This window comes from Oncorhynchus gorbuscha, linkage group LG11, assembly GCF_021184085.1.
Source record: "Oncorhynchus gorbuscha isolate QuinsamMale2020 ecotype Even-year linkage group LG11, OgorEven_v1.0, whole genome shotgun sequence".
NCBI lineage: Eukaryota > Metazoa > Chordata > Actinopteri > Salmoniformes > Salmonidae > Oncorhynchus > Oncorhynchus gorbuscha.
Window position 1 is genome coordinate 49,578,594 of NC_060183.1, and position 253,542 is coordinate 49,832,135.

General features: G+C 43.5%; 11 protein-coding genes across 29 annotated transcripts in view; 5 read left to right on the forward strand and 6 right to left on the reverse strand.

Annotated features, from left to right (window-relative positions):
- slc5a1 (solute carrier family 5 member 1) overlaps window positions 1-11,768 on the forward strand; it is a 16,043-nt gene extending 4,275 nt beyond the window's left edge. The window contains exons 6-14 of the mRNA XM_046370001.1: window positions 357-462; window positions 5,901-5,981; window positions 7,175-7,386; window positions 8,062-8,305; window positions 9,325-9,475; window positions 9,614-9,782; window positions 10,184-10,399; window positions 10,550-10,661; window positions 10,771-11,768. Of these exons, the coding sequence (XP_046225957.1) occupies window positions 357-462; window positions 5,901-5,981; window positions 7,175-7,386; window positions 8,062-8,305; window positions 9,325-9,475; window positions 9,614-9,782; window positions 10,184-10,399; window positions 10,550-10,661; window positions 10,771-10,985 (1,506 nt within the window). The 3' untranslated portion in view covers window positions 10,986-11,768. The remainder of the gene's footprint in view (window positions 1-356; window positions 463-5,900; window positions 5,982-7,174; window positions 7,387-8,061; window positions 8,306-9,324; window positions 9,476-9,613; window positions 9,783-10,183; window positions 10,400-10,549; window positions 10,662-10,770) is intronic.
- An 11,383-nt stretch (window positions 11,769-23,151) lies between these two features.
- rnf208 (ring finger protein 208) lies at window positions 23,152-25,223 on the forward strand. The gene has a single exon (XM_046368179.1). The coding sequence runs from the start codon at window positions 23,993-23,995 to the stop codon at window positions 24,782-24,784; it is 792 nt and encodes a 263-aa protein (XP_046224135.1). The 5' UTR covers window positions 23,152-23,992; the 3' UTR covers window positions 24,785-25,223.
- Window positions 25,224-30,097: 4,874 nt separating this feature from the next.
- On the reverse strand, window positions 30,098-37,402 carry si:dkey-106l3.7. Its single transcript, XM_046368180.1, has 6 exons — window positions 36,598-37,402; window positions 34,206-34,370; window positions 32,216-32,399; window positions 32,041-32,108; window positions 31,328-31,425; window positions 30,098-30,475 (listed from the first exon to the last, which is right to left on the reverse strand). The coding sequence occupies exons 1-6, from the start codon at window positions 37,258-37,260 to the stop codon at window positions 30,391-30,393; spliced, it is 1,263 nt and encodes a 420-aa protein (XP_046224136.1). The 5' UTR covers window positions 37,261-37,402; the 3' UTR covers window positions 30,098-30,390.
- A 2,977-nt stretch (window positions 37,403-40,379) lies between these two features.
- On the forward strand, window positions 40,380-55,045 carry fam166b (family with sequence similarity 166 member B). 3 transcript variants are annotated; one of them, XM_046370004.1, is made up of 7 exons: window positions 40,380-40,742; window positions 41,401-41,624; window positions 41,729-41,883; window positions 42,422-42,554; window positions 43,851-44,063; window positions 44,225-44,324; window positions 51,792-55,045. In XM_046370004.1, exons 1-6 carry the CDS (start codon window positions 40,678-40,680, stop codon window positions 44,317-44,319), a joined length of 885 nt encoding a protein of 294 aa, XP_046225960.1. In that variant the 5' UTR covers window positions 40,380-40,677; the 3' UTR covers window positions 44,320-44,324; window positions 51,792-55,045. The 3 variants fall into 3 exon arrangements, with proteins under 3 accessions (XP_046225960.1, XP_046225959.1, XP_046225961.1); XM_046370003.1 differs by lacking the exon at window positions 51,792-55,045 and having other exon boundaries at window positions 44,225-44,440; XM_046370005.1 differs by lacking the exon at window positions 51,792-55,045 and having other exon boundaries at window positions 41,729-41,823; window positions 44,225-44,414.
- LOC124048869 (AP-4 complex accessory subunit RUSC2) lies at window positions 45,085-54,696 on the reverse strand. The gene is made up of 9 exons (XM_046370002.1): window positions 53,358-54,696; window positions 52,890-53,190; window positions 51,779-52,780; window positions 48,408-48,484; window positions 48,064-48,238; window positions 47,819-47,924; window positions 47,664-47,710; window positions 46,842-47,556; window positions 45,085-46,756 (listed from the first exon to the last, which is right to left on the reverse strand). Exons 1-9 carry the CDS (start codon window positions 54,639-54,641, stop codon window positions 46,645-46,647), a joined length of 3,819 nt encoding a protein of 1,272 aa, XP_046225958.1. The 5' UTR covers window positions 54,642-54,696; the 3' UTR covers window positions 45,085-46,644.
- Window positions 55,046-68,780: 13,735 nt separating the features above from the next.
- atp8b5b (ATPase phospholipid transporting 8B5b) lies at window positions 68,781-88,975 on the reverse strand. The gene is made up of 28 exons (XM_046370006.1): window positions 88,620-88,975; window positions 82,456-82,537; window positions 82,220-82,278; window positions 81,889-82,002; window positions 80,809-80,907; window positions 80,608-80,669; window positions 78,653-78,725; window positions 78,388-78,458; window positions 78,162-78,244; window positions 77,881-78,039; window positions 77,666-77,754; window positions 77,288-77,475; window positions 76,605-76,813; window positions 76,418-76,461; window positions 76,114-76,279; window positions 75,597-75,785; window positions 75,276-75,391; window positions 74,964-75,128; window positions 74,734-74,845; window positions 74,399-74,504; window positions 74,147-74,297; window positions 73,511-73,694; window positions 73,122-73,345; window positions 72,781-72,864; window positions 72,416-72,661; window positions 71,997-72,135; window positions 71,684-71,814; window positions 68,781-71,578 (listed from the first exon to the last, which is right to left on the reverse strand). Exons 2-28 carry the CDS (start codon window positions 82,508-82,510, stop codon window positions 71,315-71,317), a joined length of 3,582 nt encoding a protein of 1,193 aa, XP_046225962.1. The 5' UTR covers window positions 82,511-82,537; window positions 88,620-88,975; the 3' UTR covers window positions 68,781-71,314.
- Window positions 88,976-94,953: 5,978 nt separating this feature from the next.
- On the reverse strand, window positions 94,954-140,498 carry unc13bb (unc-13 homolog Bb (C. elegans)). 15 transcript variants are annotated; one of them, XM_046370013.1, is made up of 42 exons: window positions 140,300-140,498; window positions 125,891-128,473; window positions 125,563-125,585; window positions 124,058-124,104; window positions 123,862-123,940; window positions 123,583-123,588; window positions 122,817-122,891; window positions 122,470-122,689; window positions 121,733-121,960; window positions 121,395-121,536; window positions 120,835-121,004; window positions 118,515-118,630; window positions 118,214-118,377; window positions 117,252-117,402; window positions 117,057-117,125; window positions 116,870-116,959; window positions 116,538-116,675; window positions 115,546-115,676; window positions 115,379-115,464; window positions 111,823-111,858; window positions 111,261-111,302; window positions 110,275-110,401; window positions 110,085-110,181; window positions 109,855-109,998; window positions 105,811-105,888; window positions 105,456-105,533; window positions 105,082-105,102; window positions 104,558-104,599; window positions 104,418-104,450; window positions 101,429-101,443; window positions 101,180-101,203; window positions 100,926-100,949; window positions 100,420-100,443; window positions 99,880-99,968; window positions 99,563-99,709; window positions 99,267-99,390; window positions 99,028-99,159; window positions 98,712-98,859; window positions 98,276-98,332; window positions 97,934-98,026; window positions 97,667-97,826; window positions 94,954-97,517 (listed from the first exon to the last, which is right to left on the reverse strand). In XM_046370013.1, exons 2-42 carry the CDS (start codon window positions 128,328-128,330, stop codon window positions 97,232-97,234), a joined length of 6,396 nt encoding a protein of 2,131 aa, XP_046225969.1. In that variant the 5' UTR covers window positions 128,331-128,473; window positions 140,300-140,498; the 3' UTR covers window positions 94,954-97,231. The 15 variants fall into 15 exon arrangements, 14 of the variants coding, with proteins under 14 accessions (XP_046225969.1, XP_046225968.1, XP_046225966.1 ...); XM_046370012.1 differs by having other exon boundaries at window positions 104,418-104,453; XM_046370010.1 differs by having other exon boundaries at window positions 104,558-104,620.
- Window positions 140,499-144,267: 3,769 nt separating this feature from the next.
- On the reverse strand, window positions 144,268-201,771 carry LOC124048873. 2 transcript variants are annotated; one of them, XM_046370007.1, is made up of 11 exons: window positions 201,554-201,771; window positions 195,422-195,451; window positions 166,409-166,508; window positions 163,547-163,664; window positions 163,253-163,376; window positions 158,306-158,379; window positions 157,780-157,837; window positions 157,420-157,449; window positions 156,253-156,466; window positions 145,266-154,821; window positions 144,268-144,419 (listed from the first exon to the last, which is right to left on the reverse strand). In XM_046370007.1, exons 1-11 carry the CDS (start codon window positions 201,573-201,575, stop codon window positions 144,405-144,407), a joined length of 10,341 nt encoding a protein of 3,446 aa, XP_046225963.1. In that variant the 5' UTR covers window positions 201,576-201,771; the 3' UTR covers window positions 144,268-144,404. The 2 variants fall into 2 exon arrangements, with proteins under 2 accessions (XP_046225963.1, XP_046225964.1); XM_046370008.1 differs by lacking the exon at window positions 157,420-157,449.
- A 2,122-nt stretch (window positions 201,772-203,893) lies between these two features.
- Window positions 203,894-215,610, reverse strand: LOC124047857 (stomatin-like protein 2, mitochondrial). Its single transcript, XM_046368181.1, has 10 exons — window positions 215,436-215,610; window positions 210,445-210,606; window positions 210,207-210,306; window positions 210,047-210,105; window positions 209,850-209,951; window positions 209,638-209,772; window positions 209,325-209,469; window positions 204,934-205,013; window positions 204,716-204,844; window positions 203,894-204,576 (listed from the first exon to the last, which is right to left on the reverse strand). The coding sequence occupies exons 1-10, from the start codon at window positions 215,544-215,546 to the stop codon at window positions 204,466-204,468; spliced, it is 1,134 nt and encodes a 377-aa protein (XP_046224137.1). The 5' UTR covers window positions 215,547-215,610; the 3' UTR covers window positions 203,894-204,465.
- A 1,367-nt stretch (window positions 215,611-216,977) lies between these two features.
- Window positions 216,978-229,444, forward strand: pigo (phosphatidylinositol glycan anchor biosynthesis, class O). 2 transcript variants are annotated; one of them, XM_046370024.1, is made up of 11 exons: window positions 216,978-217,097; window positions 217,700-218,178; window positions 218,321-218,464; window positions 218,554-218,677; window positions 218,888-219,047; window positions 219,174-219,356; window positions 220,780-222,376; window positions 227,521-227,724; window positions 227,968-228,158; window positions 228,914-228,984; window positions 229,214-229,444. In XM_046370024.1, the coding sequence occupies exons 2-11, from the start codon at window positions 217,701-217,703 to the stop codon at window positions 229,341-229,343; spliced, it is 3,282 nt and encodes a 1,093-aa protein (XP_046225980.1). In that variant the 5' UTR covers window positions 216,978-217,097; window position 217,700; the 3' UTR covers window positions 229,344-229,444. The 2 variants fall into 2 exon arrangements, with proteins under 2 accessions (XP_046225980.1, XP_046225979.1); XM_046370023.1 differs by having other exon boundaries at window positions 217,006-217,217.
- An 8,313-nt stretch (window positions 229,445-237,757) lies between these two features.
- Window positions 237,758-243,558, forward strand: LOC124047858 (C-C motif chemokine 19-like). The gene is made up of 5 exons (XM_046368182.1): window positions 237,758-237,948; window positions 238,199-238,319; window positions 238,448-238,572; window positions 238,720-238,773; window positions 243,329-243,558. Exons 1-4 carry the CDS (start codon window positions 237,888-237,890, stop codon window positions 238,734-238,736), a joined length of 324 nt encoding a protein of 107 aa, XP_046224138.1. The 5' UTR covers window positions 237,758-237,887; the 3' UTR covers window positions 238,737-238,773; window positions 243,329-243,558.
- Window positions 243,559-253,542: the final 9,984 nt, after the last annotated feature.

The window sequence follows — 253,542 nt, forward strand, 5'->3', positions numbered from 1 at the left end:
TATTATATGGAAATTTTTGTGCTCGCCTATAGAAGCCCTTCCTCTCTCTCTCTCTCTCTCTCTCTCTCTCTCTCTCTCTCTCTCTCTCTCTCTCTCTCTCTCTCTCTCTCTCTCTCTCTCTCTCTCTCTCTCTCTCTCTCTCTCTCTCTCTCTCTCTCTCTCTCTCTCTCTCTCTCTCACTCTCACTCCCTCTCACTCCCTCTCTTTCAATCTCTCTCTCTCTCTCTCTCTCTCTCTCTCTCTCTCTCTCTCTCTCTCTCTCTCTCTCTCTCTCTCTCTCTCTCTCTCTCTCTCTCTCTCTCTCTCTCTCTCTCTCTCTCTCTCACTTTCTCTTTCTCTCTCTTTCTCTCTCTTAGGCAGATATGTTTTCTGGAGCCATCTTTATTAACCAGGCTCTGGGGCTGAATATCTACCTTGCTGTGATTCTCCTGCTAAGTATCACGGCTCTATACACCGTCACAGGTATATCAATACATACTCTCAACTTATACACTACATAACTGTATATAGCAGTGACATACACTGAGTGTACAAAACATGCTCTTTCCATGACATAGACTGACCAGGTGAATTCAGGTGAAAGCTATGATCCCTTATTGATGTCACTTGTTAAATCCACCAATCAGTGTAGATGAAAGGGAGGAGACAGGTTAAAGAAGGATTTTTAAGCCTTGAGACAAGTGAGACATGGGTTTTATTTGAGTGCCATTCAGAGGGTGAATGGGCAAGACAAAATATTTACGTGCCTTTGAGCGGAGTATGGTAGTAGTTGCCAGGTGCACCAGCTTAAATGTGTGTCAAGAACTGCAACGCTGCTGGGGTTTTCACGCTCAACAGATTCCTGTGTGTATCAAGAATGGTCCACCACCCAAAGGACATCCAGCCAACTTGACACAACTGTGGGAAGCATTGGAGTCAACATGTGCCAGCATCACTGTAGAATGCTTTCCACACATTGTAGAGTCCATGCCACATCGAATTGAGGCTGTTCTGAGGGCAAAAGGGGGTGCAACTCAGTATTAGGAAGGTGTTCCTAATGTTTTGTACACTTAGTGTATAGCAGCGATATATAACTAATTCACTGAGAGGAGCCCTATATCGACTATGTCCATTTAAACCAATATGGAGTTCTTATCTGTAACCATGGCAGAGTGGAGTAAAGTCCATCCTTTATCGTTGTATTTGAGTCTTAATAGCAGACTACGTCTGACAGCACAAATGCCTTCCTCCAAGGCTGTTTATCTCCTGTACCACATGGGTAATTACCCATACTCCCTGATAAAACCTTGTTGTTCACCTCTGTAATGATGCATTCATTCCTGGATTTTAGTTCACTGACAGGCCTTCAGCAAGGTCAGTGACGCAACACTGTCTCTGTATAAGATTGGGTTTCCATAGTACTCATATAAACATGTAATGTAGATTAATCTAGACTGTCTACTGAGTGGCGTAGCAGTTTAAGACACTGCATCTCAGTGCTAGAGGCATCCCTACAGACCCGGGTTCAATTCCAGGCTGTATCACAACCGACCGTGATTGAGAGTGCCATAGGGCGGAGCACAATTGGCCCAGCATGTTATGCAGGTGAATGAGGACCCAAAAGCGACTTGGCGAAAACAGAGTCTTTAATCCAGTAAAGTAAATCTACAATCATAAAGCATAATTCCACTCGTAATGACGAGAACAGACTGGAGACTCAATCATGAACTGCAGGTTGCCTCGGGAAGGCACTTGAACGTAGCAGACTCAGACACCTGCTCACCACGCAGCATCTGAGGGAAACACGACACGACAGGGCGATACACAGACACAGCACGGTGAACAATAGACAAGGATCCGACAGGGCAGAAACGGAAAACAAGGGATGAAATAGGGACTCTAATCAGGGGGAAAGATAGGGAACAGGTGTGGGAAGACTAAATGATTGATTAGGGGAATAGGAACAGCTGGGAGCAGGAACGGAGCGATAGAGAGAAGAGAGAGAGGGAGGAAGAGAGAAAGAGGGGAACGAACCTAAAAAGACCAGCAGGGGGAAAACGAACAGAGGGAAAAGCAAAATGACAAGACAAAATAAGACAAAACATGACAGTACCCCCCCACTCACCGAGCGCCTCCTGGCGCTCTCGAGGAGGAACACTGGCGGCAACGGAGGAAATCATAGATCACAAACGGTCCAGCACGTCCCGAGAAAGAACCCAACTCCTCTCCTCAGGACCGTAACGAAAAAACGATAAAAAGGGAAACTAGGGTACTACTCTAAAAAAAAAAAATGAGACACGGGTAGAGAACTGAAAGCTTTAGAGCAAACAGGACCAAACAGGCCAGGAGAGTAACAACTAGGGACAGACTGAGACACAGCAAGGGCAGGAACAAGAACAGGAGAGATGCGATGGCAGGGAACAGACTGAGACCCAGCAAGACCAGGAGCAGAAGCAGAAAAAAATTACCAGACTTCTTCTGCGCGCAGTCTGAACACGCAGCCACGAAACGGCGCGTGTCACGCTCCTGAGTAGGCCACCAAAACCGCTGGCGAATAGAAGCAAGCGTACCCCGAACGCCGGGATGGCCAGCTAACTTGGCAGAGTGAGCCCACTGAAGAACAGCCAGACGAGTAGAAACAGGAACGAAAAGAAGGTTACTAGGACAAGCGAGCGGCGACGCAGTGTGCGTGAGTGCTTGCTTAACCTGTCTCTCAATTCCCCAGACAGTCAACCCGACAACACGCCCAACAGGAAGGATCCCCTCGGGATCGGTAGAAGCCACAGAAGAACTAAAGAGACGGGATAAAGCATGAGACTTGGTGTTCTTAGTACCCGGGCAATAAGAAATAACGAACTCGAAACGAGCGAAAAACAACGCCCAACGAGCATGACGCGCATTCAGTCGTTTGGCAGAACGGATGTACTCAAGGTTCTTTTGGTCAGTCCAAACGACAAAAGGAACGGTCGCCCCCTCCAACCACTGTCGCCATTTGCCTAGGGCTAAACGGATGGCGAGCAGTTCGCGGTTAGCCACATCATAGTTACGTTCCGACGGTGACAGGCGATGAGAAAAATACGCACAAGGGTGGACCCCATCGTCAGTATCGGAGCGCTGGGACAGAATGGCTCCCACGCCCACCCCGACGCGTCAACCTCAACAATAAACTGTTTAGTGACGTCAGGTGCAACAAGGATAGGAGCGGATGCAAAACGCTTCTTGAAGAGATCAGAACAACAATCATACGACCGGTGAGGAGGAAGGGAGTTGGTTCTGGACCGACTGAAGACCGTGCGCAGACCATGATATTCCTCCGGCACTCCTGTCAAATCACCAGGTTCCTCCTGAGAAGAGGGGACAGAACAAACAGGAGAAATAGCAGACATTAAACACTTCACATGACAAGAAACGTTCCAGGAAAGGATAGAATTACTAGACCAATCAAAAGAAGGATTATGACACACTAGCCAGGGATGACCCAAAACAACAGGTGTAAAAGGTGAACGAAAAATCAAAAAAGAAATAGTCTCACTGTGGTTACCAGATACTGTGAGGGTTAAAGGTAGTGTCTCAAATCTGATACTGGGAAGATGACTACCATCTAAGGCGAACATGGGCGTAGGCTTGTCTAACTGTCTGAAAGGAATGTCATGTTTCCGAGCCCATGCTTCGTCCATGAAACAACCCTCAGCCCCAGAGTCTATCAAGGCACTGCATGTAGAACCCGAACCGGTCCAGCGTAGATGGACCGACATAGTAGTACAGGATCTAGATGGAGAGGACCGTCTAGTAGCGCTTATCAGTCGCCCTCCGCTTACTGATGAGCTCTGGCCTTTAACTGGACATGAAATGACAAAATGACCAGCGGAACCGCAATAGAGACAGAGGCGGTTGGTGATTCTCCGTTCCCTCTCCTTAGTCGAGATGCGAATACCCCCCAACTGCATGGGCTCAACACCAGAGTCAGTGGGGAAAGGTGGTAGTGTCGGAGAGAGGGGAGACACAGTTAACGCGAGCTCTCTTCTATGAGCTCGGTGACGAAGATCTACCCGTCGTTCAATGCGAATAGCGAGTTCAATCAAAGAATCCACGCTGGATGGAACCTCCCGAGAGAGAATCTCATCCTTAACCTTAGCGTGGAGTCCCTCCAGAAAACGAGCGAGCAACGCCTGCTCGTTCCAGTTACTGGAGGCAGCAAGAGTGCGAAACTCTATAGAGTAATCCGTTATGGATCGATTACCTTGACATAGGGAAGACAGGGACCAGGAAGCTTCTTTCCCAAAAACTGAGCGATCAAAAACCCTTATCATCTCCTCTTTAAAGTTCAGATAATTGTTAGTACACTCAGCGCTTGCCTCCCAGATAGCTGTGCCCCACTGCCGAGTCCGACCAGTAAGGAGTGATATGACGTAGGCAATCCGAGCTCTCTCTCTTGAGTATGTGTTGGGTTGGAGAGAGAACACTATATCACACTGGGTGAGAAAGGAGCGGCACTCAGTGGGCTGCCCAGAATAACATGGTGGGTTATTAACCCTAGGTTCCAGAGGCTCGGAAGAACCGGAAGTAGCTGGTGACACGAGACGAAGACTCTGATACTGTCCTGAGAGGTCGGAGACCTGAGCGGCCAGGGTCTCAACGGCATGCCGAGCAGCAGACAATTCCTGCTCGTGTCTGCCGAGCATTGCTCCCTGGAACTCGAGAGTAGAGTAGAGAGAATCCATAGTCGCTGGGTCCATTCTTGGTCGGATCCTTCTGTTATGCAGGTGAATGAGGACCCAAAAGCGACTTGGCGAAAACAGAGTCTTTAATCCAGTAAAGTAAATCTACAATCATAAAGCATAATTCCACTCGTAATGACGAGAACAGACTGGAGACTCAATCATGAACTGCAGGTTGCCTCGGGAAGGCACTTGAACGTAGCAGACTCAGACACCTGCTCACCACGCAGCATCTGAGGGAAACACGACACGACAGGGCGATACACAGACACAGCACGGTGAACAATAGACAAGGATCCGACAGGGCAGAAACGGAAAACAAGGGAAGAAATAGGGACTCTAATCAGGGGGAAAGATAGGGAACAGGTGTGGGAAGACTAAATGATTGATTAGGGGAATAGGAACAGCTGGGAGCAGGAACGGAGCGATAGAGAGAAGAGAGAGAGGGAGGAAGAGAGAAAGAGGGGAACGAACCTAAAAAGACCAGCAGGGGGAAAACGAACAGAGGGAAAAGCAAAATGACAAGACAAAATAAGACAAAACATGACACAGCATTGTCCGGGTTAGGGTTTAGCCGGGGTAGGCCGTCATGGTAAATTGCCTCGTTAATTAAAGGTTAAATATAAACTAAAAGTCTCTGTATAGGATTAGCTTTGCATAATGCTCATATAAACATGTAGCTGAGTTTAATATAGGTTTTGTAAATATCATACATGAAGGTGAGTTAACTGCTAAAAATAGAGTGACTCACAGCATCAAATACTGTCATGCACACGTGACACATCGATGCTTTCGAGGTGCAGTCAACAGCAAAAGTTGTGTGCACTGTTATTCTTTGCTAGAATTTGATTTTCAGTCTGTAAGGCAGCCCCACGCAAATGTATGTAGGCCACCGTATCCTCTTTATTACCATTGTGCTCAAATGAATATCAATGACCTACATGTATATTCATATACGGTACACAACTACTGAGGGGAGTTATAGAGTCTACGTGATAGACAAACATCAGACGAACAACTGGACCACTAACAGGCTATCCCTTTTGACCAAGGGCAATCATTAAAGTAAAAAATAAACATCACGTCTACAGTGTAAATGAGTACTACAGTGGTTTTCAACAGCTTAGTCATTGACTGTAACCCTGTATGAGTAATGAGTGGGATTGTGTTGTGCTGACTCTCACCATGTGCACTCTGCTTCAGGTGGACTGGCTGCAGTGATCTACACAGACACATTGCAGACCATCATCATGGTCGTGGGATCTTTCATCCTCATGGGTTATGGTAATATATTTATTCATCCTCATGGGTTATGGTAATGTATTTATTCATCCTCATGGGTTTTGGTAATATATTTATTCATCCTCATGGGTTATGGTAATGTATTTATTCATCCTCATGGTAATATATTTATTCATCCTTATGGTAATGTATTTATTCATCCTCATGGGTTATGGTAATATATTTATTCATCCTCATGGGTTATGGTAATGTATTTATTCATCCTCATGGGTTATGGGAATGTATTTATTCATCCTCATGGGTTATGGTAATGTATTTATTCATCCTCATGGGTTATGGTAATGTATTTATTCATCCTCATGGGTTATGGTAATATATTTATTCATCCTCATGGGTTATGGTATTTAATGTATTTATTCATCCTCATGGGTTATGGTAATGTATTTATTCATCCTCATGGGTTATGGTAATGTATTTATTCATCCTCATGGGTTTGGGAATGTATTTATTCATATATTTATTCATCCTCATGGGTTGTATTTATTCATCCTCATGGGTTATGGTAATGTATTTATTCATCCTCATGGGTTATGGTAATGTATTTATTCACCCTCATGGGTTATGGTAATATATTTATTCATCCTCATGGGTTATGGTAATATATTTATTCATCCTCATGGGTTATGGTAATATATTTATTCATCCTCATGGGTTATGGTAATGTATTTATTCATCCTCATGGGTTATGGTAATATATTTATTCATCTTCATGGGTTATGGTAATGTATTTATTCATCCTCATGGGTTATGGTAATATATTTATTCATCCTCATGGGTTATGGTAATATATTTATTCATCCTCATGGGTTATGGTAATATATTTATTCATCCTCATGGGTTATGGGAATGTATTTATTCATCCCCATGGGTTATGGGAATGTATTTATTCATCCTCATGGGTTATGGTAATGTATTTATTCATCCTCATGGGTTATGGGAATGTATTTATTCATCCTCATTGGTTATGGTAATGTATTTATTCATTGCCTCTTTTCCTTTTCCTGTAACTCTATATCTCTTCTTTGTCCTCCCTTCTTTATTCCCTTCCTCCAATGCATTCCCTTTTCTCCTTCCCCCTTTCTACAGAGTATCATTTCCTTGATTTGTTCTCTTCTTCTAATTCCTCCAACCTCTCTCATCCCTCTTTCCCAACCCTCTTCGGTCTGTCTCCTCAGCCTTCAATGAGGTGGGAGGTTATGAGAACTTCCAGACGCGCTACATGGAGGCCATACCCACTCTGACAGGGGGCAACATCAGTGAGAGCTGCTACACCCCTCGGCCTGACTCCTTCCACATCTTCAGGGACGCGGTGACAGGGGACCTGCCCTGGCCAGGCCTGGTGTTTGGCCTCACTGTCCAGGCCACCTGGTACTGGTGCACCGATCAGGTAGCTTACTGCTCCGTAGGGAATGAATAAGTCTAACACCCTCCCTCAGTTACATGCACACGCACACACACTAATGTGTGTATCATTACCATGGCCATTCTTTCCAGCCAGCTCTCAGCTTGTCTTAGCTTAAGTGGCTGCCTTATGAAGAGAAGCATGCTTTTAGTTAGACCCAAATGCACTTCCTTCCCACAGACTTAAATAAGACTAAAAGCCGGGAACACAGAGGTGACTGTGAAAAAAGAACAGGATATTGACTTACACAATCACACACACGAGCGAGCACTCACTCACACACGTTAAATACGCACATTGAAACAGTTTATTCGATTAGCAGAACTCAAAGCTTAAGTTTCTCTAATTCATATATGATTGCGCCATGCCTTCTTCTGTGATCAGCAATTTGGGTCACGTTCGGAAAGGGAAACATTTCCTTTGATGAATATTTCCGCTAGAAAAGCTGCATACACATTTTTGCCTGTCAGAAGATATGTGGCTGTGTGGTGCATGGAAGGAATGACGAGTGCATTTGACTTCAAACCCCTTTCATTCCCCTCTACTCTTGATATTGACATATTCAAGTAATACAGAGGCACCATACTTCTGTTTGACCATGAACACGTAATCCATCACCTCTTCAGTCACTGGGGGGTTGTTATCTCTCCTGTCACCTAGGTGATTGTCCAGCGCTGTCTATCTGCCAAGAATCTTTCCCATGTCAAGGCTGGCTGTATCCTGTGTGGCTACCTGAAGCTGCTGCCCATGTTCCTCATGGTCTTCCCTGGCATGATCAGCCGAATCCTCTACACAGACGAGGTGGCTTGCGTGGAACCAGAGGAGTGTCTGAGGTACTGTGGGGCCAGTGTTGGCTGCACCAACATTGCTTATCCCAAACTGGTGGTGGACCTCATGCCAAATGGTGGGTAACAGAAGATACTCGTCCATCTATTAACAATGACAGTCCTAGCACCACTATCAAATGAGATGAAATTGTATTTGTCACATGTGCCGAATACGACCTCATCGTGAAATGCTTACTTACAAGCCCTTAACCAACAATGTAGTTCAAGAAATGGAGTTAAGAAAATATTTACGAAATAAACTGAGGTAAAAAAAAAGAAGGTAATATTAAATAACACAATAAAATAACAATACCGATACTAGCGAGTAGCAGCAAGGGGTGGGGGGTCAATGTAGATAGTCCAGGTGGCCTTTTCAGCAGTCTTATGGCTTGGGGGTAGAAGCTGTTAAGGAGCCTTTTGGACCTAGACTTGGTGCTCTGGTACCGCTTGCCCTGCGGTAGCAGAGAGAACAGTCTATGACTTTGACAAAAAATAAATAAATTAGGACCTTCCGGATAACGAGCAGTTGCCATACAGGAGGTGATGCAACTGGTCAGGATGCTCTCGATGGTGTGGCTAAAGAACTTTTTGAGGATCTGGGGAACCATGCCAAATATTTTCAGCCTCCTGAGGGGGAAAAGGTGTTGTCGTGCCCTCTTCACGACTGTCTTGGTGTGTTTGGACCATGATAGTTTGATGGTGATGTGAACACCAAGGAACTTGAAACTCTCGACCTGCTCCACTTAAAAAATGTCGATGCGAATGGGGGCGTGTTTGGCTGCAGTCCACGATCAGCTCCTTTGTCTTGCTCACGTTGAGGGAGAGGTTGTTGTCCTGGCACCGCACTGCACAGGGACTATGTTACTACAACACTGTTACTACTGCTGCAAATAGTGGATTCAATAAGTACTACTCCTTATTCCAGGAAAACAGTTGTTGCTGCCAATAAAATCAACCATCACGTTCGTTCATCTCTTCATTCCTTCTCCTTTCTCTTTTCTACACCTATCCTATTCTGCCTTCCCTCCATCCCTGTTCTCCTTTGCATGCCCTCCCTCCCTGCCCTCTCTTCCCATCCTCACCCTCTTTCCTGCAGGTCTGCGAGGCCTGATGCTGTCGGTGATGATGGCGTCTCTGATGAGCTCCCTTACCTCCATCTTCAACAGTGCCAGCACCCTGTTCACGATGGACATTTACACCAAGATACGCAGCTCCTCCTCCGAGAAGGAACTCATGATCGCTGGGAGGTGCAGTAACACACAGCTCAGCCTGCTCGAGTTCTTTGGACTTCACTTGCTTTAGTACATGTGTGTATATGCTTGTGTTTGTTTGCATTTAGATAAATGGGTAATATTGATATTGATGTATTATTCTTGGCTGTGTAGGGTGTTTATCCTGGTTCTGATCGGGGTGAGTATAGCATGGATCCCTGTGGTCCAGTCTGCTCAGAGCGGCCAGCTCTTTGACTACATCCAGTCAATCACCAGCTACCTGACTCCGCCCATCGCTGCCACCTTCATGCTCGCCATCTTCTGTAAGCGCGTCAATGAGCCGGTGAGTCTCTAACTTAACAAAAGTCAGTGTGATATAAACTAGTTTCCTTGAGCTACTTGTGGTTTGAACTGGTTTATTTAACCTGTTGTCTAATTAAGCAATAAGGTACCTGAGGGGTTTGTGGTATATGGTCAATATACTACAGCTAAGGGCCGTATCCAGGCACTCCGCGTTGCATCGTGCATTAAATGACAGCCCTTAGACGTGGTATATTGGCCATATATTACATGCCCCTCGGACCTTATTGCCTAAGTAGTTTATCTGAACTCTGCTGGCTAGGCTCAAAGGACCCTGGTTACCACTTTCACCATTTACTGCCTTGTTTGTGTTATACGTGATGTTTGTGCAATTGGAAGTGAACCATGCAAATGTGTTGAGTCACAGACCTCCCCCACTTTCAGGGTGTGTTCTATGGCCTTGCGATAGGCCTGGCTATTGGCTTAACCAGGATGATCAGTGAGTTTGCCTATGGGACAGGAAGCTGTGTGACCCCCACTAACTGTCCTGAGATCATCTGTGGGGTCCACTACCTCTACTTCTCCATTATTCTGTTCTGTATCTCCTGCCTGCTGATAGTCAGCATCTCCCTCATGACCAAACCCATCGACGACAAACATGTAAGTTACAACTTCCCCCAATAGTCAAACTTATTTAGTTATTCTTCCATCCGTGAATGTTAATTGAATAAAAACGCAGTCTCTCTGCCATCTGTAAATTCATTTCTTCCCATGTGTTTGTCCTGTGCCTCTTCCTCCCTCCATCTGCAGTTGCACCGCTTGTGCTGGCAGCTGAGGAACAGCACAGAGGAGAGGGTGGATCTGGAGCTAGACAATTGGAAAGAAGATCAAGAACCTACCTATGTGGATATTGATGATAGAGGTCTCTCTCCAATCTCTATCTGTTACTCCGTGACACACGTACAGATTTTATTTCTCACATTTACAACCACACACTGTTTCCTCATCCCTGTGTTTGTGTGTCTGTGCAGAGCCCACCGAGGAGCCAGGCTGTTGTAAGAAGGCAGTATTGAGCTTCTGTGGCTTGGAGAAATCGACTGCTCCCAAGCTGAGTGCTGAGGAGCAGGCTGAGCTGCAGAGGCAACTCACAGACACCTCAGAGAAACCCATGTGGAGGAACGTGGTCAATGCCAACGCCATCATCCTCCTGTGCGTCTGTGTTTTCTTGCACGGCTTCTACGGTTAAACATCTCCTCATACTGGAACCCCCCCCTGCCCTGGAGTCTGGACTGTCTAACCATAAACTTGGGTAGTCTCCTCTTTCAACCCTGACATCCCCCTGACTCACAGGCCCACAATGCACTGTGAATTGCCACCTCTCTTACACTCCCTCCCTCTATCCATCATCTGTACAGGTCGCTCTTAACCTCTTAACTCTGTAATCTCCACACCCCCGCAACGTGGTCAATGCTACGAACACCTTACCTAGCTCCATACCCGAACGGGCCTGGGCCCTCTAGCTGGGAGTCACAACGCTCCTTTGTCTGGTGTTCTTTGTTCTTTGCTTTGTGGACTTTAAATGTATGTACATGTATGTTGAATGGGTAATGAAGATCATGAGGATGATGAAGAGGATAATGATGATGATGATGATGATGATGATGATGATGATGATGATGATGATGATGATGATGATACTGATGATGGTGCTGGTGAAGGATCTGAATAGAACTCGGTGTCCAATGGTATCCAATGTTCACTGAACTTTCTGCCCTTCATGAAGTTACTATGGTTTGGTATATTAACACCAGGTGGGGCTGCAGTAGGAATAAACCTGCATAATTTAAGATTTGAAAGAGTATCATTACCAAGATAACACTGTACAGCCAGTGGATTTTTAAAGCATTGACACATCAAATGTTGTTGGCAATGAGAGGGAAAAGGCCAACACAACACATATACTAATTGAACTCGTATGACACGTATCTGGTAGCTTTCTTTTACTGCATTAATAAAGTATTCAACCTTAGTTCGACAAACTTTGAGAACTACCCGATTTTTCAGAGATGAGGGATGGACTCACAAACTCACTATCACACATTCAATCTCTGACGGACTACGGTGAATGGGGCCTGGCGATCAAAGGTCCAAAGTGGTGCCATATTTCCTCTTTCCTCTTGCTATTTCGCTTTGCTATGTGTTAATGAATGATATCTCAAAGATGGAAGGAGCAGTATATTTCCTCATGGTACTGGAGTAATAACCCACTCCATGCACAAGCACACACATCCGAGCCATGCACCCTGTACTGCCCCCTGCCTGTCATAACAGTAAATGCATCTGGAGGACCAAGAATGTAAAATATCACAGTCACATGGGGTGGTTTACACTCTATTCGTGGAAGGGCTCTCTATTCAATCCGCATCGCGGAAGTTCCTTTTAACAGCGTTTATTGAAATTGAAAGGAAATGTTCCCGCATTAGCACAGACTGCATTCACAGTAAACCCGCGACATATGTCAGTTCAATCAGAAATGACCTGTACATTTCTATCACACAACCTGAAACGCTTCAACTGTTACAAGTAGTGTCCCCTGTCATTTCAGCAAGCAATGACACCCACCATCGCAGATTGTTCTAAAATGGTTTCTGTAGTTAAAAACAGATTATTTTGTTGAAAGACAATTTGAACTCTATGGATTGCACCCAAATTGGCCATTTTAATGTATAGGATTCATACAATTCTCTGCTGTTCTGGTGCACTGGCTACGACGCTGTGAACAGCGTGAAGCGAACCCGTGCGCGTGAGCAGATACTGTGTGTGACTGGGTGAGAGCCAAGTCTTGCATCTCGCTCATCTCAACATCTCCAGTGCTGCTCGTAGCAACATGATTTTGCTGAGTGTACCTTTAAGACATGAGGATTCCAAATAAATGCTCAAAAGCCACCAACGGACGCCCCAAACCCCACACCAAGCCCACCCCAATGCCCAATAGGACTAAACAGTTTCAGTTTTCTATGTCTGACAAGTAGTACGACGCTGCGGCCTGGAGTATTTCTTCATACTATGTAATGTATTCCCAGTGAATCTGGTAATGTTTATTAACCCCTATTCAGAGAAATTAGCAATTGAAGTCACTTGCCTTATATTGCATCTAACCCTAACCCTAGAATGGTATTAGAATGTCCTACAGCTGTAATACTGAGCGCAACCATAACCCTTCAACGTCAAGTGTGCTATAGTGAGGTTTTGGATTGAATCCCGCCGCAACTGTAAATGTCCCTCTAACACGCTGCCATCTTATAAGCATCCGTCTCTCGTCTCAAAACATCCACGTATGAATTGTATTCTTTTTGCACACAATCTCTCTCTCTCTCTCTCTCTCTCTCTCTCTCTCTCTCTCTCTCTCTCTCTCTCTCTCTCTCTCTCTCTCTCTCTCTCTCTCTCTCTCTCTGACATGAAGTGGATTTCCTGCAAACATCCTTATTTCATCATCATAACAGTAATGACATAATAATAACCACAATGATAATAATAACATAACATCATCATAAAGATAACCTCATTTGTTTTTCAGACTGTTCAAGGGATACATTGGGATTTTGGCAATTAAACTCTTTGTCTACTTCCCCAGAATATACTTCCCTAGTGGATACCATTGTTATGTCTCTGCGTGCAGTTTGAAGGAAGTTGCTAACTAGCGGCAGAGGAATAACTGGAAGTCTATGGTAACTGCTAGCATGCTAGTAGATACCATAGACTTCAAGTAATTGTGCAAACGGTAGCATTGGCTCGCGAAACTACCTCTAACTTCCTTCATACTGGATGCAGAGACATACAAATGGTATCCATGAGTTTATCTGACTCTGGGGGAAACTGTATCTAGCTCATACAATAAATGTGTGTATAGAGAGAGAGAGATATGTCTTTCTCTGTTACAGCCAAAGTATAAAGAGTCAAGCAACTTCAATGGAATGGTTTCTCAATGCGTGGGTTATGCAGAAGCACACACAGATATTCTTTCATAGATCATCTTTTCAATCCGAGTTGAGGATTGTTTATAGGTCAACATGCAGGCCTGTGGAGATGGGAAACTGATTAAAATCCGCGTTACGTAATGCTAGTCTGTGACGGCTGTGGCATGACGGCCAGACAGGGACACTGCTTTTAAGTGTCTGCCACTTTGTGTTTGTGAAAGCGAGCTGATGACATGAATATCCCATGTTTCTGTGATACTGCGTTCCAGTGAAATCTCACCACGAGTATTCGACATTTCTATGTTGTTTTGAAAAATGCAGTGGTGGTCATGTGGTCTGTTTTCCCTATATGAACTGTGTGGCTCATAATATGTATGTTGGCCTGTAATGTGATGCAGTATGATTCATGGGTGTTGTGCTGTTAAATATTCCATATTTGAATGAATTTGTTTACTGGATTTATGTTTAGTGCTGCACTCTGCAGATCAGATCTGTTTGTTAGCAGCTTCCTGTATTTCCTGTGTGCCTGGCCTGTGTACCGAGAATATGTTTTTGTTTGTGTGTGATGGATTAATATTGTATATGGAGTATGATTCAGTGCTCTCTGCACATAGCCTCCATCTTTCAGTAGGTGGTGTGAGTGAGTGTAGGGTAGAAGGGGGGTGGGTTTTCAGGGCCCTCATTGGCTGAAATATTTTCACTGGCAACTAGAAAACGTGATCCAGCCTGCAGAGGCACTGCAGCGGAGACTGCAGAGAGAGAGAGAGAGGGAGGGAGGGAGGGAGGGAGGGAGGGAGGGGGAGGGAGGGAGGAGAGAGAGCAAGATAAGAGAGAGAGCAAGGAGAGAGAGAGAGCAAGAGAGGGGGAGGAGAAAACATGCAATAGAAATTGTCAGGTCCAGAGACAGAGATCGAGAGAGAGAGAGAGAGAGAGAGAGAGAGAGAGAGAGCCACATACATATGGTAAGGGAGACAGAAACAGAGAACAAGCGTGTGTGTGTGTGTGTGTGTGATGCGCATTGAGCCACAGTGTGGGGGAGAGATAACGACTGAGTGGAAGAAAAGAAGAGAGGATGAAAGAAAGACATCAGAGAGAGGCTCTGAGAGAGAGAGAGAGAGAGAGAGAGAGAGAGAGAGAGAGAGAGAGAGAGAGAGAGAGAGAGAGAGATACCCAGAGAGGCATCACAGGAGCACACGTAATTACACAACCTATTTGGCTGGCTGACTGACAGGCAGAGAGAAAGAGACAGGAGGAGGGATGGAGAGGAAGCTGCTAGAAACTGCTGCTCGGCTACACCGCAGACGACAGGGTGAGAGGGAGAGAGTTTGAAGGACGAAGGGAACCGACAGAGGAGAAGAAGAGGTGGGCTCCACCACCAGTCTCTGTCCTCCATCACTGTGACTAAAGGAAGGAGTGACGCATCCATCCTTCGACAGCTCAGCCTCCATCTTACCTTCCCTTCCTCCCTCCACCTCCATCGTTTGTGTTCTCAGGGTCTCACAGACAGGAATTATCACCTTGCCTCCGTCGCTCCTCTCCTCCTCCTTCTCCTCCTCTTCCTCTGTCCCTCTGGCAAAACACCTTCTGTTCTACTCTCGGACGAACTGAGACCAATGGGCCATGTTATCAGCTTCACACGCACATGGAAGCTTTACCCTGTAACAAGACTATTGTCACCTCACAGCACAGTGATATCCAAAACCAACAACAACAACACACAGCAAGGTGGTAAGAGAACTGGGAGACGATATGTTACGACAGGACTAAACAACAACACAGGTAAAAGGCTTGATCAAGGATGCATCAATGGGGGCTCTGTGGAATATTTGTGCATGTGTGTTCCATATTGGGTGTGTGCCAATGTATGTGCTGGTGTGTGTGTGTGTCTGTGTGTGTTTGTCCAGATGTCAGATCTTACCTTGATCACTCTTTTGTCACTGAGAATTTTCCTGCTGCATCAGGAAATTAGAATGAGCCTCGTAAGTCCCTGATAAAGAGCCGTTATCTTTCTCTCGATGCGGGGGCAGTCGAGTCATTTGGATCAGGGCTTGCTATCAAAATCATTTTCTCTCTCCCTCGCTCAAACGCTAGGCCTAGGTCCTATTATTGCAACATTCAAATGTACAAACATGTATTTCAAATGTAGCAAAATCGAGTTCAATTAAGGTCTTGAGGTTAGGGCCACATATAGGTGGTCTACTGTGTCGCCGTGGGTTCGATTCTGGCCCACGCCCTACCGGCACAACTAACTCAATCCCCTAGATTGACTTGATATATTCACACATTTCAAATGGACAGTCCGGGAATATTTTACCCCCGATCTTGAATATAAATGACGTTACCAGACCCTTTTGGATAACATAAATAGGAAACGAATCAAATAATAACAACAGGCTACACCAACATTAGTTTCCATTCATAAAAAGAGTCGGGTAAATTGCCACGATAGATTTTCTGTGGTAAACGAGGAAACACTTTATCATTATTATACGGAATTCTTGTCAAATAGATGAATTGCCCCTAGTTTGTTAAAAAGGACTACGTTGTTTCCGATTACAATACCAGCCAGAGGGCGAAATATCTCGATTTACTTTGGTTGCAAGCAGGACTAAGGAAACACCAACATCATATTTTAGGCAGCGGTAGAGGTGGCCAATAATGGTTGCAATTGAGATCAGCTGTGCAGGTGAATTTAGAGCGTATTGATGAGACATCAGCTGGCGATAATCTAGTGCCATCGACGGTCGCAATAGGCCCCTTGTTCTTTGATTATATTCCAATAGGCTACATTCTGTAGGCTAGCCTATCATTGTCACACAATGAAAGATGTGAAACGGATAATATGCTACTGTGTTTCCCTGTCAGACTAGATGAGCTGATTTGGACCATCAGTTGATTGACAGATGTAGCACGACGGTAGAACGATACACTTTCCTCCAGTGTGGATGCTCGTCCACGCTTTATACTTAGACTATGTGTTATTTGTCAACATAGTTCTGGTCTTTGGTGTGGATTGAAAGCCTGTATTGTGTGGCTTTAATATGTTATTTCGTGAAGCTGTCAAGATGTTAATGCATTTGACCCAAAGACGACTTTGTTGAGCTGAGACACTTCTTTGATGTGTAAATTATCAGACTTTTTGTTTTACTTCTTGAAAACATTGAAATGAATGTAATTAACTTGTGAGCCCAATGTAGACTCAGACTGGCCACTATATCGCCCAGCACTCGTGAGCCTCGGAGTGCGCTGCTTAGACCACTGCTCTATGGCAGTTCACTAAGAATACTATGAATACTGATGATCCATAGGCGTGTCATTTTTTATCATTTAGTTTTAAGACTTCCCCAAACCACAGCCCTAACCTTAACAACTCGGAATTAACGCCTACACTGTTAACCTTTGAGTTGTTTCTGTTTCAACCCTGTAACCAAGAGGAATCAACCCTGTAACCAAGAGGAATTAATGCGTCAAAATATAAACGTTCATCCATGAGTCAAAGGGCCAGATTCAAACAAACACCAACTCTGGCATATGTGTGCCAGGGTCAGTGGCTGTAACCACTGGACCACACAGGCACTGAGAAAACCATTCATTTATTCTGCCTATTGCTTGCCTTCAACATATAATAAGACAATTGATCTAAAGAAAATGATTTTCCCAAATGAAAAATGCATCTACCCCCTACAAAAATGTTAATTTATGATAATCCACATAATAGTTAACACGAGTCGCGCTGTTGCCTGCACGTAGCCTACATAAGTTAAAGTGTAGTTACAGTGTGCACTGTATACAAACACCACTTCCAGCTTCCCCTCTGGCGGCGATTCTAACCACTTCTTCAGATATTCAAATCCTCCTGCTGCAGAATTATTCTCCTTCTGCGGCAAAAGGGTGTCAAATTAAAATCCTACAGCTGTAGTACCGTGTCTTTGTTGCAGATGAGAGGCTTGTTGCATCACAATCCGATTCAGTCCACAGATATTCCATTGTCAGTTGACTGCAGGGGAAAGAGTATCTTAAGGCTACCTTTGAGGTATCATATCCCCAGAGGTCATGACATATGACAGATCTCTGGGAGGGGAGGGGCGGGACCTGGCTGGAACTGCCTGTTCTGTAGCTGTCAACAGCACTGAGGGATCTCCATATTGACCATGCACTGTGCTGGTGCTGACTGCAGTCCGAGTGCTGTTTCCTGCTACCATGCTGTGATTGCATAACTGCTGCTGCCACTGTCGCACCACTCCCACACGCTGCCACCGCGCTAAACCTGCTCCTTCCGTCTCACTGAGGCAAGCTCCCCAAATACACACATGGTCATCAGTTACAGATCTCCATCTACACCCTTCCTCATCTCAGCAACAGTGTCTGTGTCTGCTTCTCCCTGAGCTGAGGCATAAGTCTCCACAAAAATCAATCAGCTTAATCAATCGAGCCACTGGGATATTGATTTGTATGTGGCTCGACGTGTCCCTCATAAGTCCTTCATGAGGCTGTGTGTCAAGAGGGGCCATTATCGTTATAGTTTTTCTGCTGGTGTCGACACCAACAAGCTCTGTGGCCTGCCATGTTGCCATAGAGAGAGAGAGAGAGAGAGAGAGAGAGAGAGAGAGAGAGAGAGAGAGAGAGAAAGAGAGAGAGAGAAGAGAAGAGAGGCGAGAAGAGAGAGAGAGACAGAGAGAGAGAGAGAGAGAGAGAGAGAGACAGAGAGGGCGAGAAGAGAGAATGGGAACACAAAGAGTAGTTGGCAGTAATGAATTGTGGAGAAAATGGCTGACGTCTGCTTTTAATTTTTTATTTATTCATTTGTATTTTTAACCTTTATTTAACTAGGCAAGTCAGTTAAGAACACAAAGTTATTCACAATGACGGCCTAGGAACAGTGAGTTAACTGCCTTGTTCAGGGGCAGAACGACAGATTTTTACCTTGTCAGCTCAGGGATACAATATAGCAACCTTTTGGTTACTGGCCCAACGCCCTAACCACTAGGCTACCTGCTGCCCCCCTCCTGAATGGAAGGAGTTGAATTCTTTAACCTCCCCCTCACATATACACTAACATAATCACCCCTCATATCTCCTCATTCAATCTCAACAGGATTATGTATAAAGAATAGAGCAGAATGCACATCAACATTCTAGTCAGAATTCAGAAAGCAGATTTCTTACAGTAGATGGATTTACACATTGACAACATTGAATGTACACATCTGAATACCACTTTATGGTAGCACAGCGCAGACATTAAAATGATAACGACCAACATCTAATGATTTAAAAAACAACCATGCGGATTAGAATCCTATCATAATCAGCATTATATAGGCCTATACTAATCAACGACAACATTAAGCGGTGCTTTATGGAATTCACAGGCATTTAGAGTATAGCACTTTATGCAGATTCACTGCGGTCAACAGGGACACATCTGGGGATTTGTCCACCGCCAACTCTAAGGTCATTATACCATTTATGTAATCATAATACATTATAACCACCAAACGGTGGAGCAGAGCAGCACACACCTTTTATCAGCCAAGACAGAGCTGTGGATACTAATCAGAACATAGTCAACATTCTCTGTGTACTGTTGCTGGGTGTGTTATAGAGGCACAGGTACCAGTCAACCAGTCATTCTGCCTGGTCCAGTTCAGGTCACCTGGCTGAGGGTGAAGGTGTGTGTCATGGAGATGCAGAGAGAGCCTGCTGATAGTGTCTGACTCAGTCAGAACACCGTGTCCTTCTCCTGCTCCCTGCACTGCACAGGTGGAATGCAGCCAGAAGGCAGTGTGAGGGAGACAGCTGGACTCAGCAGTTTAGGTGTGTGTGTGTGTGTGTGTGTGTGTAGGAAAATGGAGGGAGGTAGGAATGGGGGAGTGGAAGATGGTAGGGATGTTCTGGGTGTTTTTGTTGTTGTTGGTAATGTTTCTTTCTGCATTGGTTCTGTTTTTCAGGAATTTCCAAAATAATCTAGAACATTTTTAAAAACAGACCAGCACACATAAACAATCACACAAGCATGCGTGGCGAAATGACAATGGATGTGAATAATCCAGACGACATGTACAGTTGGTATAGAAAGTCATCACCCATTTTCAAAATGTTCTCCTTTTGTTGCCTTACCGACTGAAATGAAAACACATAAAATTAAACTTCTTCCGGCTTTATTTACACACAGTAACCCACAATATCCAAGTAAAAATACACAGTATATATATTGTATTAAAAGTAAAACAGTAAAATACCCTATTAGGATAAGTGAACACCCCCCTGAGTTAATACTGAGTGGAACCAGCTTTTGCTTGAATTACAGCCATGAGTCTCTCTGAATACGTCTCTACTAACTTTGCACACCTAGACTGTGTAATATTTCTTCCTTGCAGAATTGTTCAACCTCAGTCAAATTGCATGGCGACCGCTCATGGACTGCACTCTTCAAGTCATCCCACAGATTCTGGATGGGATTTAGGTCGGGGCTCTGACTAGGCCACTCGAGGACATTCTTGTCCTTCAGCCACTGTATGGTTGCTTTGGCAGTGTGCTTTGGGTCATTGTCATGTTGAAACGTGAACCATCTTCACGACCGTGAGCGGTCACCATGCAATCCGACTGAGGTTGAACAATTCTGCAAGGAAGAATGGGCAAATATTACACAGTCTAGGTGTGCAAAGTTAGTAGAGACGTATTCATAGAGACTCATGGCTGTAATTCAAGCAAAAGCTGGTTCCACCCAGTATTAACTCAGGGGGGTGTTCACTTATCCTAATAGGGTATTTTACTGTTTTACTTTTAATACATTTTCAGAGTAAAAAAAATAAAAAATAATTCTCACTTGGATATTGTGGATTACAGTGTGTAAATAAAGCTGGAAAAAGTTTGATTTGATGTGTTTTCATTTCAGGTTGTAAGGCAACAAAAGGTGAACATTTTGAAAGGGGGTCATGACTTTCTATACTAACTGTATTCTTGAATCTGTAATGAGTCCATGGAAGATGAGACTATAAGTAGTCTGGTTTATTAGCGTTTAATAGCATCTCTGCACGCATGTTAGTCTGTCTATTCAATTTGTGTGTGTCCTAAAATGTTATGGGTGGCGTATGTGATTGGGAAGTACAGAATAAGGGTGAGAGTGTTCTTGGTGTTAGTGTGTGTGTACGTACGTATGTAGGAATGTGTGTGTTGTGTGTCTCTCCTCTCGCCAGAGTGCTGCTATCGCCATCTCTCCGGCTCTCCCTTTTCTCCCTTGTTTGTTTGTGCTGACAGGGTCAAATGTTCAGCACATGATTTCATTAGTTTAATTCCTGGGCAGGCAGGCTGACTACTGGGCAGGGCTGCAGACAAACAGACAGACAGACAGACAGAGAGAGAGAGGCCTGGTATCTTAACAACATAGGCCTGACCGACTAATGTAGGGCTGCTACAGCTGATATTAGCCTCTTACATAACTGAAGAGGGGCGTCTATCACAAGGCACTAACGTCACGCCTCAGCAGGAGGCCTCCTTCGTCATCAGCTTCCATTTTTACATCACTGTCCCCAAATTAGATGTTCATTTGGCATGATTCATTTCCGAGGGTGTGTTGCTGTGAGGCTCTTCGGACAGTCGGCCTGAATGTTGCTCGTCCAACATCATAAGACAGCTCCCTTGTCTCTGACTGACATGATTACATACTGTACATACTGTACATACTGTACATACTGTACATACACATACAGTACCTCAGGTGTCTGGTATGTGTGTGGTAGCGTGGATGGATGAATGGACAATGAAGGGAATTATGAATACTATTCTACCTCAATGGTGAAAAATATACACTGTAGACATACAGTATTGACTTGAATTAGCCAGGCATCATAAAGGGAGGTTGGGGGCAGGAAACCACAGTAAAACGCATAGAGAAATAGACCATTAGTAGTAACTAGGACCGCTGCACTACTCTCTCTCCCTCTCTCCTTCTCTCTTCGTGCATCACGTATGATGAGAGCCTTGTGTGGAAGAGACAATATGTGCAATTTTACTCCTTGTTGTGTTGCCGTGGAAACAGACATAGTATTACATCCAATCATACATTTACACCATCTGCTTAATGAAACCGAGTCACACACCCACATGATAGCGATGGTTTTGCTCATCTGCCGCTGACCAAACATGCATCTCTTTCATGCACCATATAGTAGGATGATACCGGGAGTTGATAGGACGCTAGCGGTGTGAGGAGACTAAAACCACACAGACTCATCATTCTTTCAGACAACTACAACCACAGTATGCTTTGGTAAAAAATAGAGCCCCTTCTCTACGGTTATTACGGATTTCAAAGGAGGGTGCTCTATTCTTAATATTTCAGTGTACCATATCCATAGAGTATCCATTCCAGAGTATCCATATCCATCCACATATCGTATCACATCCATCCTATAGTATTGCAGTAACATTAGTTAACAATAATACATAGTCATGGCAGATTCATGTGTGATTCATCTTGGTGAGTGGTGTTAACTTATCAAACTCTCCTTCCTCAGGTAACTCAGCCAAAGAGGACTGTGAGGACGACAGTCACACCATCTGACTGTCTGAGGCCACTGCTGTCACTCTGAACCGCTGAGGACAGACAGACAGACAGACAGACAGACAGACCGTGACGAGGACAAGGTCTCCCTAGAGACCTTTATCAGCTACCCTAGTGGGAGGACTCAGTTTGAAAGTCAAGCATCCCTTCCTTAGAGGAATTCAGGAGTGGTTTGTTAAGGAGCAGGGGATTTCCATTGCCTCCTAAAAAAAGACCTCTGCCTTATCAGACTCCAGTCAAGGAAGCCAAAGGACACAAAACCATATTTGACCAAGAGGAGAGAGAGAGAGAGAGAGAGAGAGAGAGAGAGAGAGAGAGAGAGAGAGAGAGAGAGAGAGAGAGAGAGAGAGAGAGAGAGAGAGAGAGAGAGAGAGAGAGAGAGAGAGAGAGAGAGAGAGAGAGAGAGAGAGAGAGAGAGAGAGAGAGAGAGAGTGGGAGAGAGAGAGAGAGAGAGAGAGAGAGAGAGAGAGAGAGAGAGAGAGAGAGAGAGAGAGAGTGGGAGAGAGAGAGAGAGAGAGACAGAGTGAGAGAGAGTGGGAGAGAGAGAGAGAGAGAGACAGAGTGAGAGAGAGTGGGAGAGAGACAGAGTGAGAGAGAGAGAGAGAGAGAGAGAGAGAGAGAGAGAGAGAGAGAGAGAGAGAGAGAGAGAGAGAGAGAGAGAGAGAGAGAGAGACAGAGGGAGAGAGAGAGAGAGAGAGAGAGAGAGAGAGAGGGAGAGAGAGAGAGAGAGAGAGAGAGAGAGAGAGAGAGAGAGAGAGAGAGAGAGAGAGAGAGAGAGAGAGAGAGAGAGAGAGAGAGAGAGAGAGAGAGAGAGAGAGAGAGAGAGACAGAGTGAGAGAGAGGGAGAGAGAGAGACAGAGTGGGAGAGAGACTGAGTGGGAGAGAGACTGAGAGAGAGAGAGAGAGAGAGAGAGAGAGAGAGAGAGAGGAGGTTCCAGAGTTTCTACAGGTTGTTCTCACACACAAGGCCATTCCACAGCCTCAGAAACAGGAAGGAAGTTCTGGTTTGAGAAGCAACAACCTAGAAACAAGTAAGCCCCGTTTGAGTCAGTTTCCCCTGGCAAGCCACAGGACGCTGTGTGAGACAATACAGAGTGAACTACTACTGAACAGCCTGTGCTGCTTGAGCTCTCCATGTTGAGAGAGTAGAACTCTTCACAACCCTGTTGTGAAAGTGTATCATATTAGTATCTATATATGTACATATAAGATTATTTATTGGTGTTATCACTGAAAACATATCTTTGTGCTGATGTGTTGAGTCCTGTTTGGTGTTCAGCTGTTACTGTGGTTGAATATCCAGTACATATCTTTATTGTATATCTAAGACTGCACAGACTAGTTTTAAGAGGACTAACTACCAGGCTCGGACTGTTATCGCTGTCTATCAGTAGTGTTATCAGCGGACAGTGTTTCTGTGTGATAGGGAAGTCTGTTTCACTGCTCCAGGTTTGAGGGCTCTGGCTTTAGTCCTCAGTCCTTCTGTCCCACATAAAGACTCAGGGTAACAGCACCACAGACGTGGGAGGCCTTCTAATTGAAACAATGGACAGAATCATACGTCCCCATGTCCCCTCTAATGGCTGACTTTGACACCCCCAGTTCACTTCAGAGCCCCACCCCACGCCCAACCCAAGCCAGGGGCATTGCCCGCTGAACCACCCACAGCCCCCTCTCTCTAACAAAGACACAGACACACAAATAAGCTTAATGTCCATGTCCTGCCTCAGGCGGCAGCCTGTGACAATCCCCATGGATACCGTCAAGATCATCCAGTCGGAAAAGTTCCCCCGGGAATGCACGGTGCCAGTCACCCAGCCTTGCTTCACCCCTCCCCCGCGGGTGGCATGGGATGGAGGGGGAGAGGGAGAGATCATTGTGAACCAGGCGTGCAGTGACCTAGCTCTGGAGATGACCTGCACTGACCTGGCCCCCACCAGACCCATGGTCTCATCTCCACCAGCTCCCATGGGGCGCAGGGAGAGCTACCTGGCCCAGCGCAAAGCCAGCACCGCAGAGATCTGCTACCACCAGTTCCACTACAAGATGGAGGACGTCATAGTCAACCAGTACGTGCTGCGTTCTTCTTCCACCTCCTCCTCCACCTCCTCTTCCTCCTCAGGGCCCGTGATGCCTTGTGAGCCCCTGGACTGCCCCACCTGCGGCCACACCTACAACTTTGCAGGCAAGCGTCCACGCATCCTCTCCTGCCTGCACTCGGTGTGTGAGGAGTGCTTGCAGATCCTCTACGAGTCCTGCCCCAAGTACAAGTTCATCTCGTGCCCAACGTGCAGGCGTGAGACGGTGCTGTTCACTGACTATGGGCTGGCTGCCCTGGCCATCAACACCAGCATCCTGAGCCGGCTGCCCTCTGACCCCAATGGCCCGGTGCAGTGGGGCGGGGAGGCCGACCGGAGCTGCTACCAGACGGTACGCCAGTACTGCCAGTCAGCCTGCACCTGTCAGATCGCGAACCCCCTGTCCTCCTGTGGCATCATGTAGAGACCTAGGCAGGGACCAAACTGGCATGCCTCCTCTCTTCTCACGTACATACAACCCGCCTCCTCTCTTCTCACGTACATACAACCCGCCTCCTCTCTTCTCACGTACATACAACCCGCCTTCTCTCTTCTCACATACATACAACCCGCCTTCTCTCTTCTCACGTACATACAACCCGCCTTCTCTCTTCTCACATACATACAACCCACCTTCTCTCTTCTCACACACATACAACCCGCCTTCTCTCTTCTCACGTACATACAACCCGCCTCCTCTCTTCTCACGTACATACAACCCACCTTCTCTCTTCTCACATACATACAACCCGCCTTCTCTCTTCTCACGTACATACAACCCGCCTTCTCTCTTCTCACATACATACAACCCACCTTCTCTCTTCTCACATACATACAACCCACCTTCTCTCTTCTCACATACATACAACCCGCCTTCTCTCTTCTCACATACACACAACCCGCCTTCTCTCTTCTCACATACATACAACACCACACAGATGTATCTCTATATTTAATAGCACAGATGGATGCGGTCTGGGTCAAATGGATCGTGAAGGACACTGTCTTGCAGACAAAAACAGGGAAATAGCAAATAACTGTATTTTATGTATGAAGTATGAATCCTACTCCCCGTCTCTTGTTCGGATGTGTTTGTCATTGACATCTCTTTACATGGGAATGCTAGGGGAGGCCTATCCCCTCAACCTTGGTCAATAAAGAATAAACAAACGATTTTAAAAAACCCACTGCTGTTTGGTCTGAACTGGCTGTAGATGTTCAGTCATGTAGAGACTATTATATAAGGTTGTTAGGTTGATGATTTAGGATTTAGGATGTTTATACCTTTATCTGAAGTCACACCTCTGTCTTGTGGTGAAAGAGGAAAAAGCCCTATAGCTCAGTTCATCATTACACTAACTCCTCCACGCGTCATTACCGCTGCAGTTTACTGTCAATAATAAGCGGTACATTGGTAATCGTCTGTGATTCTGTGTAGGTGTAATTGTTATGATGAACTGCCTATACATTTCAACACAGGGTTATTTGGAGTGCTGATGACTCGTCAGTTACTATAAATAAATCGTCCCTTTTCTCATGGAAGATTTTATTTTCCTGGAACTAATCAAGTGCATAACAACTGGGGTCATCATGATCAGGTGCATAACAACTGGGGTCATCATGATCAGGTGCATAACAACTGGGGTAGTCATGATCATGTGCATAACAACTGGGGTCATCATGATCAGGTGCATAACAACTGGGGTAGTCATGATCAGGTGCATAGCAACTGGGGTCGTCATGATCAGGTGCATAGCAACTGGGGTCGTCATGATCAGGTGCATAACAACTGGGGTAGTCATGATCATGTGCATAACAACTGGGGTCGTCATGATCAGGTGCATAACAACTGGGGTAGTCATGATCAGGTGCATAGCAACTGGGGTCGTCATGATCAGGTGCATAACAACTGGGGTAGTCATGATCATGTGCATAACAACTGGGGTCGTCATGATCAGGTGCATAACAACTGGGGTAGTCATGATCAGGTGCATAACAACTGGGGTCATCATGATCAGGTGCATAACAACTGGGGTAGTCATGATCATGTGCATAACAACTGGGGTCATCATGATCAGGTGCATAACAACTGGGGTAGTCATGATCAGGTGCATAGCAACTGGGGTCGTCATGATCAGGTGCATAGCAACTGGGGTCGTCATGATCAGGTGCATAACAACTGGGGTAGTCATGATCATGTGCATAACAACTGGGGTCGTCATGATCAGGTGCATAACAACTGGGGTAGTCATGATCAGGTGCATAGCAACTGGGGTCGTCATGATCAGGTGCATAACAACTGGGGTAGTCATGATCATGTGCATAACAACTGGGGTCGTCATGATCAGGTGCATAACAACTGGGGTAGTCATGATCAGGTGCATAGCAACTGGGGTCGTCATGATCAGGTGCATAGCAACTGGGGTCGTCATGATCAGGTGCATAGCAACTGGGGTCGTCAGGATCAGGTGCATAACAACTAGGGTAGTCATGATCAGATGCATAACAACTGGGGTCGTCATGATCAGGTTCATAACAACTGGGGTAGTCATGATCAGGTGCATAACAATTGGGGTCGTCATGATCAGGTGCATAGCAACTGGGGTCGTCATGATCAGGTGCATAGCAACTGGGGTCGTCATGATCAGGTGCATAACAACTGGGGTAGTCATGATCAGGTGCATAGCAACTGGGGTCGTCATGATCAGGTGCATAACAACTGGGGTAGTCATGATCATGTGCATAACAACTGGGGTCGTCATGATCAGGTGCATAACAACTGGGGTAGTCATGATCAGGTGCATAGCAACTGGGGTCGTCATGATCAGGTGCATAGCAACTGGGGTCGTCATGATCAGGTGCATAGCAACTGGGGTCGTCAGGATCAGGTGCATAACAACTAGGGTAGTCATGATCAGATGCATAACAACTGGGGTCGTCATGATCAGGTTCATAACAACTGGGGTAGTCATGATCAGGTGCATAACAATTGGGGTCGTCATGATCAGGTGCATAGCAACTGGGGTCGTCATGATCAGGTGCATAGCAACTGGGGTCGTCATGATCAGGTGCATAGCAACTGGGGTCATCAGGATCAGGTGCATAACAACTAGGGTAGTCATGATCAGGTGCATAACAACTGGGGTCATCATGATCAGGTGCATAGCAACTGGGGTCGAGAGTTAGCCATCCCTGAGACCAGGTGAGGTAACTCATATGTCTAAAGTTTAGTAATGATGTTAGACACAGTGGGACTTTTTGTAAAAACATGAAAACATAGCAATGTATCAACATGAAAACCTATGTGTCATCAAAGAGGGTCAACCAACTTTCTGGTAGAGAATGCAGTGGTGAGTACTATTATTGTCGCCCGTAATAAAGCGCAGTGTGCTGTGATAAACTGCATCTAATGGCTTTAATGAGATGGCAGCTGTGTTCATATTCTGTAGATGATGTCATCATAGTCTGGGACCAGTAAGGAATGTCGACTGAACAATCTGCTTTCTACTATTTACCGAGAGGCATGACCCATTTCTTAGTTTTACCTGCATTCAGTACTAACTCAGGTCAATAATGTTTTTCTGTAAAACAAGAGGGCAGACTGTAGTTCAGATAGAGCCTGGTCAACTGTGGCGGCAATCGCATCTACAACAGTATCAATGGCATACAAGTGCAGGTTGTCAATTTTGGTAATATAAACAGTGAAAAGTACAGGACCCAGAATCGAACCCTGCCGGACACCTTTCGTTATGTTCAGAAAACCTGATTTAAACATTGAGTTTTATCTGTCAAGTATTTTTTAAACCAGTTACATGCAGCCTGGTCTAGGCCAATTGAGGAAAACATCTAAATTAGCAGTGAGTGATCAACAGTATCGAAGGCCTTTGTCAGGTCAATGAAGGGGGCAACACAACGTGGCCTTTCATCCATACAGTTAACCAAATAATTTATAACTAAATAACTAATGGGGCGGCAGGTAGCCTAGCAGTTAAGAATTCCCGGAAAATCTCGCGATGTGCCGTTGAGCAAGGCACTTAACCCTAATTCCTCCTGTATGTCGCTCTGGATAAAAGCATCGGCTAAATGACTAAAATGTAAACGTAAATAACTAGGGATCCAGCAGAGATAGTGCTATGACCTGGTCTAAAACCCTACTGATGTACAATTAGAATACATTTCAAAGATAAAAAAGATCTTAGCTGAGAATTAATCAAGGATTCGAAAAATTTAACTAGGCAAGAAAGTTTATAAATAGAGCGATAATTATTTAGTTCACAAGGGTCACCACCTTTGTGAAGGGGGAGTACATGGGCCGCCTTCCAAACGTTGGGGATGGTACCAGATATAATCATCAGCATCAGGTTAAAATATGGGTTATTGATTCAGCAATCAGGGGGGCAGAGAGCTGCAGGAAAAATGGATCAAGAATATCAGTCACAGTGTATTTTTTATTTACATCAATCATAAGCAAGGCATCTAGCACATCACAAGTAGTAAATTGTTTAAATGAAAACAAAGATTAACTACAAGTTGGCGGGTTAAATGTTGAGTCAGCGAGAGGCTGGCAGAGTAAAGAGCAGTCTATTGACTGACCAGGGTCAATTAAACCACCATTTCTCTCAAGTAAAAAGCCTGCCGAATGACGATTAAAAGCATCACTTATCCCATTCTTCTCAGTTATAATGCCAGAGTCAGACAGGACTTGATTAGGCAGGGAAGAAGATTCATTTGTATGCTTCAGTGCATTTGCTGTTTTTCAAAATTCTGAGATAGAGCATAAAAAATAGCTTGATTTATACTGAACAAAAATATAAATGCAACATGCAACAATTTAAAAGATTTTACTGAGTTACAGTTCATAGAAGGAATTGAAATAAATTCAATAGGCCTGAACCTATGGATTTCACAACTGGGCAGGGGCACAGCCATAGGTGGGCCTAGGAGGGCATAGGCCCACCCACTTGGAAGCCAGGTCCCCACGAAAGGTCTTTATTACAGACAGAAATACTCCTCAGCACCCCCCCCCCTACCCCTCCTCAGACGATCCTGCAGGTGAAAAAGACAGGTGTGGAGGTCCTGGGCTGGCGTGGTTACACGTGGTCTGCGGTTGTGAGGCCAGTTGGATGTACTGCCAAATTCTCTATAACAATGTTAGAGGTGGCTTATATGATAGAGAAATGAACATTTACAACATTTTTGAGAAATAAGCTTTTTGTGCTATGGAAGATTTGGAGGATCTTTTATTTCAGCTCATGAAAAATGGGAACAAGACTTTACATGTTGCATTTATATTTTTGCTCAGTATAGCTTTCGTAATCGAGATAGTACATCTGCTTATCAGTTGTCCGAAAGATTGTCAAATTGACAGTTGTCTGAAAGATTGCCACCTTTCAGTTTTCCTTGCTTTGGCCCAGGTCTGATTTGACATCTTAATAAGCTCAGATAGCTCATAAGAAAACCAACGGTTATATTTATCTTTGCCTCTGAATTGTTCAAAAGGGGTGTGTATATGGAGTGAAAAAATATGGAGGAGACATTTTCTAGAGCCATCTCAGGATCCTGAATACAAGAGAGAGTGGCTAAATCAGATTATAAACTGGGTGGTTCGAGCGCTGAATGCTGATTGGCTGAAAGCCGTGGCATATCAGACCGTATACCACGGGTATGACAAAACATTTATTTTTACTGCTCTAATTACGTTGGTAACCAGTTTATAATAGAAATAAGGCACCTTCGGGGTTTGTAATATATGGCTAATATACCATGGCTAAGGCCTGTATCCAGGCACTCAACGTAGCGTCATACATAAGAACAGCCCTTAGCCATGGTATATTGACCATATACCACACCCCCTCGGGCCTTACTGCTTAAACAGATGTCATGTAAAAACCCTTGAGAGGAGAAAACGTTTTAAAATGTCCTATTCATCCACAGCTTTATGTAAAAAGTGCTACAGTATATGTCCTCATTCTCCAAGTCTTAGAGGAGGAATGTTACCAATGACTGTAATGTTGGAACATTCTGCTCTTCTCATTCTGGCACAGCTTTCCTGCTCCTGAACAGCTGTCCCAACCAACGCCCGCTAGCTTTCTTCACGGATGAATTCATCTGTTGGCTTTATGTGAAAGACAAATCATGCACCAGAACCATTAAAGATTACACTGAAATTAATATTTATCTCTTACAACATGATTCCTTCGATGTACAGCAAGCACTGGTGTACCACACCCCACTCTGCAGCCCCCATCGTGGGGGGCCCAACAAACACTGGTCGGGGGCCTTTCCCCCTCAGATAGCATATGAACACGTCATAAGCCATAGCAAAATGTTTAGTTTTAAAACTGAAACATTTTCTCTCTGCCTCATGGCAAAATGTGTAGAATAGCAAGAAATTAGCTTTACAACTACACAATTTTGAGATGAGATTAGCTATAAAGCTGCACATATTTCTCTCTGCCCCATGGCAAAATGTGTAGAAGTCCTAAAACATATATATATATATTTTTTTTTGGGGGGGGGGGGGGGGGGGGGCAGAAAGACCTCGTGAAACTGAGGTAGGCCACTAACATAAGCCTATGTGTGATTGTAAACAAAGAGGCCATTTTGGACGGGTCAGAGTGAATTATCATGAACAGATGCCTAGGCTAAATATGTGCTCTCCACAGCTCCTCAGCACACTCTGCATTATCTATGCAACAGTGCATCATTCCCATTTGGCTGCCATGTTAGAGCAGCCATGGACATTTTATAAGAGCATCATGCACAGTATGACAACACACACACACACACACACACACACACACACACACACACACACACACACACACACACACACACACACACACACACACACACACACACACACACACACACACACACACACACACACACACACACACACACACACACACACACACACACACACACACACACACACACTGTCCTCTAGGTGTCAATGTTGTCTCACCTGGTTTTCTCTGTGGTCTCCCTCCTCAGAGAGCCAATCTTCAGCTTCCAGGTCTTTGACCTACTTCCCTGTTCTTTCTTTCCCGATTCTTCTTTCTCCTGGGGAGAAACATACAGTAGATATTTGTCAACGGAGACATTGATGCAGACTCATTCAAAAAACATTTACACATAGACACAAGCATACTTTCACACAGACATACTCTACCATATGTTTGCATGCATCTAGCAACACACACAAATACAGAAATACAGCTTAAATATCAAAATCAAATCAAACTTTATTTGCCACATGTGCCGAACACAACAAGTCTAGACTTTACCGTGAAATGCTTATTTACAATCCCTTATCCAACAGTGCAGTTCAAGAAGAAGAAAATATTTACCAAGTAGGTTAAAATAAAAAGTAATAATAAAAAGTAACACAATAAGAATAACGAGGCTGTATACAGGGGGCACCGGTACCGAGTCAATGTGCAAAGTGACTACGCATAGGTAACAGACAAACAGCGAGTAGCAGCAGTGTACAATTGTCTATTTGAGTGTGTATACAATATGAGTAAGTGTGCGTCTGTGCGTGCGTGCATGCTTGTGTTTGTGTGTTCATGCATGCTTGTTCCTGTGTGTGTTTGTGCATACATGCATGCTTGTGTGTGTATGTGCATGTGGGGGTGTGTATGTGTGCGTGTGTGAGTTGAGTTCACATCATCTCACCTGCTTTTCATGCTCAAGCAGATCGTCTATAGTCCGGGACCTCCTTCCAGACACTTCCATCCCCTTCTCTAGAACACACACAATTCAAAACCTTCAGTTTCAACCTAAATACACCAATGATGACACAGTATTTGACAGTTTACACTGTGGGAATTAACATTGGATGGTAACTCACTTAGATGTCCCATCATGAGTACTGTGTCCGATGTTGACCTATGTCGAAAATGCTGATGCACATTACTATTGCTATGAGATGATTGGCAGGGTAAGTCCTCATAATCTTTGACTTCAAGTCTTTCATTGGCAGAGGGGCCGCCTTCCTCAGAAGCCTTGAAGTCACACTGGTTGCGTTCTGAATTCTATACGGATAGAAACAAATGCCAAATGTTGGTTAATTACAGTTGATGTCGGAAGTTTACATACACCTTAGCCAAATAGATTTAAACGTAGTTTTTCACAATTTCTGACATTTAATCGTAGGAAAAAAAAATCCCTGTTTTAGGTCAGTTAGGATCACCACTTTATTTTAAGAATGTTAAATGTCAGAATAATAGTAGAGAGAATGATTAATTTCAGCGTTTCTTTCTTTCATCACATTCCCAGTGGGTCAGAAGTTTACATACACTCAATTAGTATTTGGTAGCATTGCATTTAAATTGTTGAACTTGGGTCAAACGTTTCGGGTTGCCCTCCACAAGCTTCCCACAATAAGTTGGGTGAATTTTGGCCCATTCCTCCTGACAGAGCTGGTGGAACTGAATCAGGTTCGTAGGCCTCTTTGCTCTCACATGCTTTTTCAGTTCTGCCCACACATTTTCTAAAGGATTGAGGTCAGGGCTTTGTGATGGTCACTCCAATACCTTGACTTTGTTGTCCTTAAGCCATTTTGCCACAACTTTGGAAGTATGCTTGGGGTCATTGTCCATTTGGAAGACCCATTTGCGACCAAGCTTTAACTTCCTGACTGATGTCTTGAGATGTTGCTTCAATATATACACATAATTTCCCCTCATGATGCCATCTATTTTGTGAAGTGCACCAGTCCCTCCTGCAGCAAAGCACCCCCACAACATGATGCTGCCACCCCCGTGCTTCACGGTTGGAATGGTGTTCTTCCGCTTGCAATCCTCCCCCTTTTTCCTCCAAACATAACGATGGTCATTATGGCCAAACAGTTCTATTTTTGTTTCATCAGACCAGAGGACATTTTTCCAAAAAGTATGATATTTGTCCCCATGTGCAGTTGCAAACCGTAGTCTGGCTTTTTTTTATGGCGGTTTTGGAGCAGTGGCTTCTTCCTTGCTGAGCTGCCTTTCAGGTTATGTCGATATAGGACTTGTTTCACTGTGGATATAGATACATTTGTACCTGTTTCCTCCAGCATCTTCACAAGGTCCTTTGCTGTTGTTCTGGGATTGATTTGCACTTTTCGCATCAAAGTACGTTCATCTCTAGGAGACAGAACGCGTCTCCATCTTGAGCGATATGACGGCTGCGTGATCCCATGGTGTTTATACTTGCGTACTATTGTTTGTACAGATGAAAGTGGTATCAGTTTTTTGTAAATTGCTCCCAAGGATGAACCAGACTTGTGGAGGTCTACAATTTATTTTCTGAGGTCTTGAATGATTTCTGTTGATTTTCCCATGATGTCAAGAAAAGAGGCATTGAGTTTGAAGGTAGGCCTTGAAATACATCCACAGGTACACCTCCAATTGACTCAAATTATGTCAATTAGCCTATCAGAAGCTTCTAAAGCCATGATGACATTTTCTGGAATTTTCCAAGCTGTTTAAATGCAGTCAACTTCGTGTATGTAAACTTCTGACTCACTGGAATTGTGACAGTGAATTATAAGTGAATAATCTGTCGGAAAACAATTGTTGGAAAAATGACTTGTGTCATGCACAAAGTAGATGTCCTAACCGACTTGCCAAAACTATAGTTTGTTAATTAACAAGAAATTTGTGGAGTGGTTGAAAAATGAGTTTTAATGACTCCAATCTAAGTGTATGTAAACTTCCGACTTCAACTGTACCTGTTACACTGACTGTGTCAATGGTCACAGCACATCTTGTCAAATATTGACTTGTTTATACCTTAATCCACATAATTCTTTATTTACACATGATCCTGAGATGCCAAATGTCAACATATCTTTTTACCTGGCTCCCCTGCTGCTCCCGGAGAGCATCCATCTCCACCTGTAACCCTAGGTTACGTAGCTGTAGCCTGGCGATCTCCTCCAGCATCCGGCATACCTGCTCCAGGTAGCCCAGCCCAGGGGTGAGCCCCTCATACTCCTCCTCACACACATCCTTCTCCCTGATCTGTAAAGACGACACATGCAGGAAGGTAACAGTGCACATGGAAAAGTATACAGTAAATTAAATGTATTACTTCACAAAACATTTATTGCTCTGAATAGATTAGCAATCTAAAGCTATGACTTCTGGGGCAGCAGACCTAACTAATCAGCAATGCACATTTGTTGCAGACACGTGGTAGTTGAGTAGTGGCCTGAGGGCACACACTTAATGTGTTGTGAAATCTGTTGTGAATGTATGGTAATGTTTTTAAAATTGTATAACTGCCTTAACTCTGCTGGACCCCAGGAAGAGTAGCTAATGGGGATCCTTATTCAATACAAATACATAAAGTGCACCGTCATTAGGAGCAGGAAATAGATTTCTTCCCCAAAGAGAGCTAAGCTAATGAGGTGGCCTTTAACTGACCTTTGCCCTCCTCGTAAACACTCAGCACCGTGTCTCTGAGTCCTGGCGAGAGCAAAGACCTCCACATACACCGACTAATATCCCCAATTAATAAGACTTAATGATCCTCTATTACTGAGGCAAACATGAAACACAAGCATCTCTTTGCTTCATTACACCAAACATTGTCAACACTCTACATGACCACTGGATAATAACTACACAAAGAGGAATCCTTGGTGCAGAAAACGGATCATTTGTATAACGATTAAATACTATCTCCGTCAAAATGAGTAAATCAAGAATTTTTCCCCAATGGGACTGCCCTCGCTTCGCCATCTGACGCAGAAGCGCGGCATGTCCGTCACAGTCTTATCAACAACACAGCAGACTGCTCAACACATCACCCACACACTCCATCTTCCCAGGCAGCGCCACACCAGCTTGGCTCCATTCCGCTCATTCCTGTTGCTCACCTGGACAGACTGGTTCACTGTCTGATACTCTACAACAGACTGTAGGCCCGGATGGATACTGTCATTTACTGGCATAGTAACAAACACCACCTCGTGACCCATGCAACCCGAAATTGTTCAAACTGTTCCCACCCTTCTTGTTGGCGGAGATAAAATGCTGCCATTTTAAAGATCATTCCCTGCAATTCTACACATTTGGCCATGAGGCTTGATCGAAAATGTTGCAGTTTTAAACATAATTTCCAGCAATTATACACATTTCCTCCATGTCTTGTGTGTGCTATGGTACCTGAGTGACTCAACAAAATCAATGTGGGCCCCCTGAAGCCCCTGGGCACATAATCTTGACATGATAACTACAATATTTAGATAGCTATATGGGTAAGTCAGGCTAACCAGCTAACATAGCCAGCAATTGATCAACTGGACATCTGATTTGACAGGTTTAAAACAGCTCTCCAAGGTCTGTCTGTGAATGACATAACAAGAGGAAAACTGCCCATGCACTACAACATTTTGAAAATACATTCTACTATTACAACTCTCAGCAGCAAAAAGTTAAAAGTCTGAGTTCCTAAAAAAAAAGCTAACAGATTTGATAGATGACAACCCACAGACACGACACTGATTCAGTCGATGCAATTAGTGTTTGTTTTCCTGTGTGTCTAACTGTGTGTGTGTGTGTGTGTGTGTGTGTGTGTGTGTGTGTGTGTGTGTGTGTGTGTGTGTGTGTGTGTGTGTGTGTGTGTGTGTGTGTGTGTGTGTGTTGCAACTGTTAACTCTGGGAATGGTAAAACGCTCATTTCCTCCCTGACATTCCTTCAGTTCATTGTAAAAAAAAAGGACATGAAAGGATTTATGTTCGGTATACCGCTTGAACATGACAATGGACTTCTGTCCGGCATATTGTGTAATATGTTTCTGAATAATAACATCTGTCATAACAACAACAACAGTGATAACAATCCGATTCTAATGTACGTTCAATACATTTGGGAATAAACTTTCAAATGACTACTGAAAATGTCCTATACAACCAAGAAGAGGAAAAAGTGGCCAAACATTCAGATGGTGGAGATTTTGGAAAAAGAACTCAACACTATGGATCACTGTCTAGTCCCAAACTCTAGATTACATTGATATTTTAGTAATTTAGCAGATGCTATTATCCAGAGCAATTTACAGGAGCAATTAGGGTTATGTGCCTTGCTCAAGGGCACATGGACAGATTTTTCACCTAGTTGACTCGGGGATTCGAACCAGCAACCTTTTGGCACAACACTCTGAACCACTACTACTTTCAAGGTAAGAAAACAGTCAGAGAATCATGAGATTGAAGTAAACAACTCCTTTGAATATAAACCTACCTCTGTGTCTGTCTGAGCAGGCAGTGTCTTGTGATGTGGGTAGAGCCCTCCTCTGTGCTGCAGCAGAGCCGTTGAGGCCTGTTCTTCCACTACTGACTGGCTGACTGTCCTCCTCAGACCAACACTCCCTGACCTGTGACTTGCCCTCTGTATATGGGTCACTGTGTGAGGTGATGGTAGTGAAGCCGTGTGACACCGCTGTCGGGGCACAGCGTCTCTGTCTCCAGAGTCTGCCCTCCTCAGTGCCTGCTCCAATTTTAGGTGCATGACCGCAGCCAGCTCCCTGTGCCGCTGAGCCCTGGGGCAGAGGGACAGGGAGGAAGAGGAGCAGGAAGATGGCAGAGAGAGGACAGGAGAGCATGGAGAAGAGGTAGAGGGGAATCCATCCTCGTCACTGACTGCAGGATCAATATCTGTATTACTCGTGGACACAGAGGGAGGAGAGGAGGGGAGAGAAGCCTCAGAACAGATCTCCACCCCAGAATCCTCTGTATCAGACCGCATCAGTGTCCCCACGTTAGATTTAGACATGAAAGTGGCCCCTGAAAGCATGAGGGAATCTCCAGATTCACCTCCTTCCCACTGGCCCTCCATAGCTACTCTCTCCTGGGGGCCCTCAATCACCCAGGTCTCCAGAGAATTGGTAAAGCGCATGAAATCCATTTCAAAAACCCAAATTCTGTCTCCTCTTCCTCATTCTTCTTCTGCTAAATGGTAGCAGCACGAGGAGGAAAATGAAAAGTCTCTGGTTTAGAGAAGCCCACATAGTCATTAACTGAGGTGAGTTTGGGATGTAGAATTTGAAACATCCCTGATGCTCCGCCTGCATTCTTATGACACACCTCCTCATCAATCATCCTGTCACGGCGCTGATGCTGCATGCATATGGAGGCCTGTGTGGAGCGGCTGTTCTCTGGCATATCTCTGTGGTTTGTATTGGGAGTATGACTTACGCTCACTTGAGCCCCCAACTCCCCCATAAACACCATACAACTCAGGTATGACAGGGGCAAGCCATGACAAGGCCAAAGTGATAGCAACACCATGTGTCAGTCCCACAGACTGACTGTGGTGCCTCTCAACCAGTTAGCTGCTGATGAAAGATAAATCTTTCTGGACAACAATACCTTACATAACAGAGAGGTTTGTCATGTATGTGAGTGGGTAGGTGTGATGTGATGTGAGACAAGACATAGATTGATAAGACAATCTAGGTAAAGCAATCTGTAATAACTCGCGTCAGGGAAGCCTAGTGGTTAAAGAGTGGGACTAGTAACCGGAAGGTTGCAAGTTCAAAACCCCCGAGCTGACAAGGTATAAATCTGTCGTTCTGCCCCTGAACAGGCAGTTAAACCACTGTTCCTAGGCCGTCATTGAAAATAAGAATTTGTTCTTAACGGACTTGCCTGGTTAAATAAAGGTCAAAACAAAACAAAAAACACCTCCAACACAATGTGATATCTGAGATTCAGAGCTTGGAATGTGTAGAAGGAGCCTTCCTGTCTGGTTACTCTGATAAGGATCTTACATTCCAGTTCCCTCGTGAACAGTGACGGTATGTCTCATCAGGTCACAGACACAAAGAAGATCAAGATGTCCACACGATTTTGTCGGTTGTCACTTCGTCATGAAGTTTGTATGTGGCCTAAAACCCCAAAGGCTGTGACCTATCTGGGCCACTTACTTACACAAGCATAGCCTATACATAGGCTGCCACTCGCTTATATTCTATTTGGATTTACACATAACTCATTTGTTTTGAGTGTACAGGCCGAATCGGCACCTGTGAACACTGATGTGAAATGCAATTGTCACTCAGGAATATGATATTAGAATATATGTAAGTAGTATTATGTGTTTTTTTTACACATGCCGTATGATGATAATAATAATAATAAATATAGCTGCGAGCAGCAATTAACAGGGTTCACGCGATGATAGAAAGGACACAAGATCAGCTGGATAACAAAGGAAGCACTTTATCATGCAGGAACTATGCTGCCACTGTGGAAGTGGATTTACAGTGGGTTAAATGGACACATTTTTTTATTTTTAATTTGACCTTTATTTAACTAGGCAAGTCAGTTAAGAACAAATTCTTATTTTCAATGACGGCCTAGGAACAGTGGGTTAACTGCCTGTTCAGGGGCAGAACGACAGATTTGTACCTTGTCAGCTCAGGGATTTGAACTTGCAACCTTCCGGTTACTAGTCCAACGCTCTAATCACTAGGCTACCCTGCCGCCCTATAAAAAAAAACTAGGGTAAGACATGTGCCATGGGCATACATTCCACATTTGGTCCTATGGTTCATGAGAAGATTTTTGAAGTCTATTTTAGCATATTACTGTATGTGCTATATTACTTTTTTATTTTGTTTTACTTAACCTTTATTTAACTAGGCAAGTCAGTTAAAGAAATAAAATATTATTTACAATGACGGCCAAATCGGCCAAATCCTAACCCGGACGATACTGGGCCAATTGTGCGCCGGTCTACGGGACTCCCAATCACATCCCGGAATCGAACCAGCGTCTGTAATGATGCCTCTAGCGCTGAGATGTAGTGCTGCGCCACTCGGGACCCCATCTACTGGTATAGTGTGGCCAGCTTTGAATACATCAACGTTATTTTTTCAAACTCTTTAGGGACTATTGTGAGGAGTCCAAATACCACATTTGGAGTGAATCTGACTTTCAGTCCATGAGAAGATTATTTTGGAGTTGCATAGTATTTTTTTGTTGTTGTATTAATAGTTTCCTTACTTTTTAAGATATCAACGCTAAAGTTAATAGTTCATCATGGTAATGTCTTTGCTGACCCTTTCAAGTTGATAAGCGCTGTATATAATACATCTATTATTAGGGGTACAAAGGATTTAAATGGACCTGTAAAATCTGATTTCCTGATTTATCTATAACTCAACTCTCTCTTAACCAGTCCCCTAGCTTTTTCAAACTAAGTTAAGATATGCACCATGGGCCAGCATACCACATGTGGTGTTGTTATTGCTTATGAAAATACTTTAAAAAAAAAGGTTTTCCAAACTTTCCAAGGTGGAGGAAAATCTATCCTGACAGACCTTTAAGGGTTCTTGAGGCAAATTTGTTCAGGATGAGGAAAGACACCTACATACAAAGTTTCAAGTCTCAAAGTTTCAAAAATACAAAGTTTCAAGTTTCAAGTTCACTTCTAGTTTCTGTGTGCCAAATTAGTAAAAAGTTAATAATCTATGTTTGAAATATTTGACCAAATCAAGGGGAAAAAAGTATACAAGAACAACAACAGGTTTCAGAGCTTTACTGTGAACACCTACTAAATACTATAGATGTATTTTATATAGTGCTTTCATAAGAATCTCAAAGTAGCTGGCAGGGAGCTGAAAGTTCATGGGAGACGATCTTCTCCAGTGGGATGGATGATGTAGTTCAGAAGAGTCGTAGCTTGAGTGGCTCAGGAAATATCCCAGTCAATGCAGCAATGCTGCTTTAATTCACCAGGTGTCGCTATTTCATGCCACAAACTGTATATCCTTTCAGATAAGTAATTTTCTGTCAAAATGAACAATTAATCAATTCATTTATTTATACATTTTTCCCATAGGAAAATATACGATCTGATAACAAAAAGTGGGGGAAACATGTGAGATGGCTAAAACAGTAGGGCTTGTGTAAAAACAACTTTGGCTATAGAATACAATTTACATGTGAAATGTAAATATTTGGTAGGCTAGTGTTGATTCAAATGACACTACACCTATTTGACCATAAGGTGCATGGGAATGTGTGATGGCGGTGCTTATTTACCACCGCGGACTGAAGGAACAAGTTGTAGCCTACAGTACAGCACCCAACCACAACAAGCTTTAGAATGTTGGGGGCAAAAGGTGAACGTCTTACCTCACAAAGCCAACAGTGACGGAATAATGGATTCTTGACCTGGTCTAGTCGAAGAAATATCTCTGCGCGTTGTCCACATCCTCTCCACCTGACAACCACACACAAACACAGAACTGCAAAGTTGGCTGCTGTCCGGCGTCCATCTCAAGTTCCGTGTTCAGTGGTACAGTGTGCGGTCAACATGGATGAATTCCCCCCCAAATTCAGCAAGGTGCTGGTGACACCTGATCCGCAGTACATACCGGGGTAGGTTATTCACATTGAAACTACCTCTTTGCTTTTGAATTTGATCAAATAAATGAATTAAATATACACTCTAATTAGATGCGTGTTATATTGACATGTTATTTGTATTACGTGCATGGTGTGCTATTTATATTTAAATTCTAAACCTTTTTAATGATGCATTATTGTATTCGTGAATCATTCCATTGATTTTATGTTGCGCATACCTTTACATTTTATTTGATTATATTATGCCTTCTTATGTCGTTAAACACATAGCATACATTCGGCCTACTATATGCCTAAGGAATTAACACAAACAACTGAACAAACCTACACAAAATGTCCATGAGCAAGAGCAAGTCCAGTGCTCGAGGACAAAAGTATTTTGTGATGACCATCACCCATGGCAACCGTTCCCAGGCAGGAAGTCTAAACTCGCTGACATTAAGGAACACAACACAGCTTAAACTAAATACCATGAGATCCATACAGTCACCTTTCACCTCAATAAAGCCTTACTTTGATATAAGCATTGTACATTTTTAAAAAGGGTTTCAAATATTTACACTAGGCCTACTGTCAACATAACAGAGAATAAATCCAAAAAGGCCTGTTTGAAATCTAATCACAATCCTCACCACAACTACCACCTCTCTCTCTCTCTCTCTGTCCTCAGGTATGCAGGTTACTGCCCCCAGCTGAAGTACCACCTGGGGAAGACCTACGGCCAGCTGACTGCCAAGCTGCTGTCCTCTCCGGAGGTGTCACGCTCGCGTCGCCTGGTCCTCCACACGGGCCGCTTCCCCTCCACAGAGAGAGACACAGGCCCGCGGGACGACAACTGGAGGAGCCACCATGGAGAACGCAGGAATCTAGAGAGGATGATACCGGGCTACACTGGTAAACACACTGTTACTCCGTTTTCATACATTAAGCAGAACACAGAACATCTCTTCCATCTGTAAAGTATGCTTTGCATTGTTTTGACATGGTGTCTTTTCCAGGCTTTGTCCCCAAAAGCCAGAACTACTTCTCCCGTACCTACGCAGAGACGTGTCGCGAGGCACTATCTGAGTTTGACCGAGACCAGCAGAGGAGGGTTCGTCTGGCACCAGCAAACATACCGCTTGTCACCAACACCACCAATTCAGAGTTTAAAGTAATCAGCTCTAATCTCTCTCCTATTACACACACACACACACACACACACACACACACACACACACACACACACACACACACACACACACACACACACACACACACACACACACACACACACACACACACACACACACACACACACACACACACACACACACACACACGTTTAATAATCCATGCTGAGATCCTGTGGCATTTATCACTCTCTGTCTCAGTCTAAATGAGGCCGGCTGCATGACCTGAAGAGCTCTCCAATCATAGATTCAAACCAATTAAGTATTTGAGATTGACAGCCATTGTCTCTCGTTGTGTAGGAGCTGACAGGACAGCTCAACAACACAAGCAATTACTGTTAGCCACTTAGGTTGATGGAATGATAACTTTACATTGATACCATGCGAGAAAATCTTCTCCTCTTATAATCAAAGGTCTATAGTCTGGGATAGGGCCGTTGGTAAGAGCCGGAAGCTTGAATACCTTCGCTGTCTCAACCATAGTGTCTGTATGTCTGCCATTCTGTCTACCCCCTTCAGCCTCGGAGACTGAGCCCCCCTCTGACGGCCATCTCCAAAGATCCAAACCCCTACGAGGCCCTGGACCCCTGGAAGCCCAAAGTGTCTCCTTACTTCATGGAGGACAGCAGTCCACACAAGTACTTCATCTCAGGTAGGTACAGTATGCTACAGGTACCATTTAAAAAAACCTCATATACAAGATGGCCAAAAGTATGTTGACACCCCTTCAATTGAGTGGATTCAGCTGTTTCAGCCACACCCGTTGCTGACAGGAGTATAAAATCAAGCAGACAGCCATGCAATCTCCATAGACAAACAGTGGCAGTAGGACTTGGCACCGTCATAGGATGACACCCTTCTAAGTCAGTACGTCAAATTTCTGCCCTGCTGGAGCTGTCCCGGTCAACTGTAAGTGCTGTTATTGTAAAGTGGAGACGTCTAGGAGCAACAACAGCTCAGCCGCGAAGTGGTAGGCCACACAAGCTCACAGATATGGGACCGCCGAGTGCTGAAGCTCGTAGTGCATAAAAATCTGTCCTCGTTTGCAACACTCGCTACTGAGTTCCAAACTGCCTCTGAAAGCAACGTCAGTACAATAACTGTTCGTCGGGAGCGTCAAGAAATGGATTTCCATGGCTGAGCAGCCGCACACAAGCCTAAGATCATTATACGTAATGACAAGTGTCAGCTGGAGTGGTGTAAAGCTCGCAACCTTTGGACTCTGGAGCAGTGGAAACGCATTCTCTGGAGTGATGAATCACGCTTCACCATCTGGCAGTCCGAATGACGAATCTGAGTTTGGCGGATGCCAGGAGAAAGCCAATGCATAGTGCCAACTGTCAAGTTTGGTGGAGGAGGAATAATGGTCTGGGGCTGTTTTTCATGGTTCGGGCTAGGACTCTTAGTTCCAGTGAAGGGACATTCCAGTGAAGGGACATCATAATGCTACATTCTATACAAATCTGTGCTTACAACATTGTGGCAAGAGTTTGGTGAAGGCTCTTTCCTGTTTCAGCATGACAATGCCCCTGTGCACGAAGCAAGGTCCATACAGAAATGTTTTTTTGAGATTATGTGGAATAACTTGACTAGCCTGCACAGAGCCCTGACCTCAACCCCATTGAACACCTTTGGGATGAATTGGAACGCCGACTGCGAGCCAGGCCTCATCTCCTGACATCAGTGCCCGACCTCACTAATGCTCTTGTGGCTGAATGGAAGCCCCCCGCAGCAATGTTCCAACATCTAGTGGAAAGCCTTCCCAGAAGAGAGGAGGCTGTTATAGCAGCAAAGGGGGGACCAACTCCATATTAATGCTCATGATTTTGGAATGAGATGTTTGACGAGCAGGTGTCCACATACTTTTGCGTGTATGAGTGTATGCAACACAATCAACTGTATATGAGTCTCTGTATTGACTAGATCTTCCATTGAGGCATGTATTTAGGTTTCACAGGGTACGTGCCCAAATCTCGCTTCCTGATTGGCACGGGCTACCCCATCACCACCAACAAGGCCCTGGTCCAGTTTGGAAAAGAAATGAGGAGTGACCCCACCTCCCTGCGCCTCCCTGGGGAGGAATCAGGAGTCCTACCCCCCATCCCCACAGTCTACCCATCCCACCGGGGCCTGCTGCCCTCCTACACCGGCCATGTTCCAGGTGGACCTAAACTTATTCAAAACACTATAGTACCAAGCCTCACACACACAGTTCTGAAATCTCCATATTTTGTTTTAAAATGGATCATATCATCACATGGTAGATCATGTGATACTGTAACATTATTGCTTAACTATAATATTATTTTGATCTGCCCACAGGACACAAGTTCAGGTATGGCCAGACCTTTGGGCAGCTTACCCACAATGCCCTGGGGCTAAGCGGCACTCAGAAGATAGAGGCCAGAGCTCAGTAACGGAGGTACAATCCACAAGACAATCACATGATAAATGACTAGGGTAGAGAACACATCATGGAGTCGTGTTGAGTGATGAATCCAGGGACTTTGAAATAAATGCATATGTCTGTGGAACAGCAACACCTTGGTCTGTGGACTCTGTACATCCCAGAGTGAATCGTAATCATGATTTATGACCAGAACATGTACACACTGTGAATATGGGCAGTGGAACACTGTTTCTCCTGTATTTAGCGATATATACACTACAGTTCAAAAGTTTGGGGTCACTTTTGAAAGAAAATCACATTTTTGGTCCATTAAAATAACATTAAATTGATCAGAAATACAGTATAGGCATTGTTAATGTTGTAAATGACTATTGTAGCTGGAAACGGCAGATTTGTCTATGGAATATCAGCAATCATTATCAGCAATCATCACTCCTGTGTTCCAATGGCACGTTGTGTTAGCTAATGTGCTTTTCTTTAAAAAAAGTTAAGGACATTTCTACGTGACCCCAAACTTTTGAACGATAGTGTATATTTTTTAAATCTGCTGTACAAGTGGATGTGAAACATAAGTCACGAGAGAAATCAATACCTTTTTATTCAGAATGGTTGATTGTCACTGGGAACTTACACTCAGAGAGGGTGCATTCTGTGTAACCTTTATTCAACTAGGCAAGTCAGTTAAGAACAAATTCTTATTTACAATGACGGCCTACCGGGGGCAGTGGGTTAACAGTGGGTTAACTAACAGTGGGTTAACTGCCTTGTTCAGGGGCAGAATGACAGATTTTTACCTTGTCAGCTCGGGGATTCAAACCAGGAACCTTTCGATTACTGGCCCAACGCTCTAACCACTAGGCTACCTGCTACCCCAGCGTAAACCATTCTTCTAAGGTTTTAGGGGAAGGACAGTTAGGTTGGGGAGGAAATATGATAAACTCACATTCACATTTATTGCAAAGGCTTTAATAACCAAGTCATTCCTGTCACGTAAATCCAGACTTTCTCTTTAGCTTAGTAGTACTGGCCTATCAAAATGGTGTACACCTGAAACACAACACGATAGCTTTATATTGTGCAAACAACACACTCTATTTGGAACCTAACAGTTCCACAAATCTAGACTTTTCTTCCATAAATATTTACAAAACCCATTAAAAAAAACAGTATAATAAGATATTGTTGTAGGTAGTACAGTACAACCACACACAGTAGTAGGCCTAAATTAGCACCTAATGACTCCTTGAACGTTTGTTTTAAACCATGCTAGAGTCAGACCTCATGTTTGTCTAGTTGAATGTGAAGGCAACCCCCTTTTGGAAGATAAGCCACTGCACAAGGCTGCTGGCTGGCATAATATGTGGCACTAGTAAACATGGCTAGGAAAGATTGCCTTTCTGCATTTTTTGTTGTCATTCCATTCGCACATAGGATAGTCACACGGGGTAGGGGTTGGAAAGTAGAGGATCAGATTGACAGTATTAGGAGAATAGGATGCTACTGTATGGTGGGCATGCAGCTCCATGACACACTAATTGGTTTCTTCTGCAGAGTCTGGGATGTTGTGCAAGGCTTTCAGATCAAGGCAAGACCCTAACATGGGAGGAGCCTCTCTGACCACACAGTTTTATTGACAGGTTCACAGGGAGAATATATTGCATAAATTCCAATTCATGACAGATGAAAAGAAGCACTTGTAAATCTAATAATACATGGGGGGGGGGGGGGGGGGGTTGTTATTGCCTAATAATAACATAGCAAAAAGTATCACCCATGCTCCAATAGTTGTATTAACTGGTCTACTGTGCTTTTCTGACCAGTGTGAGTGTGTTCTAGCTGAGGTGTCTGTGTGTAACACTGTGCACTATAACACTGACTCAGGATCATGCGGTTGACATTTTGGTGGTGTATCTTTTCTTCTCCTCCCTATCCCTCTCTACTCATCAGAGGGTTGGCTTTTCTTCTCCTCCCTATCCCTCTCTACTCATCAGAGGGTTGGCTTTTCTTCTCCTCCCTATCCCTCTCTACTTCAGAGGGTTGGCTTTTCTTCTCCTCCCTATCCCTCTCTACTCATCAGAGGGTTGGCTTTTCTTCTCCTCCCTATCCCTCTCTACTCATCAGAGGGTTGGCTTTTCTTCTCCTCCCTATCCCTCTCTACTCATCAGAGGGTTGGCTTTTCTTCTCCTCCCTATCCCTCTCTACTCATCAGAGGGTTGGCTTTTCTTCTCCTCCCTATCCCTCTCTACTCATCAGAGGGTTGGCTTTTCTTCTCCTCCCTATCCCTCTCTACTCATCAGAGGGTTGGGTGAGTGTGGTCATAGGGGCACAATGTCTATGTCTGGTGTTTCTGGTCAGGCTGTGGAGCTGGGAGTTTCCCTGACCACACTGTATGAGCCAATAGGCCCAGCTGAGACCTGTCCAACTGCAGCCACTGTGAAGGTCTCCTTTAAGACAAGAGAAATGCAGTTATTAAGGAGGAATTGTAATAACACCATAGGAACAGGTTAGCCAGAGTTCAGTAATTCTGACCTTTTCTGGGCCTGTGTCCCATTGAGATTTTGAGGTGCCCTCTGTGTCCTGGTGGGGGGATTCCCTCCTGATCCAAACAGCTTGGCCCAGCGTAGCCCACCCTGGGAGAGGCTCTCATCCTGGGGGTCTGCCGGCATCCTGGGGGTCTCCAGCCCAGTTCCCTCCCTCCTGCCCTCCTGTGAACTCTCACCTTCTCTCCGCCCCTCCATCCCCTGCTGAGGCTCAGTGTGGATGACATCCATGTAAATCTGTCCATATTCCACCCCCCCCTCTGTGTGGGCAGGCCGTCTCTGCCACCACCCTGGACTGGTGACTGACCACAGACTTCTGCTAGACTTGCCTAAATGCCTCACCCACTTCTCATGACCCATGACCTTTGACCCCTGGGTGGACCCTTGAAGATGCTGTACCAGCTGGTGTGGGTCACCTGGTGGCCTGCTGTTATCTCTGGGACCATCCATAGAACCATATGCCCCCTGTCTGTCTCCTCTCAGTAGAGGCCAACTGGTCATGAGAAAGGTGGAGCATGGTGGAGCTTGTTCCTCGGAGCAGAGCTGTCTGTTTTGCAGCAGGCGGGGCTCCAGCAGCAGGTTTAGGTCAAAGGGTAACATGGAAAGAGGCTGCAGCAGGAGAAGGAGTTCCTGGAACAGAGGCTGACACTGCCCCTGCGACATGGCGATGAAACCCCATGGATGGTAGTGATCTGTCACCATGTCTGGGGAGAGGAGAGTTGGGAAGAGTATGAGAGAGGTATGTTCCAAGAACCTTATGTTTTCTAATTTGGAGAAATTTGGAGAAATTAAAAGAAATCTAAACGCATACCTTTTTGGTTGTAGAGGTGATTTAGCCAGAATTCCAAGGCTCTCAAGCTAAAAGAGAGAATATAAGTCCTTCATTTTACAATCATAACATTTAATAAATCACCATTAGAACACAATTTGATACACTAAAAAAGAGTGAGGCTTGAAGGGACTCACTTGAGCAGGCCCATGATGAAGGCTCGTAGTCTCATACAGTGGCTGGTCAGCAGGGAGCACTGCCTCACCTTGGACAACAGGCTGTGTAGCACCTGGGTGGTAGGGCCTTAGATAGGAACAGAGACCATTGAACTACAACCCCCATTAGCAAATGCAGCACTGTAGTCATACACTCATCAGCATCAAACCTACCACAACCACCCACATCATCATCATTACCATCATCACCACCATGTGTCTCTGACCTGTCTGAGTGGAGGCCTCCACCACATTCCAGGCATGGTTGCGTCGATGACCGATGATCAGGTCAAGTTTGTGGTCCCTAATGCCATCCTGCAGAATGTTCTGGATGGTGGGACACAGATGCTCCAGGACAATACCACCAATGGTGGGACTCCTCGAGCTGTTCCCTAGCCTGATCTGGAGAGAAGTGTGACATTATCATATGATCATGATCAATAATTACACTTGAATTAAAAATAACATACATTTATGGGAGTTGATTCATCCTATTCAGGGTTACTGTCAGTTTTTGTGAGTTGGTTATTCTAGTTCCCTTCAGATCGCTTTTAGCTCTGCTGCACTCTACCTTTTCCCCAGGATCTCGACTGGTGCCAAAATGAGCCATGATCAAATCCACTGCCAAGCTCACAGATTTCAGCAGACCTGGAGAAACATGGAAAGAAGCAATCGGGAGTTAGCTCATTTAATATTCTGTGCCACGCAGGGGGGTTATCAAAATGCCCGAGGGACTGACATAAAGCACATTTGATTCATTAACCAGAAACATCAGACACTGAATAAAAAGGGTGTATATACAGAACCACATGGGAACATCCATGATTCATCTCCCCTCCATCTTGCTCTGGCTCTCTCTAAAATGTCAGGGTACATTCTTAATGCGCATTGAATCTGCCTTACAATGCTCTCCCCTGCCAAACAGACAGTACATCGCTGTTCACGCTTTGCTTTCACAAGACAATGTGCAACAAGCACGGGATTGACATTTACATTGTTTGGTTCTAATCATGTGTGTCTGTATTGTGACACTAAAATAACATACATCTGTGAATCATATTTCCAGCGTATCAACAACACTGCACCCACTGCAACAAACATAAACTGGAGCTTGCACACTCACATACACACACACTAAATGTCTCAGCCAATCCAATGCAGGGAGAGAAAAATAGGTCATGTTTTAAAGAAACCCCCTTCAGGGTATTGAAGGCACTGCTGCAGAAAGCTCTGCTGCTGTTCTCTTTAGAACCCAGCAGCAGCACAGAGTAACAGACAGTGTAGGATGACTGTTCAGTAATAATCTAATGACTCTCCATCTTGACATAACACTAGATTACTGACACTGTCTACCCACCACACACATCCTCTGATTTATACATTGACATCACACACAGTCAACATTACATCACACCATCCACATGATATGCTCTCAGCTCAAAACACACATAATCCCATTAACCTAACTCCGTTTTGTTCTACGACCCCCACAAGTTTCTTGGGACTTGTCTGAAGTCGGTGCAGCCGACCCGCCAACTTCTGTCTGTAGCTTCCGTACAGTTTTGGCTACACACTAACTATGAGCGCTTTGTGTAAAGTTGAGAAGTACTGTATATATGGGGACTGTTTAGTAACAGGGTTCAACATGGTGGTGGATAAAGTATCAAAATGTCATTCTGTAGTAAAAGTAAAAATACCTTATAGAAAGATAGAAAGTTATTCAAGTAAAAGTAAACGTTACCCAGTAAAATACTACTTGAGTAAATGTAAAAAAGTATTTGGTTCCAAATATACTTAAGTATCAAAAGTAAATGTAATTGCTCAATACTTAAGTATCAAGAGTAAAAGTAGAAGTATAAAATCATTTCAAATTCCGCAAAGCAGACAGCACCATTTTCTTGCTTTTAAAAGGTACAAATAGCCAGGTGCACACTTCAACACTCAGACATAATGGACAAAAGATGCATTTGTGTTGAGTGAGTCCGCCAGATCAGAGGCAGAAGGGATGACCATGTGTTGTCTTGATGAATGCGTGAATTACACCATTTTCCTGTCCTGCTAAGCATTCCAAATGTAATGAGTACTTTTGGGTGTCAGGTAAAATGTATGGAGTACAAAAATACATTATTTTCTTTAGGAATGTAGTAAAGTAAAAATACAAGTTGTCAAAAATATAAATAGTAAAGTACAGATACCCCCAAAAATATTTAAGTAGTACTTTACACCACTGGTTAAAAAAAAAAAACTTGTTTCCTGATCTTTCTTATATCTCTGAGATATAGGATAGAGACTTCCTTTAGATTGTTTTGTGGTACTATGTGTTGTTCCATGTAGTGAATATGTTATTCAATGCGTTTGTATGGGCTAATAGTAAGGCCAAAAAAAAAAAAAATCATAATTTATGTTTTACATATACAGTACCAATCAAATGTTTGATTACCAGCACGTGTACTCCGAGCATGCGCTGACCAACTGGCAAGTGTCTTCACTGACATTTTCAACCTGTCCCTGGCCGAGTCTGTAATACCAACATGTTTCGTTTCGTGCGTGCTTAGTACCCTCCTGTACTCCCGGTTCACCCATGACTGCGTGGCCAAGCACGACTCCAACACCATCATTAAGTTTGCCGACGACACAACAACGATGAGACAGCATATAGGGAGGAGGTCAGAGACCTGGAAGTGTGGTGCCAGGACAACAACCTCTCCCTCAACGTGATCAAGACAAAGGAGATGATTGTGGACTTCTCATCGATGGGGCTGTAGTGGAGCAGGTTGAGAGCTTCAAGTTCCTTGGTGTCCACATTACCAACAAGCTAGCATGGTCCAAACACACCAAGACAGTCGTTAAGAGGGCACAGCAATGCCTATTCTCCCTCAGGAAACTGAAAAGATTTGGCATGGGTCCTCAGATCCTCAAAAAGTTCTACAGAGGGCCTCCGGGTGGCGCAGTGGTTAAGGGCGCTGTATTGCAGCGCCAGCTGTGCCACCAGAGACTCTGGGTTCGCGCCCAGGCTCTGTCGCAACAGGCCGCGACTGGGAGGTCCGTGGGGCGACGCACAATTGGCCCAGCGCTATCCGGGAGTTCTTGGCTGGTAGGGATATCCTTGTCTCATCACGCACCAGCGACTCCTGTGGCGGGCTGGGCGCAGTGCACGATAACCAAGGTTGCCAGGTGCACGGTGTTTCCTCCGACACATTGGTGCGGCTGGCTTCCGGGTTGGATGCGCGCTGTGTTAAGAAGCAGCGGCTTGGTTGGGTTGTGTATCGGAGGACGCATGACTTTCAACCTTCGTCTCTCCCAAGCCTGTACGGGAGTTGTAGTGATGAGACAAGATAATAGCTACTAAAGCAATTGTATACCATGAAACTGGGGAGAAAAAGGGGTCAAATTCAAAAACACACACAAATAAAAAGTTCTACAGCTGCACCATCTAGAGCATCCTGACTGCTTGTTTCTCTGCCTGGTATGGCAACTGCTCGACCTACGACCACAAGGAGCTACAGAGGGTAGTGTGTACGGCCCAGTACATCACTGGTGTCAAGCTTCCTGCCATCCAGGACCTCTGTCAAGAAGGCTGTTTATTATCTATGCATAGTCACTACTGTACGTACATGTACATATTACCCCGACTAATCTGTACCCCCGCACATTGACTCGGTACCCCCTGTATATAGTCTCCACATTGACTCGGTACCGGTACCCCCTGTATATAGCCTCGTTATTGTTATTTTATTGTTGTTATTTTTTATTTTTTATTTTATTTACTAAATATTTTTCTTAAAACTGCATTGTTGGAAGTAAGCATTTCACTGTTTCACCTGTTTTATTTGGCGCATTTGACAAATACAATTTGATTTGACTTGATATGAACTGCTCTGAGACCAGGTTGATCCATGCTCTATCACCTATACACAGATCAGGCCCCTCCCTCTTCCTCACCTCTCCTCTGCAGGTGGCTGATGGACAGAGACTCGTAGGAGGCTTCAGGTGACAGGCAGAACTCCACAGGTGGCCTACTGTCACTCAGGCTGAAGGAGTCACAGTGCTGTTGTTGATGCTGCTTTACACTGGGCCCTGCAGACACCAGGGGCTGCAGAAGGGCGCTCAGAGAGGACAGAGGGGCCACTGACGAGAAAGCAGCTGTCAGGCTACGATGAGAGGCTGCAGACCCAGTCATAGGGACTGAGGATAGTGGGATTGTCTTGTGGGGCAGTAAGGGTGGGTCTGGAGAGAAGGACACCAGCAGGTCTGGATGATGGATGTGACTGACAGAGGGTGACATGGTTGCTACATGGGAGATGGGGCAGTGAGGGCTGTGGGTCAGGAGGACTGGGTTGAGGCTCTTCTGCTCTGGGGACAGGCGAATGAGATCTTGGCAGATCTGAGCCATGCCTTGGCTCCGTTTGATTGAATCTTTACAATGAGACTGGTTTGGGCTACTGTGGGCCTGAACTGGGCTGGGGTAGATTTGGTCTAGGTCTTCATAGAGCTGGTCCTGGCATGAATAAGCCTGGGTTAGTTTGGTTTTTGTTTGTGCTTGTTTTGGACTGGTCGAAGTGAGACCAAGGTTAGTGTGGGGCCTGTATGGACTGGAATGTGTCCAGTTGAGTCTGGACTGGAAGCGTTCTGGACTGGGGGTGCAGGTGGAGCAGGTATCAGAGCTGGAGGGGCCTTCCAGGAGGATGGCTCCATAGCTGCCTAGCGGTGAGGGATGCAGGTGGGTCAGGAGTCTGTTGCCTTTGCCTATGCACTTGGACCCTGGCTGGGAGTTGAAGCTGGGCTTGGGGTTCTTGTGGCTGATGTACTGGTCCAGCAGGGAGCCCAGGGGCTGGCTCTGAGGTTTACCTGCTGGGGGAAGCAGGACGAAGGGCTGGATGGGCAGGGAGGTGGGCCTCTGAGCCTTACTGTAGCGAACCACAGGAGTGGCCCATGAACATGCCCCTGACAGGGAGAGAGGGAGAGGGGATGAAAAGTTTTAAAGATAAGGAAAAAACAAGGGTAGATCAGCTGAATCGTAATTACTCATGTACCAACTGGCTTGTTTTCTTACCCTCCTCCTCCGTCTCATTGTTCGGTGACACAGAAGGGTGGTTGGACACAGTGATACTGCCTTGGTTGGGACTCAGGAGTAGGGGGGAGTGGCTGCTACTCTGGCCCAGGGAAACTGCCTCTTGAATGGGACACAGATCCTGGGAGGTGTGGGAGTGGCTGGAGGTCTGGCAGCTGTCTGTATGTCTCTTACAGTAGGCAATCTCAGCAAAGGAGGTGACATGCTGGGAGTCCCAGCTCAAACAGCGAGGATGGTGCAATGGGGTAGCTCTCCTCCCTTCTTTGTCTAAGCCTTCTTCCTGCTGGCCATGGAGAAACAGATAAAACTTTGATTAGTTGACAGGAAAGTCAACTGCTATGAGAGTCATTCTGCTCATCATACATCTTACAAATTAGTCAAAACCTGAAGAAGAAATTAAAAAGTTGTGCATTTTTCTAAACATACTGTAAGTCATTGTGGTATGCCAACCTGTTTCTCCTCCTGGCTCTGCTCTCCCCGGGCCTTACTGAAGAGGAAGTAGTGGCCCTCTGAGGTGACGCTGGTGGTGCTGGACCAGGCTGGGCTGGGCGAGGCTGATTGGGATGACAGGTCACAGGTCACCAGCTTGTAGTACTTCTGGGTGGTCCCTGTGGGCAGCAGCCTGGCCTGGCTCTGGAGACAGGAAGTGAGGTCAGAGACCTCCAGAGAGGACAGGAGGCCGTGGGCGTCGGGAAGGTAGACATTACAGTTGGAGTCCAGCGCCTGTGGTGACCAGCAGGGGACAGAAGGCACCCCGTCAAGAGGAAAGGAGGTTGTTCTGCCCTCCTGACTGGGGCCAGCAGCTTGAGGACCCTGGGGCTCCTGGGGGAAAGGTTGCAGGTTTAGGACGACAGTGCCTTCTGCTGGCTGGGATGACTGCATTGCAGGAATGCTGAGGTCGTTTGGGGTGGCAGGGTTGTTACTCTTGTTGTAGATCGCACTAAAGTTGACGAGAACCCCATCTGAGCTGTTGCAGGAGGAGTCTGTGACGTACTCTAGAAGACCATCAGAGAAAGACTCAGGGAAACATTTTGTTTGGCCATAGCTGAAGCAGTAGCTCTCATCACCACATTTTAGCATATTATCTTCAACATCCTCCAGTCTCTCCTGCTCCCCACAGTCCTTCAACACAGTTTTACCCCTGTTGTCATGGTTCTGACTGGCTGATTGGCTAGAAGGTTTGGAGGTCTGCCTCCCAGCATTACTCAGGGCCCAGTTAGAGTTTCCATGCAACTGCAGCACAAAAGAGGAGTCCTCATGGTATCTGTGCAGGTTATCTCCATCACTATCTTCATCCTCCTCATCTTCATCCACCCCTTCATTAGGGAGAAAGGAGTTGTGTTGCCGTAAAGTACCTCCAACTACAGGGTGTTGTTTATGTCTTTGAGAGATTGTCATCTGTGAAGCCTCCTCTGATGATGATCCAGAGTCACACTTCCCACTGCTGTCACTGCCCCCCTCCCCGTCCCCCTCGCCCCAGTCCTCGTTGAGGCTCCAGTAGCTGGAGGAGATATGTCTAAGGTGGTTGTGGAAGGGCTCTCTGTGGAGGTTGCCTTGCTCGGGGAGGGAGGCAGCGCGGGTCAGACCCACGGAGCTGGAGCACAGTCGACCAGGCCGCTTGGAGGAGCCGCTGCACAGAGCCGCCTGCACAGGAAGCTGCCAGGGGGGGAGCTGCACCAGGGGGAAGTGACACGCGATCAGGGTGTCCCCTGATAGGCTGGCTGTCATGTTCATTCTCTCAGCTCAGCAGTTGATGTTATTACTGAAAGAGTCTCCATGCTCTGAAGGAAACATCTGAAACAGGAGGAAAGGAGAGCATTAAATGGGTTATGATGATACGAGAACAGATAAGCAGCCCAATGCTACTATGAAGCCTCATGCTAATTCTGAAGTCTATAGTCAGACTCAGAAAACTAATGCCTCCTCTGCCCCAAGCCATCAGCATGGCCAGCACCAGAGCTGCATGATTCACTCAGTCAGCCGTGGCGTGCTCCCTTCCTTCCCACCTAGCAAAAGTCACCCATAGCTACTCATAGTGGTGACCCGTCATTCAGGCCAGATGGGGCGGGGCCCCACATTTTTAGGCCAATTATTTTGGGGGGAGGTTGCCTGTTTTTCATGTTATTTTGCCATTAATATGTGTCACACATCAGTTTGAAAACAATGTAAAAATACAATTATTTATTTATTTTTTATAGTGAGTTAATAAAGCCTCCATTACAAACATGGTGTCTTTTTTGCTTTCTTGAGTAAAGCAGGTCCAAAATACAGGTGTTTCAGCCTAGATCCGTGCTCTCTGTGGTGGTGGTGGTGGTGATGGGGCAGCTCAGTGTTCTGTCACTCTGTCGCTCGAAAATGCAAGCCCCTTTGGTGCTGCCATAGAGGTACATTAGAATTGTATTTATTTAACTAGGCAAATCAGTTAAAAACAAATAATTATTTACAATGATTGCCTACCAGAAGGCAAAAGGCCTCCTGCGGAGACGGGGGCTGGGATTAAATATAAAATAAAGGACAAAACATATCACGACAAGAGAGACACCATAACACTACATAAAGAGAAACCTAATACAACAACATAGCATGGCAGCAACACATGAAAACACAGCATGGTAGCAACACAACATGACCACAACTTGGTAGCAGCACAAAACATGGTACAAACATTATTAGGCACAGACAACAGCACAAAGGGCAAGAAGGTAGAGACAACAATACATCACGTGAAGCAGCCACAACTGTCAGTAAGAGTGTCCATGATTGAGTCTTTGAATGAAGAGATAAAACGGTCAAGTATGAGTGTTTTTTTCGCAGCTCGTTCCAGTCACTAGCTGCAGCAAACTGAAAAGAGGAGCAACCCAGGATGTGTGTGCTTTGGGGACCTTGAACAGAATATGACTGGCAGAACGGGTGTTGTATGTGGAGGATGGGGGCTACAGTAGGTATCTCAAATAGGGGGAGTGAGCCCTAAGAGGGTTTTATAAATAAGCATCAACCAGTGGGTCTTTGCAATGTGTACACAGAGATGACCAGTTTATAGAGTATAGAATGCAGCGATGGGTCCTATAAGGAGCATTGGTGGCAAATCTGATGGCCGAATGATAAAGAACATCTAGCCGCTCGAAAGCACCCTTACCTGCCAATCTATAAATTACATCTCCCTAATCTAGCATGGGTAGGATGGTCATCTGAATCAGGGTTAATTTGGCAGCTGGGGTGAAAGATGAGCGATAACAATAGAGGAAACCATGTCTAGATTTAACCTTAGCCTGCAGCTTTGATATGTGCTGTGAGAAGGACAGTGTACCGTCAAGCCATACTCCCAAGTACTTGTATGAGGTGACTACCTCAAGCTCTAAACCCTCAGAGGTAGTTATCACACCTGTGGGGAGAGGGGCATTCTTCTTACCAAACCACATGACCTTTGTTTTGGAGGTGGTCAGAACAAGGTTAAGGGCAGAGAAAGATCATTGGAAACTAATAAAACGTTTTTGTAGAACGTTCAACACAAAATACAGGGAGGGGCCAGCTGAGTATAAGTATTTAAATGAATGAGAGAGCTTCCTACTGCTTGAGCTATGTTGTTGATGTGAATTGAGAAGAGTGTGGGGCCTAGGATCGAGCCTTGGGGTACTCCCTTGGTGACAGGCAGTGGCTGAGACAGCAGATGTTCTGACTTTATACACTGCACTCTTTGAGCGAGGTAGTTAGCAAAACAGGCCAAAGACCCCTCAGAGACACCAATACTCCTGCCAGGTTGTGCGCTACTGGTAAGAAGTCAGGTGCAGGAGAGTGGAGAGTTGTGATCAGGCGCACACTTTAATTGGCGGAAGTAACAACAGACGGACGCAACTGCGTCAAAAACCTCCAGCCAAATGGCAAAAGTGCAAAGCGTGACAACAGTCACAATAATGCATAAGTTAAACAATTAAACACACGTGGGTACAACACGGTACCCGGGGAAAACCAGCCTGGTGCGTAACATGAAACTGTCATGTTTTGTCTTAGATTGTCTTGTCATTTTGCTTTTCCCTCTGTTCATTTTCCCCCTGCTGGTCTTTTTAGGTTCGTTCCCCTTTTTCTCTCTCCCTTCCTCTCTCTCTTCTCTCTATCGTTCCGTTCCTGCTCCCAGCTGTTCCTATTCCCCTAATCAATCATTTAACACCTGTTCCCTATCTTTCCCCTGATTAGAGTCCCTATTTCTCCCCTTGTTTTCCGTTTCTGCCCTGGGATCCTTGTCTATTGTTCACCGTGCTGTGTCTGTGTACGCCCTGTCGTGTCGTGTTTCCCTCAGATGCTGCGTGGTGAGCAGGTGTCTGAGTCTGCTACGTTCAAGTGCCTTCCCGAGGCAACCTGCAGTTCTTGATCGAGTCTCCAGTCTGTTCTCGTCATTACGAGTGGAATTATGCCTTATGATTGTAAATTTACTTTACTGGATTAAAGACTCTGTTTTCGCCAAGTCGCTTTTGGGTCCTCATTCACCTGCATAACAGAAACATGTAACAAAAACAATTCCACACAAAGACATGGGGGGGGGAGACAGAGGGAATATATATGTAGTGTGATTAGGGAATGTAAACCAGGTGTGCGGGGAAACAAGACAAAACAAATGGAACAATGAACAGTGGAGCGGCGATGGCTAGAAGACTGGTGACGTCGACTGCCACCCGAACAAGGAGAGGGGGCGACTTCGGCGGAAGTCGTGACAACTCCTTAGCCGGCCCACAAGAATGGAATGGTCTACCATATCAAAAGCTTTGGCCAAGTCAATCAAAATAGAAGCACAACATTTATTAGAATCAAGGGCAATGGTGACATAATTTAAAACCTTTAACGTTGCAGTGACACATCCATAACCTGACCGGAAACCAGATTGAATACCCGAGAGAATACTATAGAGATCAAGAAAGCCAGTCAGTTGATTATTGACAAGTTTTTCCAACACTTTTGCGTAAACAGGACAAAATAGATATTACAGTATATAACAGTTAGGATCAACTTTATCTCCCCTTTAAATAAAGGATGTACCGTGGCTGCCTCCCCAGAGAGGAGAGACACCTCTTAGAACTACCCATTGTCATCAACTTACACTAATTAGCATAGCATAACGGTCAAAAAATATTATTAGAAAATATTCCTATTCATGAAATCACAAGTGAAATATAGTGAAACGCAACTTAGCCTTTTGTTAATCACCCTGTCATCTCAGATTTTGAAATTATGCTTTACAGCCAAAGCAAGACAAGCGTTTGTGTAAGTTTATCGATAGCCTAGCATAGTATTATGTCCAGCTAGCAGCAGGAAGCTTGGTCACGAAAATCAGAAAAGCAATCAAATTAAATCGTTTACCTTTGATGAGCTTCGGATGTTTTCACTCACGAGACTCCCAGTTAGAGACTCCCAGTTAGACAGCAAATGTTCCTTTTGTTCCATAAAGATTATTTTTATAGCCGAAATACCTCTGTTTCGTTTTGTTGAGAAATCCACCGGGAATTGCGGTCACGACAACGCCGAAAAAAACTCCAAATTAGATCCATAATATCGACAGAAACATGGCAAACGTTTTTTATAATCAATCCTCAAGGTGTTTTTCAATTTTCAAATATCTATTCGATAATATATCAACCGGGACAATTGGCTTTTCAGTAGGAGCGAGAGGAACAATGGCAGCCTTTGTCTATTACGCACAAACCACTCAGAGCCACCACCTGACCACTGACGCAATGTTGTCGTTCACGCTCATTTTTCAAAATAAAAGCCTGAAACTATGTCTAGTGGCTGTAGACACATTAGGGAAGCCATATAAAAAGGAATCTGGTTGATATCCCTTTCAATGGGCAATAGGGATGCATAGAAACACAGGGGTTTCAAAATAAGATTTTTCTCAGGCTTTCGCCTGCAATATCAGTTCTGTTATACTCACAGACAATATTTTTACAGGTTTGGAAACTTTAGAGTGTTTTCTATCTTAAGCTGTCAATTGTATGCATATTCTATCATCTGGTCCTGAGAAATCGCCCGTTTACTTTGGGAACGTTATTTTTCAAATAACGTTATTTTTCAATAGTGCCCCCTAGTTTCAAGAGGTTAATTAAAAAGGTCAAAGATAGGCTTGGCGATGATAGGGGCAGCAACTTAAAGAAGGGTCAAGTTTAAGGAGCTGCTTTAACACTTTGGACTCAGTGACCGCCTGCAGGGAGAAACTTTGTAGTGGGGCAGGGGAAAAATAGGGAGGAGCATTGGGGATCGTCACATTAGAAGGGGTGTGTAACTGACAGTTAGACTTACAGGTTATGTCGTTGTCTTTTGTTTGAAATGTTTATGTGTCCGCTATGCGGGGGAAATGATAATACAAGCGGAAACATAGCTAATACTGTTGTAACGGGGATCCTTATTGTACCAACACACTTTTGGAGGGAAGGCAATCCTGCGCTGCGTTAGCTAAGTTTTCATGTCATCGGGTGTAGTTCATAAAGGTTGAAGAGTGTATGTTAGGATGAAGTGTGAATTCATGCAAGGAATAATAAGTGTGAAGTTTGATTTCCTCCCTTCTGTAATAAGCAGCAAATGAGGTATTTGTTCTTTTATTCATGTGTTAATCTGAACCTGTTATAACGCCGGTTAAACTTATGTATGTAAGCACTTCAGAGTTATACCAAGCTAATAAGTCACTCGTAAGATAAGGTTGTAAGAGTGTGCTTAACTGTATTTTTCATTTACTTTATAGTTCTCACGGAAGGTGATAATTCTGACTAAAACTACAGAATAAAGCCGCCAGTTAAAATCAAGGAACGGTTGTGCTCGTGGTTACTGAAGGGAGCTACAGGGTGGGAGATGAGGAAATGTTGGACAGGCAAGGAGGCATGGCAGAGTCAGATAGGAATCTTGACTTAATGAAGTGGTGATTAAAGAGCTCAGCCATGTGCTTCTTGTCAGTAACAACCACATCATCAACATTAAGGGACATGGGCAGCTGTGAGGAGGAGGGTTTATTCTCCAGGTCTTTAACCGTTTACCAGATCTTCTTGGGGTTAGACCCACAGAGCGAGAACTGCTCCTTAAAGTAACTAACTTTGGCCTTCCGGATAGCCTGAGAGCACTTGTTTCTAATTTGCCTTAACGAGAGCCAATCAGCCTGAGTATGCGTGGGCTGAGCGATTTGCCAAATTGAATTCTTGAGGTGGAGTACCTCTGACAGATAACAGTCGAACCAGGGGCTGAACCTGTTTTTAATTCTCATTTTCTTTATGGCCGTGTATTTGTTAACGACACCACTGAAAACATCAAAAAAGAAGGTCTAAGCGTCTTCGACAGAGTGTATCAAGCTGATTCTGAAGTGCCTATCCAAGAAGGCTCAAGGTCATTGGCCAAAGTTAAAATGATGTAAAATCATGTTATATCTACAGTAGCTTTGATTGGACTGATCATGTCAACATCTTACTTTCAAAATCTTAGCTAGCAGTCATCATGAATCAAGTCGACAATCTATTGGTGAATCCTGGTCATATGAAGAGAAATAATGAAGAGAAATTAGAGATAAAACGTACCGGTGCTCATTGGCCATTGGACATAAACAGTACACAAGTTGTAAATTGTCATTTCAACAATGAGTGGTTTGGAAGAAATCAGTGGCTAACTGCAAGCATTGCAAAGCAATCACAAGCCTGCTATTCAGTGGAGTGGGTGTGTGGTCACAATTCTCAGTTTAAGGGTCTCTTTTCCAAGCTTAAAATGATAAACATTCAACATAAGCCATGCTGTCAATCCAGCATGATTTCTGCCGCGCTCAAAACAACTGTTAACTCAGAACTGGGAAATCTTACTTCAGTGAGTTCAAGACAACTGGGAACTCAGGAAAAAAAACCAGCCCCGACTGGGAAAATACATTTTGAACAGTCATCCAAATCGGGATCTTTGGCCTCTTTCTAGAGCTACAACCTGAAGATCACTGACGTCATCATGATTCTACCTTGTTTTTCCCCCCCGGAGTTCCCTGTTGTCTTGAAAGCACCATAAATCCAGAGAATGCCAGACTTTGAGGACAAAATTTGCCCACGAAAGACCGCCACACCACCTTCCAGTTCAAGTGAGCACAACAAGGTGAGTACAAAAATGTCTTGTATTGCTGCTGCATAAATTATGTAAAATTCCAGGGTGATATGTATACTGTAGCTAAGAAAGTAATACTAAGTGTATGTTGTGTAGTAAGCTGTTAGTAGCCCATGTGCCTCATCCTAATAATTTGGTATATTTTCCCCTCTTAATTTTGCCTACTGTTCTGACTTGGTGGTGCACATGTAGCCTATAACCGGTTTAGAGAAATGTAATCATTGAATATTGTAAGAGCTTTCATTGTCTGCATTTATGTCCCCTTCTGACTTGGTGTACAGGGAGAATACTGTAAGAACGGCCCATGTTCTGAATTCTGTCGCTGTACATTTCAAAAGTGCTGAACAAAAATTTATATTAACTACGTTCATTAATGTCTTAATCGAAATTATGGATTGCCTCTTGTCTGCTTATCGTCCCCTTATGCCATAGTTTGTACATCACAATTGTCAGTAGAAATCACATTTGTTTAAGCAAGTCAGACATATCAGTGTGTGTTAAAGGCAGTAAATGAATTAACTGTTTTGCTGTCAGACAAGGCTCTGCTGATAGCCAGGTGTAGTAGTGGCAAGGTGTTTGGACTGCTGTTGGGACACTGCTGTTGGGACAGCTTTATGTAGGCCCTAACAGTTTGTGGGCACTCTTTGTCACTGTTATATTGCAATTCATGCATTGTTTAGTGTTGTGTTGTGTAGTGGCTTTGCTGGCATGCATCCCCCAATTTTTGTTGTTAGTTTGCCCAACCAAAATGTACATTCTAAAATCGCCACTGGCTATTTATAGTCTGTCTGACTCTGCACTGCAACTGGGGCAGCAATACTGCAGATAACCAACAAAGACGAGACAGCCTATAGAGAGGAGGTAAGTTAACTGGCATTCTGGTGCCAGGACAACAACCTATCCCTCAACCTCAGCAAAACAAAGGAGTTGATTGTTGACTTAAGGAAGCAGAGGATGGAACACGGGACTGCAGTAGAGAGAATCAGCAGTTTTAAGTTTCTCAGTGTCCACATCACAGAGGATGTTACATGGACAAACATACTGTATAAAACTTGAAACTTGATAGTCTGATAGAAAGACCATGTTACACAACACAGCCATTCATGTACACCTCTTAAAGGCCCAGTGCAGTCGGAAACGTGATTTTCCTGTGTTTTATATAAAATGTAACTGCCAAAATAAAGAAAACACCAACATAAAATGTCTTAAGGTTTTGGACCACCACGAGTGACAAAAACAGCTTCAATGTGCCTTGGCATAGATTCTACAAGTGTGTGAGACTCTATTGGAGGAATGCAACAATTAGCATCACGGATAACGCTATTGTTAAACACGGCTAACGCTATTGTTAATAATGACAAATAACACTGCCATAAATGTCATTAATGTAAAGAAAGAAAGGCAGTGTTTTGTGTCACACGATCTGTGAATACTCCATGCATTAAAACTGACAGTCCCCAAAATCGTACTAGAATTACTGAAATAAATATGTATATGTTTACGTTACTTATTTTTATTTATTTCCCACTGTTTTAGTCAGAAGACAGCCACCCAGACCTTCCTAGCACCATGTAAATGTCCTCTGTCGATTAAACTTGTATTTGCCTCCCTCTGGTGGTCGGCTGCATCATTACATCCATTTATATCACTTCACCGTAATGTTACTCCAAAGCAATCTTTGAATTTGTCGCAAGAAGGTGGATCTAAATACATAACTTTCATAGCTCTACGATAAAGAATCCGACCTACACTTTTCCTTAAACCTAAAATAAGTAAAGAAGTAATTTTGTGTGGAAGTCAAAAATGTGTTTTACGTCGGAGACAGACACATTGCATATACTAAGGATTCCCCCTCGTCTATAAGAGGGCCGCACACTGTTTAAATGGACCAAATGTTGATTTAGACGTTCACAAATGTAACAGATTTTGACTCTCACTAATGTCATAATATGTTTGGTAAAGTAAAGAAGGTGAAATATTTTGGGTAGATATTCCTAAAACAGATTATAGCAATATACTGTATGGACATATCATAAAGTATGAAAAGGCTTATTCATTCACAATTGTATTTTATCATATCATCTTGGTATAGATTTTATTGTACTTTTATGTGTACTGGATCATATTTGTTGAAAAGTGTTTTTTCTTTCTCATAAATGAACAATTCCTGGTGAAAGCCAAAGGTCATAGCTTTCTAGGGAGGGGACACTACTAGATTAACGAAATATTACCCTCTTGTTAGATTGATGACTAAAGGCATAGCAAAACAGTGCACAACGTCTGTCAGCTCAACTTTAAATCATGAATTATGGACAACTCTTGAACTAGGGTGTAAAATATGTTTTGATTCAACTCATGTTTTATACTGAATGTATGCTATTCTGCATGTGTTCATTTGTTAAAAATTGCCTTGCCTGAGAGGGTAGGCTACCAACAGTGGTGTAAGCCTAGTGGTGGGTAAACGCAAGTAAACACCGTTTACCCACCTTTTTCAGATTTTGGGGGGAAAGTAGGCATGACTTTATTCACCACGACCGGAAATGAAAGTTTACCCACATTTTTTCTCCAACCTATCCATCACTGCCATAACATAGTAATATCCATTGCAGACACTTTCATAAATACCCTCATATTTGAATCACAGGATATAGGCCTATGTGACTCTGTCTCAATCAATCGGTTTGCTAGAGAAATACATAACAGCATCACTTGTCATCAACAAGACTACTGTTCCTGATTTGACACAACAGTTTGGTCGTTCCAACAATTCAGTGTCTTTTGAGAAGTGTAACTTGTTTTTTTTTTTAAAGAAAAAAGGTTTGATTTCACCTAATTGTAACATTCTGTCATCAGGAACACATGTTCAACTTAATAAAACATGAATTTTCCCATCTCAAGAAGTTACGTTTAAAAGAAATGACTATAGTAAGTGCCTATTAAAGGGCATTTAATTTAATAACAGGCTTTTAAAATGCAATATTGTTGCACAATTTCTACTTAAAATATCAAAGGGAACACAAAAGGTACTCCTTTCGTGGAACTACCCAGTTGAAGATGATCTCTGATCACATAGACGTCATATCAGTGAGAACTGGGATTTGTGCACTGACAATACCTTGGAGCCTCTCACCTTTAAATAAGAGAATTGAATTAAATACCAGGAGAGAACTTCCTGTGGAAAGTGGGCCATGCAGGCTTACAAGATGTTGTTGCAGATGACTAACCACTGCCACTGCATATTTGATATGCCCCCTGCATCCCAGTCAGCACCCATGCCTGCCTGGCTACTAATAGACACAAACTAGTGGAGAAAAGACTCACTGTGGCCTGGATACAGGAATATTAGAGGAAACCAGATCAACCTGATGTGATTAGCCCCAACTATTGCGGTAGCAACATTTCTGTCAGATCTACTAATCCATCTCATATGAGAGAAGAAATTGTCGTAACATGAGATACACAGACAACTCACTATTCTGTTCTTAGCCCTGGAATCAGTGGCTGTGGTCTAGTGGAAGACAGATCAAGAAGACAAACTTGAGTTGTTGTTGTCTGTTTCTATAAAGTTTGTTTCTCTGTAATGAGCAGTTGGAGGGCAGTACAGAAGACATTATGATGCTCAGATTAGAACAGCTTGGCCTATATTCTGTGAAAACAATTGTTGTAAGGTAGGGGTAATATGGAATGAGCAAGGTGACTGACAGGGTTAAAAATAAGTCTATGTTCAGTCGTTTCAACAGAATATTTCTCAAACAGAGTGGATGGAAAACTGTGTGTGTGTGTGTGTGTGTGTGTACGTATTTAACTATAGTTGTGGGGACCAGAAGTCCCCACAAGAGTAGTAAACAAACAAAGAATTTGACCAACTGGGGACATTTTGTTGGTCCCCACAAGGTCAAATGCTGTCTCTAGGGTGTTTAGGGTTAAGGTTAGAATTAGTGTTAGGGTTAGGTTTAGGGTTAGGAGCTAGGGTTAGAAACTATGGTTAGATTTAGGGCTAAGGTTAGAATTAGTGTTAGGGTTAGAATTAGGTTTAGGGTTAGGAGCTAGGGTTAGAAACTATGGTTAGGTTTAGGGCTAAGGTTAGGATTAGTGTTAGGGTTAGAATTAGGTTTAGGGTTAGGAGCTAGGGTTAGAAACTATGGTTAGGTTTAGGGCTAAGGTTAGAATTAGTGTTAGGGTTAGAATTAGGTTTAGCGTTAGGAGCTAGGGTTAGAAACTATGGTTAGGTTTAGGGTTAAGGTTAGGTTTTGCAGTTAAGGTTAGGAAAAGTGTGTATGTTATGGAGCGATTTTAATGCGAACAGACATTTTATTTGAATTAGATAATTTTGTATTAGGATATTGAATTTGAATTTTATATTTTTTTCATTTGTAATGCACAAATTGAATAATAAAAATCATAATTTCAACTTTTTGCAATCAGTTTTAAAATTCAATTTCAATATAATTGAAAATTCAATATTTATATATTGGTAGATATTGCATTCATTGTCCGTGTATCAAGTTTACAACCTATTATGTCAAGTTGATCAAAGTTTCATATATTCAATTTATCGGATACATTCAGATTCAGTTTTCTAATTCAGTAATCTAAATTCCAATTCAAAACCAGAGACAACATCATGGTACTTTGGCAGCCAGGAAAAGTAGAGGAGAACAGATAGAATAAAACACTGTGGTAAACAGAAGCTTCTGGTCGTTTCTGAAGCCAATGTTGCATGTTGAATAAATGTTCTTCTTTATGAATTTGGCTCTACCGTTGGAACTGTTTTGGCTATAAACTAGTATGACCCCTTTCCTGAAAGCTTAGTCTCTCTGAAGCATGGACGTGCCTTTTGTTTCCCCTCCATGATGACCACATGCCGCGCAGGACACATCAGAAGGGAGTGTCCCAAAAACTGCAATTTGGCTGAATAGTTGAATAGCCCTGTCATAGCCCTTCTAGGGATGGTCATTCCAGTTTCCACTCCCTATTAATCTTGCTCTTGTGACTGACTGGGGTCGAAGCAGGCTTCCTGCATGTCACAAGACTATGTTAGCCCACTTAGCTAAAGCTCAAATGGATGAGTTCAGGAAGCTAACACAAGTCTTATAGTCTCCAGCAAGGTTACTCATCAAAAGAGCGTGGTTTATCGAACCACCTCTATTACATTTCACCCCCCTTTGACCAACTCAGAGATCCCGGCACCAATATAACTGACTGTGTTCGAAATCAGGCCTTTTGCACAACAACAACCCTTCCTGTGGCAAACAGAAGCAGAAGGATCTGTGCACCCCATTTAATGGTTTGGTGATCCATGCGTGTGATGAGCAACCTTGCCTGAGACCTAAAGACGTGTTTGTTTGACTGATGGGGTTCTAACCCAGGGCTCCTGTGTGCCAGGCAATGCAACTTTTCAGGTCTCAGACAAGTTACTCATTATGCGAGCGTGGTCACCGAACCACCTGTCTTACACTTCACCACCCTTTGACCTCCTCCTTGAAGAGACCCTTCCAAGTCACAGGACCAATGCCTAGGCTTTAGCTCAACAGGCTAACACATTCTTAACCTAGTCAGTCATATTACCCTTATGACTACCATTGCCGGAAACTTGAAACTAACGCATCTAACATGTATTCGTGTAGCAGATGGGGATCTGTGAAACTCACCCCTCGGCCTGAAGTGACCTTGCGCCATTGAAGGAGGCCTTTTTCAATAGTGCAATGGTTTGGAATGCTTCAGGATGGCAGTCACGTGTGTTTACGAGGCAGAAGTCCTGAGTTTGAGCCTCCATCTGAGCTATATCATAGGGAAGCGGTACTCACAGGCATCGTGGCGTCCTTTACAATGGTGCCACTGGACTCAGATCTACATTTGCGCTCAGTGTAGTGTATCATCCTTTAAATCAAATCAAAGTTAATTTGTTAAGTGCACTGAAAACAACAGGCTTACTTACAGGCTCTAACCAATAGTGCAAAAAAGGTATTAGGAGCCTCCCGGGTGGCGCAGTGGTTAAGGGCGCTGTACTGCAGCGCCAGCTGTGCCATCAGAGTCCCTGGGTTCGCGCCCAGGCTCTGTCGTAACTGGCCGCGACCGGCGACGCACAATTGGTCTAGCGTCGCCCGGGTCAGGGAGGGCTTGGTCCGTAGGGGTGTCCTTGTCTCATTGCGCACCAGCGACTCCTGTGGCGGGCTGGGCGCAGTGTGCGCTAGCCAAGGTGGCCAGGTGCACGGTGTTTCCTCCGGCGCATTGGTGCGGCTGGCTTCCGGGTTGGATGCGCACTGTGTTAAGAAGCAGTGCGGCTTGGTTGGGTTGTGTATCGGAGGACGCATGACTTTCAACCTTCGTCTCTCCTGAGCCGTACGGGAGTTGTAGCGATGAGACAAGACGGTAGCTACTACAACAATTGGATACCATGAAAATTTAGGAGAAAAAGGGGTAAAAATTCAAAAAAGGTGAACAATAGGTAGGTAAAGAAATAAAACAACAGACTACAGTGGGGCAAAAAAGTATTTAGTCAGCCACCAATTGTGCAAGTTCTCCCACTTAAAAAGATGAGAGAGGCCTGTAATTTTCATCATAGGTACACTTCAACTATGACAGACTAGATGAGAAAAGAAATCCAGAAAATCACATTGTAGGATTTTTAATGAAATTATTTGCAAATTATGGTGGAAAATAAGTATTTGGTCACCTACAATCAAGCAAGATTTCTGGCTCTCACAGACCTGTAACTTCTTCTTTAAGAGGCTCCTCTGTCCTCCACTCGTTACCTGTATTAATGGCACCTGTTTGAACTTGTTATCAGTATAAAAGACACCTGTCCACAACCTCAAACAGTCACACTCCAAACTCCACTGTGGCCAAGACCAAAGAGCTGTCAAAGGACACCAGAAACAAAATTGCACCAGGCTGGGAAGCCTGAATCTGCAATAGGTAAGCAGCTTGGTTTGAAGAAATCAATTGTGTGAGCAATTATTAGGAAATAGAAGACATACAAGACCACTGATAATCTCCCTCGATCTGGGGCTCCACGCAAGATCTCACCCCGTGGGGTCAAAATGATCACAAGAACGGTGAGCAAAAATCCCAGAACCACACGGGGGGACCTAGTGAATGACCTGCAGAGAGCTGGGACCAAAGTAACAAAGCCTACCATCAGTAACACACTACGCCACCAGGGACTCAAATCCTGCAGTGCCAGACGTGTCCCCGTGCTTAAGCCAGCCCCAAAACATCACTGCTCTAGAGGAGATCTGCATGGAGGAATGGGCTAAAATACCAGCAACGGTGTGTGAAAACCTTGTGAAGACCTACAGAAAACGTTTGACCTCTGTCATTGCTAACAAAGGGTATATAACAAAGTATTGAGATTGTGGTAGTATGTACATGTAGATATGGTTAAAGTGACTACGCATATATGATGAACAGAGAATAGCAGCGCTAGCTTTATATGAATTACCTGAACTTACAGGCTTTAGCTAAGTGGGCTAACAGTCTTGTGACATGCAGGAGACCTGTTTCGAACCCAGTCAGTCACAAGAGCAAAATTGAAAAGGGAGTGGAAAGACTATCCCGAGGGGTTATGACAGGGCTATTCAACTATATTCTTATGGGGGCCAAATTGTGTTTTTTGTGACACTCCCTTCTAACGTGTCGTACGCGGCATGTGATCATCATAGAGGGGAACAGAAGGCACAGTCCATGCTTCAGAGAGTCTAAACTTTCAGGAAAGGGGTCATAATAGTGTATAGCCAAAACAGTTCCAACGGTAGAGACAAATTCATAAAGAAGAACATTTATTCAACATGCCACATTGGCTTCAGAAATCACCAGAAGCTTCTGTTTACCACAGTGTTTTATTCTATCTGTTCTCCTCTACTTTTCCTGGCTGCCAAAGTACCATGATGTTGTCTCTGGTTTTGAATTGGAATTTAGATTACTGACTTAGAAAACTGAATCTGAATGCATCTGAGAAGTTGAATATATGAAATATATTAACATATTCAATAATAGTATGTAAACTTTATACACAGACAATGAATTCAATATCTACCATATTGAAACTGAATATATAAACATTCAATTTGAATATTAAATTAAATTTGAATTGTAAAATGTAATGCAATATTAATTCAATTCAGTTTCAAATCATGAAATACAAGTTCAAATTATGAATTCTATAATTAAATGTGTGCATTACAAATTAAAAAATATTAAATTCAAATTCTATATCCTAATACAAATTACAAATGATGTAGCCTAATTCAAATACAATTTCTGTTCGCACTGAAAACGCTCCAAAACACACACAGTGTTCAGACATAGGGTCTGCATGAAAGATGGGGAAGGCGAGTAAAATAGGGCGAGTGTGAAAGCGAGAAACTGACAGCGGAGCCCAGAACGTGTGTCACCGCATCATGCCAGTAGTCTACCGCAACACACACATGACCATTTGCCAGTCGCACTACAATGTCCTAAATCCGTTTACATTAAATAACATTCTAAATAAACACACACTAAAGCAATAAAAAAAAACAAAGAAATGCATTTACATTTGCCAGGAAAGCATCATGGAAAAGCATCATGGAAAAGCATCTCCTAACCTACATTTTATTCTAACAGCTGTAGGAAAAAACTTGCACTGTAATCTTCTCCCAATTTTCCAATTTAAAGTTGCAATGGATGCATATGCATATTATAGAATTGAGAAGAATAACGATATATGTTTCCTTCCAACTCTTCAACATAATGCAATTGAATGATTAATAAAACATGCGCCCCTCGAATGGTGATGTATTCCGTAAAATAAACAGCATTAAACATACATACGGTGGATTTTGCAGGTAGTTTGAAGGTTTCGATCGATAATTTTGTTGTACATTGTTTAATAGTTCCAACCGTTGCAGGACAGTTCCTGGTTTCCAACAGTCAGGGCGCCGCGCTTCTAGTGCTGGTGAAAACAGAGGCCAGACGGGTCAGCGGTATACAGTATATTTGCGTCACAACGTGTCTATCCAATGCGCACAGCGCAGGACTTGCCACTCAAGCCGTTTCCAACAATAACAATAGCGAATAGAAATACATATAGGCTATTTAGACTAGTCTATTTGAAAATAATCAATGACTAAAAACAACAATCGCAACAACAAAAGGAATACAAAAATATCAAACATGTATTATGGCTGTAGCCTACAATGCTGAAAAAGTACATACTTGAAATCATATTGGAGAGTGTCTATGATTAGTGTTTCAGTGATTGAGAATCATTTCACATTGACATACAATAACGGCAATACATACATTAAACAAATGACATTATTCACAGATTTAAAAAAAAATATGACAACTTAATGTAGATCCAAAAATATGACAACTTAATGTAGATCCAAAAATATGACAACTTAATGTAGATCCAAAAATATGACAACTTAATGTAGATCCAAAAATATGACAACTTAATGTAGGTCCAAAAATATGACAACTTAATGTAGATCCAAAAATATGACAACTTAATGTAGATCCAAAAATATGACAACTTAATGTAGATCCAAAAATATGACAACTTAATGTAGATCCAAAAATATGACAACTTAATGTAGGTCCAAAAATATGACAACTTAATGTAGATCCAAAAATATGACAAAAATACATATACTATGTCAGTTAGTCAGATATAGGCTATGATTGACATAATGCACCCATGATATCTCAAATAATAATCTAATGTATCATAAATAACGCAATGCAAGACCCTGAGTACACAGTTCACTAGAATGTCAGTTGAACAATATTCAAAGGTCTAAGATTCAACAAGATCATTTGAGTCTCACCAAATTGTATAATAACACCATTATGACTCAATAATAACTACATTTCATGTATACATCTATAATAAAACATATTATAAATCTGCATTGTAAAATCTTGAACATAATACCACACAATTATCACTTTGACTAATGCCCAGCATTATATTTTTGCTGTTTCACAAATAGTTTTTTCACAGTTACAAGTACTTACACATACATCTAAGCCTGGCACCATAGAGATCCTATTAAATTACAGTATTTTCATTCTTAATTCTATGCCTAGCAATAAATTATGAATTCAGGCTTGGGGTTGTCCTTGTATTTAAAAAAGAAATCCTGACAAAGAATGTTACACATCCTCACATCAGTGGAAATCAGACTCAAGTGTTGAAGTGTTTCAAAGAAACATGGCTAATTGATATTTGATAGATGTTTGGAATGGATTGAGTGAGTGTTTTCAGACTTAATGACCTGAACACTGTGTGCCCTGTTAGGTCATCAGTCCTAGGGACTCAGTGGTGGCTCCTCCCGCTCGCTGATGGTGCGGTAGAACTGAGGCTGGGTCTGGGCCAATGGGGAGTCTGTCTGGGAGAAGAGGGCTGGCCGGCTCTTTGGGGTCCTCCGCAGAAACTTGCCTGAGGTCACCAGGTCACCGTAGCCCTGGGCGTGGGAGAAGGCATAGCCTGAACGGCGGGTACTGGAGCGGCGGGCTTGGACACGGCGAGGGGTAGGGGGCAGCACCTTGTCCTGTCTCACCTTGTACCTCACCTAGAGGGGGAGGGATGAGGATAAATGAGAGAGACAGTGAGGGAAAAGTAATCATTTGTGAATCTTCTATGCCAATGACAAATGTGTTGACCCTCGACCTCTGACCTTGTCATTGATGGTGGGCCACAACAGAATGCGCAGGAAGCGGTATGCCACCACGGGAAGCACACAGAGGATGGAGGTGAGTAGCATGGTCAGCCACACGTTGGGCTGGTTCAGGGAGTTCCTGGCTGTGCCTGTTACATACAGTACAGCATGGCAACATGCGTTTAGATACAGACACTTACCTACATAGTGACAGATGATGTCACCGACTGAACATACACACCACAGTACTACCAAACGTTCAGACAGAAAGACATGAATGATGAAGGGAGAGGAGGTGAATGGATGGGGGGTGCTGAGGGGTACTACTCACCAATGAAGGGGAAGGAGGAGGTTAACGTGAGGAACATGCCATTGCTGTACATGGTGAATATGACAGCAAAGTACACAGACAGACTGCCCCACAGGAAGAACTGGTTCATTGCTGTCCAATAATGGGTGTCCAGACCCAGCTTTAACAAAGACACATGCAGCTACCTCAGACTCTGTCACTGTGTGTGTGTGTGTGTGTGTGTGTGTGTGTGTGTGTGTGTGTGTGTGTGTGTGTGTGTGTGTGTGTGTGTGTGTGTGTGTGTGTGTGTGTGTGTGTGTGTGTGTGTGTGTATTTATATGGATATGGTTTCGCCTCAGCTGTAACCCCACCCAACATCAATTCACAGGACACTCATGTACCACCACAAACTGACCATACTGTATGTCGTATCATGAGTCAATACGCTCCCCCGCACTTACTTGTATGCTGACGGCGATGAGCAGGCAGGTCTGGGCCAGCAGGGCGAAGGACTGATAGTCCACAATTTCTTTGCCGTCGTCTCGGACCGTGTCGTACATGGCTGCCCAGGGAACGAAGAAGAGGACCAGGGAGCTGTAGCCACTGTGTAACACCGTGTAGACAAAGGCCCTCTTACTGAAGTACTGGTTCAGCTGGCCTGGGGTGTAAAGCTGGGGGTACTGGAAACTCCACCAATCATTCACATCCTAAAGATAAACACGTGAATACAAAACACATTAAGTACATACATTGGAATAAATACTTGGTGTGAATAATATGCCAGTGACGTACGTTACAGACATGTCAGATATGTCAATATAATTACCTGGTCAAAAAGACTTAAGCTGAGCACAGGTAGAGCTGTGTAAACCAGGTTAAACAGGGTGATGAACCACTCGTCAAATACCGTCTGTGGGAAAAACAACACAGCATAACACACATGACATTACATGGCAGAGTTTTTCCTTGCCTGGTCATGTGCTCAGGAAAAACAACACAGCAATACACACATTACATTACATGGCTGAGTTTTTCCTTGCCTGGTCATGTGCTCAGGAAAAACTCCTGGCACTAGCAAAAATATAATTAACTAAATGAACCAAAGCATAATCTCAGACATCTTTTCCGTCATGACTCTATGTGTCGGTGTGTGCATTTTTGTCTCACCTGTGCTGAGAAACCGCAGAAGAAGCCATACCAGAAGTGGACAAAGGTGAAGGTGAAGTTCTTGTAGAAGAAGTAGCACAGGAACTTGCACATCCTCAGGTAGGACCAGCGACCGTGCACCAGCAGGAGGCGCTGTAGGTAGCGGAACTGAGCGAAGGAGTAATCACTGGAGAGCACCGCCTGCATACCCTCCTGACCTGATATACCCACCCCTATATGAGCAGCTGGGGGGGGGGCAAGAGAGAGGGGTCAAGGGGGGAGAGAGAGAGAGAGTGAGAGGATGAGTGTGTGCTTGTGTGTATGAGTTGATAAGAGCATCAGGGTCAGTCTTTAACTACAGTGGTTAATATAATCGGATTATCTCCCCAGTCTCCCCATCTCCCTCCTACCCTTGATCATGCTGACATCGTTGGCCCCGTCGCCGATGGCTAGAGTCACGGCCTGTTTGTACTTCTTCACCAGCTCCACCACCTGGGCCTTCTGCAGTGGAGTCACCCTGCAGCAGATCACTGTCTGACACATACACGCCGTCCGCAGCAGCTCTATCTCCATGTCCTTCTCCAGGGCGAATGCCTGGGGGGAGAGGGAGGTTGGGGGGAGAGTGAGATGGGGCGGGATGGGAAGAAGGAAAGTAATGAAGGATTGTTAATGAAATATTGGAACAATTCTACTAGTGTTGGAACACGTCCTGTTTTTGCACGCACGCACGCACGCACGCACGCACGCACGCACGCACGCACACACACACACACACACACACACACACACACACACACACACAGAGAGGATTGACACAAGCCGTCAAAACAGCGATTTTCATCACAAGAACCAATAGATTCCTCCCTTTTTTGTGTGTGTCTTTTGTTCACTTAAAAAAAAGTTTTTGTATTGTTACATTTTTTTGTATCATTAAAAAAGTAATTACATCTATCAATCGGGGCTGAGAATATGTTACGTTTCCAGTAACTTGTCCTATGACCCACCAGGGTCCTTGTCCTGTGACCCACCAGGGTCCTTGTCCTTACCAGACTGTGTCCGTTAATCACCATAGCATACTCTCCATTCACTGGCTCATCCGCCACCGTCTCCGTCTTTTGAAGACAAAACAGGCCACTTCTACTCTTCTTGACAGTAGGTTCCTCTGTTCCATCAGGTGTCATCTTCCTCCTCGCAGTCCTGGTCAGATCGAAAGGGAGAGTGAGGTACTTTTACATGTCGCCATACTGTGGTGCTTCAAGTTACGAATGTGGCTGCTAATAGTCTGTCTGTGGACTCACTGGAGTTCCTTTCTGACTTCCTCTGCTGTGTTTGCCGACACAATGAAAACCTCATTCATCTCCTCTCTCAACATGTTACAGGAGTAGCCAATGTTCTCTGCTGTTTCTGTTCCCGACAGAGAGAAAAGAGACTCAGGAAGTGCCAGATAAAAACATTTGCCGATTGATTTTTATTTGATTTATTTAACCTTTATTTAACTAGGCAAGTAAGTTAAGAGCAAATACCCCGGCCAAACCTGGACAACGCTGGGCCAATTGTGCACCGCCCTATGGGACTCCCAATCACATCCGGATGTGATACAGCCTGATAGTGTATTCCAAGGAAGATGACCCACCTTGCTTGTCTCCAGTGAGCACCCAGATCTTGATGTCGGCTTTGGACAGCTGTTCGATGGTCTGGGGCACTCCATCTTGTAGCTTATCCTCTACGGCAGTGGATCCTAACAGCTACACACATACCGTTAGAAACGGTAAGATTCAGTAAGATTCAGTCTATGCTAGTAGATTGTCTTGTAGGCCTTATGATAAGACATTGAAATGATATATTTCTTCCTGTGGTACACACCAGCAGGCCTTTCTCTATCTCCTCATACAGCGCATCCAGCTTCTCCTCCCTTTCGTCCATGGCAGTGTTGGCCACATGGTGGCGCAGTTTCCAATCCTCCATATACTCTGGGTCTATGTCCTTGTAGGCCAGAGCCAGTGTACGCAGACCCTCTCCAGCAAACTCCTGCCAATGGAAACGTTTAGTTAGTCTTATACACACGTACAGGGTTGGACACAAGATATAGTCGATCTTGTAGCTTATATTCACATGGTCCACAAGAAATACATAATCATAAACACACACACAGACACAGACATACTGGTTACTCACATTGAGGTGCAAGGTGGTGACCTCCGTTAGGTTGCTGCAGGAAGAGTTCAGTCTCTCGAAGATGATGGTGTCTGCTCCCTTACAGTACAGAGTCAGCTTCCCCTCTGGACTGCGCACTTGGGGCCACACAAGATATAATCAGGTTTGGTTTGCTTAAATAAAAAAAACGTTAAAAAAAAAACTCTACCTCTTACAATAAAGCCACCAAAGTTTGAACAAACATGATAGATTCATAGATTCTTCATGTCATTCAGATCATTCTAGATAGCTATGGTTTCAGAACATATTTCCTTCAAATTGTGAAAGCACAACTGGACTCACCGATGACCGACATCCTCTTGCGGACGTTGTTGAAGTCCAGAACAGCCAGCAGCTCGTAGGTGACCAGCTCTCCCATCTCCACCACAGTGATGCTCTCTGGCGTACGAGAGCGGAACACAAAGCCAAAGTTCCTGGCCGCTGTGACCAGAGCACCCTCGTCTGGTGACTGGGCCTGGTAGTACAACTCACCTAGAAGATCACAATGGAGTGATTCATTTGTCACCTTGTCTAACCTTGTCCTGGGTACCAGTCTTTTTAGCTAACATTCCACTCCTTGCCACTTCTGTCATTTGCCAGAGTAATGGCAAAGAGTGGAATGTCAGCTAAAAAGACTGGTACCCAGACTAGTCTAGCGTACGGAGTAGGTAGCAGTTGTCCCAACCACTGGTATCACAGATAGTTCTCTCATTAAGGGGTAGACATAGGGCTGTGGTGAGGTACAATTTGTACCTCAAGCCTCCATAGTCACCTACACCCATGCAATAACATGTGAATCCAGCAGGAGGCGCTTGCTCACCCTCCTTCTTCTCCTCGGGCATGACGGTGTGGCACAGTGCCAGCAGGCGGAAGAAGGCCTGCACCTCAGGGTTGCCCTCCCTCACAACCTCCACCAGTCTGTTGTCATGGAAACAGAACTTTGGGTCTGCCAAGTTGTTCCAAGAGAAGTCCACCTTCTCTGTTTTCTACCGGAGAGAGTAAAAGGAGGGTTAGGAATGTTTATGCCACAGAATGTAAGGACGTATTGCCAAAGAAAGGGACTTAGAGACGGTTCTTTCATACATTAAATCCATAAACCCAACACACCCTGTTCCACCTCTCACCTCATTAATCTCCACTCTTTGTCCTGAGAAGTCCAACAACTCCCCTGGAGAACAGAAGTACATTTTGTCAGTTACATGGTACAGTGACTGATTGGCTCCAATGTGTATTAAATGAATTCTTAATGTATCTGTGTGTGTAAACACATGACAACTGTTTGTGTGTGTGCATTCCAGCGCCAGGCCTCACCATAGGACTTCCCGTTGATGGAACACTTGTTGAAGGTCATGACGTTCTGTGTGAGTGTTCCAGTCTTGTCAGAGAAGATGTATTTGATCTGGCCCAGCTCCTCATTGAGCGTGGTGGTCCTGGCCTCAGCAGGCGTGTCATTCTTGGGATAATACATCTTCCTGTCCCAGTTTATGTAGAAACTGTTCCCCAGGCGAATTATCTCCACACTGCACCCAACACACAGGAGGAAGAGAAAGAAAGAGAGAGAGAGAGAAAGAAATGCAATCAATTCACTTTGATGATTAGTGGTGAAACAGTCCTGTCATCAAAGGCACAGTAAGAGTAACACGTTTGGGAATTTTGATGCACATGCAGTGAATGACTAGATCAGAGGTGCCAAACTAATTTTGCCACGAGGCTGTGGCCTTCAACGAGATCCGGAGGGCCGCACTGAAAATTGGTTATGTTTCCTCAACGTCAAAATTGGCAAGAAATAGTCATCTATCCATATTTTTGGGATGATTTTTCAATGCTCCCTGACTGTCCAGCTTTCATTTCAGTGATTATCAGCTGGACACATTCAAAAAACCTGTATGAATGTAGGTCCATTATAATTTCCATATATATATATAGATTTTTTTTTACAACAATATCTAAAATATATGTTTGTCACTCCAAGAGAATATGTAAAGTGCACTGACCTGACATAGAGAGATATAGGCACCACAGTGTTGAGGATGATGACATAGGACCAGAAAGTGAGGAAGGCTGAGAAGGGAGCGTTAACCCCCTTGGGCAGGAATGCAGCGAACTTAGAGCCCTCCTGGTATTCCCAGATCCCATTCCCAATGGCCAGGATTAAACACATAATCATCAGGAAACCAAAGATCTGGAAGGCCGAACAACAGTTGTAGCGGTATTTATTAGAGGGGTAAAGAAAGATTTTGTTTGGGTGCCAGGCAGGTATTAACCTGTAAGAGGTAGGTGTGTGTGTGTGTGCGTGTGTGTCTGTGTGTGTGTGTGTCTCTCTGTGTGTGTGTGTGTGTGTATGTCTGTGTGTGTATAATACTCAAACTCACACTCAGCACCAGCACATTCATGAGGCGATCAATGCTGGTCCGTTTGAATGTGGTCCTTCCGCAGTTCTGCATTAGCTTTGTGTCTGGACCTAAAAGAATGAATAGACCTATCATCAGTTGAGGATTTTTTTTTAAATGAAAGTTTTGGCCATATAAAGGGACACCCTAACCTAATAGGTAATGTCTCAGTCCTTATGTGGACCAATATGGCTCACCTCCAAAGACGACCAGGCCGAAGCACCACTGGGTGTTCCTCAGAGTGCAGCCTCTCAGCAGTATCCTCTCGTTGTCCAGTGAGTACGTTTCTCCCTTCAGGGTCAGGGTGCCAGTGAACTTATCTAGGCGGTTGTTGGGAGGCTCACAGCGCACCTCGCCTACACAGGGACAGAAAGGTTCAGGGACTATACAACAGTGACTGATGAACTGGTAAGAGTATTCTAAATCATATGATCTAGACTTTTAAGCCATGATAATATATCTGTTTTTCCAGTCTTACCATTGAAGTTGGCCAGTTTCTCTACGCTGTCCTCCAGCTTCCCTGTCACAGTCAGGGCCTGCTTCACCTTCAAGTTAGTTTCTCTAGAGGAGGAAGAAAGCAGGATGAGAAACACAGAGGGAGAGCTGATACAATTAAAAATGGCAGTGAAATTTCACAGGTGTGAAATGTACACACACAAACATGCAAACACATACATGCATGCATGCAACACACAGAGACACACCCGTCTAGTTCAGCAGTTTCTATGTAGACAAGATTGAGAGGCTCACTGCTGGACAGCAACAGAAGATCAGCCTGGAGAAGGAGTGATAGACACAACAAAAGAAGGGGAGAGAGAGAGAGAGAGAGAGAGACTCCATAAATTATGAAATTAGTTAGATTTTCAATTCTGTGGAATGACTGGTGAACCTCACTGGCTGATTGTATTTCTATTGTACATCTGCCCTTTGACCTTCATCTGCAGACACCTTTATCACCTCCATCCTTACCGTGACAAACTGATTATTCTCTAGCTTGACGATGTCCCCAACTTGAACATCCATCCACTTTTCACTCTGTAGTCTGAAAAGAGCAAGAATGTAATGAGGCAGCGCTAAAGCAAGCCCACAGTGACCTCTGGTGTTTGAGAAAGCTAAGAACACCGACTAACGTCACCGCCAGAGACATTCATAACAAATATATAGACCTCTCGAGAGGGGAGAGGCTATATGGACATTCCTGGTGCCCATATCGATGACGTGTGTTGCGCAGTTGATTGGACACGAATGGATTTGGTTCAGTGAGAGCCATGCATTTATACGGAACTAAAATATAAACGCAACATGTAGTGTTGGTCCCATGTTTCATTAGCTAGAATAAAAGATCCCAGAACTGTTCCATACGCACAAAAAGTGTATTTCTAGAAAATGTTATGCACACATTTGTTTACATTACATTTCTGCTTTGCCAAGATAATCCACCGACATGACAGGGGTGGCATATATTGAGCGTGCAACTGGCATGCTGACTGCTAGAATGTCCACCAGAGCTGTGCCAGAGAATGAAATATTAATTTCTCTACCATAAATTGCCTCAAATGTTGTTTTACAGAATGTGGCTGTACGTCCAACCAGCCTCACAACCACAGACCACGTGTAACCACGCCAGCCCAGGACCTCCACATCTAGCTTCTTCGCTTGCAGGATCGTCTGAGACCGGCCACCCGGACAGCCGATGAAACTGTGCGCTTGCACAACCAAATAATCTGCACAAACTGTCAGAAACAGTTTCAGGGAAGCTCAACCGACTTCAGTGGGCAAATGCTCACTTTCGATGGCCCCTGGCACGCTGGAGAACTGTGCTCTTCACGGATGAATCCTGGTTTCAACTGTAGCGGGCAGATGGCAGACATTGTGTATGGCATCGTGTGGGCAAGTAGTTGTGAACAGAGAGCCCATGGTGGTGGTGGGGTTATGGTATGTGCTGGCATAAACTACGAGCAGCTAAAAAATGAATTTTATAAACGGATTTTATGACAGCGTGTTCCAGTTCCCACCAATATCAAGCAACTTCGCACAGCCATTGATCAATAGTCCACAATCAACAGCCTGATCAACTCTATGTGAAGGAGATGTGTCTGGTTACACCAGATACTGGTATTCTGATACACGCCACTATCTTTTTTTTAAGGTATCTGTGACCAACCAATGTGAAATCCATAGATTAGGGCCTAATGAATTTATTTCAATTGACTGATTTCCTTATATGAACTGTAACTCAGTAAAATCTTTGAAAATTGGCACAGTGTGTCCTATGCTCCCACTTGCTGCGGACTGGTGTCCTGGATTAAGGAGAGGGAAGTAGTTAGATAGTGTAGCCAATATCAGGGTGACAGCTAAAGCACATTTATACGAGTGATTTTCAATGTAGCCTAGAACTACGGCATTAACGTCTACATTTTTATTAAAAATAAGGAACAATTACTCCTATAAAAACGGAATGATTCTGAAAACTCTCCGAAGTCCCAACTTCAGTAGGCAAGTGTCAAATTCAAGTTTCTTGTCACAAGCGTAAACTAAGCAAGCTGGGGAGGTTGATATGGGTGTAAGATGGCACCTTGATACCATCTGTTGGTAAATGTTAATAACTGCAACACCAGTGTTTTTTACCGGTGTGCTTGATATACTCGGACGTATCGCAATGTACTGACCAAGACTGGTTACTCGCATCAATGACTCGGTCTCGTCATTTAACATCCAAATTGAGGTCTCATTATGATGACTGACTGAACCGAATCCGTTCATCCCCACTAAAACTCTCGCTGCGCGACATACGTCATATACTTTGGGCACCAGGCGTGCCCCTGTAGCCTCTCCGTCTTGTGACTATTGCTAATCTTTGACATTCAAGCACTTTCCAAGCACTGAGAATCTGGTTTACACAACAACAGCAAAAAGAGACTCACTCTCCTTCAACGAGGACCTCCACCTGCCGGTTGTTCACCTGCCTGTCACATCTGTGTCTGTTCTACACAGGCAAAGGAAACGGAAAGAGAATAAGGATTTGGAGACCAGGACATGTACATCATTGTGACGACAAAACAGGTCGACGTGGACCATCTCCTGCGTGCAGTCTTAATACTGTAGTTAGTAGACGTTGAGCTCACCATGTCGTCGCTGCCGTCCTTGGCCATGGTCATGGAGAGCACCAGGACCAGGGGGACCACGGTGGTGTACCAGGGCAGGGACGAGACCTCTGGGATGCTCTGAGAGGAGCCAGGAGAGACAAAACTCACCTTTCTGCTGCTATATTGTACTACTATACTCCCTACTATACACTGTACACAAAACATGAAGGACACTTGCTCTATCCATGACCAGGTGACTCCAGGTGAAAGCTATGATCCCTTATTGATGTTACTTATTAAATCCACTTCAAGCAGTGTAAATGAATGGGAGGAGACAGGTTGAAGAAGGATTTTTAAGCCTTGAGACAATTGAGACATGGATTATGTGTGTGCTATTCAGAGGATGAATGGGCAAGACAAAATATTTAAGGGCTTTTAAACGGGGTATGGTAGTAGGTGCCAGGCACACCGGTTTGTGTCAACAACTGCAACGCTGCAGGGTTTTTCACACTCATCAGTTTCCTGTGTGTATCAAGAAAGGTCCACCACCCAAAGGACATCCAGCCACCTTGATACAACTGTGGCATTGGAGTCAAGATGGGCCAGCATCCCTGTGAAACGCTTTCGACACCTTGTAGAGTCCACGCCCCAACAAATTGACAAATTGAGGCTTTTCTGGGGGGGGGTACTGTATAGGCCTGCAGCCAGCTCCATTGGCATGAGGACACTTACGTGGACACTATGAAGAAATACACATTTGCACTCAGATTCAATGTACGTTTTTTGTATATTTCAGGAGTTTGAATATGTGTACAATGATTCCCTTGATTTGGCCTTGGACTGGTGCTATCTAAATCGTACGTAGATATGCTGAACGACAACTGGATACGATATTAGAACTGGTTCAAATCAAAAGAGTTCAGAGAAGCATATCTAATGTCTGTTGAAAGCCAGTGAAGATGTCCAATTACATGTACATTGTGTCATACGGATGTTCTCCTAACAGGTATAGTATGTAGGCGTACAGTCCCAGTGCATTTGTCTACAGGACTCTGCCCTGTGCAGCAGTGAGAGGATACGGCTTAGAGCGGCTGCATTATGAGACTGTGGAAAGGTCACCTGGAGACAGAGGAGGAAGAGGAAGTAGGCATTGGCCAGTCTCTGGAACTGCTCAAACAGATTGAGTGGGAGAAAGGTGAATATGTTGTATTTGGAGGTTTTGATGGCATTGTCCTGCATGGGGAGCAAGAGGGGAACGTGTTACTGTGACATATGCAGATGAAATTTACACGCTTTTATACTTACAGTCATGTGTGCATACATTCATACAACTATATGCTCTACCAACTGAGCTACAGAAGGACCACATATATAACATGCATACAACATATACGCAGAGACACATCATGTAAACGTTGGTTTGGAATGAATACTCAACCCCAGTACTCACAGCGTACTTGTAAGACAAGTTGAGTTCTCGGTCATTTGCTCGTAGGTGTCTTTCTTCTTCTGTAGGTGGAAACACAACATCATTTAAAGATCACCGGTGTGGCCATCAAAGTAGCAACTTTTCCACAAATAAACTCTGGTTTTAACATACTTTAGGGCTGAGACACAGGTGTGGCAGTAAAATAATAAATTCCGCACCAGAGCGGGCATCAGACATCAACAGGTCATTTAACTCACCTTTCACAGCCTTCCCCCCACACTCCAGGCCCAACCGTGACAGTAGGGACCCCATGTTCACCTCAACACTTCCATATTCCACCTGGGAGAAAAAAATAGATGGGTGATGTGGAATAGTAGCTAGAAACATAATGGAATAATAGTGAAACTTGTCATCTAAAATTATGAGAAGCAAGGTTGGGGAAATTCCTGACCAGGATTTCTTCATACAAGGATGGTGCAGCTACAGTATACTGTAACTACTTAACAACAGGAACAGTCTCATTTACTCTAGTAAATCAAATCACATTTTATTTGTCACATACTCATGGTTAGAAGATGTTAATGCGAGTGTTGCGAAATGCTTGTGCTTCTAGTTCCGACCATGCAGTAATACCTAACAAGTAATCTAACAATTTCACAACAACTACCTTATGCACACAAGTGTAAAGGCATGAATAAGAATATGTACATAAAAATACATGGATGAGCGATGGCCGAACATGCAAGATGCAGTAGATGGTGTAGTAGGTCTATATTCTCTAACCAATGTGTGGAACAGCAAGTGTAGAACATCTATAATTGTATTGTGACGTTGTGAAGTTCATGGTGAGCCTTGCAGTGATGTACTCACAGGTCTTCTTTATTTGATTTAAAAATATATATTTCTTTAACCTTTATTTAACCAGGCAAGTCAGTTAAGAACAAATTCTTATTTTCTTATTCTTACTTTAAATGTAGTGTCCTTGCTAACGACCACTCTTATCAGTTTTACACTACTGATGAGAGCGATAATTAGTTATTCACTGCCCCCGCCTCCATACATATCCTTCTGCCCACAGACAAAGGCACACACCTGTTCCCTAAGCAAAGAGTGAGCTTCCTGATACATAATGAACACAGAGAATTGACTAGGTGAAATTCAGCAACATTAGAGCATTGATAATGTTACAGAGGTGCTCTAATGGGCTTTATAAGGATTGTCTTTTAAGTTTTGGACAAGGAGCAGGTTTCTATGAACATGTTTCTCATACACAGATGAAATGGATCACGGAGGAGGCCTAATTCAATAACTAAATCAGGGATTCTTGAAAGTAGGGACAATCTTTGTCAGGCAGGGAAACTTTATTTTTATAGTTGATTGTTTTATATAATTTTTTTGACATTATTTTAAACAACAAAGTTACATTTAGTGGAATATGCCTTTGTCCGGAGCAAAGGATCCAAATGTCAAAATCTCCAAAAATGTTTTTTTAAATTCTAAAAACTGGCAATAATGAATATTACGAAATTAGGTGAACTATTAGAATTTTTGCAAACAGGAAATGGCGGAGCGATTTCTACAAAGTGCATCTTCAATTGAAAACAATCACAGTAAGGTACTGAATTGTTACCTAGAAATCATTTGATATGATAAAAAAGGCAGCATTGGAACTTTAAGATAGAATATAAATTTGTTAAAATATGTACATTTTAATTCGTTTTTTTTGTCAACTCTGTGCTGAGTACTGAAAGATCTCAGAGAATGGTTGTTTTTATTTAAGATTTTTTATTGAATAATTTTCCATATTTTAAAAATGTTTGTGTTGAATTTGCATTTCTAGAGGCAAAAACAGAAAACAGAAAACAAAAACAGTGCCTTCAGAAAGTATTCACACTCCTTGACATTCTCCACATTTTGTTTTTAGTGCCTGAATTTAAAATGTATTAAATTCATTCAATTTTTTTTGTCACTGGCCTACACACAATACCCCATAATGTCAAAGTGGAATCTTGAAAAGCTGTAATGCCTTGAGTCAATAAGTATTCAACACCTTTGTTATGACAAGCCTAAATCAATTCAGGGGTTAAACATCTCTTAACAAGTTTTATTCTTAAGTTGCAAGGACTTTAATAGTGTTTAACATGATTTTTGAATGACTACCTCATCTCTGTACCCCACACATACAATTATCTGTGAGGTTCCTCAGTCGAGCAGGGAATTTCAACCACAGATTCAACCACAAAGACCAGGTAGGTTTTCCAATGACTCACAAAGATGAGAACCTAGATGGGTACATTTGTTTTTATCACATATTGAATATCCCTTTGAGCTTGGTGAAGTTATTAATTACACTTTGAATGGTGTATCAATAAACCCAAACACTACAAAGATAAAGGTGTCCTTCCTAACTCAGTTGCCGGAGAGGAAGGAAACCACTCAGGGATTTCACCATGAGGCCAATGGTGACTTTAAAACAGTTAGAGTTTAATGGCTGTGATAGGAGAAAACTGAGGATGGAGCAAGAACATTGTAGTTACTCCACAATACTAAACTACTGTAATTGATTGAGTGAAAAGAAGGAAGCCTGTACAGAATGCAAATATTCCAAAACAAGCATCCTGTTTGCAACAAGGCACTCAAGTAATACTGTGGCAAAGAAATGAACTTTTTGGTCTGAATTCAAAGTGTTATGTTTGGGGCAAATCCAATACAGCATATTACTGAGTATCACTCTCCATAATATACATATGCTTTCAATATTTGTGTATTAATTTCTACAATTTATAGTTGGTTTAAAGTTATTCAAATTTGGAGTTTTAACATATTGTCCCATGTACATTGTGCAATTGACCGTTGGTCCTTACCTAGACCCATAGGGATATCCAAAGGTGATCCAAATTTACCACGGGCATTATGATTGGGTAGCGTACCGCTGTACTCTGAATTGATGATTACTTTTGTGCTGCCAGCTTTGGGCATGTGGGCAGTGTTGAAACAATTGAAACAGGTTTGAAACAAACCCAACCTTGTGACGCAGTCACGGCCACAAGTCTCACAAAACTCTGTTTTGGACGAGACAGACTTTATGACCAGAATGATCCTATTAACCCTTTGTAGTCAATCTTGACAGTAGAATAAATGTTTTTGACTCATATCAATGCCAAATAGGCTGTTTTGTAAATGAAGTTTTTTTTAGGGACAGATATTCAGAATTTTTATTTGAATCACTGTTCTGCAACATATTCTTAACTTATTGAAGTATTTGCAGTTCTAGACCAGTAATGTATAATGTTTGCTTTATAAATGTTGTTTTATGTTCTGAATCTAGAAAAACATGTCAAAAAGCTAAATAAATTAGCCCTGGAGCATTATATAAAGCTATAACACAAAACAAAAATATGTTTGGAGATTTGTATTACATATTTGACTAATCTAATGTTAGAACTAAACAATCAAGGCCTTTTATCACTTGCTGAACAATACATGCAGAAATTAAATGCTTTTATGGTGTCTGACAGAGGTGACATAAAATGCAACTAAATGGATTTATCAGGGTACTGTTCCTTTACACGGTGATAGATTATACTGTACTTTGGTCTATCAAAATGTATATTTCAAATGTTGTTCATATTTAGACAAATACTTGTGAAGAAAAGTTGAGATTGTTCCATCTTTCAAGATTCCCTGAAATATGATTTTCATAAATGTTGTTCTGGATTCCTGTCGCTGGAGCCTTTCAAAATTAAAATAAACCATAGTCCCTGGGAATATCTTAGTCCACGTCGCCAAACTATGACTCATCTTTAGTACAGTGTAATTTGTTCCATTGGGAGTCTTTGAAACGTGTTCAAAGAGTCGTTTCATTATATTTTATATTTTCAGTCATTTTTGTGCACAAATATTTAATTTTTAAATCCTGTTATATAAAATTAAGGGCCTTTAATATAGACCACATGCAAAATTCAATAAAGACTTGCTAAAATTTCCCTCTGTGACTTCTGGGAAGATTTGAACACAGACACACATTTCTCAAAGTTTTCACCCTCATTGTGAAGCCCTAGTTATTTTGTTGCTTTGACAGTCATTCTTAAAGATGACTATTTATTTAATGTTATTAGTGATTCACTTTAAAATAAAACAAACCCTGTCTCTCATTTTAAGTCTTGTTTTAACATGTTGAAACTACTCCTTTAAAAAAAAATCTAAAGAGACATTGAACATCTAATAGTCAAATTATACTGTAACAGCAGGTGATCTGGGTCTACTCTTTAAAAAAAAATCAAAGTCTGGTATGTTGTGGTGGAAAACTGAACAGTTGGAGCATAACACGTCAACCATAGACAGACCGGCTAGAAACTTAATATTAATAATACAACAATTCTAATCTGAGGCTTGCATTTAATTCCTCCTCCCTGTTGCACACAAAAAGCTTCCATTCCCCCTGTGACAAAGGGATTTGCTTGCTAAGGTTACGGTTAGGTTGAGAATAAGGTCAGGATAAGGGTTAGGGTTAAGGTTAGGAGATGGTTGAAATGTTTCTGATAGTCAGTAAATAGTCTGTAGACCATCTACAGGTGGACTATGCAAATAAAGTGTTGCCTTTTATTTGGCACTTAATAGGCACTTACTACCTCTTGAGATGGTGGAAAAGGTGTTTTTTTAAAGTTGAACATGTACTCGTTATGAAACAATGTTAAAATTAGGTGAAATATAAAAAAATGTATTTTACCAAGATACACTACTCAAAAAGCACCTAATTGGTGTAACGACCCAAAAATAGAAGAAAATACAAATCTGATCATAGCACGTCCAATTTATAGTCCCTCATAAAGACTTTGACTGTACCATACTAGTTTCTTCTACATTAACGTGCTATGGCTTACGTTTTCTTCCCTCGATACTCACTGGTAGAGTACAGTGGATTCGGAAAGTATTCAGACCCCTTCTCCACATTTTGGTATGTTACAACCTTATTCTAAACAATAGAGTCCACCTGTGGTAAATTCAATTGATTGGACATTATTTGGAAAGGCACACACCTGTCTACGTAAGGTCCCACAGTTGACAGTGCATGTCAGAGCAAAAACCAAGCAATGAAGTCAAAGGATTTGTCCGTAGCGCTCCGAGACAGGATTGTGTCGAGGCACAGATCTGGGGAAGGGTATCAGAAAATGTCTGCAGCATTGAATGTCTCCAAGAACACAGTGGCCTCTATCATTCTTAAATAGAAGAAGTTTGGAACTACCGGGACTCGTCCTATAGCTGGCTGCCCCAACAAACTGAGCAGTCAGGGGAGGAGGACCTTGATCAGGGAGGTGACCAAGAACATGACGGTCACTCTGACAGAGCTGTATTGTGTGTAGATTGATGAGGGGATAAAACATTTTTAAATCCATTTTAGAATAAGGCTGTAACGTAACAACATTTGGAAAAAGTCTAGGGGTCTGAATACTTTCCGAATGCACTGTTTGTCATGTTGAGATGTAGCGCCAATCCTTATCAACGCTTAGTACCAGAGAAAAATATCCTGTTGATAATTCATACTGAGTCACTACACGTGAGATAGCTCATAACCCTGAACATTAGACCTGGTATTCCCTACAGTATATTCACAAAGCTCCTCTCAAGTTCTTATCTCTCTTCTTATCCGTTTTCTAGGTCCTTCGTGATGGGGGCCACCAGCTCAACCTCATATTAAAAAAGCCCACACTTTTTATTTAAGTTAAATGGAAAGCATTAGAATGACAAACTGTATTTAATCTGTATGTATTTATAGTATATAGCAATGGAGATCACATGATGAGCCACTTATATAATTGGCCATTTCAGATTCTCAACGGAACAATTTTCCTTTCCACAATGGGATTACAATAATGGGTCAGACGACTTGAAGTCTCTGTGCGTTCATAATGTCAACAGGGTTGTCACCATGACACTGTGTAGTTCAATCACCACAGCTACATTTATTTTTTGGCAGAAACTGACAAATCAACAGCTGTATCTACAACTCCAAACCAGAGGTCATAAGGTGATCTATTCCTCTCACGCCCACCACAACACAACACCCCAAACCAAAACAAACTAGGTAATCACAATGCTTTCCCACACCCATAAACTACACACACAGTATTCCATTCATTTTTGTTTTAGTTGAGACTCACATTGGACATCTCTACTCCCTTCATTGTACCAGAAAATACACTTGGATACAGTGCTTTATTGTGTTTAAGATAATTGAGATGCTGTAGGTCAATTCGACTTTGATCCGGTTTTACTCAATAGCCAAATACTGTATCTCGGAAGTATCTGAACTTGTAGACAGACTCCCTCCTAGACCCCAGACACAGGTTCACCACATTGTTAGTAGCAGTATCAGTAGAAAGTCATAAAAATGACAAATCCAATCATGACCGTCACTTACGTCAGTGAGAAGAATGGTATCAGAGTCCTTAGGAATGGCAAGGTCCTTCAGCAAAACACACAGATAGGTACAAATCAGAGGAGCGGGGAGAAAGTACAATACCAATGACTCCCAGTTCTCTCACTCAGCGCTATGCTTCCGTCTGGTCAAACACAGACACAGGCCGAGATGTAGACGCAGACAGAGGCGCTCCTCACAGACCCCTAGGTAGAAGGCAGGAGCAGAGCAGAAAAGGTGGAGTCCCTGTGCTGGGATGCGAGGGGCTGGGGGAGCCACAGTCAGCAGTAGGTAACGGAACGGGATCCCATTCAGTGTAATGGCACAAAGCTTGAGCAAACACTGCAGGCAGCGATCTTTGGACTTCGATGGTGAGCCACAGAGCAGGGCAGGAGCAGAGGCAGTAAAACTGTGTGGTAAGGGACTGACACTAGCCAATCAGAACAAGCAATGGGGTAATGACCAGGGAGATCAGAGGATGCAAGGCACATCATTTTCCACTTCCTATATGAATTCATATCAAACAGGCATACTGCCCAAAGTTACAATAGATTACATATTGATTTTGACAAGATTTATTAATGTCTATAAATGTTACTCTTATCAGACAATGAAATTGCTCATACGTGGACTTGAAGTGTCCGTACCATCGGAGTTGTGATAATTGTTATGAAAGTAGGGGGAGGATGTTGCTCAGAATCTCAGCGCTTCAGAGCTACAGGTGAAATCCAATACCTGGACATGAGTAAGGGTCCTCTGTAGTCCCCAGGACTACGCTATGAGCCAATGGGTAAACGGATGCATAGACACGAATATAGACACATGACACCAAGGACCGCTGAAGAGACACATCATGTCATTATAACTGTGGGTAAGTCTTACCTTGTGGGGATGGACATATTCATGACCCTTCTTCAATGACACAGTGGTCTTTAAAGGGCATGTGTCTTTTATAAATCAAGGTATTACCAAGACGCTGTAGAACATACACTACATGACCAAAAGTATGTGGACACCTGCTCGTCAAACATCTCATTACAAAATCATGGCCATTAATATGGAGTTGGTCCCCCCTTTGTTCCTCAGGTAAGGCTTTCCACTAGATGTTGGAACATTGCTGCGGGGACTTGCTTCCATTCAGCCACGGACATTAGTGAGGTCGGGCACTGATGTTGGGCGATTAGGCCTGGCTCGCATTCGCCACTCCATTTCATCCCAATGGTGTTTGATGGGCTTGAGGTCAGGGCACGGGGGCATTGCATGAAACAGGAATGGCCTTCCCCCAAACTGTTGCCACAACGTTGGAAGCACAGAATAGTCTATAATTTCATTGCTGTAGCATTATGTTCTTTTAAATCCACAATTTGGATTCCTCCACAGCCTCAGAGGATCTAGGTAATTTTTCTAACCTCTGGATTACAACCAAATTATGATAAGTGAACTATATTACTTATTGGATAAAAAAATTGTACATTACCGTGCAGATTACCAATAAAATGGTCTGAGAGTGAAGTTGACTTACTCAGTATTCATATTCTAAAAGAAAGAAATGATCTCACTACAATTTATTTCAAAAGAAAGCTAGCAAAAATAGATAAGATCTTGCTACCATGGAAAGGAAAATACCTGTATACTTGTGTAAAAATCCCCCTGATTAATTCTTTAGTCATATCCCAGTTTACCTACTTTCGAACTGGTTCTCTAGCTTGAGGACTTTAGTTGTTGGTTGAAAGTTGGTTGATTTTCAGTTTAGTCCACCAGAAATACAATATTATGCTTCAACCTAAATGATTAAGAAAAATTATAAACTGCTCAAAAAATAAATAAAGGGAACACTTAAACAACACAATGTAACTCCAAGTCAATCACACTTCTGTGAAATCAAACTGTCCACTTAGGAAGCAACACTGACTGACAATACATTTCACATGCTGTTGTGCAAATGGGATAGACAACAGGTGGAAATTATAGGCAATTAGCAAGACCCCCCCAATAAAGGAGTGGTTCTGCAGGTGGGGACCACAGACCACTTCTCAGTTCCTATGCTTCCTGGCTGATGTTTTGGTCACTTTTGAATGCTGGCGGTGCTTTCACTCTAGTGGTAGCACGAGACGGAGTCTACAACCCACACAAGTGGCTCAGGATGGCACATCAATGCGAGCTGTGGCAAGAAGGTTTTCTGTGTCTGTCAGTGTAGTGTCCAGAGCATGGAGGCGCTACCAGGAGACAGGCCAGTACATCAGGAGACGTGGAGGAGGACGTAGGAGGGCAACAACCCAGCAGCAGGACAGCCACCTCCACCTTTGTGCAAGGAGGAGCAGGAGGAGCACTGCCAGAGCCCTGCAAAATGACCTCCAGCAGGCCACAAATGTGCATGTGTCTGCTCAAACGGTCAGAAACAGACTCTATGAGGGTGGTATGAGGGCCCAACGTCCACAGGCGGGGGTTGTGCTTACAGCCCAACACCGTGCAGGACGTTTGGCATTTGCCAGAGAACACCAAGATTGGCAAATTCGCCACCGGCGCCCTGTGCTCTTCACAGATGAAAGCAGGTTCACACTGAGCACGTGACAGACGTGACAGTCTGGAGACACCGCAGAGAACGTTCTGCTGCCTGCAACATCCTCCAGCATGACCGGTTTGGCGATGGGTCAGTCATGGTGTGGTGTGGCATTTCTTTGGGGGGCCGCACAGCCCTCCATGTGCTCGCCAGAGGTAGCCTGACTGCCATTAGGTAACGAGATGAGATCCTCAGACCCCTTGTGAGATCATATGCTGGTGCAAATGAGATCAAATGTAATGGTTTCAGAAGCTTCTGATAGGCTAATTGACATCATTTGAGTCAATTGGAGGTGTACCTGTGGATGTATTTCAAGGCCTACCATCAAACTCAATGCCTCTTCGCTTCACATCATGGGAAAATCAAAAGAAATCAGCCAAGACCTCAGAAAAAAATTGTAGACCTCCACATGTCTGGTTCATCCTTGGGAGCAATTTCCAAATGCCTGAAGGTATAAACACTATGGGACCACGCAGCCGTCATACCGCTCAGGAAGGAGACTGTTCTTCTCTTAGAGATGAACGTACTTTGGTGCAAAAAGTGTAAATCAATCACAGAACAACAGCAAAGGACCTTGTGAAGATGCTGTAGGAAACAAGTACAAAACTATTTATATCCACAATAAAACAAGTCCTATACCGAGATAACCTGGATGGCAGCTCAGCAAGGAAGAAGCCACTGCTCCAAAAATACTATAAAAAGACAGACTACAGTTTGCAATTGCACATGGGGACAAAGATCACACTTTTTTTGAGAAATGTCCTCTGGTCTGATGAAACAAAAATGGAACTTTTGACCATAATGACCATCGTTAGGTTTGGAGGAAAAAGGGGGAGCCGAAAAACACCATCCCAACCATGAAGTACGGGGGTGGCAGCATCATGTTGTAGGGGTGCTTTGCTGCAGGAGAGACTGGTGCACTTCACAAAATCGATGTCATCATGAGGGGAAAATGTGGATATATTGAAGCAACATCTCAAGACATCAGTCAGGAAGTTAAAGCTTGGTCGCAAATGGGTCTTCTAAATGGACAATGACCCCAAGCATACTTCCAAAGTTGTGGCAAAATGGCTTAAGGACAACAAAGTCAAGGTATTGGAGTGGCCATCACAAAGCCCTGACCTCAATCATATAGAAAATTTGTGGGCAGAACTGAAAAACCATGTGCGAGCAAGGAGGCCAACAAACCTGACTCAGTTACACCAGCTCTGTCAGGAGGAATGGGCCAGAATTCACCCAACTTACTGTGGTACGCTTGTGGAAGGCTACCTGAACGTTTGACCCAAGTTCAACAATTTAAAGGCAATGCTACCAAATACTAATTGAGTGTATGTAAACTTCTGACCCACTGGGAATGTGATGAAAGAAATTAAAGCTGAAGTAAATCATTCTACTATTATTCTGACATTTCACATTATTCAAATAAAGTGGTGATCCTAACTGACATAAAACAGGGAATTTTTACTAGTATTAAATGTGAAGAATTGTGAAAAACTAAGTTCAAATGTATTTGGCTAAGGTGTATGTAAACTTCTGACTTAAACGGTAGATGGATGGCATTGAGGAGAGCTGAAGGGTGGGACTAAAAATAGCTATGCACACAGCCAAGACAACGCGGGAGGGGCTTCGGGACGAGCCTCTGAATGTCCTTGAGTGGCCCACTCAGAGGCCGGACTTGAACCCTGGAGACCCAAAAACAGCTGTGCAGCAATGCTCCTGATCCAACCTGACAGAGCTTGAGAGGATCTGCAAAGAATAATGTGAGAAACTCTCCAAATACAGGGGTGCCAAGCTTGTAGCGTCATACCAAAGAAGACTCGAGGCTGTAATCGCTGCCAGATGTGCTTCAAAGTACTGAGTAAAGGGTCTGAATACCTATGTAAATGTGATATTTCATTTTTTATAAATGAGCAAACATTTAGAAAAAAACATTTTTTTGCCTTAGTCATTATGGGGTGTGTAGATTGATGAGGAAAAACCAATTGAGTCACATTCAGAAGGCTGTAACCTAACAAAATGTGTAAAAAGTCAAGGGGTCTGAATACTTCCAGAACACTGAGTGTACAAAACATTAGGAACTAACTAATGCTCTTTCTATGACATAGCTTTCACCTGGATTCTCCTGGTCAGTATATGATCCCTTATTGAATTCACTTGTTAAATCCACTTCAAAATCAGTGTAGATAAAGGGGGGGGGGGCAGGTTAAAGGACTTTTAATCCATAAAACAATTGACATTGAGGGTGAATGGGCAAGACCACATATTTAAGTGCCTTTGAACAGGATATGGTAGTAGGTGCTAGGCGCACAAGTTTGAGTGTGTCACCACTGCTGGGTTATTCACACAATATTTTCCCATATGCACCAAGAATGGTCCACCACACAAAGGACATCCAGCCAACATGACACAAGTTGGAGCATTGGAGTCAACATGGGCCAGCATCACTATGGAACACTTCGACACCTTGTAGAGTCCATGCCACAACGAATTGAGACTGTTCTGAGGGTAAAAGTGGGTGCAACTCAATATTAGGAAGGTGCTCCATACCAAATTTGTCCATCGGCTCAGTTCTTATAGCCCTGGTTTGATATGGTGCCATCTAGTGGTGTAGTGTGGCTGATTATTCTCAAATTCATTAGAGGCTAATTCATTGAGTCTTCATAACGAAATCTGGAGTCAATATGATTTATGGTTCATAAGAAGATTAAGTATTTTTTGCATCAGCATTAGTGCTAATGTGCATCTATAGGTACTGTCCATCCATACAGTATTTGAATGTAGCAACAACAAAAAATCTCAAAACCATTAAGCGACTGATGTAATGAGTCTATATACACAAAATCTGGAGTGAATCTGGCATATGGTTCATGAGATGATTTTGAGCATTTGCGTTAAATATGAAAGTAATTAGTCAATAGTTTCCATGTTTTTTGAGAAATCAACAAGAAATTCAGTGTGGTTCATCTTAGGGACGTCCATGATAGCAATGACACAGTTCAGTTGATAGGTCACTATGGAAGTGGATTTAGTGGTTTAAATGGACACAAATCAAATTTGTCAATAACTCAGCCATCTTTTGACCAATCCCTTAGTTTGAGAAAAGTTTGGAGAAGTACCATGGTCCTACATTCCAAATTTAGTCCGATTTTAATGATTATTTAAAAGCATTAGTTTTACATAGTCAAATTTGATTGTAAAGGTTCCTTATTTTTGAAGATAAATGCCAAACTTAACACGGTTCATCATGGTAATGTCTGTGATGACCCTAAAAAGTTGTGTTGATGGGCCATTTTCTAGTGGATTTAAATGGTAAAGTAAAATCAGATTTCCTGATTTATCAATTACTCAGTCATCTCTTAACCAATCCCTTAACTTAATTTGAGATCATCTAAGAGATGTACCATGGGCCTACATACTGCATTTATTTTTTTAGAGTGTATAGTTCATGAGAATACGTTTTTTCAAAAGTAAAAAAATAAAAATAAAAATGTCCAAGATGGAGGAAAACCTATCCTGACTGACATTATGGATCCTTGAGGAGAATATGTTCAGGATGAGGAAAGACACCTACATTGTTTTTTTAGAAAGACACCTACAAACAAGGTTTAAGTGTTTAGGTCAAATGGGCCGCTGGATATGAGAGTTTAAGTGAGACTGCTTATAACAGTGCCACCTATAGACCAATCGGTGTTTCTGTGTGCCAAATTCAAAATAAAAGTAACCAATCTATGCGAGTTCGCTGTGAACCCCTAATAATTAGCCAGACACATCAATAGCTATTTCTTAAATACTTTATACAAAATTAATAAATTGTAATGTACACATTTTAATGATCAATACCATGATTTTTCCAGTTGCAAAATACAAATAAAACTTCACAAAAAGTCCAGTTACTCGGACATACAACACGTGCTAACTATTGTAGTGATTTAATTATAGTGCAATGCTTCACAAGGTTTAAAAAATGTAAATGAAACAAAAAGTGAACTCTTGCACAGCTTGGCACAAGGAACATGTATGTGAGTGGCAATGCCCTCCTTAGAAGTAGACATTTTCCCCTAAATCAACAGCCCAAAAGATGTATTCACATTGGTACTGTAGATTCTGCATATAAAGCCCAGATATAGCTTTAACAGTGATGTTGCAGTTTTCTTTGTGTGAACATCAAACTGACTATTATTGTATGGACAACGGCAGTGTTACTTGACAAATAGCAAAACATTCTCCTCGTTTCTATCAGGGATATGACAGGCATGCATTACCCCTTACTGTATACTGTAGATCCAATAAACTCATGATACTGTACTGAACATCACTCAAACATTTTTTAACAGGGATCAAAATGGAAAATAACAAAAATATAAATACTATATCTCAGAAAATGAATACATCTAAACAAATATAAATCCTCCAATACAATTAAAAACAAAAATAAAGTAACAGCAATAAGGAAAATCACAGACAATATCAGTCTGATACGGTTGATTTAGGTCAAATTGACCAACCCTCTGTATCGTTGTGAGACAAAAGAAATACACAGAAAATGGGGGGTAAAAACATGTATATAGAAATCTTCTATGATCACCAATGTAAGGCCACTCAGAGATACAAGGAAACATAGCTGAAAAATATTTGCAAACCGAGAGCTTGGACTGCCTTTTCCTAGTCTCGTTACGAACCATACGAGGCTAGCCTTTCCCTCATCTGAGATTAAAATCATTTAAACTCCTCTGGTCCCAAAAGACCCTCTAGGTCCAGTTAGTATCTGTAAGGTCCTGCTTCAAAACCACTTTGAAAACTATACTCAAACTCCATCTAGCAGCCCTCTGTTTGCAAAGTAGACCAGAGTATACATATGGAATAAATATATAAAAACTATAAACAAAATGGCTGTCATTGAGGGTTGGCAACATTAGCCAAATGTTTGTAAAATGTTGTATTCAACAGGGTTATTTAGCAGTGATTACTAAGTTCAAGACAGGGCCCTACATACATCATTGCCGTTTTTGATGTAAGAAGCAATAGTCCATATTAAAAAGTGCTCACCACTCTTATCCTTAAAAGGAAGTTTCTCTGGATAGAAGGCAGCCCTTGTGTTAAGAACATTTGACAATTTAGACTAAAAAGTATTACAGTAAATCTTATTCAAAGTGCATTGTTAACACTGTATGGGACTAATGGGTTATGAATAGGAGCCCAATACATGACAAGGCACACAACTTACAAACCCTTTACTTGAGTGCTGTTGCCGTTACAGTACCTCATGTCAAAAAATAGGGGGGAGACAAACAACTCACTTCAGAACCACCACACGGCACTAATTTCAATGCAAAAAAAAACACACTTCACTTTTCTACAGGGAAAAACGGTGGATTTGTACACTATATTTAGGAGTAGGGTACTTGACATGCAGTAGAAGTCCAAACGATAGAAACCAGGTGAATCTACTTCGAACAAAACACCAACAACGACATCCTGCATTTGGACCCTAATAGTGGCATCAATGAGATGAACATGGATCCTGAAGAACACTAAAGAGAGATTGAGGAAGATAAACAGCTTTCTACTACAGTTACAGTTTTGTGTCTGAACTTCACACATTCACAGCTTCTAAAGTGTAAGGCATCAAACATATGGCCACAGTTGGGGGGTATTGCACATGAACACTGAGGGGGATTGTGGGGTGAGGGGGAGACCCTGTCCTGTACTGAAGTACATACAGGCTGGCAGGAATTGATTGGCATATAGCGCCCATGGCATGTCCATAATGCCAGACTGGCGAACCAACATAAGTACAATATCGTGTGAGATTGTGCCTAATAACCATTGAGTGAGAGAGAAACTAACTACGTATGTGTAGGAGATAGTGAGTGAGGGACACAAAAGGTGGAGTCTGAGAAAAACACAGTGAGTGACAGTGTGATGGTGAACCAGTGTCCATCAAACAGCCAGTAGCAGCCAGGGGACATTATTAGTCCAAAGTAGTAGTAGTCAATGTGCTCCTATTACTTCCCACTTTACTAGAGGCCCTTCACACCCCTCCTTCAGGAAGACCTCATCTGCCCTCCTCCTCAGAGCGTAACTCAGACTTGAGCTTGACGAACTCCTTGGCCACCTCGTCGTTGGAGCGCTGGGAGAGGATGCGCATGGCGGTGAGGCCGGTCTCGTCCATGGTGACCCGCTGACCCAGGGGGCACCAGCACGCCACACTGCCCTTCTCTGCCACATCCCGCAGCTGCATCACAGCCATGCCCACCACCCGATCGGCACGGCCAAAACAGTAGTCCTTCACACACATCTGCAGCTCGTAGCACTCAAAGCCATCCTCATTACCTAGGATACTGAGGAGACATGGAAGAGGGGAGGGAGATCATTTTTTTACACCTTTATTTTTTTTTATTTTTACAATGAGCAATGGCTATTTCAAGGGAGTACACATTGATAATTTTAGGCAACAGGCTAATGTACTATTGCTTGGTTCTGGACTCACAAGTGGAAAGTCTCGTTGAACTTGGGCGCCCAGCTGTTGTTCTTGGACTTGGATTGGAACTTGCGCTTCTTGTCACTGAGGTGGGGTCCAATCATGGTGATCTCCACAAAGGGCCGGAACATCCCAGACGTCTGCCACTTCAGATCATTGGCTCCCACCACTGGTACAACGAGGAAGGAGATGAGTTTGTTTGTTCGGATGGGGAGACAGCGAGAAAAAAGTGTTTATTGGAGTAATTGTTTTCCTTAACTCCACAAATATACAAACCTTTGACAGTGACTTTGTGCTCCCCAGTACCAGGGTGGGTGAATAGGTCGATCTGAATGGATATCTCTCCCACCGGCTTGTCCACTCCTGACCCTAGCGCACACAGATGGAAACACAAGACATTATCTTCCAGTGGTGGTCAGTGTGATTATAGATACCAGTAGTATCCTTTAGGGAGGAGGAGGAGAGGGTATGGGTAGGGTCATACAACCAGGAGGAGGAGCAGTCAACGTTGGTGTTTGGGGCAAACTCACCCACAGGGGCAGATGGGAGGGGGTTTATGTACAGAGTAAAGGAGACCGTTGTTGTTAGCACATGCTATCCAGTAATGGTACCACCTACCCCTGGAGGGTTGTATTTTTTCGTTGGGAGTTAACCTAATACCCTTCCCATTGTGCACTGGTGAGGAGGCAGCAGTAAAGATTCCAAGAAAGAAGACAAATAAGCAAACAGTGTCAAATGGCAGCAGTGAGTCATTTTCGACAAATCACAGCACACAGAACAGTCACAGAGCCAGTGTTTCTAGGTATGCAACAGTGGCTCAGTATTTAGCTGATAGATCAACTTCAAGCCCAATACTAAATAGAACAGTACTCAAGAGGGAGCACTGGAGCCTCTGGTGACAAAGCAGGGGAGAAGCAAAGGTCTTATTTTATGACTAATGTATTTAGTCATAAATGGGAAGCAGACTGATGCTATTGTGTGCGTGTGTGTGTGTGTGTGTGTGTGTGTGTGTGTGTGTGTGTGTGTGTGTGTGTGTGTGTGTCCGCTGCCTCACCTTGTGTGTGTTGTGTTGTGACGAAGGTCTTGATGAGCGTGTCTGTGGTCTGTGTGTAAAGGGACAGAGCGTGGCGTAGTGAGGTCAACTCAGGACTCTTCTCCAGGAACGCCTTCTTCAGACCGTTCCCTCCTGCATGGAAGTATTGCTGCAGAAGAGTGAGAGTGAGGAGTGAGAGATGAAAAGGGAGACGGTTTGATTCCCTACTATACAATGAATGAGGCCTGTAATTAAAGGATCAGCAACACAGTCCCCTCATCATCTAAGTAGTAACTTTACCACAGGTGTATGTTTGCCTATAAACTCAAAGACAAACTTTGATTGTGTCCAGTGCTATATCCATGACAGCACACTGTTTAGGTGTCAGGCTTTTGGCCTCTCCTGCCATGTGATCTTTAAGCTTGGAGAGCTGCCCCAGTTCCTTGGCTGCAGACAGGATCTGAGCCCCCTGAGGAGAGGAATACACAACATTAGGTGACAGTGTGTTTGGAGTAGAGTCTCGTGAGGAAAAGGGCCAGGTTTGAAGGTAAATGTTAGGAGGGTGTTAGGCCTTACGAAGGTGTCGTTTCCTTGGGGCAGGACGATGGTCTTCTCCAGGCTGCTCATCACAATCCTCCACAGCTCTTTCAGAACCCGCTTTAGAACAGTCTTCTCACACGCTGTGGCAAACAGCGTTAACCTGCATAGACACACGGACATTTAATGAGACAACACATACAGCAAATCTACAAATACACAATCACGCAACATGGCACAACATACTGACAAAAACAACTGACTTCTGAGGGAACGCACCAAAATGGGCACCACCAAATCAGCAGCCAATAGAAAAGCAGGAGGGATCCACTCACTTTGAATCCAGGAAGTCCATAAGTGGCCGTAGCACGTTGTCCGAGTCGGCCTCCACCATGTTGCGGCTGTTCGCGTTGACTGGGCCCTTGATCTGGTACAGCAGAGAGGCCATCTGTCTCATACAGTCATCAATACAAACCTGGAAACTACAGGAGAGAAAGGAGCCACAGGTATTAGGGTTCAGAGCCAAAATGGACTCCATATACTACAGACTGAAGCTGTGTGCATGAGTCCACAGTAGAAACATTATGAGTGACATAGTATGGGGAGAGTGTACACGTTGGAATCCTGGGACTGTGTGGAAGCATGCGTGTACCTGTTTCCAAACGTGGTACTCAGCTCATCCAGCACATTGTTCAGCTTGACCTGAAGCTCATTCAGGAGGTCACTGGCTTCTGTGTCCAGCTGGAGACAAACAGGCAGACACACAGATAGTCAGACAGACGCAGCAAAGCACACAGAGACAGTGTAATAAGTACAGATGTACTGAGTACAGAATTGTTTTTGTAAAACAGTTAAGCATGATTCTCATAAACCATAGATATGGGGGAAAACAGCAACATAATTCCCTTTGATGCCAGATAATAAACATACTGTAAAGTATGCGAATTGCAAGCCAAAGTAGAGCGCGCACAATAATCCAGCAGCAATGGAGAAAACGTGTTATTCTGCTTTTTGCCAGTAGGTGAACGAGCATGACAAGAAAAGGCAATGGTCACTCAAACATCGTTTTCAGAGAAACTGTGAAAAATGTTTGACTGAAGTAGCGAGATTCCCTATACTTGCAATGTCACTGCTACTTCTCTTCCAGTTAGTTACAGTCATTGTTATCAGAGCCAACACTCCTGTAACCCACCTTTTTGTCGGTAATAATCACCACCTTCAAAGACAGCAGATGAAAGAAAATGGCGGTTTAATATGACAGCAGATTCATTGACTCAGAAGTATATTCTATTGGAGGACCACCAGGGGTCACAATGTGTCCCGTATCTACAACCACAGCATCAGTCTGACAGAAACCATCTCACAGAGGCCTAAAGCAACCACAGCCAGACAGATGACAACATGATGTGGCCCATTAAGCTAATGCTTCAATAGGCCAGCTGATACATGGACTGCCAGGGACTAGACTACATGTCTAGATTTCAGACAAGAGTATAGGGCAGCTGTAGGGGAGACTACTGAAGGAGTTCTTCACCAGTGGATACGAGGAAGGCTTACAGGGGCTATAGGGAGAGATTGAGTATGTTTTTCATGAGCCTCCTGTACGTGTGTATACTGCAGAGTAAGTGACAGTTAGTGAGAGTGATACAGTGTTAGTGGAGATGGGAACTGATGATGTCACATCCTTACTACACTCACCTTCTCCTCGTCTTTCTTTTCAGGCTATCAGAGAGTGGGAGGGAAAAAGGAGATGACCGTATTTATTGCTGTCTTTTATCAAGAGCTAGTATGGAGGTAAAAACTAGAAATACATAGCAAATATCTGATGGTGCTATAAAATAATATTGTACCAATTGGGAAATGTGTTGACCAATGAACCAGTGACATTTTTGTGAGCAGCATAGCTACCGCTCAACTATACAACCCAGGGATAAAGGCACAAACTAACCCACCTTTTCCTCTGGGGGTGCATCCATCTTTGAGAGACGTACAATAAATAAAAATAAATAAAAAAGTCAAATGAGTCTTTTGTTGCAATAAAGTACGGACCAGCAACAGACCAAACTAGTAACAGCAGGAGAAGATTTAGGATAATAAACTTAACCAAGACAACATTGTTAAAAGAGGTACAGTAAACCTTTGCATACATACTGTAGGACTATATACTGTATGTATGCAACACTTGTTTGTAATGAACCCACCTTCTCTTTGTCAGTCTATTGAAAACAAAAGAAAAGGGAAAAGAACTAAATCATTAAACTGCGTAGTAGTCTGAAAGTAAATGAAGTTGTGGGAAGGAGTAATGTCTGTGTAATGGAGCGCAAGACAGCTGCACTTGGATTTAGCCAACAGGTAAGGGACAACAGTACCGTAGTCATATAGGGGAAGAGTGTTGCACCAAACAGATGACCAGTGAAAAACCCAACAAGATCAAAGTAACGATGGTGGTGTCCATTCCCACCATGAGAAGGCACAATGACGTGGTGAAGACGAGTGTGACCACCACTACGTGAGTGGAGAGAGGGGCAGTGAGTGGGAATGACTATATGTGACCATGACGATATCAGTGAGTGTGTCACTGAAACAACCTCTACTACACCAACAAACCTCAACCTGCTCCTCCTCAACCACCTCCTCCTCCACACTTTCCTGAAGGGTTGGAGTGAGACAGAACACAAAACATACTGTGAACCTCCAGCCAGAGGCAGAACGGTTGATAAACCCTCAGAGAAATGATTGATACACTGAGTCAATTTACAAGTTACACCAGCCGACCATGTCAACAATGACAGCAGTATCAGACATTACAGTATCATGTTCTGTATTTACAGTGCATTCGGGAAGTATTCAGACTCCTTCCCTTTTTCCACATTTTGTTATGTTACAACCGTATTCTAAAATGGATTAAATAAACAATTTCCTCAGCAATCTACACTCAATACCCCGTAATGACAAAGCAAAAACAGGTTTTTAGAAATTTGTGCAAAGCATTAAAGATCCAAGAAAACAGTGGCATCCATCATTCTTAAATGTAAGTAGTTTGGAACCACCAAGACTATTCCTATAGCTCGCTGCCAGGCCAAACTGAGCAATCGGGGGAGAAGGGCCTTCTTCAGGGAGGTGACTAAAAACCCGATGGTCACTGATAGCTCCAGACTTCCTCTGTGGATATGGGAGAACCTCCAAGAAGGACAACCATTTCTGCAGCAGTCCACCAATCAGGCCTGTATGGTAGAGTGGCCAGAAGGAAACCACTCCTCAGTAAAAGACACATGACAGCCCGCTTGGAGGTTGCCAAAAAGGCACCTAAAGATCTCGACCATGAGAAACAAGATTCTCTGGTCTGATGGAACCAAGATTGAACTCTTTGGCCTGAATGCCAAGTGCCACGTCTGGAGGAAAACTGACACTATCCCTTACGGTGAAGCATGGTGGTAGCATCATGCTGTGGCAATGTTTTTCAGTAGCAGGGACTGGGAAACCAGTCAGGATTGAGAGAAAGCTGAACAGAGCAAAGTACAGAGAGAGATCCTTGATGAATACCTGCTCCAAAGCACCCAGGACCTCAGACTGGGGGCAAATGTTCACCTTCCAACACGACAATGACCCTAAGCACACAGCCCGGGACAAGTATCTGAATGTCCTCGAGTGGCCCAGCCGGAGCCCGGACTTGACCCAATCAAACATCTCTGGAGAGACCTGAAAATAGCCGTGCAGCGATGCTCCCCATTCAACCTCACAGAGCTTGAGAGGATCTGCAGAGAAGAATGGGAGAAACCCACCAAATACAGGTGTGCCAAGCTTGTAGTGTCATACCCAAGACTCAGGGCTGTAATCGCTGCCAAAAGTGCTTCAACAAAGTACTGAGAAAAGGGTCTGAATACTTGTGCAAATATGATCTGTTTTTTATTTATTTAACATTTGCAAAAATGTAAAAACAAAACTGTTTTTGCTTTGTCATTATAAGGTACTGTGTGTAGAGTGATGAGGGAAAAAATACAATTTAAATCAATTTTAGAATAAGGTTGCAGCGTAACAAAATGTGGAAAAAGTCAAGGGGTCTGAATACTTTCCGAATGCACTGTACGGAAAAGGGGTCGTCAGTTTTCTATTTGAGGTTCAAAAACAATATATTATATATATGTATATCCATGTACAGAAAGTCCATACATGCACATACATAATGTCCTCGTCTTACACCCACCTGCTGCCATTCTATCATTTTGCCCATGTTGCCCTAGGGGGGGGAAAAGAAGGAGAAAATGCCCAACTTTCTTTTATTCCTGCTAACTGCACGAAGTCAGCACCACAGTTTGAAGGTCAGAGTGATTATAATGAAGACCTGCGTGAAGGCTTTCCAGGACACAGATAAAAAGACATGTCGTAACAGCAGAATGTTCATTATCAGTCAACGGTTTACGACAATTCCATTATATTGTACAATTTTGAAGATACTGTAGTTTGAGTATTTCTGACTATCAAAATAAACATAAGAGAACTGTTTTTTAAAATTTTAAATTGGTGCTTGTTGACAATGAAACTTGAACAGTGCGTCTTGTCTTTTAAGTGTCTAATTTGTGTTGACAGGCATAAGAGTGTGAGTCAGCATGTACTGTGAAGTTCCTGTGAACTCTTCCTACTAAGCTTCATCCGAGATAACGCCATTCCTAATCACTCCTTCCCTCCCACATCTCCCTGCTCCTCTACAGGAGCCCAGAACAGTCCGCCTTTCAAGTTCATCTCCTCACAGCACGACGCAGAGCTTTGACGACATCACGGCTTCACACAACCCCAGAGTTGTGCTTCTTTGAAAACACAGCTCAGATTAAAGTTCCACTCTACATTCATTAGATGAACACCGATTGTCTTACCTTAGAAAAACCCAACCACAAGCCAAATGCCATTCATTAGCAGTGAATAAAGAAATAATTCTGGATACTAGCTCATTCCATGCATTTCACACTTTCACAGCCCCAATAATCTGAAACTGATCCTCTGGGTGCAGAAGTTCTTACCATTACACTTCCATACCCTCAAAAGACTAAAGACTCATCTAATTGGCCACAGGGAACTATCATGTGAGAAATCTAGCTCCAGTAGTTGACTTGTCTATGGTTTTACTATGGGGGTTCCTAAAGGCTCTATAGAGGGTGAACTCTATCCTACAGTTGTCTAATGATAAATACCCACCAGAGTCTTTCTCTCCTCATCCTCAGATCTGACCTGCTATCAGGGACAAGGCGAGTTAGACAATACTTAATATACAACAGGATCTACAACACTTTGGCAACTATCAAACAGCCTCTGACCAAAAGCGAACGAACACCCACCTTCTCGTCCTCTTCTTCCTCATCATCCACCTGCTCGTCAATCTTAAGCAGCGAAGGAAACACCTATTTAACGTTAATTTGTCAAAGTCTAGTGCTACAATTCAGCCATGGGTGCGTAAACCAAAACGATGGGATTACTAGGCCAAACTACAAACTGATTTACTCAACATCCAAACCACATAACTGACTTACTACGCAGTAAGAACGGAACAATCATTCAGAATAAAGCATGTCCTAAACATACTTAACATATAGATACTACATTGTGCTCTTAAATTGGGATGCTAAACATACTGAAGGGATGGTAATGAAAACCTATAGACCGCACATAGCTTTATGCACTCTAGGAAATTGATCTAGGGACATAATAGAATCACCAAGGGCATATGTTAATGTAACAGTCTAGTAGTCTACACAATAAGCACTGGCTTATAGCTACTATTGATCTAACGCTTTATTCCACATGGCAGGATACTACAGTAGCACACATCCACTTCTCCAAGTCACGTGAACCATCTCCCTACCATTGCTTCCGCTTTTGCAATCTGGTACGGAAAGACAAACATTCATAATCTTGTCTATGAAGAACAGTCACACACAAAGCAATTTCAACCATGTGTTCACATAGAGCAAATAGTCGATGTTCTTCATTTCTCTAGGTGTGATGCCAGAGTAGCACATCATTCACTCCTTTAAATCAAAACCTGCTAAAACCAACGGCTGCTCGACCGGTTGCATGAGCCCAGAGACACAATGCGCATGTAGTTCTCTCCAGGAGGTTTCTGGTGGTCCAGAGCACAGTGAGTATGAACATTGTTCACCCCGATTCAATCTTACCCATCTGTGAAAAAAAGCTATTTCTTATCATCTTTTCCCCGTACATAGTGTTGCTGCTTACCTGTTTGGCACCCATGGACTCAAACATCTTCTCCAGCTGGATACGCAACTGCTGCACATTGTTCATCAGTACACAGGGCTACGAAGGGGAAGAGAGCGAGCGATAGAGACCATTTAGAGGTTGAAACTCCCATTGAAAACACTAAGGATACAGTGCATTATGAAAGTATTCAGACCCCTGGACTTTTTCAACATTTTGTTACGTTACAGCCTTACTCAAAATTTGCAATAATGTCTAAAAACTATTAAATACATTTTAGAATAAGTCTAACGTAACAAAATACGGAAAAAGGCAAGGGGTCTGAATACTTTCCGAATGCACTGTATGTTGTGTAAGGCAGAATATGAAGACTTACAATCTTCTCTTTGTCAGAGTAGGAGGGGAAGCTCTTGCTCAGAATGGCGCTGTACTGCAGAAGAACTTTGGCAATAGTCTGTGGGGAGGAAAACAGGTCATTGGAAATATGTTCTCTCATTCCAAACACTAAATGACTGTCATCCTTTTCTGTTAATGGGAAGTGGCCTTTAACACTGTCTAGAGGCTAGTATGTTTTTTAGGTAAAGTTAGAGTGAGGGTATGTGAGGTTACTGTCGGGTAACTTTTCTGGACTACTGCTGGAAAGAGTCCTCTGAAAGTAGGAATGCATTCCCTGAATATATTCTCTGTGATGAAAAACCTCAGTCTCTCTATAGACTGTGCCAGCCCAAGCCCAGCTAGAAAGTACGATTGTCGCATTAGACATTTCTATTTAATAAGAACATATCATATCCAATTCCTTTACACAAATGTTAAAGTCCCCCAGACAATGCTCGGGCTGCTTTTATAGAAATATGATTTTCTAAGGCTAATATCTGTAATAAGGGTATAGTACTCTAAAATAAGAAAAGCAATGGTAAGGATTTCTCTAAAGGAAAGAGTTGGCTGCTTTCCGAAGAAAATGCAATGGGCGGTCATGATCATTAATCACTTTAATGAGATTTGGGGCTATTTCAAAAGGTTTGAGCAAATGCTCAGTGCTTGGGGTGTCACTACAGACCCAGGTTATGTCACAACCAGCTGTGACTGGGAGTCCCATAGGGCGGCACACAATTGTCCCAGCATAGTCTGGGTTTGGGGATGGTTTAGCGGAGGGGGCTTTAATTGGCTCATCGCGTATTAGCGACTCCTTGTGGTGGGCTGGGTGCCTGCGGTCATCAGTTGAATGGTGTTTCCTCTGACACATTGGTGCAGCTGGCTTCCGGGTTAAGTGGACGGGTGTTAAGAAGCGTGGTTTGGCGGGTTATGTTTTGGAGGACACATGACTCCACCTTAACCTTCTCCCTAGCCCATTGTGGAGATGCAGCGTTGAGACCAGATGGAAATTGGGGAGAAAAATGTAAATTTTAAAAACTTCACAGGTTGATGAAAGTGCACGGTGATGAGCTTGATGTTTTCCAATAAATATAGAGGGTCTTATTCTGGTAACATGATGATCAATGCTTGGGTGCCGTTTGCGTCCTTCTGTAGCTCAGTTGGTAGAGCAAAGGGTAGTGGGTTCTCGGGACCACCCATTAGAATGTATGCACACATGACTGTAAGTCGCTTTGGATAAAAGCGTCTGCTAAATGGCATATATTATTATTATTATTATTATAGAAACAAAAATATTCTCACTATTTTGTTCATAATATTCTCAACATGTAGGTGGCTTAACCAGAATCTGGGGAAAAGAAATGACGCATATGACTAGATCTCTTCTCTGCCCAGAAAGCTACCATTCATGCTACCACTCACCAGCTCTGCGAGTTTATGTCAATATATACAGTGCCTTGGGAAAGTATTCGGCCCCCTTCAACTTTGCGACCTTTTGCCACATTTCAGACTTCAAACATAAAGATATAAAACTGTATTTTTTGTGAAGCATCAACAACAAGTGGGACACAATCATGAAGTGGAACGACATTTATTGGATATTTCAAACTTTTTTAACAGATCAAAAACTGAAAAATTGGGCGTGCAAAATTATTCAGCCCCTTTACTTTCAGTGCAGCAAACTCTCTCCAGAAGTTCAGTGAGGATCTCTGAACAATCCAATGTTGACCTAAATGACTAATGATGATAAGCCTCCGTATAAATGCACCTGCACTGTGATAGTCTCAGAGGTCCGTTAAAAGCGCAGAGAGCATCATTAAGAACAAGGAACACACCAGGCAGGTCCGAGATACTGTTGTGAAGAAGTTCAAAGCCGGATTTGGATATAAAAAGATTTCCCAAGCTTTAAACATCCCAAGGAGCACTGTGCAAGCGATAATATTGAAATGGAAGGAGTATCAGACCACTGCAAATCTACCAAGACCTGGCCGTCCCTCTAAACTTTCAGCTCATACAAGGAGAAGACTGATCAGAGATGCAGCCAAGAGGCCCATGATCACTCTGGATGAACTGCAAAGATCTACAGCTGAGGTGGGAGACTCTGTCCATAGGACAACAATCAGTCGTATATTGCACAAATCTGGCCTTTATGGAAGAGTGGCAAGAAGAAAGCCATTTCTTAAAGACATCCATAAAAAGTGTCGTTTAAAGTTTGCCACAAGCCACCTGGGAGACACACCAAACATGTGGAAGAAGGTGCTCTGGTCAGATGTTGCCAAAAAGTTCAATTTTGGTTTCAATGCAAAACGTTATGTTTGGCGTAAAAGCAACACAGCTCATCACCCTGAACACACCATCCCCACTGTCAAACATGGTGGTGGCAGCATCATGGTTTGGGCCTGCTTTTCTTCAGCGGGGACAGGGAAGATGGTTAAAATTGATGGGAAGATGGATGGAGCCAAATACAGGACCATTCTGGAAGAAAACCTGATGGAGTCTGCAAAAGACCTGAGACTGGGACGGAGATTTGTCTTCCAACAAGAAAATGATCCAAAACATGAAGCAAAATCTACAATGGAATGGTTCAAAAATAAACATATCCAGGTGTTAGAATGGCCAAGTCAAAGTCCAGACCTGAATCCAATCGAGAATCTGTGGAAAGAACTGAACTGCTGTTCACAAATGCTCTCCATCCAACCTCACTGAGCTCGAGCTGTTTTGCAAGGAGGAATGGGAAAAATGTCAGTCTCTCGATGTGCAAAACTGATAGAAACATAACCCAAGCGACTTACAGCTGTAATCGCAGCAAAAGGTGGCGCTACAAAGTATTAACTTAAGGGGGCTGAATCATTTTGCACGCCCAATTTTTCAGTTTTTGATTTGTTAAAAAAGTTTGAAATATCCAATAAATTATTGTGTCCCACTTGTTGTTGATTCTTCACAAAAAAATACAGTTCTATATCTTTATGTTTGAAGCCTGAAATGTGGCAAAAGGTCGCAAAGTTCAAGGGGGCCAAATACTTTCGCAAGGCACTGTATGTTTGTTACTCACCAAATATGCAACAATTGTAATTTACTGCAGTTATGCCCGGTACATACTTCCAGAATAGGTGTATATGAAAATGTACAAGCAAATGTATTGTTTTTGACCAGAAAAGGCACTGCTAGGGTTTCAATCATTTTCCTGGTTTCCCCCCAAATCCCAGTTGGAAGGTCCCGGAATCAGGAGGGAATGAGCCACGACATGCTGAATCCTCCAATAAAGATTTCTGGAAAACCAGGGAGTTTATTGAAAGTACACACAATTTTGCAACCCTCGTGATGCCTCTTCTGGTCAAAAACATTTTTTTTATTTAGACCTATTTTGGAAGTACAATACATACCAGGTGTAACGGCAGTAAACTACATTAGATGCAGGCACATTTGGTGAGTAACAAACATATTTTGACATAACTCTTGCAGAGCTGGTGAATGGTAGCTTTCTGGTCAGAGATCATCATATTCATCCTATCCTTTGCCAAGACACTGGATCAGTAGGTAGCATACCTGCACTGTATGTACAAGCTCTTGGCTAGAGCGCACACTGTGTGCCAAGTAATGAGTGGGCACATTCGCAATAGAAACACAACAAATTCATGAACAAAATCATTCGAGTTGAAAATGTGGTGGAAGCCCATTTAACTTGTATTTTTTTATTTGGTACATGGAAATGTAACCACACGTTATTCTTATGTGCACTAAGTCATCACGCACAGCCTTTACCCGCAACAAGTCAATTTGATGGAAACACATCTCGGTGGGAAAATGTGCATATATTTTTTTTAATGCCGATTTTTTTAGATTCACATTCAAATGTGTTGCCAATTGGATGGAAACCTAGCTATTGTTTGAAAAACATTTCAAGCCAAAAGTAGAACTCAAGCATGACTCAGGGAGAGGTTCCCTAAAATCAATCTCACAGATGGTGGAGATATGAGATAACAATCTATCCCAACAGGCATTTGTCAACAGGTCAGACAGGTAGCTAGGACAACGAGGGTAAGGTTACCTTGGCGAATCGTCGGCTGTAGTGGGCCATGACCTTTGGGTCAGGACAGTCCAGTTTCTTGATGATCTCAAAGCTCTGGTTGAGCTGGGTGAAGACGTCCACCACCGAGCAAGAGAAGAGAGCATGCTCAGATGTCTGCTGGAACTGGTGGGAAAAGGGGATGAGACAATTGTAACTATATCGTTTATAGTGAAGAGCTGACAAAGATTGGTTATTTTCCCGTTACTCACTCCATCTTTCTTGTCTCTCTCCAGAGCTCCATGCATGAACTCCATGGAAACACTTTCATTCTCGTCCAGCCACTGCAGCACAAACTGTAAGAACCACCTGCACATGGGAAAGATTGGCGTAAGGGGTAAAATAGAGTGAACCTATCTTTATACACATTTCTTAAGTTAAAACAAGTCACGGTTAACTCACGATGGGTAGTCGGGTACAACCCCTTTGAAGTTTGGCAGGTCCTTCACATACTCATTGTACAGCCACTTGACCTTGAAGTGCAGGTTCATGTAGTCGGCACTCTTACACAGCCGGTGCTTTTCATGCTCTGTGGAGACAAACACACCAGAAAGTCAGTGAGTGTCTCTCTGAGGGTGTGTTTCTTTTTGTGCGTATCATTGTGTACAAGTGTGCATAAATATGCACTTATGTATGAGTGTCTGAGTCATAATATTACTGTAAGAGAAGTATGGATATTTAGGGCACAGAACAGGTAGGATTCAGTAAGCTTGGAGGTAGAAGAGTGAAGAGCAGCCAGCCACCCCCAGCGGGCTGTACAGCCACAGCCAGGTGACATGAGGGCTCTCAACTGGGCTTTGAAGTGGGCTTACTGCAGGCTGAGTGTGTGATGGGCAGCTCCACTCCCCTTGTGCCCCTGGGCACGGTGATTAACACACACAAAACATTGAGAGACATCTATCATTGGTAGAGTGTGAAAATGAGTTTCATGAGGACAGAGGAAAGTTAGAGATGTACAATCCACCTCTGGGGAGAGGAGGTAACAGATGGGGTCCTGGGAGACATGAGCAGCGTTCACACCCAGCACATCTACTCCCTGCTTCTGTCACCCTCTCGCTCTGCACCGCATGAAGCTCTACTGTATCTCACATCCCCAGAACTCCTCCATCCTCCTCTCTCTCCATACTCAACTTCAGTGTAGCTTGCTCCACATTCTCCCTCCCTAGTAATCCCACTCAGCCCTCCGCCTTGCCCTCGTCGGAGTAAGTAAAACATCGTCAGAAACTGTCCGACCACAGAGAAACAGCCTTCCCTATAGGATTACCTTTGCATCTCTGTTGTGAATGACAGTTTTCACTGGAAACACAGATCTAACTATGTTTATATGTTGGGGGTTCTGGGAGGAGAGCAAGACAAGAGGAGTGATGGGGTGGGGTTGATGCTCTTACCAGCATAAAATGTCTGCCCACGAAGGTGGAATTCAGATGGGGCTAGAACACAGAGGAATGAGCACGGACCGAAGGAACGAAATGAAAGACAACAAGGCAACAAAATAGAAAGAAATAGATCAAGATAGAAGTGGAAAGGAAGATTGAATGGAGACTAGCTCCGGTAGTAATAAAATTATATTCAACACTAAAATACATTATATAAACTAGGTGGTTCCAGCCCTGATAGCTGATCGGCTGACAGCCATAGTATATCAGGCTGTACACCAGGGGTATGACACCACGTTTCCTTTTACTGCTCTAATAAAGTTGGTAACCAGTTAATAATTGCAATAAGGCACCTCGGGGGTTTGTTGTATATGGCCAATATACCACGGCTAACGGCTGTATCCAGAACAGTACCTAAGAACAGCCCTTAGCTGTGGTATATTGGCCATATACTGTACCACACCCCCTCAGGCGTTATTGCGGAAATATCGAACAGCTAACAGAATACTGGCACATCTTGTATAATAGCATAAGAAGAAGGTCTTATCATTTACAGTACAGTATGCAGTCTTACCCTGAAGCCACTGGTAATGATCAACGTTATCCATTACTGAAAGAAAGACATGGTAGAAAAGACACACACAATGCTGAGACAGAGACGGAGCCACAGACAGGGGGTGGAGAAGACAGACTGGAGAGATGTCCTTTTCCTTCTACTGTTACTTAGTACCTATAGTACACTCCACATGAACAGTTGAAGTCAGAAGTTTGCATAAACCTTAGACAAATACATTTAAACTCAGTTTTTTACAATTCCTGACATTTAACCGTAGTAAAAATTATCTGTCTTAGGTCAGTTAGGATTACCACATTATTTTATGAACGTGAAATGTCAGAATAATAGTATAGAGAATGATTTACTTCAGCTTTTAATTATTTCATCACCTCCCCAGTGGGTCAGATGTTTACATACACTCAATTAGTATTTGGTACCATTGCCTTTAAATTGTTGAACTTGGGTCAAACAGTTTGGGTAGCCTTCGACAAGCTTCCAACAATCAGTTGGTTGAATTTTGACCCATTCCTCCTGACAGAGCTGGTGTAACGGAGTCAAGTTTGTTGGCCTCCTTGCTCGCACATGCTTTTTCAGTTCTGCCCACAAATTCTCTCTGTGATTGAGGTCAGGGCTTTGAGATGGCCACTCCAATACCTTGACTTTATTGACCTTAAGCCATTTTGACAACTTTGGAAGTATGCTTGGGGTCATTGTCCATTTGTAAGACCCATTTGCAACCAAGCTTTAACTTCCTGACTGATGTCTTGAGATGTTGCTTCAATATATCCACGTAATTTTCCTTCTCGTGATGCCATCTATTTTGTGAAGTACACCAGTCCCTCCTGCAGCAAAGCACCCCCACAACATGATGCTGCCACCCCCGTGCTTCACGGTTGGGATGGTGTTCTTCGGCTTGCAAGCCTCCCCCTTTTTCCTCCAAACATAACAATGGTCATTATGGCCAAACATTTCCATTTTAATTTCATCAGACCAGAGGACATCTCTCCAAAAAATACAATCTTTGTCCCCATGTGCATTTGCAAACTGTAGTCTGGCTTTCTTTATGCCGGTTTTGGAGCAGTGGCTTCTTCCCTGCTGACCTGCCTTTCAGGTTATGTTGATATAGGACTCGTTTTACTGTGGATATAGATACTTTGTACCCGTTTCCTCCAGCATCTACACAAGGTCCTTTGCAGTAGTTCTGGGATTGATTTGTACTTTTCGCACCAAAGTACATTCATCTCTAGGAGACAGAACGAGTCTCCCTCCTGAGCGGTATGACGGCTACGTGGTTCCATGGTGTTTATACTTGCGTACTATTGTTTGTACAAATGAATGTGGTACCTTCAGGCTTTTGGAAATTGCTCCCAAGGATGAACCAGACTTGTGGAAGTCTACAATTTATTTTTTTCTGATGTCTTTGCTGATTTCTTAAGATTTTCCCATGATTTCAAGCAGAAGCACTGAGTTTGAAGGTAGGTCTTGAAATACAGTGGGGCAAAACGTATTTAGTCAGCCACCAATTGAGCAAGTTCTCCCACTTAAAAAGATGAGGCCTGTAATTTTCATCATAGGTACACTTCAACTATGACAGACTAAATGAGAAAAAAATCCAGAAAATCACATTGTAGGATTTTTAATGAATTTATTTGCAAATTATGGTGGAAAATAAGTATTTGGTCACCTACAAACAAGCAAGATTTCTGGCTCTCACAGACCTGTAACAACTTCTTTAAGAGGCTCTTCTATCCTCCACTCATTACCTGTATTAATGGCACCTGTTTGAACTTGTTATCAGTATAAAAGACACTTGTCCACAACCTCAAACAGTCACACTCCAAACTCCACTATGGCCAAGACCAAAGAGCTGTCAAAGGACACCAGAAACAAAATTGTAGACCTGCACCAGGCTGGGAAGACTGAATCTGCATTAGGTAAGCAGCTTGGTTTGAAGAAATCAACTGTGGGAGCAATTATTAGGAAATGGAAGACATAGAAGACCACTGATAATCTCCCTCGATCTGGGGCTCCACGCAAGATCTCACCCCGTGGGGTCAAAATGATCACAAGAACAGTGAGCAAAAATCCCAGAACCAAACGGGGGGACCTAGTGAATGACCTGCAGAGAGCTGGGACCAAAGTAACAAAGCCTACCGTCAGTAACACACTACGCCGCCAGGGACTCAAATCCTGCAGTGCCAGATGTGTCCCCCTGCTTAAGCCAGTACATGTCCAGGCCCATCTGAAGTTTCCCAGAGAGCATTTGGATGATCCAGAAGAAGATAGGGAGAATGTCATATGATCAGATGAAACCAAAATATAACTTTTTGGTAAAAACTCAACTTGGTCGTGTTTGGAGGACACACCATACCTACTGTGAAGCATGGGGGTGGAAACATCATGCTTTGGGGTTGTTTTTCTGCAAAGGGATCAGTACGACTGATCAGTGTAAAGGAAAGAATGAATGGGGCCATGTATCATGAGATTTTAAGTGAAAACCTCCTTCCATCAGCAAGGGCATTGAAGATGAAATGTGGCTGGGTCTTTCAGCATGACAATGATCCCAAACACACCGCCCGGGCAACGAAGGAGTGGCTTAGTAAGAAGCATTTCAAGGTCCTGGAGTGGCCGAGCCAGTCTCCAGATCTCAACCCCATAGAAAATCTTTGGAGGGAGTTCGTGTCCGTGTTGCCCAGCAACAGCCCCAAAACATCACTGCTCTAGAGGAGATCTGCATGGAGGAATGGGCCAAAATACCAGCATCAGTGTGTGAAAACCTTGTGAAGACTTACAGAAAACATTTGACCTCTGTCATTGCCAACAAAGTGTATATAACAAAGTATTGAGATAAACTTTTGTTATTGACCAAATACTTATTTTCCACCATAATTTGCAAATAAATTCATTAAAAATCCTACAATGTGATTTTCTGGATTTTTTTTCTCATTTTGTCTGTCATAGTTGAAGGGTACCTATGATGAAAATTACATGCCTCTCATTTTTTTTTAAGTGGGAGAACTTGCAATTGGTGGCTGACTAAATACTTTTTTCCCCCACTGTACATCCACAGGTACACCTCCAATTGACTCAAATGATGTCAATTACCCTATTAGAAGTTTCTAAAGCCATGACATTTTCTGTAATTTTCCAAGCTTTTTAAAGGCACAGTCAACTTAGTGTATGTGAACTTCTGACCCACTAGAATTGTGATCGTGACTTTTATGTGAAATAATCTGTCTGTAAACAATTGTTGGGAAAATGACTTGTGTCAGGCACAAAGTAGATGTCCTAACCAACTTGCCAAAACTATAGTTTGTTAACAAGAATTTGGGGAGTGGTTGAAAAACAAGTTTTAATGACTCCAACCTAAGTGTATGTACATTTCTGACTTCAACTGTCTAGTCTGGGGCTTATTCTTTCGCCATATAGTCACAACTAACACAAACGCACTCAGACAAAAGGCCAGATAGGGCCATTAAGACTGGGAATATGGTATTAGTGGTTGAGGAGCTTGAACCCAAATTGACGCAGACTGGACACGTGTCTGCTCGGCTCCTGATCGGTGGGGACTCACCCTCCATGGCATACTTCATGTCCTGGGAGAACAGCGCCCACATGACTTCAGCACACACCTTCCCCACATTCAGCTCCTGAGGGAACCTGGAGGAGAGATGGTAGAGAGTATCATTACATACTGGAAATATTACAGGAGTACATAAATGAGTGTGTGTGGATACTAACTGGTTGAGCACGGGTGTGTAGGAGTTCCTGTCCTCCTCTATGATGGAGACTATAAGGGTGATCAGTTTGGGCCAGAAGTCCAGGTTCTTGATGCTGGGGCCTTGCTCCTCCAAGGGAAGATCCTCTTTGTGCTGGACCAGAACACAACCACACTCCCAGTCAGACAAAACACTGAATGTAACACTGCTGGATTAAAGTGATATCCCGTGACATATTCATATGAAAAGGGTGTTGAATCAAAAACAAATTTTGACCAACAGGCAAAATGATATGTTAATTGTATAGATACTCCTCTGAGAAAACCAATGATCCAAACTTTATGTCTCTATCATAATCCCTTCAAATGTTGATGTCGTTTTTACCCTTGTAGGATGGTTAAAATTAGGGTGACAAAATAAATGGAGACCAGAGGGAAAAAAGTGGTCATAAATCAGGAAAACAGCATCACGTCAGCTAGGGGATATACTGTGCAAGATTTAAGGTTAACTGACAGGCTCACTGTTGAACTCGCCATCTTTCTTTTCGAATCCGGAGGACATAAAACAATAGGGAGGTAAGATAAATACTGATTTTGAGACATGACATAGTATTTTAATATACGCTGTTCATATTCATGCGAAGTCCCTGTTCTTTTCTTTTTGATTATTGCGACACTCGGTAACAACTTGGAAGACAAAACGTCAATTCCTCAAAAGTGTCGGCGATAAAGCTGCACCACTGTCAACTGAGCTTGGTGCTCATTATGGGATGTACTAGGTTATGACATCTGACTTTATGATGTCATGTTAATGATATGGTAGATAAAGACCCCACTGAATGATTCAGAACATGAATTATACTTGCCTTGGTAAAATGTATTTTCTAACATAATGAAGTGAAATGTCATCACCAAAGGGCATTTTCAACCACTCTGGGTAGAATATGAATATCCTGCATTAATTCTGTTAGTGTAAATGGCAGTGAGTTGAACTAAGATCGACTGTGTGACTCACTGTGTCCAGCAGCTGGTACTGGCGGCTGTACAGCTCCTGGCAGTTGTTGAAGATGTAGTCGTAGGTGGAGTTGAGGCAGGCCTTAACACAGTCCCTCACCACCTGACTGGCTCTAGGGGGACTCTGCAGTTCCTGGACCTGAACACCAGAGGGAGATGATGAGCGTTACAGAGAACACTTACATAGCACAATAAAGAGTGATATTTCGTAATGATTTACAGTCATAGCACCAGTACCCATTGAGAGTAAGAAAAACTAAAACACATCAAAGGCAGGAGTAGAGAAAATGTTTCTTCACAGAGAGTCTTTGTAGCCCAGCCCTTTGCCTATACCTTCATCCTGAAGAAGGTGATGCTGGTCAGTAGGTCCACAGTGGACTTCAGGTCCTGGAGACGATCCTTACTGCTGGCAGGAAAGTTGTTCTGAGGGAGAATAATTGGGGACCATTCCATGAGGAAAAACAGAGATAGAGGGGGAAGGTGCATATTTAGAGGTCAATGTTAAAACTTCTCAATTTACCCTATATGTGGAGAGGTCAATGCGCAAGGAGTTGTGGAGTTGATCCAATAGCTTGACAAAGCGCTCTTTCTGTTGGAGGGAAGAGAGAATTAAGGTGAAAATCATTCAGAGAAAGACAACCTGTGGTATATGACAACTACAAGGTAGATGGTGTTATTGGGGTTGGGAGAGAAAGCGGTGTGGGACCATACGAACCCCGAAGTTGGAGGCGGCGAAGCGGTCAGAGGCGGAGACGTTGGTGGAGGCGGTGGTGTGGGCGTAGAAGGCATTGATGTTGGCCAGCAGGGTGCTCATCACTGCCGGAACGCCAGGACACATGTACTTAGAGGACAGGCAGGCGAAGTGCCTAAACACACCAGGAGAGGGCACTGTCACGGAGGGCTCAAAGACAGCAGCTCAATGCTGGTTGATTCTACCATTTAAAAGTTTCATTACGTCTCTTGTTCACATACCATCATTATCACAATGTAATGTTCAGGTCGAAATGCTAAGGACATGTTTATGTAATTTGACCCAATTTATACCACACAGACATCTTTCATTATTGGGCAAAATAATATACAGTAGCAGTGGATTTCAGGGATGTAATAGGATTTACAACACACTGCACAAGAGCAGGCCTATGTTTAGCTAGCTAGCACTCTCTCTGGGGTCAGGTTTTCACCCAATGATCCCTCACTATGTGGGATGACTGTCTCATTTATCCCATCAGGCCCGTGCCCCATTACGTCTGAGGGATGGCCACCTGAGTGTGTTTTGTGTAAATGATGGAGCCAGTTAACAGGCATCTGTACGGAAAATGGCACCTCATGGAGACAAAGCCATTTTTAGACCATTTATAATCTACTTTCCTTCATTTGGGGCCACCAGGAAATAACAACAGCACCAAATGGCTATTTCATATTAGAGAAAAGGGGGAGAAGGACAGAGAGTGAGACGGAGAGAGCACAAGAGAGAGAAGATAAATAACAGAGATAAGAGACGAGAGAGTGAGAGAATAAGAGAAAGAGAAGAAACAGAACGAGAGAAGAGGGAACAAGAGAAAGAGAGCAGACAAAAGAGGGAACAAGAGAAAGAGAGCGAACAAAAGAGAGATTGAACAGAGCGTGTGATAGCAAGAGAAAGTTAGAGTAGGTCGTCAGATTCCTCTGACTCACGTCATTGCCTGGTAGATTGACTCGATCCCGTATCGCATGGCAAACTCATCCACTATCTCCTGGGCCACCTCGTCAAAGTACACCTTCCAGGCATCGTCTCCTTTGGCATCTGGGATCCTCACCACCCCCTGGCCCAGAATGTCCGTTGAGTGGTGGAAGAGGTTCTGGAAGGCAGACAGCCACAATGTCCGTATGATACAGAGACCCACAAGAAGCTGTGTTTCAGAGCTGGTTTAGGACTAGTTTCAATTATGGTTTCTGCAGTAATCTTACGAACAAAGAGATTTACTGAGTGTTGTACCTCGTGTAGACAGGTGTACTGGACGTGATAGGGAGCCACTTTCTCCTCTCCCTTGATCTCCACACTTATGTGGAGACGAATAGCGCCGGACACGGCCGACTTGTCGGTCCTCTTCTCTGTAACAGACACACACAAGTCAGTGAGTCAAATAATATAATCTAGATCTGTCACATTGACCAGGTCTGCTAATCAAATGGCAATTACAGACTATTACTATCAATGGGTCTACAGTGGCTCCACTACAAGGCCATTCAGTGGGTGCTATACTACTAGCATTACTACAGTTAGTACTGAGGACAAGGGCTCAGGGTTGTATGGATTTGTCCTTGTTCTTCCGGCTGAGGACACTTCAGCTGGTCTTATTCTGGAAGTGGCGTGTTCGGCAGCTCATCCCCGGCCATTTCCCCTGACAGCCACATTATCAGGGTAATTCGTACGTGTCGTCTAAGCGGCCGCGATACGACTGGAGTGTGCTACATATTAATCAAGGAGGAGATCTCCCCTAAGAGGATGGAGGAGATGAAAGAGAGAGTGGCTTTGCGTATGATTTCACAGCTCTTTAGTGTTGTATCGAACACAGTCAATGAGTAACATCAGCTAAATGTATATTTCACAGTCTAGGGAAAGTGTACAGACGTATCCCCTTGTCATAGAGCTAACACACTAAGCAACCACTTTAACATTCAAGAAGTGCTGTTCCTTTGAAGGCCTTTTCAGTATCATGGTGGAGTCGTTTTCAAAAAGTCATGATTAAACAGGCAAAGAAAGAGGCCTGCAGCTTCAGAATGGCACAGTTAATCACATACCCATGCACGCAAACAAACACACCACATCAGTAACTCATGCTGGGTCTCTCATCTGCAGGGATAGGAAGTCCATGACAGACAGTGAGGCATCCCTAAAAACGTTGACTATCATTAAGAGGAGGAAGAAAAAAAGGAAAGCCAAGGGCGATGAAACAATTCACTTTTGGAAAGTGTTTAAAGCTAGAAGAACATTGAAGAGCTTTTTCAACACCCCACCCTCCTCCTGAGTCCCATTCCAAAAGGGAGAGTGTAAAAGCTAGAAAACAGAGGAAGAAAGAAACCATGTGGACAAAGGAAGACAGAAAGGGGCAGAAGAGGAAGCACAAATGAGAGTAAGCCTAGGGGAAAGTAAAGACCATGGTGGTGACAGCCAATGTTTTCATCCAGGGCAAGTAGGAGCCTTAGGGCCACTCCTCGCCTGTGCAATTGGGCAAGACAAATGGTATTGCTGGCCAAGGGAGACGTGGGTAATGAGGTACAAGCACAACACAGACTGGACTAGAGAAGAGGGCTACAATGTAGATCAGAGCTGGTGACATATGAGAGGCAGATACACTAGGGTGCTAACTAACCCACTGTATTACAGTAAGAGGTCTTGGGTGTTGCGGGAGCTAGCACAAGGATTTCACTGCACATTTCATGAACGCTGTCAACTGTGTATGTAACAAATACATTTTGATTCAATGTTTATTTTCCTAGACTTTCAACCCATCATTAACTAACCCTGGAACAGACAGTCCATTGAGACAAAGCACTGTGTAGCAACTAACAATCTGTTAGTTTAAAGGGTTGATTTCAGCCCTCCTATAGAGTATAATAGAGTATAATTCAAAACGGAAAAGGAGGGAATTGGCAGATGCAATGAGGACGCTAACAGAACATGCCTTTGGCATAACTTAGAAGAGTAGATGTATGAGTGATAGGGATTAGAGCAGTACATATCTGGAAAACGGAGGATTCCAGGATAAAAGAAGCATGAACAAAACAAACAACCTTCACCCTTTTGATCATCTGAAACATTTTGATTCTCACACCAACCCCATCAGATCAGAAGGGAATATTCCCTCAAAGCGGCGGCTGAATACAGGCACTTCTAGGTTGAGACCCGCGTACACACACTAAAAATAGAGCCTCTTGGACACAATGAGGAGGGAGCACAGGGGCATGTGAGGACTGTGGAGAGGCTGTGAAAGGGGGAGGGGCCCTGTACACTGGACACTTTCCAACGGCTCAGAGTTTGCCTGATATGGACAGTTTCATGGCTTCACTCCAGAGAACACATTAACATTAGATTAACATAGAATCAACAACTCCAAAACAGGCCCTGTGTGAAGCCACTACTATTTCTCAGGGCTGCGATGCAGTGGAATGTCCCCCTTTGACACGGTCATTCTTACCATTCTGATCCCTTTGACTAATCTGTACATGCACTTAACATAACGATGGGTCTCGAACACAGGCAGCCACCTTCGTCTCACATACAGTCGACATAATGCAGGATAGCAAGGACGTACCCAGGTTATACCAGACGTCCATCTCTCCGCTGAGCGTGCGGACCTCGATGATGCTCTGACCCAGGAAGTCGTCGGACTCTCTCTTCAGACGCTGCTTCACCCGGGACTTGATGTCATCGTCCTCGTCCCACACACGCACCTTGATGCGGTCCGACGAGTTATGACACTCGCTGGGGGGGAATGAGTAAGGTAGCGTTAACGTGAAGATTTCATATCAAGAACAGATATGCATGGTAACTACATTGCGTGTATGCTAACATTGCAGCTCATTCTAAGGTAGTAGAACTGAACTAGGTGTGGCCTGATGTAATATAAGGGGAAGAGTTAATTACACGTGTGTGCACCACTACCATGAATAAATTAGTGTCTCCCATTGTCAAATGGCACCAGACAGCGTGTGACATTTTGGAAGTGGGTTAAACATGACCACATACTTCCTTTGGGTGAGGACATTTAGACTGCCTGAGGCTTGAAGTCTTGGCCTGCTTACACATTATAGGAACACGCGCTCTCGCAGGATAATACTACTGACTACATGTGCAGGGCCAAGTCAGACTCACAAGTGGAACTTCTCCTCCCAGACAGGGTTGAGGTTGCCGTAGATGGTTTTGGTCCTCTTCTTGGTCTTGCCCACCTGGACTGTGACGTAGGGGTCGCTGGAACCCGTCTTGTCTTTGGCCTGCAGACCCTGGGCACACAGCACTGCAGACAGACATATGAACAGTGAGACAGGGAAGCATCATACCACAGGTGGACAGACAGGATGACACAGTCATTCGAAATCAATAAAGAGACATGGACATAGTCAGATGGGGAGAGAAGACTAGTTACAGTACAATAGAACAGCTCATGGAACGTGACCACTGGTGCAATACCATTACTCCCTGTGTTGGTGTACCTGTGATGGTGATCTTGGCCGACCACTTGGAGGTTCCGTCCAGTACACTCTGTTTGATGGTCTTCATCTGCTGAGCGTGGATCGCCTTGCTGACGACAAAGACATCCCGGATCACGTCAAAGATCTCCGGCTTGTTCCTCTCCCTGATCTTCATGCGGTCCTTCATGGCCATGATGATGTTCTGGGTACGATCCTCAGCCCCATGCTTGGAGCTCTTCTCCGCAGCACCTAGAACATCAGAAACCACCCAAAAACAGTACATGGAATAGGAGTCTCTTTGTGGCACCATAATGTGAAGGTTGTGATGTAAATATTCGTATATATCTACCCAGTTGTTAAAAGCTATTTATTTGACCATCCGAGTCATCAGAATGACAAAGCACTTGGATGTATAATGTCTTCAGTGCAACATCAGTCATAACCAACAGAGTACACCATATAATTCCACTGTACTTTACATATCACTGACAGCTGTATTCTGGGATGGTGAGGACGTAGGAGTAAATCAACAGGAAAGTTCGAGCCACCAACTCGGTTGAAAAGTGTCAACCCAGCCAAATGAGAGAAATTATAAAACACAAATCTATTGCAAAATGCATATCTATGTCTCATACACCGTCAATCGTGTGACTGGCTTTTCAATGCATCAGATCGCTCAGTTTAGCAATACGGCTGCTTCGTCGCAAAAGGATCCGAAACATACTTCGTCTGTCTAGCTTCAGATGTGCTGTACTTACGCTGCAGGCAGTCAGCATTCAGCAGTTCCTGGCACTTCTCGTGACACTTAACCCCGCACTCGGAGCACCTCATGCCCTGGCGGGCAATGCCCCACAGTAGCCCCTCACACTCGTAGCAGTAGGTGGGCGTGGTGGCCGTCCACACCTCAAAGTTATGGGGCGTGGTGCAGGAGATGGGGTAGATCAGAGCCTGAAGAGTCTTCTTATAAACGTGGTTCTTCTACAGCGGGGGAGGAGATAGGAATAAGTAATATCTCAGTATCCTATGATATTGGTCATCTCAGGTGAGTTTTGAACAGAGTCTTGATGAATTCAGTAGAGTAATATGCATCCCATGATGTACTCACCAGCTCCTCGTCTTTGACGGAGGAGCGCGCGGCCATGGAAGAGGTGATTCCAGCCTTTCTAGCCTGGACCAGTGACTGTGGACGACAGGTGAAAATCTTGTTAGTTGCCATGTTAAAACAACTAAACCCAAACAGTGATCACAAAGATTGGTGGAGTATTGTAAGTGTTCTGTGAACCTTTACCCAGTGAGTGTACTACCCAAGTGAGTAGAACAAGGCCCATAGAGTTAACACCAGACCGGGTGAAGGAAGGAACTAATGTAAGGATTGTTACAACACAGGTCATGTAAGGTGATAACATGGGAGGAACTAAACCATCACTGACCAGTCAAGACGTGTGTGTGTGTGTGTGTGTGTGTGTGTGTGTGTGTGTGTGTGTGTGTGTGTGTGTGTGTGTGTGTGTGTGTGTGTGTGTGTCCAATGGAGGATTCAGTTAATACTCCAGTAGTGATGGTCTGTACATGGCTCAGCATGTAAGGGTGGAGAATAAAACCCAACAGAACAAATCAATCTATCATATGAATGAATTAAGGGGAGAGGTAGAATACGAGGAAGGGAATATTGTTTTAAATGGTTATATCAAGTAGGAAAACTACAGTGCGGTTGCATGGTGACATTTGGTTACTCAGGTGCAGCATGAAACCCCTGTTGCACATTATTTGCAGAAGAGCTGCATGGTGTACAATCCCTTGTCCTACTTGATATACAGTATAATAAAAACAATTCTGACTAAAAGGAAAGGAGCAATTGTGTTTTTTCCACTTACCATAGCCTGACCAAGGAGAGTGATTGCATTCAAGAGAATTGTGGGGAATAATTAGAGAGAATGTAACACTGGTTTGACATGTGCCTCACTGGGTGATAGCTCTGTGATTCCTTATGATGATATCACTTTTTTTCAAGCAAATGCTGAAATTATCAATTGAATCCTTAATTATCAAGATGCTTCTCTTGTTCTGGTATTACAGGATAGAACAACATGTACTGACAGACAGGACAGAAAGTGTGATTTGAAGCATTGAGACGGATGGGAAGCAACACCTACCACATCGCTGACCAGAGGTATAGGCTTCCTCTTACGAAGGTCTGGCATGCTGTCAATCCCAAACAAACCACTTCCACCGCTGTGGACACGGAACAGAATGATACACTCGTACAGAATACACAAACACATGCATCAGCTTTTATGTGAAATATAAATCAACATTGACAGAAATGATTTGGGCATCATCATGATTTACCCTGGTTTGATCCAAGCTTGTCTGGAGTTGGGTCCATCATCTCGTCCCTGAAGGATTTAACACACATTCGTTTTTTCAGAGTCAGTAATTAGACCACAGTAATATACTTAATCTTATATGTTAAAAAATGTACACAGAGGTTAGTGAGAATGGAAAGAGACAGAGCAGGTTGAGTTTCACCTCTTGGATGGTACATGCAGAACAAAACCATTTCAGAACAGCATATTAAGTAATGTCTCGAGACAAGGAGAGGATTATATTTGATCCATACATGGCATCTAATGATTGTTGCCAAACTGAAAAGCCTAACATAGATAAAATTCAACAACCAAAATGATCATTGTTTATATATACAGTACTAGTCAAAAGTTGAAACACCTACTCATTCAACAGATTATCTTTATTTTTACTATTCTCTACATTGTAGATTAATATTGAAGACATGAAAACAATGAAATAACACATATGGAATCATATAGTAACCAAAAAAAAAAAGTTAAACATATCAAAATATATTTTATTTCAGATTCGTCAAAGTTGCCACCCTTTGCCTTGATGACAGCTTTGCACACTCTTGGCATTCTCTCAACCAAGCTTCACCTGGAATGCTTTTCCAACAGTCTTCCATTGGTGTTATTTCATAGTTTGTCTTCACTATTCTACAGAAAATAGTAAAAATAAAGAAAAACCCTTGAATGAGTAGGTGTTCTAAAACTTTTGACCGGTATATGTGTTTAACTCAATAGCAAGAGGGAGGTGCATGTCAAATCAGATGTGGGAAGGAGATGAGGAACACTGAGCAGTTTGCTGTCCCACATCACTACAATGTACAGATGCAGATAAAGCAAGGCACAACTTGTTTTTGTTGCACAACAGAGAGAACTTTTGTGGGGAAGTACATTGGATAATTTTACAATAACTATACATGTTTTATCTCTCTTCCTCTGAGGTAAAGTGTTTCATCAGGGCCAGTGCTCCTCTTCCACTCAGATTAATGGGGCTACAGTTAGGTAGCTGGACCCCTCTGGGGCTCTCCTCTCCCAGTAATAGGAGGTTCTGACAGCGTTTGAAACAGTTCTGAGGGAACCAGGTAGATTCGGCTGTTGTATGTAAACACTGAAGCCGGTGCGAGAATATGGCTTCTCCAAAAACAACTTCACCACAGTGTTTTCTATTGGTCTGATCCTGCCAAGAACATAATTATTTTACTCTATTCAGGTTTACAGAAATAATAGGAGCTTTTAATTCGATCAAAACATAATTCTATATCCATTTGAAAATGCATTCATTAGGCGCAAACCCCCAAAATAAATCACAAGCAAAGAGTTAAACACCTCAGTTCAAGGTATGACAAACAAAAAGGGACCATGCTTGGCTCCGTGCATACGATATAAAAACACCCAACGGCAAACACAACAGTCGCACCAAAACTCAAACTATATCTGTGTAAATGAAAACAACAAAACATAACTGAAAAGGGAGCTCATTTGAAATTCATGAGTAACCTGGTCATCTTCTCTGCTGCCATCTGGAAGGAAGAACATCCATCAAAAAAGACAACATTAGGGTTCATGTATATAAATAGCTAAGAAGATCATAAATAACCAGGTCAACTATACTACCAATCGACAATTTTCAATCCAAGGTGTCAGGATCAATCATATCTTATACTGCTACATTAATAGTTATAAATTATGGGCTAAATGTGTAATTTCCATCTAATGAAGACAGAGAAAAGCAGTCAGAGTTTAGGTACATAGGGAATATGAGTGTTAGATTACTTCTTTTTTTTGCTGTACTTGCAAATAATGTAGCGCACGAAAGGAGATCTACCTGGATTCAACTCCTCCTCAGAGAACGTGGACTGGGATCCTTGGGAAGTTCTGGAAAGTTTATGTCTCTGTCTTTTATCTTTCAGGATGCGCTGCAGATTAGCAAGGCGTTCCTTCTTAGGGCTAACAACATCCTGTTCTCTAAACTCATCCTGATCAGCTCCATCGTGGTCTTCTCCTATTGGACTTAACCCTGTTGGACTTAACCCTGTCCCCTCTGGGCTGATGTTAAAATCTGCTGAACTCCTCCCAGCCCTTCCTGGAGGACTGTGGTCTGGTGTTAGCTCTGGGTTGGACAGTTCTCCATCAGTCTGATACTCTCCTTGGCTCTCTAAATGCTCCATGGAGTGATACTCGGTAGGGGTGCAGGGGGAGTGAGTCCTTTCATTTGGGGATGCTTGTAGGGAGCAAGGCAGGTGCTCTTGGGCTGGGCTGCAGTCCACATAGATTGAGGCCTCACTATATTCTTCCAGAGGAGACGCAGAGCGAACGTGATCAGTTGGCATAGTGATCGCTCCCTCCGGGGGTTCAGGGGAGCAGGTTCTGACAGGAGAGGGAGCTGCTTCTGACTCACTGTCATCGTTGCCAGGCTCCGGGCTCGAACCCTCCAGCTTCCTCAGAGCCCCTTTCAAAGCAGACCTAAAGGTGAGCACAGCCTTCCCAATGTTTTTCACATCAAATCCCACATTGAGGAGCTGGGTGTTCTCAGGCTCAGGGCTAGGCAGGTCCCCCGACACCCACCCTCCTGCATCGTCTCTTGGGACACACTGTTCAGTCCACTCCCTGTCCAGGCTCTCAACGGATCCCACATTCAGGGTGTCAGCGGAGGATGTATAGCGGTCGTAGGGGGAGTGCAGCTCCAGGTAGCCATCATCACAGTCTGTGAGCAGTACAGTGGAGCAACTCATGCTCCTGGATGGCCCACAGCTCCCCACATCAGCATAGGCGTCCATTGTGTGGTAGCCAGAGCTCCGAGAGTATGGGCAGTTGGCTGAACAGTCACACACTAGGTGTCCATTGCTGCCCTGCTGCCTGGGGTGCCGCCAGTCCACCACACTGGACGAGCTGGAGGGGGAGTTCTTATGGATGCCGAACAGCAGGGACAGGTGCTCTGAGCTGCTGTTGGAGGACTGGCCTGGGGTGCTGCTGGTCTCTCCTGTGGTGTATCTGTTCCATGCACCTGGCCCTGCACAGTTGTCCTCCACCTCCTCCCCACTGTTCTGACAGGAGATGTCTTCGCTCCAACCGTTCTCCTCGCTCCAGCCCCCGTCTCCGCTCACACTGTGCTGCATGCCTGCCGAGGCCCAGCCACTCTGCCATAGCCTGGCCTTAACTGAGCAGTACCTGGCATCCCGGTCCAGAGTGTTGGAGCTGTGACATGACGACAGGGAGCTGGTGCTGGGGCAGTCATGGGCATACCCTTGGTCCAGGTAGGAGAGGCTGGCTTGACTGGGCCCTGGTCGAGAAGAGGACACTTCTGAGCTGTGGTCAGAATTCTCCTGGTCAGCTGGTTCGGGTTGGCAAGGAGCTAACCTTTCTCTCCATGTTTTAGGTGACTCCTGGGGTGGCACCATCATCATCTTCACTGGGTCTTTGTCCCAAGACCCCTGCAGGCACTCCAGTAAAGGACTGGTGGCCCTCCTGTGGAAGGCTGTGACAACATTCTGACTGCCTGGGCTGCCACTAGGCCTCTGAGGGGTCTGGGGTCCTGGTGCTGAGGCTCCAGAGGAGTAGAGCTCCCCTATCTCATTCAGCACTGCATCCACACAGCAGGAGACCTCGTCCACTGAGCCTCTCACAGAGGTCAGGTACTGCCGCAGGTCTGCGATCTCCTCCTGAATCTTGTTGATACCTCTCAGCTCTTTCAATATGTGTTCGACGATGTCACTGGAGCATTTCTCTCCCTCATTTTCCTCCTCTTCACTAGGAGAAGGCCTGTGTGTGTCCTCCACAACCCCGATCCCATCCTGACATTCAGCGCTGCTGTTCTCTCCAGAGGGAGTGATGGGTAGGCTAGCGGTGGGGCCGTTGGTACTTACAGTACCGGGGGCGTTGATGAAGCCCTCTTTGTTCAGCGTCATATTCCCAGCCACAGGTGGGTTTAGAGTCCCTGTGTGACTTCGGCCATTGGGCAGGGAGGAGTGAAGTCCGTTGAACTCTCCACTGGAGGGGTCTCTCTTCAGGCCACATATAAATATGTCCTGCTCCACAGGGGAGAGCAGATGATGGGGCTGGTGGATGGAGGGCTCCCCCGGCCCTGCCGGGCCCTGCAGGAACTTCTGGAACTTCCTCCGCAGGCTCCTGCCCACCTTGGGGCTCTGAGTGCTCTTCTTACCCCCCAGCTCCCTCCTCTTGGACCACTTGTGTGGACTCTGAGGTGCCTCTACACCGCTGTATTCATCTGGTCCACTGAGGCCCTTCTCATGGCCCCTAGAGAACATCCCTGAGGACTGTCTGGGGGCCTGGCTTCCTGGTCTTCGTCCTCAGGGGCCAACCAGCACCGTGGGCCTCAGTTCTTTGTGTGACCACACAACATCCTGATGATGTAGAAGAGACTGATCTGCTCACAGAGCCTTGTCCATGACTGGCAAGGCAGAGACATGAGAGAAATACAACTTTGTTTTTCAAAATATTATTATATACGCAAAGATTTGTTTTAATTTTGCAATGTTTGTTTCCTATCAACATGAACCTTCCCTTATGCATGCGTACAAGGCATTTCATCCTTTACATTTCAGTCATTGGCATACAGTACACAAATCCCTCAGAGAATCAATAAACAATTATAATTCCACCTTCATTTTGAGACCTTGCCAGTATACACATTTTTCAGTCCAACAGACCAGAAAGCAGAGAGAGAAAAACACCAAATTCCTGCTGCTATATAATGGCCGCTATATAATGTCTGGTGATATCATTAAAAAACAAATTAAATAAGTGGTGCAATAGCCAAGTTATTTGAGCAGTCAGTTTCTATATGGTTTGCAAACAACGCACATAAGAATTTCTTGCTCATGCCAATGCACTCCTATTGACACTGCCGGCATAATCATACAAAACTCAGACAAAATGCAGACACTCAGGCATGGGAGAGTGGGAGTAGAGGGCATTCATCTCTGCAACGCCAGAGAGAGATTATGGTGGAGCGTGGAATTGTGATAAAAATCCCACATTGATATTGGGGGTCATTGTGAGTCAAACCAATGCTCTGTACATCTGTGGGTTGGCCACTCACCCCCTCTCTTCAGTCACAGAGAAGGAAGGAGCAAGGAAATGATCGGACACCGTACAGCTGGTATAAACTCTATAATTAGGACATGATCAGAAGACAGCCTGGTAATTAGTTGACGGCTCAATTCTCTCCTCTGAGTCAGGGTATTTTTTGTGCACACACCAGCTGCAGTAGAGATGCACTATATATACAAAAGTATGTGGACATCCCTTCAGATTAGTGGATTCGGCTATTTCTGACAGGTGTATAAAATCAAGCACACAGCCATGCAATCTCCAAAGACAAACATTGGCAGTAGAATTTCCTTACTGAAGAGCTCAGTGACTTTCAAAGTGGCACCGTCATAGGATGCCACCTTTCCAACAAGTCAGTTCTTCACATTCCTGCCCTGCTAGAACTGCTCTGGTCAACTGTAAGTGCTGTTCTTGTGAAGGGGAAACGTCTAGGAGCAACAACAGCTCAGCCACAAAGTGGTAGGCCATACAAGCTCCCAGAACGGGACCGCCGAGGGCTGAAGCGCGTAACTCGTAAAAATCGTTTGTCCTCAGATGCAACACTCAGAGTTTCAAACGGCTTCTGGAAGCAACATCAGCACTAGAATGTTTGTCCGTAGCTTCATGAAATGGGTTTCCATGGCCGAGCAGCACACACAAGCTTAAGATCACCATGCGCAATGCCAAGCGCCATTGAACTCGAACAGTGTAAACACATTCTCTGGATTGATGACTCAAGCTTCACCATCTGGCAGTCAGATGGATGAATCTGGGTTTGGCGGCTGCCAGGAGAATGCTACCCGCCCGATGCATGTAAAGTTTGGTGGAGGGGGAATAATGGTCTGGGGCTGTTACTAATACAATTGCTCAGAGAAACATATTTTGTTTAAAGGTGCAAAATATAGAAATCGATCTGCCATTTCCTTGTTGCTAAAATATCAGTTTGTGACAAAACAAGCAATGGACAGTGTAGATAATCATTGTAACATCTAAACCGCTGTGAAATACAGTATCTTGTCATTAAATCCTAAAAATGGTATTTTCTACAGTTTGAAGCTGGTGTACAAAACCGAAAGCAAAAGACAAAACGAAACTTAAAACCCGGGAAGCATAGAAACAGAGCACATAGAACAGATTCTTAGAGGGTGCCAATAATTATGAACCTGGATGTACATGGAAATCCACAAATGTACTCTATAGTGAGGCAATAAGTAAATCTGCACTTACGCAACAGCCAACTAACATTTAAGGATTCATTGCTTGTTCATCTACCCCTCATCCCCACTGATCCTGGTTGTTTGAAGCAGCTCAGACAGTGACAGCCAAACCCTATCTACTCACTGTGTGCCATCATGCTGTTAAGAACCAACGCGCTGAGGGGAATCAGTGCTGCACAATTTCCCTCCCCATGCTGCTGTCTAACTGAATGACAGACAGAATGGTCAGTTTAACCACCATCATGCAGTGTGGTTCTGTGGCCATTTGCCCAGACCAAGAAGTCAGACAGAGCACAGGGTCGCTGGCTCAACTTTATTTCCTGTCAGCTTTTGAGCTAGTTTATCATCTACGTCTAACTGGACTGGAGTTTGATGCATATACTGTAGCTAAAGCACATACCCAACATATCTAGGAAAATTACCAATAAGATAAAACGTACACAGAGTATACTAAACATTAAGGACACCTTCCCAATATTTAGTTGCACATAAAAACAGTCTCATGCATATAATAGGCCCATAAGAAGGGGGGACAAATACACTATGAAATCCATCTAACTGAGGACGAAATTGTAAGAATTATTTTTTTCAAGTGGCACTGACCCAAAAATGATCAGACTGAATATGTACACCTTTCTGACAGCAGCCAATGATCCTCTGTGGCCAAATCATGTTTTCTGGTGTAGTAGGCCATTATTTATGATTTAATTGATTTCTGTATTGACAGGAGTAAACTAATTAGGCTATATCATTTTGACAATTTAATTCAATGTACCTTATGGACGTGCATCCTATGCCTAGTACTATATTAGATGCAAGTTCACAATGTAACATCACCAAGGTACTGCAAAAATGGATTTGCTCTCATCTGAAATTGATAGGGGAGTAATTCTCTGGCTGGTGTTAAGGTGGAGAAACTAAGAGTATGTACAAATATAGGAGGAGACAGTGGCGAACCGCATTGGGTATTGGTCTTCGGCCTTCGGTGGGGGGATCTTCCAAATGTTGTACCAAACGCCCATATCAAGAAAAAGAACATGAACATAGTAGCAGGTCCTCAGATCCTGAAAAGGTTCTACAGCTGCACCATCGAGAGCATCCTGACTGGTTGCATCACTGCCTGGTATGGCAACTGCTTCTACCCCTAAGCCGTAAGACTCCTGAACACCTAATCAAATGGCTACCCATACTATTTGCATTGCCTACCCCTCCAACTATTTCACACTGCTGCTACTATGTTATCATCTTTGCATAGTCACTTTAATAACTCTACCTACAAATTACTTGTGCCCGCGCACATTGACTCTGCACCGGTACCCTCCTGTATATAGTCTCGCTACAGTAATTTATTTTACTGCTGCTCTTTATTTACTTTACTTTTATTTCTTATACTTATCCGTATTTTTAAAAACTGCGTTGTTGGTTTGGGGCTCGTAAGCAAGTTGAACCAAATAAACAGCTGGACTCACCATGAGGGTGTACTACAAAAGCAGGCTTAATGAGTTAGCCAGATAATTTTGATAAACAACAAGAAAGCTAAACTTAGATATGTGTTTGTGGTTGTTAAGTTTAGTAGACCATGTCCATTCCAAGCTTATCAAAATAAAGTTATTTCAGAATGGAGGCAGGCCAACTCTTTAATCATCCCAGGTTCAGCTTTCTCCCGTTGTGCCGTTTACAAACAAACACGTGACTGGCTCAACTGTTCTGGGGAGCTACTGGTAAGCTTCATAATGTAAAATAAATGTGACAGGTGAAATGAAGAACGCGATCTGCTTCATCGCCTAATGTATTGCACAAGTTGACTTCAGGTATTTACTTAAAAAGTAGCTACAAATAATTCAAATTTCTAAAGAAAAACTTCAAAGAAATACTTTCAATTGTATTTATTGAAAAACCATCCTGTGGCTACTTCCAAATAGCACGGTATACAGTATACCGCCCATGCCTAACACTGACCGTAATATGCAGAGCACGCCATGTAGGAGACCACACTTTTGGTACAACAAATAGGGCCGATAGAGACAGCAGTCACACACAGCATGATGCTAAACGATAAGCAGTCCATTCACTCTGACATAATAAGCCGATAGGTCCCAATCATAAGAATACAAAAACACAACCATTAGGCTAAGCATTTCCCAACCAAAACGTACAAATATTACTTCCCAGTGCAAAAAAAAATATCACGTTTAGCACAAAGTAACCGGCGAGCTAAACTTTAAATACAGCAATGTTTCACATACATAAGTTACTTTCAAGGAGATAGCTAACAGCAAGTGAGCTGCAATAAAAACATTAAAAACACTTCCACGACCCAGACGATGAAACTTATCTTCCTGTTCAAAGTTAATCTTTAAAAGGGAGAAGCTATTAGCATCATCCTCTTCGATAACACCTGCTGCAGTCACTGCACACTAGCCTAGAACAGGAGTCTACCTTTTCTTGCCATGGGATCCCTCCTAGACAAACCGGCGACCCAGGGACACCTATCACGCGTTAGCAAAAACAAAACAAATTCTTCGTCTCATCAAGTGAATGACAATGGCAAGGAGAAGTATTCAACAATTTAAAATTAAATGTGGTACATAATTTCATTATTTTGACCTCCCCACATAATTGGAAGAGGAAGTGTAAACTTGAACAGTCTATTAGCTACAAAAGGTCTCAAAAAAAAATCACTTGCCACACTGCTAACCTATTTGCAGGGTGCTTTTTCAAAGCCTATTGTATGTCAGATACTCCAGTAAATATAATTGGAACCAATGTGTAATTTGCTCAATATTAGGAGTTGAGAATCATTATTAGAAAGAAGACATTCTTATTTTCTACTGTAGGAATGTAATTTGTTTATTCTGTTGTTGCTAGCGGTCATAAAAATCCTCAGCAGTACCTAGGGGTTTGCGGACCCCATTGCCTACAACAAAAGCTAGCTAGCGAGACCGTGGGAAACCTGTTTACATACGTTTCTGCAGAAACCGTCCCACTTATTACAAGTCAAAATGTTATTGGTCGACTGTCACACGAAAATTCTGCCCTAATACCACAGATCAAACAATGAGACCTATTTTCCCGGATGTATAAATGTTAAGCATTCACTTGGAATTTCAACTCACAACCAAATATGGAAGAGCAAGGTGTTCCCTAATGGAAATATGCAAATGCATGCTAGGACACGCCAATAGGATCTCGCTAGCTCATGCTTGGCTCTGCCCACCTCCTTGCTTGCTCTCTCCACTATGATTAATTTGTTCCAATTTGAAAATGACAGGTGTATCTTGGTTTAGTTATACAAAATCTTTGCTAATTCAGTTCAATGGCAGATGCCTTCCATCTAGCTTCTGAGAGTAAATTACTGACTTGGCTAGGAGTTATCTCCCAAAAGACCAAAGAAAATTCTGATTGAATTTTTTCTATTCAGTGTTAACCCTTTCCATTCCAACACAAACTTAAGTGATTAAATAAGAATGTCACTGAAAAGAAAAATAACATTTCAATGATATTCAAATTCTATTGAAATTAAAAATATACAGTGGGACAAAAAAGTATTTAGTCAGCCACCAATTGAGCAAGTTCTCCCACTTAAAAAGATGAGGCCTGTAATTTTACTCATAGGTACACTTCAACTATGACAGACAAAATTAGAAGAAAAAAATCTAGAAAATCACATTGTAGGATTTTTAATGAATTTATTTGCAAATTAAAAGTTGTCTGGTGAGTGTAACTTATTCAACTTCCTAACATTTTATTTTGCTAAATGGTGCCTAGTTAGCAATGTCATGTTTTATGGGATAGAGTGAAACACATTTTTGTGATACCAGTTTCAAAATCGGTCAGCACCACTGACTGACTGGCTGGCTAGCACTTAAATAGTTAAAGTGAATTATTATATTTTTGCACAATTCATGTGATTAGGTAGCTAGATAACTAATGATTTGCCTAAACACATTTGTAGGTGAATACGTTGCAGTCTTTTAATACCAATATGCATGTCAATATGCTAGTGTCACAGTTCAGTAGCATGTTAGCTAGTGACTCAACTATAGCCTAGTTAAAGAAGAACATAAGTCTTTCACGCAGTGAGTATTCTATAAACACCACCTTTTTTTTAAATATACAAGGTCCTCAGGACACACCAAGCTTGAGCAGTAGCCGGGTCTTGCCAGGTATATGTTGAAAGATTTGTATATTATGAAAACTGATTGTTAAAAGGAATATTATTATTTATTGAATACTTTGTGCTCACAACAGAGTCAAATATGAGAGCGCAGCCCAGATGACCAAGTGGTTGAACAACATCTGTCCGGAAAACCAGGTTGCAGAGTACATGAAGGAGACCATGATCTGGAGGGCTCAATGGACCAGACAGAATGGGGCCAAGACAGTTGAGATAGTCAGAGAGTATCCACGTCTGCTGGATACTCCAGGCCATGGTGGATTACATTTTTTTACAAAAACAGACTTGAATTTTATTCTGTTTGCTGTGATTAACTAGCCTGGCTGACGCAACTCACAGCGCAGGGAGAGCTGTGACCACACTGGTCTGGAAAGGAGGCTGTTTGTTAATGCAATATGTTCTAATAAATCGTGCAACAGGGATTGACTGGTTCTCTGTTTATTTTTCCCTCGGGGTTGAGACCTCTCATTGTTTGTATCTGAAAATCCAACCATTGTAAGAAAGTGGGCAGTACTCAGGGGCTGTATGAGAGAGAAATACAGAGAGCCAACCAGTAAAAGCACAGCCCTTTTCATTAGACGCATTGTGCCGACAACATCAAAGAGCCATTCCAGACTCTGAAGTCAGGAGGACTTCAAAAGTTAGGTGTTAGCCAGACTAACGATCAACTGCAATGGAAAAGTAATCATTTGTCTGGCTACAACATAACACAATTTGAAGTCATATGTGGCAGTAATAAAATATTACAAAAAAAGTTAGTCTGCTTTACAACAGATTGTTCAGGACTTCTACATTTCAAACCCAGACTGTTCATGGAAACTCACTGGTACTGAATTGCAGTCTTCAAGGACCCCCAAAAAACATTGTTTTACCAGTCCAGCGAGAAACAGAAGCTTATTGGAAGTGCAGGTATTGTTTTAAATAACCCTGCTGGTGGTACCTCATTTACTTTTAGCCTGAAACTATCAAGTTATTCCCTAAACAGTCTTCTCTCCAGATACACAAGGTGACATCTCTTTAAGACTTCTGACAGTGGCCCTCCCAACACCAGTATACAAATTAGGCAGGAAGACATTCCGACCCAGCTTCAATGAGACCAGAAAGCCCTTCATTGACTTTCAGCCTGTTAGTTTAAATATTAGATAAGCATATGAAGATTGATGGGACAATTAGATGGCCTTTTGTAAACCTTGAATGAAAGGAACAGCATTCCAGAATCTGTTACGAGTTACTGCACACTCAAAGACATTGGGTAGATTTCCATCCAATTTGCGACAGATTTAAATGCAAATATTTAAAAACTCTGCATAAGACAATATGCATTTTCCCATCGCCGATGTTTCCAGCAAACTGACTTTTTGTGGATAAAAGGCTGTGCGTGATGACGAAGTGCACATAAAAATAACTTTTGCTGTTAAATTCCCATGTAACTAGTAAAAAAACCCCAAGTTAAATGGGTTTACATTGCATTTTGAACTCTACTGACAGTTTTGTCACAAACGGTTGCATTATATAGCAAATGTGCCCCCTCTGGCACATGAGTTCTAGCCCAGTGTTTGCCAACCCTGGTCCTCAAGTACCTCAAACAGTACAGTTTTGTTTTAGCTCTTGAAAAAAACTACTTATTCAACTCACCCAGGCCATGATGATTAGTTGACAAGTTGAATCAGGTGTGCTTGTCCAGGGTTACTTCGATATGACGGTTATTATAGCAATATTTGTGCGTAAAGGAGTTTCAACCGCCATTTCTCACGTAATACATTTAGGTTACTCTGGGTTAAGAGACATCCCACTACGTCAAACAAACAAATTGTCTGTAGCCATTTCATCTTTCTATCCGGTCTTGACTTTTCATGCGTCAGGTAATTCAGCTGCATTAAAATGGTTGGCTGTAAACATGGTTAGTGTTGTGTAAATGAAACTATATGCCCCAGCCCAAAATTAATAGAAGACATAGGCATCAAACAGGGATTGGGTTTTGATTGATGTAAATTGCTATAAAATATACAAAATAAATTGTGTGTGATGGCATTGTCAGTGTGCCTGACAAGTCCTCATATTCTAACAAGTTGGGACCAACATGGTTGAGTACCAGCACCAGGCAGAGGTGACCAGACCCTACCCATTTGTGTTGACTCTTGGGGACTGCTCACAGGTGTTTACGGTCATTAATGGACCGGTATTGGAGCAAGGTACACACTGCTTTGGCCTCTGGATGTGTGCTTCAAGTCCTATGATGTGTTTGATATCAATTTTCCCACTGTGCCCCAGCATGGGAATTCCTACAGACCACAGTGTATCAGCTGCAAGGAACCGAATCCCCTGCAGCAAGACTGTTGCATGCATGTATTTTTCCACTCAACAATAGTGGATAAGTATCTGCTCTTGTATGTAGTGTGATAAGTGACAGGAGGAAGCACAGCCCTCCTGTTGATATGTTCCTATGAATTAATAGATCAATAGAAGGATGAGCTATGAGTGTCTCATTCAATGGTAATATGCTCTTAAGCCACTGTAAAATTACTTTTAGTTTGTTTTTAAATGCATTTGTGCCTGCTTTTTGCCTACAATATGGTATCTGGCTTGTTAGCCTTTGGTTCAACTACTGAAGCACGTTGTGTTACGCTTTCATTCTATCACAATCACTTATTTTAAATTCAAAATGTTCCATTTTGGGGATTGTGAAAAGTGCTTTATGAATAAAATACATTTAAGTAATGAGTTATTAGTCCATGTCCTTAGTAGTGACCTTCAAATGTAACATTTTAAAACATGTTCTCTGTGTAACAATGTTTTAACTCGACTTTCAGACAGATCTATGTTAACACCACTTAAGACTGTCGCACACGTTTTGTATTTTTCTGATTGCAGTCAGGGTGTGCATATTAATTCTAATAATCAATCCTATCTTTTGAAAAACATTTAGACAATAGGGCTTTGTTTCAATGGGTTTTAAAAATGTATCATATATTCCTACACATTCTCTGACATGATGTACAGTACCAGTCAAAAGTTAATACACACCTACTGTACTCATTCAAGGTTCTTTATTTGTACTATTTTCTGCATTGTAGAAAAGTAGTGAAGACATCAAAATTATGAAATAACACATATGGAATAATATAGTAACCAAAAAACAAATTCAAATATATTTTATAATTGTGATTCTTCAAAGTGGCCACCCTTTGCCTTTTTGGCAGCTTTGCACACGCTTGGCATTCTCTCAACCAGCTTCATGAGGTAGTTACCTGAAATGCATTTAAAATGAACAGGTGTGGCTTGATAAAGTTCATTTGTGGAAATTCTTTCCTTCTTACTGTGTTTGAGCCAATCAGTTGTGTTGTGACAATGTAGCGGGATATACAGAAGATAGCCCTATTTAGTAAAAGACCAAGTCCATATTATGGCAAGAACATCTCAAATTAGCAAAGAGAAACGACTGTCCATTACTTTAAGAGGTCAGTCAATCCAGAAAATTTCAATAACTTTGAAAGTTTCTTCAAGTTCAGTCACAAAAAACATCAAATGCTACGATGAAACTGGATCTCATGAGGACCGCCACAGGAAAGGAAGACGTAGAGTTACCTCTGTTGCAGAGGCCAAGTTCATTAGAGTTAATTAGCTGCACATCAAATTTCAGCCCAAATAAATGCTTCACAGAGTTCAAGTAAGACACATCTAAATATCAACTGTTCAGAGGAGACTGCGTGAAATCAGGCCTTCATGGTCAAATTGCTGCAAAGAAACCACTATTAACGGACACCAATAACAAAAAGAGACTTGCTTGGGCCAAGAAACACGAGCAATGGACATTAGACTGGTGGAAATCCATCCTTTGGTCTAATGAGAATTTTTGGTTCCAACCGCCATGTCTTTGTGAGATGGAGAGTAGGTGAAAGAATTATCTCTGCGTGTGTGGTTCCCGCTGTGAAGCATGGTGGTGGTGGTGTGATGGTGCTTTTCTGGTGACACTGTCAGTGATTTATTTAGAATTCAAGGCATACTTATCCAGCATGGCTACCACAGCATTCTGCAGCAATATGCCATCCCATCTGATTTGCGCTTAGTGGGACTATCATTTGTTTTCAACAGGACAATGACCCAACACACCTCCAGGCTGTGCAAGGGCTATTTGACCAAGGAGAGTGATGGAGTGCTGCATCAGATGACCTGGCCTTCACAATCACCTGACCTCACCCCAAATGAGAAGGTTTGGGATGAGTTGGACTGCAGGGTGAAGGAAAAGCAGCCTAAAAGTGCTTAGCATATGTGGGAACTCCTTCAAGACTGTTGGAAAAGCATTCCTCATTAAGCTGGTTGAGAGAATGCAAAGCTGTCATCAAGGCAAAGGGTGGCGACTTTGAAGAATCTAAAATAGTAAATATATTTAGATTTGTTTAACACCTTTCCATATGTGTGATTTCATACTTTGTCTTCAATATTATTCTACAAGGTAGAAAATAGTAAAAATAATGAAAATTTCTTGATTGAGTAGGTGTCCAAACTTTTGACTGGTACCATACATTTAGTATGTTTAGTTTTTAGTAAGTTAAATAAAATCACAACTTTAAATTATGTCGATACATTTCAATGTTGTTTAACAGAGTCACCAAAAAACAGATCTAATTTGCATATGCATACAGAGTTTGCAGCAAACAAAGTTCACCACAAGTTTTCTAGAATTGTTTGCCAGACTTTCACAAATTGACACAAATTAACCACAACAGCTGGTCACAAAACTAATTTATATGTGAAAATATGAGCGTGCTGCAAATTTGTGGCCAATTGACAGAAAGTTTGCCACAAATATTTGCCAGATGCCTGTTTTTTCCCAGTCAGGGCTCAAAGGTCCACACTGGGAGTAGATGTTAAGTGTGTCTCCAGCCTGTGGATAGTATGCACAGGACTCTACGCTGGTGGGAAACTTCACTAACCCTCCCCTATACCAGAGGTTTTTACCTCTGTCCAATACCACTCAAGTACTGGAGGTGTGCATTAGCATGATAAGAGCACAGTTGGCAGGAAGGCATAATCATGCATAGCAATAAGAACAGCTAGCCTGCCAGAACCATTTGGCTATTAGTGATGTATATACATTTATAACAGCTGTCCACGACTGTCAGGAATTAGATATCCACATTCATTAACTTTCCATTTAAATGACCAGTTTTAGCCATTTCACATCATACTCCATTAACTATGACAATCAGAAAATAAACTGGGACAAGATTAACAGAAATGTTGAGGTAAAATACACATTGATTATCTAAATGTGATTTAGACACAAATTACTTTCAGCAGCAGCTCCTGAAGATCATTACTGGCCCATTTAACCTAGCCAGCCAGTGGCCCATATAGTCTGAATGGCCTGTGGCTCAGCCTCCACAGTAAGCTGTCCAGACTACGGAGAGGGGGAGGCAGCTGGTAGGAGCCTGTCTGGGTAATTCTGACAGAGTCACTTTAGTGCCCAATAACAACGTCTTTTCTCTCTTTCCTTCATGGTCTGCGGCCTGGAAAAAAAAGTCTGGTTTGCTTTGTTCGTTTTCAACTGATCGATTGGCCGCTTTTTTTTCTTATTTCAGGCAACAGGAGCAAAGTTGTCCTTTCATGTTTGTAAAAATAATACTCAACTATAATTCAATATTACACTTATGAAAAGCAAATATTCCATTAGTACATTTCACAAATAAAAGTCAGGAGAAAATACTCCAAATTATGTAGTGCAATACTGAACGCAAACTTCATGCAAGAACACAATTTCTACAGATGCATATCATTCAATAAACCTTACCCCATGTGGAAAACTGCTCAATAGTTGACAAGCGCAAAATCGTAAAAGTCACCATGGATTTTTTTAAATTGAGTTAAATATCTCCAGGTACTCTGCATTTAATTCCATGCTCGGCATACAAAGCACATACGGCTGGTAGTCTTCACCCAGATTGACAGACGCAGGGGAAGTGTTGACTCTCTCTCATTCCAGATGTACAAACAGGAAGGGCAGGAGCGAGGAGTGTAGGCTCACATGACAGTTCATTCCCAGTTAAGTATCCCTCCCACCACTCTTTCGTGCGTTCACTTTCTCTTGTTCCCTCTCTCGCTCGCTCTGTCCTCTGGCGACATATTCCAGCACAAAGCTAATCTGAAACTGTGAAACTGCCAGCTCTCAGTCTCCCTCTTCATTTCCCCCTCTTTATCGGTCTCCTCCCGCTGTCCTCACTCACTCTCTCCGTTTGGCTGTGTGCCTACCCTTTTGACTTTATAACTCACACATACAGTGCCTTCAGAAAGTATTCACACCCCTCGACTTGTTTCACATTTTGTTGTATTATAAAGTGAGATTAAAATGGATTTGTCAACAATCTATACAAAATACTTTAACGTCAAAGTGGAAGATTTATTTAAAAAAAAAACTGTTTTTACAAAATGTTACAATTTATGAAAAATAAAACACTAATATATTTTTATTAGTTAATTAAGCATTCAGGCCCCTGATTTAATACATGTTAGAATTACAGCGGTGAGTCTTTTTGGGTAAATCGAAGAGCTTTGCACACCTGGATTGTACAATATTTGCACATTCCTTTAAAAATAAAATGTTAGGCTTTGTCAAGTTGGTTGTTAATCATTGCTACACAGCAATTTTGAAGTCTTTCCAAAGATTTTCAAGACATTGTCATCTTGGTAAGCAACTCCAGTGTACATTTGTCCTTGTGTTTTAGGTTATTGTCCTGCTGACAGGTGAATGTCTCCCAGTGTCTGTTAGAAAGCAGACAACCAGGTTTTCTAGGATTTTGCCTGTGCTTAGCTCTATTCCATCTATTCCCCCAAAAATCCTAAATTCTTGCTGATGACAACTATACCCATAACACAATGCAGCCACCACCATGCTTGAAATTATGAGGAGTGGACTCAGTGATGTGTTGTGTTGGTTTTGTCCAAAACATAACGTTTCGTATTCAGGACATAAAGTAAATGTCTTTACCACAGTTTTTGCAGTTTTACTTTAGTGCCTTATTGCAAACAGGATGAATGTTTTGGATTATTTGTATTCTGCACAAGCCTCCTCCTTATCACTCTGTCACTTAGGTTAGTATTGTGGAGTATCTGCAATGTTGATCTATCCTCAGTTTTCTCCTATCATAGCCATTAATCTCTAACTGCTTTAAAGTCACCATTAGAGTTATGGTGAAATCCCCAAGCGGTTTCATTCCTCTTCGGCAACTGAGTTGGGAAGGACATCTGTCTCTTTGCACGCAGAGTCCATGCAACTGATGTGACTTGTCAAGCAAATTTCTACTCCTGAACTCATTTAGGCTTGCTATAAGAAAGGGGTTGAATACATTTCATCTTCTATTAATTTGTAAACACTTCTAAAAACATCATTCCACTTTGACATTATGGGGTAGTGTGTAGTCCAGTGACACAATACCTCAATTGAATCCAATTAAAATTCAGACTAACAACAAAATGTGAAGGCACTGTACATGACATGCACACTGATATACCCAGACAAACAGTCCTTACGAAGCTAATATCCATTCCCAAATGTGTGAAAATGTGTCTTAAGATGCATTGTAGCACCCCATTACATTTATCTTGACCTTTGACACCTTTGTTGACTGACTAATGACTAAATGTACTTCCTTACACAGTCTTGTCAGGATACAGGCTTGTGTCTTAAGTCCTTCCTGACGTCCCAAAATAAATAACACTTACTGTGTATGGCTTTCACCTTTCTCTACAGTTGCCTTCCATCAGCAGGCATTTACATGGTCCTCTCTCTACCGGCCCTATAGCAATTAGCATAATGGAACCGGGCTATGACAATTGCTCCCTCATAACCAGACACTGCACAACAACTGTAACCTGTTCATTACGACCAGCACTGATCTCTAACCACGGGTGGAGTTTGATTAATCGGGTGCATGCTTAGACAACATAATCTGTGCTACAGCTGAAAGCAGTCCTCACACTGTATATGAACAGTCTCTGACCAACAGACAGACTGGCTTCAATATGACCATAATCTTTCAATATAAAACCTCAAAGCAGCACCAACCCAGATACCTACATCAGAGAATAAGGATAAATTGAGGTTGACAGAGGTCATTCTTTTTTTGATGTATTCAATTTCCTTGAGCGACAGTTTGTTTTGAGATACTGGTTTGACCACCCTCTCATTCAAATGAGTCCTAAGCACCAAGTCTACTATGTGAAATCAGCATGGTTTCTGACAGTATTATTCTGCCAACATCTCAGCCCAATTCCTTTTCCTTGTACCTTTTTGGTACAACTGGGTGTGTCAGTTATTATTTCCGTATGTGCAACACTTCCCCACTATCCTTTCACTCCAAGTGAGCATCTTCAGAGGATAAAGCATGGCCTACATTTGCTCTAAAAAATATGCAAAAGAAAAATGGGATAAACATTGAAGCTGTACTTTATTCCCCTCACACTCGTTCCCCATTTTCCCGCATCTCTCCCTCTCTCTCATTCAGTTGCTCAGTCTCTCCCCTAGGCTCAATTCACCACTCCATTAGCTCAGTTGCTGCAGAGGGATAGATCCATAGACAGGGGAGAAGACAACAGGGATCATGGAGCAAAATAAATAAGTACCGTAGACTGAACTGTTTTTCAGGAGATATTTTGGACATCAACATGCTTACTTTTGAACTACACATAATTTGGTTGTAGCTTGGGTTGTATTATGGAAAACACTAATCTGATATAGCACGAGAAGAAAAGAGGCTACATTTGAGAGGTCCTTTGTTGTATGAGAGAGCGATTAATTCCTGAGTTAACAATTCATTAATGATAATTATCCACCTCTGAAGCACAGGGCCACCAGGTCACGTGTAACTTTACAAAGAGAAGCTAAGCCTACCTCTCACAATTACATGGTGTCAGGATGAGAGGTGAAATTAACTAGAAGGGTGTGAAGGGTGGGGGGGGTTGGAGAGGCAGAGAGTGCAAGAAATGAAAGGTCGTACATTTTCCAGAGTAAACTGTATACTGTACTGAAATACCAAGCAGAGTAACACATTCAGGTTGTTCAATCATTTTTTATGCAGCAACACATAACTCCCAGTAGACCTTACAGTGATGATCTATCTGCATGTACAACATGAAAACCCCTCTGGTACCTCACTGAGGGAACACCCAGATAGCAGTAAACAAGTAAATCCATCTAAATAGACACTTTAAATAAGAAATATAGTTTGCCAAGTTCAAACTACCATAGAGGTGAAACCCAACCATGCAGATGGGGAAACCATACAAACAGGTAGCATGATATAAAATGGTGGTTGCAAATTTGTAGAGAGTGGGTAAAAGATAAGAAAGGACCGACAAGTTACATTGAGATAACTTCCTACCTCCTGCAGTTGTACCCTCACTTTGTTGATGGCCTTCAACCAGCGAATTCTGGATGGAGAGAAGGGCAAAGGAGGCCCATTGTCGTGGAAACTGGAGTGTGTGGGGAGAAAGAGATAGATTGACCACTCACTAATACTGTACTTGTAATATTTACTGCTCCAAAATGTGGATGCTTATTTAAGTGTTTAAAATGTATGACACTTGCTGGAACTCAGACTCACCTTTGCAGCATTTTATTGGATATTTTCTCAACTGAGTGGTCCAATCTCTTCATAGAGCCATTTAAGCTCTTCCCCACATCCAGGGAGGGTCTGCGCAATTCCTCCTGCCCCAAAACAGAGTGTCCATTGCTGGGGAGGTGTTCGTTGGTGGGTTGCTGGCCAGCGGTAGAGGGGCAGAAGGTGGTACTGTGGTAAGAGTGGAAGGACTCTTCCAGCCCTGAGCCTGGAGCACTCTCCTGGCCTGTCTCACTAAGCTGGGAGCTGGTCTGGCTCAGGTTTCCAGAGGACCCAAAGCGACTACTTTCCACCGGACTGGAGTGGTGAAAAAGAGGTAAGGGAAGAGACTTAATATTAGAATAATAAGTGAGGAAGAAAAACACTTTGAATCATGCAACTGATTGGCTCATTAATTGGATAGAGACATTATTACAACTAGTGCATTGTTCCTACTGAATTGTACACCATTGTAAAAGACATCTAACCTTACAGAGAGAGAAAAAAATACATTTTGGCAAATTAGAATGAATACACCAATTGCCTGAAATGAATTTGAATGTACTAAATTATTTCAATAATTTAGTGTCTCTATTGGTTTAGCCTGTGTTGGTTTTCTGTATTTCTATTTCTGGGGGACAATGAGTTACTGAAATCTCTTGATCAAACTGAATGAAAGGGAATTCTGTAAGGTTAGACTTTCTTTTGAATGCATTCATAGAATTCATCTTACATTAGGAGTTCAAGAGTAAGAAATACTTAGCTTATTATCACTATACCACGATGGGTATGATACACTTCACAATCAACCACCAACACAAGTCTACAGTAGTACAAATGCTAAAAACAAACATGGTTAAAGGAAAGACACAGAACACAGAATTCAGTGGGGTGGAGTGCGGAGCTGGACCTGGATTACTCTCCCCAAAATATCAATGCATCATAAATGGTGTTGGGGAAGACCATTTATTATGCTTCTACTGGCCTTTTAGAACTCAATAGGTCCTTCTTGGACTGGTTGTCCAGCAGCACTTCAGAGGTGGAATCTGCAGAGGGGAGTGGTTCTACAAGGCTTTCCTTCTCCTTTTGGGACAGGGATGCTGAAGGATCTACGTCAGGTGTGGAGATGCAAATCTGGGGTTTGGCTAAGTCAGGGGGACCTACCGAACTTTGATCACTTGTCTCCTTGGTTGGCTTATCATTAGCTTTGGGCTGAGTGGTAATAACCGGAGGAGCTTGTGGCTTGGGAGGTTCGGCAGCGGCCCCCCAGAAACCTAATTTTGTCCCAAATAGAGAGGCTGTGGATGGTTCTTGCTTTGCTGCGCCTGGCTTCTCCTCCTGAAACAGGCCTGCAGACATAGTTTTGAATCCTGAGAACAGACCACCACCTGCTTCTGCTTGAGGCATTGTGGGAAGGGCTTTGGGAATTGTGGGGGGAGATGAAAACATGGATCCAAAAGACTTTCCAGCATCACTGGTTCCTGTCATAAAACCCCCAAACAGGGATTTGGGGGCTGACTCTTCAGTCTTAGTCAACTGGTCAGCTTGGGGAATCTTCTGGGGACTTTCCACTGGTGGGCCTGATTTGTCCATTCCCTTATTCTCAGGCTCTCCCACAATTACAATAGGCTTATCATCTATTACTTCGCCTTCCACAAATGCAGCCTTTTCTTTTCCAGAACTGGACTGATCATTCGTTGGAGGTTGTTCTGATTTTAAGGGCTGTTCCGTTTTATCAGGTTGCCCTGATGATGCAGGGATTTCAGCTTCTTTTGATTGACAGCCCACAGCTGGAGCAGGAAGTTTCTCAAACCCTTGACCCTGGGCTACTTCAACAGCATTACCATCAGGTTTGAAGCCAACCAACTCCCGAGGCTGAGTTTTGGTGTCAGGTTGTTTTGGTGCCTCAGATAATTGTGAGTGTTCATGCAAAGTAACTGTGCCAGTGTCTCCTGGCTCTTTCATTTTGTCAGTGCTATCTGCTGTGGTGGTGTCAGGGGCAGCTGTTGAGATTTTATTCTCAGGGGGACTTGCTGGTGCTGTTTGAGAAGTAGTTTTAGCTGGCTGGGGAGTGGACCCTCCAAACAACCCCCCAAACATAGAAGCTGCAGTTTGAGAAGTAGATGCGGGCTGGGGACTTAACCCTCCTAACATACCGCTGAACATAGAACCTGCAGTTTGCGGGGAAGCTGTAGCTGGTTGGGGACTAGACCCTCCAAACAGACCTCCCAACATAGAACCCGCAGTTTGATGGGCAGCTGTAGCTGGCTGGGGACTGGACCCTCCAAACAGACCTCCCAACATAGAACTTGCAGTTTGAGGGGCAGCTGTAGCAGGCTGGGGACTAGACCCTCCAAACAACCCTCCCAACATAGAACCAGCAGTTTGAGGAGTAGCTGTGCCAGGCTGGGGACTAGACCCTCCAAACAGGGAGAGAAATCCTGTAGCTGATGGCTCTTTAGGGGTTCCTGGCTCTTTAGGTGGGGCAGGTTCCTGAGGTGCACCCTTTGGGATGGATTCCTCTTGGGCAGTGGCACACTCTGGGGTAAGCGCTGTGGTTTCAGCCTCAACTGCAGTACCATCTTTAGGGGTGTCTCCCGGCTCTTTAATTTTGGCAATGGTATCGGGAGTGGTATCAGACACAGCTGTTGATATTTTGTTCTCTGGGGTTTTTGTTGGTTCTGTTTGAGGAGTATCCGTAGCTGGCTGGGGATTAGATCCTCCAAACAACCCTCCCAACATAGAACCTGCAGTTTGCGGGGCAGTTGTAGCTGGCTGGGGACTAGACCCTCCAAACAACCCTCCCAACATAGAGCTTACAGTTTGCGGGGCAGCTGTAGCTGGCTGCGGACTAGATCCCCCAAACATTGAACCTACTGTTTGAGGAGTGTCTATAACTGGTGGCTCTTTAGGGGTTTCTGGCTCTTTAGGTGGAGCAGATTCCTGAAGTGCACCATCTGGGATGGATTCTTTTTGGGCACCTGCACACTCAGGGGTAGGTAATGTGCTTGCAGAATCAACAGCCTCAACTGCAGTACCATCTTTAGGTGCATTTCCCTGCTCTTTTATTTTTATAGTGCTATCTGCTTGAGTTTTGCGAGGTGCAGCTGTTGATATTTTGTTCTCAGGGGGTTTTGCTGTTTGAATAGGTGCTGGGGGTGGACTGGGTCCTCCAAACAATCCCCCAAACACAGAACCCGAAGTTTGAGGGGCAGTTGTAGCTGGCTGGGGCCTAGATCCTCCAAACAACCCTCCCAACATAGAACTCGCAGTTTGAGGGGCAGTTGTAGCTGGCTGCGGACTAGATCCTCCAAACAACCCTCCCAACATAGAACCCGCAGTTTGAGGGGCAGTTGTGGCTGGCTGCGGACTAGATCCTCCAAACAACCCTCCCAACATAGCACCCGCAGTTTGAGGGGCAGTTGTGGCTGGCTGCGGACTAGATCCTCCAAACAACCCTCCCAACATAGCACCCGCAGTTTGAGGGGCAGTTGTGGCTGGCTGCGGACTAGATCCTCCAAACAACCCTCCCAACATAGAACCCGCAGTTTGAGGGGCAGTTGTGGCTGGCTGCGGACTAGATCCCCCAAACAACCCTCCCAACATAGAACCCGCAGTTTGAGGGGCAGTTGTGGCTGGCTGCGGACTAGATCCTCCAAACAACCCTCCCAACACAGAACCCGCAGTTTGAGGGGCAGCTGTAGCTGGTGGCTCTTTAGGTGGGGCAGCTTCCTGAGGTGGAATACCTGAGATGGATTCCTTCTGGGCATTGGCACACTCAGGAGTAGGTACTGTGGCTACCGAGTCAACAGAGCTTGCTTGTGGGGGTGACAGAGGGCCACTGAACATGGAAAACACATTTTTAGTAGGTGGTTCTTTAGGCACTGTAGATTCTGGGACAGAGGAGTCTGGAGCTGACCCAGCTTGTCCTGGAGGTTGTGGGGCACTGGGGCCACTAAACATAGAAAATAATCCTTTTGGTGGGCTTTCACTGGCAGATGAACCAGAAAAGAGCCCCCCAAGAATAGAGCTAGTCTCTGGTTGAGGTTGAACTTGTGGTGGACTGGGCCCAGATTGAGGTGCCTGTGATGTTGCCGCCTGCGATGGTCCCCCGAACATAGAGAATAAACTTTTAACATGTGGTTCTGGAGGAGGTGCTTGAGATGACTCAGTTTGGGTTGGTGCCTGCTGAGGACTAGCCACCCCAAACATGGACAATAACCCCATACCAGGAGATTCCTCTTTGGTAGTAGTTGTAGTAGTTGTTGGTGGTGTTCCAGAGATCATGTCTCCAATTTCTCCCATAAAGCCGAACAGTCCAACTGATGGTTTGGGGGGTGGCTCCTGTTTGGTTTGTCCGGTTGGTGTCATAGTCTGTGATCGGCCTGGGGTGGGGCCAGTGCTTGTATTGGGAGGAAATACTTGTGACATGCTTTTACCTGGTGGCTGACCAGGAGCTGGATGTGGTACCCCACGTTGCACTCCATCCATTGTTTGTTGTTTCTGTAGAGATGGTCTTGATGGAGAACCTTGTGTAACAACTCTGTTTGGCTCATTTTTAACAACAGGTTTTGGTTGCTGTGATGGAGGAGACTCTGCACTAAAGAAGCTGCCTATTGACCCAAAAAGATTAGAGGCTCCTGTGTCCTCCTGTTTATTTGGGGATGTGCTGCCAGGTAAGCTAGCAGTAGAACCATTTCTATCTTGTGGTTTTGACAATGGTTGTGGGGGTTTAGGGGGCTCTGGCGTTGGCTCCTCGATCAGTAGGGCAGACTTGAAAAAGCTCATAAATCCTCCCTGTGGTTGTTCAGCTGATTTTTCCACTGGTTTTACAGATGATCTATCTGTGGTGTACTGCGATTGTGGTTGTAGTGGAGAGACAGATTTATTGAGTGGGTCCAAGGAACTGGTTGGCACTGTGGGCTGTGTTGGTGGAGCAGCTTGCTGAGACATGGTGGCTTGTCGTGCAAGTCTGGGTTTCTGAGTAACAGTTGGTTGTTGTGCTGGAGGTTGCCCATATTGTCCAGATGCGGGAGGTGTGGGCAGAATTCTAGAAGAGGTGGATGCGGCTGGTCTCTCTGTCTGTTGAACTGCACTCTGAGCCGGAGTTGTTGTAGCAGTAGGATCTTCTTTGATAATCTTTGATTTGAGACTCTGGAAACCTGATGAAAGTATGCTCTTGGCCTGTTGGTCCACAGGGGTAGCCTCAGTCCCAGGTGGTTTATATTGTTCTCCATTAACACAAGAGGCTAAGCCAGCTCTTCCTTTGTTCAAATCTGACTCAGCGGTTTTGCCAACGATTGAGGAAATGAATGAAGAGAACTTCTTGACATGCCGATTAGGTATTTCCTCTCCTGGAGTCACTCTCTGTCTCCATTCCTCCTCTGGTGTGTCATCTACATGCCTGACTCTGACCCCAAAAGATGAATGCCTTCTTTGACGAGGCTGGTAACAGTTGTTCAAGCGTTGCTGAGAGGAATCTGTGGTGGGCGTAGCATTGTGCGAGACAGCAACCTTTTGAGAGAGAAGTTCCTTCATTTGCTGATTGTTCCAATAAGGGCCTTTCTGATCCCTGTTAGAACATGAAAGGTCTATGACCTCCATATATGTATTCTGATAGGCATGATTGGGTTGTCTTGGATCCATTCTGACTTTGTTCAGTCTATATAGTGAGAAATCTACAGCCTGTTCTTTTTGTGCAAGGAAGGAGCTCTCAAACATCTGAGAGAACCGCTCCAGGTTCAAATTCATCATCTGATTTCCTTTTCTATAGGCAGCAGATAGGTCCAGGGGGGCATTGAGGAGTTTGGGATCACCCTGATCTTGTCCAGGGAGCCAGAGGAGCTCATCCTCATTATAGAGAGGGACTTTAAATCCACATACTGTGACCATTTCATTATGTAGCCAAGCACTTGGGAAGTTATCAGGCCCAGTTCCCAAGGACTCTACTTCAGGTGCACAAGCATAGACCATCGTACCTCCTGCATCTGTTAGCAGGGCATATATGTATTCATGATCAGTGTAAACAAAGTACCCACAATCCCCATCATCAGCTGGCCACCACATACCTTGCTCCAAAAGTACAAGCCATTGATGGTACCATTCTGTCTCTTCCAAGTACAAACACTCTTCCATCTCTCCATTGTGAGGTTTAGGGTAACTGCGATCAAATGACCTAGTCAAACTCAATTGACTTTGATTAACCATGCCTTGGTCACTATATTGCCAATTAGCTGAATAAGATAGATTAGGTGGATGTTCCTCATAATAGCCCTCATGATATGAAATGCCATTCAGACTATAACAGCTACCATTATCAAAGGAGTTCCATTTACCAAACTTGGCATTACTCATTTTGGTGCTCAAGTTCAATGCACCCTCTTCTTCAGTCCAGTACTCCTTCTGTTCCATCATTTGATTAGTATGCAGATTTCCCAAGTCATCATAGCTGTTCATTAATTTTTTATTGGTATATGGATTGCTTTCAACATTTCTGGGCACCTCTTGTTGGTGGTGCTTAATCGGTTCTTGGTTATAGTCAATTTCATGCCATGGTTGAGGGGAACTATATTGATTATCTATATTTGTGGAGCTACAGTAGAGAGTGGAGTCTTGGAACACTGCTCCTTCTGGAGGCTGTACATAACTCACATCACTTGTGTGATATGTCTGTGATTGATTTTGAAGCTGCTGCCACAGAATTGATTCTTGGATCCATTGGTTTTCACCATAACTAGAATTGACTCTATATGATGCCAACAGATCTTGGTAGCCATCCTGTCCGGTTACAGAATATATGGAATGGTTACTTTGATTAAGATATTGTTGGGATGACATCATTGCAGTATTTGGATGCCCTTGTAAAAGGGATAACATGTTTTCTGCACTGTAAGAGGTGGCTAATGGGTGGTTAGACTGAAGAGAACCATGGTAGTGCATTAACTGAGGTAAATGGCCAGTGCTGCATGATGTGTAGGATGGTCGGCTCTGAAAAGACCTTGCATAAGTAGCTGACGTCCTTAAATCTAAAGTCTCAGCTTCCCATGAGCCAGGTGCAATTTCTGCAACATTTCTGTTTTGTCTTGGAATGGAGTGACCAAGGAGACCACTTTCTCTCCTCTCCATTTCAGACTCAGAAGTATTGTTCGCTACAGTGTTGCTTGGCCCAGTCTTGAACATGCTTGAGAGCAAACCTGGGGAGCTTGCAGTTAGTGTCTTTGGCTCTGAATTGTGCTTGAGCATTTCTGCTGATTTATGAGTGGAGACTTTATCTGTTGGATTCCTATTGAATAGTCCTGATAGAAAGCCTGGCTTTTTGTCAGCCTCCTCATTGGGTTCATGTGGGACCTGATGTGGTATATGTGTAGATGGAGGTGTTTGCTGTGTAGGCTGTCCAGCTGGAGTGATTGTATGATGTTGTATTTGCATGGGTGGTGACGGATTGCAGGCCTCAACATTTCCAGAGGATTTTGTTAACTTGTTAAACAATCCAGAGAGAACTCCAGGCTGGCTTGAAGTATCTTGCCGTGAAGGAGTTAGATTTTGCCTGGCATTTGGCGAGATTACATTTGGTGGCGAAATTACATGTTGCAGTCTTTCTTGGCTGATTGGTAGCGACTGCTGAGGCACATTTTCTGTGGAAGATTTGTTGAATAGCCCAGACGGCAGACTAGGCTGTTGAGGTGGTTGATTTTGGCTTTGTACCTGTTGACTAGGCTGCTGTGTTGGTTGATTTTGGTCTTGTACTTGTTGACTAGGCTGTTGAGTTAGTTGATTTTGCAGTGACACATTCTGCCTGTTTGGGTACTGCTGGCTAGGCTGATTGAGAGGAGGTGCAGAATGTGTCTGAGGTATTGGGGACTGATTGGTAGATACATTGTCTGCAGAAGCAAACTTAAAAAGTCCAGAAAGGAGACCACCTTGTTGAGCAGGTTTTGGAAATGTATGTTGTCTAGAGAAGTCTGGTTTGTTGTCTAGAAAAGCCTGGTCCCTCAGTGGATCGCGGTTTGGCCCTTGCATATTCTGTTGGTTGAGGTTTTGCTGATTACGAGGACCAGCAGATGGCGGAAGTTGTTGCTGAAGTGGAGTTGTTTGGGTGCTCAAAACATTATCAGAAGAACCCAATTTAAACAAGCCAGAGAAAAGTCCTCCTTGGTGAGGAGGTGCTTGTTGAGAGGGTGGTTGTTGGGATGGGCTTGGTGCTTGTTTCTGACTGGGGTGATTGCTAGGGAACACCCCTTGCTGTTGGCCCTGGGGAGGTGGTACATTAGGTGAAAGGTTTTCTGCAGAGGAAAACCTCAGTAACCCTGAGAGAATACCCCCAGGCTGAGGAGGAGGTGCAATTTGTTGTGAGGGAGGTTGAGGAGGGAATTGTTGACTATTACTGGCACTAGGAGGTTGACTGTTTGGGTGAACTTGCTGTGGTGGTAGGTTCCCAGATAAGTCACTTCCAGAGCCAAATCTAAGAATTCCTGACAACAACCCTCCTTGCTGGGGCTGATTGGAGCCAACCTTAAATGTATCGTCAGTGGCGGCCCCTTTAAAAAGACCTGTCAAAAAACCTTGAGGTTCAGGAGGTGCTTGCTGCATCCCAAGAGACATTGGTGGTGGCCTTAGATGTTGCTGCATATGCTGCTGATGTGGAACTGGGGGCAATTGGCGATGCTGGGCCTGTTCTTGATTGGGAATTTCTGGGGGTTTGTAAGCACTGTCATCCTCACCAGAAGCAAATTTCATGAACCCAGAGAACATTCCTCCTCCTGCTGCTTTTGGAGGCTGTTGGGAAGAGACATTGTCAGAGGAGGGAAATTGAAGTTTTAGCTTACTGCCTAAAGATGGCTCCTCCACAGGTTTATCTGATGTAATATCTGGTGCCGACCCAAATACAGGATATACTGCAACAGGTGGAGGGCCCTGTGGGGGAACAGGGTTAACTGGTGCAATCAATGAGCTGAACGATTTCTTGAAAGGGCTAAAGAACCCTGAATTTGCTGGTTCTGGTTGGTTGATGGACTTCCCATCCACTGAAGTAGGCACACTTTGCTGAGAGGCAATCATAGAGTCAGGTTTCACATGCACAACTTTCCCTTGTGTATTAACAAATGGTTTATTTTGGGGTACATTTCTTGAATTATCAAGTCTTCTGCCTCCTCCCACAGCCATTGACTGTTCAACTTGGTGGATATGTTTCTCATCCCAGTTTGCAAGATTTTGAAAGCCCTCTCTTGAGCCACTTCTCCCTGGGGATTGTTTTCCATCGGTGGTGTTCACTACCTCTTCACCAGATTTTTTTATAGCAAAACTCATTTTCTCAACAATTGAAGTGACTGCTGGTGTTTGTGGCTTTGTTGCAGAGTCCTGAACTTCATTGCTTGTAATATACATCTCTGTTCTCATGGCTGGCATTTCTTGATTCTGGATTTGTGTCTTGGCATCAGACTGGGAAGGCAAATTGAAGGAAAATGTCCCGTTGGGGTGAGCTGTAGGAGATACAAGAGCAACACGAGCAGGAGCAGGGCTGGTGGATTTTGGAATGAATGAAAATAGCTTAGATATACCTGATTGAGAAGATGGTGCAGGTGGTACTTCTTTTGCTTCTGCAGAACCAGAGTATGGCTGCTTGGGGGCTGAACTAACCTTGTCTGTGAAGGAACTGAATAATGAACTCATAGCATGTTTCACTCCAGATATTCCTGGTTCAGGTGGAGCCTCTGTCTGGGTCTCTTCCTTGACATCAATAGGGGTCCTTGGGTCCTCTCCAGTAGATTCTGTTCTTATGCTGCCCTGGGAAGATAACCTTGACTTGGATGACTTGGGAAGAGACCCATACCTGCTTATTTCCTCCTCTTTTTCAGCCAGGTACTCTGAAACTGTTTCAACTAGGCACTGGAGCTCATCCATGGGATCAACATACTCGTCGCTTGGTTCCTCCACTGGAGACAGCATTGCTTCAGGAGCCCATCCTCCCATTCTCCCCTTTCCATTCTTCTTAACCAGATAACTCTGATACTTGTCTATGTGACCTCCATGGGATGAAGCATACCTGCCTTGGCCTCTCCCATTCTCAGAGTGAATTGCCTCCGCTAAGGAGGCAATTTCCTCTAGCTCCTCCACTGATCCCATGGAGTACGGCAGCTCCTCCTCTGAATCGTACGCCAAACCTGTTCTCATTCTGGCAGCTTCCTCCTCCTGATACACCACATAGTTCTCCAAGGTGTCCCCCAGCTTGTTTTTGGCCCACATCCTAGTCTTGTAAAGAAGTCCATTCTTGTATGGCTTGAGGCATGGCGTCATCTGCTCCTCCTCTTCCTCGATCTCTGCCACCTGCCGCAGCACGAGCTCCCCTCTCTTCTGGCGGAGGAGTGCAAGGTCAGGGGGAAAAGGCTCATCTGTGAGTTTCTCCGCCTCGGAGAAGGACAGCCCTCCTGGATCCCGGATCTTTTTTCTCCGCCGCCGATCGATAGTGTCATAGCCCACTGGGTAGGTGGCAGGTAGGATGCCACTGTGTTGTGTGCTTTGGCAGAGCGAGCTGCCTGAGGGCTCAGTGAGAGCTCTCCCCATTCGGAGAATAACATCGTCCTCAACCCAACGATTCTCTTCCTTGTCCAGGAACTCACTCAGGTGATTTCTCCCCTGCACTTTGTATTTGCTTTCCCAATCCTCCACACCCATGCCAGAATCTACAGGGATGATTCTGACCCTCCCTTTCTGGTTTATTGCTCTAGTTTAGGTTAATCGATTAAAGAAGAAGCAAAATGGGATGTGCGAGGGGGGGACAAAAATCAGAAAGAAAAAAGCAAACAGAAATTATTGCAAAGTATAAGAGGACAGAAAAGTAATAAAGCCCATGTGACTGTCAGACAAGCATTAAATACATATGATAAATAAAAATGTTTCTCATGTGTAAATGACTATTTGGTGAATGTGTGTTCAGATTGTTAGATCTGCCCGTTTTATGTGCGTGATGTTGTCATTCTGGGGGATTTTCAATAACAGCACAAAAGCCCTGAAATCCAACCTGAAGTATCTCTGTCCAAAGTCATTTTACAAACTGCATAGAAATTCGGTCAAGGAGGGCAGTATTTCCCTATAACTGAACCTTCCCTTCCAAAACCAGGGTCACAAAGAACCATATGTGACAATAGCAGGCTTAACTAAGCTCAGTTTCATTCAAACTGCCAAAGAAGTTTCATATAACAATATGTCAATTTTAAATCAGTTTTTCCTGGCTGTAATCCCACTTTTCTTTTCAGATGTTATGGAATTATCCGGATCAGCTTTCTATCTGTCCACACAGACTGAGATTTACCACAATCTCACTGAAGCACATGTTTTCCACAGCAAGTCACACATGTAAGAGAGCAAAGACCCACTCTACACTGGGTACGTGAATGGAGTTGGCAGATTATTTGTGCTCCATCTGGGAAAACATCTAAGCAGTTGGACAATTTCGACATTGTTTAAGACCAAATCTGTTCCTTCTTCAAAGCTACACTGCATTTTGACATTCCCTTAACTAAATGAAATTCTATACTAGATCCAAATATACAAATTACCAGACTCAATTGCTATTGGGTTATCTTGCAAGGATGCGCACAACCTAAGCAGATGGAAGTAGCATGTCCTCGGGGACACTGTTCATATATTCAAGTAGGTGACATCGTTTACCTCCTTCCTATGCGTTGTCAAACCATGTGCCAGTGACAAATGAACATAAACTGACTAAATGTAAAGCTGCTCACATTGCTTGAGAAATATGCTTGTATTCAGGGTACAACTAAGGCAGCCAATTGATTCTGCCATTCTGTCCCAGGAGGGTGGATGTCCCTTAATCGTCTGAAAGAGGGAAGCCCTCTAACAAACAAAACAGCTAAGACTCAGGCCCTCAGCTAACTGGGTCTATTTGCAAAATTCTTTATTTACATAGAAAACTGCTTAAAACAAACTAACAAAACAAAATAAATGTCCGATACTGCACTAAACATTTTTTTATTAATATCCGAACTCTGGACATCCTTCACTATCTGTCAATATGTATGATTGTAGAACATATGAACAGGTGTGCACTCTTTTACAGTTGAATTTGTGCATTTCTGTGTATTCTGTGTCGGGGCATGTATTGTACGTTTGCGGGTGGTATCAGAAGCTCTACCTGCTCCCACGGTGGTCTCTGTAGTCCATGTCAAAGCTGTGGATGGAGTCGGTGCAGGAGTCCAGGTGGTTCTGGAGCCGGGGGCCCATGGGGTACTGGTGCATGGAGGAGTTGGGCTGGGTCGTGGTGTGGTAGCGCGGGGGCAAGCTGTTGCTGGTCTCACTACGGTAGTCACTGTCCCGGTCGTCCACCGCGCTGTCATGGTCATCCAGGGCTGTAAAGGGGGAGGGGCAAAAGGACAAGCTCCACAAGATAACTTCCAGAGACCTAGGCATTATAGGTGCTAAAATGACTACAGAATCTCCATTCTATCCCACTGATGCTCACAATTTCACAAATTAAAAAAAAAAACATGTTCGCCTCACACATACGAGTTACACAATAAGAACAAGTGGTGATATACACTGGGGTCAGGTAGGGTCAGGTAAGAGGGAGGTAAGGAGGGCAAGGGTCATGCACCTTTGAATGCAAGCCAACCAGGAAGTAAACCACAGTGGGAAGGGGAATGTGATGCGACTGAACGTATAAGTCATTAAACAGTCAAAAAGGGACACCCAAATTAATCAGTTAAGGAACTCAAATGCAATTTTGACATAGTCTCTCAGTGACGCAGTCTCAACAATGCAAACAGGTCCTTTGGATTGCAGAATGCTGACCCTGAGCTGAGTGGCCTACTTAAGGTGACAGTTGAGCTGGGCTGCGCTCCAGACTGATAAGTGAAATAGTTCAGGACAAACTGATGTTTCGATTTCTCAAAACAGGCTGGCGAACACTGCCCCCTGTCTGTGTGACAATGCTGTTGCATCTCATTGACATTGTTCACAAAGTCATCAAATGCCACTATGCTTATCAAGGTCACCTACTGACTGCAAAAACAGATCTAGGCTTAACTGCTATTGACCAGTTCAGGTAGAAACAATAATGTGTGTTTCCATGTCCCGTGGGGAAATTGATAAAGGTGATGAAACTCTATAAATATAGATGAAACTCTGACATGAGGTGTAGAGAGAGGAGAGTGTGTGTGTGTGTGGTGGGGGTGGGGGGGGTATTTCCCCTTGCTGTAGCAATTGTTTTTGGTGCAAGATAACATGCACAATGCATTGAGGATAGGCCAAGGTGAAGCTTTGGGAAGGGATAAAATTCATCACAAAAAAGACTGTTACATACTCAGTGCATCAGCCCATCCGAAATAGTTGCCTGGTGAGGGTGTTGGCAGAGAAGTAAAGTGAGAGGTAGTGGAGAGTATGCAAAAACTGTGCATGACATAGGAGGGGAAATTATGACCATGCATGAAAGTGGCATCACTGTTGACATTCTTCCTAACTTTGCATGAGTAGTGACTGTTTTGGAAAAAATGTATTGGATAAAAGGCTTACTTGATGTTAAGTCTGGGTTAGGAGATTCACACATAACTCAGGAATACGACAACTTAAACAACATGAAAAGCCCAAACTAGCCAGAGAGACAAGGCTGATGAGAGATCGCCATCTAGTGGGATATTATGGTGTGGAAGTCAGTCCCACTCACAACATTGGGAGGCAGCAAGCGGCATGGGGGGTCTTTGGACCTCATCCTGCAGAGGGTACTGGAGAGAGGAAAAGAGAATAGGAATTGTGACCTCTGACCATCATCCACAACAAAGCATCATTGTCACTCTAAAACTCCTGCATTTGTATAACCACCATGACTTCAATGCAACTGCATGCAATAGTTAGTTATCTACAATCTATGTTGTCACTTCAGAGCACAGCAAACAGTGATGAACACATGTCAATACAGTACCTAACCAGTGTTTTCTGTGAGGAAAGAGTCAAATGACCAGAGTTAGTCCCATCGTCTATTTACATGTATTTTACTGTGTGCTAGTGAATGCAAAGAGCCAAGTGTTACAGAACATTTGACCGCAATGTACATGGTATTTTACAATATGCAAACAGAGGCTAATTTCATAAATAGATTACGAGTGTAACTGCTTGAAATATAAATACGTACATTTTGTATCTACATATTTGACACACTGTTCCTGGTGCCTTGCATGTTGGGTGGGCCTTACCTCATCATGGATCCTCATAGTGTTGATGCGATCCAGCTTGCCGGTCCAGTACTGTGCCTCATCGTCTGGGATGTCTGGCAGAGAGGAGTGCAGGAACACACACACGGGTGACTGGTGAGCTGCATCCTAACCTACACCATCCGTGCTCCCACATACACCATGCTGCCATTACATATTCATGGCCCTTTAAATATATCATAAGCCACTTAAGAATAAGACATTACAAATAGTTGGCTAGGCCCTCAAACTGCACTGTTGGGTGCCAGGGCCCGGTATTACAGCTCCACTGTAGAAACGTTTGTAATGACAGAGACAAATGAATGCACAGAAGAAAAGGATCATAGTCCTGACAGTGACAGAACTTCAGAGACATAAGAAGCACAGAGTACAGGAGTTTTATGGGCTGCAAAACTGCACAAGCCTTTACTTGAGGACATAACCAGCCCAACAAGTGACAAATGTACAGACAGATAAAGTACACATTATTACCTACTACCAGGGTATTATGATGGCGCCGAAGGGTGGTGGGGGGGGGGGGGGGGGCTGCGGTCTTAACGGCTGTTAACCAACCATGCTATTTTGTTTGTTTTTTCGCGTTGTTTGTGACTTCTTTTGTATATAATGTTGCTGCTACCGTCTCTTATGATCAAAAAGAGCTTCTGGACATCAGAACTGCGATTGCTCACCTCAAACTGAATGAATAGTTCTTCTTCAATGAGTCGGATGGGAGGGAAATACTACTACAGACCAGAATACTACCCGACCAGATCCATTTACATTTAAGTCATTTAGCAGACGCTCTTATCCAGAGCGACTTACAAATTGGTGCATTCACCTTATGACATCCAGTGGAACAGTCACTTTACAATAGTGCATCTAAATCTTAAAGGGGGGGGTGAGAGGGATTACTTATCCTATCCTAGGTATTCCTTAAAGAGGTGGGGTTTCAGGTGTCTCCGGAAGGTGGTGATTGACTCCGCTGTCCTGGCGTCGTGAGGGAGTTTGTTCCACCATTGAGGGGCCAGAGCAGCGAACAGTTTTGACTGGGCTGAGCGGGAGCTGTACTTCCTCAGTGGTAGGGAGGCGAGCAGGCCAGAGGTGGATGAACGCAGTGCCCTTGTTTGGGTGTAGGGCCTGATCAGAGCCTGGAGGTACTGAGGTGCCGTTCCCCTCACAGCTCCGTAGGCAAGCACCATGGTCTTGTAGCGGATGCGAGCTTCAACTGGAAGCCAGTGGAGAGAGCGGAGGAGCGGGGTGACGTGAGAGAACTTGGGAAGGTTGAACACCAGACGGGCTGCGGCGTTCTGGATGAGTTGTAGGAATCCCCGTGATTCACTTGAGAAGCAAACTGAGATTTTGTGGAAAAAGACCAGGGTGCCTTGCTAGGATTAGACGAGTGGCTCATCTGCCCTTACCTTCCATACTGCTAGCTAATGTTCAATCGATGGAAAATAAATGGGACGAGCTGAAAGCACATATATCCTACCAAGGGGACATTAAAAACTGTAATATCTTATGTTTCATTGCGTCGTGGTTGAACAACGACATTAAGAATATACAGCTGGCGGGTTATGTACTGTTTCGGCAGGACAGATCAGCAGACTGGTAAGACACGGGCCTATGCATATATGTGAACAACAGCTGGTGCACGATATCTAAGGAAGTCTCAAAGTTTTGCTTACCTGAGGTAGAGTATCTCATGATAAAATGTAGACCACACTATCTACCTAGAGAGTTTGTATTTTCCGTAGCTCTCTACATACCACCACAGACCGATGCTGGCACTAAGACCACACTCAATGAGCTGTATACAGCGATAAACAAATATGAAAACGCTCATCCAGAGGTGGCGCTCCTAGTAGCCGAGGACTTTAAATGCATGGAAACTAAAATCAGTTTTACCTAATTTCTATCAGCATGTTAAATGTGCAACCACCTTTACCCTACACACAGAGGTGTACAAAGCTCTCCCTCGACCTCCATTTGGCAAATCTGACCATAATTATATCCTCCTGATTCCTGCTTACAAGCTCAAATTAAAGCAGGAAGCACCATTGACTCGGCCCCCCCAAAAAGTGGTCATAGGAAGCAGATGCTAAACTACAGGACGGCTTCGCTAGCACAGACTGGAATATGTTCCAGGATTCTTCTGATAGCATTGAGGAGTACACCACATCAATCACTTGCGTTATCAATAAGGGCATCAAGGATGACGTCCCCAGTGACTGTACGCACATACCCCACCAGAAGCCATGGATTACAGGAAACATTCGCACTGAGCTAAAGGTTAGAGCTGACGGAAGCTTATAAGAAATCCCTCTATGCCCTCCGATGAACCATCAAACAGGCAAAGCATCAACACAGTGCTAAGCTCAAATCATACTACACCGGCTCCGATGCTCGTCAGATGTGGCAGGGCTTGCAAACTATTACAGACAACCAAGGGAAGCACAGCCAAGAGCTGCCCAGTGACACAAGCCTACCAGACGAGCTAAACTACTTCTAATCTCGCTTTGAGGCAAGGACCACTGAAACATGCATGAGAGCATCAGCTGTTCCGGACGACTGTGATAAAGCTCTGGGCAGCCAGTGTGATTAAGACCTTCAAACAGGTCAACATTCACAAGGCCAGAATGATAACCAGGATGTGTACTCTGAGCAGGCGCTGACCAACTGGCAAGTGTCTTCAGTGAGTCTCAGCCTCTCCCTGTCCGAGTCTGTAATACCAATATGTTTCAAGCAGACCACCATAGTCCCTGTGCCCATGAACACTAAGGTAACCTGCCTAAGTGACTATAATAAGTGCAATAATATAATAAGTGCAATAAGTGCAACCCGTAGCACTCACGTTGGTAGCCATGAAATGCTATGAAAGGCTGGTCATGGCTCACATCAACACCATTATCCCAGAAACCCTAGATCCACTCCAATTTGAATACCACCCAACAGATGATGCAATCTAATGCTCTCCACACTGGACTTTCACAGCTGAAGAAAGAAACACCTATATGAGAATGCTATTCATTGACTACAGCTCAGCATTCTACACCATAGTGCCCTCAAAGCTCATAACTAAGCTAAGGACCCTGGGACTAAACACATCCCTCTGCAACTGGATCCTGGACTTCCTGACGGGCCGCCACCAGGTGCTAAGGGTAGGTAACACACACATCCGCCACACTGATCCTCAACACGGGGGCCCCTCAGCTCCCTCCTGTTCACTCATGACTGCATGGCCAGGCATGGCCAGACTCCATTAAGTTTGCCGATGACAACAGTGGTAGGCCTGATCACCGACAAGACAGCCTATAAGGAGGAGGTCAGAGACCGGACTGTTTGGTGCAAGGACAACAACCTTTCCTTCAACGAGATCAAGACAAAGGCGATAATTGTGAACTAAAGGAAAAGGAGGCCCGAGGACGCCCCCATTCTCATCGACGGGGCATCCACATCACAAACAAACTAACATGGTCCAAGCACACCAAGGCAGTCATGAAGAGGGCATGACAAAACATATTCCCCCTCAGGAGACTGAAAAGATTTGGCATGGGTCCTCAGATCCTCAAAAGGTTTTACAGCTGCACTATCGAGAGCATCCTGATGGGTTGCATCACTGCCTGGTATGCAAACTGCTCAGTCTCCGACCTCAAGGCACTAGAGGGTAATGCGTACGGCCCAGTACATCAACGGGGAAAAGCTTCCTGCCATCCAGGACCTCTATACCAGGCGGTGTCAGAGGAAGGCCCTAAAAATTGTCAAAGACTCCAGCCACTCTAGTATTAGATTGTTCTCTCTGCTACAGCACGGCAAGCGGTACCGGAGCGCCAAGTCTAGATCCAAGAGGCTTCTAAATAGCTTCTAACCCCAAGCCATAAGACTCCTGAACAGCTAATCAAATGGCTACCCAGGCTATTTGCATTGCTCCCCCCTCTGGAACATTGCTGCTACTCTCTGTTATCTATACATAGTCACTGCAATAACTCTACCTACATGTACATATTACCTCGATACCGGTGCCCCCGCACTTTGACTCTGTACCGGTACCTCCTGTATATAGCCCCACTATCGTTATTTACTGCTGGCTCTTTAATTATTTGTTATTCTTCTTACTTTTTTTCCTAGATATTTTATTAAAACTATTGTTGGGCTTGTAAGTAAGCATTTCAATGTAAGGTCTACACCTGTTGTATTCGGCCCATGTAACAAATACAACTTGATTTGATGCCGCTGGTCTATTAGAGCAGAGCTCCCACTCCCTCCCTGTGCCCGGATGGGCCATGATCCTTTACAGAGACACTGGACATTAAAGAGAGCCGAACACAAAAGGCCAGGGCTTCAAAGGTAGATGAAACCAAACACTTTTCCTGGTGAATGAATGGGATCAATTGTACAAAGAACCCAGACAAACACACAGCCTCACCTCCCCTACTGCTACCTTCAAAGGCCTGCCCTTAAACACCTGAAAGTAGCCCAAGAACCTCCCACAGTTTTAACTTTGAAGCTACCAATCTGAAGTGTTTTAGGCACGCCGACGCCAATACTGGCAACATTATGGGACAGGGATGTCGAAAGTGACGTACAAAATTACATAACTGTTCCCTCTCAGTGTAGAGAGACGAATGGCTGCATCCAAGAGGCTCACTACTCAACCTGCTGGCATTTCAGCCAATCGATATCATGTCTGGTGACGTACGTTAAAGCACAGGTCATTGGAAAATCTACTACTGTATAAATCATTACTGTGCCTTATGCCTGTCACATCTTCCAATGCAACAACAAAAACAGACCTACAACATTTCAGCATCGTACCTTTAGGTACTGTAACTGTAAAAGCTATTTGACCATGTACTGTATAGAAGCAACAAATACATTTTAAAGAGAGCCTATTATATAAAAGAGATAGCTATGGGCCCAATTTGAAAAATGGTGATCTATATGATATTTTACCGAAAGGCAGCTCAAAGCGCGTATCTAACAGAACCCGGTGGGGAGTTGGGTTCTTGGTGCCGTAAATCTCATCAGCCTTCATCAGAACCTCAGCGTCCAGGAAGGTCCACTCCCCTGAGCCCTCCTGAAGGAAGAGGAAGACAAGGTCAGAGGTCATAAACAAACCAGATTAAACCAACCGGGCGGTGAACTAGTGCCCAGACATATGTGTACATGGTTTCAACATTTGAGCTGGATGTCTGATGTAATTGTGTGTGTACGTTTGGATGCATGTAAGCGTTCTGTGTTCCTCACCTCCTCTGACTGGCGGATGCTCTTGAGGGGGATCCAGGCAGTCCCCAGCATGGTGTCCCAGATAAGGCCTTTGTTCCACACCTCCACAATGAGCCCCAGGTCCAGACGGTTGATCTCACTGGAGAAACAGAGGATGGGAATGAAGAAGATTGGGTCATAATCAACTCTCATTTGATAAAGTTTGATAGACAGAAATTGGTATTAAGAGAGACAAAGTGATTAATCCCATAGGTAACAATGTAAACTATAAATATTCTAAAGGATGATTGCATTTATTATGTAGTGAGTCACATCCATTCAAATGGAAACGTCGAAGTAACTATGACAACAGAAACTAGGATAAGTACTACTGTCTGGCCTGCTGCTCATCGACTACTTGTGGTCTTTGTTTACGCATCATGTCAGACGTTGTGATGCATTCAGTCCTTTATTTGCCATTCAAATGGAAGCAAAGCCTGCTAACAATAAAAGAGCATCTCCTTTGAAAGACACTATTGCTTGTGATGTATCGATCTCATTTGCATACCGGCATCGACCGAGGTTGACAAGTTAATGTGGCAAAAACAATAGAAAGATGAAAGATAATTATCAAAAGTGCACTGCCCTAAGTAACAGTGGCAGTAAGAGTGAGCCCAGGTGCAAACAAAGATATTGTAACCACTCACACTTAAAGAGATGCACCAAATGACGACAACACTATTACCCTAATGAGAAAACCATTCACTGTCAATCTCTTAGGCTCTTACGTGGCCAAAGTGGATGCAAACATGATCAACCAGGTACTTGTATAAACTGCTTATGGTCATAAAGTAATTGGTCATACCAATATACCTTTAGAAAACAGAATACAAACAATGAGAAGACAATTTTGCACATTTTAAAATAGTAAACAGACTCAATCACACACTGAATTCACTTTGAGCTCTCTTTCTGCAGCATAGAAACAAACTAAAGAACCCACGGCACAGACTGATTTCTGTGAAAGCAGCATCCAGAAATCCATTCATGTTTAATTTGAGCTTCCCATTGTCTGTGGAGTGAGATGGGAATGAACCACAGGACCCCACCCCAACAGGCTTCAGGAAACAATGCATTTATAATTTACCCCCATTACTTTCTCTAAACACTAAAAAAGCAGGGATAGGACAGAATAATGATTAATTGATGGGTTGGCATAGAAACAGATGGTTATTTTGAGGCCTCATTCAAGCACAGAAACATTAAAGCTCTCCTCCATGTCACTTCCTGGAGCACCCCGTCACGGAAACAGTGAGAGATCCTTCCATTACCACAAATCGTCAAAAACAACACATCACAGTCAGTGTAGACATAAGCCCCAGTCCAAATGAGACAATTCCATGTAGGCTCTTAGCATCACATACTGTAAGCTTGGCTCTAGCAAACTCTGATGTATTTGTAAACCTAAAGAACAATAGGATTATAATGACTGAGCTGCATAGCAGAGGCGCTATGGAAAAAGCCCTACCTAGAGATAAGGCGAGTGTGGGATGTAAGATATACATATCGATCCACAGCTGTCACTACACGCCTGTTTTCTGTAACCTCTGGTGGCACGAGCATGTCTCTAGGTGGGGATGGCCATTCAAATCAAATAATCTACATTTTCTCACAAGGAAGTGTGGTCTGATCTGGACTCCAGTCTCGCTCTGGCTAACATAGAAACAGAAGCCTGGCCTGACAAACCATAAGACCCATTGGCAATCTGCTATGTCATTAAGAAGACCAACGTGCAGCCATCCACTAAAGTACTCGGAGTCAATTATATAGAATGTGATCGATATCAATTAGGGAAGCTGTTCCATAAAAGGTTGACCCACAGAACGAATAGGCTACAGCTTTCTGGCAAGAAAACACATCACTGAAGAAGGAAGAAATCGAGCTGAGCCAGTTTTCAGATAACAGTAAACTTGTGTATTTTCCGACACACACTAGATATAATTTTTAACATGCCAATGCCATTCGCTAGCGCTTCAATTGCTCACCTCAGCTAGACCATACACTGTCCTGTTCATTGGCATAGGACTTGTAGTTTGTGCTAAACTAACACATTTGCTAAACATGATTTACATACAGGAGTAACAGGTGGTGCTCGTCAAGGGGCCTGAGCTGAATGTTTGATGGCAACACTGTTGAGTGATGTGCTAAGCTATCGTATTGTGTTTCATAAATAGTACTAAGGCAGAGCATTTACATGCCGCAACATCCTTGTGAAAGTTCTGGAAAAATAAACAGAACGATGACCACACACACACAAAGAGTAAATCTACAGTTACAACATAACAGCCTACAATCAGAACATTAAAATGAGGAGATGAGATGATTAACAATAAGTGAACAGCTGCGAGAACCGGTTAGCTACCTTTCTCGAAACAACAACCTACCTGGTAGTCAACAAATGGGGACAAAACTGGAAATCCCTGACTGTGACCTACTGCCACGTATTACTGTCTGAAAATCATAAACCTGAAGTGTAGCTACAGAGCATTACCACCAGCGGCAGGCTAGCTTTCCTGCTCTCAACTGTCTGTAGGGTAGAGCACTCGGGTGATTGCATCTGCTGCATAAAAGGTGTTCGTGACTGAGCGGAGGACATACTGTCACAAAGTCTGTTGAGCTCAGAGCCACAGAGCATCCCTTTATCTTCACTCTCTGATCCTCATCGACCAAAACAAACCTGATGTTACATGATTCCATTGACACTGTATGAAAACCGCGACACTTAGAGCCCTCACAGACTATTCTATACTCCACACAAACAGGTGTGTTGTGGCCTATATATGACAGTGTGTGAGTGCATAGAACAGGAAGAGCAGTCTAAGTGTGTGGTCACTGGTCACTTACAACATGAAGTCCTGCTCCCAGCATGGCTGGTCCCCTCGCACGGTGATGGTGGTGCTCTTGACATTCTGTACCTTCAGAGTCACATATGAATTGAACTTGTCTGTAATACAAAGAGATGAGAAGGGAGGTTAAAAGCCTGCACGATGACATAAGGTCATGGAGGGGACTCCTATACAGGGAAGAAAAATATAACCCGCAACATGTAAAGTGTTGGTCCCATATTTCACGAGCTGATAAGATTGCACAAATTTGTTTACATCCTTTTTAGTGAGCATTTCTCATTTGACAAGATAATCCATCCACCTGACAGGTGTGCCATATCAATAAGTTGATTACACAGCTTGATCATTACACAGGTGCACCTTGTGCTGTTGACATTAAAAAAGGGCATTAAAAAATGTGCAGTTTGTCACACAACACCACAGATGTCTCAAGTTGAGTGTGTACAATTGGCATACTGATTGTAGGAATGTCCACCACAGCTGTTGCCAGATAATTGAATGCTATCGCCACCTCCAACGTTGCTTTAGAGCAGTGGTTCCCAAACTTTTTATAGTCTCAAACCCCTTCAAACAGTCAACCTCCAGCTGCGTAACCCCTCACGCACCAGGGTCAGCGCAGTCTCAAATGTCTTTTGCCATCATTATAAGCCTGCTACACACACACACAAACATAATAATTAGTGCGTTTGTGTCAAAAGTGACAAAGAACTCTTATAGGACGAAGGCACAAATAATAATTAATAATTTAGCTCTTTATTTAACCATCTTACATATAAAACCGTATTAGTTCATCAAAAATTGTGAATAACTCACGACAGTTTAATGAGAAGGGTGTGCTTGAAAGGATGCACATAACTCTGCAATGTTGGGTTGTATTGGAGAGTCTTCGTCTTAAATCATTTCACACAGTGTGTGCCTGTATTTAGTTGTTTTCATGCTAGTGAGGGCCGAGAATTCACTCTTATATAGGTACGTGGTTGCAAAGGGCATCAGTGTCTTAACAGCGAGATTTGCAAAGGAAGGATACTCTGAGCGCAGCCCAATCCAGAAATCTGGCAGTGGCATCTGATTAAATAAACTTTTCACAGGACCGCTTGTTGCAATTTGACGAGGCTCTTGTTCAGATATTGGTAAGTGGACTGGTTGCAGGGCATGAAAGGGATAACGAATCCAGTTGTTTGTGTCAGTCATCCATTTCAGGAAAGTACCTGCGTAATTGCATACCCAGGTCACTCAGGTTCACATTTGACATTGTCCGTAAGCTTGAGTTCATTTGCACACACAAAAAAGTCATACAGTGATGGAAAGACCTGTGTGTGGTCTTTGTTAATGCAGACAGAAAAGAGCTCCAACTTCTTAATCATAGCCTCAATTTTGTCCCGCACATTGAATACAGTTCAGCGAGATTTTTTTAAATAATACTTTTATCATCCAGTCATGTGAGAAATTCATCACCACACAAGCAGTCAGACAAGTGAAAAGTAGTCAGTAAAAAAAAATTGAAACGTGGTAATACTTCGCCTCTTGATAACCAGCGCACTTCTCTCTGTTGTAAAAGCGTTACATTGTCGCTTCCCATATCATTGCATAGTGCAGAAAATACATGAGAGGGAGCCTTGCTTTACCATTTTCACTGTAGTTTCCAAAACGTATTTCAAGCTGTCAGGCATTCCTTTGGCAGCAAGAGCCTCTGTGTACCCAAGTGGCGTTGGGAGCAACTGCTTGCATGAACGTTAACACTCCACTATGTTTTCCTGTCATGGCTTTTGCTCCATCAGTACAGATACCAACACATCTTGACCACCAAAGTCCATTTGATGTCACAAAGGTGCCCAGTACTTTAAAAATATCCACCAGTTGTCCTAGTTTTTGAGCAAACGGAATCAGCAGCAGCTACGTTAGGCTACATACAGACCGTTAGTGGAACTCCCACGAGAGAGTAATTGTTCATGTGATTGGATGTTAATTAAAAAGCGTCTGCTAAATGGCATATATTTAATTATTTGACTAGGCTACCTTTATTTGATAGTGTTATTTCGTTGAACAGTAGATGGTTTAATTTCACTTTTGGCAGTGAAACAAGGCTACTCAGGCAAGAAAAAAAACTCACCCAAATGTATAACCCCGTTGGAAAATCTAAATGGACTGTTTGAAAATGGTAAATCACATTTTTATTTGGCGTAACCCCGACGGCATTGTCACGTACTTCTGGGTGGGAGTAGCCATTTTAGAACATTTGGCAGTATGTCCAACAGGCCTCACAACCGAAGCCCATGTGTATTGGCGAGCAGTTTGCTGAGAGTCCCATGGTAGTGGTGGGGTTATGGTATGGGCAGGCAGAAGCTACAGACAACAAACACAATAGCATTTTATCAATAGCAATTTGAATGGACAGAGATACCGTGACAAGATCCTGAGGCCCATTGTCATACCATTCATCTGCCACCATCCCCTCATGTTTCAGCATGATAATGCACAGCCCCATGTCAAAAAAAAATCTGTACACAATTCCTGGAAGCTGAATATGGCCTGCATACTCAGACATGTCACCCAAATGAGCTTGTTTGGGATGCTCTGGATCAACATATACTACAGCGTGTTCCAGTTCCCGCCAATATCCTCCAACTTCACACAGCCATTAAAGAGTGGGAGAAGTCTCCACAGGCCACAATCAACAGCCTGATCAACTTTATGCGAAAGAGATGTCACGCTCCATGATGCAAATGATGGTATATTTTTGTTCAGTACACAATACTGATACAGTATTTATCCCACCACATAATTAGGATAGGGTTGTCATGCTGGACGTACCTCAGTAATTGTGGGAGGGGACAAAAGAGAAAGATACCATTGAGTCAAACATATTACTGTGTACATGTAGGAGACAAAGTCTCCATATTACTTTGTCTTTATATGACATAGGCAGTAATCTGCAGGACATCAAAGGATTTTCCAGACAAGAATCATACAGCTTCTGTATGTAGGTCAGAAAACAAAAACATGGTGGCAGACGTGGCCATGATGGGATGCAACATGGATAGTAACATGATTGACCATAGATCAGACTTCAGGCCTGTACAGTGGCAGTAAAGCTAGCTTGGACAACAGCTTCACTTAGTCTTTGTGCGACTGTGACGGTTGGCAACATTAGTGAGAGACCAAGGAGATAAGTCTGTTTCCCCTTCCCCCCCACACCCTGCACCATGCACCGACCCTGCTAATCTCACTACAGAGTCGGACACCGCCAGGGTGGCAGCAAAATATAGCCTAGCCATTCTCTCCCCAGGAAGATCTGATTCCCTCACTGCAGAGCAGCCTCCCGAACATAGCTCTGGGAATGATCACCTCGGATACTGAAACAAGCCAGTACATAAGACTACATGATGCAGAGACAGTCGGTATACTTGTGACCTGCTTCTACAGCAGAAAAGGTCACTGTCATCAATCATACTATGAAGTTAAAGACTAAGGTTAAAATACCATTGATTCATAAACATATTGAAAAAGGCAGCACTGAAGCAGGTAGTTTCATTTAATAAAACAATGATTGGCAAACTATTTCATATTTAGTGTAGGTTATTATACACTGACTGTAGAAAACATTAGGAACCTGTTAAATAAACTTCAGTGTAGATGATTGGGATGAGACAGGTTAAAGAAGATGTTTAAGCCTTGAGACATGGGTTGTGCATGTATGCGATTCAGAGGGTGAATGGGCAACACAAAATATTTAAGTGCCTTGAGTGTGTCAAGAACTGCAACACTGCTTGGTTTTCCACGCTCAACAGTCTCCCTTGTATATCAAGAACGGTCCACCACCCAAAGGACATCCAGCCAACTTGACAACTGTGGGAAGTATTGGAGTCAACATGGGCCAGCATCCCTATGGAACACTTGACACCATGTGTTCCATGCCCAAAGAACTTTAAGGGTGCAACTCAATATTAGGATGGTGTTCCTAATGTTGTATACACTTAGCGTATTGTACAGTATACTATGTTGTGTACCAAATCTAAATAATTGGTAGAGAAGACGATCTCCATCTTGATTGTTATTGAAATATATGAAGGCCACAACATGAAACACATTCCACTTTAGTGGTAGGATGATATGTAATCAGAAGTTGGCTGGCCCTTCAGTCTGAAGTTGCATTGGTAACTCCCTCTAATCACTGACAGGGAGAGAGGGATGACAGGAGGAGTGTAGATCAGGATGAGCCCATCCCAGTGGCCCTGGCTGTAGTGTACAGCTTTACACAGCCAGTGCTCAACCTCAACGTCAGCATAACATAACGGTTTCTCCCAAAAAGGGAGCCAGCAGCGGTTTGCAGCGGCGCCAGCCCAGGGGAGATTAGAGCCCGTGTGACATAACCACTTTTCATTTCCTGCGCCAGTTTGCGAGAGCGGGCGGGCCCGACACGTGCCTGCTGACGCACTCTGCTAGCTACCAGCCCCCGCGCCCTCCCATAGTGCTGTTGGTTCTGCTTGACCCACAGCCTGGGGCAGAGGGGAGGGGCCAGGATTAGAAACAGTCATCTAAACTATCAGATACAGTGGTAGTGGTACCGTAACACAGCTACACAAACACGCCAGCACCAAAGGGCTCAGTCTATGGATTTGAATGTCGTCCAACTAACCAGTAGACAATTATATACAACACTCAGGAAAATGACCTGTTTTCCAAGAGCGGTGATCTCCGACAGACACGCATTCACGCAAACCCACCTTTATACAAGTATATCGACCTGGGAAAATATACATGTAACCAGATTAGTTTTAGACTGGTTAAATCACATCCCAATGCCTCTCCACCGGTTTCCAAGGTGACAAAAATAAACATGTATTATGCCATGGACACAAGCTCAACAAAACTCGATTAAAATCATTAGAACAGGTATAGAATGAGACTGTATAGGGGCAACAACGTCATCCATGCACGGACCACATTCTACAGAGAAGGAAACAATGCATTAATACTAATGGAATATCACCTGTTAGCCCCAGAGGACTCACTAGATACATAACCAGGCGAATTAACAACAGCAGGGTTTGACATTCAGGTACATTTGCCAGTGCCAACAAAGCTACTGGTCCGAAAGAAAAGAATAATGTCCCGAGAAAGCCAACGTTGCGCACGTAATTTAAATGTTCTTAATTAGCGGGCTGAGCAAGTAGTCTATAGCCAATAATGACATACCCTGCGAACACAATTAATTCCAATTTGACAATATCATATTTACATTGATTGTTTGGAGGTAAGAAACAACCATTCGCAATCTCAAAAAGGGTGTTATCGTTTGCGATTCACTCCACAGGCCCTATGAAAATCAGTTCAACCCTTTTCCTGGTATTATTTTCCAGGTTAACGAGTTGTCCTAGGCTTTTCAGGTTCACTCTTAAAAATCACTTTTTTTAAATAGAAAAACTTTTAAAAAATGGGATGTTCTAAGTGCATTCAGAAAGTATTCAGACTCCTTGACTTTTTCCACATTATTACGTTCCAGCCTTATTCTAAAATGGATTAAAATTGTTTTCCCTCAATCTACACACAACAATGATAAAGCGAAAACAAGTTTAGAGAAATATTATCAAATGTATTAAAAATAACAAATACCTTATTTACATAAGTATTTAGACTCTGCTATGAGACTCAAAATTGAGCTCAGGTGTATCGTGTTTCCATTGATCATCCTTGAGATGTTTCTACAACTTGTAGTTTACCTGTGGTAAATTCAATTGATTGGACATGATTTGGAAAGGCAAATACCTGTCTATATAAGATCACACATTTGACATTACATGTCAAAGCAAAAACATAATTCTTAAAAATGGAAGAAGTTTGGAACCACCAAGACTCTTCCTAGAGCTGCTCTTCTCTGTATCACGGAGGCGCTCCGCACCGCTAAAGCTAACTCTCTCTCCCTGCCTGGCCAAACTGAGCAATCATTGCTATGCAGACTACACACACAATTAATCTTCTCCTTTCCCCTTCTGGGGGAGAAGGGCCTTGGTCAGGGAGGTGACCAACCTTCCTCTCTCACGTCACCCCGCTCCTCCGCTCTCTCCACTGGCTTCCAGTTGAAGCTCGCATCCGCTACAAGACCATGGTGCTTGCCACGGAGCTGTGAGGGGAACGGCACCTCAGTACCTCCAGGCTCTGAACCCAATGGTCACTCTGTCTGACCGCCAATGGTCCCTGACAGAGCCCCAAAGTTCCTCTGTGGAGATGGGAGAACCTTCCAGAAGGACAACCATCTGGGCAGTACTCCACCAATCAGGCCTTTATGGTAGAGTGGCCAGACGGAAGCCACTCCTCAGTAAAAGGCACATGACAGCCCGCTTGGAGTTACCCAAAAGGCACCAAAAAAACCACTTGTCATTATGGGGTATTGTGGGTAGATTAAAAAAAGGGAGGGGGGAAACAATTTAATATTAAGGCTGCAACATAACAAAATGTGGAAAAAGTCAAGGCTTCTGAATACACTGTATATATAGAAAACCGGTCAAAAGTTTAGACACTTTTTTCAGAATTTTTTTCACTCTTTTATACATAGAATAATTGTTGAGACAGGAATGCTTTTCCAAAAGTGTTGAAGGAGTTCCAACATTTGCTGAGCACTTGTTGGCTGCTTCTCCTTCACTCTGCGATCTAAGTCATCCCAAATCATCTCAATTGGGTTGAGGTTTGACGATTGTGGAGGCCAGGTCATCTGATGCAGCACTCCATCACTCTCCTTTGTCAAATATCCCTTACAGCTTGGAGGTGTGTTGGGTCAATGTCCTGTTGAAAACAAATGATAGTGGGACTAAGCACAAACCAGATGGGATGGCGTATCGCTGCAGAATGCTGTGGTAGCCATGCTGGTTAAGCGTGCCTTGAATTCCTAATAAAATCAGACAGCGTCACTAGCAAAGCACCCACACACCATCACACCACCTCCTCTATGCTTCACAGTGGGAACCACACAGGCGGAGATCCTCCAGTCACCTAACATGTGTCACACAAAGACAGTAGTTGGAAAAAAAAAATCACATTTGGACTTCAGACCAAAGGGCAGATTTCCACCAGTCTAAAGTCCATTGCTTGTGCTTCTTGGACTAAGCAAATCTCTTCTTATTGGTGACCTTTAGTGGTGTTTTCTTTGCAGCAATTCAACCATGACAGCCTGATTCACACAGTCTCCTCTGAACAGTTGAGGAAATAAATAACTAAATTACTGGCACCCTAGCACCAATAATAAAAAAAATGGTGTCACACTGCCAAGTCAAAACTTTGCAAATGCAAATGTTTTGTTCACAGTTATGTTATCCCCAGAAGACTAGTTATATTGACACCAGACCCATGGCTTTTGGGGTGAGAAGACACAGGTCTAATTAGAGTCTTAGGAGGACAGGCAGTCTGTAACAACAATACAGCAATTACATTACAAACATACCCTGAAGACAATCACCATCTCCCCCTTACAAATGAGATGCCCCATGCCTAGTCTTGGACCACACTTGCTGCTTCCCATGAATACTAGGTAAAAAGGTAAGGGGAGAAGGAGGAGGCCTTGATTAGATCAGAGCCACTTAGTGATTGCGGTCTCTCCCTGAAAGAACTCTTCCACAAAGGAATGATACCATTAGGAGGAAACACTCACCCTCTGTCATAACACAGATCCACGTGCAGCGGCACGCTGGTAGAAATAAGCATACAAGAAAATGCTCATCCAGGTTGCGCTCCTCGTGGTCGGTGATTGTAATGTAGGGAAATAGAAATAGGGCTGTTACGGTCTTGGAATTTGAGGCTATGGTAAATGGCCAGGCCAATGTACACCCTCACTGACAATGGTTAAATTCTGTTTGTACATTTGTTTTCATGAATATGCTTCTTAATAAAAGCTATTTGAAATAAGCCATGACACTTTGTTATCATCATGCTAACGTTTCTAAAACTGTTAAAATGCCTGAGTATAACAGAACTTATTTGGCAGGCGAAACCCAGATGACAAACCATCCAGGATGTTTTTTTTTTAGGTCACTCTCTTTTCAATGGGTTTTCTATGTGATCTAGATTTCTAAGGCACTTGCTTGCAGTTCCTATCGCTTCTACTAGATGCCAACAATCTTTAGAAATTGGTTGATGTTTTTCCTTTGAGAAATTAAGAAGTAGGGCTGTTCAAAACGAGGGTCGAGTCTGGTGTACTGTTGTGGTTGGAAAGCTCGCTCCACTTTGTTTTTGTCCGGTATAGAACACAGTTTATCCAGTCTTACATTTTATAGATTATTTACGTTTAAAAATACCTAAAGTTTGATTAGGAAAGTTTGAAATGTTTGGATCTTGTTTACAGGTACTTTGTCGTCATGTTGCGCAAGTTGGAATCAGTGTTTTTCTGAATCAAACGTGCCAAATAAATTTACATTTTGGAGATATAACGACAGACTAAATCAAACAAAAGGACCATTTGTGATGTTTAGTCGACATATTGGGAGTGCCAACAGAAGATCTTCAAAGGTAAGGCATGAATTATATCGTTCTGACTTTTGTGTCGAGCCTGGCGGTTTGAAATGTGATTTGTGTTTGTTTGATGGGGTGCTGTCCTGAGATAATAGCATGGTTTGCTTTCGCGGGAAAAGCCTTTCGAAATCTGACACTGACTGGATTAACAAGAAGTTAATTTTTAAACCGATGTATAACACTTGTATGATTCATAAGTTATTGTTATGAGTATTTCAGTTTCTGAATTTGTAGCACTGCTATTTCACTGGGTGTTACCAAATCAATCCTGTTAATGGAATTGGCACACAAAGGGATCACTAAGAAGTTATTCATGTTATTACTTATAGGCATATGTCTGTTGGCTTTTCTGCATGTATACATTTTTAATACAGATCCTATTTCGACGAACAAAACCATTCAAACTAAGTCTGTGTTCTCCCACTTTTCCCAAAATATTTATAGAACGTCACAAGCACTGCTGCTGTGGTCATTCAACGGCATATGTTCTTCAAAGAGATGATGCCGTAAAGGGAGAAATAAATGTAGCCCAAGATACCGAAAATAGGCCTTTTACAAGATTAAATCATGACAGGAGCATTAGATTTTTATTAAAAGAGACGGAGTTCAGACAGTCAAGATTGCTGATTCTCTCCATGTCCATTCAAAGTTAACTCACACGTGCACACCTCCGTAAAAGCACTCAAAGCCACCAGTAGGCTTGGGCGGTATATAGTATTTACCGTAAACCGGGGTATTTGCTTCAATAGAGTGATCAGGGGCGTGTGGCTACTTTTCCTTCACAGAAAACAGTGCAACACGAGGCAGAAAATAGCTTAATTTATCAGATGACAACAGAAGTGCAGCGCTATTTGGCTGGTAGCCACACAAGTAGGCTAAATGAGTTTAATGAAAAGGGTATTTTTCACAAGAACTATGCATGGCCATCATATTTCTGTTTATCATAGAAAGAATGTAGCAAGCCACATTTCCTAAAGTTTTTCTTAGTTAATCTTGCGTTTTACCAGAGAAAAGTAGGCTGGCTACACTGAGAAAAGTACCTGAGAAAAGTAGCTACACATTTGTCAGAGTGCTTGCTGTTTGCTGATAGAATGCCCATTAGTGAATTCTCTGCGTGGAGTGCAACTAAAGCACAAAATTAGTCTGATGCAGAGCAGAAATGACAATAAGCAGCATTTTAGAACTGCATTTACAAAATTAACATTAAATATTTTATTCCTGCATGAAAACAAATAATTCTGCATGGTTATAAGACAATGAATTGACAAGGTATGTATGAAGGGGATAGCTATGAAGGGGAAATTGACTTGATTATTAAAATAGAAACAAAAACACACGTCCATAGCCTATTTATTAGCAACGCTGATTAGAGGGGGAGAGTATTGTAAAGATTTGTAATAGTTACGCACAGTATTTGAACATTTGAATGGATGTAAAAATATAAAAAATAGGAAGACTTGACTTACTGTGTGAAGTAAAGAAACTATTACTGAGAAGCTGAGCTAGACACTCGACTACATTTGACATTTGTGAGAAGCTGAGCTAGACACTCGACTACATTTGACATTTGTGAGAAGCTGAGCTAGACACTTGACTACATTTGACATTTGTGAGAAGCTGAGCTAGACACTCGACTACATTTGACATTTGTGAGAAGCTGAGCTAGACACTCGACTACATTTGACATTTGTGAGAAGCTGAGCTAGACACTTGACTACATTTGACATTTGTGAGAAGCTGAGCTAGACACTTGACTACATTTGACATTTGTGAGAAGCTGAGCTAGACACTTGACTACATTTGACATTTGTGAGAAGCATGCCAGTCCTCAGGTGCGTGCGTGCTCTGTCAACATTAACAGGACAGAAACCAGGCACATGCTCATATGGAGTGTGGTATTAAATAAACCAAAACTGGTTTCTCACAAGTGTAGCAGGTTATGAATGAACTCTGCAAACATTTCCACTCAGAGAATGATAACGGTAATTGATACATGCATTAACAGAAATTAATTTAACTTAATTACAGGGATTAACAGTAAATTGTTTTACAAACAGTAGGCTACCACATAGGCATTCATAAAAGTGCATTGTAGGCCGACACTAAAGTCTAGGCTAGTATTCTACTTTGCGGGGACTCGCCTAGGGCAGCATCAGTGTTGATTGGTCTATAAATTAACAAAAAGACTATCAAATGATACCATGCCAGGTTGGAAAGGATTGGCGCATTGTCCATTTGACACAACATTAGCACATTAGGTTATAGGCCTCAAAGCCAGAACCACCTTGTCAACTGCTGTTGATAATTAAAGTCAGACATATCCAACCTTTAAAAATCAACAAAAACACAATATATTAATTCACTAGCAAAGCAATGAAAGCATGCATTGTATAAAAGTCAAAATATTTTTTTCTGAAGTGCCACGGCCTACAGCGCTCGACACCCCCCCTCGCATCTAGCCAGACTAGTTGATCCAGCATCACAGTTGGAAAGAGATGTAGAATGTTTAGACCATGTTAGTGTAACAGTATACTTTTAAACCGTCCCCTCGCCCATACCCGGGCGCGAACCAGGGACCTTCTGCACACAACGACAACAGTCACCCTCGAAGCGTCGCTAACTAAGCTAGCCGTTTCACATCCGTTACATTAGCAAAACACTTGCTTATAATCAATCATTAGTGAACACTCCCACTTTCAAGTAAAGTTTTATCTACATGAAAATACAGTTTAGAAAAATAAAACAAATCCTATAATGAAAAGTAACTGGCTACTGACGAGATCTACTGGCCCAACATGTTTTCACTGGCCCCGGCAAGCTATCGTTAATGTCGGATCCTGCACGCGAAAGAAAATAAATGAATATGCCAGAAAACAATAGGCTAATTGTGACACGCAAATTCATGCTCTTTCCCACCGTGTAGAAATTTGACTGCAACCACAATGCACTGTGCACACAACACACACCCAGGTATCGAGAGGTCGGACCGACAGCAGACTGTCAAACGAGCAGTCTTTCCCTGTCATCACTCACTTCATGACTGACAGGCGCCTGTCTTATCAACAGATCGCTAGAAGATGCATATTGTTCATTCTAGCGGGAGATGGCTCTGCAGACTTTTTTCTGACTAGTGAATTGAAAAGTAGCCTAGTTAATGGAAATGGAAAAGTACCCGGCTGAAAATGACACTGTAGTTGGCTGGATAGCCGACAGCCGGCGCTGGTGGAAAACACTGTTCAAGGGTCTTCAGTGACATTTTGAACCTCTCCCAGTCTGTAATACCTACCAGTCTAATAACAACATGCTTCAAGTACACCACAATAGTTCCAGAACACCGAGGTAACCTGTCTAAATGATAATCACCCGTAGCACCCACATCTGTAGCCATGAAATGCTTTGAAAAGGCTGGTCATGGCTCATATCAACAACCTGGACCAACTCCAATTCGCATACTGCTCCAACATCTCCACAGATGACAATCTCTATTGCATGACACACTGCCCTTTCCCACCTGGACAAGAGGAACACCTGTGTGAGAATGCTGTACATTGACTACAGCTCACCATTCAACACTATAGCGCCCTCTAAGCTCATCACTAACCCAAGGTCCCTGGGACTGAACACCTCCCTTTGCAACTAGAAAACCTCCCTGGTCTTTATGGTTGAATCACTGCTCGACTGTGGGATCTTACAGATAATATATGTTTGTGTGGGGTACAGATGAGGTAGTCATACAAAAATCATGTTAAACACATAATTGCACACATGCAACTTGTGAAGCACATTTTTACTCTTGAACTTATTTAGGCTTGCCATAACAAAGGGGTTGAATGCTTATTGACTCAAGACATTTCAGCGTTTCATTTGGTATTAGTTTGTTAAAATTAAAAAAAAAAAATCCACTGACATTACAGGGATATCATGTGTAGGCCAGTGATGACAACAACAAAACATCTCTATTTAATAAATGTTCAATTCATGCTGTAACACAATTTGGAAAAATCAAGGTGTATGAATACTTTTGAAGGCACTACATATGTACAGTTGAAGTCGAAAGTTTAGATAAATGAGTTAACTCCAACCTAAGTGTTTCAACCACCCACAAATTTCTTGTTAACAAATTATAGTTTTGGCAAATCAGTTAGGACATCTACTTTGTGCATGACACAAGTAATTTTTCCAACAATTGTTTACAGAAATTTCACCATCACAATTCCAGTGGGTCAGAAGATTACATACACCAAGTTGACTGTGCCTCTAAACAGCTTGGAAAATTCCAGAAAATTACCTTGTGAAGATGCTGGAGGAAACGGGTACAAAAGTATCTATATCCACAGTAAAACGAGTCCTATATCCACATAACCTGAAAGGCAGCTCAGCAAGGAAGAAGCCACTGCCCCAAAACCGCAATAAAAAGCCAGACAATGGTTTGCAACTGCACATGGGAACAAAGATCGTACTTTTTGGAGAAATGTCCTCTGGTCTGATGAAACAAAAATAGAACTGTTTGGCCATAATGACCATCCTTATGTTTGGAGGAAAAAGGGGGACGCTTGCAAGCTGAAGAACAGCATCAACTGTGAAGCACTGGGGTGGCAGCATCATGTTGTGGGGGTGCTTTGTTGCAGGTGATGGACAAATGGACAATGACCCCAAGCATACTTCATAAAGTTGTGGCAAAATGGCTTAAGGACAACAAAGTCAAGGAATTGAAGTGGCCATCACAAAGCCCTGACCTCAATCCTAAATAAAACAAAAATTATTTCACCTTTATTTAACCAGGTAGGCAAGTTGAGAACAAGTTCTCATTTACAATTGCGACCTGGCCAAGATAAAGCAAAGCAGTTCGACACATACGACACAGTTACACATGGAGTAAAACAAACATATAGTCAATAATACAGTATAAACAAGTCTATATACAATGTGAGTAAATGAGGTGAGATAAGGGAGGTAAAGGCAAAAAAGGCCATGGTGGCAAAGTAAATACAATATAGCAAGTAAAACACTGGAATGGTAGATTTGCAGTGGAAGATGGGCAAAGTAGAAATAAAAATAATGGGGTGCAAAGGAGCAAAATAAATAAATACAGTAGGGAAAGATGTAGTTGTAATCATAGGTGGGCTATGTGGGCTATGTACAGGTGCAGTAATCTGTGAGCTGCTCTGACAGCTGGTGCTCAAAGCTAGTGAGGGAGATAAGTGTTTACAGTTTCAGAGATTTTTGTAGTTCGTTCCAGTCATTGGCAGCAGAGAACTGGAAGGAGAGGTGGCCAAAGAAATAATTGGTTTTGGGGGGGACTAGAGAGATATACCTGCTGGAGCGTGTGCTACAGGTTGGAGATGCTATGGTGACCAGCGAGCTGAGATAAGGGGGGACGTTACCTAGCAGGGTCTTGTAGACGTGGAGCCAGTGGGTTTGGCGACGAGTATGAAGCGAGGGCCAGCCAACGAGAGCGTACAGGTCGCAATGGTGGGTACTATATGGGGCTTTGGTGACAAAACGGATTGCACTGTGATAGACTGCATCCAATTGGTTGAGTAGGGTATTGGAGGCTATTTTGTAAATGACATCGCCGAAGTCGAGGATTGGTAGGATGGTCAGTTTTACAAGGGTATGTTTGGCAGCATGAGTGAAGGATGCTTTGTTGCGAAATAGGAAGCCAATTCTAGATTTAACTTTGGATTGGAGAGGATGTGAGTCTGGAAGGAGAGTTTACAGTCTAACCAGACACCTAGGTATTTGGAGTTGTCCACATATTCAGAGCCATCCAGAGTAGTGATGTTGGACAGGCGGGCAGGTGCAGGCAGCGATCGGTTGAAGAGCATGCATTTAGTTTGACTTGTATTTAAGAGCAATTGGAGGCCACGGAAGGAGAGTTGTATGGCATTGAAGCTTGCCTGGAGGGTTGTTAACACAGTGTCCAAGGAAGGGCCAGAAGTATACAGAATGGTGTCATCTGCGTAGAGGTGGATCAGAGACTCACCAGCAGCAAGAGCGACATCATTGATGTATACAGAGAAGAGAGTCGGTCCAAGAATTGAACCCTGTGGCACCCCCATAGAGACTGCCAGACATAGAGACTGTCCGGACAGCAGACCCTCCGATTTGACACACTGAACTCTATCAGAGAAGTAGTTGGTGAACCAGGCAAGGCAATCATTTGAGAAACCAAGGCTGTCGAGTCTGCCGATGAGGATGTGGTGATTGACAGAGTCGAAAGCCTTGGCCAGATCAATGAATACGGCTGCACAGTAATGTTTCTTATCAATGGCGGTTAAGATATCGTTTAGGACCTTGAGCGTGGCTGAGATGCACCCATGACCAGTTCTGAAACCAGGTTGCATAGCAGAGAAGGTATGGTGAGATTCGAAATGGTCGGTAATCTGTTTGTTGACTTGGCTGTCGAAGACTTTAGAAAGGCAGGGTAGGATAGATATAAGTCTTTAGCAGTTTGGGTCAAGAGTGTCCCCCCCTCTTTGAAGAGGGGAATGACCGCAGCTGCTTTCCAATCTTTGGGAATCTCAGACGACACGAAAGAGAGGTTGAACAGGCTAGTAATAGGGGTGGCAAAAATTTCGGCAGATCATTTTAGAAAGAAAGGGTCCAGATTTTGCAGCTCTTTCAGAACATCAGCTGACTGGATTTGGGAGAAGGAGAAATGGGGAAGGCTTGGGCGAGTTGCTGTGGGAGGGTGCAGTGCTGTTGACCGGGGTAGGGGTAGCTAGGTGGAAAGCATGGCCAGCCGTAGAAAAATGCTTCTTGAAATTCTCAATTATGGTGGATTTATCAGTGGTGACAGTGTTTCCTATCTTCAGTGCAGTGGGCAGCTGGGAGGAGGTGTTCTTATTCTCCATGGACTTTAGTGTCCCATAACTTTTTGAGTTCGTGTTGCAGAAAGCAAATTTCTGCTTGAAAAAGCTAGTCTTGGCTTTTCTAACTGCCTGTGTATAATGGTTTCAAGCTTCCCTGAACAGCTGCATATCACGGGGGCTGTTTTGTGGGCAGAACTGAAAAAGTGTGCGCAAGCAAGGAGGCCTACAAACCTGACTCCTTTACAACAGCTCTGTCAGGAGGAATGGGCCAAAATTCAACCAACTTATTGTGGGAAGGTTGTGGGAGGCTACCCAAAACATTTGACAGAAGTTAAACAATTTAAAGGCAATGCTACCAAATACTAATTGAGTGTATGTAAACTTCTGACCCACTGGGAATGTGATGAAAGAAATAACAGCTGAAATAAATCATTCTTTCTACTATTATTCTGACATTTCACATTCTTAAAATAAAGTGGTGGTACTGACCTAAGACAGGGAATTTTTACTAGGATTAAGTGTCAGGAATTGTGAAGAACTGAGTTTAAATGTACTTGGTTAAGGTGTATGTAAACTTCCGACTTCAACTGTATCTACCTTAATTGCCTCGTGCCCCTGTACTGGTACCCTGTATATATAGCCAAGTAATCGCTACTCAGTGTATTTATTATTACTCATCTCTTTTTTTCTCTCTCACACTGCATTGTTGGGTAGGACCCATAAGCATTTCATTATTAGTCTACACAGGTTGTTTATGAAACATGTGACAAATACAATTTGATTTTATCCAGCATCAAGAAGCATAGACAGTCCAGCTTCGAGCAGGAAATGATTGCTGACGGTCTACTATCAGAATGTGGAGACTGATCAGTGAAGATCAGCCCAGGTTACTAAGCCATTCTTTGGGAGCTCACCAAGCCCCTCTGTCTGTCGCTCCAACTCACCCCACATGCCTTAGTCAAGTGCCTTCATTCATTATTAACGCATGCTAAGTTTTTCAATAAATTAGTCAGAAAAACACGTGGTTTGAAGGCTGACATTTAAAATTAAGACCTCTCATCAATGTTGTATGGGTTAGGAGACATATTCCTCTGTCACAAGAAGCACCTGGGTAGTTGTGTTTTATGAATTACAGTACAAATGTATGTGGTGGGTAGGTATTTGCTAGTAGCTACAGTATATTTGTATTCTGGGCAACAATTTGTCAAGCATGACCAGCTGGATTAATTTGCAATTGAAAAACTATCCTAACATGGAATAGTCGAAACATTGAGCTCAACCAAACACTGCCTGAGAAGATACGTACAGTACCGTGCAGTATAGCTACACCATCCTCTTTCCCCTGCCCACAGTAACTACCATAAAACACAGCCATATTCTGTCCAGTTCTAGGACTATATAACCCCGATGATACTTCCAGGAAAACGTCAGTGCATGCACATTTCAAATCAACCACGCAGCCTCGTATCAAGTCTCCATTCTGAGCACCAGAACTCTGCTAGAGTGGAAAACAAAGGCATCACCCATCAAGCCCATTGGCCGGTTTCAAGGTATGTGTATGTGTATGCCTGCATATGCGTGTCCATGTTTGTTCTGCAACTAACCTCTATCACCTCAGTCAAGTCACAGAACTTTTCAGACCAGAGCTTACAAATCAAGCCATGATTACAGGCTCAATAGAACTGAATAAACAGACAAAAGACAAACTGCTGGCAAACTGGTCCTGTCCTTGTCTGTGAGGTAAATGTTTACATGTATTGAACAGACTTTATGTCTTCTGTTCTGAGAAGGAGTGTTTGCTCTGCGGCTGAGCTATTGTCACAAGTGGAGGGGCCAGAGAGATACTGCTCTCTTACCTCCTAGGGCATAGGCTGTTCACCTCGCACTATACAACACATCCCAGAAAAAGTACAAAGTTGAACTGTTTATAGACAAAAAGAATCAAACAACTCTAGGAGATAAAGTCTAGGACAAGGGTTAGTCAAGGACCTGAGGTGTGCGAGTTCCACCACACTGGGAGATGCCATGGTAAGGTCAGCAGTGACTCACTGCACTGCTGCAGCTACTGCTAGCCAGGAACACGTTCATGGGGCTTATGGGATAGGCGTGAAGGCAAACAGTGGAAGGATTTGCCTAGGTGGAGGGCGTGGGGATTTAGACTTAGCCAACACTGATCTGAGCAGCTAACCTGAAGCACATGGGCTAGAGCTAGGCAGGAAGCAGGGACACAGAGCTCCATGAGATTATGCGATACACAATCAACCAATCACCGCCCTGACACATTTAACTGTTTGACCTACAAGATAAATGGGTGCAAGTGACTAGCTGCTATGAAGGCTTTAAGGTTTACATACATAGGCAGGCACGTGCACAGATAGGGCTCTACCTGCACTTTACCCTTTGTCCCGCCAAAGTGCCCTTTTCAGTGGTGATAGAATTTCCCAAAAAATATTAATTTATTTTTTATACATTTTGTGTTCAGAACCCACAAGTCGTGGTTAAATTCTCATCTACGCTTTAGATCCAATAGTTGCACGTCTTGATTGTTGATGTTGACCAATGACCAAACATACTTCGGAGGCATCTTTGCCAAAACAATAGACAACCTGGCGATTTGATTGATCATTTTCCACATAGGCCTAGTTTGAGTGGCTACAAGTCTAAATATAAGCAGCTGTAAAGTCGCACTGCCTTCAATATTATGGGATGAAGACGTAACATATTCGGGCAAATATATTACGACAGGGAAGAACAAGGCTTCCCGGCTGGCAACGAGCACTCTGCAGGCAGGCTGCACTCCAAAAAGATGGCGCAGTGCAGACATAACATGCTTTCCATCCAATCCTGCAACATCTGCTAATGTAGGGTATAAGATTTTCCTTGCCCTGGACTCCAAAAAAATCTACATGATACACCCCTAGTTGATATTTGCTGCAAACATGAATGAATTTCTGCTCCAAATGCAGTTGTAAAACAGTAGATTTCTCTAGCCGATCTTGCATTTTGAAAATCCATCAACGTTTATGGCTGTAATGACAGGCTAGATTTGTGCAGCAATTGTGAGCCTATGCACACTTGCATGTACAGTGGACTTGGAAATATTCAGACCCCTTGACTTTTTCCACATTTTGATATGTTATAGCCTTATTATAAAAATGTATTAAATAAAAGTTTCCCTTGAATGTACACACACACAATACCCCGTAGTGACAAAGCAAAAACAGGTCTAGAAATGTTAGCAAATCTATAAAAATTTTAAAAAGAAATATGACATTTACATAAGTATAAAGACCCTTTACTCGGTACTTTGTTGAAGCACCATTGGCAGCGATTACAGCCTCGAGTCTTCTTGGGTATGACACTATAAGCTTTGTCCACCTGTACTTGGAGCTCTGCCAGGTTGGATGAGGAGCATCACTGCACAGCTATTATCAGGTCTCTCCAGAGATTTTCTAATCGGTTAAAGTCCGGGTTCTGGCTGGGCCACTCAGGGACTTCCACGAAGCCACTCCTGCGTTGTCCTGGCTGTGTACTTAGGGTCGTTGTCCTGTTGGAAGGTGAACCTTCAACCCAGTCTGAGGTGCTGAGCACTCTGGAGCTGGTTTTCATAAAGGATCTGTACTTGTCTCCATTCATCTTTCCCTCGATCCTGGCTCGTTTCCCAGTCCCTGCCTTTGAAAAACATCCCAACAGCATGATGCTGCCACCCTGTTTCACCGTTGGGATGTTGCCAGGTTTCCTCCAGATGTGATGCTTGGCATTCAGGCCAAAGAGTTAAATCTTGGTTTCATCAGACCAGAGAATCTGGTTTCTCATGGTCTGAGAATCCTTTAGGTGCCTTTTAGCAAACTCCAAGCTGGCAGTCATGTGCCTTTTACTGAGGAGTGGCTTCCATCTGGCCACTACCTCAAAAGGACTGATTGGTGGAGTACTGCAGAGATGGTTGTCCTTCTGGAAGGTTCTCCCATCTCCACAGAGGAACTCTGGAGCTGTCAGAGTGACCATCGGTTCTTGGTCACCTCCCTGACCAAGGCCCTTCTCCTCCGATTGCTCAGTTTGGCCGGGAGGCCAGCTCTAGGAAGAGTCTTGGTGGTCCCAAAAGTCTTCCATTTAAGAAAGATGGAGGCCACTGTGTTCCTGGGGACCATCAACACTGCAGACATTTTTTGGTACCCTTCCCCAAGATCTGTGCCTTGACACAATCCCGTCTAAGAACTCGACGGACAATTGCTTCGACCTCATGGCTTAGTTTTTGCTCTGACATGCACTGTCAACCTTGGGACCATATATAGACATGTGTGCCTTCCCAAATCATGTCCAATCAATTGAATGTACCACAGGTGGATCCCAATCAAGTTGTAGAAACATCAAGGATGATCAATGGAAACAGGATACACCTGAGCTCAATTTCGAGACTCATAGCAAAGGGTCTGAATACTTATGTTGACACATTTTATTTTTAATATAATTCCAACAATTTCACTGTCATTATGGGGTAGTGTGTGTAGATTGATGAGTAACTTATTTAATCCATTTTAGAATAAGGCTGTAACGTACCAAAATGTGGAGAATAATTTCGCGAATGCACATGTGCCATAAATAGTTTTTTTTTTGGGGGGGGGCTAGCGGGACAAAACGTTGGAAAACCACTGGGATACATATTTGTGGCAAGAAATGGAGTTGGGTTGGATATAATGTTAGGCTATAATATTTCTTACTCTTCTATTTTGACGGAATTGTTAATAAATGTATAATTTATTCCAGATCAAAATAGCTTTGCAAAATACTTATCCGATTGTGCGGATTTCCCCACTTGTATTAATTGCTGAACGAATCTGTGACTGCGGTTGTGGGAAACCTTTTTTGGGATGCCCCCACAAAAGGTCTGTGCACTTTAGATTTAGGCAGTTTTCAGACTGTCAAACAGACCTTGTGCCATCCTGGGATATTCAGTAACACCGGCACTGAACACAAGGGGCAAACCCCACTGAGCCGCTGTAATCTGAAGGTTAGCAATGCTAACAAGTACATGTCAAATCTCATAGCAAAATGCAAGCTATTTGCAGGACAGTCATCCCAGCTCAAAGTTATGCAAGCAAACTAAAAATTCTACTCAGTTTGCTGCATACAAAACAAATAAACAGCAAGGCTCTTGATCCAGGAGGGGATTCTCTGCTGTTACGTTTCATTTTGCAAGACTATATAACTAGGCTCTGATCAGGCCCTACACCCAAACAAGGGCACTGCGTTCATCCACCTCTGGCCTGCTCGCCTCCCTACCACTGAGGAAGTACAGTTCCCGCTCAGCCCAGTCAAAACTGTTCGCTGCTCTGGCCCCCCAATGGTGGAACAAACTCCCTCACAACGCCAGGACAGCGGAGTCAATCATCACTTTCCGGAGACACCTGAAACCCCACCTCTTTAAGGAATACCTAGGATAGGATAAGTAAACCTTCTCCCCCCCCCCCCCTTTAAGATTTAGATGCACTATTGTAAAGTGACTGTTCTACTGGATGTCATAAGGTGAATGCACCAATTTGTAAGTCGCTCTGGATAAGAGCGTCTGCTAAACGACTTAAATGTAAATGTAGCTACTAAGTTAGCAAAACAAATGCAGAACATTTAGCACATTTTCGACAGTTACGGTAATAATGATGAGATTTATAATTTTGTGAATTCCATACTGCAACTAGATCACCTGGTGCGTGCTGCACCACAGTGAATGACTCAAGGCTCTGGTCTCTTGTCGTTGTGTGTGTGTGTGTAAACAAACGTGACTTAGGACAGCCCTAGCACATTAGTCGACCGGTTGATTGTTGGGTCGTTAGGGTGTTGGTTGTCCAGGAGTGTTTGCTACTGCTTGACTAAAACAAACATATATTTACCCCCATCTCAGTGAACTAATCCATTGCGGAGACCTAGACTAAAAGCCTATTTATGCTTGATCCGAAAATGTGGTCAGAAGCACCATATGCAGGGTGTGACGCAAATCACGGAGCCTCCAGAGGCATGCAGAGGCCAAATCCAGCTCTGTACCGCATCGCCATGCACCCCCCAAATGTTGTAACAATGTGGAGGGCTGCATATAGCTCCGCATTGACATGATTGGTTGACACTAGGTGGGGGCGGTAAATCCTGTATAAACAAACTCACTTCCTTGACAACTCTGCGCTGCTCCACGAATCGAAAGAAGTATGAATACCCTAACTTGTGCTGAGGTCATATCACCATAAATGCTGCATGGCCAATTCAGTTGGATTGACCATGCACCCAGATGCACAATGTACTTCTCTCTCCAGAATGCACTCTCTAGCCAATTTGTGCACATCCATTGTTTCATAACTTCATCGTGTGAATTGTTTGCATTTGATTGTTAGTGTATATCAATTCCCTATTACATATATAACCAGTAGTACATCAGAAATTATAGGAATTTAAATTATAGGAATTTAAATAAGAATTTAAACTTTAAATCTACAATGTTTCTTCATTTGGTTATGGTCATTTCTGTTAATGCATTCAATATTATTATTCCAATCTTCCCGTTCTCAATGTAGGAGTAGAAACATTGTGCACTAAGCAAACAATACTACACTTGTGAGAAACGAGTTTTGGTTTATTTCATTCCATTTACAAGTTGTCAATTTAGTCATTGTCTTTTGTTCAGAACGCTCCTGTCAATAATGTGTAAGGACACGCACACATAGAAGTAGGCCTTTAGGTGCAAATGTAGGCATATAAAAATGTGCCCATTTGGAGATCTGAGTCTTTCTGATTGGCTTTATGCACCACCACTAAATGACCTATGGAGTTTCACAAAGTAATGCTTTATTCACTTCAAACAGCAAGCATGTATGTTTTTACATCCATTGAGAATTACAATAGTCCCTCTATGTATTTGAAAAATCTTTCCAGCTTTCCCTTTCGATAACCACTGTGTAAAAAGGGAAAACATGTCATGCTCTCATCCAGTAGAAACCTAATAAAAAAGGCCTACCTGACTAGTTATCAAAATCAAATCAAACTTTGTCACGTGCGCCGAATACAACAAGTGTAGACCTTGCCGTGAAATGCTTACATACAAGCCCGTAACCAACAGTACAGTTCAATAAGAGTTAAGAAAATATTTACCGGGCCTCCCGGGTGGCGCCAGCTGTGCCATCAGAGTCCCTGGGTTCGCGCCCAGGCTCTGTCGTAACCGGGAGGTCAGTGGGGCGACGCACAATTGGCCTAGCGTCGTCCGGGTTAGGGAGGGCTTGGTCGGTAGGGATGTCCTTGTCTCATCGCGCACCAGCGACTCCTGTGGCGGGCCAGGCGCAGTGCACGCTAACCAAGGTTACATTGGTGCGGCTGGCTTCCGGGTTGGATGCGCGCTGTGTTAAGCAGCAGTACGGCTGGTTGGGTTGTGTATCGGAGGACGCATGACTTTCAACCTTCGTCTCTCCCGAGCCCGTACGGGAGTTGTAGCGATGATACAAGATAGTAGCTACTACAACAATTGGATACCACGAAATTGTGGAGAAAAAAGGTGTAAATTAAAAAAAATATTAAACTTAAAAATAAAATAAAAATTCAAGAATAAAAACACAATAACAAGGCTATATACACAGGGGGTACCGGTAAAGAGTCAATGTGCGGGGTTACAGGTTAGGTAATTTGTTGGTATGTAGGTAGGGGTGAAGTGACTATGCATAGATAACAAACAGCAAGTAGTGTACAAAACAAAGGGGGGGGGGGCATTTGATTAATTGTTCCGCAGTATTATGGCTGGAGGGTAGAAAGTTGCCAAGGAGCCAATTGGTCCTAGACTTGACGGCCCGGCACTACTTGCTCTACTTGCCGTGCGGCCGCAGAGAAAACAGTCTACGACTTGGGTGACTGGAGTCTCTGACAATGTTATGGGCCTCTGACACGGCCTAATATACAGGTCCTGGATTGCTTGAAGCTTGGCCCCAGTGATGTAATGGGCTATACTCACTACCCTCTTTAGCGCCTTACAGTCAGATGCCAAGCAGTTCCCATACCAGGCAGTGATGCAATCGGTCAGGATACTTTCGATGGTGCAGCTGGAGAACCTTTTGAGGATCTGAGGACCCATGCCAAATCTTTTCAGTCTCCTGGGGGGGAATAGGTTTTGTCGTGCCATCTTGATGACAGTCTCGGTATGTTTGGACCATAATAGTTTGTTGGTGATGTGGAACTTGAAACTCTCAACCCGCTGCACGACAGCCCCATCGATGTTAAATGGGAACCGGTTCAGCCCGCCTTTTGTCTTGCACACACAGAGTTAGAGGTTGTTGTCCTGGCACCATATGGCCAGTTCTCTGACCTCTTCCCTATAGGCTCTCATCATTGTCAGTGATCAGGCCTACCACTGTTGTGCCATCAGCAAACTTAAGGGTGTTGGAGTAGTATTTGGCCACACAGTCGTGGGTGAACAGGGATTACAGGAGGGGATTAAGTACACACCTCTGAGGGGCCCCAGTGTTGAGGATCAGCGCGGCAGACGTGTTGTTACCTACCCATACCACCTGGGAGTGGCCAGTCAGGAAGTCCAGGATCCAGTTGCAGCGGGAGGTGTTTAGTCCCAGGGTCCTTAGCTTAGTGATGAGCTTCGTGGGCACTATGGTGTTGAACACTGAGCTGTTGTCAATGAACAGCATTCTTACATAGGTGTTCCTTTTCTCCAGGTGGGAACGGGCAGTGTGTAGTGTGATTGAGATTGCGACATCTGTGGATCTGTTGGGGCTGTATTCGAATTGGAGTGGGTCTAGGGTATCCGGGAGATGCTGTTGATGTGAGCCATGACAAGTCTTTCAAAGCACTTCATGGCTACCGACGTGAGTGCCACGGGGCGGTAATCATTTAGGCAGGTTACCTTCGCTTCCTTGGGCACAGGGACTATGGTGGTCTGCTTGAAACATGTAGGTATTACAGACTCGGTCATGGAGAGGTTGAAAAAGTCAGTGAAGACACTTGCCAGTTGGTCAGAGCATGCTTTGAGTACACGCCCTGGTAATCCATCTGGCCCTGCGGCTTTGGAAATGTTAACCAGTTTAAAAGCCTTGCTCACATCGGCTACCGAGAGCGTTATCGCACTTGAGTGAAATAGGTTTTGGTACTAATTTTGGGTGCTGTTACTGTTTATATTTAGTTGCAGGAGATCCACAATACTTTTGGGCTAATATTCTATAAGAGGAACAGGAGCTCAAGCAGTATAAAATGTGAGGCTCCTGCCCAAGTCAAGCACTGCTTCTTATCCCTTGCACAAATAGCCTAGAGCTGTGTCTGTCCCTAGCTCACTGGCGCAGGAAACTGAGTGCCCAGAATATTTTATACAATGTTGCAAGTTCGCTAGCACAAGCATCATGACTGGACCCAACTTAATAGTTGATACAAAGTTTCAAATTCGTTGCAGAGGTGTTGGCAAAAAAAGTTTATTTTTTGGAATTTTGATTAACCACATGACAATGATTTTGAGACATGAAGACGTTATTATAGATTAAATTAAACTGTTAGACGAAAATGTGCATATGAAAACCGTAACTGGCACACAGATCGGTAGAAAAGATAAATGCATTAGTTGATTTCATTAACCTGTTGAGTGTAGGGGGCAGTATTTTGATGTTTGGATGAAAATGTATCCAAATGAAACTGCCCATTTCTCAGGCCCAGAATATGCATATAATTGTCAGATTAGGATAAAAAACACTAAAGTTTCCAAAACTGTTAAAATATTGTCTGTGAGTATAACAGAACTGACATTGCAGGCGAAAACCTGAGGAAAATCCAACCAGGAAGTGCGTAAGAGAAACGAATCTCCCTGTTCCATTGCATGCCTTCCCTCCATTTAAAGGGATGGCAACCAGATTCCTTTCCCTATGGCTTCCACATGGTGTGAACAGTCTTTAGACATAGTTTCAGGCTTTAATTCTGAAAAATGAGCTAGAACGATCACATCACGTCAGTGGATGGCTGGGTGCCAGCAGAGTTTTGCGTGCGCAGCAGCTTGGAGCAGACACTTTCTCTCTCTCCTATTGAAAAAGCTGGGGTCCGGTTGAAATATTATTGATTATTTTAAAAACAACCTGAGGATTGATCATAAAAAACGTTTGACATGTTTCTACAAACTTTACGGATAATATTTGGAATTTGTCTGCCGTCATGACCTGCACGAGCCTGTGGATTTCTAAACGAAACACGCCAAACAAATGGAGGTTTTTGGATATAAAAAGAATCTTCATTGAACAAAAGGAACATTTGTGTAACTGGGAGTCTCGTGAGTGTGAACATCCGAATATCAAAAGGTAAGCGATTCATTCTATTGCTTTTCTAACTTTCGTGACCAATCTACTTTGCTGCTAGCGGTTTGTAATGTTTTGTCTGCTGAGAGAAATGTCCTAACATAAAAGCTTGGATAGCTTTTGCTGTAAAGTGTTTTTGAAATCTGACACGCCAGGTGGATTAACAACAAGCTAACCTGTGTTTTGCTATATTTCATTTGTGATTTCATGAAAATAAAATATTTTTAGTAATTTAAAATTTGACGCTCTGCAATTCAGCAGATGTTGACGAAAATTATCCCGCTAATGGGATGGGTGCGCCAAGAAGTTAAAAACACAGGGTGTGTCTATATGGAAAAATACATGTTTAAAACTTTCGACCAATTGATTTGACCAAGATTTTTTTTAGTCAGGACAGCCCTAAGACTGGAGACTACTGGTAAGCTTCATAATGTGACAGGTGAAATGAAGAACGCAACCTGCTTTATCTTCAACGATCGCACAAGTTCACTTCAGGTATTTACTTAATAAGTACCTACAAATATTAAAATGTAATGAAAGCTTCAAATAAGTTGTTTCAATGGCATTGACAGTATAGAAAATCATCCCGTGGCCATTTCCAAATACCTCGGTATTACCTCTATTTTTAGGCTGGCAATTGTCAAACACGCTTGTTGGCAATTTATACTTGTTAAAACCGGTGCTCTGTGTCGTGGAAGATTCAGAATTTGTTGGTAACATATGTACGATGTTTTATATTCATCAAATGTGTGTAAAATTACTTCTCATCAGAATGGTATTTTTGTATAATACTGTGGCGAGGTCAAAGTGTCATCATGTGTAAACATATCTTTTACTCCCTACCTTTTTCTAGTGGCGAAAGGAGGGTGGCAGTGTCTGGAATCATTCTCATGCTCCCTTTTATCTTAACCTATAGCCTCACTCTCCATGAGCTTGTCCAGGATTGGTTGTATCTAGATTACAATTTGATATATGCCTGTTGATATGGAGGATTGGTTTATGGTTTTGGGGTTTGAGTAAGGAGACAAAGCTGAACGATTTATTATGTCTATGCTGTCTGACTATGTGTGTTCTTTGCTATTAATTGATCTAAGTTACATTGTAAGGGGGCTCTCAGAATTCACTGAGAGACACTGAATTACCCGAGAGTCACAGGATTGTGATAGAGCTCATAATTAAAGATGGACTTTGATAACTAACTGACTTGTGTGTGTGTGGTTTGCTCCCATGATTTGGTAAATAGAGGAAATTTCCACAACATCTGCCATTTTCCAACCCTTGCAGCAGGATTGGTAACTTACCTGTTTTATGTGCTCGCTTGAGCTAAGGTGGGAGGGTTGGCAATATCTGAAATGTGTCCTTAAAAACATGCACCAGTGCTAAATCAGTCTGACAGTACTTTTGACAGTACTTCAATCATATGGAAGTATGGTTTGCAGTGACAAATACATCAAAAAGATATTGGGAAATGCATGAGATCATCAGGCAATACGTGTTCCTGCGAGTCTTATCTTTCAGTGATGGAGTCCTAATATTTTGTAGCTTAAACCGTTCAAAAGACAGCTATACAGTGGGGAGAACAAGTATTTGATTCACTGCCGATTTTGCAGGTTTTCCTACTTTTATCATAGGTACACGTCAACTGTGAGACACGGAATCTAAAACAAAAATCCAGAAAATCAAATTGTATGATTTTTAAGTAAGTAATTAGCATTTTATTGCATTACATAAGTATTTGATACATCAGAAAAGCAGACCTTAATATTTGGTACAGAAACCTTTGTTTGCAATTACAGAGATCATACATTTCCTGTAGTTCTTGACCAGGTTTGCACACACTGCAGCAGGGATTTTGTCCCACTCCTCCATACAGACCTTCTCCAGATCCTTCAGGTTTCGGGGCTGTCACTGGGTAATACAGACTTTCAGCTCCCTTCAAAGATTTTCTATTGGGTTCAGGTCTGGAGACTGGCTAGGCCACTCCAGGACCTTGAGGTGCTTCTTACGGAGCCACTCCTTAGTTGCCCTGGCTGTGTTTTGGGTCGTTGTCATGCTGGAAGACTCGACCTATCTTCAATGCTCTTACTGAGGGAAGTAGGTTGTTGGCCAAGATTTCGCGATACATGGCCTCATCCATCCACCCCTCAATACAGTGCAGTCGTCCTGTCCCCTTTGCAGAAAAGCATCCCCAAAGAATGATGTTTCCACCTCCATGCTTCACTGTTGGGATGGTATTCCTGGTGTTGTACTCAGCCTTCTTCCTCCAAACACAGCGAGTGGAGTTTACACCAAAAAGCTCTATTTTTGTCTGATCAGAAAACATGACCTTCTCCCATTCCTCCTCTGGATCATCCAGATGGTCATTGGCAAACTTCAGACGGGCCTGGACATGCGTTGGCTTGAGCAGGGGGACCTTGCTTGCGCTGCAGGATTTTAATCCATGACGGCGTAGTGTGTTACTAATGGTTTTCTTTGAGACTGTGGTCCCAGCTCTCTTCAGGTCATTGACCAGGTCCTGCCGTTTAGTTCTGGGCTGATCCCTCACCTTCCTCATGATCATTGATGCCCTATGAGGTGAGATCTTGCATGGAGCCCCAGACCGAGGGTGATTGACCGTCATCTTGAACTTCTTCCATTTTCTAATAATTGCACCAACAGTTGTTGCCTTCCCACCAAGCTGCTTGTCTATTGTCCTGTAGCCCATCCCAGCCTTGTGCAGGTCTACAATTTTATCCCTGATGTCCTTACACAGCTCCCTGGCCATTGTGGAGAGGTTGGAGTCTGTTTGAGTGAGTGTGTGGGCAGGTGTCTCTTATACAGGTAACAAGTTCAAACAGGTGCAGTTAATACAGGTAATGAGTGGAGAACAGGAGGGCTTCTTAAAGAAAAACTAACATGTCTGTGAGAGCCGGAATTCTTACTGTTGGTAGGTGATCAAATATTTATGTCATGCAATAAAAAACAAATTAATTACTTTTTTTTTTTAAATCATACAATGTGATTTTCTGGATTTTTGTTTTAGATTCAGTCTCTCACAGTTGAAGTGTACCTATGATAAAAATTAGACCTCTACATGCTTTGTAAGTAGGAAAACCTGCAAAATCAGCAGTGCATCAAATACTTCTTCTCCCCGCTGTATTTGTAGGTAGAAAACAGACACCGCTCTGTTTATTACAACCTCAAAAAGCTTCGGAGCAGGTTTTCATTGGCCAGTGAGTGGTGAAACCCTCGTCAGACCTATAACTTATTTGTTGCGTTTATTACGCTAATGCCAGGTGTTCTGCCCATAATTCCCACTGTCAAAATAGCTAACATATTTATGACACACCCACAAGGTCCTAGTTTGGGACAACATTCAAAGACAACACCAAACTAAAGAGTTTAAGGACTTACCCCGTGATCCATGTAGCTTGGCTTTCTTTACTGAAAAAGAAAGAAACATAAAATAACCATTAGAAATATCAAAGATGTGTTTCAATTTTTAAAGAAACAGCAAGTCAGTATCCCTGCTCATGACTTACTTCAGGGATATCACACAGCTTTATCAGAAACAAATTGCTGTAGACTACATTGTGTACAATGACTGTGATCCCGTGGTCACTTCATGGTCTCCTCAATGGCATCCCCTGAGAGGCTGCAGTCAGATCCATCATGTTGAGTGTAACCCAGCAGTGCATGCCAATTGGTGAATCAGGGACCAGTCACAAAAACACCAACCACAACCACAGAAAAAAAGAGCACATGACATGTGTAGGTGAGGCCTGAAAAATGAATGAATAATGTATGCAGACCAACAGATGGAGCACGTGTTGATGAAGCATCGAGTAGGAATCGGTTGAGGGTGAGACGTGGCCATCCATTACATCAGCATTACATTACAATATCCTCTCAACCTAGCAGCAGAAAACACCAGCCTCTCACATTTTAGACAATCACTAAATACTCACAAAAAATGAATTTAAACCTTAAAGATGTGGGATAATTTCATAAAAACTGCTTAGTTATTCCGATGGAGAACAGCAAGGCTGAAAACATCAATATTTTAAAACCAAAAGAAACCATTATGTTTCAATACACCATTGAACATCATAAAAAGGAGTTAAAATAACATGTTACAAGGTTATCAATTTCTCATGTAAATATTCAGATGTAAATGTAAATTTACCACTACTCTGTCAGGCCACACTTTCATATTGTGCTGTAATCTTTCACAGTCAAATCCCATAATACACAATCCACTCACGTACTGACTTAGCCTATCTGGGAGGGCTATGTTCTCTGGCACTGGAGCCATAATCCCAACCTTTGCCTGGACAAAACCCTGATAGACTGGAATATGGAGAGCCCTAAATCCTATTCACACAGGACTAGTATTACTATAGAACGTCAGTTATATAAATGTTACCACAGCATGTCCGTTTTTCCAGTGGACAATTCAGACAGAATTAGTTTCACCAAACTTCCTCTGCATATATATATTTTTTAAACTTAAAATGGACCATTATGACAGAAGCCTGAAAGCTCTTCTAGGCATGAAGATATTTCACAAGTCTAGGGATAGCCTAATGTTGACCTAATGACCTTCAGTTCACAGAAAGTCAAAGTCATACCTATCATTCCAGTGTAAGGTGTGTGAAACATCAGAATGGTGAAAAGGTAGTCATTGGTTGAATGGCAGATTAATCTACACGAAATATAGGTATCACAAAGCAGAATGTAACATACAACAAGGGCAATGATATGATGCTAAGCCTACCAGATGTTTATAAAACAAAACAATTAGCAAATTCTCTTTTCATCTACTATGTGGACAACGAGAGCACTCATCTAGTGCACTCGTGTATTTTTAGACCTGGCTGACTTTAGACATTTCCTGTATCTATACAATAAGGGTTATGGATTTGAAAGACTGTTTAGAGGGGATTAATTGTGAATACTGCTTCAGCCTTATGTACCAGCGACTAAACGACAGGGCTGGGATGGCAGATGGGCAGGATCGGGTGGCGGTGAGTGACAGGAGCAGACTCTACATGATTTTAATATCAGCACGTACAGCTCTTCCCCCTCTCTTGCTCTGTCCACAGCTAGAATAACATGCAGCCCAAGAGTGTGGCGCTCTTTATTTGCCCATCTTAGTTATCCCCTTAATCTCCCCAGCAACCACGTGGCAAAGAGATGACCCCAAGGAGGGAAATGGAGGAGGTGGAGGAGAGAGCGCTTTCAAAATGCACCTGCCATCTTCCATTCTCTACACACACAGAGATATTCCCAAATGGGCAAAGGTCTGTCCACTCCGACGACTCCCTCCAGGACCCGGAAACCGACAAGCGGTCGCCATGTGTTGGAGCATCAATTAGTTAATAGGTGACCGGAGGAATTTGCTCCTCTCCTAGATTGCCTCCTGTGGGGGAGTATGTTCAGGTGTATTCTACCGCAGAAGAGTTTGTAATCCACCACACTCCCTTTGAAACTGCTGTTTTCTCAGATGAGAAAAGCATGCGCACAAATTGATACGCTACTTATCCTTCTATATATAAAAAGTCTAGCACAACTAGCTACATTCATCACTTTACACATTATTTTGGGATTCCACTTCTGTAATTGTCATTTTCCTGATGATGACGCGCTAGAGAAGAGTCATTTCATACAAGCTCATTTATTTCCATCTTTCCTCTTGTAGGAACCAAGGAAATCCAATTGCGATTCTCCCACTGGCTCTGCAGAAATAGGAAAGGGAGCAGTGGAAAAGCAGAGGGTCAGGAGTGTGACGTCAGTGTTTCCAGAGAGGCTCTTCTAGGCCACCAGACTGTGACTCTGGCCTGAGCTGGCACGACGGCAGGCATGATGTCCCAATCAAGCTGACGTCATTGTAAGCAGAGGCGAACAGAGCAGAGGGCCATTATGATGGAAACTGATTCTTATCGCTATTCTGCTCAGCCGTCCATCTTTGTGACTGGAGGAAGCCATCAGTGTTTGGCCAGGGGCAGTTGCTCAGTTCCCCTATCAACCTACTGTTTACTAATCTGCTCTACTGTGTGCTCACCTGATGTCTGACCATAGCTTTGTTTCTTTGCCATATGATAGGAACAACAAAAGAACCCTAACTGTAACCAAAGCAGTAAAAGGAAACAATTGGCTATATATAATTGAAGATAGGGTATATATTAGTTTTAGTAGACTGGAAACACAGCAGCAGAGTAATAAAATGATAAGACAGAAAAAAGGTCCAATAAGAATACTACATACCAACTATATCATTGATCACATCCAGTCAAATTTTAAGATACGTTTGAGAGTTGCCAGCAGCCCAGCACAAGGTGCATTTGAATATTGAGTTAAGGGATTTCCACCAGTGAATCCACTGGACACCTGCCTGGCTTGCGATTGTTACTCAGCTCGGAGGATTAGTACTGGTAACCCTTAAATTGGGGTCAGAGGAGGCAAGTCACGTGACCACATTGTGGATGGGACGGACACACTGCTTACTCCGGCCACGCATGCCTAGGGAGTGTTGTCAGGCGGTACAGGGAGACAGGAAGAGAAGAGCAGGGTCAGAGGCTTCTATTGTTCTGTATTTACACACTGCACTGGAGCTGATCAGGTGGAGCTTATGGGCGGGAAAGCAGACCAGAGAGCAGAGAGAAACAGAGACAGAGCGAGCGAGACAGAGCAACAGATGGCCAGGGGATTACTGTTGCAATCTCTCAGCTCTCTCCCTCGCTCTCACTGCACTTTATACTCAATCTCGCTGTCCTCTCTGACCAATTCTCTTTCGCCCTGTCAACATGACATCTTCTTGATTTATAGGCCTAGACCATACATCTCAAGCTATCCTTCTGTCCCTCTTATCTATACATCAGATTATTGACGCAGCTGAATCTGTGACAAAGTCAACATGGCCCATTTCCTCACGCAGTGTGCTTTCATTTCATCAAGACTGTCACAAACACTTTTTTATAGCACTGAGACACACACATCAGAGTTTATTCATAGGAGCCACAGAATAAATCCCTCTCCATGTCAATGGCACACTTAGCATTTGAAAAGGCTTGGTGGTACTCCTAAAACACTCAGTCTGCAATAATAATCATCTACCAAACCAGGATGCCTATTCAGCATCCACACAATAGAATCCCTAGGTTTGCAGGACCATATTATTATGAGAGGTCCATGTGTACTGTCCACCCAGCCCAGCCCTGATCCACACACAGCATGGGTCTCTGTGACTGTCCACCTGTCACACTTGGAGGGGTAGAACACATATCTGTTGTGTAAAGACATCACCATGGAGATGGGCCTTTCTATGGGCAATAAATAAACAAAAAACCATGACACTGCTGTACAGGGGAAGGGGTGAGTCACAGCAGACAATCACATACAGGCTGACCATCCGGTCTAGGATTCAATGCACTACTACTATGTTTGGGTTGGTAGACTAAACTACGGTGGCTCCAGTTTCCATTTTCTCAATACTAATCAATAAATGTATGTTGTACATTTTCTAGGACGAACATGTTCGAGGAAACCACAGCATATTAAACAAAGATGCTAAATTACTATAAATTAGAGTGTTTGTTTCTGGATGTGCTGTGTTCACCAGTCCAGACTCCTCATGACCCATACACTGCCACAAGCCCTAATCTCTTCTGGCCTGTGACGGGCCCAGGTTGAGGCTTGGCCTAATGAGGTGTCAAACAAGATTCTACTGGATGGGGAGAATTAAGGTTAGCCCATGGAGAGATGCCAAGAGAAGACAGATACCATTTATATTGTTTTATTACATCACCATCTGGTATCATGCACCTGCTGTAAGTCTGGACGTGACAACAAAAGCCATTGACTCAATTAGGTGAGCTAACAACTTAGACGCCTCACTTGTTAGGAGGAGCCAGATTACAATGAAATTGTGACAAGGCACAAATTCCATCAAAAAGTGCCTCTGCCAACTGCTGTTACTACTGACCACAATCACACATCTGTGCCATTATGTACCTGCCAAAATATGTTTGAAGATATAATGAAAATAACGCTTCAAGCATGATTGACACTGGTCTATTACCTGGTCTGCTATATATACTAAAATGAGATGTGAGGCATAAAATGTTGTTTAAACATCATTAGTCTTGATGGAGATAGGTCTGAAAGACTTGACAGTCAACACCTGCCTGTTTTTCATCCCATTTCCCTCAGTGCCAAAAAGAGAGATTTCCCGTACCAGCCGAAGAGCCATGGGTATTGATCCTGAACCACAGGTATTGACGACAGAGGGGGAGCTAATAAAACTAGTCGGATACTAGTCGTTATTTTTCAGTTTCATTAATAGATATATCCGAGTGATATTTTGCCTCATTTTTGTATTTTTCAGAACGGAAAAAAAAGAGGGAAAAGCTTTTCTTACAGTATAAATAATTGAGAAGTTCAGAGAACTCAGTGAAGCAAAATTGTATTTTTTGCCTCTATTCCTTGATGGTATTTTGTGCATAATTTCAATGACTAATTACATCATCAATTGAACAAGGAGTCACTGCACAAGCATAAATTGTGCCAGTATCAAGTACCCCCAGAAAAATAATTGAAAAACATGTGCAGCCAGCTTAACCAACAAAAATGCCAGTCAAGCATGAATGAATAACGGCTGTATATTACACATGTATAAGAGGAGAATGTGGTTTTGGCTAAGTTGACACTTATTTCACTTTAGACAACCTTATTTGCTAAATGTTACCTGAACTGTAGAATACAGTATTGTTAAGACACTTCAGATGTTAAGCAGAAACACTACCAAACAAATTGGATTATAGGCTACTCTTTCTTAAGTAAATGAGATGTTTAGAGGACATGGCAATGGTGATCTTAGACACCACACAAACTGAAGATAAAAGGCTGTCCAGTGTCTCAATCACACACACTACAAACGATAACACGATTGCAAAACCCGATTGTGTACCGTAAGAGCACACAATCATACAATATTCTAATTTAGGTGGCTTTGGTTTACTTGATATAAAAGTCAACCAAATTCTAAATATACTTTTGATAGCCAATTTCAACCATTACACAAGCAAAAAATATTTGCAAGTAAAACTGCTTTTTCCTAATGTTGTAATATGGAGACTGACATGTCAAACTAACAAACGTTAAATCAGCTGACAAGAGCAGAAACACTGGACAACAGCTGGTGGTAGAGGTGACTGCTCCCATCTCAGAATTATGTAATAGATAATCTCAAAATCCAAATAAAAATGCCTAAATAAACTATTTTTTTTACAATACATTAACGTCGAGCGTTTCTTTTACATCTACATAAGGAAGACACATACGGAAACAACTTTGTTTCAACAAGGAAAAAACAAACAATCACGGCCGTAAAAGTTCAATTCATCCAGTTTGGTCTATCCGGCTTTCAAACCGGTTACTGCTGGGTTTCACAATCTAACGTTACTTCACTTGAAACAATTGTTCTGCTTTCGATTTATGAAGTCCAAAATATATGAAAATGTATTAAAGAAAAAAGGAATAACTCACCTCTTACACAAAGTAGAGACATGGCAAGAGCTTTTCTCTGACAATCCCTCTAGTTAAAAAATGTACCAAACGTCTCAGAAAAAAATGCGCTCAGCCCGGTAACATTACAAACAATGTCTCCAATCACTTTTTTTAAGTTGTTACAGGTGGGCTTGAGATGCTGTAAAGAGAAACATAAAGGTTCGGCAGAGAGCAATAGCCCCCTGCCACGGGCACGCCATGATAAAATTCATTAGACTAACCTGAGGGCACCGAGATAAGAGGGCGGCACCGAGATAAGAGGGCGGCACCGAGATAAGAGGGCGGCGCCGAAATACTCTCTAATGACATCTAGTCCATCCATTGAGTGAGCATAATCTCTGAAAAGGTCGGACCGTACAGAAGGTTCTGACCAATCAATGAAGAGAGACTAAAATCCACAAATTGAGGGAACAGGTGGTGACGCAGAGTTGTCGCTCCCAGTTAGTGGCCTGTTTTGTAGTTTTCACCTGTACAAAAAATATAGAATTTAAAAAGTGTTTCTTTTTGGTCTAAATATAGGCCTATATTAAATTTGCACAGAACATAAGGCTACATATTAATCTTCCCTTAAGGATTAAAATCTAGAGACATAAATGGATAGAAATTTCCCAATGTATGTTCAGTAAAATGTGTCAAATGACAACAACCCATGCTGAAAGAATAAATAAATAACTACTAAGGATTGGAGTAATTTTCTTAATGATTAAAACGATCAAAAAACTGCTTGGAAGCAATGCTGTCACATGAGTAAATCCTACAATATCACAAACAATGATGCCATCAACAGTACATTTTGATAGCCCTTTATTGTCCATTCACATGGATATTCTAGACTATTATATTTTATGCTGACAGTGTTTCCTATTTCAAATAAACTACATTATGTACATATCTAGGTGGCCAATACCTTGTCATTGTTGAGTCTGAGTGATGTCATGTCTAAAAACCATCAGGATAACCTAGAATTTGACCAATATAGCTGGTTCACAGTTGGTTTTGGTATTTTAACCTGCGTGTCATGAACACATCTGGTGGGGATAGTGAAAATCAACATACGCAAGATGGCGCAGAGGTGGTTTGGTTAGCATGTAAAGCTTTGATTGGGTGGTTCATGGGATAATTGACGATATTGAACAATTCTCAATTAAACAAAATTCCATCCTCTCCTCTGTGACCCAGAGACCGGTAGGTGGTCGAAGTGTCAATTCGTTAGTAGACGAACAGTATGCTCACCTCCTCGATTATCTACTTCGGCAGAGGATGCACAAGAGCATCCTCCCTACGGGTAGCATGAACGCATTTTAAAATCTGAGGAGAAAAATATTCTCTACTTATCCTTTGATCTATAAAATGTCTGGCAAAAGCAGCTTAATGTTTGGGGCACTTAACACATATTTTGGGATTCCTCCTGCCTGATAAAGTGCTAGCGGCCTAGTCTCATTTCATACAAAGGCATTTGTTTCCACGTTTCCTCTCTTTGCCACCGAGATAATCTTTGACATTTTTCGAAAGCAGGCGAAATGAGGATGGAGGACGACATAAGGAGTTGAGCCCCCAGTCACGGTGCATCAGAAATGGTTAAGAAAGGCTGTAAAGCAGCTTTGTAGACAAACTACCACTGAATAACAACAGCCCCCCCCTGAGGCTTTTTCTATGTGTAACATGCATACATCTGATGTCGAAGGTGAAAAATCGTCAGAAAATTGCACTTTAGGAGAAATCTCACTGAGATAGTTGTCATTTTCAGAGAGCATGACTTCTGTATGTATATTTACTACAATATGTAGAAAGAAATTACTGGAAATCACTGCTATGTCTACTTCCAAATTATTCAAACCAAGATTTATTGTGATGAGGTGTTTACAATCCTCCCTAAAGTCAATCACAATTCCCTTAATAGTGACAGTATCATCGTGGATGACCATTATCGGTATATTGGCCATTTAAATCAATAAATTTGCAATGTTATGCAAAACCTTCCTCCAAAACAGAGGCCCCTTCCCAGTCGGTATTGGTGTGAAATAAAACATTCCACTTCAACAAACTATTTCCATCCAAGGTCATTTTCTTACAAGTACTTTTGGTGACTTAACTTGATGTAGTTTATAATTTACACAGGCATCATTCTTTTCATTAATTGGTATTTTGACCAATCAGATCAGCTCTGAAAAAGATGTGATGTGATTGGTCAAGACCAATTAGGAGAAGAAAGATGCCTGTGTAAATTATAAACTACATCAAGTTAAGTCACCAAAAGTACTTGTAAGAAAATGACCTTGGATGGAAATAGTTTGTTGAAGTTGAATGTTTTATTTCACAGGAAAAATTGCATCCTAACTTCTATTCATATACCTGACCTTTTTCCCTCCTCTGCTTGCTCTGACCCTTAGAGGCTCTTAATGTAAGGTCACAAGCTCTCACATGAAGGAAAACATTCATGACATATTGAAATGAAAACATATGAAGGACAAACAGTTGGAAATATAAAAGACAACAATACAGCACTTAAACAGAACGCTCTAAATCAGGTTACTAGTTTTCGATCATCGCAGTCATTTGGTATTTGATGCAAGAGAAGAGTACCAATATGACAGCTTGTGGATTTGTAATTGGAACATATGTATGTAATGTGTGCAATAACACTCAATCAAAATTAAACAATGTGTAAGTGACATGAATCCTCCAAAATGGGTTGATGTTTCCAGGCCTCTAAACAAGTCTTTATGTTCTTATCCTGTTCCTGTTTCAATGTCCTTCAATCTGCAACAGATAGTGTGTCCTTTGGGCCAGACAGTGGTGGTGCTGACCAGGCAACAATGCCTTGGCGCCTCATGGTTGTCTGTCACTGCTTCGGGTTCGGTGACTGCTTTGAGTAGTCTTGACATCCTTCACTACTGGGCTGGTGGTACAAGCTCCTCACTCTTCTCCATCGCCCACTCTGGGGACACACTTTCTAACTTTTTTGAGCTCTGCTTAGCCAGGCTGCCATAAATAGTCATAGCCTGAGGGGAAGGGGAAGATATAGACTGTTACTGTTCTGAGAGAGAAGACGGAGAGACAGGGGTGTGTTGAAAGGGAGGATCAGGGAGGATGGGCTGAGCAATCACACATAATTAAATTGTTTCTTAAACAGAGACCGACCTGTGTGACCATGCCACTGATGTCACCAGAGTTGGAGGGCAGCAGGATGGTGTTGGACTCTTTGGCCAGGTTGGAGAAAGCGGAGACGTATTGCTCAGCCACGCTGAGGGAAGCTGCAGCGTTTCCATTCTGTTCGAAACACAATCAGTTGGGTCAATGTGCCATCTAGATGCACGCACACACACACACACACAATTAAGCCATCACAACTATTTTACCTGTTCAGCTAGAGCGTCTGACAACAGCCGGATAGCCTTAGCTTTGGCGTCTGCTTTGGCTAAGACAGCATTGGCCTCACCTAGGTGAAGATAAGAGTCTAATCAGAAACGGTCACAAAGGCTAGCGTCCTGTCAAGTGGGTGTACTTGTTCAGTGCATTCGAAAGTACTCAGACCACTTGACTTTTTCCAAATGTTATTACGTTACAGAAATAGTCCTATAATAACAACAACCTTAAAACTTCTTAACTGGGAATATTGAAGACTCATGTTTAAAAGGAACCACCAGTTTTCATATGTTCTCATGTTCTGAGCAAGGAACTTAAACGTTAGCTTTTATACATGGCACATATTGCATTTTTACTTTCTGCTCCAACACTTTGTTTTTGCATTATTTAAACCAAATTGAACATGTTTAATAATTTATTTGAGACTAAATAGATTTGATTGATGTATTATATTAAATAAAAGTGTTCATTCAGTATTGCTGTAATTGTCATTTTACAAATAAAATACATTTTCTTTAAATGTAAAAAATTATAAAAAACATGTATTTTTAAATTGGCCGATTAATCTGTATCGTAGTTGAAAAACAATCATAATAGGTCAACCTCTAGCGAAGTTGTTTTATTTCTCCTAAATCTATACACAATACGCCATAATGACAAAGCAAAAACAGGATTTCTGAAATTTGGGCAGATTTATTAAAAATAAAAAAACTGAAATCTCACATTTACATAGGTATTCAGACCCTTTACTCAGTACTTTATTGAAGCACCCTTTGCAGCGATTACAGCCTAGAGTCTTCTTGGGTATGACGCTACAAGCTTGGCACACCTGTATTTGGGGAGTTTCTCCCATTCTTCTCTGCAGATCCTCTCAAGCTCTGGCAGGTTGGATGGGGAGTGTCGCTGCACAGCTATTTTCAGGTCTCTCCAGTTCAAGTCCGGGCTCAGGCTGGGCCACTCAAGCACATTCAGAGACTTGTCCAGAAACCACTAGTCCAGTGGTGTAAAGTACTTAAATAAAAAATACTTAAGTACTACTTAAGTACTTTTTTGGTGTATTTGTACTTTACTATTTATATTTGACAACTTTAACTTTACCACATTCCTGAAGAAAATAATGTAATTTTTACCTGATACCCAAAAGTACTCATTACATTTTGAATGCTTAGCAGGACATAGAAAATGGTCAAATTCACGCACTGAGTGTTGGAATGTGCCCCTGGCTATTCATAAATGTTAAAACATGAAAATGGTGCCTTGGCTGTGTGCTTAGGGACGAGGCCCTGAGCGCTCTGGAGCAGGTTTTCATAAAGGTTCGTTCTGTACTTTGCTCTGTTCATCTTTCCCTAGATCCTGACTAGTCTCCAGTCCCTGCCGCTGAAAAACATCCCCACAGCATGCAACCACCACCATGCTTCACCATAGCGATGGTGCCAGGTTTCCTCCAGACGCTATGCTTGGCATTCAGGCCAAAGAGTTTGATATTGGTTTCCATCAGACCAGAGAATCATGTTTGTCATGGTTAGGAGTCCTTTGGGTGCCTTGAGGCAAACTCCAAGCGGGCTGTCATGTGCCTTTTACTGAGGAGTGGCTTCCGTCTGGCCACTCTACCGTAAACGACTGATTGGTGGAGTGCTGCAGAGATGGTTGTCCTTCTGGAAGGTTCTCCCATATCCACAGAGGAACTTTGGAGCTCTGTTAGAGTGACCATTGGGTTCTTGGTCACCTCCCTGACCAAGGCCCTTCTCCCCCGATTGCTCAGTTTGGTCAAGCGGCCAGCTCGAGGAAGTCTTGGTGGTTCCAAATGTCACGCCCTGACCTAACCAAAATAATAAAGAAAACAAAGATAACTTTCTTTATTATTTTGGTTAGGTCAGGGTTTGACTTGGGGGATTTGTGTGTTTTGTCTGGTCTAGGGGTTTTGTATGTTTATGGGGCTGTTTCCATTCTAGGTAGTGTTGTATGTCTATGGTTGCCTAGATTGGTTCTCAATTAGAGGCAGCTGTCTGTCATTGTCTCTGATAGGGAACCATATTTAGACAGCCATGTTCTTTGGGTATTTTGTGGGTGATTGTCTTCTGTCTGTTTCATTGCACCAGATAGGACTGTTTCGGTTTCCACTTTTGTTGTTTTGTATTTTGTAGTGTTCTCATGTATAATCTTGATTAAACATGTTGAACTCAAACCACGCTGCATTTTGGTCCTCCTCTCCTTCAGCGGAAGAAAACCGTTACACCAAACTTCTTCCATTTAAGAATGATGGAGGCCAATGTGATCTTGGGGACATGCAATGCTGCAGAAATGTTTTGGTACCCTTCCTCAAATCTGAGACAAAACACTATCCTGACTAGAAGCTCTACGGACAATTCCTTCATCCCGTGGCTTGGTTTTTGCTCTGACAGGCACTGTCAACTGAGGGACCTTATATAGACAGCTGTGTGCCTTTCCAAATCATGTCTAATCAATTGAATTTACCACAGGTGGACTCCAATCAAGTTGTAAAAACATCTTAAGGAAGTTCAATTGAAACAGGATGCACCTGAGCTCAATTTCGAGTCTCATAGGAAAGAGTCTGAATACTTTTGTAAATAAGGTATGTTTATTTTAAATAAATTGGCAAACATTTCTAAAAATGTGTTTTTGGTTTGTCATTTTGGGGTATTTTGTGTAGATTGATGAGGAAAAAAACATCAACTCAAGCAAAAAAAAATGACCCTTTTTCAGGACCCTGTGTTTCAAAGATAATTCGTAAAAATCCAAATATTTTCACAGATCTTCAATGTAAAGGGTTTAAACACTGTTGACCATGCTTGTTCAATGACTCATAAACAATTAACAAACCTGCACCTGTGGAACGGTCGTTAAGACACTAACAGCTTACAGATGGTAGGTAATTAAGGTCACAAAACTTTGGACAACTAAGATAATAATATGCCATTTAGCAGACGCTTTTATCCAAAGCGACTTACAGTCATGTGTGCATACATTCTACGTATGGGTGGTCCCGGGAATCGAACCCACTACCCTGGCGTTACAAGCGCCATGCTCTACCAACTGAGCTACAGAACCACTAGAGGGAGACAGGTACAGGGAGACAGGACGGACAGCTGATCATCCTCGCAGTGGCAGACCACATGTAACAACACCTGCACAGGATCGGTACATCCGAACATCACACCTGCGGGATAGGTACAGGATGGCAACAACAATTGCCTGAGTTACACCAGGAACGCACAATCCCTTCATCAGTGCTCAGACTGTCCGCAATAGGCTGAGAGAGGCTGGATTGAGGTCTAGTAGGCCTGTTGTAAGGCAAACCCACCGTCGCTGGACCACACAGGACTGGCAAAAAGTGCTCTTCACTGACGAGTCACAGTTTTGTCTCACCAGGGCTGATGGTCGAAATCGTGTTTATCGTCGAAGGAATGGCCGTTACACCGAGGCCTGTACTCTGGAGCGGGATCGATTTGGAGGTGGAGGGTCCGTCATGGTCTGGGGCAGTGTGTCACAGCATCATTGGACTGAGCTTGTTGTCATTGCCGGCAATTTCAATGCTGTGCGTTATAAGGAAGACATCCTCCTCCCTCATGTGGTACCCTTCCTGCAGGCTCATCCTGACATGACCCTCCAGCATGACAATGCCACCAGCCATACTGCTCGTTCTGTGAGTGATTTCCTGCAAGACAGGAATGTCAGTGTTCTGCCATGGCCATTGAGCACGTCTGGGACCTGTTGGATTGGAGGGTGAGGGCTAGGGCCATTCCCCCCAGAAATGTCCGGGAACTTGCAGGTGCCTTGGTGGAAGAGTGGGTGTAACATCTCATAGCAAGAACTGGCAAATCTGGTGCAGTCCATGAGGAGGAGATCCACTGCAGTTCTTAATGCAGCTGGTGGCTACATCAGATACGGACTGTTACTTTTGATTTTGACCACCCCTTTGTTCAGGGACACATTATTCCATTGCTGTTAGTCACATGTCTGTGGAACTTGTTCAGTTTATGTCTCAGTTATTGAATCCTGTTATGTTCATGTTCACAAATATGTACATGTTAAGTTTGCTGAAAATAAACGTAGTTGACAGTGAGAGGATGTTTCTTTTTTTGCTGAGTTTATTTAATCAATTTTAGAGTAAGGCTGTAACGTGGAAAAAGGGGACTGAATACTTTCTGAAAGCTCAGTACATCAAGCTGCCTCGCACAACAGAAACATTTACGTAATTTAGCAGACACTTATCTAGATCGACTTACATTCAACTAAGGCAGATAAAGCAAACAGAAGCCGTTCTAACAGACAAAACTCACATCAAAAACAACGGTCCAGCTTTCACACCATCCTTAGTAGTTAACAAAGGCCTTAAGTCATCTAGATACGTGTATTAACCTACCAGCTGCTTTGTTGATCTGTTCTGTTTTCTGTCCTTCCGAGGCCAGGATCTGAGCTTGCTTGCGACCCTCAGCAACGTTGATGGCTGCTTCCTTGTGACCTTCAGACTCCAGCACAGTGGCTCTCTTCTTGCGCTCTGCCTCCACCTAAACAACGGAAGGCAGTCAGAAAGGGTGTAAACATACAAAACTGATAGGCTAATTCTTAATAATGTGCAATGTATCACTAATCTATAAATAAGATCATGCTCAGAAATAGTTTGAGGTTCAAGACCTGTCTCCCAGTTTGTTGGCAGCAGTGGCAGCCCCTCTCACCTGCATCTGCATGGACTCTTTGACACGTGGTGGAACATGTATATCCTTGATTTCATAACGAAGGCAACGGATTCCCCAATCATCTGACGCCTGGTTGATGGAGTGGACTATGTTGGTATTAAGGGTCTCTCTTTCCTGGAGAAATATAAAACAAGGAAATTAGGTTAAAAAAATATCACAAACACAATTTGTAAAAAAGAACCGAGACTCACCCTGAATACTTTGTCCAGGGTCAGTTTTCCCAGCTCTGACCGCATGGTGGTCTGGGCAAGTTGGGTGACAGCATACTCTGGGTCCTCAACTCCATAGCTGGCCTGGAAGGAAGTACATCTTGTAATCAATATCTACAAACAAAGCAAAAACGTCCATGAACAACAACCTCAAGAAATCATGGACTTCACAAACATACCTTAAAAGGATCCAATATCCTAAGATAGAGGACTCCATCTATCTGTAGTGTCACATTATCTGTGGATGTAATCAGATATCAGTTAATTCCGAGACAAGGACTGACTGAGAATAATGAAGACTGACTTACAGTGAAGACAACAGTGACAGTTGTCACTCACCTAAAGAGACCGCAGACTGCTCTGGGACATCAATAACTATCTCTTTAAGACTTTGCACATAACGGATTTTGTCCAGTATTGGTATTAGGAAATTCAAGCCCTACAGAATATCCAGAAAAGTGAAAGACAAATTAGTACATTTATCATTTTTATGCATTTGGGATATAAACTGTGAAATAGTGTGAAAGTAATTAAGGGTGCAGATCACTGGCTAATTGGAAAACAATGGTTAAATTACCGGCTCTAAGATGCGGTGGAAGCGGCCCATCCTTTCCACAACCCAAGATTCTTGTTGTGGCACAAACAGAACCACAGTGTTCATGGGCAGACTGGACGCCCATCGCTGCTGGGCTTGTGTCACCCACAATGCTGGGACTGTGGGCACTGTTCTCTGGGAATGCTGGAGCGAAACAATAAAATCACCATCAATGTACATTACACATTGTTGCATCAGAAGGTTACTCCATGAGAGTTGCAACTTCAGAATCACCTTTATTCACCAAGTACATTTACACACTCAGAATTGTACTTGGTGATATGGTGCTGCTAGTGATAGACAACATTTAGAGACAACATTAAGAGACAGAACACTGACCTTAGAATTTACAGTGTTTACATACATTATATACAAATAGGTAGAGAGAACATAGAGCTATAAGAGAATGAGTAGTGGCTGTGCAGATACACAGTGGATGTACAAATGTACTGTCAATATAAATATTTCCAAAAGTAGAGAGATGAACAGAAACCAAGAAACATCTTGGCTCCCGGGGAAAAAACCCTGTGCTATGCTGGAGCACGGAGTACAGGACATTACAAGGCAGCTTCTGACTGTTCTAAGACAGATGCCGGGAGCTGACGCTGTCGTAGTCCATGTGGGGTCAAATGACGAGGGCTAGCTCGGAACTTCTGAAAATTGATTTTCAAATAACTGATTCTTGCACTGAAAGATTCCAAAAAGCAGCCAATTATTTCAGGTCCGGTACCATTGTCTAGCCGCGGTTGTGAAAGATTCAGCAGGTTACTGGCATTACACACCTGGCTAAAAGATTACTGTAGTTCTGTTGAAATCACTTTTATAGATAACTTCGACACCTTCTGGAAATAGAAGATGCTCTACAGGAATGACGGATTGATCCAAATCATCTTGGCTCCTGGACCCTGTCCACGCATTTCACGTTGAGAATGACTTAATGACCCAAGACCAGCTCAGTTAATCCCTACCATTGTGTTGCTAAATTGTCATAATGCGGCATCACATGTACATTAGCTCAGGGGCGTTGGCAAACAACATAAGTAACTTCATTTGTCCTTCTAAATGCCCTGAATGTGTCTGTTGATCCAACAGCTATTGTATGCAGTAATCATGTGCCTATGAACCAGAGTAATACTATTAGCACTGAGGCGGTGTGCCCTAGTAGGAAGTCCATCATGTGCAGCTCACCCTGCACTATCAGCTCAAACAAACAACACGAGCATGTCTACTTCTGATCAGCTTTAGCAATAAAGACAATCAAGCATCCCAGAAAAGTGCTAAAAATAGCCCACATTAACATATGTAGCCTAAGAAACAAGGTTCATGAAATGAATAACTTGCTAGTTATAGATGACATTCATAGTCTATCTCTGAAACTCACTTAGATAATAATAACTTTGATGATACAGTGGTAGCAATACATGGTTATGACATCTACGAAAAATACAGAAATGCCATGGGGGCGGTGTTGCGGTCTATATTACGAACCACACTCCTGTAAAGCGAAGAGAGGATCTCATGTTAAATACTGTTTAAATAATATGGCTACTGGTTCATCTGCCTCATCTAAAGCCCATTCCTGTGGGAAGCTGCTTCTTGTTGTTCTATACTAGTATTCATTATCCCGGCACCTATGTTAAGGATGTGCGTATGGCCACAAACTTTTCTAAAGCTGTTGTAGAACACCAAGTGCTAACAGTCAGTATATGGATAATATGTCTGAAATTCTTGATAATGTATGTGATATACCTCTATATTGTCTGGGTGATATCAGTGGATTTCAAACTGCACAGTCAAGAAAAAGCTTCAAACTGTAACCAGTGCTTGCAACCTGGTTCAGATTATCAGTCAACTGACAAGGGTAGTTACAAACAGCACAGGAATGAAATCAACATGTATTTATCACATCTTTACTAGTGCTGCAGAAATAAGCTTTGAAAGCAGTATCCAAATCCATTGGATGTAATGATCACAATATAGTAGCCATATATTGGAAAACCAAAGTATGAGGTCATAGAATACGTTCTGTAGTGATTCCTATGTTGATGATATAAAGAACATTTGCTGGTCCATGGTGTGTAATGAGGAGCAACCAGACACTGCACTTGACACATTTATAAAATTGCTTATTACAGTTACAAAAAAGCATGCACTCATTAAGAAAATGACTAAAGACTATTAAACCCCCTTGGATTGATGAAGAATTTAAACATTATATGGTTGAGAGGGATGAGGAAAAATGAATGGCAAATAAGTCTGGCTGAACAACCAATTGGCAAACATACTTCAAATGGAGAAATCATGTGACTAAACTGAATTTAAAAAAAGAAACTACACTATGAAACAAAGATACATGATAAAGAATGAAAGTAAAAAGCTTTGGAACATCTTAAATTACATTTTGGGCAAAAGGGTAAACTCAGCTCCATCATTCATTGAATCACATGGCTCATTCATCCCAAAAATCCACTTATATTGGCAACTAGTTTAATGATTTTTTTGTTTGTTGCTGGCATGACATGCCAGCAACAAACACTACAAGTATAACTGACCACATTTTGAAAGACAAGCATTGTCATTTTGAATTGTGTGTGTGGAATAGGTGAAAAAATGATGGTTGTCTATCAACAATGGACAAACCACCAGGGTCTGACAACTTGTATAGGAAATTACTGAGGATAATAGCAGACAATGTTTCCACTCCTATTTGCCATATATTCAATCAAAGCCTACTAGAAATGTGGGTGCCCTCAGTTCTGGAGGGAAGCAAAAGTAGTTATGCTACCCAAGAATTGTAAAGCCCCCTTTACTGGCTCAAATAGTCGACCAATCAGCCTGTTACCAACCCTTAGTTAACTTCAGTGCGGCTTTTGACATTATCAATCATAGTCTACGGCTGGAAAAACGTGTGTTATGGCTTTACATTCACGCCCTAGTTTTGTTGCACCTGGACTACTGTTCAGTCATGTGATTAGGTGCCACAGAGAGGGACTTAGGAAAATGACAGTTGGCTCAGAACAGGGCAGCAAAGCTGGCCCTTAAATATACATGTCAATCTCTCATGGCTCAAAATTGACTTCATCACTACTTGTTTTTGTAAGAAGTGTTGACAAGCTGAATGCACCGAGCTGTCTGTTTAAACTAATAGCACACAGCTCAGACATCCATGCATACCCCACAAGACGTCTCTTCACAATCCAGAACAGGCTATAGGAGGCACACGATAGTTTAGGCTTACATTAAGCCTATATGAATCCTACCTTTTTAAGCACATCTCATGAGTAGCAGGTTATTTTCCTTTCTGTAAGTGCCATTAAAATGTGCCTAAACCTACTGTCAAGTTACCAGGTTGTTAGCTAGCTAGGTAACATGACAGAACAACATTGCATATTATCAAACCACTAATTAGCGACCCAGGATTAGTTTAAGGTGTCCCTCGACATGGTTTGTGAAATTATATAAAATGAGTGTGAATCCCGATAGAAAGAAAAAAGGCTTCTCTGGTAATATGGCACATTTTTGGAACCATTTAGGCTAGAGAAAAGCCTTTTTTTTGCTGTAAAGCTGCAAGCATATCTGTCGCGGAGCGGTGCTTTTTCCATTCCGACACTCAGAGGCTGTATGAGAGTGAGCTTGCAAAGGCTACTCAGACTGATCTGTGCTCTTGGTTATAACAGGTGATGAAATGATACAAAGAGCAATGTTGATACATTGTAACAGAAGACTCATCAGGGTCTGCATCCAGGCAAAATTATATATTTTTTTCAAACTGACTGAGGAATAGATGCGAGCAGAGTGGACGGCGAGAAGCAGGTGAGTGTGGGAATGCTGATAGGGAATGCGGTTGGCGACTACAGATGCCACAATTGATATGCACATGAAAGTGGATATTTTTGGATCTGCACATACAAGAGACTTACGGATGTAGCTTAAATTCAACTGAATTTATAGACAAAACTGACTTTATAAAGATTTTATAACAGGCACAAGCAGGTTCTTCAGATGGGTAGGGCTGAAAAAGTCAGTAGTATCTATCAAATGAAATGGTATTCTAAAATGTTGGTTCATAAACGTTTTGGTACCATGATATTACCGTGCAACACTAAATATAATAGCAACAAAGATGACAGATTTAGGTTTATAAACTCTGAAAACACCATTCAGCTAATGTGACAAATACAACTTGATTTGATTGTATTGTTGATGGCATTTTCAACTGGCCAATGACATACAGCCAAAAGTGTGGACACCTGCTCGTCGTACATCTCATTCCAAAATCATGGGCATTATCATGGAGTTGGTCCCCTCTTTGCTGCTCTAACAGCATCCACTCTTCTGGGAAGGCTTTCCACTAGATGTTGGAACATTGCTGCAGGGACTTGCTTCCATTCAAACACAAGAGCATTAGTGAGGGCGGGCACTGATGTTAGGCGATCAGGCCTGGCTCACATCAGCTTTCCAATTCATCCCAAAGGTGTTCGATGGGGTTTAAAGTCAGAGCTCCGTGCAGGCCAGTCAAGTTCTTCCACATCAATTGGAACCTCGCTTTATGCACAGGGGCTTTGTCATCCTGAAACAGGAATGGCCCTCCCCAAACTGCTGCCACAAAGTTGGAAGCCCATTTCAAGAAGCTCTCGACAAACAGTTGACATTGCTTCCAGAGGCAGTTTGGAACTCGGTGGCGAGTGTTCAAAACGGAGGACAGACTTGGTGGTCCCATTCAGTGAGTTTGTGTGGCCTACCACTTTGCGTTTCACCTTCACAACAACAGCACTTAAAGTACACCAGGGCAGTTTTAGCAGCGCAGATATTTGACGAACTGACTATATATAATCTAACTAGTTATCTAGTTAGCGGACTAACATCTCAGTGAACACATGATAGCAAGCTAGCTGGCGTACAGTAGCATGCGAACTCAGTAGAGTAACAGTAATTACCTAACGTTAGCTAGCTTGAATTAGCATGTGTCTTACCATTAAAAGGGCACCGCCAGTCCGGAACAATGTTCGGAACATTTTCTTAACGTAATTGTTGGCTGATATGTAGCTATGTGGTTTAGGTGAAATGAATGAATATTTGTTCATGTGTGACCCTCGGCCGATTCAGGAAACGAAGTTACAACATCAAATTGGTGCATTGGTTAAACACGTCCCCCTGTTGATAGGGGAAATGGAACTTTGGCGATTATCTTTCCAGATGATGTTTCCTGAAAAAAATATACGTTTAAATTATTGTAAATATAATAAAAAATACATTGTGAATGTTTAATATTTCTAACACTTTCAGATGTTTTTAATCATTGTTATGTAGGCCATGACAATATTCCGAGTCTGAATTTCCAGCACTTTCCATATGTTGCAGTACGAAGGTCACCATAGACCAGAGAAGACACTGTCTGTACAAAGGAATGTGTAGTATTGGTGGAAAAAATGTGTGTGTAACAGTGGTGTAAAGTACTTAAGTAAAAATACTCTAAAGTACTAAAGTGTTTTGGTGTATCTGTACTTTACTTTTCTATTTCTATTTTTGACTACTTTTACCTCACTACATTCCTAAAGAAATTAATGTACTTTTTACTACATACATTTTTCCCGACACCCAAAAGTACTCTTTACATTTTGAATTCATAGCAGGACAGGAAAATGGTCCAATTTACACAGATATCAAGAGAACATCCCTGGTCATCCCTACTGCATCTGATCTGGCGGACAAACTAAACACATATACTTTGTAATTTATGTTTGAGTGTTGGAGTATGCCCCTGGCTATCCGTAGATCAAATCAAATTAACGGTGCCGTCTGGTTTGTTTAATATAAGGAATTTGAAATCATTATTTATTATTTTGAAACTTAAGTATATTTTAGCAAATACATTTACTTTTGATACTTACGTATATTTAAAACCAGATACATTTAGACTTTTACTCAAGTAGTATTTTACTAGTTGACTTCATTTTCTATCAGAGGTGTCCATTGAGAGAAAGGCAGGTTGAGGTTGCCAGGGTCAGAGTAGTGCAGAAGGTGTCGTATGCTGAGGCAGTGAAGAGAATAGTAGAGGAAAATGGGTCCAGGGTGAGGGATCCTAAGAGGATACCTGTGAGTAGGCCGAGGCCTATAGTGATATGAATAACGTGCTTCAGTAAGGTTGCTTATTTGGTGTTCATGGCCCTGGTTGTCGATTGTACCGCAGGAATGGAACGTAAATCACAGAGGATAGATGTTGTGGTGGCAGTTGCAGAGAAGTACTTGGGTGTCTTAGATTTTACTGCTGAAGTGTTACAGGATGTTTTGAACGATAGTGTTCCGTCCTCCCAGACTGCTGGCCTGGAGTAGGATCAGATAGGGTCAAAGTAGTGGAATAGTGGTGAGATTTTAATGTGTGCAGGGTTACTTGGTAGGGCAATGTTTTCACATTGTGTAATTAATTCGTACTACAGAATAGTAGGCTGATACACAGCCGACACAGTAGGTGGTAGCATGCAATTCTAAAAAAAAATGCAGACCACAATAATAACAAAGAAGAAGTATATAGCGGAAGTGGGGTTACAGCGAGAGGTGACCGTGTAGGGACATGCGCTTCTGCTCTGTTAGGCGCTGGCAGTTGAATGAATAGCTGAACTGGAGTCCCAATGAAGGTAAGAGGGAATATTATCGCACTGTGTGTATCTGAGGCACCTGTCTCGTTGCTGGCTCTCGTGTATACACTCGTTGTCGACAAGCCCCGTCTCAGAGAGGACAAAACGGAGCTCTACAAGGTCAGTAACGTTAGCTAGTAAATGTACAGGTTGGTACCTAGGCTAACTAGCACTAGCAACTGATAAGCGTTTTGGCTGTTGCATTTAAAACAGATCATGTAAATAGCTACGTGGTAACAAGTTACAAGTCCAGCTCGCTAACTTGAAATCTAACGAAGCCAGTCTTAAAGTCTTAAGGAAAAGACACGTCAGATAATTTCACTTTTTGGCCCATGGTTATGGATGCTATGGCACCTCCTGTGTACCAGTAGCTAGCGAACGCTAGCCAGTTTGCTGTTCCATAGAGGTTGAATCTGTACATATATTGCAAGATTCTACACTATTTTTTAAATCATGTTAGAAATGCTGCTATTATAGCAATTACCGTGATTATCAGTTGGCTATTGACATTTTTATGTCATGATCAAGATTTCAGCTACAACCAGCAAATTGTTTCTACACTCATGCATTTGGCCCATATACAGTCTATGATCTGTCCCTAGGATGAAGAGACTCCCCATCCTAGTTCTGCTCTTGTGGCTATGTGCCATGTTCTACATTGGCATCTTCCTGTTTGTGGGTGGCTTCCTGCTGGTGAGGCTGGAGGTCAACCGGACCAGCACCTGTGGGGATGTTTTGCTGCCAGGGGACCAGCAGGGGGACTTCTGCAAAGGACAGCCACGCTTCCGCAAGGCTGTGGTTCTCATCATAGACGCCCTGAAGATCGACTTTGCCCGCTTTGACCCTGCGAACAAAGAGCCCCGCCCTTTCGAGAACAAGCTGCCCGTGCTGGAGGAAGTGACCTCATCAAAGCCCTCCCATGCCCGCCTGTTCCCATTCCGTGCCGACCCCCCCACCACCACTATGCAGAGGATCAAGGGCTTCACCACAGGCTCCCTGCCCACCTTCATTGATGTGGGCAATAACTTTGCCTCCAGTGCCATCCTGGAGGACAACCTAGTTCACCAGCTAGCAGAAGTGGGTGAGTGACAGTCTATAAAGTCTGGCTCAATTCGCCACCCTGTAAGTAAAACATTCAAGGTTATGCTCAGAAAGGCACACATGGGACATGACAAAAATTTGAACTCAGCTTTGCCTGATTATTCCCTTTCTCCTTTCTATAGGCAAGAGAGTGGTCTTCATGGGTGATGACACATGGGAAAGTCTCTTCCCAAAAAAGTTCCACCGTTCCCTGCCCTTCCCCTCTTTCAATGTCAAGGATCTGCACACAGTGGACAATGGAATTCTGCAGCACCTGTACAACATCAGTAAGCATTGGCAGACAGCCAGACACATTTGTATTTGTGGTGTACAGTATTGGCTTCTCCTTCACATCTCTCTCTCCTCTCTTCCTCAGTGGTAAGTGATGACTGGGATGTGCTGGTAGCTCACTTCCTGGGGGTGGATCACTGTGGCCACAGGTTTGGTCCTGACCACCCGGCCATGGCTGACAAGCTCACCCAGATGGATGGGGTCATCAGGTCAGTGGGAATTATAAGGTCTCTGTGGTCACAGTAGCACTAGGCTATTTCATACACTCTTAGATTCAGTAGTACAGAATGTAATATCAATGCCATTTTAAAGAACTATCTTTAGGATTGCATTTGTACAATGCTCTCTAAAATACTGTGTGCGGTATGTCAGGTGACATACCATGGCTCTGCCAGTCTGACCATTGTTTTGTCCCCAAGATCTGTGCTTGATCGGCTGCAGAATGACACCCTGTTAGTGGTTATGGGAGATCACGGTATGACAGATACAGGTGACCACGGGGGGGAGAGCCAGAAGGAGACTGATGCTGCCATCTTCCTCTACAGCCCCTCTCCCCTCTTTCCAGCATCCCCTTCCAAGGTGAGTATAGCAGCTGCACATTCCCACCATTCCTATAATATCCTCAACAATCATGATATGAATAGTGAGTGTTGCATTGATCATTCCACATTGAATGACCCTTGTTTTGTTTCTGTCTCCCTGTAGAGTGATCCTGAGGTGGTGCCCCAGACAGACCTGGTGCCTACCCTTGCCCTGCTCCTGGGCATCCCCATCCCCTACAGCAGTGTGGGACAGGTCCTACTGCCTCTGTTCCCTGCAGAAAGCCAGACAGGGGGTGCACCAGCAAGTCTCAGCCAGGCAGAGGCACTGTGGATCAATGCCAAACAGGTAATCCCAAAGATCTGTTATCATATCAGATGCACACGTGATGTATGTTGAACATTACAATTGACTGCACATTTCTGTGCATATTCTAACCATGAATACGAGCTTATATTAATTTGGATTATTAGGTGTTGTACAGTATACTGAAATTTCTGTACTTTTTTGATGCTATAACATGGAAAATTAGTCAGTACTAGAATTGTTGTTACTTTCAGTACTTCTCTCACATCATCTACTGATTTGAGAGAGGATTAACTCTATCAGTGCATCTGATGTCCCCTTATAGCACAAGCTCACTGTACCTGCTCCACTTATTTATTGCTAGCTTTAGCCTGTACTGAGGAACTGCTTCCCTCACTGGGAGTCTGGGCTGCTGGGTTAGCTCCTCACTCATGCTACACTGAAGTTAACACACTTCAATAATATGGCATGTAGAAATGTTGCAACTGTTCAGAAAACAATTTCCATTACAGGCTAGAACACTTTACAATGCAAGAAGATACAGGTAGCTTCCAGCTTTGTAGGCAAACTTTCCTTGCTAGCTGAAGCTGACATCAATTCATGACCCTTGTACTTTGTTTGTGATAATATGCAAACCATAATGCCTGGGGGTGTTAATGCAACTGTTCCTAGGCCGTCATTGAAAATAAGAATTTGTTCTTAACTGACTTGCCTAGTTAAATAAAGTTAAAATAAATATTTACCATTCAAATAAATGATTACTGTTATGAAGTTATACCAAACAGAAATATAAACACAACAATTTCAGTCAATTGAAATAAATTCATTAGGCCATGGGTGGGCCTAATGGGGAGCCAGGCGTAGCCAATCAGAAAGCTTTTCCCCACAAAAGGACTTTATTACAGACAGAAATTACTCCTCAGTTTCAGACGATCCTGCAGGTGAAGAAGCCGGAGGTCCTGGGCTGGCATATGTAACGATCAAGCTGTTTATTCAGCTTCTTGATATGTCACACCTGTCAGGTGGATGGATTATCTTGGCAAAGGAGAAATGCTCACTAACAAGGATGTAAACAAATTTGTGCACAACATTGGAGAGAAATAAGCAATTTGTGTGAATGGATAATTTCTGCAATCTTTTATTTCAGCTCATGAAACATGGAACCAACCCTTTACATGTTGCGTTTATATTTTTGTTCAGTATATATTGGTAAAAACAAAGTCAAATTGATTGTAAAATGGATTCATTAATGCATACATACATGGCTATCTCTGAAAAATGTCAAATAATATTGAACTCAAAAGATCTTTCTGGATCAAGTCCCGTTCTGTGACTTTGGCTAATACATCTTGTTTTGACGTGGTATCGGGCATGGTAATGCTAAACCTGGTGTCGGTATCAAAGCCAAAATTCTGGTATCGTGACCACACAAATTCTAAATTTGACCCTTTTTGTCTTTTTAAAGGTCAACCGTTTCCTAGAGACCTATTCCAGCATGGCCAATGACATCCCTCCAGAGAGTCTGTCTCAGCTGCAGGCAGACTTCTCCCGCCTCTCCTCCAAGTACCTCAGCACCGTCAAAGAGGGCCGCTCTCCCACCCCAGAACTAGTGGCCTCCCTGCAGGGGTACCTGACCTCTGTCCGGGACACCTGCCGCGCCACCTGGGCCCACTTCAACCCAGCCAAGATGGCTGCCGGCATAGCTGTCCTGGCGTGTGCCTGTGTGCTGTGTTACGTCCTCTCTGAGATGTCCTCTGTGCTGGTGAGGGAGAGTGGTCTGCTGAGGGTCCCTCTGGTGGCAGCCACTGTGGTGGGGGTGTGTGTGGCTGCAAGTCAGCTGTTCACCCAAGGCTATGCTGAGGGGTCCTGGTGCCTGGCGGCTGCAGCCCTCTCCTCTGAGGTACTGGTCCTCTGGAGAGCCCAACAGGCCAGGAAGACTACAGCGGCTGTTGGTGGAGAGGTGACCCCAAGACGTGGCTGGCTGACCCTGCCTCGCTTCCTATTAACCCCTCCCCTTCTGGTGCTCCTCCTGCGCTGTGCCTCCCTGCTCTCTGACAGCTATGTAATAGCAGAGGGCCGTGTGGTCACCTTTCTGCTTTTTTCCATGAGTCTCTATGTCCCCTTCCATCTCAACTGGGACGGCCTCCTGCTACCCCCTGTCCATGACCCCCTGAAACCCGCCGGGCTGCTGCCCTCCCCGGTTCTATCCCCCTTAGCTGTAAGGAGGGAGAGCAGCACCTTCCTGGCCTGCCTGGGGGTGTTAGTGGGCTCTCTCTACCTCTCCCTCTTCTTCCACGGCTGTCGTGAGGAGCAGGGCTCCTGCCAGCCCTCCCCATTCCTCTCCCCCCTGTCACGGGTGCAGGACAGCCGTCTGAAGAACCTACACTACATCCTGTCTCTGGCCTCTCTGGGCGCCTGGACCTACCTGCTGCGGCGCTGGCTGCGGCACTACGGCAACCTGAACAGCCCTGGTGGCACGGTGTTCACGGCCCGCTGGATCCTGCCTCTGCTGTCTGTCTGTTTGGGGCTCCACTGGGCTGTGGCTGCCACCCCAGAGGACAGCTTTCGGAACCTGGCTGAACTGATCAGCTTGGGCCAGCGGGCCCTCCCTAGGGTTGCTTTCTCTCTGCTGGGCATAGGGCTGGCGCTGCTATGGCTGGACCCGCTCACCGTATTTATCAAAAGCAGGGCTGCAACCCCTGTCCGAGGCCCTGTATCGCTCCCCCCACCCCGCTACCGGGCCAGCACGGGTATCAGCACCCAGGCAGAGCTGCACCACCTTATCCCCCAGCTCTACCAGCGCATGCGCCGCTCCCTGGAGGATGGAGAACCAGCCAGGGTTCCCGAGGGGGGCGACCGGCCAGCCGTGGAGGCCTACGGTCTGGGTACGGTCTACTCGGCCCCCGTGGTCCTGCTGTGCGGCCTGCTAGGGCTGGGCCTGCTGCTGCTGCATCCAGAGGGCATGTCCCTGTCCTTCCTGCTGCTGCTCCTGGAGATGGGAGCCCTGCTGCAGATTCACGCCTCCTCCACTACCCTCAACGCCCTGCAGGGGTCGCACTCTGGTAAGCTGCTCACAGTGTGTGATCAATGGTCTGACTATTTGGTCCTCTTTTCATCTTCAATAACATGCCTGTAATTTTTACTTTTGCATATGTTGCATGTTTGTCTCAAACTAACTACTAGAGATACTAATGATTATGGATTTATCTTATTTGCCTCTGACTTATTTCTACCCTGCCCTGAACTTTAGTAACTGTCACTGGCCGGCTACCACCAGGTTGCTGCCCTATGTACATAGTCATTGAACACGGGTTACTTTAATAATGTTTACGTACAGGTTTTACCCACTTCATATGTATATACTGTATTGTAGTCAATGCCTATCCTATTTAACTATTGCTGTACATTATACTATTCTTCAGAATATACAGTGCCTTGCAAAAGTATTCACCCCCCTTGACATTTTTCCTATTTTGTTGCCTTACAACCTGGAATTAAACTAGATTTTTTTGAAGGGTTTGTGTCATTTGATTTACACAACATCCCTATCACTTTGAAGATGCAAAATGTTTTTTATTGTGAGACAAACAAGAAATAAGACCAAATAAATTGAACTTGAGTGTGCATAACTATTCACCCCTCCAAAATCAATACTTTGTAGAGCCACCTTTTGCAGCAATTACTGGTATGGGCAAAACTGCTCCAGCTCCTTCAAGTTGGATGGGTTCTGCTGGTGTACAGCAATCCAATCTTTTAAGTCCTACCACAGATTCTCAATTGGATTAAGGTCTGGGCTTTGACTAGACCATTCCAAGACATTTAAATGTTTCCCTTAAACCACTCTAGTGTTGCTTTAGCAGTATGCTTAGGGTCATTGTCCTGCTGGAAGGTGAACCTCCGTCCCAGTCTCAAATCTCTGGAAGACTGAAACAGGTTTCCCTCAAGAATTTCCCTGTATTTGGTGCAATCCATCATTCCTTCAATTCTGACCAATTTCAAAGTCCCTGTAGATTAAAAACATTCCACAGCATGATGCTGCCACCCCCATGCTTCACTGTGAGGATGGTATTCTTGGGGTGATGAGAGGTGTTGGGTTTGTGCCAAACATAGCATTTTCCTTGATGGCCACAAAGCTCAATTTTAGTCTCATCTGACCAGAGTACCTTCTTCCATATGTTTGGGGAGTCTCTCCCATGCCCTTTGGCGAACACCAAACGTGTTTGCTTATTTTTGTCTTTAAGCAATGGCTTTTGTCTGGCCAATCTTCCATAAAGCCCAGCTCTGTGGAGGGTAGGCTTAAAGTAGTCCAGTGGACAGATACTCCAATCTCCGCTGTGGAGCTTTGTAGCTCCTTCAGGGTTATCTTTGGTCTCTTTTTTTGCCTCTGATTAATGCCCTCTTTGCCTGGTCTGTGAGTTTTGGTGGGTGGCCCTCTTGGCAGGTTTGTTGTGGTGCATAATCTTTAATTTAATGGTACTCCGTGGAATGTTAAAAGTTTCAGATATTTTTTTTATAACCCAAACCTGATCTGTACTTCTCCGACTTTGTACCTGACCTGTTTGGAGAGCTCCTTGGTCTTCGAGGTGCTGCTTAGTGGTGTTGCAGACTCTGCTGCCTTTCAGAGCAGGTGTATGTATGTATGTATGTATGTATGTATGTATGTATGTATGTATGTATGTATGTATGTATGTATGTATGTATGTATGTATGTATGTATATGTATGTATGTATGTATGTATGTGTATATATACTGATCATGTGACACTTAGATTGCACACAGGTGATCTTTATTTAACTAATTATGTAACTTCTGAAGGTAATTGGTTGCACCAGATCTTATTTAGGAGCTTCATAGCAAAGGGGGTGAATACATGTGCACACACCAATTCCCCCCCCCCCCATTTCACTTCACCAATTTGGACTATTTTGTGTATGTCCATTACATGAAATCCAAATAAAAATCCATTTAAATTACAGGTTGTAATGCAACAAAATAGGAAAAACGCCAAGGGGGATGAATTAATTTGCAAGGGCTTTTCTTTATGTTTGCAATTTTCTACATTGTAGAATAGTGAATAGAATAGTGAAGACAAACTATGAAATAACACATGGAATTTAACAAATGTTATCTATTTTAGATTCTTCAAAGTGTCCACCCTTTGCCTTAATGACAGCTTTGCACACTCTTGTCATTCATTCAGCCAGCTTCGTGAGGTAGTCACCTGGAATGCATTTTAATTAGCAAGTGTGACTTGTTAAAAGTTAATTTCTCTCCACCTTAATGCATTTGAGCCAATCAGTTGTGTTGTGCCAAGGTAGTGGTGGTATACAGAAGGTAGCCATATTTTGTCAACTACCAAGTCTATATTATGGCAATAACAGCTCAAATAAGCAAGGAGAAACAGTCAAGCTCAGTCAATCCAGAAAATTTCAAGAACATTGAAAGTTTCTTCAAGTGCAGTCATAAAAACCATCAAGCGCAGTGATGAAACTGGCTCTCATGATGACTGCCACAGGAAAGGAAGAGCCAGAGTTACCTCTGCTGCTGGGGATACTTTCATTAGAGGTACCAGCCTCAGAAATAGCAGCCCAAATAAATGCTTCAGAGTGTCTTTGTGAGATGCAGAGTAGGTGAACGGATGATCTCCCCATGTGTGGTTCCCACCGTGAAGTATGGAGGAGGAGTTGTGGGGGTGCTTTGCTGATGACACGGTCAGTGATTCATTTAGAATTCAAGGCACACTTAACCAGCATGGCTACCACAACATTCTGCAGTGATATGCCATCCCATCTGGTTTGCGCTTAGTGGGACTATCATTTGTTTTTCAACATGAAAATGACCCCAAACACACCTCCAGGCTGTGTAAGGGCTATTTGACCAAGAAGGAGAGTGATGGAGTGCTACATCAGATGACCTGGCCTCCACAATCACATGACCTCAACCCAATTTAGATGGTTTGGGATGAGTTGGACCGCAGAGAGAAGGAAAAGTAGCCAACAAGTGCTCAGCATACGTGGGAACTCCTTCAAGACTGTTTGAAAAGCATTCCTGGTGAAGCTGATTGTCAGAATGCTTTTGCAGCTTTGCACACTCTTGGCAAAGGGTGGCTACTTTGAAGAAATCTCAAATATATTTTTCTCAACACTTTGTTTTGGTTACTACATGATTCCATATGTGTTATTTAATTGTTTTGATGTCTTCACTATTATTCTACAATGTAGAATGTAGTAGAAATAAGAACCCTTGAATGAGTAGGCGTGTCCAAACTTTTGATTGTGTGTGTGTGTGTGTGTGTGTGTGTGTGTGTGTGTGTGTATCTCACACAGAAAAAAACTATTTAATCAAATGTTAGAATAAAGCTGTAATGTAACAACGTGGAAAAAGTCAAGGGGGCTAAATACTTTCCGGGTGCACTGTAAATACACAACCGTTCAAAGGTTTGGGGTCACTTAGAAATGTCCATGTTTTCCATAAAAACATACATGAAATTAGTTGCAAAGTGAATTGGAAATATAGTCAAGACGTTGACAAGGTTATAAATAAGGATTTTTAATTGAAATTGTCCTTCAAACTTTGCTTTCATCAAAGAATACTCCATTTGCAGCAATTACAGCCTTGCAGACCTTTGTCATTCTAGTTGTCAATTTGTTGTGGGAATCTGTAGAGATTTCACCCCATGCTTCCTGAAGCACCTCCCACAAGTTGGATTGGCTTGATGAGCACTTCTTACGTACCATACGGTAAAGCTGCTCCCACAACAGCTGAATAGGATTGAGATCCAGTGACTGTACTGGCCACTCCATTATAGACAGAATACCAGCTGACTGCTTCTCCCCTAAATAGTTGTTGCATAGTTTGGAGCTGTGCTTTAGGTCATTGTCCTGTTGTAGGAGGAAATTGGCTCCAATGAAGTGCCTTCCACAGTGTATGGCGTTGCAGAATGGAGTGATAGCCTTCCTTCTTCAAGATCTCTTTTACCCTGTACAAATCTCCCACTTTACTGCCACCAAAGCACCCCAGACCATCACATTGCCTCCACTATGCTTGACAGATGGTGTCAAGCACTCCTCCAGCATCTTCTCATTTTTCCGCGTCTCACAAATGTTCTTCTTTGTGATCCAAACACCTCAAACTTAGATTTGTCTGTCCATAACCCTTTTTTCCAATCTTCCTCTGTCCAGTGTCTGTGTTCTTTTCCCCATCTTAATCTTTTATTTTTATTGGCCAGTCTGAGAGATGTTTTTTTTTTCTTTGCAAATCTGCCTAGAAGGCCAGCATCCCGGAGTCGTCTCTTCACTGTTGACATTGAGACTGGTGTTTTACTGGTACTATTTAATGAAGCTGCCAGTTGAGGACTTGTGAGGCATCTGTTTCTCAAACTAGACACTCTAATGTACTTGTCCTCTTGCTCAGTTGTGCACCGAGTCCTCCCACTCCTCTTTCTATTCTGGTTAGAGCCAGTTTGCGCTGTTCTGTGAAGGGAGTAGTACACAGCGTTGCACGAGATATTCAGTTTCTTGCCATTTTCTCAGAATTAGAATAGACAGACGAGTTTCAGAAGAAAATTCTTTATTTCTGGCCATTTTGAGCCTCTAATCAAACCCACAAATGCTGATGCTCCAGATACTCAACTGGTCTAAAGAAAGTCAGTTTTATTGCTTCTTTAATCAGGACAACAGCTTTCAGCTGTGCTAACATAATTGCGAAAGGGTTTTCTAATGATCAATTACCCTTTTAAAATGATCAACTTGGATTAGCTAACACAACATGCCAATGGAACACAGGAGTGATGGTTGCTGATAATGGGCCTCTGTAAACCTATGTAGATATTCCATATAAAATCTTCCGTTTCCAGCTACAATAGTCATTTACAACATTAACAATGTCTACACTGTATTTCTGATCAAGTTGATGTTATTTTAATGGACGAAAATGTGCTTTTATTTCAAAAACAAGGACATTTCTAAGTGGCCCAAACCTTTGAATGGTAGTGTGCATACCTAGATACATAAATGCATACAGACAATCCTAATATTTCTTAATTCCATTCTTTTACTTTTTCGATTTGTGTGTATTGTTAGATATTACTGCACTGTTAGAGCTAGGAACACTAGCATTTTGCTACACCTGCAGTAACATTTGCCAAACATGTGTGTGTGACCAATAAGGTTTTTCTTTGATTTGACTTGTCTCTCCCTCTGCCAGGTGGCTTTTCTGTGCCCTGGACCCCGGTAATGCTGTGGTCCCTGGCTGCCACTCAGTTCTTCCATGCCACAGGCCATCTGCCTACGTTCCCATCCATCCAGTGGGCTGCTGCCTTTGTGGGCTTCCCTGGTGGGCACACGGGCACCATACTCCCCGCTTCACTGGTCACCCTCAACACCTTCTCCTCACACATCCTCTTTGCAGGTACTCACCCGTTTACTGTGTTGTACAGTAAGAATTCTAATGTATTTAGGTTGATTGACATCCTGGTTAATGTGGCTATAATCATATCCCTCCTGACATTATTTCAGTCTATGCGTCATACCGTACCACACTTCAATACTGACAACCTCTTAAGTTAATTGATGGCTACACAGTGTACCTGAATATTGATCATGAATATGATGCTCAGTTTATGCTGATGTGTCTGTATGTTTGTGAATACAGTGGCTTGTCCGCTGCTTCTCTTCTGGCCACTGGTGTGTGAGGTGCGAGGGGGACGAGGAGGAAGAGGGGGAGGTGGGGAGGAAGGACAGGACCATGCTATCATGGAGATGAGACTAAGGGAGAGTCCCCAGCAGTTCAGTTCTGCCCTTCTACAGCTCGCAACACGCTACCTCTTCATTAACGGGGCACAGGTAAGCACTATTAGAATAATACCATGCATATTTTAATTTGATTTAAATCATCAAAATATTGCTCTTGACTAATCAGAATGACGCAAAATGTCACAAACACAGTTGTTTTCTGGGTGCTATTTTCCGGTAGTTTCTGGCTAACAGAAGCCTAGGCTAACAGCAACAGTGAAAGAGAAGTTGACGTTTGCAATTGTAGAACTGATTCTGTTCTGGTGAGAGTTTTGCATTGATCTGTGTCAGGTCTCTGTTGGTGCGTGCCTGTAGGCTAATTGATGTTTGAAGTGGGGAAAATAGCATATCGTTGTCAGGGCTAACCCGAGGGATAAATGCTGTAATAGTATAAAATGCCTTTTCATGTCAAACTTAACCCATAGTCCATGAGAGAGACAATGATATTAAAATAATCACTTTGTGTGTCCTCAGAAATGTAGGCTACATTTACAGCTGTAAACAGTGTACTGTCAGCCATGTGATGTCTGAAGCAGCAGTAGCTCAATGGACCGTACATAAACACTACATTTTAAAAGTTTTTATTAAGTTAAGAATTTCATGAAAATATGCTTGTATATAACAAAGTAACTTGGACCATTTCAGTTAGACAACGTTTTAAAATAGACCTACGTTTATCAAAATGAATACTCTCACAAGTGTTTGAATAATAACATCCATTCGGATAGTAGAATTACCATGCCCATCCCTAACACACACGCTACTGCTCTGCCATTTGACTCAGGACCTCCTCTCCCCTCTTTCAGGTCTTTGCATCAGTCTGTGCAGCTGCTATCCTCAGGAGACATTTAATGGTGTGGAAGGTTTTTGCACCCAAGTAAGTATCTTTACCAACTCACAGTAACCACAGTATTGGCTTTGTGTCATTCCTTCCTACTCTGTGTTACTGGGTTTGTCCCTGGTCATGCTCTCAAAATGTGTCATCTGTCTTCTCTAGCATGCTATTAAGCATTATATCTTCTCTAGCATGCTATTAAGCATTATATCTTCTCTAGCATGCTATTAAGCATTATGTCTTCTCTAACATGTTTCCTATATATTTGCAGGTTGATGTTTGAGGCCTCAGGGTTCCTGGTGAGCAGTGTGTTTGTGCTGGTGGGCGTGACCCTGGTGATGAGGGTGGACGTGGCAGTGGGGCGCTGGTTTAAGAGACTCCTCCCTGACACGTCTGGGTAGAGCTGCTATTGCACTGTTGCAACTGACCAGGGCCCACTGTAAGGCACCCTACACTGTACATCCCTCTCTGGTTCTGGGGGGGTGCAAGGATGGACAGAAGGGGGGGGGGGGTCCTGGGGAATTCGCCATAAGGGCAGCCGTAAGTATCTAGAGGGACTGAGGTGTTTGGGTGACTTGTCCTCTCAAACTCAACTTCAGTGTAGGCTGTATATGATGTCAACAAAGGTGCTCTCTCCTCTTGCTCTGTCAATGCAGACGGACCACAATGGAACTGAATGGTTGAACTTTTCACATCCATCCTCAAAACGACAAACTCTAAAACCATTGAAGAACATCTGTAATACTCCACTTTATTCTCCTTGGTCATGTATGGGACAGATCCAAGCCTTCACAGCATTACTCTCCATTGTATTGCCTATCGGGTGGCCAGTTAATGAGGCTGTTTACAGAGTGGATGGGAAAGGGGCCTATGGGACCCACAATGTTCTCTGGCTCATGCTCAGTTATGTATGACAGGTCAACAGGAAATGGGTGGATAGTGTGCAAAAAGCAATGAAATTAATCCATCCCAGCAAAGTGCATTATGTCTGTCATCTCAAGTGTCTGCTGAAGGAAATGATCAATTCTTCTGTTTTTATCGTTTTTATATTTAAAAATGGTGGTTTCTTACTACCAACACTGACGATTATATTACAATATTTTACAGCATCAGCAATAACTGTCTTAATTCATCTCGAATAACAGTATGATTTATAATAATGTTTTCTAATTCCAAATATACAGGTCAGTAGTCTTGTGAGCCAATAAAGCACCTTTTCCCTTGGGCAGGATGGCTTTAATGAATGCCTTGTGTGATGTGACTTGTTGGATGAGGAAAAAAAGAAAAGTAGAAATTGAGGACATAAGCATTGACTGTTTTTATTTATTTCTCTGTGGTAGGTACAGTGTTCTGTAGGTCACTGGACAAGGACATGGTACATTTCTCAGCTCTAGTCTACGATGCATGAAACTGAAGGGATGTAATTTGAGCTCAGGTTGAATTTGCCCCAATGCAATAGAGCTCCCTTGCTCAAGCTGTCTAAGTGAATGATTGATGTCTACTTCTCATGGCGGAAGGTAGTGGGTACTATATTTATGCCAATCTGAGTCATGCCTTGTTATAAGTGTTGGTGAGTTGATAGGTTCAGTTGCCATAGATTTTTTTCGTTACAAATACTTTTGTTTAATATAACCAATGAACTAAATTGATCTTATTGTGAAACTCAAATTAAATAGTTTGTACATTTATGAAAGTGTTTGTCCCGCTTTAAATTGTTTAGCTTATACTGTGTTCATAAATCCTTCAGAAGCACTATATGTGTTACAAAGCATCCATAACAGTATGTCATGCTTTATAAAGGGTTCACAATGTGACATGTTTTGATGAAGGATTGCATACACTCTAAAGTAAGGTCACATTACACCTAATCTCATTCCCAGACACTATCGGCCAAATGTGTGGAAGGTCTGGTGTACCAACGCATCACACTTGGCCTTCATTAGTTAGGTTTCAAATCAAATAAATAGTGGAAATGGCCAGGGTTTAGCCATAATTTTGATGACTTACTTTACTCTGTAAGGTCACTCCTGTAGAATTCTCTGGTCACTCCCACTAAGGCCAACTCTGAATGATTGATACATTGGGGCAAAAAAGTATTTAGTCAGCCACCAATTGTGCAAGTTCTTCCACTTAAAAAGATGAGAGAGGCCAGTAATTTATCATTTCATCACTTCAACTATGACAGACAATTAGAAAAAAAATCTAGAAAATCACATTGTAGGATTTTTAATGAATGTATTTGAAAATGATGGTGGAAAATAAGTATTTGGTTAATAACAAACGTTTATCTCAATACTTTGTTATATACCCTTTGTTGGGAATGACAGAGGTCAAAAGTTTTCTGTAAGTCTTCACAAGGTTTTCACACACTTGCTGGTATTTTGGCCCATTCCTCCATGCAGATCTCCTCTAGAGCAGTGATGTTTTGGGGCTGTTGCTAGGCAACACGGACTTTCAACTCCCTCCAAAGATTTTCTATGGGGTTGAGATCTGGAGACTGGCTCGGCCACTCCAAGACCTTGAAATAGTTATTACGAAGCCACTCCTTCGTTGCCCGGGCGATGTTTGGGATCATTGTCATGCTGAAAGACCCAGCCACGTTTCATCTTCAATGCCCTTGCTGATGGAAGGTTTTCACTCAAAATCTCACAATACATGGCCCCATTCATTCTTTCCTTTCACGGATCAGTCGTCCTGGTCCCTTTGCAGAAAAAAAGCCCCAAAGCTGTTTCCACCCCCATGCTTCACAGTAGGTATGGTGTTCTTTGGATGCAACTCAGCATTCTTCGTCCTCCAAACACGATGAATTGAGTTTTTACCAAAAAGTTATATTTTGGTTTTATCTGATCATATGACATTCTCCCAATCTTCTTCTGGATCATCCAAATGCTCTCTAGCAAACTTCAGATGGGCCTGGACATGTACTGGCTTAAGCAGGGGGACACGTCTGGCACTGCAGGATTTGAGTCCCCGGCGGCGTAGTGTGTTACTGATGGTAGGCTTTGTTACTTTGGTCCCAGCTCTCTGCAGGTCATTCACTAGGTCCCTCCGTGTGGTTCTGGGATTTTTGCTCACCGTTCTTGTGATCATTTTGACCCCACGGGGTGAGATCTTGCGTAGAGCCCCAGATCAAGGGAGATTATCAGTGGACTTGTATGTCTTCCATTTCCTAATAATTGCTCACACAGTTTTTCTTCAAACCAAGCTACTTACCTATTGCAGATTCAGTCTTCCCAGCCTGGTGCAGGTCTACAATTTTGTTTCTGGTGTCATTTGACAGCTCTTTGGTCTTGGCCGTAGTGGAGTTTGGAGTGTGACTGTTTGAGGTTGTGGACAGGTGTCTTTTATACTGATAAGTTCAAACAGGTGCCATTAATACAGGTAATGAGTAGAGGACAGAGGAGCCTCTTAAAGAAGAAGTTACAGGTCTGTGAGAGTCAGAAATCTTGTTTGTAGGTGACCAAATACTTATTTTCCACCATAATTTGCAAATAAATTAATTAAAAATCCTACAATGTGATTTTCTGTATTTCCTTTTCTCATTTTGTCTGTCATAGTTGAAGTGTACCTATGATGAAAATTACAGGACTCATCTTTTTTAAGTGGGAGAACTTGCACAATTGGTGGCTGACTAAATACTTTTTTGCCCCACTGTATTTCTTGTGCAATAACCTGAGGATGACATTACACCAAGCAACACTTACCTTGATAAAATCCCCCAACCTAAAGAAATAGAAAATGTCTTTCTTCTGGAACCAAGTTACATATTCCACAGTTCACAACACGCACACAAAAACTAGCCATATCGTGGGGTGCTCGACCCAATCAGGTCTTTGACACATTCATCCACTTCCCCACTGAAAGATCACCTACAGAATGTTGTCACCATTGTAGCAGGCTGTAATCAAGCCCTGGTCTCAAGCATGGGAACAGAAGAGGAATACTTGGTGCAGTCATCTCAGGTTGGACACCAAGTCATCTTGGTTCTGACACACACACACACACACAAACACATTTAAATACCTCCCACACCCTACAGTAACCTGTGGATCACGAGAGAACCTTCATAAATCAGCAGAACGTTAATAACCTATTTATTGACTGTGTAGTGTCCTGTACTACTTAGTTTGAATTGAGAGACCTTCGGTCATTCACGACGCAGTACTTAATTTAAAGATATACCCCTATGGCCATTTATAACACATACATTAATGCCTTGGATCATATGATGCTGTTCTGACTATAAAGTCGGACACCTTTGGTCATAACACATACAAAAAGGTTTAATGATGTACACACATGTATTTACACAAATCATAGATAAAAGCTAAAACACATAAACAAAGACATGTTTAAACCATACATTTCCTTTCATTTGTATTTTTTTTAAACAATACAAATAAATACATTAAGTTTCAAAAAGTCCAGCAATGCAATTAGATTGAATATTACACAGAGCTGTGAATAGAGTAGCTTTACCCTGAGCTGGCGGACAAATGGTTATTGGTCTCTGCCTGCTGGAGATACTGCATGTTGGTTCCAACCTTAAAAGTAACAACAAAGAAATCTAGCAGGTCTGTTAGGAAATGCCTTTTGTCACACCATCTGGATAAGGGCATTTCTGTGGTGTGCTAAAAACTCTAAATGGGGAGATGAGAAACTCCATTAGATTCATATTATTATATTCCTCTTTCCTTTACAAATTTCATGACGTGACTATGAGACGTAGCCTCATCTAAGGGGGATTTTATTTAGCTGAGCCTGCTAGCTAGCTTGATTTTGGCTAGCTAGCAATTGCTCTGAAGTCACCGAAATTATTAGAAATAACGATTGGGGTAAGTACAGTATGTAATCTAACTCAAACTAATTTAAATGACAATAAATAAAGGTTAAGTTACTTGTTTTTCGCTGTCCTGTGGCACCACAAGTGGGCATTTAATTTTTTAACTCACATGATCAGCAACACTAAAAAAGTACTTCTGGGTCCCAGAATTTCAGAAATGTTCTAAATAAAAGTCCCCAACAAATAGTAGAAAACTGTCAATAACCTGTATTCATGATATATGAAAATAATTGTCTAAACATGAACAATAATTCATGTGTTCATATTTAAGGGACATTTGCATTGAATGTGGGTTTAAAAAACATTTTCCAAGATCACATTAATGCCCCCAATTCAAATGGCTTATAGCCGGTAGCTGTGCATGGGTAAAATCACTGTGTATGGAATACATATTGGCTTATAGCTGGTAGCTGTGCATGGGTAAAATCACTGTGTATGGAATACATATTGGCTTATAGCCGGTAGCTGTGCATGGGTAAAATCACTGTGTATGGAATACATATTGGCTTATAGCCGGTAGCTGTGCATGGGTAAAATCACTGTGTATGGAATACATATTGGCTTATAGCCGGTAGCTGTGCATGCATTCGTTCATACGCCACGTGATATACAATAAGGCCGTGACAGCATAAAGACAACAGTCACACTGTGGCGGAACATATTAAACTACATCACAAAACCAGAGAGAAACATCTGTCCGGGAATATTGTAGGGAATACTCAGTAAGGTGTGTAGTATATATGGTGTAATGTCATGGGGCTCTGAATAATACGGACTGTTGCTGGCCTTTTACTCCACCCATTCCATTGGCCACAAAGCAAATCACTGAATATGGAATACATAACCATCACGTGACTTACTGCTAGCTTGCCTCCCAATCTGGCTGTACCATCACGGCCATCTAATCATCCCCGGCTTCCAATTGGCTCATTCCTCTCCCCTGTAACTATTCTCCAGGTCATTGCTGTAAATGAGAATGTGTTCTCAGTCAACTTACTTGGCAAAATAAGGGTTAAAATCCAATGTTTTTCTACTAAAAAAGTCTGAAAAAAGGTGAAAATAGAAACAGATTTTACAAGGCCTTAACTTATGTGTTTTTGCTGTGCATGACTGCACTTTAGAGTGTGCATTTTTGGAGAGGTTGAAGTCAGGTCCAATATTGTCTGTGCACCCAAAAGGGAAAGAGGTTGGGCCATCCTAGAAATGTTTGAGTAATATGATATAATATATACAATTTAGAAGCTTTAATCAAAAGGGACTTACAGTCATGCATCAATATATTTTTAAGTATGGGTGGTCCTGGGACTCAAACCCACTATCCTAGCGTTGCAATGTTCTACCAAGATGCATGACAGGGTAATAAATGCTTTTTGAAGCCTCAATTTAATATGATTTATAAGGCCCTTAAAGCACGGGTTTATGTCACATTTGACATGGGTGGTTATGCCACATTTATGAACCCTTTACAAAGCATGACATATGGTTAAAGATGATTTGTAACACATTTATGTAGTCTTTATGAATGCTTTATGAAGCCTTTATGAGCTGCACTTCATTTAAAGCAGGACCGAAGTTGGTCTGTCAGTCACACTAGTCATTGCTAGTCGCAAACTGGTAAGTCACAGTATTGATAACAGAACAGCTCTGCTCAAGGAAGTTAGGCTTGAAATGTGTTGCTAATTGAGATATGAAACGATGTCCAATTTTTTAAAAACAGAACAAAGGGAAGCTGAAAAATAGTTTTTCCACATTTTTGGCACTCCCACCTGAAGAGAGGAGTCCATGTACAGCCCATTTCCATAGCTTGGGTCAGGCTGTGAGGTAGGAGTTGATACATTCTGTCGATTCAAGGTTACATCAGCAGTTTCCATGGCTCTGTGAGAGGGTGGGAATCCCCTGCTGACTGCCTGACGAATTTCTGGGAATTGTAGCCATTGACCCCTAGTCAGGGTGACACTTGCCATAGGGTCAAGCAGCCTTATCTCTGATTTTTGCAGAGTGAACTTGGGGCTTTCCACAACTCCCTGGCTCTCCTTTACCACCCAGTAGAAGATTAACATTATAATCATGTACAAATATGCAGTGCCACTACCACAGCCTTTCCTTGAACAGGTTCATTTCTAAAGATTACATGACTAACACTGTCAGAGTATAAAGGAATAGCTGTGCGAAATAAGTGTGCAATATACATTGTTAAACAGTCTCGTACTGCTTATTTTAGAAGCTAGGATTGTTTTCGTACGACATTGCTTTCTTGTGGAAAGAGGTGTACATAGCGGGTCATTGTTGGTCTTATGTTATCTGTCAGGGATCCCTGTGGAATGACTTCCCAAAAACCAAGTATTCTTGGAACTGTTACAATGAATTTCTGCTTGGCTTCTGGCCAAAAACAAGACATACCATTTACACATACAACCCTCTTAGTACTGGCTAATTGTTTGTTGACTGGACAACTACATAACTCTGTAGTGACAGTGGCATCGGCAGGCCAGCTCCAACTTTACGGTTGACATGAGGCGAGCATGGGGCAAATTACTCACCTACGGATGACCACCCCAGTCTATTATGATTTGACTGCTGCGAGGGGTTGTTAATTGTTAAGGTGCTAAACATTCATGGCCTATGAAACAGGAGAACATGAGAACAGTCATTGGCAACTTCATCCTCCATTTGGCATCATCATCAGGTCTCTGTAGCTCCAGCCGTTGGTGATTACATGTCTCTGTCACAACAGAACAAAACACTGACTGACATTCCCCTTGCCGGCACTGGAGGACTGCCATCTATTGTGCCATGCCTTACTTACCTGCATATCCTGTATCTTTCATGCCAGTACATTATCAAGGGCCCTCTTTCCCGGAATAGACTTACCCAACAAAGATCCCAGCATAGATCTGGCAGGCGTTGAATAGAGTTATGTGAAACTGGTAAGAATTGACACAATGTGGTGTTTATGTGACATGACACTTTGAAGAGACTTCACAGTGCTTAGATGATCATTCCTAATAACCGATCTGAACAAATTTCTACGAGGAACAAGTTTGAACGAGTAAGTTTATTAGGACTCTGATGGGTTTAGTTATGTGTCAGATAACAAAATGGGAAAACGGCAGTGCCAGTCCTTTGTTCTGCAGCTTATTTTGTTACGAGCGACTGGCCCATTTTGTGTGCAGAGATATTCTAAACAACGTAAGAGATTTAACGATAAGTACTTAGTATTGAGAAGCCATATTGTGTACCCTTTTGATAAAACACAGTGTAAAAAGAGTTGTTCTAATCACTGGGTTTTGAAGGAGAAGGCTGCCTCTCTCTGGCTTGATTCATCGTAGAGACTGGGTGGCATATAATAGCAAAACGAGCTGGAAGGGACACACATTTAGCTCAACGCAGGATCAAAGTAAACACTAAGCCTCTGTCTCTCTTCATGCCTCGTCAGTCTTCATAAGCGTTTCAGCCTAGACCTGACACAGGGTTAGTAAGATATCCGCTGGAATGTACATTTAATGCTACGGTGCATTTGAGAAGGTTCCACACAATTCATATCTGGGAGACAGACAGGTAAGGGCAGACGGACACATCATAGAGGTAGCCTGCCTCAGACGTGTATGTCCCCTCTGTCACACAGTAAAACACAAACATAAAAGAAAGAGTACTGACTTACAGTAACAGCCCCCCTCTTACATACATACAAACAACCACAAACCAACACACGTTGACACAAGCCACACACATTGACACACAGCCACACACAGGATTGTGGCCATCCTCTTATTATCAGTTCTCATAGGTTACTTATCTCCCCATCAACGGTGAAAATGATTTACAGACATTACTGCCTGGAGGCGTAACTGCAATGAAAGTATTCTTAATCTCAGAAGAATGCACTGGCAGAGCCTCTATTTAGTTTTCTTTAAAAAGGTGAGAGGTCAAGGGGCGTACTGAGCTGAAGCATGGTTTACGGGAAATGGGTGCGTGACTTGAGAACAGTGAAAGTGAAAGGAGTTCTACGGTGAGGATATAAATATAAAGCTGTGCCTGAACCATAGTAGTCCAAAGATCTGCAGATCCTTGTCTAACGCATTACTAGCACAACTGAGACAGGATGTCATTACGGGTGGCTGCACTTCTTCTGTTGGCATCTGTCCTCCGGAGCCATGTAGCAGGTGAGATCCTCTTATTTTCTACTGCAGAGTTGCTGTTATTACTACTTTTGCTGCAAGTTGCCGTCATAGTAACTACTCTAACAACGTCTTAGTAACATGATGCTGTGCCTTGATCACTATTTGTTATCATCATCTGTGGAACTGTAAACACGCTCTTCATTTAATTTGAGTAGAACGGTATACGCACACAGAAGGGATACACAGAGGGTATCATCTAACCTGCTGTGTGTTTGTGTGTGTGTCCCTTCAGCAAGCACAGATCAGGCTTTGGACTGCTGCTTGACAACGACCGATACCAAGCTTCCCCACAGAGTGGTGAAGTCATACAGTATCCAGACAGTCAGTGGAGGATGTCGGATAGCTGCCACTGTGTAAGCAACATTATACCTTCTACAGACTGAATTGAACTCATTCACCCTAACCACAAGTGAATCTGTTCTGCCTGTGTGTGACTGCATTGATGCAATGTGTCTGATCTGCCATTTACTTCTGACAACAGGTTTGTCACGAAGAAGAACCTTAGACTGTGTGGTCCTCCTGCCACCAAGAAGAACTGGGTGGCCAAACTCATCAAGCAACTGAAGAGGAAATCGAATAAGGGAAAGGACAGAAAAGGGAAGAATGGTGAGCTTCTATGTAAAACTATGATGCAATTCAATGAACAATTCTATTAAGGATACAAATAGTCAGTAATGGGGCTCATCTATATTCTTCCTTTAAGAGTGAGGTTTCCCAACCGGCCTCTGTATTAACATGTTGATTTCTCATCAGGCAAGAGAAGACACTGAAAGGCTGTGGGTGATCCTTAAACCTCGGAGCTCCAGTATACGTGTCATGCAGGTGATAGAGGACCCAAACGCGACTTAACAGAAACAGAGTTTATTAATGTTCAAAACGGAATAACTGAAATCCTCTAGATTTGTAGAGGGGAAAACAACTGGAGAAGCGGCCACAGACTGCAGGTCGCTTCGGGTTGGCGCAGGCCGTAGTCGACTGAGACACCTGCTCACACGCAGCGTCTGATGAAGGCACAAAACACGACAGGACAGGGTGATACACAATCACGGCAAAAAACACGACAGGACAGGGCGAAACGCAATCACAGCATGGTGAATACAATACAAGGAACCGACGGAACAGGAACGGATCACAAAGGAATAAATAGGGAGTCTAATCAGGGGAAAGGATCGGGAACAGGTGTGGGAAGACTAAATGATGATTAGGGGAATAGGAACAGCTGGGAGCAGGAACGGAACGACAGAGAGAAGAGAGAGCGAGAGAGTGAGAGAGGGAGGGGGAGAGAGAAGGATAGAACCAAACAAGACCAGCAGAGGGAAACGAATAGCATGGGGAGCACAGGGACAAGACAAGATAATAAATGACAAACATGACAGTACCCCCCCACTCACCGAGCGCCTCCTGGCGCTCTCGAGGAGGAACACTGGCGGCAACGGAGGAAATCATAGATCAAACGGTCCAGCACGTCCCGAGAAAGAACCCAACTCCTCTCCTCAGGACCGTAACGAAAAACGATAAAAAGGGAAACTAGGGTACTACTCTAAAAAAAAAAATGAGAACTAGGGACAGACTGAGACACAGCAAGGGCAGGGACAAGAACAGGAGAGATGCGATGGCAGGGAACAGACTGAGACCCAGCAAGACCAGGAGCAGAAGCAGAAAAAAAATTACCAGACTTCTTCTGCGCGCAGTCTGAACACGCAGCCACGAAACGGCGCGTGTCACGCTCCTGAGTCGGCCACCAAAAGCGCTGGCGAATAGACGCAAGAGTGCCTCGAACACCGGGATGACCAGCTAACTTGGCAGAGTGAGCCCACTGAAGAACAGCCAGACGAGTGGAAACAGGAACGAAAAGGAGGTTACTAGGACAAGCGCGCGGCGACGCAGTGTGCGTGAGTGCTTGCTTAACCTGTCTTTCAATTCCCCAGACTGTCAACCCGACAACACGCCCATAAGGAAGAATCCCCTCGGGATCAGTAGAAGCCACAGAAGAACTAAACAGACGGGATAAGGCATCAGGCTTGGTGTTCTTGCTACCCGGACGGTAAGAAATCACAAACTCGAAACGAGCGAAAAACAACGCCCAACGAGCTTGACGGGCATTAAGTCGTTTGGCAGAACGGATGTACTCAAGGTTCTTATGGTCTGTCCAAACGACAAAAGGAACGGTCGCCCCCTCCAACCACTGTCGCCATTCGCCTAGGGCTAAGCGGATGGCGAGCAGTTCACGGTTACCCACATCATAGTTGCGCTCAGATGGCGACAGGCGATGAGAAAAATAAGCGCACGGATGAACCTTATCGTCAGACTGGAAGCGCTGGGATAGAATGGCTCCCACGCCTACCTCTGAAGCGTCAACCTCGACAATGAATTGTCTAGTGACGTCAGAGTAACGAGGATAGGAGCGGACGTAAAACGTTCTTTTAGAAGATCAAAAGCTCCCTGGGCGGAACCGGACCACTTAAAACACGTCTTGACAGAAGTAAGAGCTGTGAGAGGGGCAGCAACTTGACCGAAATTACGAATGAAACGCCGATAGAAATTAGCGAAACCTAAAAAGCGCTGCAACTCGACACGTGACCTTGGAACGGGCCAATCACTGACAGCTTGGACCTTAGCGGAATCCATCTGAATGCCTTCAGCGGAAATAACGGAACCGAGAAAAGTAACGGAGGAGACATGAAAAGAGCACTTCTCAGCCTTTACGTAGAGACAATTCTCTAAAAGGCGCTGTAGAACACGTCGAACGTGCTGAACATGAATCTCGAGTGACGGAGAAAAATCAGGATATCGTCAAGATAGACAAAAACAAAAATGTTCAGCATGTCTCTCAGAACATCATTAACTAATGCCTGAAAAACAGCTGGCGCATTGGCGAGACCGAACGGCAGAACCCGGTACTCAAAATGCCCTAACGGAGTGTTAAACGCCGTCTTCCACTCGTCCCCCTCTCTGATGCGCACGAGATGGTAAGCGTTACGAAGGTCCAACTTAGTAAAGCACCTGGCTCCCTGCAGAATCTCGAAGGCTGATGACATAAGGGGGAAGCGGATAACGATTCTTAACCGTTATGTCATTCAGCCCTCGATAATCCACGCAGGGCGCAGAGTACCGTCCTTCTTCTTAACAAAAAAGAACCCCGCCCCGGCCGGAGAAGAAGAAGGCACTATGGTACCGGCGTCAAGAGACACAGACAAATAATCCTCGAGAGCCTTACGTTCGGGAGCCGACAGAGAGTATAGTCTACCTCGAGGAGGCGTGGTCCCTGGAAGGAGATCAATACTACAATCATACGACCGGTGAGGAGGAAGGGAGTTGGCTCGGGACCGACTGAAGACCGTGCGCAGATCATGATATTCCTCCGGCACTCCTGTCAAATCGCCAGGTTCCTCCTGAGAAGTAGGGAGAGAAGAAACGGGAGGGATGGCAGACATTAAACACTTCACATGACAAGAAACGTTCCAGGATAGGATAGAATTACTAGACCAATTAATAGAAGGATTATGACATACTAGCCAGGGATGACCCAAAACAACAGGTGTAAACGGTGAACGGAAAATCAAAAAAGAAATAGTCTCACTGTGGTTACCAGATACTGTGAGAGTTAAAGGTAGTGTCTCAAATTTGATACTGGGAAGATGACTACCATCTAAGGCAAACATGGGCGTAGGCTTGTCTAACGGTCTGAAAGGAATGTTATGTTTCCGAACCCATGCTTCGTCCATGAAACAACCCTCAGCCCCAGAGTCAATCAAGGCACTGCATGTAGCACCCGAACCGGTCCAGCGTAGATGGACCGACATAGTAGTACAAGATCTAGATGAAGGGACCTGAGTAGTAGCGCTCACCAGTAGCCCTCCGCTTACTGATGGGCTCTGGCCTCTTACTGGACATGAATTAACAAAATGTCCAGCAACTCCGCAATAGAGGCACAGGCGGTTGGTGATCCTCCGTTCCCTCTCCTTAGTCGAGATGCGAATCCCTCCCAGCTGCATGGGCTCAGTCTCAAAGCCAGAGGAGGGAGATGGTTGCGATGCGGAGCAGGGAAACACCGTTGATGCGAGCTCTCTTCCACGAGCCCGGTGACGAAGATCTACCCGTCGTTCTATGCGGATGGCGAGAGCAATCAAAGAGTCCACATCTGAAGGAACCTCCCGGGAGAGAATCTCATCCTTAACCACTGCGTGGAGTCCCTCCAGAAAACGAGCGAGCAGCGCCGGCTCGTTCCACTCACTAGAGGCAGCAAGAGTGCGAAACTCAATGGAATAATCCGTTATGGACCGTTCACCTTGGCATAAGGAAGCCAGGGCCCTAGAAGCCTCCCCACCAAAAACTGAGCGGTCAAAAACCCGAATCATCTCCTCTTTAAAGTTCTGGAATTTGTTAGAGCAATCAGCCCTTGCCTCCCAGATAGCTGTGCCCCATTCTCGAGCCCGGCCAGTAAGGAGTGAAATGACGTAAGCAACTCGAGCTCTCTCTCTAGAGTATGTGTTGGGTTGGAGAGAGAACACAATCTCACACTGCGTGAGAAAGGAGCGGCACTCAGTGGGCTGCCCGGAGTAGCAAGGTGGGTTATTAACCCTAGGTTCTGGAGGCTCGGCAGGCCAGGAAGTAACAGGTGGCACGAGACGTAGACTCTGGAACTGTCCAGAGAGGTCGGAAACCTGAGCGGCCAGGTTCTCCACGGCATGGCGAGCAGCAGACAATTCCTGCTCGTGTCTGCCGAGCATGGCTCCTTGGATCTTGACGGCAGTGTAAACAGCGTCTGAAGTCGCTGGGTCCATTCCTTGGTCGGTTCCTTCTGTCATGCAGGTGATAGAGGACCCAAACGCGACTTAACAGAAACAGAGTTTATTAATGTTCAAAACGGAATAACTGAAATCCTCTAGATTTGTAGAGGGAAAACAACTGGAGAAGCGGCCACAGACTGCAGGTCGCTTCGGGTTTGGCGCAGGCCGTAGTCGACTGAGACACCTGCTCACACGCAGCGTCTGATGAAGGCACAAAACACGACAGGACAGGGTGATACACAATCACGGCAAAAAACACGACAGGACAGGGCGAAACGCAATCACAGCATGGTGAATACAATACAAGGAACCGACGGAACAGGAACGGATCACAAAGGAATAAATAGGGAGTCTAATCAGGGGAAAGGATCGGGAACAGGTGTGGGAAGACTAAATGATGATTAGGGGAATAGGAACAGCTGGGAGCAGGAACGGAACGACAGAGAGAAGAGAGCGAGAGAGTGAGAGAGGGAGGGGAGAGAGAAGGATAGAACCAAACAAGACCAGCAGAGGGAAACGAATAGCATGGGGAGCACAGGGACAAGACAAGATAATAAATGACAAACATGACAATACGTCCTTTGAGAAGAGTCAATATTTCAAATATTTTGTGAATGGGACTGAAAGTTAGTTCTCATTTTAAGGTGTGATACCGTTGAATTATTTTTGACCAACACTCTTGTCACGTGTTGTGTATTGCAGAACGTCATTGTCAAAATGTTGCTCACAGTTACTATAAGCTTGATTTTATATTGTATAACTAATTTAATGTAAATAAATAAGTGTTTATTTTTTTAAGAAACATTGCATTTTTCATCTTGGTATCAATGATTTAATCATTTCATTCAGTCAAATCCTTGGTCTTATATTATTGGGAATAGGTTAAATTTCCAAGTTATCAAATCAAATCAAATGTCATTTGTCACATACACATGGTTAGCAGATGTTATTGTGAGTGTAGAGAAATGCTTGTGCTTCTAGTTCTGACAGTGCAGCAATATATAACATGTAATCTAACAATTCCACAACACACAAAAGTTAAGGAATGGAATAAGTAATATATACATGTAAATATATGGATGAGAAATGACAGAGTGGCATAGGCAAGATGCAATAGATGGTATAAAATACAGTATATACATATGAGAGGAGTAATGCAGATATGTAAACATTATTGAAGTGGCATTATGAAAGTGACTAGAGATACATTTATTAAAATGGCCAATGATTTCAAGTCTGTATGTAGGCAGCAGCCTCTCTGTGTTTGTGATGGCTGTATAAGTCTGATGGCCTTGAGGTAGAATCTGTTTTTCAGTCTCTCGGTCCCAGCTTTGACGCACCTGTACTGACCTCGCCTTCTGGATGATAGCGGCGTGAACAGGCAGTGGTTGTTGTCCTGATTATACAGGACATCTACAGCAACCAATGTCACAGGAAGCTGTGACATTGGTTGCTGTAGGTGTCCTGGAGGGCAGGTAGTTTTCCCCCAGTGATGAGTTGTGCAGACTGCACCGCCCTCTGGAAAGCCTTATGGTTGTGGGTGGTGCAGTTGCCATACCAGGCGGTGATGCAGCCCGACAGGATGCTCTCAATTGTGCATCTGTAAAAGTTTGTGAGTGTTTTAGGTGACAAAACTAATTTCTTCAGCCTCCTGAGGTTGAAGAGGCGCTGTTGCACCTTCTTCACCACACTGTCTGTGTGGACTATTTCAGTTTGTCCGTGATGATGATAATAATAACATTTAGCAATTAAACACTGGAGTGATAGATGTGCAGAAGATGAATGTGCAAGTAAAGATACTGGGGTGCAAAAGAGCAACAACAAAAAAATAACAGCATGGGGATGAGGTAGTTGGATGGGCTATTTACAGATGGGCTATGTACCGGTGCAGTGATCTGTGAGATGCTCTGACAGCTGGTGCTTAAAGTTAGTGAGGGACATATGAGTCTCCAGCTTCAGTGATTTTTGCAATTTGTTCCAGTCATTGGCAGCAGAGAACTGGAAGGAAAGGCGTCCAAAGAAGGAATTGACTTTGGGGGTGACTAGTGAGATATACCTGCTAGAGCGCATGCTACGGGTGGGTGTTGCTATGGTGACCAGTGAGCTGAGATAAGGCTGTGCTTTACCTAGCAAAGACTTACAGATGACCTGGAGCCAGTGGGTTTGGCTACGAATATGAAGCGAGGGCCAGCCAACAAGAGCATACTGTTCGCAGTGATGGGTAGTATATGGGGCTTTGGTGACAAAACGGATGGCACTGTGATAGACTGCTTCCAATTTGCTGAGTAGAGTGTTGGAGGCTATTTTGTAAATTACATCGCCGAAGTCGAGGATCGGCAGGATAGTCAGTTTTACGAGGGTATGTTTGGCAGCATGAGTGAAGGATGCTTTGTTGCGAAATAGGAAGCCGATTCTAGATTTAATTTTGGATTATAGATGCTTAATGTGAGTCTGGAATGCTGAGCTATAGTCAATGAACAGCATTCTTACATAGGTGTTCCTCTTGTCCAGATAGGATAGGGCAGTGTGCAGTGTTATGGCGATTGCGTCGTCTGTGGACCTATTGGGGCGGTAAGCAAATTGAAGTGGGTCTAGGGTGACAGGTAAGGTGGAGGTGATGTGATCCTTGACTAGCGTCTCAAAGCACTTCATGATGACAGAAGTGAGTGTTACGGGGCGATCGTCATTTAGTTCAGTTACCTTGGCCTTCTTGGGTACAGGAACAATGGTGGCCATCTTGAAGCATGTGGGGACAGTAGACTGGGATAGGGAGAGATTTAATATGTTCGTAAACACACCAGCCAGCTGGTCTGCGCATGCTCTGAGGACGCGGCTAGGGATGCCATCTGGGCCGGCAGCCTTACGAGGGTTAACACGGAGTCGGAGAGCCCACAGTCCTTGGTAGTGGGCCGCGTTGCTGGCACTGTATTATCCTCAAAGCGGGCAAAGAAGGTGTTTAGTTTGTCTAGAAGCAAGACATCGGTGTCCGTGACGTGGCTGGTTTTCTTTTTGTAGTCCGTGATTGTCTGTAGACCCTGCCAGATCTCGTGCCTGCTACGCTGAATTGCGACTCGACTTAGTCTCTATACTGACATTTCGCTTGTTTGATTGCCTTGCGGAGGGAATTACTACAATGTTTGTATTCGGCCATAATCCCAGTCACTTTACCATGGTTAAATGCGGTGATTCGCGCTTTCAGTTTTGCGTGAATGCCACCATCTATCCATGGTTTCTGGTTAGGGTAGGTTTAAATAGTCACAGTGGGTACAACATCTGCTATGCACTTCCTTACTCACCGAATCACCGAATCACCGAATCAGCATATACATCGATATTATCCTTCTAGCTGGCATCAGAGAGAGGTATGCTAGGCCTAGAGCAGGTTCTAACAACATCAAGGGATAGGTAAGTCTCTGAGTTACAGTACATGCTTAAGGTGTTAATACTTTGATGAGGTTACTTAGGAACAAGCTGGTGCAAGAAATGTCTTCTTTGCCATGAACAACTCTCTTGACACTTTACAAATAAAGCATGAACACACTTTAAGACAGATTCACACTTTTACTTGAATGGGTTATTCCTTATTCTCATAACCTTTATTTCATAATTCTGTTCTATGCAAGTTCTATGTTTAATTTCCTCTAAAAAATAATCTGGGTGCCTCCTGGATGGCGCAATGGTCTAAGGCACTGCAAAGCTGTGCCACCAGAGACTCTGGGTTCGTGCCCAGGCTCTGTCGCAGCCGGCCGCGTTCAGGAGGTCTGTGGGGCGACGCACAATTTGCCTAGCGTCGTCCGGGTTAGGGAGGGTTTGACCGGTAGGGATATCCTTGTCTCATTGCGTACTAGCGACTCCTGTGGCGGGCCGGGCGCAGTGCACGCTAACCAGGTTGCCAGGTGCACGGTGTGTCCTCTGACACATTGGTGCGGCTGGCTTCCCGGGTTGGATGAGCACTGTGTGAAGAAGCAGTGAGGCTTGGTTGGGTTGTGTTTCGGAGGACGCATGACTTTCGACCTTCATCTCTCTCTCGAGCCCGTATGGGAGTTGTAGACAAGATAGTAACTACTAACAATTGGATACCACCAATTTGGGGAGAAAAGGGGGTAAAATTAAAAAATATATATTTTAAAAAATCAAAATAATCTGGCCCAAGTTGTGGCCTAGCATAACTCTCTCCGATGATAACAGTATGCCAACTGAAAGAATTGAGCATTGGGACATCAGCTTCATGTCTCCCTGTAACTCACCATCTAATGGCTCATGAGAATGTGACATCTCTATATTCATGGAAGCCCCATGTAGGTGAAGTTTCCTCAGGTTACTCCTCTAAATCCCAGCGTCACACCCAGACCTGTCAGACTAATGTGGGAACATACTAACTCCCTCAGATTGACAGTTGAAGTTGAAACAACCAGTCTGTTCTGTCAGGGATGTGACAGAGCCTGGGCTGTATTCATATTCCTATCAAGTTTCAATCCTCTATCCATATATAATGTGTTTCTAGTATTTCTAACCCATGCTGTATGAAAAATATCTCAAATGGGATGTGCCACTGAAAGTCATTTATACAGACATTAGATGAGGGCAGTTCATTACAGCGGCTGATTGTCTCCATTTTCTGATACAGGGCCAATTTGGCTGATTTGAGCAGAATCAACAGTCATGAACAGGTGATGGTCAACATGCGTCATCTTCTGGTGATTTATGAAGATGAGGTGAGGTAGAGCATGCTTTGTAAATTAGATTCATTTCCCCTTTTGCTCCACAGGAAATGTGTACCTGCTGTGTGGATGGCTACAGGGTAATGGAATATAATTACAAAGTCATTTTGCTGCATAAAAACAATATTTAGTGCTAGTGTAATGGATGTGAAACGGCTAGCTTAGTTAGCGGTGCGTGCTAAAATAGCGTTTCAATCGGTGACGTCACTTGCTCTGAGACCTTGAAGTAGTAGTTCCCCTTGCTCTGCAAGAGCCGTGGCTTTTGTGGAGCGATGGTTAACAATGGTTCGTGGGTGACCGTTGTTGAAGTGTGCAGAGGGTCCCTGGTTCGCGCCCGGGTATGGGCGAGGGGACGGTCTAAAGTTTTACTGTTACACTGGGGATACTTTGAGTATGACCTTAGAGCAATTCACATAAATCATTTTCGGGCTGGATTTGATTGATATTAAAAGTTGTCTAATGCTAATGTTACAGAAACAGTAGCAGACATACATAGGATCACACACACCAGACAGATCCTGATTTCTTTTGGATATGATATTTTCCCAGCCGGCGGGTAATGATCTGATTTCTCTCTCCACCTGGGCTACTGCTAAGATTAGGAACTTGGACAACACAGCACACACACACACACACACACACACACACCCACCCACCCACGCACCCACCCACACACACACACACACACACACACACACACACACATCCCAGATGCCCCAGAATCCATCATTGCCTGCAGCCCTGAATGCACCGATTACAGTCCTACACTCTATGACATGAGACTAAATTCAGCTTTCTCACCACGGTCAATTACTTTCTCAGCAAGGGTGAGGATGTTAATGTAGTTCTCTTCACCAACATTGAGGATATCTGGGGATTGCTTTTCATTCATTATAAAATATAAACAACGTTTTTTACATCAAAGCACATTTTGGATTAGCCTTCTGTTATGCAGATGAAGGAGGACCCAAACGCGACTTAACAGAAACAGAGTTTATTAATGCTCAAAAACCGAATAACTGAAATCCTCTAGACAGTAGAGGGGAAAACAACTGGAGAAGCGGCCACAGACTGCAGGTCGCTTCGGGTAGGCGCAGGCCGTAGTCAACAGAGACACCTGCTCACACGCAGCGTCTGAAGAAGGCACAAAACACGACAGGACAGGGTGATACACAATCACGGCAAAAAACACGACAGGACAGGGCGAAACGCAATTACAGCATGGAATACAAAACAAGGAACCGATGGATCAGGAACGGATCACAAAGGAATAAATAGGGAGTCTAATCAGGGGAAAGGATCGGGAACAGGTGTGGGAAGACTAATGATGATTAGGGGAATAGGAACAGCTGGGAGCAGGAACGGAACGACAGAGAAGAGAGAGCGAGAGAGTGAAAGGGGAGGGGGAGAGAGGGATAGAACCAAACAAGACCAGCAGAGGGAAACGAATAGCATGGGGAGCACAGGGACAAGACATGACAATAAATGACAAACATGACAGTACCCCCCCACTCACCGAGCGCCTCCTGGCGCACTCGAGGAGGAATCCTGGCGGCAACGGAGGAAATCATCGATGAGCGAACGGTCCAGCACGTCCCGAGACGGAACCCAACTCCTCTCCTCAGGACCGTAACCCTCCCAATCCACTAGGTATTGGTGACCCCGTCCCCGAGAACGCATGTCCATAATTTTATGTACCTTGTAAATAGGTGCGCTCTCGACAAGGACGGGAGGGGGAGGAAGACGAACGGGGTGCGAAGAAAGGGCTTAACACAGGAGACATGGAAGACAGGATGGACGCGACGAAGATGTCGCGGAAGAAGCAGTCGCACAGCGACAGGATTGACGACCTGGGAGACACGGAACGGACCAATGAACCGCGGAGTCAACTTACGAGAAGCTGTCGTAAGAGGAAGGTTGCGAGTGGAAAGCCACACTCTCTGGCCGCAACAATACCTTGGACTCTTAATCCTGCGTTTATTGGCGGCTCTCACCGTCTGTGCCCTGTAACGGCAAAGTGCAGACCTCACCCTCCTCCAGGTGCGCTCACAACGTTGGACAAACGCTTGAGCGGAGGGAACGCTGGACTCGGCAAGCTGGGATGAGAACAGAGGAGGCTGGTAACCCAGACTACTCTGAAACGGAGATAACCCGGTAGCAGACGAAGGAAGCGAATTGTGAGCGTATTCTGCCCAGGGAGCTGTTCTGCCCAAGACGCAGGGTTCCTGAAAGAAAGGCTGCGTAGTATGCGACCAATCGTCTGATTGGCCCTCTCTGCTTGACCGTTAGACTGGGGATGAAACCCGGAAGAGAGACTGACGGACGCACCAATCAAACGACAGAACTCCCTCCAAAACTGTGACGTGAATTGCGGACCTCTGTCTGAAACGGCGTCTAACGGGAGGCCATGAATTCTGAATACATTCTCAATAATGATTTGTGCCGTCTCCTTAGCGGAAGGAAGTTTAGCGAGGGGAATGAAATGTGCCGCCTTAGAGAACCTATCGACAACCGTCAGAATCACAGTCTTCCCCGCAGACAAAGGCAGACCGGTAATGAAGTCTAAGGCAATGTGAGACCATGGTCGAGAAGGAATGGGGAGCGGTCTGAGACGACCGGCAGGAGGAGAGTTACCCGACTTAGTCTGCGCGCAGTCCGAACAGGCAGCCACGAAACGGCGCGTGTCACGCTCCTGAGTCGGCCACCAAAAGCGCTGGCGAATAGACGCAAGAGTGCCTCGAACACCGGGATGACCCGCTAACTTGGCAGAGTGAGCCCACTGAAGAACAGCCAGACGAGTGGAAACAGGAACGAAAAGGAGGTTACTAGGACAGCGCGGCGACGCAGTGTGCGTGAGTGCTTGCTTAACCTGTCTTTCAATTCCCCAGACTGTTAACCCGACAACACGCCCATAAGGAAGAATCCCTCGGGATCAGTAGAAGCCACAGAAGAACTAAACAGACGGGATAAGGCATCAGGCTTGGTGTTCTTGCTACCCGGACGGTAAGAAATCACAAACTCGAAACGAGCGAAAAACAACGCCCAACGAGCTTGACGGGCATTAAGTCGTTTGGCAGAACGGATGTACTCAAGGTTCTTATGGTCTGTCCAAACGACAAAAGGAACGGTCGCCCCCTCAACCACTGTCGCCATTCGCCTAGGGCTAAGCGGATGGCGAGCAGTTCACGATTACCCACATCATAGTTGCGCTCAGATGGCGACAGGCGATGAGAAAAATAAGCGCAAGGATGAACCTTATCGTCAGACTGGAAGCGCTGGGATAGAATGGCTCCCACGCCTACCTCTGAAGCGTCAACCTCGACAATGAATTGTCTAGTGACGTCAGGAGTAACGAGGATAGGAGCGGACGTAAAACGTTCTTTTAGAAGATCAAAAGCTCCCTGGGCGGAACCGGACCACTTAAAACACGTCTTGACAGAAGTAAGAGCTGTGAGAGGGGCAGCAACTTGACCGAAATTACGAATGAAACGCCGATAGAAATTAGCGAAACCTAAAAAGCGCTGCAACTCGACACGTGACCTTGGAACGGGCCAATCACTGACAGCTTGGACCTTAGCGGAATCCATCTGAATGCCTTCAGCGGAAATAACGGAACCGAGAAAAGTAACGGAGGAGACATGAAAAGAGCACTTCTCAGCCTTTACATAGAGACAATTCTCTAAAAGGCGCTGTAGAACACGTCGAACGTGCTGAACATGAATCTCGAGTGACGGAGAAAAATCAGGATATCGTCAAGATAGACAAAAACAAAAATGTTCAGCATGTCTCTCAGAACATCATTAACTAATGCCTGAAATACAGCTGGCGCATTGGCGAGACCGAACGGCAGAACCCGGTACTCAAAATGCCCTAACGGAGTATTAAACGCCGTTTTCCACTCGTCCCCTCTCTGATGCGCACGAGATGGTAAGCGTTACGAAGGTCCAACTTAGTAAAGCACCTGGCTCCCTGCAGAATCTCGAAGGCTGATGACATAAGGGGAAGCGGATAACGATTCTTAACCGTTATGTCATTCAGCCCTCGATAATCCACGCAGGGCGCAGAGTACCGTCCTTCTTCTTAACAAAAAGAACCCCGCCCGGCCGGAGAGGAAGAAGGCACTATGGTACCGGCGTCAAGAGACACAGACAAATAATCCTCGAGAGCCTTACGTTCGGGAGCCGACAGAGAGTATAGTCTACCTCGAGGAGGAGTGGTCCCCGGAAGGAGATCAATACTACAATCATACGACCGGTGAGGAGGAAGGGAGTTGGCTCGGGACCGACTGAAGACCGTGCGCAGATCATGATATTCCTCCGGCACTCCTGTCAAATCGCCAGGTTCCTCCTGAGAAGTAGGGACAGAAGAAACGGGAGGGATGGCAGACATTAAACACTTCACATGACAAGAAACGTTCCAGGATAGGATAGAATTACTAGACCAATTAATAGAAGGATTATGACATACTAGCCAGGGATGACCCAAAACAACAGGTGTAAACGGTGAACGGAAAATCAAAAAAGAAATAGTCTCACTGTGGTTACCAGATACTGTGAGGGTTAAAGGTAGTGTCTCAAATCTGATACTGGGAAGATGACTACCATCTAAGGCGAACATGGGCGTAGGCTTATCTAACTCTCTGAAAGGAATGTCATGTTTCCGAACCCATGCTTCGTCCATGAAACAACCTCAGCCCCAGAGTCTATCAAGGCACTACATGTAGCGCCCGAACCGGTCCAGCGTAGGTGGACCGACAAAGTAGTACAGGACTTTGATGGAGAGACTTGAGTAGTTGCGCTCACCTGTAGCCCTCCGCTTACAGATGAGCTCTGGCTTTTACTGGACATGAATTAACGAAATGTCCAGCAACTCCACAATAGAGGCACAGGCGGTTGGTGATCCTCCGTTCCCTCTCCTTATTCGAGATGCGAATCCCTCCCAGCTGCATGGGCTCAGTCTCAAAGCCAGAGGGGGAGATGGCTGCGATGCGGAGCAGGGAAACACCGTTGATGCGAGCTCTCTTCCACGAGCCCGGTGACGAAGATCTACCCGTCGTTCTATGCGGATGGCGAGAGCAATCAAGGAGTCCACATCTGAAGGAACCTCCCGGGAGAGAATCTCATCCTTAACCACAGCGTGGAGTCCCTCCAGAAAACGAGCGAGCAGCGCCGGCTCGTTCCACTCACTAGAGGCAGCAAGAGTGCGAAACTCAATGGAATAATCAGTTATGGACCGTTCACCTTGGCATAAGGAAGCCAGGGCCCTAGAAGCCTCCCCACCAAAAACTGAACGGTCAAAAACCCGAATCATCTCCTCTTTAAAGTTCTGGAAATCGTTAGAGCAAACAGCCCTTGCCTCCCAGATAGCTGTGCCCCATTCTCGAGCCCGGCCAGTGAGGAGTGAGATGACGTAAGCAACCCGAGCTCTCTCTAGAGTATGTGTTGGGTTGAGAGAGAACACAATCTCACACTGCGTGAGAAAGGAGCGGCACTCAGTGGGCTGCCCGGAGTAGCAAGGTGGGTTATTAACCCTAGGTTCTGGAGGCTCGGCAGGCCAGGAAGTAACAGGTGGCACGAGACGTAGACTCTGGAACTGTCCAGAGAGGTCGGAAACCTGAGCAGCCAGGTTCTCCACGGCCTGGCGAGCAGCGGACAATTCCTGCTCGTGTCTGCCGAGCATGGCTCCTTGGATCTCGACGGCAGTGTAACGAGCGTCAGAAGTCGCTGGGTCCATTCTTTGATCGGTTCCTTCTGTTATGCAGATGAAGGAGGACCCAAACGCGACTTAACAGAAACAGAGTTTATTAATGCTCAAAACCGAATAACTGAAATCCTCTAGACAGTAGAGGGGAAAACAACTGGAGAAGCGGCCACAGACTGCAGGTCGCCCGGGTAGGCGCAGGCCGTAGTCAACAGAGACACCTGCTCACACGCAGCGTCTGAAGAAGGCACAAAACACGACAGGACAGGGTGATACACAATCACGGCAAAAACACGACAGGACAGGGCGAAACGCAATTACAGCATGGAATACAAAACAAGGAACCGATGGATCAGGAACGGATC

Coding starts and splice junctions, on each gene's coding strand:
- rnf208 (XM_046368179.1), top strand. CDS start 23,993: ATGTCCATGTCCTGCCTCAGGCGGCAGCCTGTGACAATCCCCATGGAT.
- si:dkey-106l3.7 (XM_046368180.1), bottom strand. CDS start 37,260: ATGGATTTCATGCGCTTTACCAATTCTCTGGAGACCTGGGTGATTGAG. Junction 32,109..32,215: donor ACTCATGATGGGACATCTAA/GTGAGTTACCAT, acceptor TGTGTGTTCTAG/AGAAGGGGATGGAAGTGTCT. Junction 31,426..32,040: donor TGCTTGAGCATGAAAAGCAG/GTGAGATGATGT, acceptor GTTTCTCCCCAG/GAGAAAGAAGAATCGGGAAA.
- fam166b (XM_046370004.1), top strand. CDS start 40,678: ATGGATGAATTCCCCCCCAAATTCAGCAAGGTGCTGGTGACACCTGAT. Junction 41,625..41,728: donor GATGATACCGGGCTACACTG/GTAAACACACTG, acceptor TGTCTTTTCCAG/GCTTTGTCCCCAAAAGCCAG. Junction 41,884..42,421: donor CCACCAATTCAGAGTTTAAA/GTAATCAGCTCT, acceptor TACCCCCTTCAG/CCTCGGAGACTGAGCCCCCC.
- LOC124048869 (XM_046370002.1), bottom strand. CDS start 54,641: ATGAACATGACAGCCAGCCTATCAGGGGACACCCTGATCGCGTGTCAC. Junction 48,239..48,407: donor GTCGAGATCCTGGGGAAAAG/GTAGAGTGCAGC, acceptor ACTTCTCTCCAG/ATCAGGCTAGGGAACAGCTC. Junction 46,757..46,841: donor GGGACACAGGCCCAGAAAAG/GTCAGAATTACT, acceptor CTTGTCTTAAAG/GAGACCTTCACAGTGGCTGC.
- atp8b5b (XM_046370006.1), bottom strand. CDS start 82,510: ATGGGGTCCCTACTGTCACGGTTGGGCCTGGAGTGTGGGGGGAAGGCT. Junction 73,346..73,510: donor CGATGTCAGCATGATCAAGG/GTAGGAGGGAGA, acceptor CCCCCCCCCCAG/CTGCTCATATAGGGGTGGGT. Junction 72,136..72,415: donor TCATCGCCGTCAGCATACAA/GTAAGTGCGGGG, acceptor TCTTTGTTAAAG/CTGGGTCTGGACACCCATTA.
- unc13bb (XM_046370009.1), bottom strand. CDS start 128,330: ATGTTCTCTAGGGGCCATGAGAAGGGCCTCAGTGGACCAGATGAATAC. Junction 104,621..105,081: donor TTGCAAAAGCGGAAGCAATG/GTAGGGAGATGG, acceptor AACGTTAAATAG/GTGTTTCCTTCGCTGCTTAA. Junction 99,160..99,266: donor CCCAAGGAAACGACACCTTC/GTAAGGCCTAAC, acceptor TCCTCTCCTCAG/GGGGCTCAGATCCTGTCTGC.
- LOC124048873 (XM_046370007.1), bottom strand. CDS start 201,575: ATGTCTCTACTTTGTGTAAGAG. Junction 163,377..163,546: donor GCATCCGCCAGTCAGAGGAG/GTGAGGAACACA, acceptor CTCTTCCTTCAG/GAGGGCTCAGGGGAGTGGAC. Junction 157,450..157,779: donor GCTTGCTGCCTCCCAATGTT/GTGAGTGGGACT, acceptor CACCCTCACCAG/GCAACTATTTCGGATGGGCT.
- LOC124047857 (XM_046368181.1), bottom strand. CDS start 215,546: ATGAACAAATATTCATTCATTTCACCTAAACCACATAGCTACATATCA. Junction 209,773..209,849: donor CCCTGGACAAAGTATTCAGG/GTGAGTCTCGGT, acceptor ATATTTCTCCAG/GAAAGAGAGACCCTTAATAC. Junction 204,577..204,715: donor TCAGTGGCATGGTCACACAG/GTCGGTCTCTGT, acceptor CCTTCCCCTCAG/GCTATGACTATTTATGGCAG.
- pigo (XM_046370024.1), top strand. CDS start 217,701: ATGAAGAGACTCCCCATCCTAGTTCTGCTCTTGTGGCTATGTGCCATG. Junction 218,179..218,320: donor TCACCAGCTAGCAGAAGTGG/GTGAGTGACAGT, acceptor TCCTTTCTATAG/GCAAGAGAGTGGTCTTCATG. Junction 218,678..218,887: donor CAGATGGATGGGGTCATCAG/GTCAGTGGGAAT, acceptor TTTGTCCCCAAG/ATCTGTGCTTGATCGGCTGC.
- LOC124047858 (XM_046368182.1), top strand. CDS start 237,888: ATGTCATTACGGGTGGCTGCACTTCTTCTGTTGGCATCTGTCCTCCGG. Junction 237,949..238,198: donor CCTCCGGAGCCATGTAGCAG/GTGAGATCCTCT, acceptor GTGTCCCTTCAG/CAAGCACAGATCAGGCTTTG. Junction 238,320..238,447: donor TGTCGGATAGCTGCCACTGT/GTAAGCAACATT, acceptor TTCTGACAACAG/GTTTGTCACGAAGAAGAACC.